Genomic DNA, 277873 nt, shown 5'->3' on the forward strand with positions numbered 1-277873 from the left:
CTTGCTGTCAAGGCCGAGTCCTCACCCTGACCTCTGACCTCACCTCTCATCTTCCCCTCTCACTGCACTCTGGTCACTCTGGTCTCCCTGCTTCTCCATCACATCAGAGCCCTCCTGTTCCCCCCCAGGGGTCCCTCCAACACCTCCTGCAGCTCTTGCCACCCCCCCCCCCACCCCGTGTCCCTTCCCAGTGTCACCTTCCCCAGTCCCTATTCAGTGTTGCACACACACAGTCCCTCCCTGCTTTATTTCAACCCACAACGCTCATCACCATCTGAACAATTACAGTTCTTCCTTATCTTCCTTGTTTGTTGACAATCCCCCCCACCCCTGTATGTCAGCTCCCCAAGGGCAGGGTTTTTCTGTCTCCTTCTTACCTGTATCCCCAGTGCTCAGCCCATGAATGAACAAACAAACTGGGGCACGCTGGCTACAGCACCTGAGGGACAGAGGCCAGGCTGGCTGAGGAATCCAGGAGGGAGCCCCAAACAGGGACACAGCTGGGCGATCGCTATTGGCATGTCAAGAGATAAGCATCACGGAGGCCTTGGTGCCTGAGGGATGGAGACCTGACTGGGTCTCTGGCTTGGCCAGGGGTTAAAGCAGGGCCTTCAGCATCCCCTCTGGGGTCAGCTCAGTTAAGCCCTTGCCTTCACCTATCAGTAACTGAGGATCTGTCTTCCGCTGCTCTGAGTCCCGTGTGTCCTGGTCTTTGATCTTTGGGCCAAGAGGGTAAGAGGACCTGAGGCCTCAGGTTTCAGAGCTGCTGCCCCTGAGTTCACACCCCCCAATGCCCCCTGACACCCACTGTCTAACAAGCAACAACCTGTACCACTTATGACGCCAATTCTCAAAAGTGGACTGGTCATGGGCTAGATGGTGGGTGTCTGGCCTTGGGGCCAAATGTCCACACTGGAGCAATGAGCTGCACGCAAAGAAGGCAGCAGCCACAAGAGCATGGCCTTCTCCACAAGGGCAGAAACTGGGAGGAGATTCCAGGGCTGGGGAGGCATCCCAGATACGAGCCACACATGTGGCCCCTCTAGCCACTTATGCTACCCAGCAACTCCACCAAGTCTTGCTTCCTCATGGAGAAGACAGGGCATGGCTTACCACTTCCATCCTACAGATGAGAAAACTGAGGCCCAGAGAAGATAAAGGGATTTCCCAAGGCCACGCAGCCAGTTGCTGGCAGAGCTAGGAGTCAGAGCCATGACTGACCCGCCCTCTGTTTCCTATCCCAGCCCCCTGGTGTGCAGCTTCACAAGGCCCTCCTGGAGTTTCCTGAAGACACCCCCACTTTTTCCTGCCTTCTGAGCTGGCTGCCCGTTTCTCCCCAATGCATTATTCATGTTCCCGAGAGCTGTCCAGCTCTGGTTACACTGACCACAGCCCTGGACACCTGCTCTGCCCGCTCTCCTCCTCCATTGCCTAGGTCCTCCTGGGTCCAAGGTTCCCGTCCAAGGTAATTCGGTGGGCTTTGAACCTCCCACGCTGGCTCAGGAGAGATGGCTCCCCTCTGGAGCAGGACACATGTGCTAGGTGGATTCCCACAGGAGGCTTCCCTGCTCTGGGACTCAGAGTCTCCCTCTGTGGAGTGGCAGTGGTCCAAGCATTCACTTCGGTGGGCTGAGGCGGGTGAGCCATAGGGAGGGCTTGACCCCTCAGCTTGGTTGTCCTCCTGGCGATTCTAAGGCCAAGGTGGTCGCCCAGCACAGGTCTGGGCCAGACCTCCCCTGCTGCCCAGTAAACAACACCCACACACTTTCCACCGCCGCTGGGGTGAAACCCAAGGCGGCTCTGGAGGAGATGAATTATGGATCCGCCCTCCCGGAATCTGGTCACAGCCAGAAGCAGCTTGGCTGTCCCTTCCAGGGCCACCCGGGCCAGTGCTGCCTGCTCCCAGCCCGAGGAGGCCGCATGTCCAGCGGCGGGCAGGAGACACAGCGTGTCCCTTTACCTCCAAGTCCCAGAGCGCGTGACACAGGGCGCAGCCTGGTGGGGAGCCGGCAGCCACCATGGCAAAGGAGGAGGAGGATGAGAAGAAAGCTAAGAAAGGGAAAAAGGGGAAGAAGGCCCCAGAGCCCGAGAAGCCCAAAAGGAGCCTGAAGGGGACGTCGCGGCTGTTCATGGGCTTCCGCGACCGCACGCCCAAGATCTCCAAGAAGGGCCAGTTCCGGAGCGCGTCAGCCTTCTTCTGGGGCCTGCACACCGGCCCGCAGAAGACCAAACGCAAGAAGAAGGCACGCACAGTGCTCAAGTCCACGTCGAAGCTCATGACGCAGATGCGCATGGGCAAGAAGAAGCGGGCGATGAAGGGCAAGAAGCCGTCCTTCATGGTCATCCGCTTCCCGGGCCGGCGCGGCTACGGCCGCCTGCGGCCGCGCGCCCGCTCACTCAGCAAGGCGTCCACAGCCATCAACTGGCTCACCAAGAAGTTCCTCATCAAGAAGGCCGAAGAGTCCGGCAGCGAGCAGGCCACGCTGGACGCCTGGCTCAACCGCTCAGACTCCCGCGTGGGCTCCCGTAAGCTGCCCTTCCCGTCGGGCGCCGAGATCCTGCGGCACGGAGGTCGCCTCCGGAGGTTCCCCCGCAGCCGCAGCATCTACGCGTCCGGCGAGCCGGTGGGTTTCCTGCCCTTCGAGGACGAGGCCCCGTTCAGGCCCTCAGGCTCCCGCAGGTCACTGTATGGGCTCGAGGGCTTCCAGGACCTGGGCGAGTATTACGACTATCACCGCGAGGGCGACGACTACTACGACCGGCAGTCGCTCTACCAGTACGAGGAGGAGGAGCCTTACCTGGGCTACGGCGGCTACGGCCCCTACGGCCCCTACAACCCGGCCTGGCCGCCCTATGGAGACCACCCCCACGGGTACCCGCCCGAGGACCCCTACGACTACTACCACCCGGACTATTACGGCGGCCCCTACTACCCCACGTACCCCTATGGCTACGGTTACGGCTACGAGGATTACGAGCCCCCGTATGCGCCCCCGGGGGGGTACGCTTCCCCCTACAGCTACTATGATGGGTACCAAGGCAAGCCGTACCCGCACGGCTACTACCTGGATCCCTACGCCCCTTATGAGGCGCCATACCTGCCCTACAACCTCCCGTACGACCTCCCATACGACGTACCCTATTTTGATCCCTACGGAGGGCCCTATGGCGCCCCCTACGCAGAAGGCATCTATGGTGGCGCGGACCAGGCTCTCTACCCTCCGGAAGCGCCCTATCTTTACCCAGAGGAGCCGGCCTTCGCCTACCCGTGGGCACCGCCGCCCATCCTGTCGCCCCACAACCCGTACGCCCACCCCATGGATGACATCGCGGAGCTGGAGGAGCCAGAGGAGGCGGGCGGCGAGCGGCAGAGCACCTCCTTCCGCCTGCCCAGCGCGGCCTTCTTCGAGCAGCAAGGCATGGACAAGCCCGCCAGGTCCAAGCTGTCCCTCATCCGCCGGTTCCGCCTCTTCCCGCGGCCCCAGGTGAAGCTGTTCGGGAAGGAGAAGCTGGACGTGTCCCTGCCCCCGTCCCTGGACATCCCCCTGCCCTTGGGGGATGAGGACGAAGACGAGGACGAGGAGGAGATGCCCCCGGTGTCCCGGGTGCCCTACGCCCACCCCTTCTGGGGCTTCCTGACGCCGCGCCAGCGCAACCTCCAGCGCGCCCTCTCCGCCTTCGGCGCCCACCGGGGCCTGGGCTTCGGCCCTGAGTTTGGCCACCCCCCACCCCGCCCGGCCACCTCGCTGGCGAGGTTTCTCAAAAAGACGCTGTCGGAAAAGAAGCCCATTCCGCGGCTCAGGAGCAGCCAGAAGGCCCGGCCGGGCGGCCCGGCGGTGCGGGAGGCGGCCTACAAGCGCTTCGGCTACAAGCTGGCCGGCATGGACGCGGAGCGGCCCAGCACGCCCATCGTGCTGCGGAGGGCCGAGGCGCGGGCCCGCAACAACAACAACTCCCGCCGGCCCCCCGCGCCCGCGCCCGCGCCCGCGCCCCCGCCCGCGCCCGCGCCCCGTCCGCCCTCGCACTGGAGCGCGCTCCTCTCCCCGCCCTCAGCCCGGCGGCCCCCCAGCCCCGGCCCCGCGGCCCCGCCGGCCCCGCCGGCCCCGGCCCCGGCCCTCGCAGGCCTGCCCCGGCCCCTGTCGCCCTACGGCTCCCTCCGCCGCCACCCGCCGCCTTGGGCCGCCCCGGCTCATGTGCCCCTCACGCCGCCCGCCGGCTGGTGGGCCTTCATGGAACCTCCTCCCGCAAGCCCGGAGGGGGCCCCCGACCCGCTGGCATACCCGCGACCCCGGCCCTCCTTCAGAGGCTCCCGCCGGCTACCAGCGGCCTTCGGCCTTCCCTGGACCCCACTGCCCTCTCCCCAGCCCTCGCTGAGGAGCCTGCCGGGCGTGGGCTACCGCTCGCCCGTGGGGGGCCTGTCGCCTCAGCCATCCCTCCGCGCTCGGCCCTTCCAGCCTCCCTTCTCGCCCCCACCCCGCCGGCCCCGCTCGCTTCGAGAGCCCCTGTCCCCGCGCCTGTCCCCGCGCCGTGGCTCTGGGCGCCTGGGGCCACCGCGCTCGCCGGTGCTGGGCTCCCCGAAGCCGCCCTCGCCGCCTCCTCTGTTGGGCCACAGCTCGCGGTGCCGGTCCCTCAACCTGCCCTCGCGCCTGCCACACACGTGGCGCCGGCTCAGTGAGCCCCCAACCAGAGCGGTGAAGCCGCGGGTGCGCCAGCCCTTTCCTGGGCCTCCCAGTGCTGGGCCCTGGCCGGTGGCCGCAGCTGCCCCTGAGCGCCGAGAGAGCCAGCGGGAGTCTGAGGACTCAGAGACACCCTGGACAGTGCCCCCGCTGGCCCCCAGCTGGGACGTGGACATGCCTCCCGCCCAGCGCCCACCCTCTCCCTGGCCAGGAGGGGCAGGCAGCCCCCGGGGTTTTTCCAGGCCACCCCCGGTGCCAGAAAACCCCTTCCTCCAGCACGTGGGCCCTGTGCGGCCCCCTGCTTCCCAGCCTGAGGACCCAGCCTCGGACATGACCAATGTCTTCCTGGGTAGACACCATGACCCAGGGCCTGGACAGTTGCTAAAGTCAGCCAGCCCGATCCCTGAGAAGCCAGAAGAAGAGGCTGCTCTGGCAGAGCCTCGGCCACCAGCAGAGCCTGAGCCCTCCAGCCTGACATCCCCCAAGGATGCCCTGCCAGAGCGGAAAGCACTAAGGCTCAGCCTCTCCCACCCGCTGGGCACATGTGATAAGATGAGAGCCACGGGACCACCATGGCGCCGCTGGGGGACACTGCCCAGCGCCCCAGCCCCCTTGGCACCCTCTGGAGCCCCAGCACCCCTGCCCAAGGCAGGTGAGCGGCACCAGGCAGGCCCTGGGCGCTTTGCAGTGGTCATGCCCCAGGTACAAAAACTCAGTGCTTTCCAGCGAGTTCGTCCTGCCGCCCTGCAGCCCCCTGTCCAGGTGACCCAGGACCCAGAGTCCCGCCCCAAGCCAATAGCCTGGAGTTTGCTCTTGTCCTGTTTCTCGCTACCGGAGGAGGCCCATCGACCCTGGCCACAAGTGCTCACCAGCCCCCAGTCCTGCCGCCTGGGCCCTGGAGCCAACTGCCTGCCCCATGGGGGCCCCTGGGAAGAAGTTGGCCCCAAAAGCTGGTGGAACAAGGTATGAAAACATAGGTCAGAGGGAGGGTTTGGGGGTTCTGTCCTGGGAAACAGGACAGGAGACAGCCTCACGATCCTGGTGAGCTGCTGCCTGCTTGGGCCTCAGTCTTCCCATCTGTAACCCGAGGAGAACAGCATTTGGGCTTCCAGAGCTTTTGGAAGATCGAACGTGAAGGATGCCCAGCACAGGTGCACAATACAGAGACTCTGGAAACTCCTCCCAGTCATTTTAGGGAAGGGATCTTGTCCTAGCCCTCTGGGCAGCCCTGTCCTGGGCCAGTCTAGATGGCGCGTCTGCCGCCAGCAGCCCCTCAGAAATCTTATCTGAGTACAGAACTTCAGGACATGCCTGTCCCCCCTTTCCCATCCTCACATCCATGTTCACACTGTTTCTGTTGCCACCTCCTGACCCTCCCCCGGGCTGGAGTCTTCCTCTTTCAACTTCCTGCTTAAGGGGAGTTCCTTAGGCTGCAGAATTCTGAACTATCCAAGGGTGAGAGGCTCAGGATCCAAACTTGCCGTGTCCTCATGGTATGGGGAGGAAACTGAGGCCCAGAAGGCCACACAGTGGATGAAAGACCGACCCAGGAGTCTGCCTGGGCCCCCCGTGGGGTGCAAGGCAGGTGGCTTGTCTGAAGGGTGCCAAGCTCATGCCTGGCTACCACACGCATGGCGGAACGCGAGCCTGATGCTGGGTGGCCCTTGGTGGAGGGGGGTGGTCACCGGAGACTCCCCCGGGACGCTTGGGGTGGGCGGGGCACGCAGGGCGGCCGGTGTTTCTCAGCCTCTGCACACGGTGCCCCGGGGAGCGGGCGGCCAGCTGGCCTGGCAATGGCGACTGGGGCAGCCTGGCTGCTGGGGGGGCCCTGGCCCCGGCGCCGGGTGCCCCGTGCCGTATGGGCTGCAGCATTGTGGGAGCGGGGCGCGGGGCGCCCAGGGGTGAGGGGCAAGGATGCCTGGGCCCTCCTCACCCTGGAATACGTGAGTGGCTGAATTATTCAGGGTTTGTGGCCACTGGTGCACATGGCCAGACGGGTGGGCGGGAGGCCAGGGCCTGCAGGGTGATACTCTCTGTGCCCTACTTAACAGCCTGGTGACAGGCCTGCAGCACGCAGGGCTCCCTCCTGGTGTCCCCTTCCCTTGCCCGCTCAGAGGAGGGTGCAGGGAGGGTGGGAGGGCAGGATGCACACAGGCTCTCACAGTCGTGTGGGTCACAGGCAGGCCTCTGGGCCTGGTACACGTTCTTAGGTGTACTGCAGCCAGGCTTTGAGCAAACGTGGCATCCTTGGTGTCATGAGTGTGCACACAGATGGGCATGGTGGAGATTCCACAGCCCACGGAGGGGCGGGGGAGGCGGTGCACAGGACCTTTGTCTTGAGACCCCCACCAGCTGTGATCGAGAGAGCCCCAGCCCTCCATGCACTTGAGAATGGGTCAGACGGACCCTGAGAGCATGTGTGTCTTAGCCAGGCAGGCTAGGCCCACGTGCATGTCCACAGACATGTTGCAAGACCACCGGTGTGGGTGAGAGTTGCATGAGCTACGAATACCTTTGCATATGGGTCTGAGTGCAGGGGTGTACGTGTTTGCCCTGGGCTGGAAGCAGAGGTGTGGTGCTGAGGGGCACAGTCTCAGTGTCCGCCCTCCACCAGCATGTGGATGTTCATTAGATGGTCACATAAGCAAAGATGTGGGGTCCACCCAGGGCCAGGATGTTGTCACTGGGACAGCATAAGGTTGGGAGGACTTCCAAGCAGTCAGAAGGAACAGTATGTGCGTGTGCTCAGCTCCAGGTCAAGGACACGCGAGCACCTGCCACAGGGGACACATGGGCACAGGGCAGGCCTGTGTCCCTGAGTTGCAGGCAGACTCCATGGGCCACAGTATTCCACAGCAGGGAGGCCCCAGGACCCAGTCTGGCTTTGGCCTTGGGGTTCTCTCCTCCCCAGCCGGAGCAGGTCCCAGGGGTGTGCAGGACAGGCGGCCGTGCACAGGTGCCCTCCATCTGGGCTGACCCCAGACTCTCTCTGACAGATGCACTCCATCCGCAGCCTGCCCCCCACAAGGTTCCGCGAGCAGTGCCGGGACGACGGCGTGGAGGACATGACGCAGCTGGAGTGAGTGGAGTGTGGGGGTGGAGGGGTGGCCAGGGGTCACCATGGGGTGGCCCACTCCTGGCCAGGGCGCCTCCTCTTGCGAAGGGGGCCTCTCACCTCCTGGAATGTTTCCAGAGCCTCCACATCCTCACCTGTGAAGTGGGGTCATGTGGCGTCACAAAGCCAGTGTGTGCTTGTCAGAGCTGTGAGTCATACAGGCCTGATCAAATCCCAGGCCCACCACCTCCTGGCTGGGAGACCTTGAGCAGATCGCTTTGCCTTTCTGTGCCTCAGCTTCTCATCTGCAAGATGGGGGTGGGTGGCTGTTACTGTGAGGGTGCCGGTACCTTGGAGGGGCCCAAAATGGTAGGATTGGTGTCATTATCGGTGGCGATGACTCAGCCCTCACGTCTGCTTCCCCAGAGCATCCCCTTACCCAGGGAGGTAGAGACAGTGATTAGTATAGACATGGAGAAACCAAGGCACGGAGAAGTTAAGGACCTTGCCCAAGGCCTCACACTGGGTTGGTGTCAGAGATGGGACTCGAGCTCAGGCCTTTCTGACCAAGGCCCTGCCGTGAGGGGGAAGGTGGGCCTTGATGTCTCCTCTTCGCGCCCTCCCAGAGACCTCCAGGAGACCACTGTGCTGTCCAACCTCAAGACAAGATTTGAACGGAACCTCATTTATGTAAGTCCCAGGGCTGGCCCTTTCCTGGGCTCAGAGCACAAAGGTGGCTGCCTCTTGGGACCACAGTGGGAAGCACAGATTTCTCCTGCTGAGCTCCCAATGTAAGGCCTCTGGTTGGAAATGTGGGCTTTCTACCATTTGAGTATAACATGCTAGAGTCTGGGGTTCTAGATGGTGGATGTCACCCACAAGGGCTCTGGCCACCTTAGAATGCCCTGGGCTCCTGACTCCCTCCCCACTCCAAGCAGGAGAGGTTTGACCTCACCTTGAGGCAGAAGTTTCTGGAGCCTAGTCCTGACTATGTATAAATGGAGTACACAACTGCTGACATGGCCACTTTTGCAGATTTCGTGGCTGTGGGGTTTTGCTCACTTGAGCCTTCTCCAAGCCTCAGCCTGGTACAGTGTCTGAAATCCTTCAGCCAGAGTAGAGGACCCATTGAGCTGTCAGAGGGTCCCAGGTGTGAACGCGGAGGCTAGACGGCCAGAGACACCTGGCTCTGTGGAAACAGGCTCCCGGAAGCAAGGGAGGAGGTCTATGAGGAGGCATAGCATTAAAGCCACCGTCTGCCCAGCAGACCTACATCGGCAGCATCCTGGTGTCTGTGAACCCATACCGAATGTTTGGAATCTATGGGCCTGAGCATGTGCAGCAGTACAGCGGGCGGGGCCTGGGAGAAAATCCCCCGTGAGTGTCTCTGGGGCTGGGGCGGCAGGGGGTGGGGGAGTGCTGTCCTGGGGTCTCCTGGGTCGCTCTGCCTGAGCTCGGCAAGTCCCTGCCCGCGCCCAAGCCATGCATAGGGTCAACTTACCTGTTCGGCCCAATGGTCTCTCCCCGAGTTTGGCCACAGTCCTCTCTAGGTCAGAGGCCTCCGTGGCTCCGACCAGAATGGGTGCAGGGAGCATTTCCCCAGGATGAAGGTAGAGCAGAATTGGCTGCTTGGGTGGACAGAGATGCTCTCCAGCTGACTCCCGAGGGGTTTGAGAGGCAAGGTCCTGTCCCAGTGATACCTCTGGCCTGTCTCTCCAGGCACCTCTTCGCAATTGCAAATCTTGCTTTCGCCAAAATGCTTGATGCCAAACAGAACCAGTGCATAATCATCAGGTGGGTCAGGCTGGGGACCTGTGTGGGGACCGTGGGGGCAGGGTGGGGGATGGGGGAACGTACGGGAGGAATCTCAGATGATAGGTCTGCATCAGGCCAGACCTGCTGTGGGAGCTGGGGTAAATCACTTGGCGTCTCTGGGCTGGGCTGGCCCGCCCACGTCCTCTTATGTCATAGGAGGTCAAAGAAAGGTAAGGGTAGGGGGACCCCAGAAGAGTCTGTGACCTTGTGGATGCTCACTCGGCTCCTTTGCCCGGTCAGCGGAGAGAGCGGTTCTGGGAAAACCGAGTCCACCAAGTTGATTCTGCGCTACCTGGCTGCCGTGAACCAGAAACGAGGCATCACGCAACAGGTGAGTCTGTTGCGTGATCTGCCTGAGTCCCCAGGACTCCCGAGCTTAGTGCTCCCCCTGAGACAGGCTCCTAGGCCCCACTTGGAGGATGGGGAGGCTGAAGCCAGGGTTGCACTGGGAGGGCTCCTAGGTCTCTGGCTTTTTCTGCCACCACCCTCCCCACCCAGGGCATGGCTGCAAGGGAGTCCCTTCTGCCCGTGCTCCAGAGCGGTTCTGGTTCCTGCCCTGCCGGGCCTGGCCAGAGCAGAAGCCCCATTTCTCCTGCCTGGCCTCATCTTCCTGGTGGTGTAAGAGACAGGACAGGCCTAGGCATGGGGGTGGGCTGCAGAAGATGCTGGGGCACTGAGGACATGGAATCTGGGAGATGCAGGCTCGGAGCATTGTGGAGCATGCTAGGTCCTCCAAACCTGAGAGTGTTAGGCCCTCAGGAAAACTTTCCCGAGGACATACTGTGTGCCAGGCCTGGGCTAGGAGATGAGGAAGTAGGCAGCAGTGATGCAAAAAAATGTTCCCGCACTCATGGGAATTTCATTACAGTAGAGGAAACAGAAGGAAAGAAATACACAAGGAAATTACATCTATGTGAAAGGGTGGGAAGTTGTGGACAAAATAAATAAATAAATAAACAGCAAAACAATAGAGGAGGTTGGGGGGGCTTGGGGGTTTGTAATTTGAAGCATCATGGTCAGTGAAGGCTCTACTGAGAAGGCGAGGGAGTGGGCCCTAAAGACATCTGGGGAAAGAGCAAGCAGGTGGAGGGAAGGGCAAGTGCAAAGGCCCTGGGGTGTGAGGAGGTCTGGTGTGTCCACGGGATGGCAAAGTGGCCTGGGGGAGTCCAGGTGAGGGAGGACAGTGGCTTTGACCAGGGAGGTAGTGACGGAGGTGGTGAGCACAGCTGGACCCGGGAGCAGTATAAAGGTCAGCCAATGACTTGCTGAGGGACTAGATTTGGGGTGTGAGAGGGGATCGGTCCAAGGGCAAACCCAGGCATTTGGCATGAGCCATAGGCAGCGTGGAGCTGCCATTAGCTGCATGGGCAGGGCAGCAGAGAAAAAACAGGTAGGAGTCTTTTCTCCCGGGGAGTCTGCTGGGCGTCCCTACAGCGATGGTGGGAAGATGGTGGATACGCCACCAGCCTGGAGCTCAGGGAAGGTGAGGCTGGAGGCAAAGGCCCAGCAGCTCAGACTCCAGAACCTTCCTTTGCCCCAGGCTGGGCTTTCAAATCCTCTAAGTGTGGATTTCTAGAAGGACTGTCTAGGTGGGCAGGGCAACATGGGCTTTGAGCACCCCTATGTCCAGTGTGATATGGAGTCACACCAGGGCGGCCCAGCAGCCCTGGAGGCAGGTGCGTTTGTGTCCGTTTACAGACTGGGAATCTGGGGTCTGGGAAGGGAGAGCACTTACCCAGAGTCCCAAAGTGTGGGGGTGGAGGAGCTGGGGTTTGAAGCTCAAGGCAGAGAGCTGTCTCGGCAGGGGTCGGGAAGGACGATGAGAGTGGTAGGATGTGGCTGGGTCTGGGAATTTCTGCACCAGGCCTTCCATAGACATGAGGATAGGCCTGCCAGCTGTGATGCTGTGGGCTCATTTCCTAGCTGCTGCTGGCCCCGCTCACATAATCTGAAAGTCCTTACCTAGGGTCAGTTTCAGGTACGGCTGGATCTAGGGTCTTAAACAACGTTCCTTGTTTTGGCTCCATCCCCATCTATGGCCATCATTCATTCTCAATCTCTCTCCCACTGATCAGCAAGATAGGGCCACAGTGTGCCACCTGCACCTCCTAACGTGCCAGGAAAAGTTTCAGGGTTCTCTCTTGTTGGACTATTTTGGGCCATGTGTCCTCCCTGGGCCCAGCTGTGCCTCAATGGGCCAAGGCCTGGGCCAAAGTCTCTGCCTCTGGGCTGGGAATGCGACAGGCATTCCCCAGGGTGGAGGGTGGTTGGATTCCACCCAGCCCAAACTTCAGGCCGTCACCCCACCTTCGGGTTGAGCTAGGGGGCGCCCCAGGACCCCACCTTCACCCAGCCAGCCCAGCAGTCCTCTTCCCAGCCCCTGGCTGTGTGCTAGGGACAGAGGAGCGGCTGACTTCCACTCAGACACCCTCAAGGGGATTCCAGAGTAGGGGATAGCGTGGGCCAACATCCAGGCAGACACCAACTCACTGAACAACCCCAGGCCAGCTCACACTCTTGTCTGGGCTGTGGTCTACTCCTTTGTGCGATGGACATGGTATTTCCTGACTAAACGGGACCATGACCATCAACAGATGGAAGGAACTGGCGCCTTCCCCCAAGTAACATTTCTGCAAAGAGCAGGCCTTCCAGCTGCTTCTTTCCTAAGAATTCATCCCGAGGAAATGACTTAGCCTGAAAGTGCTGTGTACACAGTTACCCACATGCTTGGCACGATGTTGTGCTCTCACTCGTGGGACTCTGCAGTCCCCTGGCTCACACCTCACCTTTCCATGTGTTTCCTGATCTGTGAAACGGGTGCATCAGTACCTACCTCCAGGATGGTTCGCAGCCATATAATTAGGGCCACTAATCCTGTAATTCTGGCACGTGGTAGGTGCCACTGGCTCTGCCTTGGGCAGCTCTGCAGTCCTAAAACGCTGGTCTTCGTGTCGTTCATTCAGCACATATTTTTTGAAGGCCTCTGATGCTCCTGGTCTCGTGTAGATGCTGGGGACCCAGAGATGGCACGCAAAGATTTTTGCCTGTGGGGGCTGACGTTCTAGGGTGGGGGAGAATCGATGCAAGGAAGTGAGGGGATTTGCCAGCGGTGCTGAGGGCTCCAGAGGGAGAGAACCCTGGTCCAGAAGCTGGCGTGGGCCTGGATCAGGAGGGCTTTGCAGGGCGAGGGAGGGAAGAAGTGGAGATGGAGCCAACCAGGAGCTTGGCTGTGCAAGGCTTGGGTTTGAGCCTGAGTGATGTGGAAGCCTGAGGGGAAACGTGACCTAACAGGTGTTCAAAGGACCCCTGGAGGGAGCAGGGCCAGGATCAGGAAGGAGACTCCCCTGGGAGCCCAGGTGATTGACAGGTGGTGATGGCCATGGGGACGAAGTAAAGAGGACATCCCCAGAGCTTTTTGGCAGGTAGACCCAGCAGACTCCCACACCCTGGGACCACACTGCAGGCCTCATGCCTAGACAGCTGGGGTCTCAAAGATTCTTGGGTTTGCTCTCACCTGGCAACCCCCCTGCCCAGCCCAGGGGCCCAAAGGGGCCAGTGGTCGCTCCATGCCCCTGGTGTCCTGGAGGGAGAGGGCTTCAGTCCTATAGGTGACCTGCTTCTGTTCTTGTCCCTCTCTCCTCCTTCTCCGTCCTGGGCACTCCTGAAGATAAAGGTACTGGAGTGTGCCTGTGTGCGTGTGCACGTGCGTGCGTGTGCGTGAGCGTGCACTCGTGTGTGATGGCAGGATGGGCAGGGAGGGGCATCCAGAGGCCTGTCCTGGCTGGGGGCTGCTGTGGGAGGGGCCGGGGGCTGGGAGAGTGTAGCTGTGGCCTGAGTGTGGGGGCTGGCAGCATGAGGGGTGTTGGGGACACTGGGGAGACTCAAGGATTCTACAGAGAGCCCACCAGCAGTTGCGCCTCACACTGGGGGTTCATATCTGGGAAAACCTAGGGGTGGCCCCAGCTATACTCCCTACTCCGGGCCCCCAGAACAATTCCCGCATCTTCTGGGGTCCAGATCCTGGAGGCAACACCCCTCTTGGAGTCCTTCGGTAACGCCAAAACCGTCAGGAACGACAACTCCAGCCGCTTTGGGAAGTTTGTGGAGGTCTTTCTGGAAGGGTAAGTGGGATGGTGGTAGGAAGACCCCCCCAAGATTTTGCGGTGCACCACATGTTTTAGTGCAACCCCTCAGAGCCCATGCCGGCCACCACCCTGCGCAAGCTGACTGAGCTCCCCCTTTCCAGGGGCATGATTTCTGGTGCCATAACCTCCCAGTACCTGCTCGAGAAATCCAGGATTGTGTTTCAGGTGGGAAAGGACCTCCAGCGGCCCTTGTGCACTGGGAGGGGCTGAGGGTAGGCAGATATGCAGAGCCTCGCACCTGGTGGGGCTGGGGCAATGTTGAATTAATGAACAAAGACATGTTTCTGTGTGAGCATGTGATCTCCTCTCCTCTCTCACCCCCTACAGCCACACTGACACCTTCTTGTCCCCGAAGCACACCACCCATGATCCTGCCTCAGGACCTTTGTACCTACGATTTCTTCTCTCTGAGCACTCCTTCCCACCAGACACTCACGTGACCCAACCCCCATCTCCTCCAAGTCTCCCCTGAAATGGTACCTGCTTGGGGGAAGCTACCCCATTTAAGATGCAGCCCCTCCACTTGGGTGGCTCGGTGGGTTAAAGCCCCTGCTTTTGGCTCAGGTCATGATCCCAGGGTCCTGGAATCGGGTCCTGCATCGGGCTCTCTGCTCGGCAGGGAGCCTGCTTCCCTTCCTCTTTCTCTGCCTGCCTCTCTGCCTACTTATGATCTCTGTCTTTAAATAAATAAATAAAATCTTAAAAAAAAAAAAAGATGCAGCCCCTCTCCACCCCTCCCCCAGAACTCCCACCCCCTCCCTGCTTTATTTCCAGAGCACTCTGTTCTATCTAACATGTCTTATTTTCACTAGCGGTTGGCAGGGTGTCTATCTCCACAGCTAGCAGGTGGGCTCCAGGGTATCAAGGGCTTCTGTGTCTCTTGTTCCCCACTGGGTCTCAAGGGCCAATAAGAGGGCCTGGGGTGCAGTTAGGGCTCAGCCGCCCAGGCTGAGAAAACCATTATGAGGCCCGACATGTGCACATCTGGGCCTTGGACACAGTACAAGTAGCTAGGTATGCCCAGTGTACACATGAGACCTTGGTCTCATTCCTCCAAACAAAATTAAATCCTGACCAGAGTCCCCTTCCTACCACCATTCCAGGGCTTCTCTGCCCCTGCACCTACCCCCAATCAGAGCCAGGCTGGGGGCTCACTACTCACAGGTGCCCGGTCTCACCTGTATCTGTATAGGCAGGCACACCTGGCCTCGTATGTGTGTGGGGGGGTCACCAAGGTGGGTGGCTCCCTTCTCTGCCCCTGCCCACCCCCGCTACAGGCCAAAAATGAGAGGAACTACCACATCTTCTACGAGCTGCTGGCCGGACTGCCCGCCCAGCTGCGACAGGCCTTCAGTCTACAGGAGGCTGAGACCTACTACTACCTGAACCAGGTGAGCCCTGGCAGGCATCCGAGGGCCCCCAGGCCTGGTATCCCTGCCCCATCACCCTGGGCAGGCTGAGAGAACCAGCTCATGGTGTCCTGATAGCCAGTGAAGGGGGTGGGGATTGGCGGGGGGAGGGCACAGCTTTGGATTTAAAGTGTGTCTTATCACAAGGTGACAGGCATCTTTGGGGTCCAAAGTGGGGGTAGAGGAGGCCTACCTGACTTCATTTCTCTACAACCTAAACAAAGATAAGCAGCTGGGAGTTTCGGCACTTCTGGTTTTGTGCCTCAGTTTCCTCATCTGTGAAATGGGGACAGCATAAGACCACGTTTTAGGGTTATAGTGAGGACGAGATGAGCAAATGTATATAAAGCAGTTGATCAGGGCCTGCCTCTTGGCCCATGGGAGTGGGACAGAGTTAGAGTGCCTGCCCAGGGTCCCTGACCCCCCGCCCCTGCCCTTGCCCAGGGCGGGAACTGTGAGATCTCAGGGAAAAGTGACTCTGATGACTTCCGCCGGCTTCTGGCCGCCATGGAGGTGCTAGGCTTCAGCGGTGAAGACCAGGACAGCATCTTCCGTATCTTGGCATCCATTCTGCACCTGGGCAATGTCTACTTCGAGAAGTATGAGGTGAGAACCCATAGCCTGCAGGTCCTCTCCTCAGAGGTTTGGGGGCCATGGATACTGGCCTTTCAAGGGCAAGCCATGCACATTTCATATCTTCTCTCTCCCACCCCTGCCCCAACCATTGGGGTCACTCCTCTTTTTCTTATTGATTTATGAGAGCTTCTTATATATGAGAAGGAGACCAACTCTTGGTTCCTGGTGGAAACTGCCAATATATTTTCTGGCTTGTCATTTGTATTTTGATTTGTACCCAGGGTGTTTTGTTTTGGCGCTTTCTTTGGTGTTTGGTTGGTTTGGTTTTGTTTTATTTTTTGCTGTGTAGGTTTTTAGAATTATTTTCAGGTATTTTATTTAGGAACATTTTCTTGTATAAATTTTAGACTTTGTATCATTTTTAGAGAGGGACTTATCTCCCTAAATTGTAACAGCTGGGGCACCTGAGTGGCTCAGTGGGATAAACCTCTGCCTTTGGCTCAGGTCATGATCCCAGGGTCCTAGGATCCAGCCCGAAATCAGGCTCCCTGCTCAGTGGGGGGACTGCTTCCCCCTCTCTATCTGCCTGCCTCTCTGCCTACTTGTGATCTCTGTCAAATGAATAAACAAAATCTTTAAAAAAAAAAAAATTGTAACAGCTTTCACCCAGCACTTTTTCAAAATGTGTTACGGGGTGTGTGTGTGTGTGTGTGTTCACATTTAATCTTTGGTTCATCAGGAGTTTATCCCAGTAAAGCATGAAGTAGGAATCTGGTTCCTTTTTTTTTTTTTTTTCATGTGGTTACTCAGTTACACTGAGTAATGTATGTAATTCAAGAAATAGAAATTTATTTTTTACTAAATTCTCACATACATTTATGCCTAGTTCTTCATTTCCTGTTGTGCTTTATTAACTTATGTATTGTGTGTCTATTTCCCACTGTTTTATTTTGTTTTTTAAAGATTCTATTTTTTTGAGAAAGAGAGAGAGTGTGTGTGAGTAGTAGAAGGAGAGGGAGAAGCAGGCCCTCCACTGAGCAGGGAGCCCGATGTGGAGCTCCATCCCAGGACCCTGAGATCATGACTTGAGCCAAAGGCAGACGCTTAACTACTGAGCCACCCAGATGGCCCTAAAATCCCCCTCAGTGCTTTAATTATTGTAACTTCATAACACATTTGACTCTCCATCTCCTTGTGCTCCTCCACCCCCCTTCTATCTCAGAAATGTCCTGTTTTTTCTAGCTTATTTATGCTTTTTACATGAACTTTAAGTCAAGTTATGTAGTTTAAAGCATGTTGCTGTTGATATTTGGCATATAGACAGATGCGCAGGAAACGGCCTCGGTGGTGAGCGCCCGGGAGATCCAGGCCGTGGCAGAGCTGCTCCAGATCTCCCCTGAGGGGCTACAGAAGGCCATCACCTTCAAAGTGACCGTGAGTCCCAGGCCCCCAGGACTGTCAGAGCACCCCCCCCCCCAGCACCTGGATGGTATGGGCTGTTCCTTCTGCCTCGAATGCTATTCCTTCTAGTCCTTCAAGACCTGATGCAAGCATCCCCCATCCAGGGCGCCACCCCTAAGCCCTGGGTGGGTCATTACCTCCCCTGGGGCTCCCACAACTGTTGGCCCTTCATCCCTTCCCAAGGCTATCTCGCTGGGTCTGTCACCTTATGCATGTGTCTCCGCTTTAGACCAGTGGCCCTGCCCCCGCCCGCAGCATAGTCAGGCAGAAGTGGGGGTGAGGGTGTCTTATTCCACCTCTGGCCAGCCATGTGCCTGAGACCAGTCACACCAACATTCCTGCTCTATTCCACGTGCTCCCCCCAATCCTCCCGGGGGGCTTCCTGGAGGCGGCAGCCAGCCCGCTGCCATTCAAGGGCCTCATCCTTCTGCAGGAGACAATGCGAGAGAAGATCTTCACCCCACTGACTGTGGAGAGTGCTGTGGATGCCAGGTGAGGCCTTGCCCCTCCCTGCCTAACCCCCAGATGCCTGCACCCCAGCCCGCACCTTCCCACCTGTCCCAGCACCATCTCTGCTCCAGGGACGCCATCGCCAAGGTGTTGTATGCGCTGCTCTTCGGCTGGCTCATCGCCCGGGTCAATGCCCTGGTGTCCCCTCAGCAGGACACGCTGTCCGTCGCCATCCTGGATATCTATGGCTTCGAGGTAGGGCTGCACGTTGGGTGAGGGGCAGAGGACATTAAGCCACCTCTCCCTCCCTTCTCTGCTGACAGCCTCCCGCCATCTCCTCTCTCCTCCTTCACATATCCCCCGGAGGCTGTGGAAGGCAGGGAGGGCACTGGGCAGCTGGGGCCAGTGAGCGGGGCCATGGGTGGGGACACGTGGGCTACTGGCCAAGGAGGGAGCCGGCCCAGCCTCACCACCCGCCTGGCAGGACCTGAGCTTCAACAGCTTCGAGCAGCTGTGCATCAACTATGCAAATGAGAACCTTCAGTACCTTTTCAACAAGATTGTCTTCCAGGAGGAGCAGGTGTGCAGAGCTTCCCTGAGCACTCATGTCCCCTCCTGATGGGCCAGTGGGCCTCCTTGGGGCCAGGCAGGGCAATACTGGTTCTTAAAGGGCAAACTGGAAGTGGTCAGGTGGAGGGGAGGGAAAGGTGTTCTGGGCCGGGAGCCAGCATATGTGAAGGCTTGTGCTCTGGACACAGAAGATGCTGGGTGCTGAGCCGACAAAAGCCCTCTTGGCGTTGTGGGGGATCCTTCTCCCCCACTGCAGGGCTGTCCCAGGGGGAGGGTGGAACCGGACACAGAGATGGTTCGTGTTGCCCTCCCGGGGAGTGAGCTCTCTGTGGGAGCAGAGGTGCCCCTGGCCAGACCCTTTCACGGGGCTCCAGCCTAGGAGGCAGGGTGGGTGCGGCCTGGGCAGGGCAAGGAGGCTAAGCGCTGTACGCCTACAGGAGGAGTACATTCGGGAACAGATCGACTGGCGGGAGATCACCTTTGCCGACAACCAGCCATGCATCAACCTCATCTCACTGAAGCCCTACGGCATCCTGCGGATCCTCGATGACCAGTGTTGCTTTCCCCAGGTGAGCCAAGGGTGCTGTGTGAGCCTGGTCAGGTTGGTCAACGTCTCTGAGCCTCATGGCCTCATTAGGCCCAGGTCCTGCCTTCTTATCTGCTCTGGCCTGGGGGACAGGAGCTCAGGGCACCCAACCTACAATTCACAACCTGGGTGACGGAGGCTGGATAGGGGGCTGTGGGTGTCCAGAAGAGGGTACCAGCCTGGGAAATTATGGAAGGCTTCCTGAAGGAGGTGACCTTAAGGCTGGACCTCAGACTTTGATTGGAAGATGCAAGTCCGGGGTGGGATTCCGCTTAAGCCTCCCCAGTCAGGGCAGTGGGGCCACTGAGGGCAGCTGTGACTTGCTGCTCCCCAGCGCTCACCCGGAAGTAGTTTGGGCTGGAGGATTTGCCACTAGTCCCAGAACGGGGTGCCCGGCTCCCCTGAGCACCCGCTGACCCCCGCCTGCCTGCAGGCCACAGACCACACATTTCTACAGAAGTGCCATTACCACCACGGCGCCAACCCGCTCTACTCCAAGCCCAAAATGCCACTGCCCGAGTTCACCATCAAGCACTACGCAGGCAAAGTCACCTATCAGGTGAGACCCAGGACAGCCTGCACAGCGTCCGCAGTTGGAGACACAAGCACAACAGGGGCTGCAGACACTCCCCCTTGGTTCTAGTTCTGGCCCCCTGCCGATCCTCAGCTTTGTGACCTTGGGCAAACCGCTTTACCTCTCTGAGCCTATGTGGGGACATCTGGAAAATGGGGCTAATGATAGTGCCCATCTCCTGCGCTGAATGTGATTAGGAGTAGCTGTTACCAGTAACGATGCTGATGCCGTCACTCTGTTATCTCAGACATGTCCCTGCCCTGTTTTCCTCATCTGGAGGACAGATAGAGGACAGGGTTCTCCACTAAGGATGGGGCCAAGACCCAGACTGTTTATATGAAGCTATGGCTGGTGCCCCCTCCCCGGAAGATGGGAAGGGTATTGGGGGCAGAAAGGGAGGGGACCACAGGAGGGAGAAGGGTCCCATATTCTCTAGGACAGATAGGGAGATAGAGGCCCGGAAGGGCAGGGACAGAGAGCCCCTGACCCACTGTAGGGAAGAAGGAAGGAGGAGGGGAGCAGACAGACTGATGCACACTGGGGTAGGTTATCCCCCTGCCCTGCCCCTAGGCTGCATGGGCTCAAACCCAAGCTGCCCCTTGTTACCCCTTTGCAGGTGCACAAGTTCCTAGACAAGAACCACGACCAGGTGCGCCAGGACGTGCTGGATCTCTTTGTGCGGAGCCGGACGCGGGTGAGCAAGCTTCACTTCCTACCGCTCTGTCCCTACCCCCCCACACCCCCCACTCCAAGAGCAACCAGCCCACCATCAGGTCCCTCTCTCGGTCCAGGAAATGGGGAGGTCCCCTAGGTACCCAGGTGCTGGCCCTGCCTCTCGCACACCCCAGGTCCAGCCAGGCTCTGACCCTGATCTCAGCCCTAACCCAGAGTCTTGCCTTGCTCTGTACTTTCTCCCATTGCTGGTCCTGACCCCTGAAGAGCCATGCCCCTGACTGGTCCCACTGGATCACCCTGACTGTCCCCCGGCCCTACCCACCCAGCCATGCCCTGCCCTGTCCCTTCACTGAGCAGTTTTCCCAAATAGCCCTGTTGTTTCCAGACACCCTCCCCCATTCCCTGGGTGTCCACCTTCTTCTCTGTCAAATGGGCACCCTGCTGAGTTCATTGCCAGAGTTCATGACCATGTGTGTAGAAGGTCACCTCAGGATCAGCTGCACAGTCAGACAGAAGGAAAAAAGTCAGCCCGACCACAAGACAGGTCCCTTGAAAGGTGCTAAGCACCCTGACTTGAGAGGGGTGTGGTCCAGGAGGACAGTGGCCTTGCAGAGAGGGCAGGGGCCCAAGGAGGTGGTTTTCTGATCCCTGTGGTCTGGAGATTTGGCTCATTTTGTTTTTAACTCCTCTCCCCCCCCCCCCCCCCCCCCCCCCCCCCCCCCCCGCCTCACCACCAACCTCTGTTTCCTTGTTTCTGTCTCTCGGCCCCTACCCTGCCGTGTCTCCCTGTTTCTCGGCACCTGGCCCACTGCCCCGGCCTGCTGCCCACTCCTGCTCAGGTGGTGGCACACCTCTTCTCCAGCCACGCCCCACAAGCTGCCCCTCAGCGCCTGGGCCAGAGCAGCTCTGTCACCCGGCTCCACAAGGCACACACAGTGGCCGCTAAGTTCCAACAGTCGCTCCTGGATCTGGTAGAAAAGATGGAGAGGTGAGCATGCAGTGGGGTGGGCATCCAGCTTCACCTCTGACCCACACCACCACCTTTATGGTCAACACTTCCCTCTCTGGGACCTCACACAGCCCGTCCTCCTGCCCCTGCGCAGGTGTAACCCCTTGTTCGTTCGGTGCCTGAAGCCCAACCACAAGAAGGTATGCGAAGAGCCAAATCCTCTTCCCCATGATGTGTGACCTGGGGCAAGTGGCTGTGCCTCTCTGGGCCTCCATCCGCCCAGCCCACTGTGGGGACTGTTTGTAACTGCTAGTGCCTGCGGCACGTGGGTGGACTGGTGTGCAAACTCCCTATCTGGGCCGTTCTTACAGGAGCCAGGCCTCTTTGAGCCAGACGTGGTTATGGCGCAGCTGCGCTACTCGGGGGTGCTGGAGACTGTGCGAATCCGCAAAGAGGGCTTTCCAGTGCGCCTGCCCTTCCAGGTGTTCATTGACAGGTACCGCAGTAGGATGGTTCCTGAGCTCCACAGATCCTTCAGCTCCCCCGCGGCCCCAAAACCCAGGCAAGACGCAGCCTGCCATGCACAGCTGCTCAGGTTGTTCACCACCCAAGCTCATCATCGGCCAGCTATCACAGAGCAGATTTATCCTTCCGCATTTTTCCCTAGTTTCACCGCCTGTGTGTGTGTGTAGGTTCTAGGAGTAATTTGAAGCTATTACAAGTTTCCAGCAGGTGGCAGTAAAGTGTCTTATTCCACGGGAACCTTAGGTACCGCTGTCTCGTGGCCCTCAAGCACAATCTGCCAGCCAGCGGGGACATGTGCGTGTCCGTGCTGAGCCGCCTGTGCACGGTCCTGCCGAGTATGTACCGCGTCGGGGTCAGCAAGGTGAGCCCCACCCCACGCGCCGCCCCTGGAAGCCACAAGTTCAGGGGCTTCAGAGTGAGACGATGGAATGAGAAACGGCGCGACCGAACATTCCTGACCTAGAGAGCAGCGCGGTGGGGCTTGGTCCCGTCTGGGGACCGTTACTCGGGCCGGGCTCTCCGCCCGGTTCCCGGTCGCAGCTCCTCCCACCTCTCCGAGCTCAGCCCGCCCCGCACCCACCCCAGCTGGTCCTCCCCCGCTGCCTCCCGGGAGACCCTCACAGCCGCCCGCCCTCCGCAGCTGTTCCTCAAGGAGCACCTGCACCAGCTGCTGGAGAGCATGCGGGAGCGCGTCCTGCACCTGGCGGCCCTCACCCTGCAGCGCTGCCTCCGCGGCTTCCTCATCCGCCGGCGCTTCCGCTCGCTGCGGCGCAAGATCGTCCTGCTGCAGAGCCGGGCCCGGGGCTACCTGGCCAGGTACCCGGCCCTCCCGGGGCAGGGCTCCCCGGAACCCCATGGCGAGGCTTGGGCGGGGCCATGTCAGAGCGGGGGGGGGGGGGGGGGAGGGTACGACGACGAAGCTCCCTGGCCCCGAGGCATGCAAGTAAGAGCTGAGCCTCAGCCAGAAGGATGTTCCAACTATGGCTCTGCCTTGGGCCGTCCTGCCCACCGAGCCCATGGCCCTCCTGATCTCTCCAGCCAAGAGGGGCCCCAGCCTGCATCTTAGGAGCCCTGGGAGGACAACCCATTGGGGTGGGCCTGCTCCCAGCAGTGTGGTCCAGGCCCTGCCACTTAATTGGCTGTGTGACCTTGGCCAAGTCACTGCCCCTCTCTGAGCTGTACAGGGCTCCCATACTGAACCCTGGGTGCTGATATCCTGGCCAGGCTGGCGTGGGCATCTCTGCACCTTGGCCACCCGGTGATCCCAACCCCTGCCTGCCCCATTCCCTCCCCCACACACTTCTTTCCACCCCCCCACCCCCCCACTCCCTCCAGGCAGCGGTATCAGCAGATGAGGAGGAACCTGGTGAAATTCCGGTCCCTGGTGCACACATACATGAACCACCGTCATTACCTCAAGGTGCAGGCCGGCCCCTCCACCTGCTCCAGGGAACCAGGCGGCAGCGGGAGGGAGGAGGCACTTAGCACCCAGGAGGGGACTCCTGGCCTCACACAGGCCTGGGTTCCAATGCCCACTCTGCCACTCGCTAGCTGTGACCTTGACCTTGCCCATCCTCACTTTACCCGCCTTCCCCAGGGGTTGTGGAGGGGGTTCTGTGAGATCTTGCTCATGAAGGATTTGGCCTGTGCCGGGTTCATAGCAAGGCCTTCAGTCGTCGGGTATGACAGAATTTGTCGACTGAAGCCGCCCTAGATACAGTTTTCCTTTTACTTCAATGCCTGTCTTGGCCTGTTGTCATATAAACCAACGACGCAAAGGACAAATGTAGTCCCAAAGCCTTGAAGAACTACCCGGCTTCTACTGAAGGCTTTGTGGAGGGAGAGGAGGGGACCACCTATGGGTCTTTCCCTTTCTCCCAAGTATTACTCCCTCTGCCTCGTGTCTCTGTCTCTCGCTCTTCCCTTCCTGTTTCTCCGGCCATATCTTTGCCTCCCTCTGCCGCCTGCAAGGCGCCAGCCACCCTCTGGGAGCTGGCTCAGGCTGCCCCCGGCCTGGGGCCTGCTGTCGCCTCTGCCCACCATTCCCCTGCCTTGACCATCTGCTCTCCTGCAGCTGAGGGCAGAGAGGAGGCTCCGGGCGGAGGAGGCGCGGCTCCGGGAGCTGGAGGTGGGTGTGGGCGCTGGGTGGCAGCAGGGGTAAGAAGGGAGGCTGGCTGGCGGGCGTTGTGGCGGGCCTGCCCCTCACTCGGGGCTGTCCCTCCAGGAGCTGAGCAAGCGGGAGGTGATAGCTGTGGGGCACCTGGAGGTACCTGCTGAGCTGGCAGGACTCTTACAAGCCGTGGCAGGTCCGTGAGTGCTGGACCCTGGGGTGGGGGGTGGGTGTGGGTGAGTGCTGGACTCTGGTGCCCCACAACCTCCCTCTCTCCACAGGCCTCAGAGCAGCTCAGGTGCCCCGGGTGGCCCCTGTGCGGACTCCCCGGCTCCAGGCTGAACCCCGTGTCACACTGCCCCTGGATATCAACAACTACCCCATGGCCAAGTTTGTCCGATGCCACTTTAAGGTAAAAGCTGGTGTGGTCCCACGTGGCCCTGGCCAGTGGGCACTGACAGACGAGAAGTCACACTGATGTCAGCCTGGGGCAGGCTCCTGGCCGTGCCCTGCGGCGTGGGGTATGAGCCCTTGAGTTGCTGGATCATGAGGAGGCTGGGGGCTCCGGGGGAGGGCTGGACGGAAGTGGGGGGCCCTCGGGGGCTTAGGAAGTGGCTGTTTGCCCGCCAGTTGGAACTATTTCAAATGTTTAACAACTGGTCGAACCACGGGACATCATCCCGTTTTTCATTTCCGACTCTCCAGGATGCTCAGATGGTCTCCACCCCCAGCTTGCTGATGGCCATGGTCTGCCCCCTTTCAGGCCTCAGTAGCCTCATCCACACCCTGGGGAAAGGAGCCCATAGCTCCCTGGCTCTTGTCCCCCTCCCTGGCACAGAGCAGTGTATCCAGATGTGCCCACAAGCCCCAGCTCGGTCCCCATGCCCCGCCCTGTGTCCACAGGAACCTGCCTTCGGGATGCTGACAGTGCCCCTGAGGACACCCCTCACGCGGCTGCCAGCAGAGTGCCACGCGGAAGCCATGAGCGTCTTCAAGCTGGTAAGGGTCCGCCCAGGCCGCCTTTGAAGTCTCAGGCCGTGAGGCTCCTTTTGCCATCCTCAGCCCTCCACTAGCCCAGGCCATTTAGCCTGGGGCTCTTCTTTGGAAGAAAGACTTCTGGTGTGGGATGGAATCTGGGCTCCACTCTGGGCTAGGACTAATCCCACTCGGGGGATTGGGAGACTTTCTTCTCCCAGCCGTCTTCCTGGCAAAGAGCTTCCCAGGGACACCAAGAATAGATTTGGTTCCTCTCCTCGAGGCCTTCCTAGTCCGAGGGAGAAGGCTGAGTACACCTGACCAGTGACGATTAGCATGGACAGAGGTCGGGCACAGAGGCCAGGAAGTCTGACTGGAGCCCTAATCCCGTTCTGGATGGACAGAATCAGAGAGGGCTTCTTGGGGGGAAAGTGCGGGGTTGGGGGGGGTGCAGCATTTGAGCTCAGAGTCTGCTAGCTGAGACAGATGGAGAAGGCACAGAGAGAAGAAAAACTTGATGTCAACACGTCAGTTGGTGAAAGTCAGAAGGGCAGAGGCAGGGAGGGGTCCCAAGGGCCTGTATGCCAGATCCAGAGCTTGGAGTTCATTCCAAGGGCCCTGGGAAACCAAGGAAGGTGCTCGGTCAGATGTGGATGTTATAGAGTGCTCTCTGGGGCCTGGAGCAGGAGGTGGAGGGCTGGCTGGAGGCCAGGGATGCAGGCTAGAGCTGGGGCTGTATGGAAAGCGCTCGTGGAAGCTTCATGAGCATGTTATCTGGGCTTTCCGGGAACATGGGGAAAGGATGGGAGAGGGGTGCGTGTTGGGGGTGGTGGGACCCTGGCAGGAACCATCTTCCAAGAGGCCCAGGAGAGTCTGTTTGTGGCCTAGATCCTGCGTTTCATGGGCGACCCCCACCTGTATGGTGCCCAGGAAAATGTCTTCGGGAACTACATCGTGCACAAGGGGCTGGCGATACCTGAACTCCGGGACGAGATCCTGGCGCAGCTGGCAAACCAGGTGTGGCGCAACCCCAGTGCCCACAATGCCGAGCGTGGCTGGCTCTTACTGGCTACCTGCCTTGGCGGCTTTGCACCTTCTTCGCGCCTGAACAAGTACCTGCTCAAGTGAGTGGACCTGGCCAGGGCATGAGGATGGTGATGTGGGCATGAGGACCCCGGGGCGGGATGTAAGAGGTCAGGCCGGGCGGGAGTGAGGTCTCTGTGCTGGGAAGCTCAGGCACTGGGGCTGGACCAGAGGCTGGTCTCCGTCTCCACCGAGCTCGAGCCAGAAACGACGGCAGGTGTTCACTCTGGAGGGTAGGGCTCAGGCAAAACTCAGACGATGGCCAAGACCAGGGTCTGGGGAATTTGGGGAAAAGGCGCTGATCTGTCATGTCATGCGAAAAGGGCCAGGTAGTTAGGAGTGGAGAGGCTGGACACACGACAGTCGGGGTTCAAATCCCAGGTTCAACCTATAGAATACCGGAAGTGGTGTGTGGGTGTAGATCTTGTTGGCATCCTGATCATATTGGTGATGCTGATGACAATGATGATGCCAGGTGAGAAAGGTGATTTGCAAAAGAGCGAGCTCAGGCAGGCCCCGGGTGCAAAGCCCAGCTCTGATACTTCCCTGCTGTGTGACCTGGGGCAAGTCACTGCCCTTCTCTGAGTCTCTTTCCTCACCTGTGAATTAGCATTGGTAACAGGACAAATGGGGTGGGGGCTGTGAGCCTCAGTGTGCAGGGCCACTCCTGCTCAGAGGGTCAGTGGGCAGCTCAGAGGGTCAGTCTTGGGAAGCTGGGGCAGCAGGTTAGGACCACTGCCTGCCTGTCTGGGGCTTCCTGTGGGCACAGCTCTGGGTTCCCTCTTGCGGCCACCGTGGGCCTGCTCCACGGCTGTTCCAGCAGCAGGGAGGGAAGGAGCCAGAGAGCCAGGTATGTGGGGCACCTGCCTCTGGAGGGGATCAGTCTGATTGGGCCTGGGTCAAGTTGAACCCTTTCAGCCATCTCTTGTATGGATAAGGAGCTGGAGGCGGGCTCAGAGGGGGCAGATGACCCCATGGGAGGCTTGGTGAAGGGGATGGGAAGAGTGTTCAGAGTCCACATTCTTGCCCACACCCTGCTGCAGAGCCCACCTTGTCAATGACGTTTTGCTCCAACAAGCTTTGGTGGGCCTTCCTGGAACCTGTTTGGCCTTTCGTTGGACCTCTGTGCTGGCTAAAGATACTTCTGGTTAGCCTGGGACCCTTTCAGCTTAGTCCTGGGACTCTGGGCTCTCAAGGGACCCCTTCAGTGTCATCCCAGAGCTCTGGACTATAGCCTGGGACCCTTCCAAGCCAGCCTCAGAGCTGGGGCCTTGTCAGTTTCACCTCACAGCTCTGGCCTAGCCTAGGCCTCCCTCAGATTAGACTTAGAATCCCCCTCTATCTAGCCACAGTCCCCTCTTCATCCTGGCTCCAACTCCCCCGCCCATCAGGTTTGTGTCTGATCACGGGCAGAATGGCTTCCAGGCTGTGTGTCAGCACCGGCTCATGCAGGCCATGGGCCAAGGCCAACAGCAGGGTTCTGGGGCGGCCCGCACCTTCCCGCCAACCCAGCTCGAGTGGAGAGCAACCCAGGAGAAGGCCAGCATGGCGCTGGACGTGGGCTGCTTCAATGGTGAGCTGTCCTCTCCCCACCACGAGCTGCCTTCCCTAGTCCCTCTCTCCCTCCAGAGGGGCCACTGGAGTCAGCAGGCCCCAGTGCGCCCCGGGGATCAGGAGATGCTGGGGAGGGGCCCTCTGGGTGTGTCTTAGGAGAGAGGTCAGCAGGTGGATGTTGGGGCTGGACCTGGAATGGGGGAAGGGAGCGGGGGCCGGGAGGGTGCAGATCCAGCGTCCAGGACAAGAGTGGGCAAGCAGGCAGAGAAGGAGCAGGCCTGGGCCGCCGATGCATCCTGGCTGAACCCAGCATCTGCCCCAGGCGACCAGTTCTCCTGCCCGGTGCACTCCTGGAGTACGGGGGAAGAGGTGGCTGGAGACATTCTGCGGCACAGGTTGGCTCCTGGAAGGCCCCACCCTGGAAGGCACCCAAGGCTGGTGCAGAAGGGGGGGGCGGAGCAGGAGACCAGACAACCCCTCCCCCCACCATGGGGTCCACTCTGGTCATGCTTAGGGTCTGGCTCATGTTCCATGGTTTCTCCAGACAGTACCTTTTGGCTCCGTCCCTCATCCCTGCTCCTCCATGTACTGTCTCCAGGGGCCTGGCAGACGGCTGGCGGGGCTGGACGGTGGCCATGAGGCATGGGGTCCAGTGGGCAGAGCTGGCAGGCCACGACTATGTGCTGGACCTGGTGTCCAACCTCGAGCTGCTCCGGGACTTCCCGAGACAGAAGTCGTACTTCATCGTGGGTGCAGAAGGGCCTGTGGCCGGCAGGGGAGGCCCCAGAGCGTAGGTGGCTACCCGGGCCCTTCACGCAGATGGCCTCTCCTCGCACACGGTTTTTCTCCCAGCTGCTGGTTCAGAGCTGAGTTCTAAACCTAAGCTTTAAGCAACTTCTACACCCAGCGTGGTCTCGCACTCAGTATCCCGAGATCAAGAGCCCGATGTTCTGCTGCCCCCTCCGGGTCCCACCTTTAAAGGGAGGGAGTCACCCATTTCCAGAGCCCAGAGAGAACATGGTGGTGGGGTTGGGGGGTGATTCAGGGAGAGCCACGATCTCGTAGGAGGGGAGCTGCTCCAGGGCCCCCTTCCCTACAGGTTGTTTGGGAACAGCTGGGACTCGGATGAGGACACACCCACCAGGCCCCAGGCCCAGGGACACGTGCCCAGAGTAGCTGACTCCGATGGGTACTGCAGCCACAACGAGGACGGTACTAATGGGACCCAGAGAGGGACAGCGAACTACCAAGGCCAGCCAGCAGTGGCCACTGTCTGGTGGGGAGGGATCTTGGAGGCAATGGGGAGATTAGCAGGAGAAAAGAACTTGGCTTTTGTGTCCCCCACCCTCCCAACCAGACTCAGACACCCCGGGAGAACCCTCTGTGCCCCACAAGGGACTGGACGGCTACCTGGACAGCCTCTTCGACCCCGTGCTGTCCTACGGGGATGTGGTAGGGATTGGCGAGGGTGGTGTTTGCAGACAGCTGGGACCACAGGGTGGTTCAGGAGCATCTCACAGCCAGGGCTGAGGGTGTCCCCGTAGCTCAAGATGCTCCAGGCTGACCCCAGAAGGACCCATGGGCCCCTCCTCCACCTCCAGTGGGAGCCAGCCCCTTCAGGCACCCTTGCTCATTCTGGGAACTTCCAGGAGCCCCTCCGTGGCATGATGTGGGCCCTGAGCAGGGCATAGCATCTCCTGGAAACTGTTCATTCACCTGTGGGAAGGGGGATGGGTTTGGGGAGTTTGCACAGCTGTGGGAGTACTGACTGGTATGCTGCATGACTGGAGGCTGGGCATGGAGCAGACGCCCCAGGGACAGAGGAGGTGGCTGGTGTCGGGTGCCCGTTGCCTTGGTGTCTGAGGAGCATGACAGTGAGGCAGACACTTGAGCCACCTGCTGCCCCCAGGACCTGGAGAAGCCAACAGCCATTGCCTATCGCATGAAAGGGGGAGGCCAGCCTGGTGGCAGCGGTAGTAGCAGCACTGAAGACCCCCCCAGGAGACCCCCAGAGCCAAAGCCAAAGCCAAGTCAGTGCCTGCCCCCAGGGTGGTTCTGGGGTCGGGCGAGATGAGGGGGGCTCTCCTGCGGGTTCTCGGGGCTCCTCTACCTGCTAGGATGGAGGCAGCCACGGGCCTGGCGGGAGGGGGTGAGGGGGACAGCGGCAGGGTGGGGGATAGCTGGGGAATTCCTATTTCCCTCTACCTCCCATCCCTTGGGATCCACGCCCTCCGACTCGGCTCCCCCCCAGTCCCAGGCCTAGATGCCTCCACGCTGGCCCTGCAGCAGGCCTTCATCCACAAGCAGGCCGTCCTCCTGGTGAGTGCCGGATGGGTGCGGGGGGTGCCCTGAGTTTGGGCCTGCCAGTCACCACCGCCACCACCTCTCCCCAGGCCCGGGAGATGACCCTGCAGGCCATGGCACTCCAGCAGCAGCCCCTGGGCCCTACCCCAAGGCCCTTGCCCCCGGAGGTGAGCCTGGCCTGCCCAGCCGAGAGGCGTGCTGCTCTGGGGCATTTTTGTTCCTCTCTGGGGCAGTCGCCCCGCAGCCCATCCTGGGCATAAATGTGGGGTCCCTAAGAACAGGCGGGTGTGTCCCAGGAAGCACACCCTATCCCCTGTTCTCTGCAGAAACCCCTACCACCAGAGGCACGGCCGCAGTTTGTGGGCACTGGACCCCCAGCCAAGCCTGTGCTCCTCCGCTCCTCTCCAAAGCCTCTGGCCCCTGCCCCTCTGGCCAAGGCCCCAAGACCCCCCACCAAGCCCGTGGCCATCCCTGTTCTAGCTCAGCATCGGGTTTGTCTAGAAACCAGTGAGTGTCCTATCCCTGTGGTGGGGGGTGGGGGGACTTCCCGGGACAGGACTGGGATTGTAGTGTGTCCCCTGGGGCCTCACCCTGTCCCCCACCCCCACCCGCCCTTGCCTACAGCTGCACCCTGTCCAGATCTGGTCCGGTATTCCACACTCAACTCAGAGCACTTCCCGCAGCCCACGCAGCAGATCAAGAACATCGTGAGGCAGTACCAGCAGCCGCCCCGGGGAGGCCGGCCCGAGGCCCTCAGGTCAGCTCTGCCCCTGTCCCCACCATCCAGCACTCTGGACGGTATGTGGGGGGGGCCCTCCTTGCTGTGGGCCCGTCCACCTGGGGAGCAGCCCCCTGCCCGGCACCCTGCAGGGAGTGAGTCTGCTCATGCAGATGGTCCCAATGATCCTTCAGCCAGAGGAAGACTGAGACCACTGCTCTCTAGGTTGTGCTGTGTGACCTCAGGCCAGTCTCTGACCCTCTCTGTGCGCTCACGTGTAATGATGGGGGTGGGGCTGGGGGTGGAGGAAGAAGTTCCCTGTTACAGGTATTTGTAGCTGGGAAGAAGAAAAACCCCTATCCAATCCATCAGGAAGGATGGCGGAAAGATGTTTGCGAAGCGGCCAGATCCCCACGAGGAGGCACTAATGATCCTCAAGGGGCAGATGGGCGACCCAGCGGCAGCAGGGGGCAGCCAGGTGAGGGACACGTTTGGGCTGCGGCCCTGGAGTGCCTCCAAAGCCAGCTGCCCCTATAAGCGGCTGCCCCTGCCACTGCCCCCTTCCTGGCTCCCCGCCTCCGTTCTGCCCCCTGAGCACTCTCTTTGTGGTGGGAACAGGTGCCCAGAGAGGCTGTGGCCTTGGTCAAGCCAGTGACCAGCACACCAAGGCCATCCGTCGGACCCACTCCAGGTGAGAGGCCAGGAGGAAGAAGGGAGAGAGGGGCATGAGGGTCCAAGGGTATAAGCCTGTGTGAGCACAGGGGAGTCCCAGTCTTCATGTCCGTGGCATGTGTGTGTCTGTGTCCCTGAGCCCTTGTGGACCTACTCTGTGCAGATTCAAGTAAGTACATCAGCACTTACGTAACACTGATTTCAGGCTAGACCTGCTCTGGCCTCAGTAAATCCCCACTCAAATCCTTCAAGGAAATACTGTTCCGGTCTCTATGTTACAGATGAGAAAACAGACACAGAGAGGTTACGTGACTTGTCCAAGATCACACGGTTCAAAGGGTCAGACCAGGAATATAAACTCAGCCCCCCTAGACTCATAATTGGAACCCTAATCTCTATGTTCTCTGCCTCATGGCAACCACAGTATATCTTAAAAGCTTACATCATGTTGGGGCACCTGGGTGGCTCAGTGGGTTAAAGCCTCTGCCTTCGGGTCATGATCCCAGGGTCCTGGGATCAAGCTCCGCATTGGGCTCTCTGCTCAGCAGGGAGCCTGCTTCCCTCTCTCTGCCTGCCTCTCTGCCTACCTCTGTCTTTGAAATAAATAAATACAATCTTTTAAAACATGTTTTAAAAGCTCACATCATGTCTCTGCCAAGAACTCTCCCATGATTTCTAGGATGAACTCCAGACTTTTCACTATGGCCTATGAGACCCTGCACAATCTGCCCACCTCTACAACCTCATCCCCTCCCACTTTCCCTTTGGTACACTCTGTTCCTGGAACACAGCAAGCCCACTCCTACCCCAGGGCCTTTGCACTTGCTATACCTAGAATGCTCTTCCCCAGAAGATCTTTGCATGCCTGGCCCATCTCATCATTCGGGTCTTGGCTAAGTGTCATCTCAGAGAGGTATGCCAGGTCACAGAGACTGAAGGACCCTCACAGACAAGCCCCTAGACTTTCTCCTAAATACACAAGATTTATTTCCATCCCAGCTCCTAGAACTGAGACCTTTGTTATTTCTTGCTGTTCCATCAACACCTAACACAAGACTGTCAACACAAGGACAGGAGTTTTGTCTCTACTGTTCACACCCAGCCTCTAGCACAGACCGGCGTCATACACTAGGTGCTCTGTATATGCATCAAATGAAAGACTGAGCCAGAGCTGAGCTGTTATGATTGTTCCTGTGCCCTCATGACTGGTGTGTCCACTGTCAGGGGTGTGGGAAACCTCTTAGCCCTGGTCCCTTACCTGACAAGAGGTCGCCCCCAGTCTCTTCCCTCATCGGCCCTGTGTCTCTGACTCATGCCTACCCGACTCACTGTGCTCCCCAGTGCCGCCTTCGCGGTCTCTGGAGCCCTCTGAGGAACCCCGGCAGACGCGGCTTCACCGCCTAGTGAACCCCAACTTCTACGGCTACCAGGACGCCCCCTGGCGGATCTTCTTGCGCAAAGAGGTACTTGACACTGTTGAAGCCAAGGGAGGGGCTGCATGGGGGGGAAGCCCTCTCCCCTGCAGGGGGCAGGGAGGAGGGGCGGAGCTGGGGGTGGGGCACAAGAACGTGGTCCATGTAAGGGGGCGGAGTCAGAGCCAGAGGATGGAGCCCGCTGTATTTAGGGGATGGGGCCCGGTGGGAAGCAAAGCGAGGGGACTGTCCCAAGGGCCTCACTGGAGCCCCAATCCCACAGGTGTTTTACCCCAAGGACAGCTACAGCCATCCTGTGCAGCTAGACCTCTTGTTCCGGCAGGTGAGGTCTTCTCGTCCCTTTCTGCCTCAGTGTACTCACCAGGGCAATGGGTACATAGACTAGCTGTCTGCAGATTTCATTTCTGTACTCTTGGATATGGGGTCCTTGACCACAGCGAGGATGGGAAGCTGTTCTACTGAATTTCCCACCTCCACTGTCAAGGTCAGTAAGCCCACAATTTGGATTTAACCAGATACACCTGATTTGTATTGGGTTGAGCGGGATGGTATTCAGAAATCAAATCTCAGCCCCAGTAAGTACAGGAGGAAGCTATGGCCCAAGGGCAGCATGGGTTGTAGAAGAGAGGAGGAAGAAGAGGGGCCTCTGTAACTGGGATCTGATTCACACAGATGACCCCACTGCCACATAAGTAGAAACCTCCGCATTCCTACTCCCACTAGAACAGTCCAGCCTGGGTTCCCAGCTGGGGGAGTCTCGCCAGCCACCTGCATTGGGGCTCATTCCCACAGATCCTCCATGACACGCTGTCCGAGGCCTGCCTGCGCATCTCTGAGGACGAGAGACTGAAGATGAAGGCCTTGTTTGGTACCATGGGGGACAGGAAAGGACACGGATGGGGCATCCAGCTAGAGTCAGGCTAGCCCCTTCCACAGGGAGACTGGGGATGACGAACCCAGCCCTGATTGCCTCCTGGACAGCTCCCTTGGCTCTGTTTCTGGCATCTTCCCTGGCCAGGTGTCAGGCTGAGTTCAGATTTGCCTAACACACCCTGTGTCCCCAGCCATCCTGTCTGTCCGTGGATCTTGGTTCCCCTTGTAGACACTGAGAACACAATTCCAGTACCTTCTTGCCAGGTGTCAGCCTCCCTCCCTGCAATGTGGGCTGGCAGGGGAGGGGAGGGAGGATTCTGACCTGACCTGGCATCCCTTAGCCCAGAACCAGCTGGACACACAGCGGCCCCTGGCAACGGAGAGCGTGAAGCGGGCAGTGGTCAGCACCGCACGTGACAGCTGGGAGGTCTACTTCTCCCGCCTCTTCCCCGCCACGGTGCGAGCCCCCTGCTGGCCCCCACTCACCCAGGGGCTTCAGGGAGAAGACTAGAAGACTCACGTGTCCCTCATCCCCACCCAGGGCAGCGTGGGCACTGGCGTGCAGATCCTAGCCGTGTCCCACACAGGCATCAAGCTCCTGAGGATGGTCAAGGGCAGCCGGGAGGCTGGCGGGCAGCTGCAGGTCCTGCGCACGTACAGGTGACCTGGGGACAGGCGGGTGAGAATGGGGCTGGCTGGAGGTGGGCGTGGACCAACAGCAGCCTCTCCTCCCAGACTCTTGCTCCAGCCAACTGCCAGCTGCCTGTGATGTGCCAGGCTCTGGGCCAAGTCCATTTTACAGACAGGGCAACTGAGGCTCCGTGACAGAAGTGGCTTGTCTCAACTCACAAAACCAGGAAGTAGATGATGCTAGCAGCCCGCCACCCTGTCCTGCCTCTTAGCCTACACCCCAGACCTGCCCTCCCAGAGCTCACTATGCAGTGCGGGCGTCTGTGTTGTGAACAGCCGGGAAGGGCAAGGGTGCTCCAGCATAAGACATCACGGAGTCTGCGGACCCCTCCTCTGCCAGCAGCCCTTTTTGTCCTCTGTCACACAAGCCCAGAGACAGAGCCTCGCTCGCTGGTTGTGTGAAAGCTCCTTGCTTTGAAAGATGCAGAGAATTTGGTCAGTGGGTGAAAGAGAGGCGTTTCTGTGGGCAAGACCTAGAAGGCTGGATTAAGAAACAAACAAACAGGGGCACCTGAGTGGCTCAGTCAGTTAAGTGGGTAAGCCTCTGCCTTCCGCTCAGGCCATGATCTCAGGATCCTGGGATAGAGCCCTGCATGGGGCTCTCTGCGCAGCAGGAAACTTGTCTCTCCTTCTCCCTCTGCCACTAGACCCCCCAACTTGTGTGCACGTTCTCTCTCTCAAATAAAATCTTTTTAAAAAGAGAGAGAGAGAGAAAGAAACAAACAGAGCAAGGCAAAGTGTAGTGAGGGCTGGAGTGTGAGTTCACAGGGGCTAGGAAATGAGCTGGAGCCACAGGCAGGATGGGGTGGGGAGGCTAGGCAGGCTCCCAGGTCCCGTGGTGGCAGGGGGCAGGGGGCTGGGGTGGGACTGGGCTTTGGAAACCATACAGGGCAGGAACAGAAGGACCAGGATGGGAAGGGAGGACGGCATCCTCCGGCCAAGGAGCCCTGCCTTCATGACTCTCCCCGTCCTCCAGCTTTGCGGATATCCTCTTTGTGACCATCCCCTCCCAGAACATGCTGGAGTTCAACCTGGCCAGTGAGAAGGTCATCCTCTTCTCAGCCCGAGCTCACCAGGTCAAGACCCTGGTGGACGACTTCATCCTGGAGCTGAAGAAGGTCAGGGTCCTCCTACAGATGCCCTTTCCTGAGGGGCCTGGGGGCAGAGAACAGGGCTCTTCTGCATCATGGACATGCCTGCTGCCCTGCCTGGGAGGCATGGGTGTGAGTGTGTGTGTGGGGGTGTGTGTGCGTGCCCGTGTCCACAGACATCTGGCATCTTTCGGGCCTTTGCATAGGCCATGTCTGGGACACCTGTTCCCACTTTTGCCAGCTCCCTCAAAGCCTTTCCTAATGCCCTCATCATAGGTGTCACCCCAGCCCCACCCTGAGCCCCAGGGCGAGTGCCCGCCTCAGCCTCCGCAGCCTCCCTTCCTCCCCACCAGGTAGCCTCAGGCCCAGCAGCTGGCCTCAGTGGGGCAGCTTTGGGGGGGGGTGGGTAAGGCCTGTACACGTCCTGATGGCCACCCAGTGTCCCTCGGACTCTCAGCTCCAGCCCTTCATAGTTGTAGGAACCCCTTTGACTCATACAGCATCCTTCCCTCTTGCACCTGCCGAATGTTCAGAATGTTGCCCAGGAATCAGGGAGGAATACCTGTGGGAGAGAGGAGCCAGGGCATGGCCCCAGGCTTGGGGGTGGGGGTGGGGGATGGGACCACAGCCCCTCTCCCGGGCCCTCCTCCCAGGGCTCGGACTATGTGGTCGCGGTGAGAAACTTCCTGCCCGAAGACCCAGCGCTGCTGGCCTTCCACAAGGGCGACATCATCCACCTGCAGCCCCTGGAGCCTCCCCGAACGGGTCAGGGCCTTGAGATGCTGGGTACTGGAGGGGGAGGCCGGGCCAGGGGCCTCCTGGCCTGTGCTGACATCAGCTTGACCCCCAGGGTACAGTGCCGGCTGTGTTGTCCGCAAGAAGGTGGTGTACCTGGAGGAACTGCGGCGCAGAGGCCCCGACTTTGGTGGATACCCCCAGATTTCTGCCCCCTCCCCGTCTAGACTCCCTCGCTCCCAAACCTGGAAACCCTAACTGGCTTCATGAGCTGGCACTACACAGGCTCAGTGGGGTTTCTCCTGCCCCAGAGCGGTCCTCCTGGCAGCCCCCTAGCCCAGCTGTCTGTCTGTCCTCCTGGCAGCCCCCTAGCCCAGCCCTCTGTCTTCATGTCGGGCTGAGGGGTCTCTGCAAGTGTTAGTGTTCCCCTGTATGTGGCCTGGGTCTCTCTCTGCCCGAGGGTCTACAAGCACTGTGTCTTCTCGTCCACCTCCACTGAGGGAATGTCTTCCCTGTCCCTGTGTCAGCATCTGCAGATAGGCTCCCGGTAGGGCTCCCTCACAGACCCTGGGCCAAGGGCAGGAAGGAGCTCGATTACCCCTTCAGGGGCCCCTTAATCCCAAGACAAGACCCTTCTGTTTGTCTCAGACCCCTTACCTGGCCCCTAGGCTGGAGGTTCGGGACCATCCACGGGCGTGTGGGCCGCTTCCCTCCGGAGCTGGTGCAGCCCGCGGCCGCCCCTGACTTCCTACAGTTGCCAGCTGAGCCAGGCAGGGGCCGGGCTGCAGCTGTGGCTGCTGCCGTGGCCTCCACAGCCGCTGCATGGGAGGTGGGCCGCAGGAGGGAGGTGAGACCTGCTGGGCTGGCCATGGGGCTGGAACACAGGGGTTGCTCAGCCTGATAGTGGAGGCAGAGGGGAGCAAGGTCAGCCAAGAGTGTGACCAGTTCCAGGATAGGAGAACCTGGTAGGGCTAGCCAGATGTGTGACCTAGGGGATGGGACCTGAGAGGGCTGGAGGTGTGGCCAAATGGGGTTGGGGTGGTGGTGGTCAGCAGAAGGATTGTGATGAGGCCCCTGGAGCAGGACCAGCCTGGGGGCCAGTAGGGGTGGGGCTGTCAAATGAGGCGGGATTGGGTGTGTGGAATGAAGCTAGCAAGGGGTGGGGTGAGGTAAAACTAAGGAGTGAAGGACAAGGTCAGCCACAACCAAGCAGCTGGGGAAGCTAATCCTGTACTCAGATGGGGGGCGTGGCCAGGTGCAGCAGGGGGCGAGGTCAGCTGGGCCTGTGGAAAGTGGGGCCAGGAGAAGGGTGCCAGGACTACTGAATGGGGGTAGGTTTCGATGGGTGGAGGTTAGGGGTAGCCTGAGAGGCTCAGGACAGAGTCAGCCTGGAGTTGGGTGTGGCAGCTATGAATGTGACCCGGTGTGGCAGGCCAGGACCTCTTAGCTCTGGCCCTCCTGCAGGGACCCCCGGTCAGGGCTGGCTGCCCTGATGGTGCGGAGGATGGCCTGACTCTCCCCCCGTACTCGATGCTTGAGTTTGCCCAGAAGTATTTCCGAGACCCTCAGAGGAGACCCCAGTGAGTGGTGGCCTCATCCTTTATCCCCACTCTGAGGAAGATCCTTCTGGGGCTTCTTACAGCCATCCACCTGGGGGCACCCACTTGTTGGGGGGGGATGAGAAACCCTGCCAGATGTGAGGTCCGCCTGCAGCCTCTACTTCTGGGAGCCTTCCTGCCTGGCCAACTGACGTGGGGTGGAGAACATTCTGGGTGGGAAGGGGATGTCGCCAGAAGCTCAGAGGCGATGCTAGTCAGCAGCGCCATCCCTGCAACCTATCTCCTGTTGCAGGGATGGCCTCAGGCTCAAATCCAAGGAAGGCCGGGAATCCAGAACCTTGGAAGACATGCTCTGCTTCACCAAGGTATCCAGCCCCAGGCCTGTTTCCCCATCTGTAAAATGGTGATGGCAAGATTCCCCCTTCCAGGCCCCTCGGGAAAACAGCCTTGTCCTCAGTGGGCCCCCTCCCAGCTCTCAGCACCCCAGCCGCTTGATTCCTCCCAGGGGCAGGATCTGTCCCCATTGCCGAGCAAGCCTGGCACCTCTTCTGTGATGTGGACTCTTCTGTCATGAGACGGGAGGCACCCCCTGGCCCTGACACAGCTCCCTTCCTCCCCTCACAGACCCCGCTTCAGGAATCTCTTATCGAGCTCAGCGACAGCAGCCTCAACAAGATGGCCACCGACATGTTCCTAGGTGTGCGGGTGGGATGGAACCGTGGCCAGGCCCCCGGGACCAGCTGGGATCCAGCACCCCGTGACCCTGCCTATCCCACCCCTCTGGTCTTGAGTCTTCCCCCTCCCCTCAACTCAGACCTGGGGCCCCATTAAGCCCCCAGCTGCCTCCTGGGGACGGACCCAACCTTGGGGTGCCATGGGGGTAGAGCGGGCAGCTAGGTGTCTGCTGGCCTCAGTGGGGCAAGTCTTTCTTATAGCTGTGATGAGGTTCATGGGCGATGCGCCACTGAAAGGCCAAAGTGAACTGGACGTGCTTTACACCCTCCTGAAGGTCAGTCCAGCAGACTTCGCCAGATGCTCCCTTTCCGGCTTGTGTGGCTCAGTTTTCCTATCTGTTACCCAAAGTTGCAAGACTTTGGGCAGAGGGGAAGCCCAAAGAGGAGTGCATCCTGCAGGTGGGGAGGGGGCTGGGGAAAGGACACCAGGCCTTTCTCCAAGCACACACCCTGTTCTTTTGTGTCTGGGGTGTGGCACGGGCCCTGGCCTGGCCTTGCCATGTAATGGCCTGCCCTCCTTCAGCTGTGTGGGGACCATGAAGTCATGCGGGACGAATGTTACTGCCAAGTTGTGAAGCAGATCACGGACAACACCAGCACCAAGCCGTGAGTGAGCTGGGCCTTTCCCTCTGTCCCCTGTTCCCATGCTGTGTCCTTGCTCCAGGAGTAACCAGTTTAGACTCTCACCCCCTACCCAGGTCTTCCCTCCTAATTCTCTTCCCCTCATCCTCTTCCTCACCCAATGGTTAGAGTACACATGTTTGGAATTGCTTGGTCTGAGACAAGCTGCTGCTGCTCTCTCAGCCTCATTTTCCTCGTCTGTAAAATGGCATTGATCATGTGATAAATCCAGGATCTTGGTTGCAAGTGACAGAAACCCAGTTCAAGATGGTTTAACCAAAAGAGGATTCAGGTGACTGAAAAGCCCAAATATGGCTTCAGGCATGGCTGGATCCAGGTGTCATTGGGAACAGGCTTTCTCTACATTCTAGCCCTGCTGCTCTCCGTGTTGTTAGCGTTCTTTAGTAATATCTCCCATCCACTGGCAAGATACCAGTTCTGAGAAGACATTTGCCAGTTTAGTATTCTTAGGGAAAGCCAGATTGACCCAAGTTTTTAGCAAAAATTCCCAAATCTAGTCTTTTTGGCTTCAGTTAGTCCCATGCCCATCCCTGAACCAACCACAATGGCTGGAGGATATGGAGCTTTGACTGGCTAGAACTGGGTCAGATTTTTGTCCCTCAACCAGTCACTGGATCCAAAGGAAGGTTGAACTCTGATTGGCCAGACCAAGATCAAAAACCATCCCTAAACCAATCACTGTGGCCAGGCAGCTACAGTGTTCTAGTTCTAGGCCAGACCTGGCTCCCATGTCTGTCATCAAACCTTGTGAACTGGGGAGGAGTGGGTGCTTTCTTAAAGGAAGCCCAAGTGTTGGCCACAGGCCCCAGCTGGCCCCAGAAATGAAACCTTGCCTGCGGGGCAGTGGGAAGGTGAATGTGTCTTACATGGGACTGGCACAGAGCAAGTGGCCAGCATGGGACGCTCTTGCTATCACCAGATCTACCCTCCTGTCCCCATCTGGTCTACCTCCCCCACTTGCTCTCTACTCCACTCCCAGGAGTTTTAGAAGCACTCAGCATATCCTCCTGCCCCTTCCCACCCCCTGGCCCTCCCTGCCATCCCTTGTACCCAGCCCCAGCAGGTTCTTCTTGCCCTCCTTCAAGGTCCTCCACCCAGGAGCCTCCCCAGAGAGATTACACCCAGAGAATACTTGTGGGTTTTTTAATTTTGTTTTTTGTTTGTTTGTTTGTTTGTTTTGTGCATGTCTGGCTTGTCCTGTCAAGGGCCTCATCTCCTTCTTTCCCTGTCTCCCACCTTGTTTTCCCAAGCACAATGTACTTTCTACATGGCTCTGGGGCCCCCGCCCTCTCTACCTGGCTGGGGAGCACCGTCAGCCAACAAGCTGTCTGAGAGCCAGAGACATCCAGCCCCATCCCCGGAGTCTCCCCGCATGGCCCTCCAGGGCTGTGGCCAGCTGTGATGTGGCCCTGTATGCGTTTCCCCATAGGGACAGCTGCCAGCGAGGCTGGAGGTTGCTATACATCGTGGCTGCCTACCATAGCTGCTCCACGGTCCTCCAACCACACCTCGTTCGCTTCCTCCAGGACGTGAGCCGGACTCCAGGCCTGCCCTTCCAAGGTGAGGGGCCAGTGAGTGGCAACCCTGGGTAGTGAGCACACAGAAGGGATTTCTAGGTGGGCCGAGTGGCAGGAGCAAAGGCCTGGAGGTGGCACTGTGTGGCATGCGGGAAAAGGAAAGGGGTAGCGAGGGCCTGGAGTGCTGGGTAAGGCCCCACTTCTCTCTTGGCCATTGAGAATCCCCAAGAGTCTTGAGTGGGTCTGTGCAGGGGTGAGACCCAGCTGGTGGCAGGGTCTCAGCCTTTCCTCCCTTGGAGACTGGAGGAAAGGGGCTTGTCCTCAGCCTCACCCCTACCCTTGTTTCCAGAGCAACCCCTGGGTTCCCCTTAGGAAAAAGGTCATCAGGGATGCCTGGGTGGCTCAGTTGGTTGAGTGGCTGCCTTTGCCTCAGGTCATGATCCCAGCGTCCTGGGATCAAGTCCCACATCGGGTTCCTTGTTCGGCAAGGAGCCTGCTTCTCTCTCTGCCTCTGCCTGCCACTCTGTCTGTGCTCGCTCGCTCTCTCTCTGACAAATAAATTAAAAAAGAAAAAAAATCTTTAAAAAAAAGTATTAAAAAAAAAGAAAAGAAAAAGGTCATCATAGCAGTCATGAAGGAGATAGCGGACCTCTTTGTCCGCCCCCCGCCGAGTCCTCCTCTTTCATTCGGTTAACATTCCCAAACAAACAAAGGGTGGCATCTTCTGCACCCAACTCTGGGTGAGGGAGGGGGGTTGGCAGGGGGGTCCCAGCTGACAGGGGAACATACCCCCGGGGCAACAGTGGAGGTGACGGCTGTTTCCAAGGCCCATAGGTAGCTGGGGGACCGTGGGCTAGACAAAAGGCTTTAACCACATGGGCCTTGAGTTCGAATGCAGCTCTTGTCTTTGGGCAAATTCCTGCCCCTCTCCGGACTGTTTCCTCAGCTACCACCACGTTGGGGAGTAGATACCCTGTAGATTGCGGAAAGAAACCAGTAGGCTGGTGCTGGTGGCCGGAAGAGCCTCTTTCTTGCACTGCCTACCCTGGGCAAGGCCTTGACTCTCTGTCTCTGCAGGGATTGCCAAGGCATGTGAGCAGAATCTTCAGAAAACCTTGCGCTCCGGTGGCCGTGTGGAGCTCCCCAGCAGTATGGAGCTTCGGGCCATGTTGGTGAGTGTCAGGTGGGGTCAGGAGGAACAGGGGGGAAACAGGAGCCCAGCTCAGAGACGCTGTGGGCACTCAGCCCTCGCCAGTCCAGAGCCCCTTGGCTTGGGCACTTTCGTGGCCGGGGACAATGGCTGGCCCACACCCCAGTACACGGCCTCTCTCGTCTCCTCTCTATTCCAGGCGGGCCGCAGTTCCAAGAGGCAGCTCTTTCTTCTCCCTGGAGGCCTTGAACGCCACCTCAAAATCAAAACATGCACCGTACGTGAGGGAATGTTTCTGGCAGGCAGGGGCAGGAGGGTGGTGGTGGTGGGGTGCCCTAGGGTGCTGAGTCCCGCAGGGCAGGACTTACATCTCAAGGAAGCAGACTAAGTCTCCGAGAGGTAAAGGGTCATACTGCCGAGAAAGAATTTGAATTCCAGAAGCTGTGCTTCTTCCTGCATGAGGCCATTTCTCAGAGGATCCTTCACGGCCCTGCAGAGGGCCCGAGGAACTCTGTGCTTGGCCATGCAGGGCCTGGGCCACCGGGAGGACAGGGGTCAGCTCAGCTGGCCTGGCCTCACCCTTCCCTCCCTCCAGGTGGCCCTGGATGTGGTGGAGGAGATCTGTGCCGAGATGGCTCTGACCCGCCCGGAGGCCTTCAGCGAGTACGTCATCTTTGTCGTCACCAACAGAGGTGAGGGGCCAGGAGGACTGGGGACGCTGGGCCCAGCCCTTAAGTCCCAGGTCAGATGCCACTTCTTCTGGGTAGTCCGGGCTGCCATGCCTAAGAACTCTTCTGTGCGCCGAGCACCCCAGCTCTGGATGTTGGTTTTGCCTACCAGACCGGAAGTTCATGGAGGACAGTGGCCTGCTTGGCGGGAGCCCATGGGCCCTGCCTTCAAGGAGCTCACATCCTGGGACGTTTCCTTGAGTGGACCCTGGCTTCTGGAGCCCGCCACACATGCATTGCTTCCTGTCTCTCAGGCAATAGCAGCGCTCTCCTCCAGCCCTTCTCACACGGCCCAAAGCCCCTTCTGTCTGCTGCCCACTCTGGACTGTGGTCTTACCTCCCGCCATCCTGGGGTTGGTGCCAGCCTCCTGCCCCTAACACTTGTGGCTGCCGGGTGGGTTCTGAACTGTGTGTCCTCAGCCCTGTCCGCCTGAGTCCAGCTAACACAGGGGGCAGGGGATGGTGGTAACAAAATCGTCCTCATAACGGAAATGTATGGACCAGATACGGTGTTCCAGGCACAGTTCAAAGCATTTTAATTACAAAAACTCCTGGAGGGGGTCCATTGTTCAGTGGAGGTTAAGGGGTTTCCTGAAGGTCACACCATGGAGATTTGAACCTGGGCACTCTATCCTTAAGAGTCTGGACTTTATCATCATGCCATACCTCCTCTTTGGTAAAATGTTACTGAAGACCTGGGATGGGCAGCAGAAAAGTCCATGCGAGAAGGAAGAGCTTAACCCTCCCTCACAGACTCAGAGCACCCCCCCATTGCCAGGCCCCCATCTTCCCCACCCCCCACCCATTCCAGGAGCCATTCCAGGCAAGGGGGTCTCCCCTGAAGGGGTTCTGTAGGAAGGCATTCATGGGTCTCAAGCCCTGGGGCCTGTGGTACTTCTCCGAGTCCCCAGCCTCCTCCGGAAAGGGGCTGGGGTTCCTTGAGGCATGACCCGAGGCACTTTCCGAGACCTAGGTGGGCTGTAGCTTGGAAGCTTGGATTGGAATTATTCCCACCTCTGCTGATTAGCATTCCACAGGCACGGGGCACCGTGTTCCATACACATGCTCCCCTTCAGGGAGGACCCCATGTCCTGGAGCAGGGAGGGGCCCTGCCGGGGCTCTGCATGTCTGCTCTGCAGCCGCCCCCGTCTCTCCACAGGCCAGCACGTGTGTCCACTCAGCCGCTGTGCATACATCCTGGATGTGGCCTCCGAGATGGAGCCGGTGGATGGGGGCTACATGCTGTGGTTCCGGCGTGTGCTCTGGGATCAGCCCCTCAAGTTTGAGAATGAGCTCTATGTGACCATGCACTACAACCAGGTCAGCACATGGGCTCTGGAATCTTCTACACTTGCCTATGTGAAGTCGGACTCCACAGCCTTGGCACCTGAGACCTTCCCGGCTATAGTGACTCTGGTGCAGACTCTGTTTTCAGAAACCCCGGCCAGTTCCCAAATGCCGCAATGTGGATGTCCAGGACACTCTTCTCCCACCACTGTGGGGACTCCCATGTGGGCTTCCGGGCTATGGCCCTCCCCACTCACCTTCTTGTATGTCTCATCATTCCCCAGAGCCCAGAAGGGTGGCCGGTCCCCCCCAGCCCAGAAGCAAGAGGGACTGGAATTATTGCAATTGCATGTGTTCACGTGTTCCTCTGAGGAACAGGTGAGTGCAGGGTGACCTACAGCCCCTCATTGGAATTCTCAACCCTGCAGGTCCTGCCCGACTACCAGAAGGGCCTCTTTAGCAGCGTGCCAGCCGGCCAGCCCAGCGAGCAACAGCTGCAGCAGGTGTCCAAGCTGGCCTTGCTACAGCACCGGGCCAAGGGCCACTCCCACCTGCCCAGCGTGTAAGCACCTGCCACCTGTCAGCCCCCCACCCCACCAACCCCAAGCTGGCCCTCCCAAGCCCCAAGCGCTCTGCTCCTGCACCACTGTCTGCCAAGCTGGCTGGGAAGTGGAGAGCGGTTCTGGCCCTGGGGCAGAAACATTCACTGCGGTACTGCAACCCCAACCCCCCATGATAGGAGATCCCTTAAATAAATCCTGGGTGTCAGGCAGCCTTTAAACTGAGTTCCCCAAAGAGGTGATACATTGGTCATCCTAAGACTTTCGGCCTCAGAACATTTTTACTCTCTTAAACATAGGACCCCAAGGAGCTTTTGTTTATGTGGGTCATACTTACTGTACTGGAAACTGAAATTGAGAACCGCCTTAAAATATGTATGGTTTGAAATATAAGGATAATGTATTACACATTAATATAAATAACCATATAATAATTGTAGTTCTAAAAACATGTGAGAAGCATTTGTAACTCAAGCAGTAGAAATTAACGTTACGTGCTAATGCAAACAACTTCTAAAACCCAACTGTGCTTCCCCAAAAAGATCTAGTGAGGAGAGTAGCACTGGTTTACATTTTGCACATCTCCTTACCAACTGGCATAATGGAACACAGCTGGGTTCTCAGATGTGCTTCTGTGGGTGGGTGAACTGGGACCTCACAGGTCATGGGGTCTCCCGCAAGTTCCACTTGTAAAAGAACCCAAGGGGAAAAGTCCAACTAACATTTTAGCTCTTCAGATGTTATCAGGGAAATGGCTTTGACCTCCAAGGCCCTCAGCCACACCCTGAGAAGCCTTGGTATGAATAATAGTAAGATAACGTAGGTATGCTGTATGTATTTCCAGGAACTCATAATAAGGTAAGAACTCCGAATGTAAGGCTCTTTTTATGTTCTAATTTTAAGAAAAAAGTCAAGGAAGGATGGACAGCTATAATCCCAATATTGGGGGAAAATAAATCACTGAGTTTTACTTTTTGGAAGGTACTTAACATCTCAGCTAATCTTTATTTTCCCCCTTACAAACAAGGAAACTAAGGCCCACAGAGGTTACAGGGCTTACCGAAGCTTACCCAGCTAATAGGTGGGAGAACCAGGATCCAAACAGAAGGGACAGAAGTGTAGGGTCTGTTGGCCCAACGGGTCCAGCCTGGAGCCCCACGCTTCTCTGCTCCATGCTCTGACCCACTGCTGGTAGTCGCTTTGCTCCCTGCCCCCATATTTCCCCCACCCTAGTGCATCTCACCCTCATGGCCTGGGCTTCCCCTTGGGGAGCGGGGCTACAAAGGACTAACCCACCTTGGGTTCAAGTCTCAGCCCCCCAGTTCACTCAGTCACTGTGTCACCCGGGGCCAGTCAGGGAACTTCTCAGAGCCTCCATCCCTGCTTCCTCATGCAGTTACCCTACTGGTAGCGGCCACGGTCATGGAGTGCCAGCCGTGGACCGGGGCACCGAGTGAGCCCATTGGACAGGCAGCACTGAGCCGTCTAGGGAAGTGCAAAGATCATATCCCTTTGGCCTAACACCTGCCTGGCAGTGAGGATGGCGGAGACTGCATGCGGGGCGTGAGGAGCCTATGATGCTGGGTGCTCAGGACCATCCTTCCTTCCTTCCACACACAGGCGAGAGATTCAGGACTACATCCCAGCCCAGCTCTACCGCTCCCTGGCCGGCTCTGCCTGGCTCGGCCTACTGGGCCAGCACCGACAGCAGACACAGGCGCTCAGCCCCCACCAGGCCCGGGCCCAGTTTCTGGGTAAAAGTCTGCAGCTGGGGTGGATAAGTGAAGGGCACCCCACTACGGAAGGGGTTCTAGAGGCAGGGGAGGGAGGCACCTTTTTCTTTGCACAAAGGCATTTTCAGTGTTAGCAGAGCTGAGCAGCTGCCTGGAGAGAACACCTTTCCAAGAAGTTCACCAAGAGGCTCTGGGCGGCTGTGGGCAGATGCAGGGGGGCTGGAGAGGAGGAGGAGCCTTGGGGTGAGGACACAGATGCTGGACACAGCGGAGGGAGGACACAGGCAGCAGGCTGACCGACCACCCCCTCTCCCCTCCCTAGGTCTCATCAGCGCCCTACCCATGTTTGGCTCCTCCTTCTTCTTCGTCCAGAGCTGCAGCAATGCCACGGTGCCAGCCCCCTGCATCCTCGCTGTCAACCAGAATGGCCTCAACTTCCTCAGCACTGAGACCCACGTGAGTGGCCTGAGCCTGGCACCTACCCCCTGTCCTCCGAGCGTACTTCCTGGGGTGGGGGACACTGAGCTGGGCAGCGGTGGAAGCCAGCCCCAACACACCGCAGGCCCGCTCTGAGCCTCACGTGCCCATCCGGAACATGGGTATGATAGCAGAACCCAGCCCTCGGGCTGTCCTGAATGTTAGCATGGTGGGCGCTCACATCTAGCACATGGGTCTGCTCTGCCTGCCTGAGCAGCCGCAGACTCTGAATTCTCGAGGGTCTGGAGGCCCCAAGCCAGAGAGCAAGGACCTGGTGGGGTTCGCTTCCCCTGAGGCCTCTCTCCTTGGCCTGTATAGATGGCCGCCGGCTCCCTGTGTCCTCACATGGACTTTCCTCAGAGCGCACATCCTTGGTGTCTTCCTCACATCCAAGTTCCCTCTTCTCCTAAGGACTCGGGATGGATTTGAACTACGCCCACCCACCCCAATGGTCTCATTTCAACTTCGTTCCCTCTTTCAAGGCCTTGTCTCCAAATATAGTCGCCGTCTGAGGGACGGGGCCTTAGGACTTTATTGGAGGTGATCTAGGACATGCTGGAATGAGGAAGTGAGACCAGGAAGGGACAGGCTCACGCACCTTGGGAACACACCTTCTGGAAGGTTGTGTGAGCAGCCGGTGGGAACTGGCGCTCAGTGGGGAGGGGGAGGGGGCGGGGCTTGAGACAGTCTGGGACACACCCCTGGCAGGATGTTCTGGGGGTGAGGGAGCTGGGGTGTCTAGGCACCTTGTCACCCACTGTCACTAATCATGGCATTAACTCCCATTACCCTGGCTTTCTATGCATGGGCACAGGGTTTGCTTCTCGGGGCGGAAAGAAAGCTCCAGGCAGAGCTTAAGAGGCAGCTTGGGTGGAAAGGTCAGGGCACCGCTGGTTTCTACCGCACTCTAGGATTCCAAGCATTCAGAATAGAGCCCAGCACCATGGAGATGGGTGCGTCCTATTTGTAGAATCAGTTTCACAGGGGAGGAAACCGAAGTCCAGAGAGGTAAAGTGACTTGCTTCAGGTCACACAGCAAGTTGCTGGGGAACTGGCACTCCTGCTCCGGGGGTGGGGGGTGGGGTCCTGCCTCCTGCTGATCTGATCTGCAGGGGAGAGGTAAGGGTGGGTGAGACTGTCCCACCCACTGGCCTGTCTCCTCCCCTCTCCCTCCAGGAGCTGATGGTGAAGTTCCCCCTGAAAGAGATCCAGTCAACTCGAACCCAGAGACCCACAGCCAGCTCCAGCTACCCATATGTGGAGATCACGCTGGGGGATGTAGCCACCCAGCGCACCATGCAGCTGCAGCTAGAGCAGGTGGGCCCAGCCCTGGCCCCAGTCCTCAGCCTCCAACCCAGCCCCTCCCTCATTAGTTCTACCCACCAGGACCTCTGCCAGGCCTGCCTCCATGGTAGGTCAGGTCCTGGCCATACCCGCCCCAGGAGCATCCAGCCGGGTGCTGGGGACAGAGCTGACCCAGCTAACCCAACCAAGCACAGAACTGTGGGTCATTAGGGTAGTCTGGCAATGAAGCATCTTAGTGGTGGGCTCATGGGAAAGGGCCAGGTTATTTGTAGAAGATTGAAGAGTTTGAGGGAACTAGGGAGACACAGCTGTCCTAGGGGAGGTCTTAAAAGCCCTTAAATGTCAAGATAAGACTCTGGGGCATTCCGAGGGCACTAGGGAGCCACAGAAGGTTGGTGAGAGGGCAGGGACACAGGAAGTCTGAGGAAGCTCACCTGGACTGAGGCTTGGAAGATGGATGATGAGGTCTGGGGTTGAGGGTGGAAAGGGTGTGTTCCCATGTGACAGAGGGAAACTGAGGTCCACCTGTCCTGTACCTTCCCATATCTGGAGCAACTTTGGCTGCTTCTTAAAAGGCATGGCTGATCTCTAGACTCCTTTTGAAGTCTCACATCCCTGGGGAGAGAAGATTGAGGCCCAGGGAAGGTCTGGGACCTGAGCTAGGGCCATGCATGTCTGCGCCTGCCAGCCTTCCACACCCCCTCAAGATCTGGGCCCATGACCGGCCCCCACACCAGGGCCTCCCTTCGAGGGACTGACCTCCTAGTGCAAGACAGAGGGACTCCCGTTGCCCTGGCCCTGCCTCTGAGGGACACAATAGAGCCCTCCATGTACCCCTTGCAGAGCCTGCAACTCAGGACCAAGCCCCCTGGTCTGCTTCCCACCACACTCCAGTCCCGCTCCTGCCAAGCTCACCCCCAGTCTTGGCCTTCCTTTCTGGCCTGGCCTGCTTCCCAGAACCTTCCTTTCTGAGCTCACACCACAGCAAACTTACCTTCCATATCTTCCTGGGCTCCTTTTCTGCTGCCCCCTCTTTTGGAGGATGTCTAAGTATGGCTGAGTCTGAACCCCTCGCCCCTTCTGGCCCTGAGGCCTCCATCAGTGCTGTGACAGCCCCCATATTTCTGGCTCCTGCCCTTACCCCTCATCTCCCTGGAGACCAACAGTACTTACCTCAGAACCCTCACAGGCACTCGGGTCCTAACCCAGGGGCCCTTTCCATCCCTCTTGCCTCCTCTCTCTATCTTTCTGGCCTCTGTTCTCACCCCCCTCCCCTCTGCGCACAGCCCTGGCCTCTTCCAGCACCCTGATGCCAAGCTTGCCCTTGCCTCTCTGCCCCAAACCCTTTGCACTCACTGTCCCGTCTACCTGCAGTGCTCTTCCCTGGTTCATTCCTTCTCTCTATTTGGGTGGCAGCACAAGCGTCACCTCTTTCCAGAAGCTTTCCCTGACTCTCCTCCCGGATGTATTACTGTCTTCACCTTGGCAGACCTCCCTATGGCATGTAGATCTGTCACTTGTTTAAATATTGTCTGTCTCCCCAACCAGAACACCAGCCCCCAGAGGCCCGAGCTGTGTCTGTTTTGTCCACATTGGGTCCATAGCACAGCCCCTGGCATGTAGTGGATGCTTACTAAGTGGTTGGTACCGTAGATAGTTGGATGGGGCCTTTTTGGCTTTTCCACTTCCTTGCAGACCTCCAACCCCTTTATGCTGCTGCCTCTGCCTCTGGCATGTTTGACTGAGGGGTGGGGCGCATTCATTCAGCACATAACCACGGAACGTCTCTATGTAGCAGGCTCTGCACTGGCTACAGGGATCCCCTCAGCCCTTACCCCCACCAAGCCCGGAGTCAAAGAATCTTTCCAGCAGACCCCATGACCAGTGCTAAGGACGATGTAGCTGAGCTATCTGGGATGTAATTAGCGAGGGCTTCCAAGAGGAGGTGATACTGAGTATGGCGGCAGTGCAGCCAACAGACCTAGGTCCCTGCCTCGCCCACCTCTGACAGGCTGCTTGAGGAAATCTCAAGGCACCCCCACTTCTTACTGAGCTTCAGTTTCCACATCTGTCAAGTGGGGCCACGGCTCCATGGAGGCCTCGCATGTGGCACGTGGGTAGGAGGGCTGGCTAGGGCATCGGCTGGCATGGTGTGGACCAGAAGGGGTATGGTGCAGGAAGCTTTCAGAATGGTGCCTGGCACACCGTCCCACTCAGTCAGCATCCTTTCTCTACCTCTGTCAGAGCAGCTTCCGTGGCCCCTTGGAGTTCCCTGTGGGGCTACCACCACTGCCTGTGGTCTGAGAACCATGCTCAGGTGGATTTTCCACACTTTCTGCCGCCTCTCCTCCCCACCCCATCTGGGAGCCCTGAGGCTGGCCCATGGCTTATTCTCGGCCCTGGGTGCCAGGTGGTAACCATGGAAACACATCACTAGACGCTGACCATTCATCTACTACACTAATATTTTTTCCTTGCGAAGGGTTTACATGTAACAAAACGTCACAGAATTCACGTGCCCATCCGGAACATGGAATTCTCCCTGCAGCCCTGTGAGGCAGGCCCTGGGAAACTGAGACCCTAGTGATGAGGCCGCTGAGACTCTGAGAGGTGAAGTCACCAGCCCTAGGTCATACTCATCAGGTGCAGCAAAGCTGGCAGATGCACTAGGTCTTCTGCTTACTGACTCCTTTCAGCCTAGAGGTGGGGACAAGGGTGGGACCTGCCAGTACTCTCCCAACCACACCTCACCCCAAGGTGAGAGCTGGGGAAGTGTTGCTGGGTGCGGGACTCTCACCATCTCTCCTGCAGGGTCTGGAGCTGTGTCGGGTGGTGGCTGTGCACGTGGAGAACCTGCTCAGTGCCCGGGAGAAGCGGCTCACGCTGCCCCCCAGTGAGATTACGCTGCTTTGATCCAGCCCCCAGCCCTCCTGCTGCCCTTTACCAGAAGGCTTGCTGTGTGGCCCCAGGGGACTTACTGGGCCTCTGTGGGCCAGTGACCCCTGGAAGGGGCCAGACCCTTGATGCAGAGACCAAGATTGGGTAGGACAAATGACCTAAGTCCCTGGGAACACAAGAAGACAGATCCACAACTGGGATGGAATTGCAGTGTGCAAACTTGGGTCAGATAACAGGAAGAACTTCCAAAGGCTGGCCCATGGGGACTGGAGTCACATACCCCGTATGGGCCTGGCCCCGACTCACGCCCATGGCAGAGAAGCCCCACACCAATGGCCTAGTCAAACTGGACTGTGAATTTGGTTTACCGCAGGTCTGATTTTTTTTTTTTAAGATTTTATTTATTTGACAGACAGAGATCACAAGTAGGCAGAGAGCCAGGCAGAGAGAGAGGAAGGGAAGCAGGCTCCCTGCTCAGCAGAGAGTCCGATGAGGGGCTCGATCCCAGGACCCTGGGATCATGACCTGAGCCAAGCACAGAGGCTTAACCCACTAAGCCACTCAGGTGCACCAGGTCTGATGTTCAAGTCTGCCCCAGCCCCACATCTCAGCCCCTCACGTGTCCTCCTTGAGTGCCCCATGCACTGCTGGTCAGCTGGGATTTGGGACCCTTGGTCATGTCTGTGCACATAAAAGATGTGCCTGGCAGCCATTCCTCCCCACCCCATGCAGTTGCTGAGTAGCTGGAAAAGCGGTGTAAGGGAGGAGGCAGGAACTGGAGGCCCAGCTGGGCCCCTGACTCACTGCCCGTGATTACAGCTTCTAGCAGAGACCTGTCCCTACTTCTCCCTGCAGACCCCTGTCCCCCAACTCCACACTCATTAGGTGGCCTCGACCCCAGGGCCCCATTGCTGAATGGCTTATGCAAGGTTTGAGGGATATAGTGGTGGGAGAGAGAAGTTTCACATCAGAGTCTGGGGAGGAAGAAGTCTGGGAAAGGCCTCCTTAGAGAAGGGAACATTGGTGTTGGGTTTTGAAGGATGGGTAGATGTTTGCTAGGAATAGATGGAAGGAAAGTGAATGAACGTTCCAAATAGAGAAAACAGTGTTCGTTCCCTACTGTTATCCCCCCAGAGCCTAGGACAATGCCTATCACAGAGTGGGCACTTAAGCGTTTGTTACACGGATAAAAGAATAAATAAATGTTGATGGAAAGTGTTGGTGTTTTGGGGAACTTGGGGAGGACAGAAGCACTAGGCTTGCGAGAAGAAGGCTGGATAGCTATGTGAGGGCTGGAGCCATGGTGCCCCGAGGACCAATGTATTTACTCATTTGGTACCTATTAAGGTACCAAGGTACCAAGCACCTGCTGTGTACTTGGCAAATGCCAAGCCCTGGGACTTGCTCACAGTGAAATGGCTATAAACCATGACAAGGTCTGTGAGTGGGACTTAGGCAGGTGAGGAGGGGAGGGAACAGCATGTGGACATTACTCATGGAAGACTTGAGACCGAAGAGGCCAGCGTGGGTGGATGGAGTCAGGCTTGCAGGCTACGCTAAGGATTTAGGATTTCATCCCAAGAGTGATGAGGAGCCTTCAAGGTTTTTCAGTGGGAGAGGGGGTAATCTGCTCAGATCAGACTTTGAAGTGGTCATTCGGACCACAGAGCAGAGAGAATGTAGGGGCCAGGGAGACCAAAGTGGGGGCTGCTGTCGTGTCAGCCAGGGAACTCTGTGGTGTGGACACTGGTGGTGGTGACAGGCGGGGAGAAGTGGGCATCTCAAGGAGCTCAGTCAGGCTGTCCTGAGACAGAGAAGGTCAAGGAAGAGCCCTTCATACGCCATGGGGCTGTCCTACTTGTAGCACTGTCGGGGTGGCTTTCCCCAAAGCCAGTCCAGCGCATGTAGCTGATTTGGGAGGTGAGGGAAGTGGAAAGGGGCCAGAAAGAGTGCGTTATCCATCAGGCTACCCCTGCTGCAATTACTCTGCCCAGGTGAGAGGTGAGAGGCCTTCTGGGTTTCAGAATCCAGGTGGGCCGTGTGAACATGGCCCCTTGGAAGTGGCTCCTTGAGGTTGAGCAGCCCGGCTCATGCGCATGGAACTGAGAGGAGCCTTCTAGCCCACCCCTGGCTGGGCTGCAGATCTGAGCTGGAAAGGTGACTGAAGGCTAAGTTTTGGGGGTAGTTTGCTATACATAGCATTGGATAACACCAGAGCTTTGGGGATTTCAGGACCTACCAATTCAAGCCCTTGTAAAAGGAGGTCACAATCCCTACAAGGCAGAGAGGAGAGTCAGGGGTGACAGGAGAGTCAGACCCTGCTGTGTCCCTCAGGCACCGTAGGGGTATGACACTGGGTCCTTCTACCTAGACCAGGCCCTAGAAAGGAATTCCAGGTAAGTGTGGGGAGATCCAGAGCAGAAGGGACCAAGCCTTAGGGTTCCCAGCTGAGCGTGTGGTGAGAACCATACAGTAGATAGGTCTAGGTGGCCTGGGAGCCCGACAGTCAACTGGTACAGGCTTGAGGTCCCAGATGGGTATGGCAGGAGGCATCATATTTGGGCACCGAAAAGTAACCAGAAGGACTTCACTGCATCCCCTATGTGGGACAAGTGGCTAGACTTTGCAGGTTCCGGTGTCCACATACTCTCCTTGCTGGCTCCCCCTGCCTGGGGGTGCCACCTGCTGCCCAGAACCCACAAGCCTATTAAGAGAATCTTTGCTGTGGAGCCAGAGAGGACTGTGTTCAAATTCCACATTTCCTGTTTAGCTGTGTGGCCTTTTGTCTCTTGCCCACTCTGAGCCTCTGCTTCCTTCTTTGTAAATGGGAAGCACTGACAGAGGTGTTAGAGCAAATATTTCCTAAGGGGTCATTATTATGTCCAACACAGGATACAAATACATGTCTGGGGTGGGGGTGGGGAAGACATTTTTTCCTTTAAAAAGCTAAATCTTACCAAGTTTTTACTCTGCACCAGGCATTTTACATACACTGATGCACTTAACCCTCAAGTACCCCAGTGAGGTGGGTACTATTATCACTGTTTCATAGATGGGAAAACTGAGGCCCACAGAGATGAAGCAGGTAACCACTAAGTGGCCTAGGCAAGATTCAAACACAGGCAGTCTGTCTCCAGAGTCGGTGGCTGTCTCTCACTGAGGCTCAGAGAAGGGAGGGCCCTGGCTCCAGAAGAATCAGAAAGGAGCACGTGGAAGCTTACAATGAGGGGTCTGGGATGGGAGGGGTCGTTGAGACCCAGAGAAGAGGTGATCCTCATCCTTGGCTGGGTGAGAGAAGCTGGTCTCTGCAGAGTCGTCTCTGGAAGGATTTTCTTATGACTGTGTGATGGTGACCTCCCTGTTAAGCAGGTGTGTGGGCAGAATCCAGCGCCCCCCACCACCATGTTAGAGGGCAGTTTAAAGGTGGGTGGGTGCTGGGTTCTGAAGGGCCTGAGTCGCCACAGGCCAATTGCTCATTATGCGGGCAAGGGGTCCCTGCCCATGCGTTCACACAGCATGGCCCAGGCACAACTGAAACGGGAGCCCCGGATGCCTGACCACAACCTTGCCCACTGGCCACCTTCTCACAACCTGCAGCTGCCTTCCTACCACCACCACCATCAGTGCCCCCACTACGCTGTGTCAGAAAGGGGCAGGAGCCAAACTTACTATAGGCTTCAGGCATGCCGCATTTTCTGTTGCACGTGCTGCTGCTTAGGAAGGTGGCCCAGCAGGGAGCTTGGGGACAGCTCTAGAGTCCCAGCCATCAAACAGGCCCTGCCAGCCTAGCTTTGCCCAGCAACAACACAACGCACACTTCCCAATAGCAACTGGCAGGCCCTTCAGTTTGGAAACTGAGACCCTGACTACCGGTGTACAATCCCCTCCACTTAACATACATGACCTCGTTTAGTTCTCACAACTACCAAATGATGGGGTACTAAGGTTATGCCATTTTACATACCACTAGTCTGAGGTTCAGAAGGTAAGTCACGGCCCGGGGTCAGAGAGCCCATCCACCCGTCCAAGATTCAAACCTCTGTCAGTCTGGTGCTTTGGTAAGTTGGGGGTCGGGTGGTGGGTCGTGGTGAGCAGCCGTGGAGAGGATGCAGACACACACGTGGGCTGGGAGCAAAATGGCTAGGGAGGTGACGCTGAAGGCAGATGCTGAGGCCAAATCACGAAACCAAAGACGCATCTCATTTTAGTGCGTGTCCGGGAAGGCTGTAGGGAGGTGAGCTGAGGCTCAAAAAAATCAACATGAAGGAGATGGGTGGAAAGAAACTGGCATTTCAGGAGAAAGAAACAGCTTGGGCGAAGGCCAGGAGGTGTGACAGAGTTCGTCTGAACAAGGCTGGCGCTCAGAGTTCGCGGGGAGGGTAGAGGGGGCGAGGCCCAAAAGGTCTCAAACAAAGGCTTGGAACGCCAAGCAAAACAGGGGAACTCAATCCCGGGAGCCACGGGAGGTTTTTGAGAAGAAACCCTGGCTGGGGACCCGGCCCTCGCGGAACCGCCACGCCATTGCCCACGCCGCGCACGCTGTCCGAGCGCTCGGCTTCAAAACTTTGGAATCGTCCCCGGTAATCAGCTATAGTTTTGCCTTCACCGTGAGTCTACTTGTCCCCTTGAGTTTCCTTCTGTCGTTTCGAAGAGGAGCCCCTATACCCATCTCTAACGCGAAGGAAAACCGACGCCAAATCCCTGCGCGCCCCGCGGCTGCGCACACGCCCACCGCCACCGGGACGTGACTCGTGGAACGTCCACTCCGGACGACGGGGGTAGGGGGGGCTGGGAGGTGCCCCCTGAGTCCCGCTTCTGCGGCCGTCGCCGTTTGGACTTAGAGCTGGGACCCAGTGCTCTCGGCCCAGCAGTTTGAAAAGTTTCTTCTGGTTTCATAAGTTTCCTAAGGAGTCTGAGGGCTTTTCTCCGTTGGCGTCTACATTCCGGCACTTACATAGCCACCCATTCACCCTTCAGGGGTCCTCGACGCCCTCCACGCAGCTAATTAAGTGACGGACGCAGTAGCCAAGGCGACCGCTTGATCGACAGGCATGCATGCAAACCAACTTCCGGAAGCTGCAGTCTGGGCCCGCCCGGCGCGTGGCCGGTGACCCAATGAAAGAACTGGAAACGCCAAAGGGGGCGGTGACGGGGCAGCCTAGGTTGTGGCGGTTCCCCGGTGGTTGCGCGTTGAGGGCTGAGGCGTTTTCGAGCATTTGGACGATGCCGTGACGCAGCATAGCGACAGCGTTGACAGCGTGAGCGCACCCCTGTGGAGGGAGCCATTCGGTCGCGGAGGTGGCGCGTCAAGAAGGCAGGTTGCTATTTGAGGGTGCTCCCTCGGAGCCCTTCAGTGAGTGGGGGAGGGGCGGCGGACGCCGAGCGGTCCCCGTCTGCGCTTGCGCCGGCGCCTCCGGTGACCCGGCCTACACAGACGCGCATGCCCGCTGCGCGTGGAGCCGCGGTGGCCGGCGGTACTGCGCGTGCGCGCAGAAGAGCCCGCTGAGGAGCGGCGCTGGCGGACGTCGGGCGGACGGCCCGTGACGTCGTGAGGAGCGCTTTAAAGTGCGGGCTGGGCCGGGCGTCTGAGGGTCTGGCTGGGAGTCGGGTCGGTCTTCCGCGGCTGCCCTCCGCGGCATGAGGCGCTGTCGGCGCCTTTGGTCTCTGGGACGTGGAGAAGGTGGAGGAGGAGGAAGCCCTGTTGCTGCCACCGCTGCATGACCCCCCGCCCCTGAGGCCCGACCCCGCGCCCGGTCCCTTGACGCCCCCCGCCGGCTCCCCCGGTCTCGCATGGGGGCTTGGCGCTGAGGAACACTTTTTCTCCCGGGGCGCCGGGGCGCGTTCTCCAAGAGCCATGCCCGGCCGCCCCTCCCGCCCCGGAGGACCCTAGAGCAACGTCGCGGGGGCCATGGCGGCCGCCAGCGGTTACACGGACCTGCGTGAGAAGCTCAAGTCCATGACGTCCCGGGACAACTATAAGGCGGGCAGCCGGGAGGCAGCGGCCGCCGCCGCCGCCGCGGTAGCCGCCGCTGCCGCTGCCGCCGCCGCCGCCGAGCCTTACCCGGTGTCCGGGGCTAAGCGCAAGTACCAGGAGGACTCGGACCCCGAGCGCAGCGACTACGAGGAGCAGCAGCTGCAGAAAGAGGAGGAGGCGCGCAAGGTGAAGAGCGGCATTCGCCAGATGCGCCTCTTCAGCCAGGACGAGTGTGCCAAGATCGAGGCCCGCATCGACGAGGTGGTGTCCCGCGCCGAGAAGGGCCTGTACAACGAGCACACGGTGGACCGGGCCCCGCTGCGCAACAAGTACTTCTTTGGCGAGGGCTACACGTACGGTGCCCAGCTACAGAAGCGCGGACCTGGCCAGGAGCGCCTCTATCCGCCGGGCGATGTGGACGAGATCCCGGAGTGGGTGCACCAGCTGGTGATCCAGAAGCTGGTGGAGCACCGCGTCATCCCCGAGGGCTTCGTCAACAGCGCCGTCATCAACGACTATCAGCCCGGCGGCTGCATCGTGTCTCACGTGGACCCCATCCACATCTTCGAGCGCCCCATCGTGTCCGTGTCCTTCTTTAGCGACTCGGCGCTCTGCTTCGGCTGCAAGTTCCAGTTCAAGCCTATCCGGGTGTCGGAACCGGTGCTTTCTCTGCCAGTGCGCAGGGGAAGCGTGACTGTGCTCAGGTAACCCACCTGGGAGGAGGGGGCGGCCCTGCATCCTGCTGCCATAGCTGCCCACCCTCAGCCGCGGGGCAGCAGCAGAGAGGAGCCCGCGCTTTACAGTTCTGACCCATTCTTCTTGTTTTGGGGGGAGGAGGGTGTGGAGGGAAAAGGGGTCTGTGTTTAAAACACGTGTAGTAATAAAGTAGGGATCAGTCAGGATAACAGTCTAGAATTTTGTATCCCGAGGGCAGGTTTGTCATGATCACACAGGCTTGACCAAGAATTGATACAAAGGCATCTTTCTAGAAGGCTGAGATTTAAGGAGGCTGTTTCCGTGTGTGATTTTAGCAAGTCACTTTCCCTTTTTCTGGGTCTCTGTTTCCAGATCTGTGCTTTTCTGAAAAATAAGTCGAACTCTTATCTGAAAGTCTCTCCAACTCTGCCGTTTTCATGTTTGTTAAAAAACAAAAACAGAAAAACGAAGGACATGTGTGAGGATTTCTTAACAGAGAAAATGTGGAAGGAAGGTCCCTGAGAGTAATAGACACACATTCTCTCTTCCCAGCACAGGGAGTGACTTCGCTGGAATCAAATAGGTTAGTGGCTGGGGCAGAAATAGGGTGCAGCAGACTCTGAAAATTCAGCCCCTTTTGTCTGCCGAAGAGCCTGTTGGGCCTTTGTAAGAATGTGTTACCTGTTACCGGGGCCCTATGAAACCAAATAAAGCAGATCTCTTTACCTGGTATTTGGCTTTGTAGTTGCGTCAGCCGCAGAACTTAGGTTCTTGGCCTATTTTGGGTCTCAAATCCTGCTGAGAATTCACTCAGTACCCTGGCCCCCAAAAAGGTTGCCTGCTGGAACCCCTTTGTGGTTTATATAAAGTGGAATATTTGTTTGGAGGCTGCGTCCTTCCAGCCCTAGAACAAGTAACCTAGCACTGTATTTCAGTAATCCCCAAAACCTCTTAGGAGCTCTAGATTGCAGCTTCTCAGAGCCACTGCTTGACCACCGAATTCTAGTATAGGATCAGGACATGCTGAGTTTTTGTGATCTGCTTAACCTCTGAAGTCTGTGCCATGGGCCCTGGTCCTGGGGAGAAGCGGGTACCCTGGAGCCCTCTTAATATGAGGCAGGTCACCAGTCTCATTTAACAGCTGAGGCTGCTTCTGTATTTGAGGGTGGCAGCAGAGCCTTGTGATACCCCAGGGTCTCCTCACGGGGAAGTTTGGGAAGTCATTGGTAGCCAAAACAGTACTTTGCATCTGAAATGTAAGACAGCCACTTATCTGTCAGGTGCCCCTTTGTCATTTGGGCTTCCGAGCTTGTCCTTATATCTAAGTGGTGATCCCAGATTGATGTCTTAGTAGAACCCTTTAAGGTGGGATTTCCAGGGCAGACCCTCACAAGTGGCTTACTCTGTAAGGCAGTTTGGTGTCTGACTTCGTTGAAGGGCTCTTGATGCTAAAAGGACCTCACACAAAGGCCATTTAGTCTCTTAAGGGGATAGCAATTTTCCACATAGTCACAGGTCTTAAGGTTGTCATGAGCTGTAGCAGTGGTTGGACGTGTAATGGGTGATCATAAAAAACAGTTTGTGACTCTGAGGCTTTCCTGTTCCCCAGCACGCGTGCACACACACATTCCGCTGTATTGAAGAGCAGAAGTTTCAAGTTCTTAAAATGCAGGTCTGCTAGTGATCAGCAACAGGATTGCATCATCAGGAAAATTTTCTTCATCTTTTCCTTGGGATAGTGAAGTCCTAAAGCTTTCCCAGTCTCTTCCAGCTCCCTAATTCTGACTTGGCTGTAGAGTTAATGTGGGAGGCTCAGCCATATCCTAAAAAGTGCTGCCCCAGGCTTTGAATCCAGCTTGGCTGTCATTTGCTTTGGCACCTTGTGGGTGTTCTTTGAGCTGGCTTTCCCGTCTGTAAAGTGGGGGTAATGCCAACTTCAAAACCTGTTAGAACTAAACACGGTGATTGGGTGTTTATACAGAGCCTGGCACGGAGTGGGCTCCTAAATGGATATTTGCTTTCATACACAACCTTTTAATGATCCCTTGCTCTCTTGTTGGGGAAAGGGCTAGGCATTTGGTGGAGCCTACAGCATGGCTCTTCCCTTCATGGAGTTCACAGCCCAGTGGAAGCCACGGGCAGTTACAGCCCAGGTAAGTAACTGCAGGAGTACTTTGAAGGTGGGGGAACCCATTTTGGAGTGTTAGAAGTTTTTAGGAGGAAATAAGGTAGAACTTGAAGGGTGAGTAGAAGTTAGCCAAGCAAAGAAGTTAGCAGGGAGATCACGGAAGCTTTGGTGGCAGTAGCAGAGAGTAGCCATAGGTAAGGAGCGGGGGCAGGTAGATGCTAACTTGAGGCTGATGGAATTCAATTTTAGTTCTACCTTTCAACCTGGACATGAAGTAGAGAGTCTGGCGAGGCTTGCCATGGGAAAACACTACATCAGATCTTCTCTGTAGTAATACTGTTGACATATTGGGTTGGCTGATTCTTCGTTTTGTAGGGGCTGGTCTGTGCATTGCAGAATGTTTAGTAGCAGCCCTGGTCTTTGTCTATGAAATAGCAGTTTCATCTTCATGGTGACCAAAAATGTTTCCCAAGTATTGCCAGCTATCCTGGGATAGGTAGGGCTGCAAAAATCCCTTCCAATTAAGAGCCACTGCTCTAGGGTTCTGGATGCCCCTACTAATTTTAATTATCTAGCACCTGCTTACTTAGTGTACTCTGTTTACTTGGTATGCAGGTGGGTGAACACCTGTCTGTTAGTAGTGCCTCTTTAAGTGCTCCTTGGGCTTTTCCCCAGGCTGGTAAGAGGGGATGCTTTCTTTGACTTCCGGGTGTGTATCCCAGCCCAGAAATGATGAGCTGTAAAGCTGCAGATTGGAACATGGGGGCTGATGAAGATAGTGGTTCTCTGCAGGTGGGGAGGGTTTTTAGTAATTCTCATGTGACTCGGCCATTAGTTGTTGGTGGCAGTAGAGTCTATACCCGTCCCAAGGCTACATGGCAGGAATACTGTTTTATGTGTAATAGTTGTCAGCGTAGACGTTAGCATGTGGCAAACGTTGACTCAGCAGTGTCCAAATGTGGGCATTTAGAGCATTGCCTCACAGACCCCTCTGAAAGTGCTTTAAGTGTCTTTCCAAACCCAGTTTTTGTTGTGGTTGTTTTTGTAACCTTCCCATGTTGGGCCTGGTTGGGTCCCTCTTAATACTGTTCTCCAGGGAAATAAGGATCTTTCACCTCTTTCTATCAGTTCTTTTCACATTCTTTCTCCTGTTTTCTGTAGGGTGAAGGGGCAGATTAAAACACATTTTAGTTGGATTAATTAGAATAATTACCTCAAGACTAATTGCTTACTTGCTGCTACTTTAATCACTGCTCCATGGTCTGTGGTTGTGGCCGCATGCCCAGAGACCCAAGCCTTATTAGCCACCTGTTTGGAAATGACTGTTACCACCCAGCCATGGGACATGGAGAGGTGGGCACAGCCTGTGCCTTCTAGGTAAAAACTGATATTGGGTGGAGTGGGCACCCCTGTTCATTCTGGGCTAAGGGCTGATCTTATTCAGCTTTTGAAAGCAATATTTAGCTTTCTGGCTTAAAATAGTTGGGAAAGTAGGGCAGATAGGTCCTGGGCCACATCTCTTGTGTGCAGTCTCATTCCATGGAAGGGGGAGGAACCTCAGGATGAAGTCAGGGCTGTGCTCTGCGTTCTTAGGAGGAGCTCTGGGCCAAGGGGATTGGCTGGCTTTGGTTGTGCCAGGCCTAACAAGAAGGCAGCAGCAGCAAATGGAAGGAGGCTAGCAGGTAAACCATGGTCTTAATCATGAAGCTCAGAGCAAGCAGAAAGTAAACAGGCCGCACAGATTTCAGGGCTGGCTGGCCATTTTCGCCTGGGGAGTTGGTGTTCAGCCTTTGCTGAGATACGGTGCTAGCTCTCTGGAGGCATGGGCTCATCTTTGCAGACTTCTTCCTTGGGGGTGGTAGGTATTAAATGTCCTTTTCTAAGGCCAGTGAGGTCCTCAGGATAGATTGGACCTTGTTACCAGAAAACACAGATGGGCTTTTCTCTCTACACCTTATTACCTACCTCCTCCCCCAACCAAGAAACCAAAAACCAGGATAGCATAGATACTGAAATCAAGAGTTTGATTAGAGTTCCAGCCTCACCACTTTAGCTGTTTGACCTTGGGTAAGTAACTTAACCTCTCCGGGCCTTAGTTTTTCTCTGCAAAATGGACTATTGATGGCATAGAGTTGTTAATGGAGATTGAATTTCACGCTGTTGAATGCTTGAAGTTTAGGTAAAATGTCTTTGGAGATGAGCTACTTTCTGTGCTTAGCTACTCTCTAATTATACCTTGATGTGGAAAGAATTGGGACCTGGAACAGGTTGACCTTCCTTCTGTATTCATTCCCAGGACTTCTCATAAAGCTAGGCCATGTGTCCTCTTAGAAGGTTAGGTCTGGTTATAATGAGCATGAGCTCACAATCCCACCCCTGTGCCCAGGTGGCTGGCCTGCTGTTCCCCAAAGCCCAAGTTTCTTAATCCTTTAGGCCCATTAGGAATGTGAGGCAAGCTTGTGGGGGCTGCCCAGAGCAGGTAGCTATAGCTGAAGGAAGGTTGTCTGGCAGTGCTGGTGATCTTGGCCAGTCCCTCCACCTCTGGTTCTGTTCTGTCCCGGGCAGGGCGCAGAGTGGATGGAGAACGGTCACTGTCTTGGAAATTCGCCTTAACACTGTCTCCAAAACTGTTCCCTAGAGGAGAGATGTACAGTCCTGCACAGTCCCTTAGAGTTTTTCAGACTCATTTAACTTGCACCTAATCCTCTAAGGAAGGATTTGTTGTGAGAACTTTTTTTTGTAGATGTAGGAACAGAATAGTTGAGTCCAACACACATTTCATTTAGTGTCCATTGAGTGCAGAGATGAATAAGGCCTTTGCAGCACTTTGTCTTACAGGGAAAACACAATTTCCACAGGGCCAGACATAGTAGTAAAGGAGGGTGGGTGGGTGGGTGGTTGGTTGGTGTGGGGAAAACCCATCCTGGGGGATTTGAGGAAAGCTTCCCTGTGGAGAGGAAAGACTCTTAAGAGTCACTGTAAGGCATAGTGCTAGTGGGTTACAGAACCAGGTCTGTCACTCTTGATGCTTGTGCTGGTCACTGCTATATGGGGTGGGGGGAAATTTGAAAGGGCTCAGCCCAGGCAGGGAGCAGAAGGCTGACCAACATGAAGTATTTCCTCTTCTCCTTTCCCTGTGAAAACAAAGAGCAGGAGGCACTGAACCTTTTCTTCATGCCAAGGGTAGGGCTGGACCCAGGGCATATTAAATTTCAAGCTGGCAGACTGGGACTTGCAGATAGTTTCTCTTGTGGTAAGTAGGTTCCTTAGCAGTAAGTAATCCTCTGTGGTCTCTGCTGGACATTTTCTGTTGAAGTTTAGCCAGAAGAGTTTCCTTGGCCAGGACTTAGAGCCTCCTGCTCCCAGAGGAGCCTGAGATACTGAGGAGGGGTCAGTGGGCCATGTCACAGCTGCTTGGAAGTTCTAGAAGACCAGTGCTTATGAGCTGTTCAGGTGCATTCAGTGACACAGTCATTTCTGGGGTTCCAGGTGGTTTTACCTCCGCACTAGCTCTTTTGAGGCCTGCGTTCAGTGGCACAATTCTGGAGCCCTTGGGGAGTGGGGGCAATTAAGATTTATTTGTTTTTTAATTTAAATTTTAATTTTTTTATTATCGTATAACGTATTGGGCAGGTAAGTTTTGACAGACATCTGGGTTTACTCCTTCTGCATTAAGGGGAGTGGGTCCTTGCTGAATATGGGAGGTGGGGTCCCCAGTTGCCTATAGCCGTGTCAAACAGACTGATACTTATTAATAGTAGAAAAGATTGCCTGTGGCCAGTACTTCAGGTTCAGGCTTTAGAAATGTGCCTTGGATTACCTTTGGGGAATTGGACTTAGCTCTTTGGGGGAAGTCCTATGTTCATACAGGACTCTCTTGCACCCTACACCTGTATTTTCCCAGTTTGGAGTGACAAGAGCATAGAATGAGCTCTAGAACTAGTCCTGGCCCATGAGGGCTCCTCTTCTGGCAGATCCCCACAAGAGGAACCCAGATCTCATTTCCTTGGCTTGTACTGAACCCAAGTCTCTAGCTTCCCCCAGGGTGGTCCAGGGCCTCTGGCTTGTGTCCTGTGCTTAGTAAATGGGAATGCTGTGCCAGGCACAGTGCATTATCTAAGTTAATTCTCACAACAGCCCTACAGGTTTCAGGGGGTGCCAACCATGTAGTCATGGAACTCTAATTCTTTCTTCAAGGGAAGAGGCAGTGTCCCCCTTTTTAAAATCTTAAAATTGGGGCGCCTGAGTGGCTCAGTAGGTTAAGCATCTGACTTGATTTCAGCTCAGGTCATGATCTCAGGGTCATGAGATCAAGCTCGGTGTTGGGCCCTGTACTCAGTGCGGAGTCATCTTGGGATTCTCTCTCTCCATCAGCCTCCCCTCTCCACTTCTGTGCATCGCATCCATGGTGTCTCTCTCTCTCTCTCTCAAATAAGAAAGAAAATCTTATTATTGTTAGTGGTCATAAAAGAATACCTAAGTTGTAAAGCATAACAAAATAAACACCCAAAAGCTACTGCTGTCCTTATTACAGATGAAGAAACAGGTTTAGGTGCCCAGCAAGTGAATTCCCTAAGGTCACAACGCTAGTAGGCAACAAAACTCAGATTCTCACTCAGGCCTCTTCAACTCCTCCAGCTCTGTGTGGCATTTTTCACTGTAGGCCTACAGATATTAATAGGTGTTATCTGAGAGAAGGTTCTTTGGTCAGTGCTCAATTAAACAAAGTCAGCAGATTATTTTGCTGTAGTAATTCTCAGATCTCTTAACATAGTCGTGCTGTTTTTTAACTCTTCAGTGTTTTCCACGTTGATTTGATTGTGGACACTTATCCTTAGTCTCTTCTAGGACTTATGTTCACAGAGAAAATTGAAAACCTCTGGTCTAGGAGCAGCTCAGAGAAGGAATCTTTAAAGGTTCTGGGAGCGCCTGGTTGGCTCAGTCAGTTAAGCATCTGCCTTCGGTTCAGGTCATGATTCCAGGGTCCTGGGATCAGGCCCCATATCGGGCTCCATGCTCAGTAGGGAGCGTGCTGCTGCCCTCCCTGCTTGTGCTCGTGTGCTCTTTCTCTCTGTCTTTGTCAAATAAATAAATAAATCTTAAATACATAAGGGGAGCTTGGGTGGCTCAGTCGTTAAGCGGCTGCCTTCAGCTGTGGACGTAGTCCTGACCGAGCCTCACATTGGGCTTCCTGCTCCGTGGGAAGCCTGGTTCTCCCTCTCCCACTCCCCCTGCTTCTGCTCCAGCTTTCACTGTGTCTCTCTGTCAAATGAATAAATCTTAAAAATTAAAAAAAAAATCATTTAAAAAACAAGCAAGCCACAAATAAATAAATAAAGGTTCTGGGGATGCCAGCGTGGCTCAGTCGATTAAGGGTCTGCCTTCAGCTCAGGTCATGATCCCAAAGTCCTGGGATTGAGTCCCACATCAGTCAGGGAGCCTGCTTTTCCCTCTGCCTGCCACTCCTTCTGCTCGTGTGTGCACGCATGGTCACATGCATGGTATGTGTGTGGGTGTGTGTCTCTCTCTCTGACAAATAAATAAAATGTTCAAAAAATAATAATAAAATAAAGGTTTTGTCTCTCCCAGCATGGCCTCAAAGCAGAGGGGTTTTTTTCCCCCTCTTGGACTTATTTTTTTATTTGTCTTGCTTCTAGTTCTTGTTCATATTGGGGCAACCTGGCCATTTTGAGGAGTTCCTCCCACGCCTGCAGTGTTTCTAACAGTTACATGGTTGTATTTTTAGTTGCCCTTGAGAAGGGAGCTGATGAGCAGCCTTGGAGAGGAAGATTTGCGGTCTAGGGGTGGCCAGGGAAAAGCTGAGCGAGACCAGGCGAGGTGTTCACCTCCCATTATGCCTGTGGCTGAGCGTGGGTCTGGCTGTGTAGAGCCCTGCCTCAGCTCCGTGGAGGAACTTGGGGTGGGAGTGCCTCTTGGGTGCCAAGCTCCTGGCGAGGGCATGTGAGGAGGCTCAGGATGCTGAGTTTGCTTCCAGAGTTTCAAATCGGAAAGATGGTAACTGTGAAGAGGACAGTCATCTACCCACATTCATTGGTCTAAGCAGTTTTTTAAATTGTGTAACTTGATGAAAATAAATAGATATTTGAGTGTGATGGGAATTCTTAAAATATCCCAAACACAGCTGTCTTCAAGATTTTTGGATCCCCCCAAATGGAGGTTTTTGAAAGCTTGTTTTCAAGTAGACAAATTGTCTTTTTAAACATTGCAGCCTTAGTTCTCTCTGGTGACTCAGGGCTGTCAGTGTCTGCCTAGGCTTCCTCTTTGTGCTGAAGGGTGGGGGGCGGGGAGAAGAGGAGGAGGTGGAGTTCTTGTCTTCTCACCAAGGTTTGGCCTGAGTCACTCTAGCTGTCTCCAGAGTGATTAAAGGTGTATCTTCTTGGGGGCCCTGTAAAAGAAGCGCTCTTGGCTTGTGTGGAGAGATTGCTACTGTGGTTTATACCTTCAGGCTTGTCTTTGCCTCATCCCAGGTTTTTTTCTTGACTGGCACGTCCTGGATCTTAACAGATGAATTCCCTTTCCATGTAGATCCTTGAACCTCTCAGAATAACATGGCAGCGGTGTCCATAAAACCTGGACCATATTTCTCTCTCTCTACCCTCTGGGAACTTCGGTTGTCTGTTCACTTTCCAAGCTCATATGCTCTGTGTTTATTTTCAGTGGATATGCTGCTGATGAAATCACTCACTGCATACGGCCTCAGGACATCAAGGAGCGCAGAGCGGTCATCATCCTCAGGAAGTAAGTGCCCCGGTGTCTGGCACCTGCAGGCCTGTCTGGAGATGTAGGTCTGGATTCCCTTAGAACTTGGCTCCTCTGTATCAATAGCATAGCAGCATGAAGCCTGGGAGAGGAAAAGGCTATCAGGTCTCCTACTTTTTTATTTTAATTCTTTGAGGAAAAAGCTGTTTTGTCTTTTCTTCATTGAAAAATTAAGTTCTGTGGTTGTTTAACTAGGGAGTTGGGGGCTGAGCAAAAGCGTATGCTCTCTGTGTTTATGGATACAGTCTTGAGACAAGATTTAGGAACCCCTCTTCCAGACCTCCCTTCCCCCTCTCTTTTTCCCCATCTCTTTGGTTCTGATTTGTCACATGTGATCTTGCCGATTATTTTTAGACTGCGCCTTAGCAGCCTGCTTTAAAAATGCCTGGGTTTTCACTTCTGGGAGGAGCAGGGAGTGAGAAGAGGAAACGAAGGTGGGAGGTTAGGCTGCAGTGTTTAGCAGGTGTATAGCTTGTGGCTGTCTCTCCTCTCTGGTCAGGAAGTCAGGGATATATTGACCAATATCATCAGTCCTGGCCTCTTCCGCACTTCTGGTTTTCTGCTCATGGGATGAATGGACTGAACCAAGCGGATGCTGGGTCAAGACAGGCTTGTCTTTAGAGTGGAGTGCAAGAGGCTAGATGATTGTCCAGGGTTGTACAGATGACAGTGAGGAGAGCAGAACCAGTGCCGGGACATCCCCTACCCTCCGCACCGGCTAGAACACAGTGTCCTATAGCTTGTCATCTTTTTTTTTCTTCTTTTAATTTAAATAAACATTATTTTTAGAACAGTTTTAGATTTACAGAAAATCGTAAAAATAGTACAGAGTCTCTGTACTCCAAGCACCATTTCCCTGATATTAACGTCTCGTATCAGTAAGATATGTTTGTTATAGTCCAGAAAGCAGATTGATGTATTATTATTAACTGAAGTTCCTATGTATTGGGATTTCCTTAGTCTTCTTGTGACATACTTCTTCTGTGCCAGGACCCCAGATTACATTTAGTTGTCAATCACCTTAGGCTCCTCTTGGCTGTCACACTTTCTCAGACTTGCCTTATTCATGATATCACCGGTCAGATATTTTGTAGAACATCTCTCCATTGGAATTTGGCATTTTTCTCCTGGTTCTACTGGGGCTCGGGGTTTGGGGGAGGAAGACCACGAAGGTGAGGCCCGCTCGTCTTCCATCCTATCCAGGGCACAGGACTTCTCACTGTTGACGGCGACTGGGAACACCTGGCTGAGGTTGTGTCCACTGGCTGCGCTCTGCGCTCTAGAGTTGTTGCTTCCCCTGGGGTAGGAGGGAAGTCTCCGTGCACAGCGGCCCATAAGCAGTGGGGAGTTAGCTCCAGCTCCCTGAGTGGGGAGTCGCCGCCCAAGTTACTTGGAATTCTGCAAGGAGGTTTTGTTTCTTCTTCTCTTGTTCATTCATTATGTCTTTATTCAGTTGTCTACTTACATCAGTATGAATTTATGGGTATTTGTTTTATGCTCCAGTTATGCCAGCTTTGGCCATTAGGAGTTTTTTCTCTCTTTTTTTTCTTTCTCTCTCTTTTAAGTACATCCTTATTTTCTGGTTTGCCATCTTTTATTTATTTACTTATTTATTTTAAAGATTGTATTTATTTATTTGACAGAGATCACAAGCAGCAAAACAGCAGGCAGAGAGGGGGGGAAGCAGGCTCCCCGCTGAGGAGAGAGCACAGTGTGGGGCTCGATCCCAGGACCTGAGCCGAAGGCAGGGGCTTAACCCACTGAGTCACCCAGGTACCCCTGACTTACCATCTTTTTAGCTTCAGTTTATAACTGAAAGCATCTTGGCCTTTTGGGTCTAGAATGCCAACATAATGTGGTGGATGAAGTCTCTTTGGCATGTCTCTGCCACTTTGTCAAGTCAAAACTTCGAGTATCTGTTGTACCTGTGTAGCATGGAAATGATAGAGACCTAAAGGACGATCCTGGGGTGCAGGTATAGCACCAGGCACATGTGGGAGCTGCAGACGGGAGTCTGTGCAGGAGCTGGCAGTGTCTCGCCTCTAACCTACAGATATTCCCAGAATTCATCAGAAGAAGGGTTTTGATCTGCCTTTCTGCTTTCTTTTCCTGTGGTTCCCAGCACAGGCCAAAACCCAGAACATGGAAGTGATGCTGTCCAGAGTGTAGCTCCCTTCTGGCCTCTTCTCCCCAGTCATTTCTTCCTGGGCTGTACTGGCACTTCAGCTACAGCCAGGGATAAGTGCCCCACCTAGGCCAGGAGCTTGGAGAGGAACTCCCAGGGTGATACAAAACCAGAGCAGCAACTTCCCAGGTGTTCCCTGCAAGGCTCTCAAAATAGTTTATCCCAGGGAAATCTTCACTGGAGGTGCAAATGAAGTGGCCATAGCTGGAGTGTCAGATCATTCTTCCAGCTATTTCCTTCCTCTTCGGCAGTTACTTCCTTACTTGACATCTCAGGCTGGCTGGGTTGGATGCTTCTCAGTAGAGTTAGGAGCCTACACTGTTAATCAGGTCCCCTGGAAGCTCTTTGGCCAGCCGGGCTCCTGGCAGTGGTCTGACTTTGGAGAATGACTGTTGAAAGGTCAAAGACCATCAGTCATCTACCAACTTGAATGGGCCCAAGAACCAACCACAGCCTGGGTTAGATGGCAGAAGCACAGAACTTTGGTATGAGGGGGCTGGAGAGGAATGGGAGGATGGCCCTCCACTTCCCTGAGTCAGCTGAGCTAGAATACCGCCCAGCTATAGAGAGACAACTCGGGACCAGACGAGAGGCCCAGGATAAACACTAGGCTCCTTGTTGGATTTTGCCTGTCCATCCAGCCTAACCTTTTGGAGTTTTCCTTGTTGTCTTGTCCTCCACACTTACGTTAAAGTATTGCAGCTCCTAGTGTGGTCTACGGGCTTGGATCCTTGCAACAGTGTGACCTCTGTTGGAAATGTTTTCCCATCAACATGTTCATCTTCCTCCACATCCTACCCTGCAAATGACCCACCTATGCACAGTGAAAGTTGGTTGACCTAGCCATCCCTCAAGGCTCAGGTGCTGACTGTTTTGACACACAGGAAGCATCAGACACATACCTGTAGCCCTGTCAGTGTATCCCCTCCCTCTTTAGATTGTTAGAGCCCGTATACTTGCCATTGTGAATTTCCAAATCTGCATTCTGTGGGGACGGGGACCCTGCTCATCCAGACCCAGCACTGAGGCCCAGCCCAGAGGAGATACCAGAGGGGGACAATGCAGGTGAATGAGGAGCAGCTCCAGAGTAGCTATATGGGCTGGTCTTAGAAAAGGACAAGCTAATGATGGGATGAAAAACGGAGCATCCTGGCCCAGGCACTGCCCAGACATTAAGGATGTGGTCCTGATGGGCACCTGACTGACTTGCTTGCTTGTGAGGCCACATCTGGGTGGGTCGAATCTGGGCATTGAGCCTGGCCCTGCTCCATAGACAGAGGGGATGGAGCCAGTCTTGCTTTCTCTTAACTTTGGATAAAAATTGCACAGGCTCTTGTGGGAGGGCCTAGGGGCTCTGTCACCAGCTCTTGTCAGTCAGAGCTGGGACAGTCCTAAACGCCTCATGGGGGGAAATGGGTGGGTAGCCACCAAGCGCTTTTTGATTCAACACAGTGTGGCATCTTTGAATGTGAGTCTTCAAGTGTGTGGCACCATTGTTTGTCACAGAGAAGACTCGAGGCTAGGAGTGATCACCTGAGAGTTTCCCCATGAGTGGAATCCTTGGGCTGCAGCTCAGTGTTAACAGTCCTTTCGGGGTCACAGCCAGTAAATGGCTGAGGAAGACCTTGAACCCGGGTCTGCTGGTGTGTAATGGAGCTGGCATTTTGCATGCTAGTACACCACCACCAGAGTAAACACGGTCTTAAAACCACAAAGTGTATCTGCTGGAGCCCAGCAAACAGATTTAGCAGTTATATCCAGCTTGGTAGGGGTTGGGGATGGGCTGGGACAGGGTTGGTGAATCTGACTCCTGAGCTAGAAATTGCTGACCAGGCAGAGATGGTAAGCCTGGGACTACTAGGTGGCTCAGCTGGTTAGTGTCTGCCTTCAGCTCAGGTCATGATCCCAGGCTCCTGAGTTCGTGCCTAGCATGCGTCAGGCTCCTTTGCTCAATGGGAGTCTGCTTTTCTCTCTCTGCTCCTCCATGTGCGCGTTCTCTCTCTCTCAATTAAATAAAAATTCTTCAGAAACACAAAAACAGCTCAAAGGCTAGAAGGTACAAAGTATAGAGGATCTCTGTAGTTGCAGGGAGGTGTGGGAAGGAGGTCTTGGATCAACACTTGATCATCAGAGATGGGTTGTGGGCCTTCAGAGCCTTCATTTGGTGGCCAGGGCACCCAGTCCCTTGGCCTTCAGGAGACACCCCGGGCTGCCCTGGTCTGCTTATAAGACCTTATATTCCTGCACAACTAATCTCCAGTTAATCAGATAAAGTGGCTCAAGGCAGTGTTAATCGCCCATTTCTTTGCTTTTGGCTAAGTGAGCTCAGCGCAGTGGGTTGAAGCTGGGAAGAGCAGCTAGAGGTTCATTTGCCAAATGTTAACCAAGGCTGGTGTGTGCCAGGAAGCAGTGGGGTGAGGGATTTGCATGAGAGAGATTGTAGGCAGCCGAGCTAAATGGCTTATTTGGTCCTTCAGACCAGGGGTTTGCAGGGGTCAGGGGGAGACTGTTCCTGAAAGCAGAGTAGCCCAAGTTTGAGGCTCTGTGATGAGGGGAGGGTAGGAATGGAGGGTGCATTCTGGGCTTCGTCCCTTGGGGCAGGGGTGGCCAGCTCTTGGCTTCCCTGACTTGGCCTGAGATATTGCCCCCATCAAGACATGTGCCATTGTTTTGTCTCCAAGATTCTCATCCCCTGGGCCAAGAGTTAGCCCACCTTAGTTTCCTGGTCCAGTGAGTATGTGTGTACATGTGCATTTATCCTGCACAAGGAGTGGGAGAGCAGTAAGACCACCTGGAGGTGAAACTGACTTGGGCTCCTGGCCGGCCTTGCCCTTTCTTCACTGAAGACAAGCTGGTTACTTGAGCCCTGTGTTTTCTCATAAATTGGGGCACCAGTGGTGCTAGGGATGGTTAAATCGAAGAATGCCATGCCTGCTTCTCCTGGCCCCTTCCTCACCATACTGCCTCTGAATTTGATGGTAGGGGATGAGGAAGGCTGTGTCCAGTCAAGGTAAGATATGAGTACAGGCACAGCAAATGAGAGGAAAGGGAACTGGAGATAGGTTGTTTACTGGCCCAGGCCAGGGAAAGCAAGCTTGTTGTCTGACTGCCTGGTGTTGTGGAGGATATCAGTACCTTACCAGGCCTGAACGGGAGCTTCCTGGGCACCCACGATGCTGGCCCTGTTGTCTGGCTATCATCTGTGCAGCACTGGCTTCTGGAGCCCTGAGTTACAAGTATGTGGTATGACATGTTGGTAATCAAGTTGAATGATTTGGAGAGGCCCTTGGGGCCTCGTTATCTTGCAGGCCTGGGTATGGAGGTCTTCTGGAAGCCTTGCTAGGACCATGGGCCTTGGGTGCCCTCTCTTTGGGTTATACCCCTCACATGCTTTTTAGACTCTTTGAGACTGGTGTGGAAGCCTGCTAGGGTCAGAACTGCCTTGCAGGCAACAGCGTGTGATGTTGGAAGGAGTTTGGTGGAAGATGGGGAGTGGTGGCAGGAGGTCTGAATGCTGTTGCAGGAGAGACAGTGGTATAGGTCTGTGCTTTGTGGGAATCTGACACTCTGGTGCTGGAGCTTAGACCTAGAGGCCCAGGTCACTCAGTAGACAAGGGTTGCTCAGACAGGCTTGCCACACTGCCTCTCTGCTCCATTGGGAATGTCCAGCTTTGTAAGCACAAGGGTACTTGGTGTGAGGGTGGAGCCAGAAGTTGAAGCATGGTTGGCCTGAGGCGCAGGCTGGTTCCTGGTCTCCTAGAAATGGTGCCTGCCTGGACAGCAATCTGTTCTGTTGCAGTGCAGTGAGCCCACCTTCAGAGGCCTTCATGGGATAGTGGCTGTGTGACTTAGGCCAACAACTTGGTCTCCAATTAGTATTGCTTTCCCATCCTTACAGTGGGAATAGTCTTCCTCAGCAACTTCTCCAGAAGATTAGAGGATTCAGTGAGTAATAAAGGAACAAGAGGAGAGAGCTCCTGGGATGGTCAGCCCCCTCTCTTCACCCTCAGGTCACATGTTAATGTGTTAATATTAATGCTCAGTCATCCTCCCTTTGGTTTGGTTTCCCAAGTACCTCTGCCCAATCCCTGCTTTTGTCCTGGGGGTGTTCTGATGCCTGGGTGACCTGGTATACCTGGGGTGCCTTTCTGTAACCCTTGGATGTTGACTCAGATCTTAAGCCAGGTGTCTTTGCCTCTTGTCACCTGAGGAGACCCAGGCCCAGCCCTTACTGCTAGAACTTCCTGACTTCAGAAGTTTATGGATATGTTTGCTGAACCCTGAGGGGTCTAGCATGCTCCTTGAAAGTTAGCTGCCTTTTAAGAGGCTGTTCTCAAAAAATTAAGCTACCAGTGGGCACTGGGTTTGGGATCTTGCTCTAGCCTGGCTTCCTGCACCATGGTAGCTTTTTGGAAATGGAGGGAGGGTGGAAACTCCTCCAGCTATTCTGAGATGTACTTGTAAAGCCCCAGGAGCCCTTTCAGGCCCCAGAACTTATACTGTCCCAGAAGTAGGTACAGGAGGCAGGGATTTTTTTAGTAGGGCCACCTCCTGATCATCTCTTCTCTTGAGGCTGCATCCTGATGGCAGTGGTATTGTCATGTGCAGAACCCCCTTCCCCTCCTTCAGGCAGTGAGAGAGGAGCAGAGCCAGTCTGTGTTCTTGGCCTGATTAGTCTCATACCTGTGCCCCTAACCTCTCCAGCGGCTCTACACCCATAATGGGGGGGGGGATGAGGCCTGACCTGTTAAAGAGGAGGTCCTTGGGCTCTAGTGATTTCTGATTCCCACCCTTGTGTCTGGGTGTTACCTGGCACCTTCTCTTCCCCTTAACCCCTCTCAAGAATCTTAGACGTGAGGGGTGCCTGGATAGCTCAGTCGGTTACGTGTGCCTTCAGTTTAGGTCATTACCTCCAGGTCCTGGAATCCAGTCTGGCTTCCTGCTCAGCAGAGAGTCTGCTTCTCCCCCTCCCTCCCTCTTTCTCTCCCTCCCCTCTGCAGCCCCTCCCCTTTTTAAGTAAATAAATAAAATCTTTTAAGAAAATATTTTTTTAAACTTTTTTTTGTGATTTTATTTATTTATTTTTAAAGATTTATTTATTTATTTGACAGACGGAGATCACAAGTAGGCAGAGAGGCAGGCAGAGAGAGGAAGGGAAGCAGGTCCCTGCTGAGCAGAGAGCCGGACGTGGGGCTCGATCCCGGGACTCTGGGATCATGACCTGAGCCGAAGGCAGAGGCTTAACCCACTGAGCCACCCAGGTGCCCCAGCAATTTTATTTATTTTGGGGAGAGAGAAAAATGGTGAGCATGAACAGGGCAGAGGGAGTAGCAGATTCCCTGCCGAGCAGGGACCCCCGATGTGGGATTCCATACCAGGACTCTAGGATCATGACGTGAGTCTAAGGCACACCGCTTAACCAGCTAAGCCACCTGGGCGCCAACCCCCTGCTTTCTTGAAAGTCCTAGCCTTGAAGGAGGCCACTTGATTTCTAGACTCTTAGAACTGAAGGAGGACCTAGGGACAGCCACATTTCTCCCTACTTTGTTTAGATGGAGAAGGCCCAGAAAAGGATGGTGATTAGCCTGGATTCTAAGTGGCACCATTAGGGTTGGATCCTCTTCCTTTTGCTGCTAGATAGGTCCTGGTTCCCTGAGCCTGGAGGGCTCAGAGTGGAGGCCGAGACTGGTGGGCCAGTGAGTACAGCTGACCGTTCTGGTTTCCCTGTACATAAGGCCAAAGCAGGCAGGCAGGCAAAATTGCTCTGCTGGTCTGCCCACCACTTTGGGCCTGAGGGTGTTAGAATGTTGTTTCCCAGCTAGAAGGCGCCCCCTGCTGGCTTCAGGAGAAAAACCACTGCCTGGGGTCAGAGCCCTGTCATTCCTGCTTGTTAGGCTTGTTTGGAATCTCACCTGGACTTAAACTTTTCTCCCACGACTTCCAGGACCCGTGAATTACCATAACCTTTGGGACCTAGTTTTCCCCATCTGTTTACAGCAGGTCAGCCAGTTGGGGGTAGGTAGAAGGATCTGTGAGTTTTGCATGCAGTTGTTAAAAGAACACTGTGTGCCTTAGGCCAGGGCAGCTCTTGGATTTCCCTCCTGCTGTCTTCCCTGCAGTGTTCTGCTCTGACCACAGCACCTTCCTCAGAACCAAGCGACTACTTTGTGCACAGCTGCCTACAGGAAGGGTGCCTTTAGGGCCTTCTGCCAGATGTGTTCCCATCATTCTCCAAACCAGGCTTCTCCTGCCCCTTGCTGGTACCAGCCTGACTTGCCGGCCTTCTCTGTATCACACAGGAGTCGGGGTTTCTTCGAGGTTTCCCATGCTTAACTTCCTCTTGGCCTGGCTTTATAAAGGACTCCGATCACTGCCCCGTCCATACTTCCATGTTTTCCCTTTATTGGGCAGCATGTTCCTTAAAACTTAGGCCTAGTGCTCAGCGGGGATTCTGTCTTCAAAAGCCCTTCGGCCTTGACTTAGTTAGCATCCCGTAACCAGCAGAAGCTGCCAGGTGGCTGTGGTGAGATCAGAGCCAAGTGTGTGAATGTTGAGTTGGGCCTGGACTTTCCTGGCTCTCCCATAGCTTTAGTGTTACTGTGTAAGAGAGTAGGAGAGTCTCTTTTCCTTTTGTAGGCCTGGACCAGGTGAACCTTCCTTCCTTTTTTGATATTTCAGGAAGGATGAGGGCATCTGCTGGAGTATTTTGGGGCCCTCAGGACTCTGGCAGGTGGAGTAGAAGCCCCTGGAGAACCTTTGGGCTGGAGTAGGGTGAGTGGGGCTGCTTGTCCAACTGAGAGAGAGCGAGCCCTGGATCTTTCCCCTGGTGTCTAGAGGTCTCCAAACAGAAATGTTCCTCTTCCTACTCCTAAGCCTGATTATAAGAAGGTAGGTGTTTGCAAGTCAGCCAGATCTATTTGAACTAGGAAGAAACTGAGGCACAGAGCGAAGGCTGCTGGCTCCCCTCTCCCTGACCAGTGAATGGGTCTCATGGGGCCCACTCCCTTCCCAAGGCCCACTGGTGACCCCATGCGTGTTTCCTTTGCAGGACGAGATTAGACGCACCCCGGTTGGAAACAAAGTCCTTGAGCAGCTCTGTGTTACCACCCAGCTATGCTTCAGATCGTCTGTCGGGAAACAACAGGGACCCTGCTCTGAAACCCAAGCGGTCCCATCGCAAGGCAGACCCTGATGCTGCCCACAGGTACTCAGCTTCTGGACCTTCAACAAGGGCCAACAAAGCAGCCCCATGGCCCGGCTGCAGGGTGAAATAGGTGGGGGAAACCTGGGGTATGTGGTTAGAAGCGTGGCATTGACCACTTTTCCAAGCCTTAATGTCTGCTTCTAGGTCAGTGGAATTGGCGGCATTCCCACCTAGCCCGTGACCAGCTGCCTGCACCCTTAGAGAGCAGGGCTTGGGCTGAGATTCTGACAAGTGGGAAGGCTTTGTGGGCTTCCCATGACTTCCTTGTTCCATCCACCCAGACAAACGCTCTCATGAGTACTTAAATGTTAGGAGGGAAGCTCGGGATGTGGAAGATAGCAGACCAGGGATCCATTTCAGAAGGGTTGGGGAGGACTTCTGGGAACGTGTTTAAGCTGTGATGAGAAGGATAAGGAAGCCATACGTGAAGTCCCATCTAGGCTAGAGATACTGGCCTGAAACCCCGAGGCAGGAAGAGCTTGCTGGTCAGGGGCTAGTGGAGTGGGTGAGCAGAGCGCGGGGAGGTGATGGCAGGACCGGGCAGGGCCTTGAGGCTGTACTAGGGAAGGCCGCCTCCTGTCCGGCAGCCTTGGTGGTCTCCTCGACTCAGCAGACCCCCCAGGGTAATTGGGAAGTGTTTCTGAGACTAGGTGTGGCCGCTGCACTTAGTGGGCAAAGAGACGATGCCAGTGTTTCTGCCATTACCATCCCTTCTGCAGAACCGCCGAGCTGGAGCGCACCATCCTGCAGATGGTGAGGGCCCAGCGCAGACACAGAGGTGTGAGGGAACGCTTCCACCCACCCCTTTCCTTGCAGGCCTCGGATCCTAGAAATGGACAAAGAAGAGAACCGGCGCTCGGTGCTTTTGCCCACACACCGTCGGAGAAGTAGCTTCAGCTCTGAGAACTACTGGCGCAAGTCCTATGAGTCCGGGGAGGACTGCTCGGAGGCGGCAGGCAGCCCCGCCCGCAAGGTGAAGATGCGGAGGCACTGAGGTGTGCTGTGCGCCCCTGGGAACTCTGGTTACTCCTCACGTAGTTGCCCCCTCCTTTTGTTCGGTTCAGTTTTTTGGCGTTTTGTTTTTGTTTTTGTTTTCATTTTTTGGTTTTTGTTTTTTTGATCCTGAATTTTTTTCCTCGGGTTTGTTGCCTGTTGAGGCTGAAGAACAGAATTGGCTGGGACCTGATTCTCGTGTTCTCGGTTTTCCTACGAAATGGAAAGGCTGTTGGCATCTATAGGGGACAGAAGCTCATGCTGGAGTGGCCAGTAGGGATGTTGGGGGCAGCTGTCCTCAAGTGGGGCTGTCAGGCTGGGTTTATTTAAAAGCAACAAAATGTTTTGGTTAAGAAAATTCTTGTTTTGCTTTAAATGTAAATTTTCTCAATGTTGTAAATGAAGTTCAGTCTTCTGCCCCTTCCCCTCCCACCTGTGTCTGCGTGCTGGGTTGAGGTCTCATGCTCCTTATTGGTTCTGCCGGAGGCCTGCTGTCCTCCCACCTCTTACCTGTTCTCCAGGGCCTGGAAGCCTACACAAGTACCCTCTTCCTCCCGCAGCAGAGTTGTTCAGGATGACTGGGTGGAGGTTTAAACAGTCCTCTGCCACCCCAAAGCTATTGGCTGAGCTCCCAGGCTTCATCTGTGTCCACTGGCCTGCTCTGCCCACGGGTCCCTGAGCTGCTGAGGGGCTGGCTACAGTGGTCCTGACCTTTCTTGCCAAGAGCACACGTCTTTGCTGGGTTGCTTCTTTCAAGCATATGCGTGTGATTGTACGGAACAGTTAGACTTACCATGTTGGGGCAGTTTTAGGAATGGTTTCTAGCTAGAGGGACTGGTGTCCTTCCAAGTCTAGCATTTGGGGTATGGAAAATTGTTGTGGTGTGTGGTAGGGTTTTTGTTTTCTTTTGTTTTTGAGTTATTTTTTTCATTTGATCTCCAGACTTTTTCCTAACCCTTTCCTTTCTCCTTCATTGGCCAGCTTGGGCCTTCTCTCCATGTCATCCCCATAGGAAGGTGCCTGCCCAACTGCTCTGTCTGCCTGTAGCATGCATCCAAGGCCAGAGCTCAGGTCTGCAGACTGGGTTGGCGCCTCCTCTGCCTCAGGGGTGTGGGAGCTGGGGAAGGGGCTTTTAAAAAGTAATAAAAGGAAAAAGATAATAAAGTTTTTGGCAGTTCCCACCTACTCAGATCCTTGAAGGTTGCAAGGTTTTGATGATGTAGGTTCATTAGGAATGTCTCCTTGCCAGCCATGGCTGAGACCCGGGCCTGCTGAGAGCAGAGGCTTTCCCAGTCCCCAGGCTGCCACCACCCCAGGGGGCCTTGTCTTACAGAGGCCCAGGCCTGAGACTGCAGAAGTCTGGGGCAGCCATCATCAAGAAGTCCCCTCTCAGGGGCCAGAACTCCTTTGCCGGCGTGGATTCAAGTCGGGACTGCATAACTAAAGCAGTTGCAGGTTTATTTTTCTTACAGCTTTTTTCCCAAAAATGATTTGTAGTTGTGTGTGCAGCACTTTGCCCTGATATGTGTGCTCTACAATAAAAACCAAATCTAATATATTTTGAAACAGTTGTCTGATACTGTTAAAAGAGAGGATTTGCCTTTGGTGCTTCCTTAATCCCCTTATTTTCTTAACTCTGAACCCGGGCTGGGGAGGCCAGAGTCCTTTGCCCATCCAGGTCCTCACAGGAGATAATAGGGCTGAAGGCCGATGGTGAACTTGCCCTCTGCTTACTGTGCTCTCTCCCACTCCAAGGAGGATGGACCACGTGTCCAGGTGCCCAGGATGCCGTGGTCCTGCAGGAGCCAGGATCATACCCTGCTGAATTTTGAAGCCCTTCCCCCTTGGTGTGATTAGATAGGGTGTGTGCCAGTGAAGGAGGGACAGGGTGAACAAAGGCAGGGAGAGCCTGGCCTTTGTAAAAGATAGGCAAGTGGTTTTGCTCGTTAAGCAAATTCTTGAGTTCCTACTATGTTCTGGCCAAGCCCTCATTGTGGCCTCACCAGTGAGCAAAAGTCTTGGTCCTTGCTTTCAAGATGTGTACTACAGAGTTGTGGGATACAGTTACAGGCTTCAGCCAGATGTGTTTGTTTGGACTGGCATTGGGGCCCAGAGGGTTTTAGTCCCTCCAGGTCCTGGACCTGGCTGCCAGATTCTGTTCAGCTTGGGTGTAGAGTCTCCCTCATTGATTTCCAGTGCCCAAACCAGTCTGGCCCATTCTTTGCTGTGGAGACCTGGCAAGTCACTTACCTGCCCATTTCAGAGAGGAGAAGAGAGACTCTAGAGGGAGCAGGTGACTGGCTAGGGCTCAGTCCTGCAAATCGGTGACAAGATATGAAGGGCACTGGGGGAGAACCTCCATATGCTTTGTAGCTAGTTGGGCCTCCGGGGGTAGACAGGGCCACAGTTGCCCCAGAGAGGAGACATTAGAGCTGAAAGGGATGGTAACTTGCTCAAAGTCATCTAGACTACATGGCAGAGGGGGACACCTCCCACTCTAGGGCCCAGGCCCCTGACTCGGGCATAGAATGGGCGCTCATATGCAGGCCTGGGGAGCTGAAACTCTACAGTAGCTGTGACAATAACACCTGGGCTCTTCCTAGTTCCAAAAAGGCTCTTTGCTCTGCAGAAATAAGGGACAGAGAGACTAGGGGAAGGGGCTTCGGCCCTTATGGGTCCTGCTGTATCACTGGCTTTAGTCTCTGCCCAGCAGTTCCACAGCATTCCATCTCTGGACTAAACTAATTTTCTGAGTAGTCCCTAAGCCTGTGGGGATTCCGTACCTGACTCCATGAATCTGACTCTGCCCCGACCCCAGTCTTGCACACAGTGGGTGCTCTAACAACATCTGGCACCAGCCCTGCCTTCTTAGGTACCCCATCCCATTCCTCCAAGCCTCCTGTGCTGGGGGAAGTTGAGGCCCAAAGTCCCCTTCATTCAAAAATACGAGTGTCCTACTGTGTGCCAGGCTCTGTGCAGGGTACTGAGGATACAAGACCCGGTATAGATCTCTCACACACATGGCTGTTCTAAATTGTGCCAACATGAAAGATGTGTAGCACAGAAATTACGAATAAAATATACAGTACATTCTAGCTCTGTATAGCCAAGTGTTCCTTATAGAAGCCTTTTGTTGATCTTTTTTGATAGGTTCTTTTATTTGTAGCGTGCCGGTGGTTGTAATTCAACCGTGATACGGCAAATGGAGTTGGATCCCACTGCTGATAATAGTTTTCCAGGGCTCCTGTAACAAATTACCACAAACTTTGTGGCTAAAACATCAGAAATTTATTTCTCACAGTTTGGAGGTCTGAAATCCAAAATTATGATCACTGGGCTGAGATCACAATTCAAACCACGCTCCTTCTGGAGGCTCTAGTCCTTGCCTCTAAAAGCTTCTGGTGGCTGTTGATGTTCCTTGATCGCGGCCTGGTAACTCCTGTCTCTGCCTCTGTGGCCACGTGACTGCCTCTTCTGTGGGTACCAGATCCCCTTCTGCCTGTCCCTCACAAGGACACTAGTGATTGGATTTAGGGCCCACCTGAATGATCAAAAATAATCTGCCCATGTAATGATCTTCAGTCACATTCGCAAAGTGAAAAAATGTACAAATTCCAAGGATTAGGAGCTGAAATCTTGGGGGGGGGGCACTGTTCAGCCTACTACACTACTCTTTTCCAGATAGTCTGTCACTAAATCTTGTACATGGCCTACTGATTTCTCATTGTTGGAACAAACTATGTTAATTGGATTGAAATTTCTCAGCCTCAGCACTACTATTAAATTTGATCCACATTATTTTCTCTACTGATTTCTTAAATCTAGACCTGTGCTGTCCAATATGGCAGCCACTGGACAGTTTGGCTGTTGAACACTTGAAATGTGGCTGGTTTGAATTGAGATGTGCTTTAAGTGTCAAATACACACTAGAATTTGAAGTTAGTATGAAACAGAATGTAAAATATATCATTAGTTACTTTATATTGATTACGTGTTGAAATGACAATATTTTGGACATACTGGGTTAAATAAAATACACTTTAATTTCACCTGTTTCCTTTTACTGTTTTAAATCTAGCTACTCAGATTTGAAATCACATATGTGGTTTTTACTCTGTTTTTATTGGATGGCACTGGTCTAGAAAGTCAGCAATAAATTCAGCCTGATCCGCGGCGTTTGCCCATCTCTGTGGTGTAAACACTCGCTTGGTGGCTGACTGAAAGCTGTCAACGTGAGATCACAACACGGAGTCCTGAAGACAGGTGGACAGAGCACACGATTGTACAGGGTCTCAACCCCCCAAATCCCACAGACGGAAGGAATGAAAGTATACAGACTGTAGCAAAACCTTAACATAGGAAGTGCTTTGTTTTGAATACTATCTTTGTTTTTAACAAAATTTTAAGTAATTTTCAAGAACGTTTAGCAAATGAATTGCAAAATTCCGTAAAATTTGACAGTTTGACTCTTGCGAGTAACTCCCCATGAGAGGGTTTTGAGCAGAGGGCATGATCAGACATAGGATCCCTCAAGCTGCTATGTTGAAGACAAGTCAAAATCATTAAAAGATTGGTATTGGCAGGAGATTAAGGGTCTCCAAACCCAAGAGCTGCCGCCTACCCTGGGCTGGGAGTCCCACTGCCAGGTGTCCACATGCTCACCAGTGCAGTACCCCCCCATGCCCACAGGGTGGCAGCAGAGCCCAAGCAACAGTGCTTGGTTGCGGGGTGAGGGGTGGGGAGGGGTTGCAGGGGACTGCTGTCTGGTTGGGGAGCTAAGGCCCCAGAGGCAAGAACTTAGGTTCCCCACTGCATCTGCCTTGCTCTGCCAGGACCCCAGGCTTAATGGGTTTGTGGAGGGGACCCAACTCACCTCACCAGGGCATGATTCTGTGAATCATGTGCCAGTGCCCACTGCCGTCTCTGGCCCCCACCCAGACTCCTCAGGGTTGCCTCTGGGCTCCCCAGACCCCTGGCTGGCTTCAGCACAGTCCCAATTATGCTGTGTGGTCCCACTGCTTCCACTCCAGCCTGGGAGACTAAGACCCAACTCTCCACCCTCTCCTGGACTCTGTGAGTGTGGCCCTTTACAAGCTATCCCAGTTTATTTTCATCACAAACTCTGATACCTTCCTTGGGTCCTGGGCTCAAATCCTGACTGCTGCATACTAGCTGTGTGACTTTGGGCAACTTACTTAACCTCTCTGACCTTGGTTTCTTCTTTTGTAAGATGGGCATAGGATTAAATGAACAACAGTAGTGCCTGGCACAGATGAAATGCTCAGTGCTAATAAATGGTAGCAATTAATATTTCCCCTGTTCTGCAGGCAGGTAAACAGGCCTAGAAAGGTGCTGTGGCAGAGGCAGGATTAGAACTTGGGGGGGCCACAGGAATGAAGCATAGATGAGCCTATCACAGGGTCAGGCTGAAGCAGGAGGCAGGTGCACGTGAATCCCACTGTGGCGCAGCATGAGCTGAAGAAAAGCCCAGCTCAGGATCCAGGCTCGGAGAGGATCAGGAGTGTCAGGCTGAGTCCTGCACCCAGAAAAGGAGCCCTGTGAGCCCGTTTCCTCCCTGTAAAATGAGGACAGGCTGAGTCTGCTCCAATACTCTCCCTACTTGTTTGGCCTCTTTCTCTCACGGAGGCCCAGCACACTGTTCGCCTTCTGCGGACTGAGGGCCCCAGATCCGCTGGCCCTTCGCCTGTCCGGGCCCTGAAGAATGGCCCTCAGAGCCAGCTTCATTTTGCATGCTGTGCAGGATGAGGGGGTTTCTCCTCCCCCCCTCTAGGCCAGGCTCCCCTGTGGCCTCAACCCCCGCCCACCTTTCTCCCACCCTAGGCCCTGCCCACCCTGGGCCCCAGCCCACACTCTGCTCCAGGAATCCTCGGGCCTGCCAGGTCCCTGGAGGGGCCGCCAGGAAGAAGCTGCGTGTGTGGTTTGGGCAGCAGAAGAGGGTCGTGGCCTCAGCCGGGATCTGGGCCAGCTCCTGGAAGGCAGGGCCTGCCTCCCTCAGCCAGGTTTTCCTCCCCCTCCCTCGCTGCCTCTACTCTGCCTTTTTGGGGCTTTCCCATGTCACCCCTTCTTCCCTCCTTCCCCACTCAGGGTGGCCTTGGGCAAGTCACTTCTCTGACCTTAGCTTCCATTTACACTCAGTGCAGTGAGATCACCCTTGTACGTCCCTCCAGTGTTGCTGTGAGGATTCAAGCAGATAAAGCACAGATATAGCATTTATTGGGGGGTCTGCCTCTGAGGACGCCCTTGATGCATGCCAGCCTGCTCAGGGACACCCCTCTTACCCTCCTGCCTCTCCACATGCCATCCACCGCCCTTTTCTATGGATTTGACTCCTAAGCAGTGTGGATTATTATTTTTTTTAAGTTTATTTTATTAAAGATAGAGTGTGGGAGCAGGGAGGGGCAGAGAGAGGAGAGAGAATCCCAAGCGGGCTCCATGCTCCCCAGGGACCCTATCACAGTCCCACGACCCTGAGATCATGACCTGAGCCAAAATTGAGAGCCAGATGCTTAACAAACTGAGCCACCTGAGCATCCCAAAATCAGGGCTCCTGTGTTTTACCTTTAAAAAAAAAAAAAAAAATTATTTATTTAGAGAGCATGAGCAGGAGGGCAGGGAGAGGAGGAGAGAGAATCCAAAGCCAACTCTGCACCAAGCATGGAACCTGACGCAGGGCTCCATCCCATGACCCTGAGATCATGATCTGACCTGAAACCAAGAGCTGCATGCTTACCAGACTGCACCCCCTGAGTGTCCCTGTGTGTTTTTTTTTTTTTTTGAAGATTTATTTATTTGACAGAGACCACAAGTAGGCAGAGAGGCAGATAGAGAGAGAGGGGGAAGCAGTGTCCCTGCTGAGCAGAGATCCCGATGCGAAGCTTGATCCCAGAACCCTGAGACCATGACCTGAGCCGAAGGCAGAGGCCCAACCCACTAAGCCACCCAGGTGCCCCATTTTTTTTTTTTTAAGATCCTGTGTTTTATATTTTTAATGAATTATTTCAAACACATTGAAAAATACTCGAACAGAGAAGCCACAGGAGCACCCACAGCCCACACACGTTAATATTTTGTTGTACTGGCTTCAGATCTTTTTCAAATTTATTTTATTTACGTATCTATTTGTTTACTTTTTTTTTTAAGATTTTATTTATTTGTTTATTTGTCAGAGAGAGAGAACACACAAGTAGTCCAGAGAGGCAGGCAGAGGTGGAGAGAGAAGCAGGCTCTTTGCCAAGCAAGGAGCCTGATGCGGGATTCCATCCCAGGACCCTGGTATCATGGCCTGAGCTGAAGGCAGTGGCCTAACCCACTGAGCCACCCAGGCGTCCCTTTGTTTACTTATTTTTATGTGTTAAGTACCTACTCTGTGCCAGGCACTGTTCTGGGCACAGTGGACACAGCAGTGAACAGAATTAACCAGAAAGACCTTTGGGACACCTGGGTGGCTCAGTCGGTTAAGTGGCTGCCTTTGGTTCAGGTCATGATTCCAGGGTTGTGGGTTCAAGCCCCGTGTTGAGCTCCTTGCTCGGTGGGGAGCCTGCTTCCCTGCCTGCCATCTCCCTGCCTGTGCTTGGTGCGTGCTTGGTGCATGCTCGCTCGCTTGCTCTCTCTCTCTCAAAAAAATAAAAAACAAAAACCAAAAAAACAAAACAGCAAGAGCTTAGGGAGCTCACTCTCAAGCTGGGGAGACAATATACACATAAAGAAGTCAAGGGTCTCCTGGGTGGCTCAGTTGATTGAGCATCCAGCTCATAAATTTAGGGTCTCGGGTTATGATCTCAGGGTGATGAGATCCAACCCCGATTCTGGCTCTGCATTCAGCGGGAGTCTGCTTGAGATCTCTCTCTCTCTCTCCCTCTTCCTCTACCCTGTCCCCACTCATTCACACTGTCTCTCAAGTAATTCTGTAAAAATGAAAAAGTCAAATAGATGGTGGTTACAAAAAGGTCATCAGAAGAATCAGGCAGAGAAGGGCATCACGAGTGAGGGAAATAGGCTTCTCTGAGCAAATGTTATTTAAATTAAAACCAAAAGGATGTGAGGGATTTGGTTAAGTGAAAACCTAGGGGCAAAGTGTTCCAGACAAGGAATCGGTGAGTGCAAAGGTCCTTGGCAGAAGCATGTCTAGCATATCTGAAGCATTGTGAGGCATCCAGCAGGTCCTGGAGAGAGTCCTAAAACCAGGTGGCTCACTAGGTCCAGAACCTACCCCATGCTTAATTCCTGTTTGGAATAATTTCATATAGTCCTCGGTATATTTTACAGATGAGGATGGGGGAACTGAGGCTCGAGCTGGACAAATGGCTTACTTGAGGTCATCCAGATAGCAAGGAGATGTCTTGGGATTTGAAGCAAGACCTGAGTCTCACCTCAGAGCTAGGCTAGGGCCCTGGAGTGCCTGAGGAGGAGGACAGAGGAGGGAGAGGCCACCCCACCCAGGAAATGCCGAGAAGGGAACAGTCCTTCCCTGGCCTGAGGTTGACCCAAGGCTGGAAGATTCCAAGGAGGGACCTGCTTTCCCTTCCAGTGCTCCCAGGATGAATATGGTGCCTGAGATCACCGAACCTCTGTTTCCTGCATCAAGCAATGAGCTGGGGTGGGGTAGGGGCCCTGTTGCCTTGGGCTACTGTAGTAATCACAGGCCTGTTGCGGAGGAGGCTCTGGGGGAGGGGAGTGACAAAGAGTCATTAGTGCCCCAGGCCCTCCCAGCCTGGGTTGATACCCTCCCTGGTGCCATTCCTAAATGCTGCCCTGTAAGTGGTTAGGCTGGACCAGTCGGCTTGCATCTCAGTTTACCCATTTGTACCCTAGTGGACCCCCTGAGCCCCCTTCAAACCGATCAGATGAAGCCAAGCTGGTTCTCAGTCACCTGAGAAGCGCTAGTTTAAAATCCACATTCTGGGCCCCCACACCACAGGCACTCAAATTTGGGGGACCTAGAATCTGCATTGTTTACAAATGTGGAGGGTGCATTCTGACACTTTATGTACCCCTCCTTGCCGCAGGACCCTTCTCTGTCTACCCCCAGACCTCCAGGACACTACCTCAGGTCAGATGCCTCTGCTGGGCTCCCGCAGCCCCTACACATTTTCCATCACAGCAGAATAAACCCTGGATGGTCATGGTCTCCACTCAGCTCTGCACCCCACACCCCTGCAATTGTGAGCTGGGGGTGGGGTAGGGAGGCATGGCTGCTCACTGCGTGATGACTAAGTCCCCTTTCAAAGACAGAGAACAGGAGACTGAGGAAGGGCAGGGACTGGCCCAAGGTGATGAGGGGAAGAGCTCCCTTGGCAATTAGCAAGAACTCTCGGAACTGCTAACACTCACAGGGCCCTGCCTGTCTGCCTGGAACTTCCTAAGGGCTTTACAAGTCCTAATTCATTTCATCTCCATAGCAACCCCTTGAGGTAGGTACTAATAGTCTCCACATTTTCACAGGTGAGGACTGGAGGCACAGAGAGTTTAGGAAACTTGCCCCAGGCCACACAGCTTCTAAGCAACTTTGTGGGAATGTAAATTAACAACTTCACACTTCCCATTGTGAGGCTTCCATTTTGCGGAGGAGGCAATTGGGGCTCAGGTCTTGTCACTCAGTCAGTGGGTGGCAGGGCAGGGACCAGAACCGGGGCCTCCCGGTGGCCTGAGCAGCCTGTGTTGGGGTGTTCAGGGGTCTCTCCGGCCACTCTGTCCAGCCAGCTCTGCCTACAGTTCAGGTCAAAGCCCCCACTTGCCTTTGCCCATCAGTCAGCTTCTTCAACAGTAAAGCAGGGAATACTGCTTCCTCCCTCACAGATAAATTGAGAGCATTAAGTCAGTTGAAATGAGAAAGGCTTTGGAGTAGTGCCTGCCGCCCGGGAGGTACCCTTCAACTTTGTTCGGATCATTTTTCCCTGCACTCACTTCCCTGCTCTCCCACCCACTCCTCTTCCAGATGTAGCCCCAAGCCCAGGGAAGGGCTGAGCAGGGCTGCTCTGAGCGTGGGCGGGCGGTGGGGGGACAGCAAGGCTTCAGTCACTTGGCAGCTACTTCGGGGTCAGAAGTCAGGCCCTCCTCCCCTGACCCAGCTCTATGGGGCTGGGCCCTGGTCCACCTGTCCCACCTGCTCCTGGGAGTTCCCTCCTGCCCGGCCCAGAGCCCAGGCAGCCTATCCTCAGCCTTGGAAGGAAGGGTTCAGCCTTGAGGCCATCCTCCAGATGAGAAAAGGCAGCCTGGGAGGTGGGTGGGTACAGGCCCAATGGTCCCTCGGAGTCTGGGGGCAGGGTGCAGCTTTGTTTATACACTGTTCCTGTGCCGGGGTGGCCCTTCCCCCATCTTGGAGCGGCCCAGATCCAATCTCAAGATCGTCCCAAATGCCACTTCCTGAGAAAGGGCCTCTTACCTGCCCCTCTCGTTAGCTGATGGCCTGCCTCAGAATCCCGTGCTGTTACACAGAGCCATTGATGGTGGACCCTGAAGGATGTGTAGGAGTTGCCCAGGGGCTTAGGACTGAGGAGGGCATTCCTGACTGACCACCCAGCCAGGGCGAAACATGGCGGTGGGAGGTGTTCTGGCACACAGGGGAACAAATTGGTGTCCCGTGAAACTATAAATATAACTCGGCAATCACTGAACCGTGTCGTAGATGGGGAAACTGAGGCTGAAGAGTCTGGGAGTTGGACCAGTCGGAAATCTCCTGGCTTTCGGGACAGGTCTGCCTCAATACCTGAATAAGCACGCTGCTCCTCGTTGGAGGACGGAAAAGTCCTCCTCCAAGTTCGGGAACACCCGCCGGCCCCCTCCGAAGCTCGTCCCCAGCCGCCCAAGGAGGCGGCCCGGCTTATGGACTACAAATCCCGGCAGGCCCCGCGCCGCGGCGCATGCTCGGCGGGAGTACTTTCGCGAGCCCGGCCGAGCCCGGGGGCCCAATCTTCCCCCATTGTCTGGCCGGTAGGGGCGGGGCGGACAGCGCACGGGCACATCCATTGGTCGGCCTGCACGTCAGTCGCTGTCTGCGTCCGCCCCCGTGCAGGCCCCGCCTCGCGCGCCCGCGCCCGGGCCGCCTGGCGCCCCGCCCGCGCCTCAGGACCGGCGGGGCCGCGCGGCGCATCCTGCGGGCGGCGGCGGCGGCGGGCGCGGCGCCGGCAGCCGGACGCAAGATGATGAAGTTTCGGTTCCGGCGGCAGGGCGCCGACCCGCAGCGCGAGAAGCTCAAGCAGGAGCTCTTCGCCTTCAACAAGGTGCGGCGGCGGCGGTTCGGGCATAGGACGGGAGAGGACGGGAGAGGGCGGGAGGGGGCGGGAGGGGGCGGGCCGGGGGCCCGAGCCGGGGGCCCGGGGGCCGGAGCCACGTCGGGCCCGGGGGGAGGGGGCGCCCAGCTGGGGCGCGGCGCGGGGAGCGGGCCGCGCGCCCCTCGGCGGGTCCCACTTCTCGTCTTCTCCCCTGCTCCACTCTCGGACTCTGGGTGGGTCTGGGTCCCTCGCTGACTTTCCAAGTCAGCTCCTCCCGGTCCCTGTGGGCCTCACTGGCCCTGGCTCTGCGGGTCTCTGTGTACTTGGGTCTGTGTGTGTATCTGTCTCTGTGCGACTCTTTGCATGCCTCTGGGTCTCTGCCCGTCTCTGCCCAGGATCACCTCCCTATCCTCAGCCTGTCTGCTTCTGTCCCTGTGTGTCTCTGCGTATCCCTTCTCCGCCTTCCTTCATCTCTTTCTGTCTTTTCATCTCTGAGTCTTCGCCTGTCTCTCCTGCGTGTGTCTCTGCCTGCATGCGTCTCTGTGCAGTCTTTGGGAACTCTCCCCCTGGCTCTTGCTATCTCTTTCTCTCTCTTCCTTTGGGGGAACTCAGCCCCTGCTCAGCCCTTGGGGCAGCCCAGGGCCCCAGTTTGTTTTGCTTTCGCACCCAGGCCGGTGGGGAGGGGTAAGGAATGGAGGCAGATGTTGGGGGAGTGGGGCTGGGAAATCCCGTCCATGTTCTTTTCCTCTCCTCCCCCAAGGCCCTAGGCTGTGCCTTCCAGGGCTCTGACCTGCCCTGCTCTGCTGGGGCCTCCAGGGAAGATGCCTGGCTGTGTAGGCAACTACACCTCAACTCTTGGGGCCTCAGTTTCCTTTGCTATTAAATGGGGCCATCTTTTCCCTGCTGTGGGCTCTGGCTCCCTGTGTCACATGGTGCAACTGACCTATCCTTTGGGCCAAGGTGGAGGTGGTTGCTCCTTCCTTTCTTTTTTCTGGGTAGGGCAAAAGGGAGCCATGGGAAAGGGGCTGCCTTCAGCTCCCTCCTCTGCCCAGCTTTTGCACTGATGTGTGGTAGATCCAGGCTCCCGCCTTTCCCTTGCTAAATTCTAGGGTATTTCTTCTATCCTCACTTTTATTCCCAACTAATGATTGCACAGCCCCTCACTGTTCTCAGGGATTAGAGTTATTGTTCCCATTATGCGGGTGAGAAAATTGAGGTTCAGAGAGGGATGATGACTTGCCCAAAGTCACAGACTGCGCTGGGGCTCTGTCCTTGTGGCCCCTTGTCGACAAGATATGACTTGAGTCTTGAGGGGCAGGGATTTTTGGATGGGCTGCTGTGGTCCTGAGCCAGATGCGAGGAGACCCTTGTTCAGGAGAAGGCTCCGGAATGGCTAGAGGTGAAGTGGCCAAGGTGGGAATGTCTCTCAGGGCAAGCAGGGTTTCCTGGTGGTGGTGGGGCTGCCGGGGCCTTCAGATGTGGTGGCTGAGAACTTGCCGGGGGCCTGGGGAGCCCAGAAGGGTGGCTGGTGTCCAGTGTCTCCCAGCTGGTTCCCTTCGTGCGCTGGGTGACAGTGTGAGTGAGCCCCTGTGAGGTGTGAGGTGGATGGTGGGGACAGGTGAGTCAGGGACTGTGAAGTGGAGACTGGAGATATATGGTGGGTCCTCCTGGCTGGATCTGGGTTGGCAGAAGCTAAGGGCTCCCTGCTCAGGAGAGTGAGGCCCCATTCCTAGTGGCAGCGTTGGTGTAGTTTGGGGCAAGGGGCTTGGTCACAATAGGAGATAGGTGATCACTAGAGAACAAATGGGTCCTAGATCCTGAGTGGTGGCGAGCGTCAAAAGCAAGCGCGGACTTTGGACTGCCTTGCATCCAGATCCCTGTCCTGCCCACACCTTGCCCATGGGATGTCCAGTCTATGTCACTTTATATCCTGAGCTCCTCCTGTATGAGGGCCCCCTTCTAGGTATTGAGGACACACCACAGTGACCCAAGTGGGACAAATGCCTCTTCACTTGGGGTGCTGAGGTACTCGTGAGGGAGGCAGTGAAAAGCCAAAGCAGAAGAGTGAAATATGCAGCAGTTAGGATGATGGCCAATGTTGGGAATATAATAAAGTAGGGTGAGGGTAGGGAGTGTGGGGACAGGGAGCCGCTAGAGCAGGGTGATTCAGGGAGGGCTTTGAGGAGGTGACTACTGAGCTGAGACCTGAGTAATGGGGAGGAGCCCTCCTTGGGGAATGCTGGGTGAAGCACTTTCCAGGTAGAGGGGCAGTAGATGCAAAGGTCCTGAGGCAGGAGCCTGCCTAGTCAATTGGAGAGCAGAAGGCCGTTGGGCCTGAATCAAGTAAGCTGGGGGAGAGAGAGAGGAGGAGGACAGAGAGGGGCCAGGTGGTGAGGTGGGAGCTCAGAGAAGGCCCTGAGCAGAGGATAGGACTGGCTAGACCTGGTTAGCTCTAATACGGACATGGCGAGGCTGGTGGGAAAGGGAAGGGCACTCCCCCGCCGCCCCCCGCACTGCCAGCCAAATAGGCCACTCTGTCCTCAGGTGCCCTCACTGCCCCTAGTGCCCACATGGGAGACTGAGGCTTGGAGAATGTGGTGATCCAAGCAAGCTGCATAGAGGGCGCAGTCCCTGGCCTGGATTGGTTGAGGCAGGAGGGAGGCTGGGGCAGCAGGCCTGGGAACACGGTTTCTTTTGAAATGTGTGCCTTACTGAGGCACTGGTCAGGAGATGCCTGCGCCCACTTGTGGTGTCCCGCGTTGGTGTTGAGGACAGGGTGGGAGCCCCTTCAGGCAGGCCTCGGGGGATGAGTGGGAGTTCCATGGTGGATGTGGGAAGGTGGCCGAAAGCACGAGCCGGTGTAAGGAAGGACTGAGAACCCGGAGGGCTGGAGTCTGCCGTGGGACAGGCCTTGCCAGAAGGAGAGGCCCTGGGGGAGCCGGACGAGCTGATCCCGGGTGTTGCCCTCCGATCTCCAGTCGGGCCCGTGGGGAGTGCCACACACATCATATGGGACCTCAGAAAGCATGGCAGCTCATCTCCAGGAGTGGGGCACAGAGCCCCACTCTGTGGGACGGGTAGGGTCGACTTCTGTGCCTGCACCTCGGGGTTCCTGCTTCTTTCTGTTGTCAGAGCTCTGCACACTGCGGGCCGGACGTGGATGCAGAGGAGGACAAGGCCTTGGCCGGGGGAGGGCCTGTGAGGTGTGGGTTGCAGATGTGATCACCTGTTTCAGAGTTGGGAACATCGAGGTGCTGAGCTCAGATGGACGGGTGCCCGTCTTCACCGTGCAGCTACACTAGTCTGGAGGCTGCCTTGGGGTGGGCCTCAGGTGGGCCGGGGGCTTCGTGCCGCTGCCCATGCCCTCCCCTCCCCCCACAGACCGTGGAGCATGGCTTCCCCAACCAGCCCAGCGCCCTGGCCTTTGACCCAGAGCTCCGCATCATGGCCATTGGCACGAGGTCTGGGGCCGTCAAGATGTATCCTTTGCGCACCGAGGCCTTCAAGGCCGGTCGGGACCTCCTGCTCGCAGCCCCCTGTGTGCTGACTCCTGGGGCCTGGCCCACCCTGGGAGGCCACAGTCGGTGCCTGGGTTCTGGTGGAGGTTTGTGCGGCCTCTACCCCTGAGACTTCTTTACAGAAATGGTTGTGGGGGAGGGATCAGCTTGTAGTGGTCACAGCTGTCCCTAGCTGTGTTTCAGCCGATGAGTTACCTAGGCGACCCTGCCACTGCTCCAGCAACTGACCGGGAACACTGGGCCAGGAGACTGGCCAGGCGCAGTACCCAGCAGGGGTGGCGAGTGGGCCAGGGTCGCCTAGCGGGCCTTGCCCTGATGACCAGGCACACACGCGTATGCGAATGTGAAGATACATGTGTGCCGCCGAGGGGCTGGGGGCCGTGCCAGGCTCAGCATGGTGAGCGCGGCAGGGCCCCCACCTGGGTGCTGGCGGCTGCACAATGGGCCGTGTGAGCCGCACAAAGCGGGCATTTTCCTGCCAGGACGGGGTGGGGGCTGGGTGGGGGCACGCCGGCAGCTGACTGCCTCCCTGCCTGCTATGGAGGACCCCACCCCTGCTGCTCTCCGGGAAGCCCCTCGGGTGGGGAAACTGAGGTTAGGGCCCACTGGGGGCTGCCTGCCCTTCCCCCCGTGCCCCGTGATCCTCCGGCTCTCAGTACCTTCACTGGGGACGTTGGTTGGCCAAAAAATGAGTCAATGCCTGGAAAGGGGTGGGGTGGGCATGGGGGCCTTCCCACCCCAGGGCTGGTGGCCGGGCAGGGGTGGGGGACTGGGCCTGTAGTTTGTGAGTCTGCCTTCCCTAGGAAGTGTGGTGGGGCCGGGGTGCCCCTCTCCCATGGGCTCCCAGGGAGGCACCGTGGAGCAGGGAATGGGGTTGGGAGGGGACAGTGCTCAGATCCCTTGCCCTGAACCGCCCCCCACCGGCCCTGGCCTGCTCCCGCCCCTCTGGTTGCTGTTGTACCCTCCCTGCACGTGTATTGTGTTCCCGCAGCCCCTTGCTCAGTCCCATGTCCAGGCGACTCTGGTAGCCGCTTGAGCTGTCCCTCCATGGTGTTTCTCGTGCACGGCCTCTGCGTGCTCACAAAGAACCTGATGTACTGGTGAGGAGACAGCCCCAGAGGAGGAGGCTGGGGTCCTCCTCTTTCCCCTCCTTCCTTCTTCCAAGCTACCAGAGCCCTGGGTTGGGAAACTGAGGCTGGCCACAGCAGCTACCCCTCCCCCTCAAGGGCAGCCGTCTCCTTGGCAACCCTGGTTCCCGCCCAGCAGCTCCTGCCCTCTCTTTTGTCCCCTCTTCTTGTGTTCTGGTTCCTGCAGGGAATCCCAGCTCTAGCTCCAAAGCAACGAGCCCCTATGTTGTTGCTGGGCAACGCTGACCCCTCCCTAGCCCTCCCTCCTGACCCCCCTCCCCCCACTTCAGACCCCTGTCGGACCACTGTCGGACCTGGAGCTGCCTGGAGCTGCCGTGACTCTGGCACTGACCCCAGGGACTTGCAGCCACTCACCCAGCCTTCCAGCCTCCATGCAATGTCTGTGAAATGGGCTGGTCGTGGCCTCTCCCTGATCACAGCAGGGGCTGCTGGCTGCCAGCTGCAGGGGGAGTTTGATGTCCTTGCTTGCAGCTGGAGGTTGGCCTGGAGTTGTGGGAAGAGGCAGCCTGGACTCTTCTTTGCCTCAGGCTTCTGTGCCCAGGCCCAGCCTGGCCTCTCTGCCTGTGTGATCCCAACCTGCGGGGCCCAGCTCTTAATGTACACAGACATGCTCTGAGGCTGACACAGAATGGGAGCCTGGCCACGTGCCAGGCCTGGGCCAAAGGTGCTGGGTGTGTTTGTATTCTCACTTGCATCAGCCCTACAAGGTGGGAGTGGGACTCAAGCCCATTTTACAGATGAGGAAGTAAAGGTCACACAGTACCAACTTGCAGTGCAGAGTGAAGCCTGCTCTCTGAGCCTGGGGGTATCTTGGGGGTACAGACTTGTGCCTCTTCAAGGATGGGTGTCCCTCCTTGGACCTTGGAGGGCAGGCTTGACTGGGGCCCGTTGGAGGGTTCTTGGAAGGGAGGATCTCCTATACCTGCTTCTGCCCTTGACCTCTGCACTCAGCTATGGTGCACCTGGTGTGGAGTTTACCGGCCTGCACCGGGACACAGCCACTGTCACCCAGATGCACTTCCTGCCCGGCCAGGTGAGCCTCTCCCCTCCTCAGCTGCCCCAGCCTCTGTGCCCTGCCCAGCTCCCGCCTAGCCCGGTCTCTGTCTCTGCTCATCCACCAGGGCCGCCTCCTGACCCTGTTGGACGATAGCAGCCTGCACCTCTGGGAGATCGCCCACCACAATGGCTGTGCCCACCTGGAGGAGGCTCTCAGCTTCCAGCCACCGAGTCGGCCGGGCTTTGATGGGGCCAGGTACCAGATGACTTGGCTGGGAATGAGCTGCGGGGCCTGGGGGAGCCTGGTGGAGGTGGTGGGAGCCGGCCTCTGCTGTGGGCCTAGGGGGGCAGAGTCCATCGAGCTGCGCCTGGGTTCTGGTGGATTTTTCGGGTGTTAAATAGGGGGTCCCGGCTGAGTCTTAGGTGATGCTCTGGTGACAACTAGGGCCATTCATGGTTGGGGGTGGGGTAATGGGCCGTAAAGTGCATGGCTGACAGGGCAAGTTTGGGGGCAAGGAGGGTCCCACCAGGCTGTGTGAGGTGCCAGAGAGGACCCTCTAGGGGGCAACCGAGTGGGCATGGACCCCCGGTGAGAGTGTAAGGGGCCTCTCGGTCCCCGGCCCTGCTGGCCCTTGCTGAAACTGTCTGTGTGGGCAAGTCCTTAACCCTTCAGGAATCCTGTACTGCCTAAGTGGGCGGCTTGTCCTACTCCTGCTGGGGGCTGAGTGAGACCCCCCCAGACATCTAGCCCTCCCCCTGGGATGTGTCCCCCAGGGGAGGTCTCTCATCTTCTGCAGGCAGGGTCAGTCTGGGGCACCTCCAGTGAAGTCAGGGGGCCATCCGTGGGCTGGTGATTGGGGACCCCGGGTTGGGCTCAGGAGGGTCATGTGTGTCCTGGAGCCCTTGGTCCTGGCCTGGGCACTGGCCTGGTTCCTGCCTTCCCCTCCTAGTGAGTGGGAGGGGCTCGGGAGTCTGTCTCCAAAACCTGGGGAACCTATTTTTATCCCTCTCCTTCCCAACATCCTGATGAATAATTGAGTGAGCTAATTACGAGGCCCGCAGCCATCACCGTTGCCTTCCCGGTGCGCCAGCCCACTCGAGAACCGGGGCTCTGTGAGCGCAGAGGGGCCGTCATGAGCAGCCCCGCCCCATCCATACCCTTCCTTAGCAGGGCCTGGGCTCGCCCTCACCTGCCTCCCCTCCTCCTGTGCAGTGGCCCGCTCAGCCTTGCCCGCGTCACAGTGGTCCTGCTGGTGGCAGCTGGTGACATGGCAGCCCTGGGCACTGAGGGCGGCAGCGTCTTCTTCCTGGATGTTCCCACCCTGACACTGCTCGAGGGGCGGACTCTTGTCCCAGACGAGGTTCTTCGCAGGTGAGAGGCAGGCGGATCCCCCGGCAGCCAGTCCAGGCCTGGGGGTGCTCCTGCCAGCTAACATGAGCCCCTCCTCAGCGTGCCAGACGACTACCGGTGTGGGAAGGCACTGGGACCCGTGGAGTCACTCCAGGGACACCTGCGGGACCCCACCAAGATCCTCATTGGCTACAGCCGGGGCCTGCTGGTCATCTGGAACCAGGCGGCGCAGTGCGCAGACCGCGTCTTCCTGGGTAACCAGGTATGTGGGGGAGGCCGGCGGCCCCCGCCGAGGCCCTCTGCTCACACCCCTGCTCACACTCCCCGCTCTGCCCGGCAGCAGCTGGAGAGCCTGTGCTGGGAACGCAGCGGCAGCACGCTGGTCAGCTCCCACAGCGACGGCAGCTACGCCGTCTGGTCTGCCGACGCCGGCGACTCCCCGATGACCCAGCCCACAGTGGCCACCACGCCATATGGTGAGTGCCGGGGAGGCCGAGGGCGGCTCCTGCCACCTGAGCATGGGGTTGGCCGGTGACTCCAAACTCAGGCACTTGGGGCTGCCTGGCCTTGGTGGGGATGTCCAAGAGGACTGGTGGAAGGCGGCAGTGCCAAGCGCCATCCTCAAAGGTGAGACCGCTGGGGGGGTGCACGGTGGGATAGTGGGCCTTCCCCTCAGGGAGTCAGGAAGCAGCTGCGAGGTGGGGAGCGATGGAGGCAGACTAGGAATGGGAGAAGCTTGGAGAAGTGTGATCTGGGGCCCTTCCGGTCCTGGCGAGCAAGTGAGCCCGACACTGTCCCACCCCTCCAGGCCCCTTCCCCTGCAAAGCCATTAACAAGATTCTGTGGCGAAACTGTGAATCTGGGTAGGTGGGGAGCGGGTTCTCAGATGTGGGCTGGGGGCTGTGTCTGCAGCGGGGAGCAGGGTGGGCGCGGGGGCGCAGGGACGGCCTGCATCGCTCTCCTTGGGCTGGGCAGTGTGCACCTGGGGCCCTGTGGCTCATGCGGCTCCCCTGTCGGCCCTGCAGGGACCACTTCATCATTTTCAGCGGAGGCATGCCCCGTGCCAGCTACGGTGACCGCCACTGTGTGAGTGTGCTCCGGGCCGAGACCCTGGTGACGCTGGACTTCACTTCCCGCATCATCGACTTCTTCACGGTGCACAGCACACGGCCTGAGGATGGTGTGTGCCCGCCCTGGCCTGTGCTCCGTGCCCTGTGCCCCATGCCCCCTGCCGCTGGGCTCACCTAGCCCTCATCCCGCAGAGTTTGATGAGCCCCAGGCCCTGGCTGTGCTGCTCGAGGAGGAGCTGGTGGTGCTGGACCTGCAGACGCCCGGCTGGCCTGCCGTGCCCGCCCCGTACCTGGCCCCACTGCACTCGTCCGCGATCACCTGCTCTGCACACGTCGCCAATGTCCCCGCCAAGCTGTGGGCCCGCATTGTGAGTGCTGGTGAGCAGCAGAGCCCGCAGCCTGCCTCCAGCTCCTCGGTATGTGCCCGGGGCCTCCTGCGGGGCAAGGGTTGGGTGGGGGATGGAGGATGGCAATGGTGATCCAGGCTCTGGCCAGGCCCGGAGTGGGGAATATGGCAGACATGCGTAGGGAACTCAGAGGCAGTTTGGGCCCTGGGTTCCAGGCCCAGGGTTAGAAGAAGGCCTTGTCCTGACCTTCCGCTTCCATATCTCTGCCTCCCTCTCCCAGAGCTGGCCCATCACTGGGGGCCGGAACCTGGCCCAGGAGCCATCCCAGCGAGGGCTACTGCTGACCGGGTAGGCAGACGTGTGTTCCGTGGTCAAGCACAGATGTGACGTGTGTATGCGTGTGTGTGTGTGTGTGTGTGTGTGTGTATGCAGATGGGGCCTGGTGCAGACCCCACAGGTGCAGGAGAGCCTGTTTGGGGCCTGGTGGATACTGATCTGCCTGATGAGCCAGACCCCGCCCCTGGTGGGACCAGGACACCCCCTTTCCTGCAGGGTGGATTAGGATGAAGCTTCCCTAGGCCCTGGTTTAAGGCCCCGCCCTGCCCTGCCTTTTGGTCTGGAACTGAGCTCCACCCACCTGGCCTGCCCTGGGACCGGAAAATCTGGGCTGGCCCACGCGCGGATCTGCCCTGGGCAGGTGCTGCAGAGCCCAGCCTGGGCCTGGCGGGCGCTGACGTGCCCAATGACTCAGGCCCTAGCTTCCTGCCTTGCCTCTGCTGGAACCCTCAGGCCTCTGGCTCCAGTGTCGCCTCCCCTGCTGGGGAACTGATCGTGGCTCTGGAAGTGTCCCAACCGGCCCCTGAGACTCAGGCACCTTTTCACACCCTGGCTCTGGGCTCTCACCACTGTGCGGAGGCCCCTGACGTGGGCCCTGCAGCTGTGTCCTGAGGCTGCACCCCAGATCTGTCTGCTCCTTCCCCCTATTTCCCCTCCCTGCTTCCTCCCAGCCTCCCCAGGCTTCCTGCTGCTCTGCCTACATGGCTGCCTCATGCCCCAGCTGATCCTTCTGCGCTGTGGCTAGCTCCCGAGGGCCTTTCCTGGATGCGCCCATAGTCCTCTCTTCCCTGTATTTTCTCCTCTACCATCTCCTGCTCATCACACTGGTGATTATTTCCACCCCTTTTCACCCTGTTTGAGAGGCCCAGGTGCATGGGGTCTGGCATACAGTGGGCGCTCAGTATGTGTTTGCTCGCTGCAGTAGATGCGTCCTTGTCTGCTGTGGGAGTCTGGTCAGTGCTTGGCGTCTGCAGTGGGTGCTCAGTGAGTGGTCGCAGGATGAGTGGCCAGGGAGGCGCAGGGGGACCAGGGGTGGGGCTGATGTTGCCTTCCCCGCAGCCACGAGGACGGGACTGTGCGGTTCTGGGATGCCTCTGGCGTGGCACTGCGGCCGCTCTACAAGCTCAGCACAGCTGGCCTCTTCCAGACAGACTGTGAGCACGCTGACAGCCTGGCCCAGGCCGCCGAGGACGACTGGCCCCCCTTTCGCAAGGTGGGCCCCTCCCCGAGCTCTGGGGACCTGGGCCCTACCCTGCCCTGAGTCCTCACTCCATCCTGCCCCCCAGGTGGGCTGCTTTGATCCCTACAGTGATGACCCTCGGCTTGGTGTACAGAAGGTGGCCCTGTGCAAGTACACAGCCCAGATGGTGGTGGCTGGCACAGCAGGCCAGGTACGGCAGAGGTGGCTTCGGGTTGGGGTCTCCAAGGGCTTTCTGGAGGAAGTAGATCTGACCCAGAGTGGGGCTCCAGGTGAGGGTGGCTGGGTTGAGGCCAGCCAGAGAGGTGGAACCTCTTGGGGGCCTTGAGGCTAGATACTGGCTCTTGGGGAGCCATGGAGGGTTGGGGCTGGGAACGGGAGCAAGGTGAGCTCTGGGAGAATGGGGACCAGCAGGGCTCAGTCTCTGCGGTGCCCCCAGCACCCTGCACGATACATATGTGTTCCACGGGCACTTACTGTTAAATGGGAGACTGGTGAGTGGAAAGGAGTTTGCTCCAAAGGCCAGTGGCTCTTGGTTACTGCTTTGTCACTGGCACTCATGCAGTATACAGAAGGTATACTCTGTATACCTTATACTTTGTATACCTTACACCTTATAGCTTATACCTTAAGGTATACTTAAGGTATACCTTAATATATATAAGAATATAAGAACTTAGTAAGAAAGTACACTCTGTATACTTTATGCCTTGTACTCTGTATAAACTCTGTGTTTAATGGAGACGGGCTTGGGGGGATAGGATACTTGGCTGATAAAAAACAAGGAAGCAGGTTTTGGTCATCATTGTGTTCCCTAGTGCTCAGTGAAGGTCCTGGTATACAGCAGGCATTCAGTAAGTGCTTATTAAGTAGATGAACTAGAGACGATACCACTGGGACCACCCTGATGGCCTTGGCAGGCTTGGGTGGGGCCTGGCTACTCCCATCTGCCTCTATGCTGACCCCTCCGCCACCCTGACTATGGGCTCAGGTGCTGGTGCTGGAGCTAAGTGACGTGCCCTCGGAGCAGGCGGTCAGTGTGGCCAGCGTGGACCTCCTCCAGGACCGAGAGGGCTTCACATGGAAGGGCCACGAGCGGCTGAGTCCGCGTACGGGACCGCTGCCGTGGCCTGCTGGCTTCCAGCCCCGAGTGCTTGTTCAGTGCCTGCCACCAGCTGCTGTCACCGCTGTCACACTCCATGCTGAGTGGAGCCTCGTGGCCTTTGGCACCAGTCACGGCTTTGGCCTCTTCGACTATCAGCGCAGGAGCCCAGTGCTGGCCAGGTGTGTGGGTGGGGCTGGAGCCTGGTGACGAAGGGTCTGTACTGCCCCCCTTACCCCTACCCCCGACCCCAGCCTCCTGTAGGGGCTCTGATGTTTCCCCACACCTGTCTGGGCCTCGCTTTCCCCTTTTAAGGTCTGAGATAATGGAGATAGGGTGCCCTGAAAGCCCCCTGCCCCTCTGGCAGCCCTGTTCTTAGGGGAAGTGCTGCCGGGGAATTTAAGCCCCAGCTGCTGGGATGGTGGGGCAGCATCCCTGGGCCTCTGGTTCCAGACCCCTGGGGCCGGCGGCTGCATGGTGGCCACTCCCGGAGTCTGCTCTGGACCCTCGCTGATATAGCCTGCCCGCAGGTGCACACTTCACCCCAATGACTCTCTGGCCATGGAGGGCCCACTGTCCCGGGTGAAGTCCCTGAAGAAGTCTCTGCGCCAGTCCTTCCGGCGCATCCGCAAGAGCCGAGTCTCGGGCAAGAAGCGGACTGCTAATGCCACCAGCAAGGTGAGCTGGGGCTCGGCTGCCCGGGTGCTGCCCAGCTGCCTCTGCGGGCTGGGCATAGCTGTGGAGCCAGGCCCCAGCCCTGGCCTGGGCCCTGGGCCCGGTGTCTGGTCGCCATGGTTGCCCCGGCCAGCGTGATGAGGACAGGGCGGGGAGGGTGCCGGGCTGTTGGGCACTGGGCTGTGGGGGAGGCGGCGGGCGTCCTGGAGGCCGCTGCCCCTCCAGTTGCAGGAGGCCAACGCGCAGCTGGCTGAGCAGGCATGTCCCCACGACGTGGAGATGACCCCGGTGCAGCGCCGCATTGAGCCCCGCTCCGCTGATGACTCCCTCTCTGGCGTCGTCCGCTGCCTCTACTTTGCTGACACGTTCCTTCGAGATGGTGAGATGGGGGGGTGGGCTGGGGGATGGGCCTCAGCTGGCCATCTAGGCCATGTTGGTGGAGGGCACTGCACCTTACAGGAAGCAGGAAAGCCGACCTCATGCTGCCCGGAGCTGGTCCCCCAGGCACACTTGGTTCCTGGTGCTTTTGTCCATTCATCTCAAGAACACCTCCTTATGCTTGGTGTCGGGTCAGCATCTAGTCAGGCCCTGCTTGGCATCTTTCTTACGGGACTTCCAGTCCCTGGGTTTGCGAAGGGAGCACCCCCTCCTGGTGTCATTTTTATGTCGGGGATCCTATGTCCCCTGGCTCTTCTCGCTGGATGTGTCAGCCCTCCTTACCGCGTTCTGCTGTCCCTGTGAGGCGGCCGATGGGTCACAGCTTCCCAGCGGCCAGTGTCCCTTGTCAGGGCCGTGCAGTGAGCTGCTGACTTTCCCTGGGGGTTTGGCTCCCCCTGACGGCTGCTGCAGAGGCCAGCGGTTCATCAAGGGCTCATGGCAGTGACTGGCACTTCCTGCTGGCTCCTGCCTCTGATTCTGCATGGAGGGCCTGTCCCCAGAGTTGCAGCTCACATGGGCAAAGCTGGCGAGACAGTGTCCCCGGGGGCCCCAGTGTCTTCCAGCCCTGGCCTGAGGGCTCCGTGTGTGGCTGTGAGGCGGCAAGCACCCCGAAGGGGGTTGGCCGCAGCCCACTGGAGCATGTCTGTAGGGTGAGGGGGTTCTGAGTCTGTCGCTGGGACCGGTGATGGTGTACGGTGGCCTTGGGGAACGCTCAGGGCTGGGGTCCCTGGTACGGAGCTGGGGGCTGAGGGTGCCACGGGATGGGGTTTAGAGGCCCGGGTGTATGTGGGAACCTGCATGAGGCCGTTCCCCCTCATGCGGGGGCTGTATCTCAGGCCCCACATTTCATCAGCAGCACAGGGTCTGTGCCTTGGCCTCTGGGGAGGTGTGGGTCGGGGGAGAGGCGCTTCTGGGGCCTTGGGAGGAGAGAGGAGGCGCCTGTGGGGCGCAGCCGGCAGCCCGCCTCACAGGTCGGGCCTCCCACAGCGGCCCACCACGGACCCACCATGTGGGCAGGCACCAACTCGGGCTCTGTGTTCGCCTACGCGCTGGAGGTGCCGGCAGCGGCAGGTGGTGAGAAGCGACCCGAGCGGGCGGTGGAGGCCGTGCTGGGCAAAGAGGTGCAGCTGATGCACCGCGCCCCCGTCGTGGCCATCGCCGTGCTGGATGGCCGTGGCCGCCCACTGCCCGAGCCGTATGAGGCCTCCCGGGACCTGGCACAGGCTCCCGACATGCAGGGCGGCCACGCCGTGCTCATCGCATCTGAGGAGCAGTTCAAGGTAAGCCCCAGGGAGACCCTCCAGGCTCCTGCCCAGACACCATTGGACCCTCTAGAAACTGCCCTGTACCCCTCATCTGCTGAGATCCCTCCCTCTCCCCGAGACACCCCCGGCTAGTACAGGTGCCTCCTGCAGAGCCCAGGTGGCCGTAGTCCCTCAGTACCCTCCTGCCCCCCTGAGTCCCCACCAAGACCCTCTGAGCACTTCTTGGGGCTCTGCCCGGCTGGAGGTTGGGATCTGAGGGGGTAGCAGCCACCTGACCCTCACAAGCCAGTGTGGCTGGTTTGGCCATAGGTGGCGGGGCCCTGGGCCCTCAGCATGGAGCCTGGGTGGAGTGTGAGGAGAGGGTAGCTGGGGGGCGGGTGAGTCCTGGGCGAAGGCGGCCCTGTGGCCAAGCTGCACAGGCCCCGCTCTCGCAGGCTGGGTCCAGGGTGGGGGCTGCTGCCTGTGCTTGGGACTCCAGGCTCTGCTCACTGGCTGCCTGCCCGCCGCCAGGTGTTCACGCTGCCCAAGGTGAGCGCCAAGACCAAGTTCAAGCTGACAGCCCACGAGGGTTGTCGCGTGCGCAAGGTGGCACTTGCCACGTTTGCCAGTGTGGCCTGTGAGGACTACGCGGAGACCTGCCTGGCCTGCCTCACCAACCTGGGCGACGTGCACGTGTTCTCGGTGCCTGGCCTGCGGCCGCAGGTACACTACTCCTGTATCCGGAAGGAGGACATCAGCGGCATCGCTTCTTGCGTCTTCACACGCCACGGCCAGGGTGAGGGCAAGGCTTCCTAGGGCGGGCGGCCTGATCAGGGCTGGGAGGGTCACTGGGGAGTGTTGGCAGAGAGGGGCCCCAGGGCCGGCGCGGGACTGGCCCCAGAGGCCGGGGGGAGGGAGAGTCTGCTGAGGGGCTGGGGTTGGAGTCCCAGTCCTAACTGCATGCCTCTCCTCACCTGCACCCCTCTCCAGGTTTTTACTTGATTTCTCCGTCTGAATTTGAACGCTTCTCTCTGAGTGCCCGGAATATCACAGAGCCGCTCTGCTCTCTGGACATCAGCTGGCCCCGAGATAGCACCCGTGCCAGGTGCATGGAAGGCCCGGCCCAGGAGGCCTACCATGGGTGCTCTCATCCCCATGCCCCAACTCTGCATGGAATGAGGGTGGCCCTCCATGGTGGCACCCCCTCTGTCCCTGGGGCCTGGGAGAGGGCAGGCAGGGTCTGACATGTGTGGGGTCCCCATCATGACCCCATCTCTGCTGCCACAGGCTCCGAGAGTCACCCAAGCTGAGCCAGGCTAACGGGACCCCAGGCATCGTCCTGGCCTCACGGAGCCGCGATGGAAGCCCGGATCCTGGCCACAGCAAGGAAGCTGGTAAGGAGTACTGGGGTGGGGAATAAAGGTGGCCAGACTCCACACAGCTCAGACCTGGGGGCAGGTCTCCGTGGGAGGCAGTAGCCTGGCCCTGGCTAGAAGCACAGCGTGGGGCAAGCTAGGTAGGAGGGCTGGAGGTCAGCCCGTGGTCCTGAGCCTCACTGTGGGCTGGCTTTGGGTCTGGGTCCTCAGGTCTGTGGGGATGGAAGGTGGAGGCCTGAGGGTGCTTGGTGCCGTGGGGCTCCAGGCAGGGGCTTGACCACTTCATCCCTGCAGACACCCCGGAGCCGCCTGAGGCCATGCTCTCGCCCATGTCCATCGACTCGGCCACTAGTGCAGACACCACACTGGACACGACAGGGGACGTCACGGTGGAGGATGTGAAGGATTTCCTGGGGTGAGACATGTGGGCAGGTGGGTGTGCGGGTGGGTCTCCCCAGGCTCCCTAGCCTCCTGCTTGCACCCTCCGGCCTCCCTTCTGTCAGAGCTGGGCACGGAGGTCTGAGGAAGGGCCCGGTGCCAGGACCTTCTGATGACCATCCCTTTCCCCCCAGCTCTTCAGAGGAATCGGAAAACCTGAGGAACTTGGCAGAAGATGAGGCTCGAGCCTGTGCCATCCTGATCAAATAAGGTGCTGACCAAATAAGGCCCTGAGTCGGCCTGCTCCGTGCCGTTTGACAGCCCTGATTTTCATACCTGAGTCTTAGAAAAACAGGGCCGGCCTGTCAGCTCCTGGATGTCATAGGTGGTGTGTGGAACCAGTCCAGAGCAAACAGCTTTGCAGTGCTGGCAGCTGGGAGCTTGGGGGCTGGCTCGGCCAGCACGTTTTGCAGATGTGATCCCCCAGGCTCGCGTGGTCGGGTCTAGCACGGTGATCCCGGGGAGCAGGACCTGGATCTGGGGTCTGCGTCTGGGGGGTCCCTAGACCTGTTGGCTGTCTGGTGCCCCCACCCAGTGTGGCCCTGCACTCCAGCTCCCTCTTCCTGTTGTTGGGGTTACTGCTGCCAAGCCTGACCTCGGTGGGGCCAGATGTGCGCAGTGCTCCGGCTCAGCCCGCCTCCGGCTGTCACTGCAGGTCTGGGGGGGCGGAGTCAGCGTGGTGGCCCCTGCAGCCGGGCTGTCGGCGGCTCTGGGGCTCTTTGCCTTTCTCTGAGCCCTCTTCTCTTCCTTTACCAGGAAGGCCAAAACTACGTGGCTCCCAACTGCCCTGCTTGGAGCTGGCATCCAGGACTCCCTGGGCCCTTTGCCTAGACCCACATCTGCTAACCTGTGGCCTCCACCAGGACCTGCCTGCCCGACCCCGGGGCGGTGCGGGACTGTGGGCCTAGGGCTCAGCCCTGAGCCTCTGGGGCAGATTCGCAGCAGCCCCTCCTATGGGCACCTGGTGGCCAGCTGCCATGGGGAGAAGACAGCTGGGGCTGGCAAGCCTACGCCAGCTCCCATCAACACACCGTCCTTCCCCAACCCCTTTGCAAAGAGTATTTTTCTAACGCCTGTGCTGGGCTGGACGGGCATTTCTAAAACTATTTTGGTACTTGCTCCTGGGTCAGCACCCACCTCCACCCCCCAGTCTGTGCACGAGTGCGTGTGTGTGTGTGTGACCGCGTGATTGGGGTCTAGTTAGAGCTGTGTGTATGTGTGTGTACACGCGTGTGTGCATGTGTTGGGAGGGGGGTCAGTCAGGATGGGTTTCCCTGTAGATTGTACCTTGGGGTTTTTTTTCTTGTCATTTTGTTAAGATTAGCGCTGTTTTAATATTAAAAATACTGATTTTTAATATTGAAAATAAAAGCATTTAATATCTCTTAAAAGGCAACCACGCTGCTTTCTCTGTGGTAGGGAGGGGGCATCACACAATAGCTCTCCCCAGAGGGACTCCAGCTGCCCAGACCCCTGAGGGCCTGGGTCGGGGCGTCCCCCCTGGTGCTGCTCAGGCTGTGCAGCTGGGGACCGTGGCACTGGGGGCTGGGTGGCCGAACAGGGGCTGCCACCTGCGCACAGCCTCTGCCACCGGCAGTGGACGGATGGGCCACCCTGGCCCCGAGCTCGGGGCTGCGATGGGGGTGCTATAGATGGGGGCGCTTGCTGTCCTAGGCCAGAGGCTTGCGGAAAGTGCTCCAGGCGTGGAAGCAGCGGGTGAAGGCGTGCTGCTCGTTGCCCTTGCGGACCAGGCGCAGGCGGCGTGGCTGCTCATGCTCTTTGGATCGCATGTGCTGGATGTACACCTGGCCGACCGGACAGGGCATGAGCTGGGGGCAGTCCTCGCAGACGCCCCCCTACCCGGGCTTAGCCCTCCCCACGAGCTCGCTCACCTGGCAGGCCTTCAGACTCAGTTTGATCTCCACCTGGCTTGTCTGGGTCCCCACCCACATGTAGACCTGTAAGGACAGTAGGGCAGGGGGTCTCAGCTTCCCACCTAGCAGTGGGTGGGCCCCCTGGGCAGCCGGATCAGCGAGAGAGGAGGGGCTGCACCTCTTGACCATTGTCCAGCAGCATGATATCGTCATCCGCCAGGTCGTCCTGACAGAAGTCTGAGCACTTCTCTGTTACCGCAAAGTAGCCCTTCTCGTTGGAGCACCTGCAGGTCGAGGGTCAGGGAGAGGCTGTGAGGGTGGCAGGCACAGCCAGCCCCGGGGGAAAGCTGGGGGTTGTGGGGTCTGGGTCCCAGCCTCACCGGAAGAGCCTGGTGTGCTTCATGTACTCGGCGTCGTCATCGTAGGGCTTCTGGGCCCCGATGCCCACCCAAAAGAAGTTCTCGGGCTCCTCACCCTCATTGATGACCTGTGGGAAAGGGTCTGTCTGGCCCAGGGCTCGGGTCTGCTCCCATAGGACTACCTGCGTGCCCACCACCTGCCCCCGTCACCTGCTTGCTGTAGGAGGCGTCAAACATGGTGTTCAGGATATCTTCTGCCAGCTTGGCCTCATCTGGGTCCGAGGCCCGGCCCACCCACGCGTACACGATGCCCTGGTTGTCCTCGCTCTCAAAGGGAACCTGAGAAGTGTGCAGGGGAGTTCAAGTTGGGGCCAGCCCACAACCCGTGACCCTGCTCCACAGTCCCCGCCACACCCACAATCCCACCTTGAGGATGAAGCAGAACTCGGAGTTGAGGAGGCTGGAGTCAGTGTTGATCTGGATGCACCTGCGGGGTGGGAGGTGTCAGCGAGGGGTCCCTGCTGCCCACTGACCCCCGCCTGCCCACCACACGCGCCCTCCCCCCAGCCAGGCACCGGGTGCAGAGGGCGCTGCCATTGGTGCGAATCTGGTAGAGGCTGGGCTGCTGGGCAGCCTGAGCCACCTTCCTCTTGCCTCGATGGATGATGAACTTTCTCTTGAAATGGGACAGGAACTTGGGGTTCTCCTGCTGCTGTGTCATGCGTACCACCTGGAGGTGTGGAAGCATTAGGGGCAGCTCCCTGGACACCGCCTCCACCCCCCCACCCCTGCCATGCCTCCCCAGTCTTTGCCTGCCTACAGAGGCTATGGGGGCACGGCCTGGAGCAGGTAGGGGCGTGCAGGCACACCTCTAGTTTGCCAGGGAAGAGGCTCTCGAACTTCTTCTGCAGGCTGAAGGTGAAGGTGAGCCAGCCCATGTTGGAGGCCTCCCGGCCCTGCCAGAAGTACACGATACACTGGAAGTCCTCCTCGGGCTGCTTCTCCTCCGCCTCAGCCGCTGCCTCCTCGCCTTCTTTGCCCTCAGCTCCTGATTTTTCCTCTTCCTTCTCTTCCTTCTTCTCCTCCTCCTCCTCGTACTCCACAGGGACCCAGTACCTGGGGGGTCAGAAGACGGTGAGCAGGGGTGGGGCTCGCACCCCTAGCATCCGCGGAGGAGCCAGGTGGCGCGCGCCGAGGCGGCACCTGCAGAGGAAGACGTAGCAGTCCTGCGTGTAGAAGTGGCCGAACTCCTCCTCCGGCAGCCTCGCGAACTTCTTGCCCTCCAGCACGAAGCCCTCCATGCCGTCCAGGTCCTCATTCCACTCCTCCATCAGCTGCTCCGCCTGCATGGGGCAGCAGCGAGTCACAGGGCAGGGCGCCCGCACGGAGCCCCCTCCCACTACCGCAGGGTCCTGCCCCGGGCCAGTCCGCCCCCCCCCGGCCCACCCCCACCTCTGCCAACGCCATGGGCGGCTGCCGCGGCAGAAACAGTGCGGTGAGGTCAGCCTTCATCTGATCTTTCTTCTCCGCATCGCGCTTCACCTTCCCGGTGAGTCCCGGGCCCTGCAGCACAGACTCCGCATTGCGCGTGTAGTCCACCGTCAACACGTCGTCCCAGTTCTTGAACTTGGCCTTGAACACCTGCCAAGCATGGATAAAACTCAAGCAGGCCGGGAGGCTTGGGGGCGGGGCCTCACCGTGGAAGGGCGGGGCCTGGCTGGGCCCGAGGGGTGGCTCCCAGGGGGCATGGCCTGTGCCAGCTCGGCTGGACTCCGCACCTGCGCCTCGGTGCCCTCCAGGCTGCGGCTGACCGTGGCGTGGCGCGGCCTGTGCAACATCCCGCACAGCTCCTGGCCCAGCTTGAGGGCGGCGGCGCGCACCAGGCGCGGGGATTTGCGGCCCAGCCAGATGAACACGTCGGACCAACAGTCCAGGATGTATACGCAGCGCGTGTCCAGCAGGCTCTGCAGCTGCAGGGCAAAGGCTGGACGTCACGGCCCACACCGGGCCACCAGCGAGAGATCCTGGCCCCGCACCCTCTGCCCTCCATGTGTCTCACCAGTCGCATCTTGGGCAGCAGTTCCACCTTGGGACGGGTCTTATGTTCCACGGAGAGCTTGTAGTTGATCTGCGGCAGCTCCAGATAGCCCAGGCCAAGGCCCACCTGGCAGCAGGAAGGGGTGGGCGTGGCAGGGGTGAGCTCCGGAATACAGGAGCCCACCCCCAGCAACCCCCTGCTTTGAAGTCCAGCCCTTTCCCTGCTGTGGGAGCTCAGGACCAGGGCCTGCTCCTCTTCTGACCTGTTTCCTCCCTCCACTAATGTTTGAAGGACATTCTATCAGTGGAAGGGCTTTTAAATGATGCCTTCCCTGCCTGCCCTCTCCAGGTCCTTATTGTCATTCCTAATTCTCTGTCTTCTTGCTCGCAACACCCCTAGGGGCTTCCTATCACCTTGAGAATCAAGGCCAGGTTCTCAGGCCTGGCACCCAGATACGCTGCAGCTTCCCTCTTCTGCCCCACCTTCCTGGAAATGCACAGTCTAACACTACTTCTCCTGGCCTCACTCAGAGCCAGCCTCCTGATCTTTGCTCTGGCTATTTCCTGCCCAGAAAGCGGCACCCTCTCCCCACCAAAGTCCAGATGAAGACCACAGCCACCATCATGGTGCCAGCGGAGGAAGTCAGGCCAGCACTGCCTCCCGCACCACGGCTCACCTTATACAGCTTGGGCTGAGGTGGCCAGAAGTCATCCGGCACGTGCTTCTTGATCTCGGAGGGCTCCCCGCCCAACACCTCCCAGAACTCTGGGGGCTCCTGACCTTGCACCAGCAGTGTGATCTCTGCCTTCCCTTTCCGCTCGTTCTTGTTAATCTTCTCCGCAAAAAGCCTTGTGGGGGGAGTGGGAATATGCAAAGCCTTTAGTGAGTCCCATGTCCCTTCTTAGGTGACAATCTGTCTTTGCAGAAAATACCCCACTGTGTCCTCATACCTGGCCTTGGTAGTGCTACTCAGTGTGGCCTGGGTCCCCCGCCACACGTAAATGTCCAGCCCTCGATCCAGCAGGAAAACAAACCTGGGCAGGAGGGGCAGGAGGAACAGTGATGGACAGGGACAGCGATTGCCCTCATGCCCTTGACCCTGGCCCAAATCCCTCGTTATGGGGTTTCACGCCTTACTGGTCCTGCCAAGCTCAATGAGACAGGGGTTAAAAGGGTTTCTGAAGGTCTTTTTTTGTTTTTCTAGAACCCAAAACTGCTCCCCCACTAATGGGGAGGGAATGTGGGCTCAAGTACTCCCCCTGGAGGCATGGGTGGCCTACCTTGGGTCCAGAGAGGACCCCTTGAGAGGCACGGGCTCCAACTTGATGTTCTTTTTCCCATAGACACGGTACATCCTGGGGGCCAGAGCAAGAGTGACTGGGGAGGGGGCCGGGGAGGGGCACAAATGGGCCGATTCAGCCCTAAACACCCTCTGGCCCCATTCTTTCCCACTGGAGTGCAGGCCAGCGCCAGCCCACGCCCACACCCCCTCACCTGGTGATGTAGTGTGTGTCCTCCACAGTGTAGAAGCCACTGGCTGTTCCACCCTCGATGTAGGAGATGTCATTGTCAAACACCTGTGTGTGTGAGGGTGCAGGCCTTCATCACTGAGCCACCCCTTCCCCGGCCAGACACCCCCTACCCCCATCAGAGGGCAGAGCTGTCTGCAGGTGCCTCACGAGCTATATATCCGGGATGAAGGTAGGGTAAAAAAAGGAATAAGATCTGTGTCTATAAACAAACACGTTAGAGCGTTAGGATGTGTAAAAATATGTGTTTGCTGGTGTTAAGGTTTAGGAATGCACAGCATGCTTAGATACGCCTGCATCAGGCGCAGGACCAGGCAGATTTATGCAAGAGGGCAAGGGGTGAATCAGGGTAGAATCTTGGGTAGATGGGTGTCTACATACGAACAGCTGGCCGAAGAGGACCAGCACAGCTCGCTCACCCTACTCTGACTCAGGGTCCAGCCCTGGGCCCGCCTTCTTGGTGTCCAGCCGGCAGCCTCACCCCCTCGGTACTATAGCCCCAGCTCCCCATCTCTCTCTCGGCTCCCCCTAGCCCAGGCTCCCCACCTTTGGTGGCATCTAGCCCTCCTGACCCTGCTGTCTGCCTGAGGTCTCAACACCACCCTACCTTTGCACTCAGCACTGTGAGCAGAGTTCTTCACCCCGCCCACCAGCCCCGCCCCAGCCCTTGCCCACGCCCAATCTCCCACCCCACCCGGCCCCGCCCTGGGCCTTCCCCTCGGGCAGGCACCTGCAAGAACTCCTCGCTCTCTTCGCCCATCTCCTCCCGCACAGTGCGGCACTCAGCACCCAGGTAGTTGCGCAGGTTCACGGCGTGGATGGCAGAGCAAGCCTTCTTGTCCAGAGTGGCCTCCCCGCCGATCCAGTAGTAGATCTCCCAGTTCAGAGAGCCACTGTCATCCAGAAAAGTCTGGGGGCAGGGCACACGCCGAGTCAGGCCTTGCCATGGGGTCCTGGCTTCCTGGCTCACCCCCAGAGTCCTCTGTAGCTGCCACAGACTGCCCCGCCCTGGGGGGGGTGGGGGTGATGCACTGATGCACCCTGGCCTGGGCCACCACCAGCCTGCCCCCTGTGCAAAGTCCTCTCTCTCCCACCTTCCCTCAGTGAACAAGAGAGTGGAGCTACAGACTCGGGGTCATCTGAAATAAGGTTTCTGGGGGTCCCACAGCCCACGCCAACATGCCCAACCCTCACCTTGAGCACAATGTAGCAGTCAGCCTCATAGAACTTGCCATGGAAGGCCTCCTCCACCAGCACAGGCACGAAGTTCTCGATTTGCCAGATGGTCAGACCAGGCAGCTGGCCCACGTCCTCCGTGAAGAACTCAGAGTAGTCAAGGCGTGGCTTCTCCAGGCCCTGGTCCCAGCGCCGTGCCTTGCCCCCAGGGGCTCGGGCATCAATACTCTCCTGGGGTCACAGTCAAAGGCATGGCTTGCCTTTATACAGCCACTCAGTCTGGCCTCTTTATTTGCTACCCACCTCAGGACCTTTGCACAGGCTATTCTTGCTACTCAGGACCCACTCTCCCTCTTGGCCTAGGTTGCACAGCCTGTTTTAAGCAGAGCCCAGGATCACTTGCCCCTGTCCCAGCCCCTGGCCTGGCTTACCTCCTGCTTTTTGTTCTTCTCCTGGGCCACATCCGACATGCCCTTCAGCACCTGCTTAGCCTGGTCATCCTGGGCTGAGTCCTTGCGCCTCCGGAGCCGCATCTTGCGAGCCAGGGGGTCCTTGGGCCCGCTTCCTGCTTAGTGGGGGAGTAAACGGCTGGACGCTAGCTGGGCCCACCCCCTCGGGCATACAGGCAACCAGGGGCCAACCCGATGCACAGGGATCCAGAAGCCATGTATGTCCCACCCAATGTACAGATGGGTAAGCTGAGGTCCGGAGAAGCACCCCCTTGGCATCCCGGCCAGACCTGCTCTGCTTACCAGCTGCTGCTGCTGCCACTGTGGCAGGTGAGGCCCCTGCCAGCCGCAGCTGGTTCTGCAGCGAGAAGTCGATGTTGTACCACTCAGCAGCGCGGTCCGCAGGCTTGGGAGGCATGACCAGGCTGGGGTTCTCCCGCACGTCCAGGACCTGCCTCGCAGGATGAGGCAGAGGGGGCACTGAGCCTGAGATCTACCTCGCAGTCACGCTGGCCCGACTTTCTGGCTCTTGGCAGCCAGGGGCCTGGGCTTGCATCCCAGCTCCACGGCTGGCCCTCTGGGCTCTGCTTTTCCTATCTATTGAGTGAGACCTTGCAGGCTGGCCGCGGGGCTTAGAGGATGCTGTCACGCACAGCATGGACACCGGGGTGTGGTTTGCCCTCTTTCTGTGGCACTGTCACCACCTCCAGGGGCCTCTGCCAGATCCACACCCCCTCCCCCTCAACTGCAGTGACACCGCCTTGTTTGGTTTTTCCCTGAGTGGCCATTGTCACCTCCAGCCTCCCCCTCAGGCCCCTCCTCCCACTCCGCAGCAGCCCTGGCCTGCCCGGACCTCGATCTCCGTCAGGAAGTGGATGGCCTCCGGGAGGGTCACCAGGCGGTTCTTGTTCAGGACAAGTTTCCTCAGCTTTGTGCACCTGTGTGGACAGAGCCAGAGCCTCAGGGAAGTGACAAAGTGTGGGGGCAGGCAAGGAGACCTCCAGTCTTGGAGATGGGGGACCAGGGAGGGCCAGAGGAGCTGACAGCCCAGCTAGCGAAGACACCAATGGGTTTAAAGTAGCTGCACACGGAGGGAGAGGCTGTGCAGCTAGAACAGGGTGCCCTCACAGCTGAGTGGCTGGAAAGGACTTTCAGTGACTGCTATGGAACAGCACTTTTCAGAGTGGCCTTCTGCAGAAATAAAGACCCCTGGGTATGAACCACAGGATGCTAAAACACGTATTCTATCCTCAGATTAACTTGGAAGCCGCTGAAAGGCTCTCTGTTCTGAGTCCTGACGAGGCCAAGCTAGTGGGCACTGTCACCACTAGAGGGAGCTGTACATGGTGCCGTGTCCCAAACTCTCACGGACAGGGAGGCCCTCCCCTGCCAGTGTCCTCCCACACTGTGCGGTGGTGCACCCACATTGGGAATCACTGGCACAGGACTGTGTGGGCTTCCTCCCTGAAGACAAATTAACCCATCCGTTTTGCATGCTATGCAGCAGGCGCAGGGTGGGCTCTGGCTGAGACGCTGGGGTCTTCTGTACCCCTGCCCCCACTCGCCCTAGTACCTGCACAGGCTCTCAGGGATCAGCTCCAGGTTGTTGTTGGCGGCCATGAACTCCTCTAGGCTGGTCAGTTTGCCGATGCCCGAGGGCAGCCCGTCGAAATCCAGCTTGTTGGAGTTCAGGTACAGCTTCTTCAGCTTGGTGAGCTTGCAAATGGCGGACTGGAGAGGTGAGCCGGGCACGGGTTAGGGGGGTCAGGGGCAGGAGCCAGGGCAGCTCAGCAGCCTTCCCTCTCCCACCCCAGGCCTGCACGTACGGGCAGCGAGGTGAGCTGGTTGCGGGACAGGTTTAAGGTTTCCACGTGCACCCACTGGTCGATGCACAGGGACAGCTCAGTGATCTGGTTGCTGCTGAGGTTGAGACGGCGCAGGCTGGGGAGGGTGTACAGGCACTCGGGCACCCGCGTCAAGTCATTGCAGGACAGGTCCACATCTGGGGTGTGAGGGTGGGGCACATCACCAGGGGCCCCGTGGCCAGCTCCAGGGGCAGAAGCCCCAACGTGCGCCCCACCTCTGCCCGCTCCAGGCTCTGTGGTCTTGAGCAAGTGACTTAATCTCTTTAAGCCTTGGTTTCTCTGTTTGGGAAAACCCACACACCGGGGGGGTGGGGGCGGTGGGGGGGTGGTCTAGGCATCAAGCCAGTGCTTGTAACTTGGAGTTAGCACTAGTTGTCACAGTAAAGAAAGAAATGATCGTAATGTAACTGTGTACTTTTCCCTCTGGGAGGTGGCCAAGGAAGCAGGGTCAGTGCCTTCCTGCATAAGGAAGCCAGGGACCTGAAGGGGCCAGAGCCTGCGGAGACCACCCAGGGACTGCCCACCTGCGAGGTTGCTCAGGCCCTCCAGGCTGGTAGGGAGGTTGCTCTGGGTGCGCTGTGTGTTCCTCAGGTGCAGGGTCTGCAGGGCCGTCAGAGCCGGAAGCTGCCTGCAGGGAGAGAGCATGGGGCTGAGTGGGGCTGAGAAGCCCAGGTCAGGGGCAGCTGTGGTGTGGGAAGGGGGCTGGGGGACAGAACACCGAACTGAGGTAGGGCCTGACGCTTTGGAAGGATGGGGTCTGCCCCCATTGGAGGGGTGGGGGTGGGGTGGGGCCGGGGCAGGCTCTGCAGGGGTGTGATGTGTGGAGGCGCCCACCGGAGCTGTGCATGCAGCAGCGGGTTCCCGTTGAGCACGAGTGTCTGCAGGTGCACCAGGCGGCGCATCTGTGGGGGCAAGCTCTCTAGGCGGTTCTCACTGAGGTCCAGGTACAGTAGGTCGGTGAGGTTGATGAAGAGCTGGTTGGGGATGGTGTCGATGCTGCGGGCGGATAGGAGTGAGGCAGGCAGAAGGCGTCAGTGCAAGGTTCACAGCTCCGGGCCCAGCGCACCCACTGGGCCACAGTCCGTCCCCCCCCCCCCCCCCCCCCCCCCCCCCCCCCCCCCCCCCCCCCCACCCCCCCCCCCCCCCCCCCCCCCCCCCCCCCCCCCCGCCGCTGACCAGTACCTGTTGTGGCTGAGGTTCAGCACCAGCATGTTCTTGGCGTTCTCCAACTCCCGCGGGCACTCCGTCAGCTGGTTGTAGCTCAAGTCCTGGGCAGAAGTGGAACAGCCAAGCGAGGGGTCTCAGGCCCAATGCCACCCTGCTGGGCCTCTGCCAGCCTTGGGGATCAGGAAGAGCACTGAGCAAGGAGTGGATGAGGGGGTTTCAGAGCCAAAGGGAGGCAGCTGGGACCCTGGGAGAAAGGGTGCCTGGGTTAGGGCTCTGACGCTGTGAGTGGGCTCGGGCAAGGCACTCTACACCTCAGTTTCTCCATCTGTAAAATGGTTTACCGGGGGCTGCAGGGACCACTCTAATAGATGAGGACTGTCTCATGGACCAGCACAGAGGCCAGGTGGGAGGGGAAACCACTGACCAGAACTGAGAGGTCGTCCAGCTTGAAGATGTCATCGGGGACACCGGAGTTCTTCAGGCTGTTAGCTCGAGCCACAATGGCCTGGGAAGAAACCACAAGAGTCTGTCATTTCCAGCTTCCACCCCCAGGAAGCAGCAGAGAGATCAAGGAAGGACAGCACCTTGGGAAACCCACCAGAGGCCCAAGTGCTGTCCCCGCCTGGCCTTTGCTCATAGTCCCTCCACCTGGCCAGCTCTTCCTGGCCTCCTGATGAGCTCCTATCAACACCTCAAAGCCCAGCTCACGTGTGTCCCAGAGCCCAGCATGGGGACCTCAGGGAACCTGAGGAAGAGCTTCCCCATTCCCAAGGGCAAGATAAGGGAGTAGCTCTGAGGCAAAGGTTCTAGGACAGAGGGAGAGGGGTGGACCATAGTGAACTCAGAGTGTGGACCGAGAGCAAGTCTGTTTTGTATCCTGTCAGGACTAAAACCTCAGAAAGTCTGAAGGGGAGAGAGGACAGGCCACAGGATGATGCCACAACCGTAAGCACCAATGGGGCTGCTGCCACCTTTCCCTCCGCCACAGAGTCTGTGTAGGACCACACTGCAGCTTTGTAGCTGTCACCAGCTAAACCCTCCCCAGAACGTGGAAGGAACTTGTCCAAGGTCACACAGCCAGGAAGCAGCGGGGCCCAGATCTGAACTCAGGCCGCCCTGGTCCAGAGGCTGTGCTTTTAACACCTGAGGGCTCTGGCCTTGGATGGGAACAACCCTCACCCAGGCCCAAAAGGTCTAGACGGGCCCGAAGTTCTGGAATGTCAGAGGCTCCGAGGGGCGATAGGACCACCCTGACTACTTTTTGTCAAGGCCAAACCCCACCCTACTCCAGTTCTCCCACTGCATGGCTGCGTGACCTCAGCCTCGGTCAAGTGACCTCGGGCAAGTGACCTGGCTCTCTGGCCAAGCATCTTCATCTGTGATCTTGGTGACGGTCAGGATTATATGGAATCAACCAGGAGGAAGAGTTGGAACCGTGCTCGGCTGGTATCAACTGTTCTTATGACACTTGTCTAAAAGGAGGTGAGAGTTTGGGTTTTTTTACCTTTTTTCTCCATGCATTACTGACCATGGGGCATCATGGTATCCCTTCGCCTTCAGAAACAGGCACGAGAATCTGACATTGGACAGGCAGCGGGGCTGGTCCACATGGGGTCTGGACCTGCCCTCACACCACCCACTGGACTCCGGCCCCCACTCCCGGGCTCGACGGCCCATCTCAGCACTCACCTCAGTGATGGCAGGCTGGACAGCTCCCCGTGAAGCGTAGTCAGGTTGTTGTGGCTCACGGACAAGTGCTCCTGGGCCAGGACAGGGGAGCAGAGGCTCAGCACTGTGGGTAGGGCGCCTACGGAATCCCTATCCACCACCAAAACCTTGTACCACCCAGGGGGCCCTCAGCCACACAGGCCTAGACCACCATCTGCAGCCTCCTTCCCCCACACAGCCCGTCTTTTCTTGCACATCTCCTGGGACAGGGTGCTCACTCCCTTCCTGCCGGCTCTTGTTCATGGCTGTCAGCGTCTTCCTCTAGGTCATTTCCCTTCTGCGCTGGCTCTGCCCACTTGGCCCAGCCCATCTCCAGGGTCCCTCCCTGACTGCCCAAAGCCCCTTACCAGCTTCTGCAGGGCGGGCCAACTCCTCTGGCAGGTAGCAGAGGCCCGTGCGGTTCAGCTTCAGCCACCGCAGACTGGGTCATGGCCTTGGACATTCTCAGAGAAAGTAGCCTCCCTGGGAGGGTGGGTATTATGATGAGACTGGTCTGGGTGAGGGGTTTTCCTGCTCTACCACCCTTAGTGGCCCCCACGCCCATGGGAGCCTTTGGAGGACAACAGAGTCACCTCTCACCAGCTCCCTGGACAGGCCACCTCGCTACTCTGTGCCTCAACCTCATCACGGAATGGGGCGAATAAAGCCCCCATGCCGAAAGTGTGAGGACAGACTAACAAATCATGACGGCTGTTTGCCTAAAATCTCTTGTTGGATTCTGACCCCTGAATGGGCCAGGATGGAACTGGCTTGTCCCCAGCTTGGGTCAAATACCTCTGCCTGCCATTCCAGGCCCTCACTAGGCCACCTAAGATGGGGGTACCCCCGAGCTTCCACCAAGGCCGTGCCTATGCCCCCACCTGGCCATCAGCATACAAGCCATTCTTGCAAGGTCCAAGCCCATGTGACGCCCCCAGGTCCCCACCCGCACAGGCACTAGCCTCGTACATACCCTCATGAACACCTTCAATGCCCGCTGCGGTACCCCCAGCCCTTAAGGGCAGGCGATCTCATGCCTTTGAGGCCTTTGGCCAGTGTCCCCAGCCCCCTACAGCCACATTCCAACCTGGTGACTCAAGACTCTGGCGAGGTCAATAAGAGGTCAGTGAGACCCCAGGTGAGGATGGTGGGGATGGGGGCAGAGAAAAAGTGGCATGTGCACATGTGGGTTAAATGCAGGAAGGCCCCACTTGCCTCTTCAGCAGTGGCCCCAACCAAACCCCAAGGAAAGCCTGGGCCCCCCCACACCTGCAGACCCAGGCTGACCCTCCCTGTATTGGGCCAGCTCTCACTTCCACTTCTGCCCAGCCTGCTCTGGTCACCAGCACTGTTCACCTCATTCCTGCCCCTCTAGAACCGTCTCCTCGACACAGCTGCCTGTAGGCTGGGATCCAGTTCCCGGTGGCCCTCCTCTATCAGTTCTACCACCTGCCGGAGGCCTCACACCTGCAGGACGGTCTCCACACCAACTAACCCATGCCCACAGCAGGGCTACTTGATTGCCCCTTCACCGGATGAGAAACCCAGGCTCTGAGAGGGGAAGTGACTTGCCCAAGACCACACAGGATCGAGTGGCGGTGGCAAGGACGGGGCCGGTGATGAGTGCGCTTCAGACCCGACCCCCGTCAGCCCGGTAGCAAAGCCGGCCATGAGTCAGGGCCTGGCCTGGGCGTGTGACCTCAGAGGGGCAGGGACGCAGGGCCAGGGAGGCGGGAGCAGAAGCTCGCAGACCCCCAGGCCACTCTCCCGCCCGGGTGGGGCCCAGACCCCCGGACTGGGACTCGGGGTGGGGGCCCCCAGCTCTGCCCACTCCCTGGCGTGTCTCCGCCCGGCCCTGGCCCGGCCCCGGTTTCCCGTGCGGGCCCGGAGCGGAGCCACTGGGGTGTGTTCCCGGCGGGGTCGCGAGCGCCGGGAGGAGCCGCACCCCGCGCCGTCCGCGGTTCGGGGCGGCGCAGGGCCCGGAGGCTGGCGGGACAGGAAGCGGAGACCGGCGCGGGCCCGAGCGGAAGAGGTAGCCTGGAGGGAGGTCGGCCCCACGCCCGGCCGGCTCACCTTGAAGTCGTTGCCGCTGAGGTCCACGCCGCGGACGAACGGCAGCACTCCGGTGGCCTCCATGGCGCCGCTCTCGCTGCGGGGCCGGACAGGGCGCGGGGGGCGGTGGGGCGAGCCGCGGGCTGGGCCAACGCCGGCCCCGCCTCTTTAACCCGCCTCCGTCCGGGCCCGCCCGGCAGGCGGAGCCCGGGCCGCGCCCCTAGCCCGCCCGCGCACCCGCGCGCCGGGGGGAAGCACCGGGCCCGCGGGGGGGCTTTGGGCCCCTTGGGCGTCAGTGTCCCCGTCTGTCTATTCGCTGGCCGGGGGGCGGGGGGGCTCGAAAAGTCCGGGCTCCCTCTGTGCTCCCGCAGCTTTCCTAGGCTAAGTTCCAGCGACCTATGGGGGAGGGGCAGAGTATCAGCCCCTGCAGGTCCAAGCACTGTCCCCCGGGCCGCTGCAGCAGCTGGCCACGGCGTTAGGAGAGATTATGGGGGCGCACGGATCCGGGAGTCTCTGTCCCTCACTGGGACCTGCATGGCGACCAATGGTAGCAGGATGCCTCGGTCCTTGGGTCCTAGGGCTCTGGGTAAACCCCAGTCGCTCCTGGCCTGTTCCCTCCGGTGTGAAATGCTTCCTGAGGTTGTGGCCGGAAACAAACGCAGGTGTAGGTCGTGGCATACAGCAGTCACTCAATAAGTGGCATGTTACTATTCCTGCTTAAAGTCAACACTCACCCCCTCTCTATTTCCTCGATCCTCCACCAGCCGGCACATGGTAGTCCCCAATAAATAAACGAGTGAGCCCCAGGTTACAAGTACAATCATCCTTCGTAGGGGAGGAGGGGGCCTGTGATACCCATTTCACAGGAAAGAAAACTGAGGCCAGAATGGAAAAGTGGCCCGTACACGGGCACATGGAGCAGGCGACAGGGGTAGCCTTCTGAGTCGCGCTGTGTGCATGACTGGCCAAAACATAAAATGACAAAGCCCCCACGGCACACTCAGGGTGACTGAAAGGGCCAGGGAAGTGGGCCTTCGGGCCAGGTATCATCATGTTTTGCCTCGCCCCGGAAACAACGTAAGCCCGGACTGCTTTCTCTATACCGCTGCCTCACACGCAGCACACGTACCTTCACAACGGCCCTAGGGACCCACTCATTCTGAACTCGAGTCACCGCCCCCACACAGTCCTTCTATTCTAGTCTCGAATTCCGCTCTGCGCCTTTAAACCTAGAGTGTGTCCAAGAGTCCCGCCCTCGAGGAACCCTGTTTGTCGGCGAGGGGGCGTGGCCGGCTCATCATTGGCTGAGCCGCTCAGTATTTTGGAACGTGGGAGGGGCCTCGGGCGCTCCGATTGGAGCTTGTCTGCGTGCGTCGGGGGTCAGCGGCCACCCGCGGGGCCTCGGTTTTGGGTTCCCGGGTCCTCCGAGTTCCATTCCCTGGCGGGTCTGGGCTCGGGGGCCCAAGCACAGCCGCCGTGTCCTCCGGTCGCTGTGCTGACGCCGCGACGCACGTACAGCCGGAGTGTGGCTGGGCTGCCCTGGTTACCCAGGTCCGGACTTGGAGCGTGCGTCGGACGCAGGTCGGGGGCGTGGTCTCCGCCGGGGCCCAGCAGTCGAGGCCGGGGAAGGAGGGAAGGGCTTTGGGACCCAGGCTAGATTTCGAATATCTAGCCTGCCCCTTCACGTCTTGGGCACATCACCGCGTTCCTCGGGACCTGGGTGCTCTCTCCGTGAACCGGGCCATCACGGGCCCACCAGGGGTTGCTGCGCGACCTGCGCAGCCCCGGCCCCGGGCAGCAGGTGTGGCGGAGGAGGGGAAGGACGGGAGGCATCTCAGGGCGCTGAGTGGGGTTATTTTTAACCACCCGTGCCCTCTCGCCCTTCCCCGAGTTGGAAGGCTTCGGTTTGGGCCCTGCGCGACCCCGCCAGGGGTTGGGCTGAGTCCGGTTTAGGCAGAAGGTAATTAAAGCGCTTTACAGTTTGCAAGTGGATTCTTGGTTCGTCTTGCAGTATTGATCAGCGATGAGGAAATTAAAAGTGGCTGCTGGGCCTTGGTGGGTCACCCGCACCACCCCCCCAGCCTTTGACCAACCCGGGCCCCAGAGCCCTCCTGTCCTATTTTTAGTCTGGGCAAATTGGGGGCGGGGGTTGGGGCTGAGTCCGGCGATGATTCAGGCTCTAGGCATCTCGGCACCTGACAATGGAACCCTAGGCGCCCACAGCGGAGCAGACAGGGCACAAGTCCTTGGTGCCTGAGCTGGTCTGAGCCCGGGGTCCTCTGCTGAGGCATCCGCAGACAGACAGCTCTGCCTGGTATCTGACTTTCCCTGAGTTTGCACCTCGGACACCCCCTCCCCCCAGCTCTCAAGGCCGGAGGGCCCAACCTGAGGCTGTAGCTGGTGGCCTCCGCCTGGGAAAGATATCTGTCTCCACTTCTCAAGCTCCCCGCCCTGCCCAACCTTAGAGTCTGGGCTTCCCTCTCGTAAACCCTTTTTCACCACAGCTGTGCCATTTTACAGGTGAAAAAACAGCTTCGGGCTCTCATCCGCCCTTGTCTGTTGCTTGGGCTTCCAGCCTCTGAGGACAGCTCCTTTCCCACCCCCACTGCCCCTGCTATTGTCCCAAACCTTAGGTGCCCAGAGAGTCCCCTGTCCAGAGGTGCTGGGCCAGTTCTCTGTTGGGGGGGAGGGGGGGAAGTGTCCTTTATTATTTATTTATTTTAAAATAATCTCTATGCTGAACGTGGGGCTGGAACTCATGACCCGGAGATCAGATCGAAAGTCACGCGCGCTCCCTACTGAGCCAGCTAGGTGTCCCGTTGGGGTCTTTAGAGTTAAATAGCTTGCTGCCCCCCATAGCCAGGCTTTCAGCCTTGACTGGCATGTACCTTCCTGGGCAGCTTGGGCCCCCTCACCCACCCTATCCTTTGGGTCGATTGTTTTCCCTCTGGGGGCTACCCCAGAGGAAGATTTGGAGGGGAGATTGTGGCCCCCTGAGCATCACTGAAGTCCCCTCAAAGGCCTGAGGAGCCCTCCAGGGCAGGCTGTCTGGGACCCCCTGGTTGTGTCTTCTCCAGGCCTTGGTTTCCTCCTGCCTATGCCAGCCCTGGTTAGGAAGCAGGATGAAGCCGCCTGGCAGAGCTAGCTGCAGGCCCTGAGACTGATTGAAATCCGGGAGTGGGCTAGAGTCAGGACGCTTTGCAGTCATGGGTCCGGGTCTCTAAAATGCAGTTAGCAACGATAAGACTCACCTCACAGTCTTAGGTGATGTCAGGGGTCCCTGAGGGTGGGATGGAGAAGCTGGGTCTCCTTTTCTGAACTGCCCCAAGTCTCAGGGCCTTTCTATAGGAGCTCCCCTATCTAGGGTGTGAGTGACCTGTTCACAGGTTTGGGGGAGGGAGCTTGGGCAGCTCCCCATCTCCTAAGAACCCCCTTCTGAGAAATTCCCAGGAGCGCCCTTCACGGGCTCTACCCATGGCAGCCCCAGGATGATGGGGTCTGCCCTGCTGGCCATCCGGGCCGCCTCCCTCCAGAGCTGTCTCTGCGCCTGGGCTCTCTTACAGGCAGACGGACCATGGCAGAGTTCTCCCAGAAACGGGGGAAGCAGCGTGACGAGGTGCTGGGCGGCACCGTGGACTTCCTCCTGGCTAACGCCCGCCTGGTGCTGGGCGTGGGCGGGGCTGCTGTGCTGGGGATTGCTACCCTGGCTGTGAAGCGGGTAAGGCTGGGCTGAGCCATGTACCCCTGGGGCTCCCAGAGGAGGACAGCAGGGCTGGGCTGCCACGGGTGGTAGGGACTGCCTAGGGTGCACACCTGCTTCTCCACCCCAGCAACCTGCTTGACATTGGCCCTGGCTTTGGCATGACTACCCAGACCTCAGAGGCTCTGTTCTGTATCACTCTGCCTGCAGCTAATTGACAGGGCCACCAGCCCTCGAGATGAGGATGATGCCAAGGGAGACAGCACATGCCTGGAGGAGAGCTGGAAGGAACTGAGCCTTCTCAAGGCCACACCACGTCAGCAGGCCCGGAGCCCACCTGCTGCTCTCAGCCAGCCCGTGGCACTCCCTGCCCCGTCGCCGGCTGCCCCACGTGAGTGGCACCCCTTCCCCTCCGGCCTGGGTGGATCCCCCTCTGGTAGTCCCATTTGGGAGATGGAACCCAGGTTCTGTATTGACTGACTGTGACCTGGACAAGTCCCTGCTCCGCCAGAACTGTGGCTTATTGGCATGTTTTACAGTGAACTGTTTTCTCTGCCCTCCTAAGCTCCGGGGTTGTGCCAAGTCTCCTGCCACTGAGACATGGGTAGAGCTCTCTTGGCTCCTGATGGGGTCTGCTAATGTGGTCCCTGACCCCTTCGTTCTGCAGAGGGGCCCACAGACACCCGTCCTCAGATGTCGCCTCCGCTTAGCTCCCCAGCACCGCTGTGCCTGACGTTCCAGGAGAAGCTGCTGGTATTCGAGCGGGACCACGTGACCATCCCAGCGGCCCACATCGCTCTGGCCAAACAGCTGGCCGGCGACATTGCCCTTGAGCTGCAGGCTTACTTGAGGAACAAGTTCCCGGAACTGCCCTTCGGGGCGCTGGTGCCCAGTGGGCCGCTCTATGACGGGCTGCAGGCAGGGGCGGCCGACCGTGTGTGTCTGCTGGTTCCCGTGGTGCTCGAGGAGGGCTTGTGGAGCCTGGTGCCTGGGCTGGACACTGTGGCCAGGGACCCTCGCTGCTGGGCTGTGCGCAGGACTCAGCTGGAGTTCCGTCCCCGCGGGAGCAGCCCCTGGGACCGCTTCCTGGTGGGTGGCTACCTCTCTTCCCGCGTCCTGCTGGAGCTGCTCCGCAAGGCCCTGGCCTCCTCCGTCAACTGGCCGGCCATCGGCGGCCTCCTCGGGTGCCTGATCCGGCCCAGCGTGGCCTCGGAGGAGCTGCTGCTCGAGGTGCAGCACGAGCGCCTGGAGCTCACGGTCACCGTGCTGCTGGCGGTCCCTGCTGCTGCCACCGAAGATCCCTTCCTTCTGGCCTGGCCCCTGGAGGGGCTGGCTGGGAACCTGTGGCTGCAGGACTGGTATCCCGCAGAGGCTGCCAGGCTGCGGGCCCTGGATGACCGCGACGCCGGGACCCGCCGGCGGCTGCTGCGGCTGCTGTGCGGGGTCTGCCGCGGCCACCCGGCCCTGGGGCGGCTGGACCGGTGCCACCTGAGCCAGGTGGTGCTGCGCTTGGGGGAGGCCGAGGCAGACTGGGCCGAGGCGGCCTTGGGGGAGCGCTTCCTGCAGGCCCTGGAGGCACTCATCGACAGCCTGGCGCGGGCCAGCCTGCCCTGCCACTTCAACCCTGGCGTGAACCTCTTCGGCAGCCTGCGAGCAGAGGAGATCGACGACCTGGGATTCGCGCTGTACAGCGGCCTGCAGGCCCCCGAGTGGCTGTTCTAGCTGGGTGGGGATGGGGCAGCTGGCAGGCATTCCGACGCGGGTGAGCGGGGAGCACCTCCCCTCCGGGCCTTTGGAGAGCACTTTCCCTCCTGCTTTAGCCAGAGTGAAAGAGGGTGCGTTCTGTGAGCCCATGGGATTAGCATGCATGTGGGCAGCGGTCACGGGAGCCCCCCACCTCTCAGTCCCTGAGAGCTCAGCTGGCTGTCCCCAGAGGCAGCCCACAGCACCGGCCACGCACACATGTCCCGTCAGCCCTCGGGCTGCCCCAGGACCTTGGGCCTGGTCCTTCGTCACCAGCAGTGAACGCACGGACAGAACACGGCTTCTGCTGTCCTAGGCAGGGGATAAAGGCAGCTCCGTTTTCTGCCCAGAGGGTGAGTTAGTGCTTTCCTCGGGTGCCAGCTCCAGGCATCTCGAGGCTTCCGGTGCTGGATGCTAAAGACTGTGTGTTTGTTTCGTCCGCCAGGGGCCGGAGTCACCTGCTACCCTGTCCCCCCACCGGATTGCAGCTCTGGGGCGGATTTGAAGGCTGTGTCTCCTGATGCCACCTGCGTGTCCAGGTGGCTTGTCGCGCTGTTCCCTCTAGCCTGGAGCAGGGCTCAGTCTGACGTACTGCCCACCTCGTGCCTCTGGGGAAGGCCCCTTTCTCTCCACCTGGGCTGTTGCTCTTTGGGAAGCAGAGGCCCCTGGGAGGGTGGAGGGAGCAGAGGTTCCCTGTGCTGCCCACCTTGCCTGGAACCAAGGATGCCCCACAGCCAGGGAGCAGAGGTCATGCCCCGCCCTCCCCACCCCACCCACCCAGAGAGGCCACTGGGGCAAGCCTGGCCTCCACAGTGCCACCATGAACTGCTTCCTGCTGAGTTCTCACTAAAGCCTGGCATGGGGGCCAGGGAGTTCTGCCTTGCCTCCCAGGTGTCCTTTCTGGCTTTGGTATCCTTCTTGCTGAAGCAAAGCTATGCCTCAAAGAATGTGAGTAAGAATAAAAGGAAAACTTCCTATATCTGTGTGATTGGGGCTGGGCTCTTATACACAGCTCTTTGGAGTTCTGGAAGCTCAGCCACAGGTCTTGGGACCAGCCTGGAGAAGTGAGGGTTTATTTTTAAATTTTTATTTTATTATTATTTTTAAGATTTTATTTATTTATTTAACAGACAGATCACAAGTAGGCAGAGAGGCAGGCAGAGAGAGAGAGAGAGAGAGGGAAACAGGCTCCCCACTGAGCAGAGCCCGATGCGGGCCTCCATCCCAGGACCTTGGGATCATGACCTGAGCTGAAGGCAGAGGCTCAACCCACTGAGCCACCCAGGTGCCCCAGAAATGAGGGTTTAATTGGAAAAGTAGGTTATGTGGAGAGATGTTATAAGATTCGTGGTGTTTCGCTTTAGTGATGGGGACCAACGAGCAAGAGACTTCTTTTCCCCCCGAAGCTAAACTCTCAGCTAAACTCTAAACACTCCCACTGTGCCTTCTGTGGTGGGTACGGCTGACCCCAAGCATGTCAACATTCAGAGAAACATGATGTCTCTGTGGCTTCACAAGTGAGGGACAACCCCCACCCCCAGACAGAAAAGCGACAGCATCTCAGGGTCCCTGCAGGATCCTGAGCCATGGCTGGGGCTCCCTTTGTCACCACAGATGGCAAGTGGGGCCTGGGGAGGGCTCTGGGCCATGAGTGTCGGTACAGCCACTGTTCCCACCCTGCTCTTCTTCTCATCCCATCGTATTTCCTGAGGCAACCCCCACCCCTTTGCACTGAGTACAAGACAGGAAGCAGGATCAATGTCTCCCACCCCACCTCACCTCCCCACTGAGTGCCAGCGCCTGGGACCGATGCGCTGGGTCTGTGCACCTCTGGGTGCAGGACTAGGGGCTGGCCCCGGAGGTCATGAGGGCTGTCTGCCTCGGGCAACTGGCTGGATGGCTCGACAGGGAGGCTGTGGTGAGGGTCAAAGGGTGGGAGACTGGCTTAGCAGAGGTCCATTCAGATCACTTGGCTTGGGGACTGGTGCACAGGGGGCTTTGAGCAGCTGTCATGGTGGCTGAGTGTGGGCAAGGGAATGGCCCGGAGGCAGATAGAGGCGGGCCTTGGTATTCTTTTATTTTAAGATTTTATTTATTTGACAGAAAGATCACAAGGAGGCAGAAAGGCAGGCAGAGAGGGGGAAGCAGACTCCCTGCTGAGCAGAGAGCCTGATGCGGGGCTCGATCCCAGGACCCTGGGATCGTGACCCGAGCCGAAGGCAGACGCTTAACCCACTGAGCCCCCAAGTGCCCCTCGGCCTTGGTATTCTTGTCAGAAAATGGGGGATTGTGTAATACCAACTTCTCAGGCAGCTGTGTGGCATAAAGACTGATATGCAGTGTTAGCTCAGTGCCTGGCCCAAAGGAAAACACCCCTGAACCCGACTGTGGGCCCCTGCTGCCTCCCCCACTGACCAGCGTCACAAAGCCTGAGCGTGGCAAGGGGCGCTGGTGCCAGGCCTGTGTCTGACCAAGGCCGTGTTCCCCAGGACCCCTGGCGAAGGGCTGGTAGGGCATGGCCGGGGCAGCAGTCTGGGAGCCAGCTGGGCCCAGACCCCCACTTCTTTGATGATCATACACCAACATGCGGTCCCCTCTGTGGGGGCCTCGTGCTTCAGGTGGCTTTGAAGTTCTCAGACCACCATTCCAGTAAGAAAAAATCAGGATGAATTAAAAAGGGAGAGAAAGGAGGCGCTTGCAGTTACATCACCTCCCTAAGGTTAATAATGTCTGGGACTTTGGTTTCTAGCTGGAAAACTGGAAACATCATTATTTTGCTAGGGGCTTTTTGGGGCCTTGTGTGCTGGGCCGTCCCATTTGGTGCCCAGAGCAGCTGTTCGGCCCTTTGCCCTTTCCTTTGCCCCTTTAATGCAAGGACGACTCCAAGTCACCATGGTCTCAGCACATGGTGTAAATGTCTTAATACTTAGACTCTGGCCACAGTGGCACACAAAGGCTATCCATGTCCTCGGTGTAGCTTTACCAAGGGACCCAAAGCTGGGGTACAGCAGAGATGACCCCTGCTCAGAATGAAGGCATCACCAGTACAGATAAAAGACAAGCCCCCCATGGCAAACAGAAACTTACTAATATGAAATACGCCACCACTCGCTCTTCTACCCTAACTCTGGAATAAAATTTACCATGTAGAAAACGTTTCCTTTCTGTACACCCCTTGTAGGCCCTTCTCTTCCTAGCTGTAGGATAATCTCTCAAGTGGGGTTACCGTTCATTCCCCAGAGCTGGCCTGCCTGGTTGTTCTGATCTTTGCTCCGATGGTTGTCCGCCAACCTGCGGCTTCCCTTATCCGCTGTCTCAGTTTTGCATGGCCAACTGCAGACCAGGAACAGATGATCCTCCCCATGTATCGTGTCCATAGCAACGCCTTACGCTGGGGCACCACGCGATCAGTCTGCCATCATCCCACAGGCACTGCGCCATCTCACGTCCCGACGAGGAGTGGATACAGTATGATACGGTAGTTGGTAGAGGGAGAGCCCACGTTCACTAATTTTTTTTTTTAATATTTTATTTATTTATTTGACAGAGGGAGATCACAGGAGATCACAAGTAGGCAGAGAGGCAGGCAGAGAGGGAGGAGGAAGCAGGCTCCCTGCCCAGCAGAGAGCCCGATGTGGGGTTCGATCCCAGGACCCCGGGATCATGGCCTGAGCCGAAGGCAGAGGCTTAACGACTGAGCCACCCAGGCACCCCCTCACGAATGTTTTATTACCATATATTGTTACGGTTTTATTATTAGGTATTGTGACTTTCTTACTGTGCCTTATTTAGACATTAAACTTTCTCATTCATATGTAAGTACAGGAAAAGACATAGTCCAACAGTGTATATAGGGTTCGGTACTATCTGTGGTTTTAGGCATCCACTGGGAATCTTGGGACATATCCCCCAAAGATAAGAGGGGGAAACTGTACTTAAACCAACACACCCTGAGGCGCCTGGGTGGCTCAGTGGGTTAAGCCTCTGCCTTCGGCTCGGGTCATGATCTCAGGGTCCTGGGATCGAGCCCCACATCAGGCTTTCTGCTCGGCGGTGAGACTGCTTCCCCCTCTCTCTGCCCACTTGTGATCTCTGTCAAATAAATAAAACCTTAAAAAAAACCAAAACAAAAAACCAACACACCCTGAAGAAGTCTCTGTGCACACAAACTATGGCACAGACATTCCTGGGAGTGGAAAGTATTCAGTGTCCAGACCCTGAAGGAGCCAAACTGCATTCTGAAAGGACTTCGGTCAACAGGCCAGAAAACGAGCCCGGAGCCCCAGGCGGGCAGGAAGGGGACAGCAGGTGCAAATGAGAGGCAGGAGCCCAGGGCGGTGTGGGGCCAGCCCATCCACCCCCAACCCCTGCCGGCTCCCAACCCCCTTTCTGCAGACTTGACGACTTTGAGCAGATAGTGGAAATTGAGGCACACTCCCCCGAGCTGTGCCTGCTGTCTGCAGCTTGCCACACCTCCCTGGAGTGCAGGGCCAGGATGGGGCGGCAGAGGGGAAAACTGTCACTTTGGCGAGGACCACCAGTTGCCTGAGCTGGCATCTGAGGCGGGCAAGGAAAGCACTGCCTGAGTTTTGGTGGCGAATAGCCCTTCCCCTTCAGACGGGAATTTGGGTAGCTGACCGTGCGGGGTCCAGGGGCTGGGGCGGGGCTGGAATGGCTTTGCTCCAGCTTGGTCCTGCTCTCCCTAAAACGAGGGCCTTCAACCTGGTCCATCACCTGTGGTTCACGCACTGGCATTTACCAGAAGTACACTTCTGGAGTCAGAAAAATAAGGATAATAAAAAAAGAATAACCACCATCCAGCACCATTACAGTTTGGTGGTACTCGACGCAGGGAGAAAGCCAGGAAGGCCACAGTGGGCCAAGCCCAGAGTGTGTGCTGCAGACACCACGGTAATGATCCGGGGAAAGCGCTCTTGGGCCCTCTCCGCATGGGCCCGGGGCACCACCTCTAAAGCAGAACGGCAGCGGTGTCAGGCAGGGATGGGTGCACACGTCTGTCCCTCAGAGGGACAGCCAGTGGACAGCAGTGATATCCCCAGGGGGGACCCGCGCCGCCCTGGTGGTCTAGTTCAGGGAACTTGGGCTCCATGATCCCGCAGTCCGAACAGCAGCTGTTGTGGGCTGCAGCAGGCCTCGGAAGGAGAGGGGGCTGAGTTCACCCCCACAGGGCAGCAGGGTCTCCTGCTGTCCCAAGAGCTAGGGCCTGATGGGGTGCGGTGCTGTTGGGGGCACAGGGCCTGGTGCACGTGGTGGGGGCAGGGCAGGGGGCTGATGTGGCTTGCGGCTGCTTCAAGACCAGTAAGCATCAGAGATGGTTCTCTCCAAAGGCAGCAGCTGGGCGGGGAGGCCCCTCTTGCAGACCTTCAGACCGGGGCAGCACAAGGCAGCAGTGGGGATGTGTGTGCACCGGCCAGGCTTCCTCTTCTCTGGGGGTGGCACGGGGCAGGTGGGCTCCCACCTCAGCGGAGTGGAGAAAGGTGTGGATTCTCCGGGAGCTTCCAAGGCTGGGCGTGGCAGCTTACATGGGAAAGCATTTCCCGTTGGAGTCTGGGTCTCCACCAGCAGATGGCCCCGGGCACTGCCTCTTGGGGAGGCTGGATGAGAAATGTGGTGCAAGACCCACCTGGCCTGGTGCTCAATAAGCCGGGGTCACTTTCACCTCAGTCCCGCACAGCACAAGCTGCAGACGGGGGTCATTTCAGAGGCTCAAACCTTTCCAGGCACCATTAGGTGGGGGAAGTTTAATTTCTCATCACCAAACGCTGCCAACATTCCCTCACGGGTTCTGCTTGGCAAGTTCTCCCGCCATCGGGCCCAGCCGTAACCTTCCACCAAAGAGCCTCCAGGTGAGGGCCACCGGCCGCTCGGACTCGGCGGCTAAGGCGCAAACCCTGGGACAGCCAGGACCCGAGGCAGGTCTGACCTCACTATAATCCACCCCCACAGATTTTGGTCTTGGTACGCATGGGAGTTACCTGTGGGAAGATTAAAATCCCCCAATCCATCTAAAATCCAGAACCTATAAAACGTAGCAACCAAACCACCCAGTGGGAAAATGGGCGAAAGACAAAAAGATGTTTCTCCCAAGATCCACATGTGGCTTGTCAGTACACGAAGATGCTTGGCACCCGTGGTCATCAGGAAAATGCAACTCAAAACCACAATGAGAGAACACTTCTCACCCCTTAGGATGGCGCTAACAAAAATCAAGGAAAATAGCACTGGCAGGGAGGTAAAGCCTCAGGCACTGTTGGTCGGAACATGAAACAGGGCAGCTACTGGGAAAACTGTTCACACAGAATTACCATTAAGAGCCCGTGGATCTAGTCCCAGGCATGTACCCCAAAGAACTGAAGGCCGCTTTTCAAGTCTTGCACGTTTGTTTATGGCAGCACTGTTTGCAAGAGCCATGATGTACGAAGGACCCAAATGCCCACCAACTGGCCGGGTGGACAAGGAGCGGTTCATCCGCGGGCCTGGGCTCCACTCAGTCGCACAGAGGAATCACACGCCAACCCAGGCTCGTGGATGAGCCTTGCAAACGATGCGCAAAGGCAGAAACCAGGCAGAAGGGCACAGGCTCTGTGATCCCATTTATACGAACTGTTTGGAGAGGTAAAGCCACCAAGACAGAAAGTAGACAGGGGGTGGCCAAGGGCTATAGGAGAGGGGGCTAAAACACAAATGCGGGCCACAAGCCACCCCACTGCTCAGATGCTCCAAGAGCCACTGTGTAACTGGAGGGCACGGGCCGGAGTCCGACAGTGAGGACAGTTCATTTCTTCACCAACCAGCAATGCGTCTTAGGACAACCCACATCCTTTCCTGCTTGTCTCCTAACCAGCAAAATAAGGCCATGTGGTTACGTATCATGGGACTGCTGTAAAGACACACAAGGGATGGGGCCACCTCTGCGCAGCACGGAAGCACATGGTCTTATCCGGTCCCTGCTCTGCTCTGCAGGGCAAGCTGTCCGTGGGGCCGGGAGCAGCTCGGCTCAGCGCCTACCGTGTGGACAGGGAGGAAGGGCTGGGGCTGGGAGGAGAGGCCAAGAGGGCCAGAGGTCGGCGAGAGGTCACCAGAGCACTGGCAGTGGTCTGTGCCTGCCCCTCTGCCACCTGTCGCTAGACACTGCACCACACCCACCAGAGCAGAGGGCAGGATTCTTTATTCAGGAACACGAGCTGTGGGGTGTCCTGGCCACAGTGGTGTCTAGGGAAAGAAAAAAAAAAGCTTCTTCGATAGACACGATTTTAGGACAAGAGCCACGTTCTTGATTGCACCCTCCTTTCTCAGAATGTCTGCGAGCGGAACCCTGTCCGGGCTGCCCGGAGCCTGGACCAGGCATGCAGGTCCCTTGAGGGGACCTTCCAGAAGGGAAGAAAGCCCCAGAGGCCACAGCGTGGAATGCGCTCAGCCCGCCACTCAGTGCTCCGCAGCGCCAGCAGTGAGGAGCCCCAGGCGGAGGGTCACCATCCACCTGAGACGGATTCTCCAGGCGGCGGTCTGGATCCTGACTCCCCAGCACAGGCAGGCCAGGCTCCAAAAGCCACTGCTTTCCTCAAGGCCTCCAGGGCAGGGAAGGTTCTAGTGAAAATAGCTTATTCCCGAGAAGAAAGGGGCAGGTCTGAGGAAGCGGCCCTTTCTTCCCTCCCCTGCCTCATCTGTTCTGGGGACAGAAGGGACGGGTGTGTCCAGGCTGGTGGCAAAGGCTGCATTTCCGGGGTTTCTTGGGCATGGACCCTGAGTCTGTGGAACCGGCCCGGGCTCTTTTGCTTCTGGCCTCTGGCCTCTGGCCTCCTCCTCTGCTTCCCGGCCAGCTCAGGGCTCGGAAAGTCCCTGTGGGAAGAGTCAGGGGAAGGCTGAGTTCAGAACAGACACACCGAGGAGGCAGAGTGTCCCCCCAGCCTTTGTGAGGCCGCGACCACCCACAGGCCAGGCTGCCTTCCCTCCTGTCACCTTCAGGGGTCCCAATGCCACTCCCTAAAGAACCCGGAGCCTTTGGGCCACAATCACTACCCTGGTAAGAAGGGTAGTGCCGTCACTTCATGCACCTCTTTTCCACCCACTTGGCAACACCCCGTGACCAACAGCCTGCTTTCCACCTTCCGTGCAAGGTCACTGAGCTCTGGATCCTTCCAGGCCTCAAACAGGCCTCTTAATTCTGACTGCCCCGTCACCCAGGACAACTGATCAGCTGGCCTGGAGGTCAGACAATGCTTCCTTCCAATGGGGGGACAAGGGAACGTTGTGCGCCTGAAGGGAGTGCAAGGCTAAACCACATCTCACACACTTCGAATGTGAGCCTGTCGTGGCAGTGACGCTGTCTCTGACCCCTTGCCAGCACCGGTAGCCAGCCCTGCGCCTTACCAAGCCTTCTGGGTTCTTCCTGTACGTTCGGAGCTAGCGGCTTGTATGTCAGAATCATAGTCTGAGACTGTCTAATGACTTTAAAAAGACAAGAACCCTGAAAAAGGCAAGCAAGTGCTCATCCTACTGAGCAAACTGTGAGGCCGTGAGGTCGAGCCCTCTGTTCAGGATCCACAGCCATGCTTTGTGCCTGGGTCTGCCACAAAGCTCCCACCAGGCCTCTCAGCTGCTCTGGCACATGAACTAAGCGTCTGCCGTGCACTGGAGCGGGCAGGAACTGTTTCCAAGGGCCTCTGGGTGCATTATCCACCTTGCTCCAATGTCTGGGGGCAATTCTCACCATATCTGGTTTGGGGGCACCAGGCCCAGGCTGTGGAACCCCGAGCAGGTTCCCAGACATTCCCAGGGCCAGGCTCCACATCTGAAGGAGTGCGGCCAATGACGAGGACCTCCTGAGCCCACGGAGGCTAGAGGAGACCAGGGCTTGTGGGGTCAGGCCGACCTCAGGCCGCGTGGCTATGAGACCCCGAGCACAGGCAGCTCGTTTCCCTGGGCCTCAGCGGCCTCATGGTGCTGAGCTGATGGTGGTGAAGACACACAGCAGGTGTCCTTGGCACACCACCGGGCACCCCGCAGGCTGCTCCAGGGGCTGCCCCAGCCTTTCCTTTGGAACCTCCAGCCCCACCCCTGCCTTCCTCCCTCCCTCCCCAACCTCGGGGCTCTGCCTGGCCCAGGAGCCAAGCTCCTGCCTCACCTGGAGCCATGTTCTCGTCCACCCACTGAAAGAAGCCGCACTGCTGCTCCCTGGGCTTGGCGCACGTGTGGAACTGGCGGCCCTTATTGGGGCCGTCCTTCTGCACAGTCCGGGTGACGGCAGGCTGGCTGCATAGGCAGGACATGCTCCCCCCGCCACCGCCACCACCACTGTCATCCCCGGGTCGGCCAGACCTGCCCCGGTGGTCCCCTGTGGCAGGCGGGCGGCCCATTGAGCCACCAGGGGGTCTTGAGGCAGAGGAGGGAGGCCCCCCAGCTTCTGGGGGGCTGCTGTTGGCCCATAGGAAGAAGCTGCAGCCGCCACCATTGCACTTGTAGAACTGCCGGCCCTGGTTGGGGCCCTCCTTTCGCACTGTGAGCAGGACAGCCTCCTGGCCGCAGTTGCAGGTCACCGAGTTGCTGCCCCCCGCGGCGGTAGCAGGTGGTGGTGGCATCCAGGGGGTGCTGTCCATTCTGTTTAGGGACTGGCTAGCCTGCAGGTAGTTCGAGGGCTGGCTGGCTGACTGGGAAGCTCTGGGAGGGCCCCGTGAGAACCTCAGGTCCAAGATCTCCCGCAGTGTCTCATCGCATCCGCCAATGCAGCCGACAAACTCCAGGGGCATGGTTGGGGGAAGGCTGCCGCGTTTGAACTTCAGCTTTAACCTAGCGGAGTCGGAAGATGAGAGAAAGTCTTACTACCAGCCGCAAGTGTCTTCTCCTTGTCCACAGAGGGTTGCACCCACCAGGCACCTGCCAGCCATGAGCCCCTCCAGGTGTCAAGAGCGCGCAGAGTGGAGACAGAGGAAACAGTGGAAACAGAAAAAATTAATCAGGAGACCCTGATTAATCTCCAGAACAGACAGCTCAGGGTGCCGGGGGGCTCAGTTGGTTAAGCGTCTGCCTTCGGCTCAGGTCAGGATCCCAGGACCCTAGGACTGAGCCCCACGTCGGGCTCCCTGCTCAGTGGGGAGCCTGCTTCTCCCTCTCTCTGCCTCTCCCCTCTGTTCATGCACATGTAGGCACAAACACTATGTCTCTCAAATAAATAAAATCTTAAAAAACAAAACAAAAACACAGAATCCTTGGAAAGGTTCACTTCCTATAACCAGCGGTTCTTGGGCACGTGGACCTTCCTGGTGAGGTCAGAACTATTTTGTAACAAGGCTAAGAAGTTATATCTGTTGTGCTCTCGTCCTCCCGTGTTGTATGCATGAGTTTGCCGGAGGCTACAGCCCATGAACCAGCCCAGCAGACTGACTGGGAGCAGACACGAGAGCCAACAGTCTCCAACGGGCCAGATGTTAGACTCAGAAAGATGGAATACGTTTCCTTTCTGTTTTCTGCTTTGCAAGTAGGCATTTTCTTATCTTTCTGCTTTAAAATAGGTAGAAATAACTATTTATGTTAGTATGCATATTATAAAATTTACAAGTACATTTTTATTTAACAATTGTTAGATTTTATTTATTTATTTGATAGAGCAATAGTGACAGAGGGAACACAAGCAGGGGGAGTGAGAGAGGGAGAAGCAGGCTTCCTGCTGAGCAGGGAGTCCCATGGGGGCCTCGGTCATGACCTGAGTTGAAGGCAGACACTTAACAACTGAGCCACCCAGGTACCCCAGCAATTATCTTTTTAAAATGTTTCCACTTTGGGGCACCTGGGTGGCTCAAGTCGGTTAAGCCTCTGCCTTCGGCTCAGGTCATGATCTCAGGGTCCTGGGATTGGGCCCCTCATCAGGCGCTCCGCTCAGCGGGGAGCCTGCTTCCCTCTCTCTCTGCCTGCCTCTCTGCTTACTTGTGATCTCTCTGTCAAATAAATAAATAAAATCTTTAAAAAAAAACCCACAAAAAACATGTGTCCACCTTAATGCAGAATACAGTAGTACTGATAAACTTAACCCACAATGAATGCTCTCTGGGTTCCTTCTGTAATGATTTTTAAGAGTGTACGGATCCGGGGCACCTGGGTGGCTCAGTGGGTTAAAGCCTCTGCCTTCAGCTCAGGTCACGATCCCAGGGGCCTGGGATTGAGCACCACATCAGGCTCTCTGCTCAGCAGGGAGCCTGCTTCCTCCTCTCTCTGCCTGCCTCTCTGCCTACTTGTGATCTCTGTCTATCAAATAAACAAATAAAATCTTTAAAAAAAAAAAAAAGAGTGAACGGATCCTATGACCGAAAGGTTTGAGAACCAGTTGTACAGAGGGCTCTGGGCTCTTGCGAGGAGCTTGGAAACGATATCCGACAGCAGGATATTCACTTCCCGAGAGTCTACTGGGCAGCAATCTAGCTGGAAACGTCAGGGAAAGGGCGTCCTCATGGTTCTTCAGATTCGTGGAGGGCGCCTCCTGAGCTGCCCAGGAACCTGCCCCCAGGCCCAGCTTCCACACTGCAAAGGCAGGGATGGGACCCAAACCGATTCGAGACCACCAACGCAGCTGCTGCCGGGCACGGCGAGCACCCCGCAGGCTCAGCTCACCTGTAAACCGGCCAGCTCACCTGGGCCCAGCTCACCTGTAAACCGGGTGCGGCTGACACACTGGACACACGCTCGCGTCCCTGCTGGCCTCCAGCACAGAGTCAGGGAACCACACGGCTGACCGGCATTCTGGGAAGCCCGTGCAGCTGAGGTAGAACCTGGGGAGGGAGCACAGGGAGCGGGGTTGGGCTGGAGCCACCAGACCGCAGGAAACACACATTCCTGGGGCACTGCCCGTCTGGCAAGGAAGCTTTTCGTTAGCCGATTAAAGGACACATTCGCTTTTTTGGAGGATATATGAATGGATATATGCAGTCACTGGTACTGAATGACTGAGCAAAACTGGCCTGCATTTATTTTTCATCTCCCTAAGAAAAAGAAACCGCCATTGCTGACTCTGTTTTCTACTTAGAAACCAGCAACCTACTGACCAACTAACTCCTGGGCCATGGCAAGGCCCAGTCCCAAGGGCTCCGTTCAGGCTCCGGGCTGTGTGCTCTCACATGCTCCCTGACTGCCCCACACGACAGAACTCAGGTCACAGCGAGGCAAACAGTCAGGGGGTGGTCTGGAAACCTGCCCAAGGAGGCAGGTGTGTTGGGTGGGGTCGCTGGGAACAGCACCCTGATGACGGGGTCTTCCCTCCTGACACCTGAACCACATTGTTCTTGGCCAATGGTTTATGGCTTCCAGTCATGAACTTTAGAGCCAGAGAAGCCAATGGGAACACCATTTACGACATCCTCTGAGTGTGCCTGGGCATGACTGGACCAGGGAAAACCAACCCACTGAACCTCAAACCCCAATTACTCAAACAGCAAATCTACAAAGTCAGAAATGGAAACTGCCAGATAACCCCCGGAGTGGGAAATCCCCCAGGACAATCTCCAGACCTCCCCGGGTGACCAAGCACTTGGAGCTCATATGGGTTAACCCCACAGCCCGTGGGTAAGTACTTACACGGGGCTACCGTGCACTGGGCTAAGCCCGCCCCGGCACTGGCTTCTGTGCTTGTGGGCAGCCCAAGCCCCAGGTCAGGCCCACTAAACTCTGGCTTCTGAGAGCCAGGCTGGCCGCCTCTGCCCCCGAGCCAGTGACGTGTCGGCAGTCAGGGAACCCAAGGGGGTCGGAGAAATGAAGGGGTGGGAGGACCTGGGATCAAATTCTGCCTTTCTTGACGGGGACACATTTCACTGAATCTTCATCCTTCCCTCGGTAGATATCACTGCCCTAGGCTTATAGCAAAGAAAATAGGGGCACAGTAGCTAAATAATCTGCTCTGGGACACAAAACCTGGGTGTGTGGTGGAAGTGCACAGGGTAGGCGATGTCCTATCCACAACGGACGCGGCAGTGCCATCATCCCACACCTCCTCTGAATCCCAGAGTGCCTGACGCCTCCAAGGCCAGGTCCCCGTCAGCTACCCTTCTCTCCAATACCTGGTCCAGCAGCCACGGCAAGCCCACCCTTAAATATTGACACAAATGACAGTGTCCAGCCAACCCAGCAAGTGCTGGGCAAGCAGACGTACAGTGCAAGTTGGGCACTGACCCGCCATTCTTCTTGGTCTTGAGGACCATGTCCTTGTTGCACTGTGGACACTTCTTGATGGGCTCCGGCATGCTTGGGTAGATGGCTTCCTCCTGGGCCACCTCAGCCCCTTCCCCAAAGTACTGGGCTAACGCCTCATCCAATCTGAAGAAAGAGCAAAACACTCACAATATTCTTTGTGGGTTTTTTTTCTTTCCAATTTTATTTATTGGGATGCCTGGGTGGCTCAGTCAGTTAAATATCTGCCTTCAGCTGAGGTCATGATCTTGGGGTCATGGGATCGAGCCCTGCGTCAGGCTCCCAGCTCAGGAAGGAGTCTGCTTCTCCCTCTTCCTCTGCCTGCCACTTCTGCTGCTTGTGTTCTCTCTCTCTCTCTGACAAATAAAATCTTTTTTAAGAAAATAAAGATATTATTTATTTGAGAAACAGATAGCGTGCATACACGAGCAGGGGCAGAGGGAGAGGAAGAGGGAGAAGCAGACTCCCCACTGAGCAGGGAGCCCGACGTGGGGCTCTATCCCAGAACCCTGGGATCATGACCCAAGATGAAGGCAGATGCGTTAACCATCTGAGCCACCCAGCTGTCCCTACAATATTCTTATGTGCACATAAGCTGAGTGTGACCAGAGACAGCAGCTGGCTGCTCACCACAGGCCTGATGCAGAGAACAGAGGCAGAAACAGCTGGGTCAGCCAAGCAGCCCTGGCTCCTCTCTGGCCCCCGGCAGCTCCCAGGAGGGACCCAGCTATGTGCAGGTACTTCCGCTTCATCACACCCCACATCAAACAAAACTGTACAGGTCCCTGCACACACTCCTGAAGTGTCTGTCTGTCTGGGTTTACATTTAAACGAGCTCATCTGTTTTTTTTTTTTTTTTTAAAGATTTTATTTTGGGGGCGCCTGGGTAGCTCAGTCTGTTGGGCGCCCAACTCTTGATTTTGGCTCAAGTGCTGATCTCTGGGCTCAAGCTCTGTGTTGGGACTCTACCCACAGCGTGGAGTCTGCTCAAAATCCTGTCTCCCTCTGTCCCTCCCCGCCTTGCACGCGTACTCGCGTGCACTCTCTCTCAGGCTCTAAAAACAAACAAATAAATAAAATCTTAAAAGATTTTAAGTAATCTCTACCCCCAACCTAGGGCTGACCTCAATCCCCAGATCAAGAGTCACGCGCTTTACCGATGCAGCCAGCCAGGCGCCCCTGCTTGTCCATTTCTTTCCCAAGGTGGCACAGGCAGAAAAGGTGTGTTTTCCTGATGGCATGCACACATACTGCCTGCTACACGGCCACCTCCACACACTCCACAGGACACAGTGTCGTACAGCAGCCCTGAGTTTATAGACTTGGGACTGTGTGCCTGTTAACTCAAGACAGAACTAAAATTCAGAGGATGGCATCTCTAGAGCCAGCTGCCTGGGATAACCAGCCCAGACTTTTCTGCTCACCATTTCTAAGCTGCCACGGCTTTCTAGGAAGGAAGAGGACTCAGGAGGAAAAGCAGAAGGGGGAGGAGCTGCATGTGGACTGCCCTGCAGAAGGTGAACCGGGCTGGGGGACAGTCAAGCACCCGTGGCCCCACCACCTGCTTTCTGCTGAATCGGTCCCACCCGCTCCCCCCCGCTCAGGGAAAGGTCACGGCCCAGGAGGCAGAGCTGAAGGACCTTGCGTGCAGGCAAGCGGGGTCTGGACTCACTTCTTAGCTTTGGCCACCGCTTCAATGAAAACCTGCTTGTATTTCTGGACTTGCTGCCTTAGAACCACCCACTTGTCCTTCTTGCCTTCACAGATCAGCTTCAGGTCAGCTTCCAGCTCAGCCCGGAGGTCAGGCTTGGACATCTCATAGCCCATGGAGTCATAACCTGCAGGGAGAAAAGCAGTGTTCCGTGGGGCCCCATGCAGCACCCCTCGGGGGCTCCAGCCGCACAGCTCCGCGACCACCCACCTTGAGCTCCTGCTCACCTTCCACGAGCCCCATGCCCAGATGCCCCGGGAGAAACCGCTTGTCCGCCGTGAGCCCAACGTACATCCGGGCCTTGATTGTCTCGATGTGCTCCGCGTGAGTGGCATCAGTCCCTGAAAGCCACTTCCGGTTACTCAGGGCCATGCAAACTTTGCCCCTGCTGTCCCATGGGTACCTTCCTCTGCCTGGACTCCTCCACTGCATTGGGCCCACGCAGCAACCGCATCTCCCCTCATGCCCGCTCACTCACTACAGCTGTCCACGCCAGCAACGAGCCTCCTCTACGTCTTTCTCCTCTGCTCCGCATGGCAGAGCCACGGCTGGAGCCCACATCACGTCCTCTGCATCAGGATAGCGTGCTCGGCCTCCGCCTTTCTGGTTCTATCCTCCACCCAACCCCTTTCTTACACTGTGGCTGTAGGGATCTCTGAAAACAAGTTCTGTCATCGAGGAGATATAAAATCAAAACCACGAAGAAATGCCACTTCACACCCACTGGGTGTGAAGCATCAGCAAACAGCACAGAGAACAAATGTTGGCGAGAATGCATGGAAACCTCAACCTTCGTGCGTGGCTGGAAGAGCGTAAAACGGGGCAGCCCCTGTGCAGATCGGTCCAGAGGCTCCTCAAAACATAAACCCAGAGTGACCACCGGACCCAGCAGGTCTATCCACGTAAGGGAACTACAAACCCATCCACACACAAACCTGCACACAAGCGTGTACAACTGCCCCAAACCGGAAATGACCCCAATGTCAATCCACCAATGAACGGAGAAACCAACTGTGGTCTTAGCACACAAGGTAACAGTACAGGGAACGGAACGGAAGCAAGTACTGATTCACACTACCGTGAGCATGTCCCTTGAGAATACATGGTTGAAGAGGCCAGCTACAGAAGACCACATGCCTTATCACTCTAAGTATACAAACTGTGTAGAACAGGCAAATCTACAGAGGCAGAAAGATCAGTGGTTGTCCAGGGCTGGAGGGATGGGAGGGAAGGGGGAATGGGGTGAGACTTCTAAGGGATACGGCGTTTCTTTCTGAGGGGATAAAAACATTCTAAAATTAATTAAGGTGATAGCTGCATGATTTTGTGACTGTACTGAGCACCGACTGTATATCTTAGATCAGTGAATCGTACAATACATGTATTACGTCTCAACAACGCCGTTAACATTTTAAAGAAATGTAGCTCTCTTTGCTCCTTTCCTCCGAAATCTTAAATGGCTCTCTGCGAGCCACAGGCCAGCACCCAAGCCCCTCAGGTCAGTGTGCCAGGCCCTGCAGTTGGGCTGCAATCATCTTTCCAGCCTCGCCTCTGGGACCACCCCATCTGCCACAGGGACACGTGCTCCCAGTCCCTCTGTGCTCCCTCGGACTCTGCCTGTGCTGGGCCAGCTCAGTCCCCAGGAATTCTTACTGTGAGGTTTCAAGGTCCCTGCCCCATCCCTGCAGAGCCCAGCAGGCTGTGTTTGTGTTGCTTTCATCGGTTTCTCCTGTGAGATGAGCCCTTAATGGGAACAGGATGCCTAGGCCCTCTACCTCACTATGTCCCAGGGCCTAGACCAAGGTTTTAATGAGTACATCCAGATGGGCACACAAACTCTAATTTGACTTAAACAGACAGGCTCTCTGGACAGTGCAACAACAGCCACCGGATTCCAGAAGGGGCCCTTCTTGCCCGGAATGACAAAAGCCACTAATGGGTCGTGAGGGGGCCATGCCCCAGGGGAACAGCTTGCTTCCGGGACACGCCCAGGGAGCCCCACTTCCCCTTCCCAGCACTTCCCTCTCCATCATGCTGCTGCCTCTCTGAACTAGGTTTGGCAAGAGACTCTCCTCAGCGTCATAATAAAAATGGACAAGGGGCAGCAGATCAGTTACAAGGGACCCGCCTGTAAACTGGGGGCCAGGGGACCTATTGTGGAAAAACAATTCTGGCCCAATTTCTTGTTTAACCTCATTTCAATTTCTAAACAATTAGGGGAAACGCTTTAACAAAAACTCAGAACACGGCCACGTGTGGCTAGCTGCAGGGTGGCTGACCCAGACGTCACAGGGGCCTGGCAGGGAACGAGCAGTGAGAGAAGCCAAGTGAGAAGAGACAGGTGTCACCCCAATTCAACCCACTGCTTCTACCTGGGAGGAAAGGCTTGGGCTGCCAGACCTCCCAACACTTCCCAAGACAAAAACACAGACGTTTATGTGGAATCCCTCAAGTTTTAGATGTTGGTACCTTATGCAAAATAAAAACAAACCCCTGCATGGGCCCCAAATCCTGAGTCCACAGACAGGACATGGCCAGAGTGCTCCCAGTCCAGACCTCCGAGTTCTGGGACACATCCACTTCCCTATCCAGCTGGCGTGGAGCAAAGGTTAAGAGCGTAAGTGTGGACTTATTCAGACCAAGATTTTAATAACTTGTACAGTGGGCCGCCTGGTTAGCTCAGTGGGTGGAGCGTCTGACTCCTGATTTTGGCCCAGGTCACGATCTCTGGGTCACAGGACAGAGCCCTGCACTGGGCTCCATACTGAGTGAAGTCTGCTTGGGATTCTCTCCCTCGGCCCCCGGCCTAAATAAATGAGCCTCCCTTCAGCTGTAGAGGGGGTGAAGAAGAGGACACCTATGGCACAGCTGCTGCAAAGACCAGAAGTACAAGAGCCACTGGTCACCATGGCAACAGGCTACTGACCAATGCCGTGCTTCTCCATGAGGGCGATGAGGTCGGCTTCGGTGAGCAGCTGGGGTGGGCTGGTCTCCCCGTCCACCATCTCCACAGTGCTGGGCTGGAAGCGGGCACCTCTCTCGTAGACAGGGAGGGTCTACAGGGAGCAGCAGAAGCGTCAGTCCAATCACTCCTCGTGGCACTGAGGCAAAAGACAACTGCCATTTCAAAGAGCATGGCCCTGCTCCAGTGGACCGCACCAGGGCCGGGAACACGACTGCCTTCCCCTCTCTCTGAAGACCCATGGGGGATGTGAACTCTGACCTCTGACCGGGCCTGCGCTTTATTACCTTGTCACTCCAGTGGTCATACGGGTACACGTCCAGATAGTTGCGGGCCAAAATCACGAGGCCATGAGCCACGAAGCGTTCCTGTGCGATGTCGATCTCCACAGTGGTCTCCTGGCCCTGAGCATCGTGGGAGCAGCAGGCCAGGAAATGGCGCACTATGAACTCATACAGTCGCTGCTCGTCTCCCTAGAAAGACAAGAGAAGAGTCTGCAACTCGCTCCAGAATATTACCGCCCAAAGGACCGCAGCCTCACTGGTAATCTGGCCTGGTTTACACCACCTTCTTGCCTCGAGCTCTGCACAGAAGAGGGCACAGGGCTCCTATGTAGGTCCTGCACCCATGCAGAGTGCCGGGCTAATCTTTTTATGTAAACCCATTTTTTTTTTAAAGATTTTACTTATTTATTTGACAGAGAGATCACTGGCAGAGAGGCAGGCAGAGAGAGAGGAAGGGAAGCAGGCTCCCTGCTGGGAAGAGAGCCCAGTGCAGGGCTCAATCCCATGACCCTGAGATCATGACCTGAGCCGAAGGCAGAGGCTTTAACCCACTGAGCCACCCAGGCGCCCCATTTTTTTTTAAACTGAGCTCAAGGAGAAAACGAGGAAAAAGCATAACAGCTAACAAGAGACCCCTTGTATATTAGACGCAGGAAAGTTGTAGGTGGCAGCCCTGGCTCCCAGCGTTTGTGGTGATTTTCTACCAAGTGAGTAATCAAGGGCCTAGTGAGGCTCGATCAGTCACACAAACATTAACTGTCATCACGTCTCAGAAAGCTGGAAGCAATTTATTCTTAAAGAACCAATTTGGCAAAATAAATTATGGTACATTTATGCAATTGTTAAGTGTTGTACTTGAAAATATTTCAGCATACGGGCAACGGCAAATGCCTCTTCCTTATAATCTTTTGAATTTCCTAATATATGATAAAATGAACATATCATCACATTTAAAGCCAGAGAAGGACCGTGTGTATTAATAAAAGAAGGAAACAAAGACCAAACAGGACTTAGCTTTGCGCTAAGCCTGCAAATCGGCCCAACCAGCTCGGCATCATGGAGCGCATCCCCCCGGCCAAGGGCCACAGCAGGTGAGACGCCTGAGGTCTCTCAGGGCTGCCTCAAAGCCCTGCCACTACTGGCCCGTGACAGGAGGCCACCTGTGTTAGGATGGCAGTGGAACCCGGTCCTGTCTGGGGAGGCTGGGCGGTGGGGGATGCATCTAGTTAATGAGGGGCCGAGAAGACCAAGCAGTTCTGTGGGGGCCCCGTGGGAGCTGTGCAAGGACACGGGGAAGGGGAACCGCCCAGCCCGCTGTGGAGGGTTTGACAGAGCAGGAAGTGCGGCTGGACAGAGTAGAGCCCACCCCGGGGCGGGCGTGGGAGTGTTCAGGGAGGCCAAGCAGGACGGTGAAGCAGAATTTTGACACTGACGTCTCTTTGCTAAAACGGGAGAGCTGTTTCAAAATAACTTAGTTCCTAAAGTAAGAGCCCGCAAAGTACATTCAAGTGCTACTGGCCCCTTGTTTCCCCTTCCCCTTGCTGGGTTCCAGGAGGCAGGAGTTAGGGAAACCGACCTGCAGGCTGCCGGTATATTTGGTGGGGTGGATGGGAGGGTGAGCTTGATCAGACTTGTTCCCATTGCGTGGAGTGGGGCCACCCCGTTCCAGAATGCTCTGGGCAAAGGCGCCCCAGCGTGGATCTGGGATCTGCTGCTCCACCAGCACAGTCAGGTTCAAGTCTTTGGGGAAAATGTTAGTTTCAGTGCGAGGATAGCTGATGTACCTAGAGCAAAGGCAAACAAATAGAAGAAATTGCTACAGTTGCTCTGGAAACAACTGAATTAAACTGGAAACCCCCAGAGACACCTGCCGTGCCCCATCTGCCCTAGCGGGCTCACCTGAAGGCAACCTAGCTTCCCTTTGCTTAGGGAAGTTCTTACATGGGGCCCCCAGTGGAGTGAGCAACAGCAGGGTTGCTTGCTGAAGATACTCCAAGAAGCCAAAGAATAGTGAGAGGTACGGCACGGGACGGGACACACTCCTGCTCGGCTTACCAGCGGCTGTGTGGCTGGGGACATAGTCCCAGCCCAGCATCGTTGCTCTGCCAGAGACCTCCACGGCCTCAACCGTGGCAACAAAGCACGTTTCTATGACTTTGCTCTGAGCAAAGAATGAATAATGCTGGGGCGCCTGGGTGGCTCTCAGTTGGTTAAGTGTCTGCCTTCGGCTCAGGTCATGATCTCAGGGTCCTGGGATCAAGTTCCAGGTTAGGCTCCCTGCTCAGAAGGGTGTCTGCTTCTCCCTCTGCCACTCCGCATGAGCCCTCTCTCTCTCAAATAAATAAAATCACTAAATAAATAAATAAATAAAGCTAAAAGAAAAGAAAAAAATAATGCTGCCTAATGAACCATAATGTGGAACCTCCATGAAATTTGACATTTTTTTGTTGGCCACTTAAATGGCATTAATGAGATCATTTACGTTCTTGTTTCCATACAAGTGTTCGAAACGAAATGTGTATTTTACATTTAAAGCACGTCCCAATGAGCACAACTCCAATTTCAAGTGCTCAGTAGTCCCCTGTTGTGAGCAGCTGCCACACTGGTTAGTGTGGACCACACTATCCCCGGACGGCGTACAATGGGAAAAGACTCCTAAAGGTGCTATGTGCCACCGGCCAAGGCCCTGGGGCCAGCTGCTGAGAAGTCAACGGTGGGATGTGAATTTACTCTACGGGCTCGTATTTTAGGAAGTGATTTTGAAATGCCTTTTCCGTATCAGAGAACCCAGCGTCAAAATTCTTCTACTTCGGAGCTCAGGGGATGTCTAGACAGTCTGTATTTCCCCGTAAGCTCTAAAATGTTTTACTCTGGGGCCCCTGGCTGGCTCAGGGGTGGAGTGTGTGACTCTTGATCTCGGGGCTGTGAGTTTAAGCCCCATGTTGGGTGTAGAGATTCCTTAAACATAAAATCCTTTTAAGAATTAAAATAAAATAAAGTTGGGGGTATCTGGGTGGCTCAGTTAATTGTTTCTTGATTTTGGCTCAGATCATTGTCTCAGGGGTGTGTTAGCTCCATGCTGGGTGTGGAGCCTTCTTAAGACTCTCTCTTTCTCTCCCTTTTCCCCCTCCAAAAAATAATTAAAAAAATAAAATATTTCACCTTGACAAAGATGCACTGAATTCTATTCCCAAGTGTGGAATATTTACCCTTGAGTGTAGAGCTTTTCGGCAATCCTCATGGTTTCTTTAGCATTTATTCTCAACTTTCGAGAAGCCAGCTTCTCAAGTTCCTGTTAAACGTGTTACAGGCAAGTTAGGGTGTAGTGTGGAGTCAGAAGGCACGACACAGCCACACAACTAATCTACACAAATGCCTCGCCCGTCACTCCGGCTGCTGTCATACAGAGGGGGAAAAGGCTGTGCTGAGGGAAGCTTTCTCGGCCTGCCGGGCAGATCTGATGGGCAGAAAAGCAAGCATTACCCAGGAAGCTGACAGATTCCCAGGCCCTGAGCACTGGGGATTCTGACAGAGGAGGATTGGGATTGAGGTGAGAAATCTGCATTTTTCAGCAAGCCAGCTAATACCCAGATTCTAATACAGGTAGCCTGGGAACCACACTGTGGGACTACCACCCGGGCCCTAGTAACTTCTCCTGGATGATGAGTACCATTCTTCAAGAACTCTGGGAGGTAACTGGCAGTCCTGCCCTTGGAGACATTCCACCAGTGCTGCTGGCTATATGTCAAAGCATACTTAGCCAGTGAGGAATATTACACTTACATCTGCTATAGGAAATCAATCCATAACTATCCCCTTGCCCCTTGTCGATCCAACCACACACACACACACACACACACACACACACACACGTCACAGATAAAGAACACCTTGCCCACCAGTCCCCGCACATTTCTTTTAGCTGCTGTTCTGTATTTTCAATCTCCAGAGTGAATCCCGACAGAAACTATACTCTGAATTTTCCTGCAAAGTGGTCACTGGGAAAGGGCACCCCCCACCCACGGTAGTTAACTCCAAGCTATGTCTTGGAGGGCTCTTCCTGGATCTCAAAATTTGAAAAACTCTTGTTGCTTTTAAGGTAGGCTCTTAATGCAGATCTTTAAAAACGATGCTTACACAGATAACGCAGAAACATTAAAAAAAAATGCTTAGGCAGAAAATAAAAACCAAGCTATTCCAATTACAACGATGTAAAACACAACCCATGTGAAAAAAAACAGAAGACACTCAGAGGGGTGATGGGTCTTCCTCTTTTTGTTTCCCAAACCCCACAGAAAGCAGCTATATTGCATTTATTAACTTAGGGGGAAAAAAGCCAACCAAACAAACCTAGCATTAGAAGACTAAGTGGGCCCTGTTTCGGGGTTTTTGTTCTTCCCAAGCACCTCCCTGCATGGCCCCAGGAAGGGCGATGCTTGCTGCCACCGGGTCCCAACCACAGGAAGTCAGAGCTCCTGCATGCCTGGCGCACTCTTCTGGAACATACCACAGTGTCCAAAGCTTGAGGCCTCCACTTGCTCTTTGCCTTAGACCTGACCTCCACCACGGTTGCCCTGGGATCCTAGAAGCCAGAAAAAGCAGAGGCCATATGAACCTGTTGGTGCACTTTCTCCGGCTTTCCTGGGCAGCCTCAGTTCACCATTCTGGACACAACTAGCAGAGGGCCCTGCTTGGGCGTGAGAGGACCTCGAGGCAGGTTGGCTTGTAGCCCACAGTATGGTGGAGACATCACCCCTTCGCGCTCAAACCAAGGCGCTGAGGGGCGACTGCACCAACCCTCACAGCAGCTGGTGCATCTCCAAAGAACTGTTTCCTATCTACGCAAGCAATGGAGAATTTTTTTTTTAAAATTCAGAATTAATACCAAGTTAAACTTAGGAAAGACTACATTCTACAAGCTGGAGAACTCAATCTTTTTTTTTTTTTTTTTTTTTAAAGATTTTATTTATTTATTTGACACAGAGAGAGAGAGAGAGAGAGAGAGATCACAAGTAGGCAGAGTAGCAGGCAGAGAGAGAGGAGGAAGCAGGCTCCCCACTGAGCAGAGCGCCTGATGCGGGGATCGATCCCAGGACCCTGAGATCATGACCTGGGCTGAAGGCAGAGGCTTAACCCACTGAGCCACCCAGGTGCCCCGGAGAACTCAATCTTCAGACTGACTTCGCACTTTTTTTTTTTTGGAGAGAGAGTGAGCAGGGTGTGGCGGGGCAGAGGGAGATGGAGAGAATCTTAAGCAGGCTCCACGCCCAGCGTGTACCCCAATGCAGGGCTCAACCTCTTAACCCCGAGATCCTGACCTGAGCTGAAATCAAGAGCTGGATGCTTAACCAACTAAGCCGCCCAGGAGCTCTGCCCAACTTCACACTTTTAAGAGACTACAAATGGACAAAGAACTCAGCCTAACTGATTCATCGATGAGAACATTTGTGTTTCAAAATCCGTATTTCTCTGCAAATGGGAGTTGGTCCAGGTGCTCTTTATGAGAAACTCAAAATATCCAACTGGCTAGGTTTTCCTGCACCATATTGCAGTAAAGGAGAAAAAGGACAGCTCTCTTCTATCAAATAGATACATGCACAGTGTCACAGACATGCAGGGTGGCTGTGTGACCTCGAGGGTCAAAGGGTGGTGCAGTGCGGAGTGTGACTCCTGGGGGCAGTGCAGTCTTCGGAACGGGCTGGAGAGCCTGATACTCTGGGATCCAGCCATGCTCTGCTCCTTACTGGCTGCAGAGTGTCTGGGCACAAGTTACTCACGTCCTCATGCATCACCTGGAAGGTGGGGACAGTACCACTGCACCCACAGGCACCATCTAGATTGAATCAAATTACGTAACATACGGAGTGTCTGGCACTGTAGCAGGTGCTCACAAGTTACCATCCCCCCCATCAAACAGACAATAAACCTGCCAGGGGCACACGTGACTCATCCAAGTACAGATATCTGAGCTTTCCTTGGCATCACTGCATGCAGCTGCCACGGTTAACGCTGGCAAGTATGCACTGGCCAGACAGCAGCAGCGTCAGAGCACAGAAGATGGGTCTGAGGGCTGCAGCTTGGCCGGTGACTGGCCGGTAGCCCTCTGACGTGCTGCTGCCTCCTGACCCGTGCTCCCCCCAGGCCCTCCTGTGGCTGGCCGCCTCCTGCTAATCACCTGTACCTTCATTGTGAGAGGCCTTCCATGACCAGATGCTGAGAACAGTCCCGTCCCTGTTCCTGGGCTCTGTTCCTTTACCCTTTTACTTGCTAGTATCAGTTCCTGCAGGAAATTCACTTGTTTGTGACTTTCTTCTCTCTAGATCTCCTCATCTGACCAGTGGAAGAGGGAGCTTGACCAGATACTGTCCAAACTCCTTCCAGCTCTAGGAGTCTCTTGTTCTAGACTGGTCTAGAGGCTTCTGAGTTATCTCTGGTGACAGCATTCTACTGCAGGGAGAGATTGAAGCTATACAGTTCTTAGTTTCTGACTTTATCTAAAAGGTCTACGGACCCTTTACTTTCACACTGTTTAGTGTTGTTTTTATGGACTTCCAGTCTTACTGGTTCCCCAAAAATGATATCCTGAGAAGCAGGCAGAAAGCTTTGGTTCAGTGGGAAAACGGAGCAGGACCACCTCTGCTAACAGAGAAGGAGCGGCTTGGGAACCTGCAGAAAGGTCTTCCCAGATCATTAAAATTCCAAATATTTCTTACCTCCATGCACAGCTGGTAGAGGACAAGACAAGCCGTGTGGTTAAAGAGACGATGCCTTTTCCAGTTGAATTCTACGACTCCATCTTTATGGTCATGAGTTACTGTATTGGGGACAGACAAACAGGAAGGCCATGACTTACAGAAGCCGCACGATAGGACAGACAGGACAAAGTACACTGCAGTAAAAGTCCAAAGGAATATGAAACATTGCTTTGGGAATATTCTGGGTCTCTAAGAAAACTAAGTGGATTCTGAATTCCGTAATGGGGTGGGAGGAGGGACAGCAAGGCTGAAAGACTCACACATTAGCACCATTTATGCTCCTGGGTCTTCCCGGGCCCTTGGGCTCCATAAACAACTCCCCCAGCCTTACCTTTAATTTTGTGGAAGATTTCCGGCACAAAAGCCTGAATGGCTTTGAATCTCTCCACCACGAACCCCAGGGTCGGGAACTGGCAGCTGCCATAACTGATTAGCTGCTCTGCCAACACCTCGGGAAAAATCCTCTGAAGCCTCAGGGTCTGGAACCTAGTGAAGGCGGCTCCTACAAAGGGAGGAAGAAGGAAGGAGAAAATAGGGACCACAAGGGCAAAGCCAGCTGCAGATGCTTACACAGAAACCTCGTTCTCAGTTCCATAACCCGACACCCACTGGGCCACGTGGATCCCCAAAGGAGCTAGCTGGCGGCTCACCGATTCTCAGGTCCAGCTCCTGCCTCACATCCACAGCATCGCTCACTCTCTGATCGGGCTCCGTCAGGTTTTCACAGGCCGCCCGGACGGCTCGGGGGGTGATCTCTGAGAAACGGGCTCTCAGCACCGGCAGATTGGGTTTCACTGTGGAAGTCACCAGGGTCAAAGTCAAATCACGGGGCCATCCCAGCATAAAAGGCTCATTTTTCTTAAACCACCTTGAATGGAAGGTAAACCATCTTGAGATGCTGTGAGGCAACCAATTCTCTGATTAGGTTAAATAAACAGCACACTAGCCACCGAAGAGGAAAACTTCACCATGACTGCTAAATTTAGTGCGATCAGAAATGTTAACAGTGGGGTGAATTCTAGCAATTCAAGTGAGTTTCAGCTCTTCCCTTGGTGAGCCTCTCAGGATCCTCATCTCACCTGCTCTCTTAGACTTTTATGGAAAATTAAAATGCTGTCAATTAAAAGATCCTGGGGGGGAATTTCATGTCCTGGCGTGGAAATAACACAGGACGCCTACACTATCCCTGAAAGTTAATGTACTTAAATTCTCAGGAATCGTTACAGCTTTCAACACAAACATATTTTGGGAAAATGGAAACCGTCCACTCTCGGAAGCCTGAGAATGTGCTGTGCATCACTTCCTCTAAGTTACCCTAAATCATTGGTCCTGTTCGAGTCATTCAAGTTCATTTCAACAAGTATGTGTTAACATCCCAACACTGTACAAAGAATACAGCGACAAACAAACACAACATTCTAGAATTATTCTTTGTGTGTCAGACTGGCCGGACTTTCCAGAAAGCTGAGGCTCCTGGGAGTTTAGTAACTTGCTCCAGGGCACACAGCTGGGGAGAACTGATGGATCCGGGGGCCGGGGAGACTGTCTGGGGAGGAACTCAGCCACGGCCCTTCCGCGCAGGGGAACCATCTACTTCTGTGGTCCTAAACTACAGGAACTCGGAAGCCACAGCACTTACCAGCCCTGCACACGTGGATAATTTCAAACCCGATATTTTCACCTTCTCTATCACAGTCGGTCCAGATCACCAGGGCCTGGCACTGCCGAGTCTCTCGTTCCAGAGTTTTCTGAAATTCCCAGCGGAGAAAGAGCAGTGAGAACACAACTGCAATCACTTGACAACTCTATGCTAAAGAGATCTGACAAAGATTAGGGATGTTCTTGGAATATGGCAACTTGGCAAGACAGAGAGATCTGGGACACTGCTCTTACCTCCTCTAAGGATGCCAAGGCCACTAGTACAATCCTCCAGCTCAGAATCACAGACCTGTAAGCAAGCTTCTAGAAGCCTGAGGGTTTAATACAACTACCCTAGTCTGACAAAACCTGAAACTCAGTTCTAACACACACTTGTAACTCTCACGGTTCTGACAATGTTCTGGTAAAATAAAATAAAATCCCTAAATTGAGTTTTACCCCAAGAAGGCTTCCTAGCCAGCAGTGAACTAATTACAGGCACCCTGAGTGCTTGCTGTCAACTGACCTTTCACGCCTTGTTGTCTCTCCATGCTAATAAGGGCTAGAGTCTAGGATTAATAACTTGACAGTATTATCCCCAGGATTTAAACAACTGCTACTACAAAAAGGCTTACTTTAGTTCCTTGGCTACATAGTTTAAACGGCTTCATTTATATGATAAGTGGGAGTAATTTTTAAAATCATGGTACTGGGGCGCCTGAGAGGCTCAGTTGGTTGAGCATCCGACTCCTGGTTTCAGTGCAGGTCGTGATCTCAGGGTTGTGGGATTGACCCTAGAGTGGGGCTCCACACTTGTGGGGAGTTTCCTTGGGATTTTCTCTTCCTCTACCTCTGCCCCCTTCCCCAATCACATTCTTTCTCTAAAATAAATAAAATCTTTAAAAAACATGCTAAAAAGGGGTGCCTGGGTGGCTCAGTGGGTTAGGCCTCTGCCTTCAGCTGGGTCATGGTCTCAGGGTCCTGGGATCGAGCCCCGCGTTGGGCTCTCTGCTCAGCGGGGAGCCTGCTTTCCCCTCTCTCTCTGCCTGCCTCTCTGCCTGCTTGTGATCTCTCTGTCAAATAAATGAATGAAATCTTAAAAAAAAAAACTATGCTGAAAAAATAAATAAAATCATGGTACTAAGTGTGGTGGGAAACTTGATCTCTGAGTTCTAATGCATTCTGAACACAGGAATTGCAGGTCAATTATTTTCTACTCGAAGCTGCTCAACTCCAGCACCACACGTCTTCCAGAACATCCTACCTTGATGTCTACAAAATTCTCCGGGCAATACTTTTCAATTTCTGCTTCAAAGAGGACCAGGGGATTGCAGCTCTGCCTAGAAAAGAAATGAAAACAAAACACATCCAACTTCAGCACAGGACAGAAAGTCCCCCATTTTCATGAGAAAAAATTGCTCCAGTGTCCTCTGATGAACCCCCAACAAAAAAAGACCCATATGAGACCGCCAGAGGGGTGAAAGCAAGGCTACTACCCTCTGCACAAAGTATTTTCCGCTTTCTGTGACAACAGGAGTGGCCTATATGAAATTCTGGAACTCTTCTGTGCATGTCTGCAACAGGGTAAATGTAATCCAGTGGCTACGTGAAACAGGTCTGGTTACTTTAAGGGAAATACACATCCGAGTGGTTGTTCGTTCTAAACGTACAGCAAAAATTCACAATGGTTCAGCTGATCTTAGGCCACCACTGTGGTCTCTATGGTTTGTCCACTCAACACACCCATGTTGGAATCCTAACTCCAGTGTGATGGTGTTAGAAGGTGGGGACTCTCCTAGGTGATGATGTCACTAGGGTGATGGTAACTCATGAACAGGATTAGTGCTCTTAGAAAACAGGCCTCACAGAGCTCCCTAGGTCCTGCTACAGGTGAGGCCACGGTGAGAGGTTAGCAGTGCAATGGGGAAGAGAGCCCTTCACCTGACTGTGCTGGCATCCTGATCCACTACTTCCAGCTGCCAGAACTGGGAGAAACAAATTTCTATCATTTACGAGCCCCTCAAGTTGATGACATTTTGTTAAAGCAGTCTGAAAGGACCGAGACAGTTGCCCGAGTATTGTAAGCTCTGCAGTGAGATCGACATGCCTCAAAATTCCTGTAGCATTTCGCAACTTACTGTAATAATCAGAAAGTTCTTCCCCCGGGAATTGTACTGACCATTTGCGAAACTGCATCTGGAAATCATGAGCCAGCAAATGTCCAGAAACTGAAGTCATTATCATGGTAACATTCTGAATGGTAACAAAATTCGAGTTAGTCTCCTAGCAACTGTATCTTCCCAAATCATCCAAATAAAAGGGAGAAACATCTATTAAAGAAAAAAAGGCAGGGAGTTGCCAGGGCCTTGGTGGGGAGTGGGGAGGGAACAGACGGAACACAGAGGACTTTAGGGGCAGTGGGAATATCCACATGATGTTATAATGACGGATACACGTTACACTTTCATCCAAACCATAGAATGTACAATACCAAGAGGTGACCCTAATGTAAAGTATGGATTTGGCTGCTATGATGTGTCAGTGTAGGTTCGACGGTACAAACACATCGCTCTGGTAAGTGATGTTGATCATGGGGTTGGGGGAGCTGGTGATGTGTTTTGTGTGTGTGGCAGTGGTGGGCGGGCGGGGGTGGGACAGGAATTCTATAGGGAATCTCTTTATTGGCCTCTCAATTTTGCTCTAAAAACCCAAAATGGCTCTTTAAAAAAAAGTCCTTTAAAAAAATAAAACCAAACCTAGTTGATCAATAAGATATGAACATAAATACACTATCTTTGAAGCCAAATACCACAGTAACACTATCACCATTCTGATTCTAGCACTGGATGACTTTGATGGGATTTAAAGTTTCCTCAAACTCTTGTGTATTGGCTTCTTTCTTATTATAAAGAGATGGGACCACATTTAATTAAAAAGTGGGACTTCCATATAAATTATAAAATGGTCACCTGTCATTAGAGATCTTTAGGTCTTAACAGTCATTATTCTTAAAAGATTATGACTTATTCTACAGCAGCCAGGATCATTCTTCTCAATCAAGTAACTCAAGACAGAAACAATTTAGGGACGACCTGTAGTAAACAGCTGCCCTTTTTATAGCCACAACGAAAAACTCCAGAATGTACCCCCAAATAGCCCATGGATCTTAAAGCACATTTCAGCTATATGAGAAATATTACAGCACCTACCTGGCCATATAGATGATAATCAAATTCATAGATCTTGTTGAATTTTGAAAATCCTTCCCTCTATAACAAAACAAAAATATAATAGATCGATTGAAAACAAGAGATTCCTCAGCCTTAAAGATGAAACAGAGCACTAGTAAGCGGTAAGACTGTACATCCTAAATTACGTCCTAAAGACAAAAACTAGGCTACGTTACTAAGACCATTTATGAAGTAAGTCCTCAAAATAGTTCCAAGCACGACAGGTGGAGTCCATGGAGTTTTTATGCTGGAAGGTAACCTTGAGGTCAGCTAACGTCACATCTTCTCATAAGTGAGAATGGAAGTGTCCAAGGTCGTATCACAGATTAAAAGCAGAAGGATTAGGACATAATTCTCTTGACAATTTTCTCCTTCTTCCCCATTTACTTGTACTACTTTCCGGCTGTCCAATTATACCTGACAACTGTGAGCACAAGTAAGTCGTTCGCTTTTCTGAACATCAATTTGTTTTTGAATAAAGTTACCTCTGGGTTCTCCTCTGGCTCTAAAATCCAGTAATACTGGGGCGCCTGGGTGGCTCAGTCGTTAAGTGTCTGCCTTTGGCCTGGGTCATGATGCCAGTGTCCTGGGATCGAGCCCCACGTGTTCGGCAGGAAGCCTGCTTCTCCCTCTCCCACTGCCCCTGCTTCTGTTCCCTCTCTCAAATAAATCAATAAAATCTTTATTAAAAAAAAATCCAGTGATATTATGAGCCCTAGTCAGAACTGGAACCCAGTCTATAAAACAATTCTTCAGCTTGCAATCATGGATGACTAAGACTCTGAGTAGATCCCACATTCCTCCACAGGGATATTAAAAGTAGTTACACATGTGAGTTTTGCACCAACACTATGCAAAAGATAAGAAAATGGCCTACTGGGAAGTGGAAAAATATTCCAGGGCCAATAAGGGTCAGTGTCGAGAAGATTCTCCTCTGTCTTACTATTTTTTTTTGAGTGGAATTTTTCTGAGTGGAATACTAAATGAGGTTCTCTTTGAGGCATAATCACAATCCTTAAAAAATATTTAATTAATTAATTTATTTGCAAGAGAACACATGAGCAGGGGAAGGGGAACAGGGAGAGAGAACTCTCAAGCAGACTCCCTGCTTGAGGGCCAGACATGGGGCTCGATCCTAGGACCCCAAAATCACTACCCAAGCTGAAGGCAGACACCCAACTGACTGAGCCATGTCAGTGCCCCCAGACTGACAAATTTTAAGAGGGAATTTACTTTAGTATCAGATACTTAAGAGTTCACTGGTTGCCAATATCACCAAGAAAAAAAATCCCCCTTTACAAACTCTAGTTGCTAGTTAAGCCTTTTAGTAATAGAGATTAGAAATTGTCTAATCAGTAGTTTCTGACTTTTTTTTTTTTTTATCAGAAGCAGTGTCTGCAGCTTCTTTCCCCCAGGAAAGTGGGACTTTTTAAGAAAGTGGGACTTTTTCTGACTTTTTAAGAAAGCTCTGAAGCCTTCCTTAACAAACAATAATATAGACCCTGATATATAACAAGGCTAAAATCTGCTTACTCAGCCTCTCCCCAGCCTAGCCGCAAGTAATTCCTAAGGTGCGCACACCCATTGTCCCTCGGGTCTCTTGAGAACGCAGACAAAAATACCACTGTTCTAGATACACCTTTCAAGAGAAATAACTTGTCTTATAACATTCGTATGACCCCAAAACAGGGCTCATCCAGGTGGTTTCCTTTCCCAGTGTTAGCCTCGAGGATGTGAAATGCTTTTCCTGAAATTTCAAACCTGCCCCCCAATAATTCCCATTTGATGGAACGCAATTATGTGCAAGTCCCCATTTGTGTGAGGTGCTCAGGGAAGGGTGGATGCCCAAATTACAGTATTTCTGGAGTCTGGAGAACGAAAAGAAAAAGAAAAAAAAACAACTGCCTGGTAGACCAAGAATATAGCTTTTGTGCTTTCTTTTGCAGTGTCATCCACTCTGTTAAAAAACAAAAACAAAAACAAATCCTTCTCTAAGTGCACTGTAGGAACTGTCACACTGCTGCCACTAAATGCACCGCAGGATTAAGACTTATCTTTCTGGGGGCGCCTGGGTGGCTCAGTGGGTTAAAGCCTCTGCCTTTGGCTCAGGTCATGATTTTGGGTCCTCAGATCAAGCCCTGTATGGGGCTCTCTGCTCAGTGGGGGGCCTGCTTCCCCATCTCTCTCTCTCTGCCTGCCTACTTGTGATCTCTATGACCAAAAAAAAAAAAAAGATTTATCTCTCTGAATATTAAAAATACATGAAAAAACTGTATACACATAGAAGGTTGTAGTTTTCAATTTGTGGGTGTTTTTGTTTGTTTGTTTTAAAATATTTATTTATGTTGACAGAGACATCTAGAGAGGGAACACAAGCAGGGGCAGAGGGAGAGAGAGAAGACTCCCTGCTGAGCAGAGAGCCCGACTCAGGGCTGGATCCCAGGACCCCGGGACCATGACCTGAGCTGAAGGCAGACACTTAACAACTGAGGTGCCCCTCAATGTGTTTTTTGTTTTTTTTTTTTTTAATAGGCAGAGAGGCAGGCAGAGAGAGGAGGAAGCAGGCTCCCTGTTGAACAGAGAGCCCGATGTGGGGCTCGATCCCAAGACCCTGAGATCATGACCAGAGCCAAAGGCAGAGGCATAACCCTCTGAGCCACCCAGGCGCGGCCCACCCCCCCCTCCCCCGCCATGTGTTTTTGAACGCTATTGTAAATGGAATTGCTTTCTTAATTCTCTTTCTGGATTGTTCATTGTTACTAATTTGTGATCTTATATCCTACAACTTTGCTGAATTTATTAGAACTGATGGTCTTCTGTGGCTTCTTTAGGATTTCTATTCTATAAGATTATGTTGTCTTCAAATAAACATATTTTTAACTTTTTAATTTAGATTTCTTTTTCTTGCCTAATTGCTTTAGTTAGAATTTCCAGTAATTTTGGATAGCAATGGTGAAAACAGGCAATCTTGTCTCATTCCTGATCTCAGAGGAAAAGCTTTCAGTTTTTCACCCTCTGGCCAAAGTTAGTAATAGGATTTTCAAAAAATACCTTTTTTCATGGAGGGGATTAAATTTTTATCAAATGCGCTTTCTGCATCAATTGAGACGAACCATATAGGTTTTAAGTAGGGGATTACTGGGGTTGTATCTGTGTTTTATAAAGTCACTTTGGCAATGGAAAATTTCAAGAGTGAAAGGCGAGGGAGAAAGCTACTGGAGTTTTCCGTGTGAGGGGTCAGAGGCCTGAACTCTACAGACACAATGTCAGCTCTTGCTCCCACTATCCACGACCTAGAAATGGAGGTCCAACAACCTTGGGATGTTTAAAGAGAAAAGGGCAGGGAACTTCTTCTGCCCCATACTCTTAGAAATGACCTTCAGAAAACCATTTCACGATCCACCTTATATATATTTTTAAAAGCTTTTATTTATTTATGTATTTGTCAAAGAGAGAAAGAGCACAAGCAGGCAGAGAGGCAGGCAGAGGCAAAGAGAAGCAGGCTCCCCGCTGAGCAAGGAGCCTGACAAGGGACTCAATCCCAGGACCCCAGGATCACAACTTGAGCAGAAGGCAGTGGCTTAACCAACTGAGCCACCCAGGCATCCCTCATGATCCACTTTAATTGGACAGATTTTTCTGAACAGTTTTGCTGCCTCTGGGCCAACCCGTATACAAAATCTTTTACCTTCCCCTTCCTTTGCACCTGCAGTGTGTCTAGGACACATACTCATTCCTTACTTGCCTGTTCTTGGAGTTTGTACTAGTAGGAATAGGGCTGAGCTTCCCTCTAATCCCAAAAAGCTAGTTAGCTGGTAATGCTCGGACAGGGCTTGACTGCCAAGTTAAAGGACTCTGTTCAGTAGTTCCCAACAACCTGAGTTTTCGAATCACAGGGACCAATGTTAAAATACAGACTTCTCTGATCTCACCCCAGACCCACAGAATAGGCGGCGCCCCAGCTGGTTCCGATTATCAGACAAGTTTGGGAACCGCTGCTGTGGACGAGGAGCCACAAGGTTTTCAAGTACAAGGGTGAAGCGTCGTCTTAACTATATTTTTGCATGCCTATCACTGGGAAAAGACAGGAAGCGAATGCAATGACCCAGGAGTGAGAGAAGTGGGGTCGGCTGCCGCACCCGCACAGCTGATCGGAAATACGCCTCCTTACCCGCCTCATGCGACCGTTGGACAGCAGGTCGGCTATCCCCTTGGCCGCGTCGTTCTTCTCGGCCACACAGAGAATTTTCCGCACGCCTCGGAAGGCCACCGCCATGGCAGCGCGGGACAAGGTCCGGGCTCCCGGCCGTTCCAGCCAGCGGAGCGCGCAACGGGCGACCGGGAAGATCATCCCTAGGCCCCACGCCCGCAGCCGGCCCCCGGGTGCTCACGCATGATGGAGAAGCCAGAAGTGAGGTTCACCCGGCGCCCTCCTTAACGAACTGGGGCCTCCGGGAGCCGCCAGCGCCACCTTCCGCGGCCCGTCACGTCCCCTCAGCCCGCCGGAGTTCAAACCCGCTGCCTCTGCCAGGAATCCCGCACCGAAGGCGTCCCGTTTCCGCCCGCCTTCTAGCGCTACATCCGCCGGGCACGAGCGCCCCGGGACTGCGAACTACAATCCCCAGACCTCCCTGCGCCCCCGGGGACCGCGCAAGTTTCCGTTCTTCCGCCCCACTTCCTTCGCTTCCCGACAGCGGTTGGTGAGTCGACTCGTCCTTGGGAGAGGCCGCTGGACGGTTCTGCCCAGACCTGTCGCGCGCTCACAATCTTTTTCTGTCCCGCTCGGAAGCCTAGGCGGACGCTTCCGGGTCACGCGGCGCAGAAACCGTGAGTCATGTGACACCAAGATGGCGGCGCCGCGGTAGCTGGCTCCAGGTTGTGGCGTCCGAGGAGCCGCGACGGTTTCTGCCCTCGGGCAGTGGGGGCGACAACGCTTGACTGGTTCTTGCGGCGGCTCGTAGCCGCACGTTAGGCACCGGTTCAGGGCTGGGCTGTCGCTGTCGCGGTGGGATCGGGGGAGTGCCGGTGACCTCGCTGCAGGTGTCCTGCGCTGGACGCTCTCGCCGGAGGAGAAGAAGGAGGAAGAGGACAACCGGCCTACCTGGTCTTCTGGACCTGCGGAGTCCATGGGCCTCTGAGGGCTCTAGAGGAGCTATACCTCTCGGGACTGTGGGAGTTCGAGGCTTCGAGTCTGTGAGGGGCAGCCTGGTACCCCTGAGGGCGCGAAGAAGACCGTAGGGACTTTGCTTCCTCTTCCAGAGGCCTGGCTTCCCTGCGTTGATTACCCCTTCATTCTTTCTCACTTCCTCTCAATGTTCTCTCCGTATATCTGGAAATATGATCAGCGCCCCTGACGTGGTGGCCTTCACCAAAGAGGAGGAGTACGAAGAGGAGCCTTACAATGAGCCCCCCCTGCCGGAAGAGTACTCGGTGCCACTCTTCCCCTTCGCCAGCCAGGGAGCCAACCCATGGTCCAAACTGTCCGGGGCCAAGTTCTCTCGGGACTTCATCCTTATTTCCGAGTTCTCGGAGCAGGTGGGACCCCAGCCCTTGCTGACCATCCCCAATGACACCAAAGTTTTTGGTACTTTCGATCTCAATTATTTCTCCTTGCGGATCATGTCTGTGGATTACCAGGCTTCCTTTGTGGGCCATCCCCCTGGTTCTGCCTACCCCAAGCTTAACTTTGTGGAGGACTCCAAGGTGGTGCTGGGAGACTCCAAGGAGGGAGCCTTTGCCTATGTGCACCACCTTACCCTGTACGACCTAGAGGCCCGGGGCTTTGTGAGGCCCTTTTGCATGGCTTATATCTCAGCGGACCAGCACAAAATCATGCAGCAGTTTCAGGAGCTCTCGGCTGAATTTTCCAAAGCTTCTGAGTGCTTGAAGACAGGCAACAGGAAGGCTTTTGCGGGAGAACTTGAAAAAAAACTGAAAGACTTGGATTACACCAGGACAGTGCTGCACACGGAAACGGAGATCCAGAAGAAAGCCAATGACAAAGGCTTTTACTCATCTCAGGCGATTGAGAAAGCCAATGAACTGGCCAGTGTAGAGAAGTCCATCATTGAACATCAAGACCTGCTGAAACAGATCCGCTCGTACCCGCATCGAAAGTTGAAGGGGTCTGCTCCGTGTCCTGGGGAGTCGGAACACACTCAGGATCAGGCCAGCCAGGCAGCCGCTACCTCTAACCTTGATGAGTCTGCTGACACAGACCTCTACACCTGCAGACCTGCTTATACCCCAAAACTCATCAAAGCAAAGTCCACCAAGTGTTTTGACAAGAAGCTGAAGACCTTGGAAGAGCTCTGTGACACTGAATATTTCACCCAGACCCTGGCTCAGCTCAGCCACATAGAGCACATGTTCAGAGGAGACCTGTGCTACCTCCTGACCAGCCAGATTGACAGAGCACTTCTAAAACAACAGCATATAACAAACTTTCTCTTCGAAGATTTTGTGGAGGTCGATGACAGGGTGGCAGAGAAACAAGAGAGTGCACCCCCTAGGCCTGGTCCAGGCAGGCCGCCTTCCAGATCTTTGGAGGAATGTCCGATTCCTCAAGTGTTAATTAGCGTTGGTTCTTACAAGTCCAGTGTAGAGTCTGTGCCCATCAAGATGGAGCAGGAACTTGGAGATGAGGAGTACAAGGAAGTGGAGGTGACAGAAATGAGCAGTCTTGACCCCCAGGAAAACTTGGACTACCTGGATATGGATATGAAAGGGAGCATCAGCAGTGGCGAAAGCATCGAGGTTCTGGGCACAGAGAAGTCCGCCGCTGTGCTGCCTAAGTCTGACAGCCAGGCCAGCCTCACGGTGCCACTGAGCCCCCAGGTGGTCCGGAGCAAAGCAGTCAGCCACAGGACCATCAGCGAGGACAGTATTGAAGTCCTCAGCACCTGCCCCTCGGAGGCCCTCATCCCTGACGATTTTAAGGCCAGCTACCCAAGTGCCATTAATGAAGAAGAATCCTATGCAGATGACAGTGATGGAGCCATCCACTTCCGGGCCAGCGTCAGCCCGCCGGAGCTGGGTGAGGCAGAGGAGGGCAGCTTAGAAACCCCCCCGTCACAAATAGACACCTCCTGCTGCATTGGGAAGGAGAGCGACAGTCTGCGGGTGCCCCTCTCCCCTCCAGCCCACATGCCCTTGGACCAGGACGGAGTGGTGAGCATCCCCCCGCAGCGCTATAGGCAGAAGGATCAGGGGTTCCATGTGGACTTTGCATTGGAAAATGCCAACCCTTCCCGAGACGACAGTTCCGAAGGCTTCCCTGCTGATGAACTGGACCCAGATCGCCTGCTGGCGAGCCGGGACGTCAGTAAGACCAGCTTGGACACCTGCTCGGACACTGCCAGCAACATGAGCAGTGTAACCTCCACCAGCTCAGACCGGACTCCCGCCTCCGCTCATTCCAGCGGCTCCTCTTCCGAGAGGCATAAAAAGAGGGCCGGCCAGAACGCCTTAAAATTCATCCGTCAGTACCCCTTTGCCCACCCGGCCATCTACTCCCTGCTCAGCGGAAGGACACTTGTGGTCCTGGGTGAGGACGAGGCCATAGTGAGGAAGCTGGTGACGGCGCTGTCCATCTTTGTCCCCAACCACAGCCGTTATGCCAAACCGGTGAAGCACTGGGTCTGTTCTCCTTTGCATATCACGGATTTTCAGAAGTGGAAGCTTATCGGCCTGCAGAGGTAACTGGTTGCCCGTAGGGGCGGGTGGGGAAGGGCCCCATCCTGTTAGAGACGAGGCTTTGGATGGATGTACAGCCCTCTGGGGGAGGTGCATAGGTTCACGTGGTGGGCCCAGAGTAGGGGGACCTGGCTTCCAGACTGGGCGGGCCCTCAACACCAGCTCCTTCCGTAACTTTCGGCAGATCATTCCCTTTCTCTGGTCTTCTGTTTCGTCATCCCTCGTAGGAGGGATTGCCATTCAGTGCTGGTTGCCAGCCCTGGCCCGTGACCCGCTGTGTCAGAATTATTTAGGAGAGTTTTCTAGATCATGGAGTTCTGGGTCGTCTCCCTGCCCCCCACAGAGGTTCTGGTTCAGTTGGTCTAGGGCAAGACCTGGAGTTTCTCTGGTATACGTTAAGGTTTGGGGAACAACCAGACTTCTAAATCTGAGATTCTTTCTGATTCTCAAATTCACACTCTGGTGTAAATGACCGAGGAGAGGTCGGCTTCTGAGAAAGGGCTGTGATAGTCCTAGAAGATGGCAACCATCACTGTGACAGGGACATCAGGGGACTCCCGTGGCTTTCATTCCACTGTCCTTAGAAGGCTGTCTCTCCCCCCACCTCCAGAAATGCAAGAGCCACTTCTCTGCTTGAATGCTTTCTATTTCATTTTCCCACAATGCTTGTGTTGCAGTAGACTCATTGTGTTTTTTTCAAATACTGCTTGACAAGTTGTCTGGCCCAAGGGTCTCTTTCCCTCTGAGTAGGCACAGTGTTCCGTTTTCTCGTTCCCTTCTCTGCACCCACTTGGCACATCTGTAAGACAGGGGTGCTGACACAGCCAGCCTGTGCTTTCCCATGCCACATGGGAAGAGAGAAGGGATTTTTGCCACGCTGCAATCAGCAGTCGTTCGTTCCAATTTTCCGACTCTCCTTTTGCATTGTTCCCTAGTATCAGCGAGGTCACCGTCACTCGAGTGGCCTTGTGTTTGCCCCTCTTGCAGGAGTCACCCCGCCCTCGCTCTAACTCTTGCTGTGTTAGGCTTTCCGCGGGGTCGTGGCAGTGGTGTTTAAGCAGGTGGCGCCTCCACGTCCTGCCTTGGCTCACTGGCCGTGCTGGTGGCTGCTGGGGCGTCGTCTGGAGGTGCCTGAGCAAGGGCACTGGCCTGGAGGAATTCATAGTTCTCCAGGGGAGATGGGTGACAGGGAGGGGAGTGCCAACAGCAGGTGCATCGTGTGTTTTAAGGAAACAGAGGGGGAGACTGAGTGACATGTGGGAAGTGAGGGAGGGGCTGCCTGGGGAAGGCTGGGGGTCTTCGGCTGAGGCACCAGGAGGACGAGCTTGCCAGTGTGGGAAAAGAGTGATGACATGGGGACTTGGTGTGACATGGCCCAGACCCCTGGAGCAGCCCCTTCTTCGGGCCGCCCAGGAGACTGAGCAGGGCCCTTGCTTATGGGCGCAGACAGAGGCTCGGGAGTGAGAGGCTGCCCCGGGCGCCCTTGCAGACTGTGTCCTTCCTCCCAGGATCCGGTCCCTCTGCTGATGCCAGCTCTGTGCTTGGGTGTAGCTTGTCTGTCCCAGCAAGGCAAGGGCTTTTCAGGGATTGCATTTGCCCCTGATCTTGGTGGAAGAACGGGTTCTTGTCCCTTGCATACACATACCACTTCTCCGAGTGTCTCCCCTCGCCCCAGCCCTGACCCTTTTCCCTTTTTCTCCACCAAAAGATGGAGAATGTAAAATGCACTTCAGTCTTTTGTCAGCTGGCTTATCCAGGACCAGGCTGACGACAGTCTTGCCCTTCCCAGAGGCTTTCCCTGAAATTCCCTCCTTAAAACGGGCTGGGATGGCAAAAGAAGTTATCTTTTCTGCCAGCTCCGTTCCGTCGGGTACCCGGTGGGAGTACGGCGTTGAGGGTTCTGAGGCATGAGCGGGGCTGCCTTGGGAAGCCTGCTGTGGTCAGTTTATGAAGTCTGTGGCTGCAAGAGAGGGTAGCTGGTGGGTGGGCTCCCTGAGGTGGAGGAGAAGGCAGGAGGTGGTCTGAGTCCTGGGCCAGTAGTCAGCCACTGTGGGCACATGAACAAGTCTCTCCTCCACTATGAGAGGCTCGGATCCCTGGATGATCATTACCCAAATATTTATAGAGGACTGTGAAACGCTAGCCCCTCAGCCCACAGCCAGAGTCATACGGTGAGTCAGCCGTGGTGCATCCCCGTGACAGGCCGAGCACCGTCTTCGGGGTTGGGGAGCGTCCCTCACACCAGTCCCCGCTCTGTCACCATACTGTCAGCTTGATGTCTGAGGCTCCTTCTGTCTATAGACGGAGTTGCCAAGACCTGTCTGTGAGAGCGAGTGTGGAAAGGCCCATTGCATCTGGTCCGTGTCTGATCAGTGAGAGCGCGTCTCTGATAACCTGGCGGGGATGCACACGGGCTGAAGGGAGGCTGGCCAGGGCCGCCGATGCTGAGTGGGGCCCTCACCAGCCCACCTTCAGAGCCTTTAGCCATCCCTCTGAGGAGGCGAGGCCCATCAGAAGTGACAGACGAGAGCATTGCAAACAGTCCCGAGAGGGGGAGCGTCTCCCAGTGCTCACCTTCCCAGACCTTCTAGACGTGCACAGGTGTTGGGGAATGGCAAGGGCTACCTCCAGAGGGTCCTGCTCTGGTGTGAGATAGTGTGTGGGGGCTCACTAGGGGGCCTTGTTCGCTAGGGGGCATGTCACTGGAGTGGGGACTGGATTTGCCACAGCTCTCCCGAGGAAATCCTGGGAGGTGGGTGGCAGACACCATCTGAATGTATCCAGAGACAAAAGCCGTGGAGTTGTGGCCCAGGGCAGGTAGGGAGGGGCGCTGTGGGTTCTGATGCTTCCACGATCGGCCCTGTGGATTTTTGGACCAGGCCTCTTCTGTCTCTCATTCACCCAGCAAAGCTTGTTGAACGCACCTGTGAGCCGGGCTTCCCAGGCTTCATGTGTGGAGAGGTGCAGGAAGGGGTCACGTCTGGAAAGAACGTGACACCCTTTGCTGTGCTCGCCCTTTGAGGAAGTGCTCAGAGCTATGGGTATCAGTGGTGAGTCACCCCAGCTGGCAGAACCAGTGCTGAAACTGGGAGGCAGGAGGATGCCCATCTGAGGATGGGCATTAAAGAGTCATAGTAGAAGAGGGGCCTTTGTGTGGCCGTGAACTTCCTTGCCCAGGGTGGAGATGGGAATGGGGGGAGCTCCGGTCTGGGGGAGCTGGGTTAACCTGTGTGCTAGGTTAACCTGGAATCTGAGAACTGAGACCCAGGAGAGTCTCTCCCCACTCAGGTGCTCTGGACTGCAGCGAAAACCAGCTCTGATGATGAACCATTTTTAAAGACTCCCCCCTCCATAGCTGCCAGCTGCATTAGTGCTTGACTTTTTTCCCCCTGAAGTAGGCCTTCTGCCTGGAGATGCTCATGCATTGGATCCATCACTTGTGGGTACGCGATGGGTAGATAACCATGTTGGTTTCCCATTATTTTAAATCAGAATGAAGGAAAATTGTATCGCTTGCCAAGTTGCAGGAACAAACCCTGGACAACTCAGTACGGATGGGAGGAGGTGCTAGGAGGTGGGTCAGAGGCCCTGGTTGAGTCCTGCCTCAGCCACTTTGCAGCTGGGGGACCTTGCGTGAGTCACGGTCCCTTTCTGGGCCTCGGTGTTCGCATCCACCCAGAGCCTGCCCCCGGCATTGGGACGGACGGTAAGGAATCTAAGGTGTGGGAGGTGAAGCCGGAGGCTCTCAGTCACCTTGCAGTGTCACCAGGACCAGAGGTGTGGGCTTGCCGCTTTCCATGCTGCCTTGCCCCCTGGTGAGGAGTGTTGTGGGAAGACACTTGTGGGGAGATGTGGGGTGCCAGAGCTCCCTGGGGACGGCCGGGCCTGAGGCCGGGTGTTCAGCATGAAGGGGGCTGGAGTGGAGGGGCAGGAGCATGGGGCGGGGAGGCCTGGCTTTGCCACCGCGGCAGAACCTTGGAGGGGCCAGATGTGCCCAGCTCAAGGGGGCATTTGGCATTTGGCATTTGGGGGCATTATGGACGGGGCCCCTCCTGGGGTGGAGGTTGCCTGAGCACATTGGTAGTGTGGCTGAGGAGGCCTGGGTCCCCGAGAAGCCAGGGAGCCGCCTGGCCTCATCACCTATGTGAAAGGGGCCATAGCCCACTGCTCGCCTCGTGGTTTCCAGGACGCATGGCCTGTGTGGTTCTCTGTCTTCTCGTCTGTGACCCTGCTCTTGTGTGGTCCGGATGCCATCCCAGGTTCTCAGAGCCCACCTTTGTTATAAGGCCCGTTCCTCCAGAACCTTCCTGGCCCTGGTGCTCCCTCTTTCACTCGGGGTCCCGTGAGCATGTCTTATCTTCCCAGCCGACCAGGCTCATACCACACTCCCTCCTTTGCCCCCAGGTTGCTGCCTGGCACACAGCAGATGCTGTTAACTGTACAAGGACATGACAACACCCAGGAAGGAAAAAATATAATGAGATTGCCTTGGTCCCCCAAGTGCCTGTCATTCCTCTGTACGCAGTACCTGAGATCTAACACAAGCTGTGAATTACAGACGTGTGTTGGTCTGAAATCTCTGGTCAGCCAGACCTTTGCCAGACTGCAAGGCCGGCCGACTCTGGCTTCTCTGGGAAGACTGATCTAGAGGGTTTTAAAGAGCTGCTTCCTAGGGTGGGTCACCCTGATCCCTTCCCTCCCTGGGCTAGCCTTGCCTGCCTGTGCTCTGTGCGGGCCGTAGCGGGCCCTGGGCCTGAGGCAAGTTCAGCCAGTCCCAGCCCGCAGAGGCGCCGTGCGGTGGGAGAGACAGGAGATAAATGGCCGTCCCCATACTGTTCGGTGCTAGGCTGTCGAGACTGAGGGCCAGGCACTGTCCTAAACACGACCAATTTTGTCTGTGCAGTGACCGCATGAGGCAGGACTGGTTATCCCTGTGTTACAGATGGGGCTCAGAGGGGGTAGGGAACTTGGCCAAGGTCACAAAGTAAAAAAGTAGAGAAGCTGAGGGAGGGGATCAGGAGTGGCTGGGTAAGGTTTAAGTTGGCGTAGAGGCAAGGACAAATGGGAGGGAAGGGTTCCCTGGGCAGAGCCTACAGGCCCGGGGTTTTGAGGCCCTACCGAGAGTGTGGCATGGCTTCCAGGAAGTCATCGTGGAAGTCACAGATGGGGTTTGAGAGGCCCGTGGGCCACACGCCCAGGCACTCAGACTTGATCACAAGGGTGGTGAGGAGCCCTTTGAAGGGCATCAGGGTCAGATTTGCCTTCCAGAAAGAGTGAGGGAGCGTTGGCTGGTGGGAGCCGGCCGGGCCCAAGCCTTTCCTCCTGACGCTGGCCTGTGTGTTTCAGGGTGGCGTCCCCCGCCGGCACCAGCAGCCTCCACGCCCTGAGCCGCTATAGCCGCTACACCAGCGTCCTGGACCTGGACAACAAGGCCCTCCGCTGCCCCCTATACCGGGGCGCCCTGGTGCCCCGGCTGGCCGACCACCGCACGCAGATTAAGCGGGGCAGCACCTACTACCTGCACGTCCAAACCGTGCTGACCGAGCTCTGCTCCAAGGCCTTCCTCTACACTTTCTGCCACCACCTGCACCTGCCCGCACACGACCAGGAGACCCCGGACGTGGTTGCTGGACGCCAGGCGAGCTTTCTGAAGCTGACCCTGGGCCTGGCAAACGAGGACGTGAAGGTGGTCCAGCACCTGGCCGAGCTGCTGAAGCTGCGCTATACGCAGGAGGCTCCCGGAACCGGCCGCCCCACGCTCAGGTTCGACTACGTGCCCAGCTTTTTGTACAAGATCTGACGTCCGCCCCAGCCACTGTGACTGAGACCTGTGACCCAGGGTACAGGGAGGGGAGGGGTGGGCGTGAGCGAGCAGGCCTCTGAGCTTTTGAGACTTCTGGTGTCATCGGGGGAGGGAACGCAAGGTGGCAGCCCCGGTCCCCGGGTGGCGTCGGGTGGGCTGGGAGGTGGACTCGGGCAGAGGCGGGTGCCTGGTTCTCGGCGTCAGTGAGGACAGCGACAGACCCGACTCCACCTAGCAAGGAGTGGCTCCTGCGGTCGGGAGGGGGGCCACTTGGCTTCCTGAGGACTGGGCAGCAGGCCGGGAGGGAGCCAGCACTCTCTCGATGGGGCGGGATGAAGGGCGGAAAGGTGAAGCCCAGACAGGAGGGGCATGCTGGCAGGGTCAGCTCCCAAACACTGGGTGGCCAGATCAGGGGAAGCACTCCGTTCCCTGGAACAGTTTAGTGGGGGACAGGACGACAGACCATCCATTGCCTCATCCAGATCCCACCTGGGGTCCTTCCCTCCGGCCCCCTAGAGCCCACCATCCCGGAGGAGGCCCCTGCATGAGTGAGGTGGAGGGAGGCAGCTCTGCCTCAGCTGGGCGCTGGCAGACACGGAACCTTCTGGGCCCCGAGGCTGTAGGGAGAGCGAGCATTACCCTGTCTGGTCCTGGCTTCCGCACTAGGCACAGAAGTGCCCGTGGGTGGTCTTTGCGGCTGCTTTTTCCGGGGCAGCAGGAGTGGCTAGAGTTAGGCACTCGTCCTTGCTTGTGAGAACCACGCTCGTAGCTAGAGAGCCTGGGAGATGGGCAGGGCCATGAGGCCTCGAGGCCGGCAGCACTGTGCAAGGGTTGGGGAGCCAGCAGGCCTCTGGGAGGCTGGAGGCCATGAGGCCACACTGTGCTCTTGGGGACGGTCGGCAGATGTGCTGGGTCTCAGCCGAGGTCCCCCTCCCTCCCCCAGTCCTCTACCCGCAGCAAACCTTTGCAACCACTTCACTACCTCTTGCAGGGTCTCCTGGGCATGGTGACAGTGGGGTTCTGCCCAGCTGGTTGGTCTGGGAAGGCAGCCCAGCTGGCGAGAACCCAGGGCCAGGGTCTTCTCCGGGAAGGAGGAAAGCCTCCTTGCATGGCTGTCTTCATGGACCTGGCCCCTGGGAGCCTCCCCACTGCTCACTTCTGCCCCCGCGCTGCCCCCGCAAATACACAAACCTCACCCCTGTTCACTCCCGCCGCACTCGGGCCCCCCAGGTATGGTTACCTCACCGCGGCCACTCACCTTGCAGCAGCTCACTCCCAGCCCCACGTGAGCCCTCCCCCCAGGGAAGGAGACAGTCCCCACTTCACTCGCCGTGACCTCCCTAATGCCCCTGACACAGTTGCTGTTGGTTTGTAGATGGAGGATTTCTTGCAACCTTGCAATTTTTATACTCTTTTTCCCCCGTTTTTTTAATGGCTGCTTTTTTCCTCCAAGTAGGGAAAACCCTTAGTATGACAGCTTTTTAACGTGGTCCGAGAGAATTGTGCAGCAGACCCGGACCTGGACTGGCCAGAAGGCGGTTGCTCCTGGGCGTGCACGTCTCCGGGCGCTGCATACTGTGTCCTTAGGGTCTTGCTGTCGAGATCTGCCTCCCCGGCAGCTCTGTGGTGCACCACGGAGGCCGTGTAGGGCAGGCAGGGACCCGAGACGAGTGTTCGTGTCATGTCACTCCTGTGGCCCCTTCCTTGCCCAGCTCCTCCATTGGCTCCCGGCCGTCGGCTTCTGTCAGGGCCCCCAGTCCTGGAAGGAGGTGTGTGATTTTGCTTCTGAGCCTGGGATTGAGAAAGAACCTTCTGTGGCAGACGGTCTGTCTACATCCCATGGGTTTTCTTTGTACCTGTGCCCGTTGCATATGTTCCCACGCAGAAGAGTCGCCAGGAACGACTTGGCAGCTTCGAAAGGCGAAGCTTGTGTTTGCACGTGGTGAAGGCTGTGTAGGAAGCCTGTTTCTCTCCGTGGCCTCCCCACTTCATCGCTGCCTCCAGTGTCCCTCATGTTCAAGATGCTGTTTTGTTCTCTAACTGGGTGGCTCACTGCTGTCTGCTCATGCCTCCAGGGACATGACCTTACGACACTTTATCTCCATGGCACGGGAAGGTCTCTGGGGTCCACAGATGAGACTGAAAGTGATCATTGGTACCTTCGTTAACTTTTCTTTTCTGTGTCACACCATCGTGGACTGCACAGTGGTGTCACCGTGCTGTCACCCAGGAAACTGATCAAGGCAGAAGGTCAGTCCTCCGTGGCATTCCAGCAGCAAAAGCCATCACTACAGTGCTCTGAAGTAGATGTCACTTTGGAGGGGGTTTGCGTGGAAGCTCTGTCTCAGGGATGGTTACAAAGGCCCCAGGATGCTGAGGCGAGGGACCAGGCGCGGGTGAGCAGAACAGGCGTGTCCTGTCCTGGGGCTGGCCTCCGGCTCAACTAAGGAAGGATTTTCTCCCTTGAACCTTCCTGCATGGCTTCACGGACCAGTAGGTAGATTCTAGGTTTTAAATTTTGGTTAAAGTCTAACTTTCCATTGTGGCCGTTTCAAAGGATGGCTGGATGCCAGGGGTGTTTCTTTCCAGAGGGATTTCAAGGTGGTGCTGGGACAGAGCCAGATTGGGAGGCGCTGGACACCGTGGACCTGCACTTCCCAGACCCCCTCCACTTTGGAGAACCCACTAGAAGTCCTTCATCTCAATCTGAAGGTGGGGGGAGCCCTATACAGTGGGACTCCTCTCTTTATGAATTTTCATTTGAGTTTTGTCTCAAATAAAACGTGTTAAAAACCCTTCGCAGAAAATAGAGGACATCTGTGCCTCTTACTACTTTGTCAGTCCTGACTCCCTTTGAAGTCCCAGGCACCAGAAGTGTGTATGGGGTTTATTTTGGCTTTAATTCTCATCTAGTCACACTTCCTGCCCCACCCCCAACCCTTTTTCAAGCAGGTCCAGGCCGAGAGCAGGCTGATCAGCTAGTGGTCCTGCAGCAGTGATTTCTAGAAACTCCACGTGACAGAGTCATCAGAGCCTTTGTAGCACCGGGGCCCTTGGGATGCTCTGACCTGAGCCGCTGTTTCCTTAGGGATCTTGCTCCTTTGGTAGACTCTTCAAATTTTAGAAATCGTGACTTATCCATGATTTACTGTAGTGGCTGAAGTTACGTGACTTGCACCAGAATTTGGAAATGAACCATGGTGCCCCCCCCCCCCCCGCCCCGTCATTTCCCATCCAGCTTTTAACTTCTTTGTTGCTATATTTAAGGTACGGTAGGTTTCCACCTCAGACAAAGAACACAGCCCAGTTCAAATACTAGGAAGGTCAACAGATTGTACCCCAAGTGCCAGGGTTGCTACAGTTCCGTGATGTGTTTCGGAGGCTGAGAGTAGCAAGAGCTCGCCTACACACTGACCACCCACTTCTGCCAGTGCTGGATGCATGCCCCCACCTCCCTGGGGGTGTTGCAAGGCAGGGCAGCGTCTCATGCTACTGCCCAGCTGGTAACACTCAGCTGGTGGGGAACCCATCCGCAAGTACCGATCACCTTCCGAGGAAACCATCTCCCAAGCCAGCAATCCGGTTTTACTTCCCATCTCCCTAGAAAGCTCAGAAGTGCCTTGGTTTGTGCTCTGAAGCCCACCAGCCAGCCCTCTGGCTCTTCCCCAGTCCTGTGATAGAAAGTGATGGAACTGGAATCTTCCAAGGAGATATGGTATTAACAGACCTCGAAACAGAAAAAGCATCAAATTTTTGCCTCTGGCTGGAAAGACCACCGGTCTCAGCTGCAAAAGTCTGAGCACACCAAGTGTTCCTGAGCCCTCAGAGAAAGCTGTGAGCCTTCACCTAATCTGATCTTACCTGTCAAGGTTTGGTTATGGCCGTGGGGAGGAGGAAGTGGGGGCTGGGGCAGAAGGGAGCCCCGCGCAAGCACTTTGCAGTGAATTAAACTGCTGCTAGGGAGCCCCAGCTTCCTGGGAATAATTGTTCAGCTCCAAAATGGAGGCCACGTTGCGAGGGGATATTGGAGGTGGTGTTTGTCTTCAGTTCCGGAAAGGGGGAGCCAAGACTGGCTTGGCAGGATCATGGCTCCCAAAGTTAAGGCAGATGGGGACTGGTGTGTCACCCACCCGCCATGGAGTCTGCAAGCAGCCCGTCCCCACTCGTGCTGGAGTGAACGCCAAGAACATGCTGGACCCCAGGCCCCAGGGGCGCCCTCCAGGCAGGACTATGGGGTGCCTCGCTCACTGACTGCCCAATGCTGGCTGGCTGTACAGCTTGGGCTAAAAAAAAAAAATGCCACCTTTTAAAAAGGCCACAGTGAAAAGCGTAGTCTGTGATGAATTCGTATCTGTTATTTTTGGAGAGCTATTTTATTACTGCATGTTCCTTTGTCCACGCGTGTGAACGCTGAGTCCCACCACCGCGTGAGCTGCGCTCGTCCCAGCACGCGCTGCTTGGACACCCGCGTGACTGCAGCTCCTGGGTGGGGCTGCACCGGAATTTAACCAGAGTCAATGCCAAACAAATAGTCTGAGAAGTGTACTTTTTAAGAAATTAATTTATTTGAGTTCAGATATTTTTGAAATATAAAAATTGGTTGTATTTTTTAAAGCTATAATTCTTGTAGACATTCTGTGGTTACAAATTTGATTGTGCTTATTATTAAAAATGGTCATCTATGTTTTGCACTTCAGCTTTGTGAAAAATAAAGTTTCTCTGGGAAGGTGACATTTGGTTTCCTGATTATAGGAGGGAGCTGGTTATCCTGCACAGGGCAGGGAACCCCCCCACCGCCGCCACCGCTGGTTCTCACCCTCTAAGACCTAGCAACCCCCGCCCCCAGGGGTGGGGGGTGAAGGAAGCTGTTTCCACAATGTCCTGAGCTGCTGTGGAGAAACTCCTACCATACTGGGCAGCACCTTGTAGAACTCACCAGAAGCTTCAAAATTTCTCAGTTTTGACAGCTGTCAGTCAGTCCTACTTTGGCAGCCATCCACGTAGTAAGATACCAAGAAGGGGCAGCTCTGAATTTGAGTGGTTGTCTATCGCAGTGTGGGGGAACCCAGTAACTCAGAGAAGGGTGAGTACACCTACTGAGGTCTTTCCAGTCGCCTACCCTGAACCCAGTCTAAGTATTTCATTTTTCCATAAGAACTATTTATACAACTGAGAGAAAGGGTCAGATGTAAACACCTTGAAAACGTCCCAAAATTACTAAGTTACTAACAATGGGTCTTAAAAACAAATTTTGATTCGTGAATTTGTGAAGGAGGTTAATTTGAGGAAAGCCCAAAAAGAAACCCCCTTAGAGGGCATGGAGAAGTTGATGCAGCTGGGTCCTGCATGGGGCCAGTCTTTGTCTCGACTCACAAGGGCACCAGGTTCCTGGGCAGGTGTGGGCAGGCGGGCAGCTCCTCTAGAACTCAGGCAGGCCAGGCAGAGGGAATAGAGACGCAAAGCTCTCCACTTCCTCTCTAAGCACCCTGATGGCCCGTTGGTGCTTCTCGTCCCCTGCCAGTTTCTCTCTGAACTCCTTCAGGGTGGCCTTGGCCCCAATGTCATTCTGTATCTGCAGAGTCAGTACTATTCCTGTGCCGGCAGAAGACAAAACGAGTCCTGTGTGGGCTGGCAGATAGCCACGATTTTGTCCCCATCTATGCCTCCAGAATCCCTTCATTTCTATCCCCAGAGCCCAACTACCATGCTAGAACTTTGGCCTAAGAAATTTAACACGGGAGAGGTACAGAAGGAAAGAGCAGCAAGGATTCTTACCTGGACAGGTGTTCTGATCACAAGCAATAGAACAAGCTTCTAGAACTGTGCTGTGCTGCAGCTCAGTGGGCCCAAGAACACACCTGAGGCTCAACTATTGATGTGTGCCCAGCAGCCGTAGGTGTGAAGCTGGACCTCAGAAATGATTCTCGTGTGCCCTCTTCCTGGGGCAGGACGAGTGTACCGCCCTCTCAGACTACATGCTTTCTTAAGGTGATTCTTACTATCTTTTGTCCCCCACACTCCGCCTGAACATGAACTGCCCTTCAGCGGCTGGGTCTCAATTGCTCGGTCCCAATCAGAAACCCCAGACGCAGATGGGAGTGGCTGACTTCCAAACCTTTATCCTCACCTCGGTGAATAAACTGGGCTACTTTCTGGAACTCTTTTTCCAATAGTCCTCTCGATGTCAGGGCTGGAGTCCCCAGACGCAGTCCACTGGGCCGCAGTGCACTTTTGTCACCTTCAAGATAAACAGGCTCTGTCCCTGGGCCGTACCTGACTCACCACTGACCACTGTGCATTTAAGACTCTTAGCCAAAAAAAGTGGCCTGTGGATGGCGGCTGTTTCTAGGAAGCAGAGTGCTGCCAACTGAAATGCCAGAGACAGGAACAAAGGCACAGGGAGAGAGCCGCGCATTTTGGCTACTGTACTGAAACAGGAGGTTGCTTTCCGTGTCAGCCCTTGCTCTGCAAAGCAAGGCTAGCATCTGTGTTAGGTGCATCACCCACATTCTTACAACCCCCCGAGACATCTAGCCTGTCCCAGAGGCCCCTGCTTCCCTTACCCCAGCCCGTCTCAGTCCCTCCCTGTCACCAGGAGGGTTTGATCTATGTCGGAAAGAATAGGCTGGGAGACAGCCACGATGTTGCCCCCATGTATGTACCCCCTCCAAAATCCCTTTGTGTCTGTCCCCTGAGCCCAATTACCATCAACTAGAATTTTGGCCAAAAGAAATGTATTTGGCCAGGAATATTCTTACCTGGACAGGTGTTCTTATTACAGGCAATAGAACAGGCTTCTAGAACCTTCTCAGCCCTTCCGCCATCTGTGCCTTTGGAACGGAGATCCACGAGGATCAAATGGTTGTCAGAACCACCTGGAAAGCCAAGTCGGGCATGTAGGAATAGAGAAACTTGATTCCATGCCAAGTGAAGGAGTCTCCCTCAGCAAGGGTTAAGGCTGAAGGAGGCCCAAGCAGAGGTCAGGAAGGTGAGCACCCCACCATGTGTGCTGGAAGGCTTTAATCCTCTGCTAAACAAAAGATGCTCCAGGGCTGAAGGGTACAGGCTAAGGGGAACCCCCAGTGGCTTTCTAAGCCCACTGCTGTGCCCCAGCACCTGGCACAGGACAAGGGCCTGGCAGCTTGTCTGGGCAGTGACAGCTTATTCAGTGCCACTGGCAGATCCCACTGGCTCTGACAGATCACTTGGAGTTCCCCATGTGTCCCGGAACTCCATCTACAAGAACCCCTCAAAGGCAGCCTCAGATAGCAAGGAGTGGCTGACTTTGCAGAGCACACTGGAAGTGCCAGGCTCTGCTGGGCTGCCTTGCATTTTATCCCTAATCCCGCCAGGTTGACAATGTTTACACTGTTATCAAAGCGGTACAGATAAGGGGTGCCTGGGTCGGTCAAGTGTCTGACTTCAGCTCAGGTCATGACATCAGGGTCCTGGGATCGAGCCCTACATCGGGCTCCCTGCTCAGCATCTGCCCGTCTCCCCCATACACACACACTACCTCTATTGCATAAATGAATAAACTCTTTAAAAAATACAAAAAAGTAATAAAGTAAAAGCCGTAATTCGCCAGGCTATTGCAAAGTTTCAATATGCTGCCATCTGTAGCCCCCTGCCCGCACCAGGCACAGACCAGGTTATCACAAACTCTGGCTTACAAGTCACCATTATCTACTTCTGCCACCTGCACTGTGTCCTCAGAACAGAGTGAACTAGGGGTGTGGGCAGGCCTGGGAGCTCAGGAAGGTGGAGACGTCTCTCCTGAGACCCCTGTGAAGCCTTGGGCAGCGCTGGGCTGCCACGTGCTGTTTGTAGCCAGAGGGAGTCTGGTCTACAGTCAACCCCGAGATTTCCAGGGCTTTCTTACTGACAGACATGGAGGACCGAGGAGAAAGGAAAGAAAGGAAGTGCAGAGAACCAGAGAAGAGTGCGCCCCAGGATTGCCGAGGAGCTGGGGGCCGAGGCTTCAGCACCACCCCAAGGAGCAGGGTACCTGTTACCACTTTGTAGCCCAGCTCCATCAGGGTCTGCGCCAGCACCTGGCAGTTGGCCACCACCTGTCGCTGGTAAAGTCTGAACTCGGGAGTCAGAGCCTGCTTCAGGGCCACAGCGACCCCTGGCGGGAGGAGAGGATGCGTCAGGAAGGCAGGACGGGACCAGGGGGTCCAGGCAGAGCTAGCTGGAGTCAGAGGACACCCCTTGCTTCCACTCAGGCCCCCTTGTCAGTGCCCCCCAAATGGTATCTATTTTTAACCCTACAACTACCCGGCTACCCTGCAGACCTCTCCTTTTCGAGGAGCATGGAAGTTTCGTGCTAATATGATTACCACAGGGAAGCTGTTCTGCAAGATGGATTTTACCATCCTTTTTAAGCTCAGTGTATGGACACGAGAACTCAGCTGCCCCAGATGCTTCTGCTCTGGGGCCAAATTATGCAAATCTCCCGACTACAGGTCAGGGGAGAGGTGCCAGCCTGTTCTACCTGGGCATCCAGACTCCTTTGTCTGGTCCCTTGTTCAATCCCAAGGGCCGCTGAAGGGGGCACAGACGTGAAGGAGAAGGCAAAGTAGGTATTGCCATGTGCGGGTCCCGAAGCCACTTGTCAGTGTTGGTGGAAATGACTAGAAAAGGCCCAGAGTGGCTGGAGAGTGGGTGATCCCATCACCCAGAGGTTGGAGAAACCAGACTCAGGGTCTGGAGGTGTAAAGGGGGACTGGGAAAACACCCTGTGGGAAATCCGCAGGAAACCCTCCCGCCCCCTCCCCACGTCCCCTCTCCCCGCTTGAGAAACACCAGGGCTTCTCAATGGAGGCCCTATGTCTTCATCCTGGGCTTCTCTACCAAACCACTCTGTTCTATGGAAGATGCTGGAACGACTCTGAGATCACCACACATCTCTTAAGCCATCTGTACAGAGGAGCAAGTCACTGGCAGCCTACTGGGAGATCTCAGTCAGCGGTGCTAGGGGTGGGATGTCATCCTCTCAGGGTTCGCACACTAACCGCTCACCCCATCTGCTGTGTCGCCTCCCAATTGTTTAATTCCTTTCCTGCTGTTTCCTGAATAGGACAGTGCCATGGATGAGGGTGCTCCCTACCCCCAAGCGCCACCTGAGGCCTCAGGGTTGGCTCTGGGGACGTTTTACCAGCAATGGCGTGGTTGTGGGGACCACCCTGCAGGCCTGGGAACACAGCGGAGTTGATGAGCGACTCTAGGTTGTACAGAGTCTCTTTACCCGTCTTGGGATCCACGCTGCGCACTCCTGGATGAAGGAAAACAGCAGAATGGGAACATCAGCCGGGCTGTCGCCTGTTTCCTCCCCACTGGGACTCCAACTCACGCCGGCTGCGGGGCCCTAAGCACAAGCCTGGTCTCTAGTCCTGAGGGCGAGGCCTGGTCCCTCATGCTGTAGAGCTCAGGGGCCCCTTGCTTGCAGAGCAGTCCTGACCACCCTTTCCTAGATGAATCAAAGGATAAAAATTTCCCTCCACCAAGACTTTAACAAAGACTATGCCTCGGGCACATTTCCTCAAAGAGGCATCCAAGATAGCAGTCTTCCCAGATGATGACTTTGAAGGAGAGAAAACTCATTTGCATAATGATATATATTAATTATATAATAACGGCTCTAATGGGGACTGGGAGTCCTTTCTGAAAAAAATGTTAATGCGCTGTAGTAACTAATGTCTCTACAGAGCTTCTTGGGAGCGATGAACTGCTTGAGGCACTTTATATAAATTAATTAATGAATGCTCCCAGCACTGGTCTGAAGGGATGGGTGCTCTTATTAGGATGCCCACTCTGGAGGTGTGGAAATGAGGCACAGAGAGGCTGGACAACGAGCCCAGGATCACACAGCATGGACGTGGCAGATGCAGGAGTCACTCAGGCTAGCCACACACCAGTGCTCCGTGGGAAGGAACACACTTCCCAGCCAGGTGGGAATGACTACCTGCCTCAGAACTGTTGACACAACAGAAAAAGGTCCTCAGAGACAACAGTGCACTAAGAAGGCTCCTGGGCACGTGGGCATATCCAGCCCCAGGGAAGAGGGCCAGACAAGGAGACTGCAGGGGAGAGAGACTCCATCGTGGGGGGTAGGGGGGTGGGGGGGCTGTGTTTCTCTGTGGGTGGGCATGTATCCGGTCTCACCACAGGCCAAATGATCTGATCAGAACCTGGCTTTCCCAGGTGTGGGGATCCTAAAATAAAGGGAGTTCTTAGACCTGTGGGCTACAGGCATTAAACTGAGAATCCTCACTAAAAGAACTACAGTGGTAACTGTAGTTTATACATCAGTGTCTTATGGTTTGTTTACTGTGAGTCAACCTCTGCAAAATGCATGCTCTACCAGCGTTAAGTTTGCCAAAGTACGGCTGCACCGTGAGGGCTCTCGTAGCCCCTGGCCAGCCATGCACACCCTCCATTCACCTCTTCTAGGGAGGACTAGTTGACCCACAGCACAATACCCTTCCTCTTTCCCCAGTACCAGCCACCCAAGGAATGAGGCAACAGCTAGCTGTGCTCAAAGCTTGCTTCTAGATCTCCTCTGCAGCCCTGCCACTGCCCTCTCCTGTGTAGCTCCTGCAGGAACCCTTCAAGGGATCCCGGTTTTCTTAGCTTCCCAAACTGAATATGAACCCCAGAGGAGAAAGGCCAACACCAGCACCCTGCCAGTACCTCACCCCCTGGAGCCCACCTTTCCTGTAGAAGATCATGCCGGCTCGGCAGCCTCTCAGGGTTTTGTGGGTGGTGGTGGACACCACGTGGCAGTGCTCAAAGGGTGAGGGCACCACACCAGCTGCCACCAGCCCGCTAATGTGCGCCATGTCCGCCATGAGATACGCCCCATTCTCGTCTGCAATCTTCCTCAGTCGAGCGTAGTCCAGGTTTCGGGAGTAGCAGCTGGTTCCTGAGACAGCAAGGGTGACACAGTCAAGACCTACGCACGGCCAGCCGAGAGTCGCCGGAAGTGCAGACCTGCAAAGCGGCCTCTGGATAGGCATATCCGACAGCCTGGAAATTTCTCCCTCTAACATCCCTGAGAACGGAAATGGAAAACCACCTCCCCAAAACATCTTGGTGCCAAAGGCTACCACTCTGACCTGCTTTTGAGGTCAGAGGCCTCTTCACGGTGGTTGGGACAGCCGCTAATTATTATTACCTCCACCAATTAGACGGGGGTTAATATTTCTAGATGCTTCTAACAGTGATATTTATCCTGAAAGAAAAGAATCCACTAAGACCCCAGAAGGCCAGCCCTTCGGACAGGGACTAGCAGTGAGTCAGGGAACATCTCCACGTCTTCATTTAGTAAGAGGCATGAGGGGCGCCTGGGTGGCTCAGTCGCTGGGCATCTGCCTTCAGCTCAGGTCATGATCCCAGAGTTCTGGGACTGAGCCATGCATTGGGCTCTCTGCTCAGCGGGAAGCCTGCTTCTTCCTCTCCCACTCTCCCTGCTTGTGTTCCCTCTCTCGCTGTGTCCCTCTCTCAAATAAATAAAATCTTTCAAAAAAAGTAAGAGACATGGGAGCTGCTGACAAAGGCGGTTCCTTTACCCCCCACTCATCACCTGCGATAATGAGCTTCGGGTGGAAGAGGCGGGCGTTTTCCTCCAGTTGGTCATAGTTGATGTAGCCAGTGTCTGGGTTCACCTGTGGGATGTCACAGAGACCGGGGGCTCAGGCAGCGTCCTCCGCCACACTGGGCCTGCCCTCCCACTGGAACTCGAGCAGGCTATCAAGGTAAGATGACTTTCTGCACCTGCCCAAAACCTGTTTGCTCCCCTCCACCACGGATGCAGGAAAGCTGTCCCAGGATGGGACTCAAGGGCGAGATGGGGTACCAGTGTGTCTGGCTTGCACAAGTAGTGTTGACAACCAGGCATCGCTCACAGGGGCAGGATGCCCTGAGGGGTCCCCAGAGGAAAAGTGAGCTCCTAGCCTAGGGCTCTACCCGGGAGGACAAGGAACTAAAAAGCCACCATGGAATAAAAGAGGAACGACAAACATGCACCATGCAATGCGGATGCTGAAACGCCATTACCTTTGGGAAAGAGACAAGCTGCTGCTAACAGCTCTTCTAGTCCAAGTACAAAGAGGCAAGAGAAAGAAAGAAAGACACAAAGATCAGAAGATGTGAAAAGCTGACATTACTCACAGATAGCATCACAGCATGCCTGGAAAATCCAAGCTTCTGGTGGCACACTATTAGAATTAGTAACTGAATTTAGCAGGGTCGCTGGATGCAGGTCAAAACCCCAAAATCAGTTACATTCATGCATATAAGCAACAAAAAGTATGAAATGAAGTGTTAACAACATTACATTTGTTTCAAAAGCCATGAAATATCAAAGCTATATAAAACCTCCACACATAACACTTTTTTAAAGATTTATTTATTTTAGAGAGAGTGAGTGTGTGAGCAGGGGGAGGGTTTGGGTGGGGGAGAGAAGGAGACTCCCCGCTGAGCACAGAGCCCCACCTGGGGACTGATCTCATAACTCTGAGATCATGACCTGAGCCGAAATCAAGAGTCAGATGCCTGGGGCACCTGGGTGGCTCAGTGGGTTAAAGCCTCTGCCTTGGGCTCGGGTCATGATCCCAGGGTCCTGGGATTAAGCCTCTCATCGGGCTCGCTGCTCGGCGGGGAGCCTGCTTCCTCCTCTCTCTCTGCCTGCCGCTCTGCCTACTTGTGATCTCTCTCTCTGTCAAATAAATGAATAAAATCTTAAAAAAAAAAAAAAAAGTCAACCAACTCAGCCACCTAGGTGCCCCCACACAAAATATTATTCAGAGAAATTAAAAAACACATAAAGTTATAGTGATTAAGGCAGCACATGTTTGTGGAAGGACAAGAACAGAAGAGAGCCCAGAAACAGGATGCCTAGTGACAGAGGGTCATCTGATCGAAGACAACAGTAATGCTGCAGGGAACGGTTGGTCTTCCAAGACGTGGAACTAGGTCCACAGGACATCCACGTGGAAAAATGTTGTCTGGATGCCCACCTCACTGCTCCCCACAGAAATCAATTTCAGACAGGCTCCACAGCCTGATCCACGTACCTGTGAAACATCAAACATTTTTTCCCCTTTTTGGTGACACGTGTCTTAGTAAAATCAGCGTATTGAAGATGCATTAAAGCATTTGTGCCAAGGGGAAGTAAAAATCAAAGGCAAAGATTTTAGGGGTGTGGGGCATGGGAGCTCTCCAGAGAGGAGGTGGTGGGACGAGCCCCTGCCCCCGGGGGTTTCAAGGCTCGGGTCCCGTGGCCACCCTCTCCAGTGAACATCATTAAGGAAGCTTGTGTGCGACCAAAACCTCACTGGAAAGGACTGGCTGTGGTTCTGTTGCAAAGGGAATGAACTGCTTCTTTCCAGTCACCTGCACTTGGCAGAGAAACTGTTACCTTGAAGAAAATCAACAGCTGACCCGCAGTGAAAAAAACAGACGTGATTCTAAAAAAATTTTTTTTTTTTAAGATTTTTTATTTATTTGCCAGAGATAGAGAGTACACACAAGCAGGCAGAGAGGCAGGCAGAGGCAGCGAGAGAAGCAGGCTCCCCGCCAAGCAAGGAGCCCGATGCGGGACTCGATCCCAGGACCTCGGAATCATGACCTGAGCCGAAGGCAGCGGCCCAACCAACTGAGCCACCCAGGCGTCCCTAAAAAAATTTTTAAAGACGTAATTACCTACCCCTCAAAATGTGTTGCTACTCTCCCTACCACATTCTGCTTTTTAAACTTAAGGGATTTAAAAAATTTTTTTTCTTTTTTAGAAAATGCTAAATATTTGACAAAAGAAAACTCCGCTCCAAGGAAAACTCATGGGCATTTGTCAGAAACTGCAGAAGGGCCGGAGTGGTGTAGAGGGATGGGACGAGTGCCTCTCTTCTGTCACTTAGGACCTTCAGGCAGGGGACTACTTGGACAGGAGAGACAGGGGGACAGAAGGTTTGAGGTGCTGTTTCCCCACGGAGATGAAATGCCTAGCTATGTGTAGGAAAGTTGTCTGGAGGGTGAGAGCCCGCTGAGAGGCAGGGCAGGGAGGCAGGTTCGGGGGCAGAGGTGAGGCGTGGCAGCTGCTGCTGGAGGCCAGGCAGGTCTGTGTCTCCTCCCTGCACACGGCCGGTGCCCCTTTGGCAGGTGAGCTGTGTCTCCTGCTGCCCAAGCTGGCCAAGCTCCCAGCCACTCCGCACCCCTGCAGACCCACCACCGCTGAACCTCCAGGCTGTACCCAAGAGACTCTTGGGAGAAGGGGGGCTGGGTGGCTCAGTGGGTTAAGCATCTGATTCTTGATCTCAGCTCAGGTCTTGATCTCAGGGTCAAGAGTTGAAGCCCCACAATGGGCTCTGCTGGGCATGGAGCCTACTTTAATTAATAAGGACACTGGGCTAGAGAGTAAGGCTGTGTGAGGCCTCATCTAAGATCAGAAAACAAGTCCGTGATTCCTCTCTGCCACTGTTTTTTCCACAGTGAAAAAAAACTGTAGAAACCAGCTTTTGAGGGGAGCCTGGGCAGCTCAGTCGGTTAAGCATCTGCCTCCAGCTCAGGCATGATCCCAGCATCCTGGGATCGAGCTCCACATTGGGCTCCCTGCTCAGCGGGGAGTCTGCTTCCCCCTTCCCCATGTTCTCTCTCTCTCAAATAAATAAATAAAATCTTAAAAAAAAAAAAGGAACGAAAGAAAGAAACTGGCTTTTCTGTTATACATGCAAAGGCTGAGCACTGTGTCATTACTGTTATGTTTCAAAATCCACCTTCAGGGTCAGAGCTGGCTGACGAGGATACCTGTGGCCAGAAATGCCTGGGCTTTCCAGGAAAAGCAGCGAACCGTCACTTGCACACAAAAAGCACACATGCAGTTATGAGGACCGAGCCAAAGGCCGACAAATGGTGAACAGTCAAGGGTACTCAGCACAGGCCACAGGATGCCAAAATTGAAGGAACACTGGCTTGCTTTCCCTAAAGGAATAAAATCCCGTGTTTGACCCTCAGCCAAGCTCAAGGAAGTGCTGCGACCTTTGCACCCCATGGGACCCATGAACTAGCTGGGGACAGCCCATGGGACAACAAACAGCAGGAGGAAATGGTTTCTGGACACAAGGGAGAGTCACCATGCACAATGGCTTCCCCATAACTGAGTCCGCGGGTTACTGCCTTTGCCCCCATCCCCGGCATCAAGTTAAACACATCAGTCCACGCATCATCCGTATGCTGTTCCAACCCAGCTGTTTGTAATGACGAAGGCCCCACGTGACTACGTGAAAGTTGCAGGCCGCGCCTGTGGCTCATACAGGCTGTGGTTCACTGACAGATCTATGAGGGGTGGTAGAGTCCCGAGCACGGGGGTCAGCCTGCAGCTAAAATCTCCCCAACCCACCTCCCTGGGCTTCCGCTGCCCTCCCCCTCCCCCCCCCCCGCATGCTCCAAATGCCTGAGGAGTCCCAAGGGCAGGAGGGGACAGATAGCAAAAAGCAGGGACTTCCTGGAGCATCTCAGAACAGGACCACCTAGAAACCCCACTTACCTTATAGGGCATAGACTCAAAAAAGATGGACGTGGCAGAGATTTTCTTCTTGTCTGTCATGAACCCGTGGGTCAGGTGGCCACCGTCAGGCAGGTCCAGGCCCATGATGCGCCCGTGAGGCTCCACTAGGGCGGTGTACACCGCGAAGTTGGCAGGGGAGCCTGGAAGGCCAGGCCAGAGGATGTCCTGGGAGGCCCCGAGCAGGCCCCCAGAGCTTGGCCACTAGGCCGTCAACCAGGAGTGGACAGAACAGGCCTGGCCCCCCACTGTGCAGCCAGCTCCCCAGAGATTCCCCCGCAGCAAACCCCAAGAATACAGGACAGGTGTGTTCAGGAGGGGTGGATTGGGAGGCGCCAAGGGCGATGGAGAGAGGTGCACAGACCCATCTGTGGGTCTCTAAGCCCCAGTAGGGGCTTGGCCCATTTTTCACTTCCGTTTAGGGGCTGTCCTTTTTGGGACTGCCCTCCGTGAACGCCAGCAGGCAGGGGACAGCCCAGGCCCGTCTGGATGTGGCAGTTACCTGAGTAGGGCTGGACATTGACCCCCCAGCTCTTGGGATCCAGACCATAGACCTGCAGCGCTCGCTTTTGACAGAGGATTTCCAGCTCATCGATGAACTCAGTCCCGCCATAATACCTGCAGAGAAAGCCGGCTTAGGCCCCCTGTGGCCCTGATCCTCTGTGCTTTGTAGAAAGGCCAAAGAAGCTTCATGCTGGGACAGAAGAATGAAAGCTGAGGGGCAGTGAGAACGAGTCCCCCGAGACCCCACGCCACTCATCTTCCATCTGTGCCCAGTCGGCTTCATGACGGAGCGAGTACCTTCTCGTCTACAAGAAATTCCGACAGAGGCTGCATGGATGAACCCTGAGGACCTTGTCATCACGCTGAGTGACATCAGGCAGTTACAACCATGCGATCGCCCTTGCATCAGGGTCCAAGAGCAGTCAGAGCCCCAGAGCCAGAATGTGGAATGGGGCTTCCTCCGGGCTGGTGAGGAAGGAAAGGTTCTCCTGTTTTTTGTTTTAACAGTTCTAATAAAATTTTACTTGCTGTTTAATAATTAGTATGGAAATTTGTATGTTTTTCCTCTGAATTTTAATAATCGTAGTAACTCAACTCAGTAGACATTTTTAACCACGATGCCTTGTGGTCGGAGAAAACCTTAAAAATTTTAAATTAGATATATATACTCTTTTTGGGGCACCTGGGCAGCTCAGTCGGTTGAGCACCCAACTCTTGATTGATCAGGTCATGATACTGGGGTCATGGGATCAAGCCCCGCATCGGGCTCCCTGTTCAGCAGGGCGTCTGCTTCTCCCTCTCCCTCTGCCCCCCCACCCCCACCCTGTGCTGGCTCACACTCACTCTCTCTCGCTTTTGGGATGCCTGTGTGGCTTAGTTAAGCGGCTGCCTTCCGCTCAGGTCATGATCCCAGTGTCCTGGGATCGAGTCCCACATTGGGCTGTTTGCTCTGCAGGGAGCCTGCTTCTCTCTCTGCCTATACCTTCTATTCTGCCTGCCTGTGCGCTCTCTCTGACAAATAAATAAAATCTTAAAAAACAAAAAACAAAAAACAGATAAGTCTTTTAAGAACACATACACACACACACACATACTCTTTTCATCCTAGTAAAGAACACACAGCACAGAATTGATATCTTAACCCTTTTCAAGCCTAGTCCAATAGCATTAAGTACCTCACGCTGTTAAGTATATTCCCACTGTTGTGCAACAGACTTCTAGAACTTTCTCACCCTGCAAAACTGAAACTCGACACCCGTGAGGCAGCAGCTCCCACTGCCTCCCCACAGCTGTTAGCAACCAACGATCTCCGCCTCACGATGGTCTTGACGGTTCTAGACAGCTCTCAGTGGCATGAGGCACTATGCAGACTTTGGAAACTGGATTACTGCACACAGCACAAGGACCTTGTGGTTCACCTTCCATGTAGCATGTGACAGGAACTCTTTCTGTTTTAAGGCCGAAGGGTGGTCGGTTATATGGATCATCACGTTTTGCTTATCCATTCATCCACCCACGGACTTGTGGGCCACTCCCAGCTCTTGCTATTGTGAATAATGCAGCCACAACAGAGTGTGGGAACTGGGAGGGGCTTCATGGAGGGATCTGGAAGGTCCCTTCCAGCGTTACATTCTCTGCTTTGTCACCAAAGAAAGATGTGGTATCCTCCGAGCTTGAAGTAGAGCCACCCATGACTGGGGAAGGGTGATGGACTTTCAGGAAGGTCAGGGCTGCCAGGGGACTTAGCAATTAGCCATTTCCCAGGGAAGCAAACACAGGATGGGGATTCATGGTCACGATGAGACCCCAGTGCCCCTGCCTGCCTTGCCCCAGATCCCTGCAGAGGTAGCAGGGAGCTCTGGAAAGACCGTGCAATCCTGCTTCTGCTCTTTACCGCAGGACTTGGAGCTGCCTCCTTCACCTGCCAAGTCCGATCCTTATCTGGAAAGGGGGTGAGAGGGCTGACTTTGCAGTCAGGCTGCAGGATACACGAACATGACTGTGGTCACGCTCAGCCTGATGCCTAGACCACAGCACTGACTTTCACTCTCCATTTGAAGGCCACTGTCATCTCTCCGATTGCCAACAAAGACAGAAGCATTTTCAATGAAATGATGAGATGGGGTCAGTCAGGTTAGGGTTAGAATTAGCGCCAATGCCCCAGGCTAAGGACTCACGTTCACGAGTCCATCCACACTTCACCCACCAGCCACAAGTCCTGAGCCCCCCAGGCGACCCAAACCACTGTCCCCCTTGGCCACAAATCTGGGGGTCCCCACAACCTCCTCTCAGGCTCATTCATTTCACCAGAATAACTCACAAAACTCTGGAAAGAAGTCACTGAATGTCAGTGAGTCTCGGCCTCCTCATCTGTACCACGTGGAAAACAGCCCCTGCTTGGGGCTCTCACGAGATCCCATGAGCTACTGGTTGTGAAAACACCAGGGGAACCCTCCAAGGCACAGAGGAGAAGGTAGTTATTTAGGGCAGGAAAAAGACTGTGTCTTCAACCTCGGCCCTTCTCCCGAGAGCTTCAGGGGCATCTCGGTGTTGAGCGGCAGGCAGTGGGCTGAGGGGGACCCTTCTTTTCCCGTGGGCTTTGGGACACAGATATGCAAATCTGCAAAAACCATACATCAGATTCTGTGATCGCCATCTTTGCTGATGACTGTAAAAAACCAAAAATGACTAGAACTTCTTGTGGTTCCCAGGGGGAAGGAACTGACCAAATCCAACATTTCTAACACAGCCATGATGGAGTCCGGTGTTGCTTCCGGGTCACCCCTGACAGAAACTCCGTAACTCACAGAGCCACAGCCACCTTCCATGACACCCCTCACAGCCCTGACCTTTCTCTAGAGCCTCAACAATGGCCCAGCAGCTCCAGACTCCTTAGGGACTGGCCTGTTATTCTAGAAAGCCCCACAAAGGGACTGCTAAAGACAACGAGGACAGCTGCTCCAAGAACACGGGCGCTGCCACGTGCTGGGAATTGCAAATGAGTTACGGCAGGAGCAGAACAGGAATCCCCTTGTTTTGTAGACTTGAGACTGACTCAGTAGTTCCCATCACTGTGTCAGAAGCAGGCCTGTGATGGTACTCACATACCTCTGGCCTGGGTACCCCTCAGAGTACTTGTTATTTAAGCAAGAGCCTAGGGCCTCCAAAACTGCCCGGCTGGCGAAATTCTCTGAGGCGATCAGCTCCAGCCCGACCCTTTGCCGGTTACTCTCTTTCTTGATGATGTCGTAAACCTGATGAGAGAAAAGGGAAGGTGAGTGGTGAATGTCTGGCTGATTCAGGTTAGCGTTTTGCTCTGATCCAAGCCATAACCGGGGGCACCTGGGTGGCTCAGTGGGTTAAGCCTCTGCCTTCAGCTCAAGGTCATGATCTCAGGGTCCTGGGATGGAGCCCCGCATCAGGCTCTCGGCTCAGTGGGGAGCCTGCTTCCCTCTTCCCCCTGCCTGCCTCTCTGTCTACTTGTGATCTGTCAAATAAATAAATAAATAAATAAATTTTTTTTAAAAGCCATAACCTAGTAAAGAGATGGGACACTAGGACAGATTCATATTTTGCCTACAGAAGCCAACCGAAACCCAAACAACCCAGCTGAGAAGACTCCCACAGCACTTAGAGAAGAGATGAAATCTTCCTTGGATGTTAGCACTCAGGGAGGAATTCACAGAAGACAATGAATTAAGGGAAACAAAATGACTGAAGAGAAAATGCTCCTTCAAATAAGCATCCCACTGAATTTTTCATTTTGCACCCTCTTGTTATTTTCATCCCTACATTTCACCAGGTTTCTCCCTCCCTGAAGTTTATTCCTTGTTCTTCATCCTTAAGATAAAAGTAGCTTTGGTAAACCCCCAGAGGCAGAAAGTAGGCCAGCAGTGGCTGTGGGTTGGGGAGTTTGGGCGGCGGGGGGCAGTACAGTACTGCTTATGGGTTTTGGTTTCTCTTTGCGGGGGGATAAAAATGTTCTAAAATTGACTGCAGAGGCGCCTGGGTGGCTCAGTGGGTTGAGCCTCTGCCTTCAGCTCAAGGTCATGATCTCAGGGTCCTGGGATCGAGTCCTCCGTCGGGCTCCCTGCTCAGTAGGGCATCTGCTTCGCTTCTCCCTCTCCTCCTGCTTGTGTTCTCGCAAATAAATAAATAAATAAATAAATAAACAAACAAACAAAATCTTTAAATAAATAAATAAAGTTGGTTGTGAACATATGAAAACCACCAACATACGCACTTTAAGTGGGTGACTTACATGCTAAGCGAATGATCTCTCACCTCTAAAGCTGTTATAAAAACACATGAATAAGGAGTGCCTGGGTGGCTCAGTGAGGTAAAGCCTTGCCTTTGGCTCAGGTCATGATCCAAGGATACTGGGATCGAGCCCCGCCATCAGGCTCGCTGCTCAGCGGGGAGCCTGCTTCCTCCTCTCTCTCTCTCCCTGCCTCTGCCTACTTGTGATCTCTGTCCATCAAATAAATAAATAAAATCTTTAAAACAAAACAAAACCAAAAACCAACCACACAAATTAAAAGATGCTTCTCAGTGTCTAGATATCTGAACTGGAAGGAATGGGTCAGATGTCAGTGGCCCCTCCAATGGCCCTTTCCTCCGGAATAGCCAGAACAGTGCTCTGCCCTCTGTGGAAACCCAGAAATATGCCTATTCCCCACAGCAGCCTTTTAAAGATTTTTAAATTCTTATTTATTTTAGAGAGTGTGTGTGAGCGACCAGGGCAAGGAGCAGAGGGAGAAGACAGAATTCGAAGCACACTCCATGTTTGGCGCAGAGCCAGACGCAGGGCTCCATCCCACGACCCTGAGATCATGACCTGAGCCGAAATCAAGAAGGGTACACTTAACCCGCTGAGCCTCCTAGGCGTCCTCCCACAGGGGACTTTTGGCCACTTTGTCAGCCACGGCCCCTACACACAGCATTCTTACACTACCCGCAAGGCTGTCCTCAGTGGGGTTTACTTAGGAGTAGACCAGCAGACCTAAGTAAGACTCCTGGCGCCTCACCTCAGTGTCGCTGTCTTTCAGGGGCTGCGCCAGCATTTTATTATGCGAGGACCACAGGTCAGCATCCTTGTGAGTCCCGTTGACTTCTGCCATCGTCGCGCTGGTTCAAAGTTGCCTGAAAATGGAAACACTCCCAGCATTAAATTTAATTAAAGCTGCTGGTTCTCCCGAGTTGCTGAAGGACTGACGCATTTTATGGCCTTTCCCTCACACGTCCTGTCAACAGGATGGCCTTCTATTGCACAACCACTGCATGGAACTTCTGGTTCCTTCTCAAAGTGTGGAGGTCAGCGGGGGATCCCGTTAGTAGTGAGAACTCCTCGCCCCCCCTCTGAGGCCTGCCCCAGCCTAGAGAGCCCGGTACCCCTCTTCCCAACTCTACCTTTCCTGGTTATGGGGAAGCTCCCCACCTAAACCAGTTCTTGAAGGCAAGAACTCAGTGTTACTCTTTTTATAAAATCCCACACAAAATGCCAGCCTGGCCATATATATTTGCCAAATGGCTGAATAAACAAATTGCTGATTTCAGTGTTATTCTTCCCATTTTTTTTTTCTTTCTTTTTTTTTTAAGATTTTATTTATTAATTTGACAGAGATCACAAGTAGGCAGAGAGGCAGGCAGAGAGAGAGGAGGAAGCAGGCTCCCTGCCAAGCAGAGAGCCCGCTGGCGGGGCTTGATCCAAGGACCCCAAGATCATGACCTGAGCCGAAGGGAGAGGCTTTAACCCACTGAGCCACGCAGGCGCCCACCCCCCCCCCCCCGCCATTTTTCAAGTAATGAAAATGAGACTCAGAAAAGAAAAAATCTCTCAGCCCCAGGCCTGCACAGCAGCTCAGCCATGAAGGATGGGCTCAAAACCCCCAAACACACATTCTGAGTGCCCCCCAGACTTCTTACTGTAGGAGCTATGAGTGAAGGCACACACTGTTGCTTAAACAGACACCTTCCGGTAAAAACCACAGCTCAGATTGACACGTCTGTCTTTTTCATCAGAAAATGGCATCCCATGGGTGCCTTTGGCTCAGGTCATGATCCCATCATCCTGGGATGGAGCCCCGCATCCGGCTCCCTGCTCCATGGAGAGCCTGCTTCTCCCTCTCCCTCTGCCTGCCGTTCTGCCTACTTGTGCTCTCTCTGTGTCAAATAAATAAATAAAATCTTAAAAAACAAAGAAAAGAAAATGTCATCCTGTTAAAAGAGCTGAGAGGAAAATGCAAGCTTCTGTACCCTAGGTTTCTGCAGAGGACGACAATTTGTGGGCAGTGGCACACCTACCGGTGTGAACGTTTAAATATTAACAGGAATCAACTTCCTTTAACCAATAGTTGGCAGCTTTTCAGGGCTTTTTCCATCAGCTGTCATTTCAGGACACTCATTCGCTGGCTACTTACTGAGAACCTTCCTGGAGGCAGTCACAGGGTTGTTACTGGGCACACAGTGGTGACCAAAACAGGCAGGAGCCCTGCCTGGCAGCGAGCCCAACAGGTGACTTAACACAGTGAGCTAAAACGAGGAGAGCGGCATAGGGGACGAGAAAGGGGTACTGGCATGAGCAGGATCACTGTGGACAGCCGGGTCGGGGGGGGGGCCCTAATGGAGGAGACAAACCCAGAGAATATCTAGGCTGAGAAAGAGCCAATCAGGAGGCAAGAGTCCATCGCCCAAGAGTACTGTAAATTAGTAAGAAATATACATCGGTCTCTCCTCCTAAACCCCTTGCGATTTCCTGGGTGATAAGAGTGCCTTTTGTTCTACTTAGCTGACTCTGGGTGGGCTCCTGGAGGGTCCACAGAGACCGAGCCAGGATCAGAAGCTTGGAATTTTCCAGTCAGACTCCTCAATCTCCAGAGAGGGGAGAGGTCTTAGAAACGGAGTTAATGAGTAACCTAGTGTAGGGGAGGAAGCCTCCCTAAGAATCCCCGAAGCATGGGGTCTGGGGGGCTTCCCTGTACCCAGAGGGTGGCGCACCCCAACTCCAGGGGGACAGAAGCTGTCACACGTGGGACTGTCCCACCCCTCACCTAAGTATGTCTTTATCTGGTTGTTTATCTGTATCCTTCCTTTATGCTGTTTTTTTACTATATGATGAACTGGTAAAAGTAAGCAAATGTTTCCCCGAGTTCTACGGCTGTCTTAGCAATGACTAAATCCAAGGAAGGGAGGGGGCTCGTGGGAACCTCCAATTTGTAGCCAAGTCCTACAGAAGCTGCAGGTAATGGGGAGACCACCTACTTGTGGTTGGTGTCTGAAATGGGGGGCTGTCTTGTGGGACTGAGCCCTTAATCTGTGGGGTCCACGTTAACTCCAACTAGTACCAGAACTGAACTGTGGGACACCCCCCCCCAGCCAGTGTCCCAGAATTGCTGAGAAGCAGCCGCAGAAGTAACTTTCCCTATGCAAGCCCACATGCACACTCTCACTTGCTAGACAAACACACCCACTAAATAAAACAGCCCAAAAGTCCCAAGTCACAGTGATCCATCCCCCTTAACCTCCCTAGAGCTCGCAAGAAGGAACTACCAGTAATTATTAACTGGGAAATTCCTCACTGGGGCTTTCAAAGCAGCCATGATTTTAAGTCGAGCACAGAGGGTTAGGAACAAGCCCCATCTGCAAGCACTTCGGCTTCATTGTAACACATGCTTCTGCAGCAATATCTGGTCTAACTTGCCAAGGGCAGGCAGGCAGCCTGGGAAGTGACCCGCCACGTGCCACGCTGCTGTCCTAGGGGGAGAGATGGGGAAAATGGTTTTGGCACTCTGCCACTGTTTTTCTCCGTTCTCTGTGATGATCCCTGCACTCAAGGATGGCCAGGACAACCCAAGGCTCTCTGCATCTGCCCACACACATGCCCTCCACAGGTGGTAACACCCCCCCCCCCCGCCCCAAAAAAAAGCACAAGAGCCAAAACAGGCATTCTGGTTCTAGAATCTCGAAGACCAAGTTTCTTCTAAATATGGATTACTCAAAGAGGATTTGAAGGTTGTGGAGGCCAAGAAAAACAAGATTGTACCCACCTCGAATCTAGCCCTGACATAAGTACAGCCATCTTGGCAAAGCGGAGGCTGGCACCTTGCACCCCCTCTCCACCCGCTCCCCTCCCCTTGGTAGTATGTGTGACATTCCTCGGCCACCCCTAGCTGCCCTAAAAGAACAACAAATGGTTGACTTGCAGAGATCATAATCTTGCGGGACAGGAGTCTTCCTTGGTTTACAAATGTCCTTGAGATTTACAACAAAGAAGCTATCTTTTCAATAGCCCAATTTCCAGAGACAAATTATTCAGTTCCTTAAGCCCTAATGTCACCCTCCCCTCCATAAACAAAACTGAAGGAGGCTGAGGTAGAAGGAAAAGTAAATAAAGTTAAATTTCTTCTAAACTAAAATCTCACTAACAAGTACGCTTGATAGCAAGAATGTGACATTCCACCAGGAAACTCCCAATTGTCTTCATGCTAGTGCCTCGTTAAAGGGAAAAACGGCCTCGGCTTGATAGTAGCCAGGCCTTCAATATCCTGACAGTCTTCTTGACCCTGATAGCCCTTCTGAACACCCACTTTGTCCTCACCCACCGCCGAGTCCACCCCTACTCTGCTTCTAAAAACTCTGACTATAATCTGGCTCGGGGTCCAAGTCCCTACTCCGCTCTGTCGGGTATACTTGGGCCCAGGCTTAAGCTTGTCAAATAAACCCTCTTGTGATTGCATCGGTGCTTGGCTCCTTGGTCTCTCGGACACAAAAACTCGGGCATAAGAAAGGTGACAAGCAACACAGAGAAGATATTGCTCAAACGCCAGATAACTAAAGTCCACTTGGAGCCCTCCTCCAAGGCAGGTCAGATCTAGTCATTCTGGGAAAGGCAATCCCTGGCACCCTGCTCAGGACAAGGAACAAAGTCCCCACGTGCAACTCCCCGCTCACTGGCTTCCCTTGGGCAGAACACTCAAACTATAGCTCTGGCTGCAAATCTTTTTCTTAGGGGAGATGCTAATTCTGAGTCAGTTACCTCTGAAACCCTGGGGGAGAGCAGCAGGCAGGGACATGACCCGCCCCCCCCCCACCTAGGGGGAGGAGTTTTCTACCAATACTTAGTCCACACCCTTCTTAAGCCCATACTCTATTTTTTTGTTTTTGTTTTTAGATTGTATTTCTTTATTTCAGGCAGGGTGGAGGCAGAAGCTAGCTACTGCAGAGCAGGGAGCTCAAAGCGGGAGTCTCCCAGGCACCCCAAACACATCCCTTTCTTGAGTCCAGATGAACCTTTTGGTTTAATTGTGAAAAAAAATTTTTTTATAATATTTTATTTATTTATTTATTTAACAGAGATCACAAGTAGGCAGAGAGGCAGGCAGAGGGGGCAGGGGGTGGGGGAGCAGGCTCCCTGCTGAGTAGAGAGCCCGATGCGATGCAGGGCTGGAGGCTCGAGGCTCAATCCCAGGACCCTGAAATCATGACCTGAGCCAAAGGCAGAGGCTTAACCCTCTCAGCCACCCAGGCGCCCCAATCGTGAAGTTTTCATTCTTTATCCAGAGAGTTCAGGGCACCTGAGTGTTTGTTACAGTTGGTTACAGGTCTGCCTTCGCCTCCGGCCATGATCCGGATCCAACTCCGCATCCGGCTCCCTGCTCAGGGGAAGCCAGCTTCTCTCTCTCCCTCTGCTTGTTCTGTCTCAAATAAATAAAGGAAATCTTAAAACAAAACAAAAAAACACAACAGAGGTCAAGATTCTGTTAAGTCGATTATACCTACTACAGATAAAATCTATTGTCTACTAAGTCAATTAGACCTACTCTGTCCTGGGGCGATCTGAATTCCAGTAAGAAGGACCAAGACCTGGGATGTAAATAGCTAATTTATGGGTCAACTTGACCAGATTTACTGATAACCTGCGGGCTGATGAAACAAGAAAGAGATCCTCACCCTGTGTACCTATTAAAAAGCAGAGGGAAAAGCATCCAAAAAGCTAATATATTTAGGCAAGAAATACTTCACATCTTCTCTTGAGATTTGGAGTCTGGCTGAAAAATAACATACCTTGAACTTTGTCCTCATTTGTTTTAGAACTCTGATAAAAGACACATACCATTTACCATTTTAACCATTTTTAAATTAAAAATCATATTTAATTTTTTTCCTATTTCACCCATTCACATCCCCTCTGGCAACGACCAGTTTATTCTGTATTTAATTTTTTTTTCTTTGCTTGTTCGTTTTGTTTCTTAAATCCCACTTATAAGTGTACTCACTATAGCATTTGTCATTCTCTGCCATTTTGACCATTTTTAGGTGCAATTCAGTGGCATTAAACCATCACCACCACCTGTCCCCCAACTTTCACCTCGCCGCAAACCGCAATTCTGGGCACCTATTAAACACCTCTCCATTCCCTTCTCTCCAAGCTGGTGGTAACCTCTCCTACTTGCTATGAATTTGACCATGTAAATGGAATCACACAACAGGCACGCTTTTGTGTCTGGCTTATTTCATGCAGAGTGAGGTCTTCAGGTTCATCCATGTGGTAGCATATGCCATCTCCCTCCCTTTTAAGTCAGGATAATATCCCACTGTCTGCAGACACCACACACTACTTTCTTTAGACATTTTTCCATTATTGACATTAGGCTGCTTCCACCTTTTGGTCACTGTCAATGATGCAACCACGAACTTGAACAGATACCAAGCCCCTGCTTTCAATCCTTCTGCGTATAGACCCAAAGAGGAGTTGCTAGACCATACGATAATTCTATATTTCATTCAAAACAAGCTTTTGATAGTTAAAAGATCCACTCTACTACTAGTATTAGCCTACAGTGACTTCATTCATTCCTGCAACACATATTTACTGAGCAACTCCTATGTCCCAGGCACTGAGGAAGGAACTAAGAATAAGTGGGTCAGAAAGACAGAGGCCTTGCTTTTGTGAGGTGAGGACTAATAAAAAAGTAAACAACAAATATACAAAATAGGGTGCCTGGGTGGCTCAGAGGGTTAAGCCTCTGCCTTCGGTTGAGGTCATGATCTCAGGATCCTAGGATGGAGCCCTGCATAGGGCTCTCTGCTCAGCAGGGAGCCTGCTTCCCCCTCTCTCTGCCTGTCTCTCTGCCTACTTGTGACCTCTCTCTCTGTCAAATAAATAAATAAAATCTTTAAAAAAATATATACAAGATAATCTAAGGTGGTGGTGACTGCCATGAGGCCAGTAAATGGGGGGAGGGCTTCTTTAGAGGCCAGGCCATGAAAGGTGTCTGAGCTAAGATCTGAATTGGGAAAGATCCAAGCTTCTGAGATCTAGGGTAAGAGCAAACATACCTTATCTTCCTAAATCATCCCTCACCTTTATCACCTTTAGCACAAAGGCCCTAAAATGGTTAGAAGTTTGACTTGCTGAGGGCCAGAAATCAGGCCCATGTGGCTGAAGCTTGGGGAACAAAGCAGAGACACAAGAGATGATACTCAGAAGCAGTGAGAGCCAGGATGGGAGAATAGATTCTTCCCTTTGACCATGCATATTTCACAAGTTTCAAACTGTGTTCTAGAAATCTTGGTCTTAAGCCATATCTTAAGCCATCTGTGAAATCTGAAACTAACAACTAGAGAAACACAACCGGGGTAGATCAAGGCTCCCTGTGCCAAAAAGCAGGTGGGGGACACCTCTCCAGCTGGACCCCTCCAATCCTCCCATGTCCCAACAGTGAAGACCACACCCCAGGAAACTCCTAAAGCCAGCCTGACGGGTTCAAATCCCACTCTCCACTTCCTAACGTGCAACCCCCCAGTTACTGACACCTGTTTCTCAGTCTCCTCATGTAAAACCCGGGAGTAAAGACTGTTCAGAGTGGTCAGGGAGAGTTAAAAGACACTGGACATACATGAGCACTCAAAACAGCGCCAGACACACAAGGCACACAGTAAGTACCCAACTATCAGCTACTACAAAAGAAACGGAGGGACCTTACAGCCATCTTTGTTACCATTCAGGCATCTGGGCTGAGCACCACAGGGAGGACACAGCCCACTGCAGCCGTGACTATCATTATAGTGCTGGATATTTCTGTTGGGGAAATTGTCACTCACGCGTGGCATGATATTCGCCTCAACCCCACGGAAAGAGGCCTGGAAAGTGAATTTACTTGCCAAGGTCATCAGCCTCCCCACGGCCCCCAATCTTCCCTGGGCCTTTGTCACACAAGTAGAACCAGCCAGAAATCTCCTGAGGGAACGACCCTGCTGAATGCCACCTGTGTGTCCCATGCGCAGATTTTGTGTTGCCCGATTTACAGAGGAGGAAACTGAGTCAGAGCCTCAAGTGGTCTAAGGTCCTACAATGTAGTCAGAATCTTAACTCCGGTTTACGATTAGTTCCAAAGCCCGTTCCTGTGACCCTGCTGAATTAAAGCACAGACTTTCTTAAAAAAAAAAAAAAAAAAAAAAAAAAAAAAAAGGGGGCGCCTGGGTGGCTCAGTGGGTTAAGCCGCTGCCTTCGGCTCAGGTCATGATCTCAGGGTCCTGGGATCGAGTCCCGCATCGGGCTCTCTGCTCAGCAGGGAGGCTGCTTCCCTCTCTCTCTCTCTGCCTGCCTCTCTGTCTACTTGTGATCTCTCTCTCTGTCAAATAACTAAATAAAATCTTAAAAAAAAAAAAATAAAATAAAGCACAGACTTCCCACCTCCAGGGCGTGTTCCCTCAAGTAAGAAATTTAAAATAGGATTCCCTAAGAACCTGAACTGGCGTTTCCAGTCTGGCAGCTGCTTGACTAAAGACACATGTGGTGTGCTGGCCTCAGCAGATCAAGGGTCACTTGACTTCCAGGACCTGGAAGCACAGGGCACAGGGCCAAGAACCCCACAGTGCAACGTTTGTCTCCTAGCACGGGGAGGGGGGTGGTGTGTGTTACAGATTGCAGACAACAGGCGCAGCTGCTCCCCCGCAGGAAGTTGTTCGCACTCCCAAAAGCAGCGCGACCATATATGCAAGGCAAGAGCGCGCACGCTTGGAGAGCTTCCGTTGGATTCCGGGCTCTGCCATTTTGCTCTCTGCAGGGTCGCGCCTAAATCGGGTCCTCTCGTCGAGCCTCACCTTCCTCATCTGTAAAATGGGCTACGTGATAGCACTCCACCTGCAGCTCGGTTGAGGGCATTCTGTAGCCCCGTGAAGGGCGCGCTTGAACTGAAAATGCTCTGCGAGAAAAGGGCTCAGTGGGGAGCGGCTATCTGATCAGCTGTAAGCCTCCGCATCTGTGTCAAAGGCTGAGCCCACCACCCCTACCGCACCGACCCGTGACCAGGCACCGGGCATCCGGCCTCGCCGCCCTCCCGCCCCACACCTTTTCCGGCTTCTCAGTGCTGCGGGGGAAGCTGGGCGGCAAGGCGCACAAAGAGAGCGCAGACCCGGAGAGCGTCGGGGACACCAAGGTCCTGGCACCCGAAGCTGCCCACCTACCGGAACAGGGTCCCGCACACCAGCCCAGCGACCCTGAGGCCCCACGCTGCTGCCGCCGCGGCCAGAGTCCGAGACCCACCGGCCTGCGCTCGACTAGGTGCCCACCACGTGACACCTACCCCGCGAGTCCGGAATCCAGAACTTGGCGCGCCCGGGGTTCGCGCACCACTCGGTGCCGGGCGCTCGCCGCCCGGTCCCGCCCCCGGAGGTGCCCAATCAGAGCGGCAGCCCCGCCCCCCAGGCGCTGGCGCTACTGGTCGCAGTGGAGCGGTGGGCGGGGCTTCCCGGACGGGGCTGCCCCTCCCCGCCCGGCCTGCGCGAGGTTGCACAGGGCAGTTGCTTTCTTGGTCCTGCTTTCGGCCTGGGGGCAGGGGTTTCCAGGGTGTCCGCAGAGGGCCTGTCCCAGTGGATCTGGGTAGGCCGCGGAATTATATTTGACATTTGCATTGTCCTATTTGCAGTTTAGCGCAGTGATCATTTAAATAGGACAAACGTGGGTTCGAACTCTGATCCTATTACTACGTATGAAGTCCTAGACCAATCATTTTACGGGAGTTTCATATTTCTTAACTTCGAGTTGGACATAATTTCATCCGCCTGACAGGTCTCCCAGGAGGATTAATAGACATATCTGAAACCCTTAACATTGTACCTGACATAAGGTTTCAACAAGCATTAGCCATTTTTAAGAATAATAAAAACCATGGGGCTGCACAGTATAGGGAAAGGAGCTGTCAAAGATTCTCTCATTGGCCGAATTCTAGTCACACCCTCCTGAGAGCACACTCTTTTGCAACTAAGGCTTCTGGGCTTCTGTGTCCAATTTTAGGAAGAATTCAGCTAAGTCAGTTTAACCAGAACGCCCCCCCTTCACTGCTAACCTTCCATATCTGGATTCCCTGTCCTCCACCATTCTTAGTGATGTCAGAGTACCCTGGCCTGATTAATTTAGCCAGATTCCCCCTTAGCCCTGGTGTTTGCTCTTGTTAATTTACCACCCACTGACATCACTTCCGCCTCCTTGGCTGTACATTCCTCATTGCCCAGGCTATATTCAGAGTTCAACCATTTCTTTCCCCCACTGCAGCTGACCACCCAGCAAATTCAGTTTCTGGTAAGGGCTCTCTTCTTGAATTGTATAGGGCTACCTTCTCACTATGTCCCCTCACATGGCCTTCCTTTGCCATATGTGTGCGCTCACGCACAAGTTGAGAAAGCACAACATCTCTGGTGTCTGGTTTTATAGGGACACTAATCCTATCAGATCAAGGCCCCTCCCTTGTGCCTTCTCTTAACCTTAATTACCTCCTAAAGACCCAGATCTCCAAATACAGTCCAGTTGGAGGTTAGGCTTCCAACATAAGGGCCTAAGGTGGGGGGGAGAGGGCGGGGAGGATGACACAATTCATTCCATAGCAATCAGAATGGCTAAAATTAAAAGGTCATGCCAATGCCAAAGGCTGGAGAAGAAGCTAAGAAACTAAATTATCCGTCACTGGTAGAGATGTAAAAGGGTACAGCCACTCTGGAAAAGTTTTTCAGCATCTGAACAAACTAAACCTACACTTTCCATGTTACCTAGCATCCATACTCCTGGAATTTTACCCAGAGAAATGAAAACGTTAGTCTACGTGACCTATACATAAGTGTTCACAGCAGCTTTATTTGCAATACCCGCAAACTGGAAACAACTCAAATGTCCTTCATTAGATGAATGGTGGAACCAACTGTTGTGTGAGCTTTTCATTTTTCCATTCCCTACTTACGGAAGTCAAGATTCTAAAACCAGCAGGCTTCCAAAATCGATCTGTCTTGTCCTACAGAGAGTGATGATAACCTAAAAAGCTGCTTCAGGGGCACCTGGATGGCTCAGTGGGTTAAGTCCTCTGCCTTCGGCTCAGGTCATGATCCCAGGGTCCTGGAATCGAGCCCCACATCTGGCTCTCTGCTCAGCAGGGAGCCTGCTTCCTCCTCTCTTTGACTGCCTCTCTGCCTACTTGTAATCTCTGTCTGTCAAATGAATAAATAAAATCTTAAAAAAAGCAGCAGCTTCAAAGAGATGAAGAGAGTCATAATGAAGGAGATAACCAAGAGATGAGCCAGACAAACAAGAGGGAAATGCAAAAGTTGAGTCAAAAGGGAATATTTCAGCTAACACAGGAGTCCCATCAGCCTCTGATTCTAAAGAAGAAGGAGACGATTAAGAAGGTGAAAAGAAGGGGCACCTGGGTGGCTCAGTTGGTTGGGCAACTGCCTTCAGCTCAGGTCATGATCCTGGAGTACCGGGATCAAGTCCCACATGGGGCTCCCTGCTCAGCGGGAAGTCCGCTTCTCCTGCTCACCTCTCTCCTCTCATGTGCTCTCTCTCTCTCTCTCTCAAATAAGTAAACAAAATTAAAAGAAAAAAAGGTGAAAAGAAGAGGGGCACCTGGGTGGCTCAGTCGGTTAGGTGTCCAACTCTTGGTTTCAGCTCAGGTCATGATCTCATGGATTGTGGGATTAAGCCCCACATTGAGCTCCACTTAAAAAACAAAACAAAAAAAGAAACAAACAAAAGAACTGAGCACTGAACAACATGTAATCTACTATAATGAAAATAAATCTTTTTGGTTCAATGCACTAATTCAGTGGCCAGAAAGAGAATACAAATAGAGCAAACAAGAGATAGAAACCTTGAGACAGATTCATTTATTGAACATTCTAGAATCTAAATTGAGGACTTCATTGTCAATAGCATTATTCCCGTGTTACAACTGTTGCAAAAATTTCCCAGTACACACTATGTACTGAGGCAGACCATCATCCTGTTAAAAGTTGTTTTTTTTTTTAACCAAGCTTAAGATAAAGCTATGTGTTTGAAAGTTATAAGTTCTGAGGAAGACAGAAATTGTACATTATTTCACTTAGAAAAAATAAAAATTTATTTTGTCTGGAAGCTAGGTGTCAAGCTGGAAGAGCTAAATGTGACCCCAGAAATGGGCCAATTGTGTCCTTCCACTGACATTCCTTTGTTGTGTAATTCTTTTTTTTAAAGATTTTATTTATGTATTAGACAGACAGAGATCACAAGTAGGCAGAGAGGCAGGTAGAGAGAGTAGGGGAAGCAGGCTCCCCGCTGAGCAGAGAGCCCAATGCAGGGCTTGATCCCAGGACCCTGGGATCATTACCTGAGCCAAAGGCAGAGGCTTTAACTCACAGAGCCACCCAGGTACCCCTGTTGTGTAATTCTTGAGAATCCCAATACCCAATAATGTTGTTTTTTTAAATCCTAAGGGATTAAATGGTAGACTTGGAAGAAAAAGAAATCTGTGCTGGAATACCAACCAGCAACAGAAAGTACTGAGCTGTTGAAACACATAACAATTTGGATGGATCTCTATAGTTATAGAAGATGTGGCCATGAGAGAAACTGGGTGAAGGGTACATAGGCCCTCTTTGTACTATCTTAGAAATTTCCTGTGAATTATGATTATTTTGAAATAAGAAAATAACTTCTAGGAAAAGTCTCAAAGAGATCAAACAGATCCACAAGTAACTTAACTATCTTCCGGAACAAAGTTAAACACCTTTAAAAAAAAAAAAAAGACAACAAAGTCTAGATAGTCAACCAATAACATCCACAGTGTCCTGTATCCAATCGAAAGTTAAGAGACATGCCAAGAAGCAGAAATATGTGACCTATAACTAGGAGAAAATATCAATGAATAGAAACAGATGCAGAAATGATAAAGGTGTTGAAACATGCAGATAAGAATAAGAAAACAGCTTTTATAATTGTGCCCAAGCATTTAAAAGCATACATGAATACAGTGAGAAGGGAAATCAGTATAATCAAAAGGTTTAGAAAAATCAAAAAATTGGGGCACGTGGGTGGTTCAGTTGGTTCAGTGTCCCATTCTTGATTTCAGCTCAGGTCACAATGTCAGGGTTGTGAGATCAAGCCCCAAGTCGACCCACTTGTGCTTGGTGGGGAATCTGCTTCAAGATTCTCTCTTTTCTACTTTCCTTTACCCTGGGCTCTCTCTTGAACAAATAAATAAATCTTTCAAAAATCCAACAAAATTTATAATACTTTACCTAGAATAATCAAGAAAATAAGAGAGAAGGTAAAAATTACATGACTACATACCGTAAAATTGTTGAAATAATAGTAAGAGAATTAAACAAAACAGACAAACTCCCTCAAAGACACAAATTACCAAAACTCACTTAAGAAGAAACAGAAATTATGAATAATCTTATACCAAGTAAAGACCTTGAATTCGTATTTTTAAAAAGTTCCCACAAATAAGACTCCAGGCCAATGTAGTTTTCCTACTTATCAAACATTTAAGAAATAATGCCAATTCTATACAAAGTTTTTCAGAAAAATAGAGAAGTAATAAACACCTTCCAACACATTTCATGAGCCCAGCATTACTTATTAGAAAAACTAGACAAAAATCATTAGAAGATAACTACAGCCACCCAGGCGCCCCGGTAAGTATAACTTTTTAGTAAACTACCAACATAGTTTCCAAAGTGGCTGCATAAATTTGCACTTCTGTAAATAAGAATGAGAGTTAGGGGCGCCTGGGTAGCTCAGTGAGTTAAGCCTCTGCCTTCCGCTCAGGTCATGATCTCAGGGTCCTGGGATAGAGCCCTGCATTGGGCTCTCTGCTCAGCAGAGAGCCTGCTTCCCTTCCTCTCTCTGCCTGCCTCTCTGCCTGCTTGTGATCTCTGTCTGTCAAATAAATAAATAAAATCTTAAAAAAAAAAAGAATGAGAGTTATCATATTTTTCACATTCTCATCTGCATAGCAGTTCCCCCCTTATCCTCATGGTCTGTGATCCAAGACCCAGTGGACGCCTGAAACCATGGATAGTACCAAACCCTATGTATACTGTGTTCTTCTCTAAATGTCTATACCTATGATAAAGCTTAATTTTTAAATTAAGCACAGAAAGGGATTAACAACAATAACTAATAATAAAGTAGAACAATTACAATAATGGACTATAATAAAAGTTATGTGAATATGGTCTCCCTCTCAAAATATCTCATTGCACTATGTTCACTCTTCTTGTGACAATGTGAGAAGGTACATGCCTGTGGCATGAGACAGAGTGAGGTGGATGACATAGGCATTGTGATGGAGTGTAGGCTACTATCCATCAGGGGATAGGATGCATAGGAAAGAGTATCATCTGCTTCTGGATGACCCTGGGCAACTGAAACCCTGGGAAACAAAATGATGGTTAAGGGGGAATCCATTGGATTTGGTTTTGTCAGCGTTTTGGATTTTTTTTTAAGGTGGGGGGAGCAGGGAGAGACAGAGGGAGAGAGATGATCTCAAGCAGACTCCCTGCTGAGTGCTGAGCCCAACTCGGGGCTCAATCTCAGAACCCTGAGATTGTGACATGAGCTGAAATCAAGAGCTGGTTGCTTAACTGACTGAGCCACCCAGGTGCCTTTATTTCTTTTTCTTGTCTAATTGCACTGACTAGAACCACTAGCATAATGATGAATAGTAGTAGTGAGAGCAGATATCCTTTTCTTGTTCTTGATCTTAGACGGAAAGGATCTAGTCTTTTTTTTTTTTTTAAGATTATTTATTTATTTATTTGAGAGAGAGGGAACACAAGCAGGGAGAATGGGAGAGGAAGAAGTAGGCCGCCTGCTGGGCAAGGAACCCAATGTGGGCCTCGATACCAGGACCCTGGGATCATGACCTGAGCCTAAGGCAGATGGTTATCAGCCTGAGAAAGTTCACTTTTCCTCCTAGTCTGTTGAATGTTTTTATCATCAAAGAGTTTGGGGCTTTGTCAGATGATTTTCCTGCATCTTTTGAGATTATTATGTAATATTTAAAAAATTATATAGTCTGTATAATACATTAATTTGTTCTTGAATGTTCAACCAACTTTGGATTCTGGGGATAAATCCCACTTGGTCACAGTATATAATTCTTTTATATGTTGGTGGATTCAGTTTGCTAATAATTTGTTAAGGATTTTTTTCCTATATTCGTGAGAGATGTTTATAATTTTCTTTTCTTTCTGATGTCTGGTTTTAGCACGAGCATAATACTAGCTTTATAGAATGGGCTGGAAAGTGCTCCTCCCTCATCCATTTTTGGGGAGAGATTGTGAGGAATTATTAATTCTTCTTTAAATATTTGGTCAAATTCACCAGTGAAGGCTTTGGGCTTACATTTTTCTTTGTGGGTGGAATTTTCTTTTAAAGATTTTATTTATTTATTTGACACAGAGAAAGACAGAAAGCACAAGTAGGCAGAGAGGCAGGCAGAGGGAGAGAGGGGAAGCCGGCTCCATGCCGAGCAGAGATCCCGATGCAGGGCTCAATCCCAGGACCCTGAGATCATGACCTGAGGAAGGCAGAGGCTTAACCCACTGAGCCACCCAGACGCCCCTGTGGGTGGAATTTTGAGGACTAATTCAGTCTCTTACTCATTATTGACTTATTTGGAGTCTTTATTTTTTCTTCCATCAGTTTCAGTAGATTAGTTTCTAAACATTTGCCCATTTTATCGAGTTATCCAATTTATTGGCATACATTTTTTTCAGCCATTATTTCTTTTCTTCTTCTCTCTCTCCTCTCCTTCTTGTACTCCCGTTGTACATATGTTGGTGCATTTAATGGTATTGTAAATTTCTCTGAGGCCCTATTCACTTTTCTTCATTCTTCTCCTTCTCATTCCTTGGATTGTATAATCTCTATCAATCTATCTTCAAGTTCACTAGCTTTTTATTGTGCTATTTCTTTCTATTTTGGGGAATCAATAGGGAATTTTTCATCTCAGTTACTGTACTTTTCAACTCGAGAATCTCCATTTGGCTCTTTTTAAAAAAAATAACTTGTATTTTTTATCAATAGTCTTTATTTAATGTTACATTGCCATTATACCACTTGCTTTTTAATTATGATCTTCCTTAGTTCTTTAAACATATTTATAATGTCTACTTTGAAATATTAGTTAAATTTAACATCTAGTCCCTCTGAGTCAGTTTCTTTTTTTTTTTTTGACACTTGTAAAATTTAAATTCAATTAGCCAAGGTAGAGTACATCATTAGTTTTTGATATAATGTTCATTAGTTGAGTATATCAACCAGTGCTTATCATATCACAAGCCTCTTTAATGCCCCATCACCCAGTCACACTGGTGAAATCCAAATAAAGCATGCAGTTTAATTAATAGAAGTGTACCAATGTTAATGTCCTAGTTTTAATCATTGCATTGTGGTTATGTAAGTTGTTATCATTAGTGGAAGCTGGGAGAATGGTATATGGAAACACTATTTTTTTTATTGTAGTGAAATATGCAGAACATAAAAGCATTGAATATTTTAACCATTTTTAAACATATAATTCAGTGGCATTTATTACATTTACTATATTATGCAATCATCACCAACTAGAGTTCCAGAACATATTTATCAACCTAAAAGAACTCTATTTTTTTAAAGATTTATTTATTTATTTGAGAGAGTGAGGGGTTGCAGAGGGAGAAGAGAAGCAGTCTTTTTTTTTTTTTTAAGATTTTATTTATTTGTTTGTTAGAGAGAGAAAGAGAGAGCACGAGCACGGGCAGACAGAGTAGTAGACAGAGGCAGAGGGAGATGCAGGCTCCCTGCTGAGCAAGGAGCCCAATGTGGGACTCGATTCCAGGACGCTGGGATCATGACCTAAGCCGAAGGCCACTTAACCGACTGAACCACCCAGGCATCCCGAAGAGAAACAGTCTTAAACAGACTTCACACTGAGCACAGAGCCTGACTCCAGGCTCTGTGTCATGACCCTGAAATAATGACCTTGACATAAAGACCCTGCGCTCATGACCCTGAGATTATGACCTGAGGCGAAAGCAAGAGCCAGATGCACAACCAACTGTGCCACCCAGGTGCCCCAGAACTCTGTAATATTTTTACAACTGTTTGTAGTGCTAAAATTATGTCAAAATAAAATATTTTAAAATTCACCCTTTTATGAAAAAAACTTCCAGCAAACTAGAAATAAGGAAACTTTCGCAGCCTGATAAAGGGCATATATGAAAAACCTATAGGTAATATAACTGTAAAACTAAATGCTTTCCCCCAAGATAGAAAGGCAGGTGTCATACTCTCATCATTTTTTAAAACTAATACCATTTAAAACAGTGTCCAATACCATGAAATACTTAGGGCTAAATTTAACCAAATGTGTTTATTAAATGTACAATGAAAACTCTAAGACATTGTTGGAAAAGTAAAAAAAGACTTAAATAAATGGAGATATATACCATGCTCATGGACTGGAAGCGTCAATATTTTAAGACAGCAGTTCTCCTTAAATTGATGTGTAGATTCAATGCAATCAAATAAAAACTCCAGTAGGAAATTTTAAGCTGATCTTTAAAATTTATACAGAAATGCAAAACGCAAATCAACTTTGAAAAAATAACAAAGTTATATTACCTCATTTCAAGACTTAGAACAGAGGCACAGAAATCAAGTCAGTGTTGTATTGGTATAAGGATAGTCGTACAACTGGGAAGCAAGTCCAGAAATAGAACCACACAGATATGGTCAATTGATTTTCAATACAGGGGTCAGAGTAAGCCAATGAAGAAAGGATGTTCTTTTCAAGAAATGGTGCTGAACAACTGAATATACACATGGGCAGAAATAAGCTTTGACCCTTACCTTACACCATATAAAAACATTTACTTTAGGGGCGCCTGGGTGGCTCAGTGGGTTAAGCCACTGCCTTTGGCTCGGGTCATGATCTCAGGGTCCTGGGATCGAGTCCTGCATCGGGTTCTCTGCTCAGCAGGGAGCCTGCTTCCCTCTCTCTCTCTCTGCCTGCCTCTCCGACTACTTGTGACTTCTCTCTGTCAAATAAATAAATAAAATCTTAAAAAAAAAACATTTACTTTAAATAGATTAGAGACCTACATGTAAAGCTAACACTGTAACAGTATCTAGGAAAGATGCATAGGAGGAAACATGCACAGTCTGGAATGGCAAAGATGTCTTAGTATACAAGCAGTGTGGACTACAAAAGAAAAAAGTGTAACTTGGACTTTATCAAAATTTAAAATCTGCTTTTTGAGAGATCCCTTTAAGAAAATTAAATGATGAATTTCGAATGGGAGAAAAATAAATATTTACAACACTTCTATTGTACAAAATCAAAGACTTGCATCTGGAAGATAGAAAGGTCTTCCACAAATCATCATCATCAACAACAACAACAAACCCAATCAGAAAATGGGAAAAAGATGTGGATAGACTTTTCTCCAAAGAAGATATACCAACGGCCAATAAGCACATGAGAAGATATCTGCTCAGCTCTGTTAGTCATTTGAGAAATGCAAAATCAAACCACAATGGGATAAGAAATTCACAAACTGGTTTCCAGTGCTCTGTATCATTTCAAATTCCCCTACATAATTTATGAGAGTTCCAATTGCTCCACATCCTCACCAACACTTGGTATGGTCATAGGGAACATAAAAAAAAACTTGGGATTTTTATAATATAGGAATACTGGCCATACTGACTCCATCTTTGAACCTCCATCTTGTTGTTTGCTTAATGACCTCTTCAAACTTCCTCATGATTGATGTATAAAAACTCCATACTCATTCCAAGACCAGAGCATTTAGGGAGCCTGTTCCAGATTTCAGTGCGCTCATAACATGCTTCTCTCCTCCAGAGGCAAGGCACCAAGAGGCACCAAGTCTCTTAAACATTAGTTGTCAATCATGTATATGTGAACACTCTCCCTACATGTCCACCTTCCTCTAAAACCAGTAGGTTAAAAACTGGGCTTTTGCTGAGACTGACTGCACAGCTGTCTGGATAGCTGTCCCCCCAGATCCTGTCAGAAAGTTACCCAAAATAAAACTCTGTGTATTCTGTATGGAGTTGGGTGCTTTGCTTTTTCAATCTCGAGGTGCCTTCTCAGTTTGGGGACACTTTATATTCTTCCTGCTCTTGAACACATAATCAGTGAGGGGGGGAGGAGAAAGGAAGGGAAAGATGAGAGGGCTGTGTTCAGTACAAAATTGGTTAATATTTTACCCAGCAAAAAAACAAAAACAAAACCAGAAAACAACCCTATAATCCTTGGGGCCATCTTCTACACTGGACAGAAAATAAAAGCACATCTTAGTTTTGCAGAATTGTAAAAACCACTGGCTCCAATCCTTTGGCAAGTAATGTTTCCTGTCCCCCAGAACACCGTCTATCCTCTGGCTGGTAGGATGAAACTCTGCAAAACACTGAAAGCTCACAGAGTCATTCTCCAAGTTTTGCATCCTTTTAATAATAACAATCTCCTGATCGCCCTTGCTTGTCCTTCTGGCCTTTGTTCCATCTGTCCTTCGCGGCAGAGTGATTTCTTTTCAAAATGCCAAGCTGCTTAAAGCTCTGTGGTCCCCTTGCTCTGACCCGGAAGCCGGATATCCATTCCTTCCGGCCCACACCAGAAGTTGTAGCAGGAAGTTGTTTGGAGACTGACCCTGCCCCCAGCTTCCCGATGGTCCACTTATAGACAGCACGTGGGGTAAGCTGATTCAGTCAGAATGAACCCAAGAATTTTGAGAGGTTGTTGGGGCACCAGAAGTTCTCTCTCTCCCTTTTCATTATGTGGTACATGGGTGTGACTTCTGGACCTATCACTTGTCACTTTTCTTACCAGAAAAGAACCCAGCCTGAGGATGGAGCGATCATGGAGTGGGGTGGTATAGAGTTGAAAGAATGGTGTCAAAATAGAGCGAAGCCCTGACCAAGCCATTCTTGATCACTGGAATTGTCCAGTTACCCGGGCCAAGAAATTCTCTTTATTATTATTTTTTTGAGGATTTATTTATTTGTGAGGGAAGGGTCAGAGGGAGAGGGGGAGACAGAATCTCAAGCAGACTCCACACCAAGCATGGAACCCCACTTGGGGCACGATCTCAGGACCCTGAGATCATAACCTAAGCAGAAACCAAGAGTGGGATGTTTAACTGACTGAGCCATCCAGGCACCCCTGTCTTGTTTAGACGTTTTTCTTTTGTTTTTTTTAAAGAACACATTTATACTGCCGATTATTTTTTTTTTTTTTTTTTTTTTAAAGATTTTATTTATTTATTTGACAGAGAGAAATCACAAGTAGATGGAGAGGCAGGCAGAGAGAGAGAGAGAGGGAAGCAGGCTCCCTGCTGAGCAGAGAGCCCGATGCGGGACTCGATCCCAGGACCCTGAGATCATGACCTGAGCCGAAGGCAGCGGCTTAACCCACTGAGCCACCCAGGCGCCCTATACTGCCGATTATTATCTGAAACTTTTCTAAACACTATACATATATTAACTCATTTAAACTTAGAACAACCTTAGGATGTAGGCCTATTTTTTATTTACTATTTACAGATGAGGATACTAAAATAGATCATAAGTAACTTAGCCAATGTCCATAGCTAGTAAATGTTACAGCCACGTCCTGAACCTGGTCAGTTTGTTCATGGTGTTCTTGCTCTTAACCAATACCATGATCTGAGTGTAATACTTCAGTCTCCAGAGGCAGACCCTGAATTAAGGATTTTACATGCTAGTTTATTTGGGAGATGATGTTAGGAAACATCAATTAAGGGGTGCCAGGCTGGCATAGTCAGTTAAATGTCCAACTGTTGGTTTCTGCTCGTGATCTCAGGATAGTGAGATCCAGCCCCACACTGGGCTCCATGCTCAGCGTGGAGTCTGCTTGACATTCTCTCTCCCTCTCCCTCTGCTCCTCCCACTCGCATGTGCTCTCTCTCAAATAAGTAAATGGATCTTAGGGAAGAATAAAAAAATGTCAGTAAACAGTACAGGAGAGAAAGTAGCCAGCAAAGCCCATGGATCAAGTGAATTACTGCTATAAGTGATTGGGTCTTAATCCGTTTGAAGAACTCTAGCATGGAACACATACGTTCTGATCACCTATTGTTGCAGAACAACCCCCCCCCACAAAACTTAATGCCCTAAGGCAGCAACTACAATGGATTATTTATTGTATCTCATGGTTCTGGTGGTGGTCTGGGTTCAGCTAGCAGGTTCTTGCTTGAGGTCTTTGGTGTGGTTACAGTCACAGGAGCCTGGGGCTTCTCCACTCTCCTGTCTGATGGTCCTTGCTAGCTGAGCCGGGAACTCTGTGGGGGCATTCGGGCAAAGCATGGACCCAGCTCCTGTCAGAAAATTATGTGGCCTCTGCACGTGGCTGGGCCTTGCTCATAGCCTGGTGGCAGGGTTCCAAGAGTGAGCTTCCCACCCAGAAAGCCAGGAACCTTTAAGACCTAGCCTCTAAATTCACACTGCATCACTTCCATTGCATTCTGTGTATTACAAGGGCATCACTAAGGTCAACCCACACTCAAGGGTTGTGGAATCAGATTCTGCCTCTCGATAGGAGGGTGGTCAAAAGCCAGAACCTGTCCTGGAGTGCCTGTCCCTATGTGAAAGGGAAACAAACTCTTCTAAGGTATGTTTTTCTCTTATGGGTGGTGGATTCCTTACATCTGGGGCAAGCTTCGGATCCTTCTCTTTACTCACCTGGTCGCCATCCTCACCGCCTAATGTATGTTACATTAGAATTTTTATTGATGCTGGAAGATTTTCTTTTCAAGGGCTTTCAGCCCAACAGCCCAAAACCATGAGCAGAAGAGAAAAGACTAGCTTCTTGCTTTGAGAAGCAGGGGTGGGAGAAATGTAGCAAGAAGAAAATCAAGCTAAGAGGCACATGTGTGCTGTAATTCCCAAGACACTTAGGTCTTTAACGTGGTGTTAACATCCACTGAGGCATGAGGCTCCACCAAGGCAGGAACTGGGATTGTTCGGTGGGACCCTTAGCACCTGATGCAGGGCCTGGCACCCTTAGTGCATACTGTAGGAGGGAAGGAATGAGCAAATGCCCAAAACTACGTGTGTGTGCACAGAGAATTTTATAAATATTTTATTTGTAGGGGGTGCCTGGCTGGCTCAGTTGGTTGAGCATGTGACTCTTGATCTCAGGATGGTGAGTTCGAGCCCCACGTGAGGGGTAGAGTTTACTTAAAAATAAATAAATAAATAAATAAAAATATTTTATTTGTAAATAATTTCAAATTCACAGAGAATTTCTGAGAATCGGAATAATAGAACATTTGTGTGCCTTTTCCTTTACCCATAGGTCTCGTATTGCTAACATTTTGTCCCATTAGTTTAATAAATAATAATATACCTATAACAAATGATATTACGTATGCTAACATAATGACATATAACATATAATTATTATAAATATTATATATAATTATACATTATAGCTTTAATATATAGTAATATAACTATTATATATAATTATATATTAAAGCTATAATACATAATATAGCTATAAAATATGACACCTGTACTAATATATATTCTTACACATAATATTATTATGTATGATTACATATCATGCATTATAGTTACATATGATTTTATAATATAATCATATTAAATTATATATAATATATATTACTTATAATAGTATAATATATAGCAATAATACTGTAAATGGATTACAATTACAATACTGTAAATGGATTTTATCTTCCTTATGATTTTTTTAAAGATTTTATTTATTTGAGAGAGACAATTTCTCAGATTTTCTTTGTTGTCAATGACTTGGCTTAAAAAAAAGATTTATTTATTTGAGAGAGGGTGAGAACATGTGAGGGTGGGGGGAGGGGTAAAGAGAGAGGGAAGGCAGATTCCACACTGACTGTGGAACCCAACACAGGGCTCGATCTCATGACCCTGAGATCATGACCCAAGCTGAAACCAAGAGTCAGACATTTAACTGATTGAGCCACCCAGGTGCCCCAACAGTGACTTGAGTTTTGAGGAGTACTGGTCAGGTCTTTTGTAGAAACTCCCTCCACTTGGGTTTTTCTGATGATTGTCTCATGGCAAGACCAGGTGAGACCATCTCGTCATATCATACAAGGGGTCTGTGACCTCAGTATGACTTAATTGATGTTGACCTTGACTGCCTGGCTGAGGGACGTTTCTACACTGTGAAGTCACTTCTTCCCCTGACTCCCCAACTTGTCTGTCCTCCCTTCTTTCTCTTTCTAAATAGAAGGTTCCTTGTTTTGTGTTCATCATTATTGGATTCTCTGCCAGAATGCCTGTGTAAGTGACATTGAGTCCTTCCTGGGGCATCATATCAGGAGACATACATATGATGCCTGTCTGTGTGTCTTCGGTGATGTTGATGTTGATGACTCAGTAGAGATGTTGTCTGATTGCCCCAGTGAACAGCCACGCTTTTCTTTCATTTTATTCATAAGCAAATCATATTCAGATTTTCTAAACACTTCTTATGGTGAAATATACAAACCACAAAATTTCCCTATTTTAACCATTCTTCAGTGTATATTCAATGGCATTGAGAACATTCACAGTGTTGTGCAGCTATCCCCACGGTTTCCAATCTGACGCTATCTAGGGGCTCACCAAGTGTGGTTCACTGGGACAAAAGATTCTCCTCTCACCTGGAAATTCTGAGGAATTTAGGAATGCTGTGTCAGAAACTGGAGAAAAGACCAAGTATTTATTTTTATTATAAAGTTCACTCTACATTCTGCCCTCTGCCCACACTCTGGTAACCACCATTCTACTTTCTATCTCTATGAGTTTGACTATTTCAAGTACTTTGTATACGTAGATTCAAGGAATATTTGTTCTATTGTGTCTGGCTTATTTCACTTACCATAATGTTTTCAAGGTTCATCCATGTTTTAGGCTCTAGTAGGCTCCACCCACAAAGTGGGGCTTAAACTCATGATCCTGAGATCAAGAGGCTCATGCTGTACTGATTGAGCCATCCAGGCGCCCCTCAGTCCTTTTTAAGGCTGAATAATATTCTATTATTTGTAAATGCCATATTTTCTTTATCCATTCATTTGCTGATGAACACTTTTGTTATATCCACCTTTTGGCTATTATGAATAATGCTGCTAAGAGTATTAATGTACAAATACCTCTTCAAGTCCTTGCTTTAAATTCTTTTGAATATATACCTAGAAATGAAATTAATTCTTTTGGATACATGTCTAAAAGTGAAATTGCCTTATACATTGTGTGTCCAAAAATGTAAACTAATAATTTTGAAATATGCATTTGTCTCTTAAATCGTGTAGAAAACAAAATGTCCTTACAGACTAAAGTTATAACAATACTAGCTTCTAGACTAATGAGTGTTTTTTAAAAATTATCAGTTTCTTAAATCATGTAGAAAATAAGAAGTGGACTTACACACCTTTGTTACGATAATACTCACTTTTACAATTGCCTACATGTTTACCCTTACTGAAATTTCTGTTCCTTCATACAGTTTTGAGATGTCTAGTGTTCTTTCATTTTAACCTGAAGGAGATCCTTTAGGATATCTTGCAGGGTGGGTCTAGCAGTAACTAACTTCCTGAATATTATATATATCTGAGAATGTCTTAATTTCTCCCTCACTATTGAAGGATATTTTTGCTGGATATTAAATTCTTGCTTGATAGTTTTTTTTTTTTTGGTTTTGTTTTGTTTTTAAAGATTTTATTTATTTATTTGAGGGGGAGAGTGAGAAAGCATGAGGGGGGAGGGGCAGAGGGAGAAGACTCCCTACTGAGCAGGAAGCCTGACAACAGACTGGATCCTGGGACACCAGGATCATGACCTGAGCTGAAGGCAGTCACTTAACCAACAGAGCCAACCAGGTGCCTTCTCTTAACACTTTGAATACATCATCCCATTGTCTTCTGGCTTGCAAAATTTCTGATCGAATGTATTATAATATAAATAAATATATATTATATAATACAATAATCTTATTGAATATCTCTTTTGGATGATGATTTGGTTCTCTCTTGCTATTTTCAAAATTCTCTCTGTCTTTGTCTTTCAACAACTTGACTTTTTTTTTTTTTTTAAAGATTTTATTTATTTATTGGACAGAGAGAGATCACAAGCAGGCAGAGAGAGAGGAGGAAGCAGGCTCGCGGCTGAGCAGAGAGCCCGATGCGGGGCTCGATGCGGGGCTCGATCCCAGGACCCTGGGATCATGACCTGAGCCGAAGGCAGCGGCTTAACCCACTGAGCCACCCAGGCGCCCCTCAACAACTTGACTTTAATGTGTCTCAGTAATAGGTCTCTTTGAGCTTATCCTAGTTGGAGTTCTTTGAGATCTTTCAATGTTTGTATTGATGTTTTTCAAAGTGTAGGGATTTTCCTACCATTATTTATTCACCTATTTTCTCTGCCCCTTTATCTCCCTCTTCTTCTTGGACTCCCACAATATGCATGATGGTCTTTTTAATGATGTCCCATTGGTCTCTCAGGCTATATTCACTTTTCTTCAATCTTTTTTATTTTTGTTTCTCAAACATCATAATTTTTATTTTCCTATCTTCAAATTTGCTGATTCTTTTTTCTCTTTGCTTAAATCTGCTTTTGAATCTCTCTGGTGAGTTTTTCATTTTATTATATAAATTATATAAATCAGATTTCCCCTTTTCTCCAGAGTTTATTGTTCTTGATTGTTGAGGGCTGGTATTATCTTTCTCTCTTGAGAGAGAGAGAAAGAGAGATTTTTTTTTTCAAAATATTTTGCCAAAACTCTATTCCTTGTCATATGTCATCATTGAATGTGTTTTGTTGTCTTGGTAGACAAAGATTTCCAAAACTGTAACTGCCTGGAGCCAAAAAGAGGAAGAATGAAAAGCCCTTTCTCTTAGTCTTTGCAGATTGGATCTGACCTGGGGTGCTCCTACAATGAATAGATAGGCCACCGAGAACTCTGCCTTAGCTCTCATCTCCTGCTTGTGCAGAGCCCAAGGATCAGCTAACCATGCAAGCCTAGAATCTTTTGAGATCTTTTCTATGTATGCATCTGGCCCTGGGCATTCCCTTTATAGTCCCAATAGCCTGGTATATGCTACAGTCTCTCAGAACCCTTATTCCTCTAGTATCTTCTTTCCTTCCCAGCCCTTTGACTCCACCTGCTGCTGCTGTCCCTGTGCACTGTCCCTTGCCCAGATGGCTAAGGGTATTCAATGTCTTTAAATGCTTTTGAAAATCACTATCTGGAAAGCTGACTCAGCCTGAGGGGGCACCAGTACATTAGGTAACTGCCAAATTGATCAAAACATGTAAGCACAGTATTTAGAAAAAATCCCTTGATCTAGCAAGTTATTCCAAGAATATGGATGGCCATCCCCACAGCCAGAGAAATGGGTGATGGTTGGTGGGAAGAAAAAAAACCAAACACAATCTTTTCTTTTTTCTTTTTCTTTTTTAAAAATTTTACCCATCCCCCAACCCACATTCCCTCTGGTAATCATCAGTTTTTCTCTATAGTTAAGAGTCTGTTTCTTGGTTTGTCTCTGGTTTTTTTTTCCTTTTGCTCATTTGTTTTGCTTCTTAAATTCTGCATGAGTGGGATCATATAGTATTTATCTCTGACTTATTTCATATAGCATAATTCTGTCTAGTTCATCTGTGTTGCTGCAAATGGCAAGATTTCGTTCTTTTTTATGGCTAGATAATATTCCATTGTGTGTGTGTATATATAATATATACACACACCACATCTTCTTTACCAATTCATCTATTGATGGACCAATCCTTTCTTACTAAAACTTAATAATTTTTTCCTTCATTAAACACTTTCTGGTTGCTGTAAGCTCTTGATTGGATTCCAGAGCTCTAGAAAATGTTGACTTTGTCAGTTTTTGCTTAATAGTTGCTTCAGTGGAGGGACTGACTGTTTGACTTGTTATACTCCCATTTCCTTTTGCTATTTTGCTCTCTTACTCTGCTTTTTCATGTTTTCTTTTCTTTTCTTTCTTTTTTAGAGAGGGATTGCATGAGTCTTATTGGAGGGGCAAAGGGAGAGGGAAGAGAGAGAATCTTAAGCAGGCTTCATGCTCAGTACAGAGTCCCAAATCAGGGCTCAGTCTCATGACCCTAAGATCATGTCCTGAGTGGAAATTGAGAGTGGGCACTTAACTGACTGAGCCACCAGGTGCCCCTCAAGATTTTCTCTTATTAGTCAGTTACTTCTTACCATGGATAGTGCTATTAAAACATCTGCAGAGAAATCACAGGTTTTTCCTTTGTGAGTGGATTTCCTTGGAATTTATTCCCAGATGGGGAAATTTGGGCCAAAGAAAATAACAATGGTACAGCTCTGGTTTAAATATTACCAATCACTCTAGAAAGGCTGGCTTGACTTAACCATCATACATGCACACACACACAGACCCCATTCTCCAATCTTTGTTTTTCTCTTCAATCTGTGAGCAATTTGTGTTATTTTTATTTTTTTAAATACCTATCTTTACTGAGTATCTAATACATGCCAAATGCTTTGTCTGGTATTTCTTTTCTTTTCTTTTTTTTTTTTTTCATTTGAGAGAGAGAGAGAGCCTGAGAGGGGAGAAGGTCAGAGGGAGAAGCAGACTCTCCGTGGAACTGGGAGCCTGATGCGGGACTCGATCCCGGGACCCCAGGATCATGACCTGAGCTGAAGGCAGTGGCTTAACCAACTGAACCATCCAGGCACCCTTGTCTGGTACTTCTTAATGCATCTTCTTCCTTTTTTCTTTTTAAGATATAAGCATTTTTCTTTTTTAAGATTTTATTTATTATGGAGGGAGAGAAAGAGAGTGCAAGTAGGGAGAGGAGCAGAGGGAGAGGGAGAGAGAATCTCAAGCAGACTCCAAGCTGAGTGCAGCCCAATGTTGGGCTCCATCCTACGACCCTGAGATCATGCCCTGGGCTGAAACCAGGAGATGGACACTTAACCAACTGGGACACCCAGGCACCCCACTTAATGCATCTTCTCAAAGTGAGCGTTTGCATTTACTAATGAAGAAACTTGGAAAGTTCAAGTTGCTTGAGGTTACACAATGATGGCTGACTGGCCAGAACATTCCTACAGCTTCTCTGAGCCCTGTGGGTCCCACACTGGGTCATGACCTGAATCACATCGGGAATGAAGAAACTATACAGATCCAAATTAAAACCCAGAGGGAAGAGGCTTGGGCTATGATTGTGGTGATGGTGATGTAGTATTTCAAAATCCCCAAATTCCTACATAATAACAGTTGAGGGGCGCCTGGGTGGCTCAGTGGGTTAAAGCCTCTGCCTTCGGTTCAGGTCATGATCCCGGGGTCCTGGGACTGAGCTCCGCATCAGGCTCCCTGCTCTGCTAGGCAGGGAGCCTGCTTCCCTTCCTCTCTCTCTGCCTGCTTCTCTGCCTACTTGTGATCTCTGTCTGTCAAATAAGTAAATAAAATCTTTTTTAAAAAAACAAAACATAGTGAGAATTTAAAAAAACACAAAAACAAAAACAAAAAAACAGTTGAACCGGGACAGCACAGCAAAATCTCACTGACTAGATCCACTACAAAATCAGCTGACAAGGACTCACACTATCACAGAGATGCAACCACTCAGGGTGCTGTGTGTCTAGGAGCGCCTCCTGGGGAATCTGTCAGTACCTTTTTGGAGGATTAAAAATGACCCCAAATCTTTAAAAAAAAATCCCTTTCGTTGAGGGTTATGTTATCTTCCCTTGAATTAGAGCTGTCTCTGTGGCTGGTTTGATGACTAAAACACCAAGAAGCGATAATGCGCCAATTTCTGGGCTCATGCCTTAAGAACCCTGTGGCTTCTGCTTCCTGTCCCACCCGTCCCAGGGAGAGCTAGCTGCCAGCATCAAAAGTCAGACTTCTCAGGGGCACCTGGGTGGCACAGTAGGTTAAAGCCGCTGTCTTCCACTCAGGTCATGATCTCAGGGTCCCGGGATCAAACCCCACATTGGGCTTCTCCCCTCTCTCTGCCTACTTGTGATCTCTCTCTGTCACATAAATAAATCAAAATATTAAAAAAAAAAAAAAGAAGTCAGAGTTATTGAAGGAAGCCCAAGTGAGCCATGAGGAAAGGCTACCTGGAGAGATGTCAAATCCTGAGCAGCTCCTGGCGGTTTGAGCCATCCTGGTCCAGATGCCACACAGGTGAGCCACACAGTTGCCTTTTGGAAAATTCCAGCCCCAGCCGTGAACACCGGTATGAAACTACTCTGGATGGTTTGTTTGTTTGTTTGTTTGGTCACTTGGGCTCCGTATGTTCCTACTGTTACACACAGAAGAGTGTTGTTGTTTTTTTTAACTGAGATATAAATATATCTCAGTTAATATCATATTAACTATATTAACTATATATATATTAACTATATTATGATATTAAATATCATAAATCTCACTATTTCAATGTGTATAGTTCAATGGTTTTTGGCATACTCACAAAGCTGTGCCACCCTCACACCATCCAATTTCAGAATCTTTTCATCACTCCCAAAAGGACTTGTAGTCACACCCCATCCCTCTCTTCCTCATTCTCTGTCTACATCCCCTGCCTCTGGCAAACACTGATCTACTTGCTGTCTCTGGGATTCTCCTATTCTGGGTATCTCACATAAATAAAATCATAGATTATGTTGCCCTTTGCACCTGTGTTCTTTCACTTAATGTAATACTTTTCAAGGTTATTGTTCCTTTCAATACATAGTTTACTGAAGCTTTGCTGCTGTAGAGCTCCACTCTTCCCCTCCATTACGCTGTGATTGTGTCAAAGTAAATAAACATTGTGTGCCCATCCACATAGATTTATAAGTCTTGCTTTATGTAGTTGTCTTTTAAGTTTATTTAGTTTATTTATATTTTTACGAAGCTTGACACCCAATGCGGGGCTCGAACTCATGACCCTGAGAACAACAGTCGTGGGATCTTCCAACTGAGCCAGCTGGGTACCCCAGTGTAGTTGTTATTTATTTATTTATTTATTTATTTTAAAAGATTTTATTATTTATTTGACAGATCACAAGTAGGAAGAGGCAGAGAGAGGGAAGAGGAAGCAGGCTTCCTGCTGAGCAGAGAGCCTGACGAGGGGGTCAATCCCAGGACGCTGGGATCATGACCCGAGCCAAAGGCAGAGGCTTTAACCTACTGAGCCACCCAGGCACCCCGTCTTTTAAATCAGATATGAAAAGAGGAGTTATAAACCCAAACCCAAACTGTGGTCTTACTGGATTTTGTATTTACATATGCCATTACCAGGATTCAGAACAATGTAGAGAAAAGGGTGGAGAATGATGGGGGCGGGGTGGGGGAGGGCCATGGCAAACTGAACAGCTACTCACAGGGATGACTTGGAAGTAGCCCACTAGATGCTAAGCTCGGAATGGTTGCCCATGGTTGCAGAAACACCTTTCCACCCTGGATTGAAAAGGAAGGTTGTTGCCCTGGCGACTGCAGGCAAGCACGGAGAAGTCATTCCAAGGAAGCTGACACACTCGAAGGCAAAGCATATAGAATAGCAGAGCCTGATCGAACCACTCCTGAAACTCGTTTCACTGGAGCCCATAAGTCCCCTATCTTGCTAGGATTTCTCTTGCTGAGCCTGACCATACCCTGCCTGCACCTTTTTCTTTCCCCTTCCTCTTCTCATACCTCTAAGCCTTTGCATTTGGCCTCTTTCCACTTTGAATGCCCTTCCCTCATGTCCACCGGGTGCGCATGTAGTTATCCTTCAATATCCTTCTCCATGAAGCTTTCCCTGAGTTCCCACGTGGCGCTGGCTCATCCTCAGCACAACCAGAGGTCGCAGAGCTGTTGTGTATACACTGGGCTGTCATGATTAGTTTTCAGTCTGCATGCATCACTGGACCGAGGAGTCCTGTGGCAAAGGGCTGGGTCCAGTTTTTCTCTTGACCTTCAACCTCCAGCACAGAGCTCAGTATGTACTCCAGCAACTGATGCGCCCATGTTGCTAAACGTAGCAGGAGCTCATTCACCTTCATTACCACGTAAGATCCCGTGATATCATGCCGCAATTTGTCCATTCTCCTCTATCAACTGATCATAGTCATTTCCATCTTTTTTTGCTATAACAGATGATGGTGCCCAGAACACACTTTTATGTGCCTCCTTTTCTTTTTACTACGATTTTGTCTCAGTGCTGAGTGCTAGGGATGTGAGTGACAGCAGCGTAGTAGGCTGGACAATGGCCCCTGAAGGTACCAAGTCTTAATCCCTGAAACCTGTAAATATTACCTTATTTGGAAAAAGGGTCTTCATACATGTGATGACGCTAAGGAAGTTCTTTTCTTTTGGATGTTATTTATTTATTTGAGAGAGAGAGAGAGCATGAGTGGGGGGTGCATAGGAAGAGGGAGAAGCAGGCTCCCCGCTGAGCATGGAGCTTGACGTGGGGCTGGATCCCACGACCCTGAGATCATGACTTGAACTAAAGGCAGAAATTTACTGACTGAGCCACCTAGGTGGCCCTGAAGCTGAGGATCTCGAGATGAGGAGCTTTTCCTGGATTATCTGGGTGAACCTTAAATGCACTTGTAAATATCCTTGCAAAGAGGAAGCAGAGGGAGAGTTGATGCATACATAGGGAAGACCGGTGTAGATGGAGGCAGAGACTGGAATGATCCAGCGGCAATCTGAGGAGCGCAGGCAGCCACCAGAGGCTGGAAGAGACAAGGAGCAAACTCTCCTTTAAAGCTTGTGTTAGGAGACACCTGGGTGGCTCAGTGGGTTGAGCCTCTGCCTCTGGCTCGGGTCTTCATCTCAGGGTCCTGGGATTGAGTCCCACATCGGGCTCTTTGCTCAGCAGGGAACCTGCTTCCTTTCCACTCTCTCTGCCTGCTTCTCTGCCTACTTGTGATCTCTGTCAAATAAATAATAAATAAAATCTAAAAAAAAAAAAAAAAAAGTTTGTGATGGGACTGAGGCCCTGGTGACTCCTTGATTCCAGCCCAGCCATACTGGTCTCAAGCTTCCAGGCTCCAGAACTGTGAGATGATAAATGCATGTTGCTTTAAGCCACACAGTGTGTGCAAATTTCAGCAGCCACAGGCAACAAATACAAATGGCTTGAACACAGAGAATTTGACACCTCTGGGGTCCCTAATGGCTCAGTCATTAAAGCATGAGATTCTTGATCTTGGGGCTGTGAGTTCAAACCTCACGTTGGGTGGAGAGATTACTTAAAAATAAAATCTTTTTTAAAAAAGGAAAGAAATTGGTATCTCTTACACATAAAGTCCGAGTACCAATAGCCCAGCACTGTTATGGAGTCTCCACAAGACAATGATGATTCAGGCTGATTTAGCTTTCTACTTTCCCATCCCTAGGATGTGTCCCGGTCCTCTTGCTCCAAGAAGGCATTCCCGCACACCAGCCCATTTTTAAAATAATGGGGATAAAAGAAGGATGGACGCCCTTGATCTGTCTTTCGAGAAAACTTCCCAGAAACCATTGTGGAACATTTATGTCTCATCCCATTGGTCAGAACTTAGTCACTTGGCCACCCTCGCCACAGGGAAGCTGGGAAGTGGGAAATGTAGTATCTCTTCCAGGTGACGAGTTGACAAGCTGAAAATTAGGAGATTTAAGAAGGGGAAACTAGATACCGGGGTCAGCAGCTGGCTAACTCTCTGTGCTACTTCCTTGCACTTGTCTTCATTTTATAAGTTTTAAAAAAAATGTTAAAAAAACAAAAACAACCCAAACTCACTGTGCTAGGGCACCTGGGTGGCTCAGTCAACTAAGCATCTGCCTTCACCTCAGGTCATCATCCCAGAGTCCTGGGATCAAGTCCCACATCAGGATCCCCACTAGTGGGGAGTCTGCTTCTCCCTCTGCCCCTCGCCATGCTCTTGTGCTCTCTGTGGAATAAAAAAATAAAATCTTTTAAAAATATGAAAAAAAAACCCCAAAACACACTGTACCTATATTTGTATTTTTAAAATATTTGAAATGAACAAGGAAACAAACAAACAAAAAGTTTTAAAGGTTTTAAAAATATCATCATGCATTATTTGTTAATACATACTGAAATGATTAAATTATAAACAACCATTTTTTAGCATATAAAAATCACCGTGCTGTATTTGTATATTTTTAAAAACGTTTAAAATAAAAAAGAGAGGAAGCTGGGATGTAGTAACTTACTGTATGCAGAGCATGGCCCTCTGTGTGTGTGTGGGGGGGCTGCTCTGGAAGACTCCATGGGGGCCTGACTGCAGAAGACAGACTGAACAGCAGGAAGCCATTGTGAGCAGGGGCTATGATCTAACAGACATCCTGGAACAGCCCGCTGACAACCCACGAAAGTGGCTGTCACACCAGAGCCAGCAGGAGTCTCCAGAGGACGGAAAATGGCAATCACTTTCCAGCAAGCTACTGCTGAGTGCCGTATTAGAGTAAAGAACATTCCCTCCTACACACACACACACACACACACACACACACACACACACGCACAAAATTCATGTCTGCCTGGAACCTCAGAATATGACCATATCTGGAAACGGTGTGTCTTGGTAGGTATTATTAGTGAAGATTAAGTCATACTAGGGTAGTGTTAGCCCTAACACTATCGGTGTCTTAAAAGAGGAGGAGAAGAGGTACAGAGACACAAACACGAGTATGCCCCATGATGACGAGGCAGAGACGGGGGACGTGTAATGCAAGCTGGGAATCAGGGTGGATTGCCAGCAACCATCAGAAGCCAGAAGAGGCAAGGGAGGATCCTGCTGTGGAGGCTTCACAGGAGGAGGGACTCAGCCCACACCTTGACTTCTGATTCTGAACTTCCAGAAACATGGAACAATAAGTTTCTGTTGTTGTAGCATTTTTTCATGGCAGCCCACGAAGCAAATACAAGCACCTACTATGTGCTAGACACTGTGTCAAGCCCTGGAGACACAGTGAAAAAGTGAGCCAAGACCCTTGTCCTTAATAGCTCTCTGTCCAGTGGGGGAGGCATTCATGTGCCAGCATCCAGAAAGTTCTGGTATAAAGGGCAGAGTATCCTCATCAAGCCCATGGTTGGAAAGTTCTCCAAGCAAAGCCTGGAAAGCTGAGCTCTTCTTTGGAAGAATATTTTTCCTCCCAGGTGGTGCCCAAGCTGATTCTCCTTCCCTTCATTCCACCCACGTGCTCTTAAAGGTTTGGGAGTCTCAACCCTTTCTGAGTCACCACACATGCCATGCTGCTCTGTGCCTCCCCCGAATCACAGCAGCTGGATTAGTTTCTCTCTCTCTCTTGACTGCTAGGACCAGGTCTTCCCGATTTTTTTAAAAAAGATTTTTATTTATCTGAGAGAGAGACAGAGAGAATGGGAGGTAGAGGGAGAGAATTTGAAGCAGGCTCTACACTGAGTGCAGAACCCAATGTGGGGCTTGACCTCATCAGCCTGAGATCATGACCTGAGCCAAAACCAAGAGTCAGACGCCCAACCAACTGAGCCACCCGAGCACCTTCCTGATTTTTAAAATCACAGATATTGCTTAGCAAAGTGCCTGGCACCAAGGAAGTCCCTAACGGCTATCGAAAACAAATGAGGTTAAAACCCATGTGAAAATGGGCATGAGAGGCATTTCTGGAGTGATGGAACTTTTCTATAATTGGTTCATGGTGGTGGTTGCACAGCTCCATAAATTTACCAAAAATCGTTGAATTGGACACATAAAAACAGGTGTATTTTACAGTGTGTAAACTATACCTAATAAAGCTGTTAAAAAAAAAAAAGCCTAGGGACGCCTGGCTGGCTCATTTGGAGGCACATGTAGCTCTCGATCTTGGGGTTGTGAGTTTGAGCCTCACCTTTGGTGCAAAGATTACTAAAATAACTAACTAATGTAGAGATTACAAAAAAAAAAAAAAAAAAAAAAAAAAAAAAAGCCTAACCTATTTGCATGGCTGAAATCGAAGAGACAGAAAACACCCAGTGCAATCAGAACCCTGTTGCACCACCACCACCAGGAAGTATAAATCGGCTCAACTTCCTTGGAAGCCACTTGGCAGGAGCTGCTAGTGCTAAACAAATATTTATAAGCTACGGCCCAACAATCTCATTCACAGGCATACACCCAACAAAAATAGAACGTCCACCAAAAGGTAAGGAAAGATTCATACAGCGCTGCTCATAATGGCCGCCAACCGGAAATCACCCAAATGCCCATGCACAACAGAACAGAACTACAGAGCCATAATGAACAGTGTTCCTTCAAAAATACAACCACAGGGGCGCCCAGGGGCCTCAGTCCGTACCTCATGCGACTCAATCTGGGGCTTGTGACTGCGAGCGTCAGCCTGGAGGTAACGTTTACTTAATTGAAAAAAAAACCAAAAAACAAAAAAAACAACTATCCACGACCCCAATCCATGGGGTCACAAACGAATGTTGAGCGAAAAGGCCAGCCCCAAAGGAGCACATACTGTATGATCCATGAATATAAATGACAAAATCTGGGGCTCTGAATCAGGACAGTGGTGACCTTCACAGGGGGAGGAGAGAGCGTGTGGAAGGCATTGACCATATTTTGTCTCCTGAGACGAATGAATGTTGGTCACACAGGTTTGTTCCGTTTGTGAGAGTTCATTGAACGAAACCCTTAAGATGACCTTTTCTGTATATATTTTATACTTCACTAAAAAGTAAACACAAAAACCGGAGACTGGAGACTGGTTTCTCGCCTCTCTATCTCCACCTCGTGGTCACTTTGTGAATTACTACACCCGGTCCGTGCGGGCTCGTCACAGGGGCTGGGCTGAGCAGGAGGAAAGCAGGTTAATTAAGACTTCCCGGAGGGGGCGGGGAATCCAGCCAACCAGCGAAGCCCTTACAGTGTCCAAAAAAAATCACTGTGGGGATCCACAGGTTGAAAAGGCACTCCGAGCCGACTAAGATCCAAATGTCCTCCGACATAGGTTGGTACCAGGTCGACGCTCAAATCACCTCACTCTCTGCTCTCGTCCTGGACGTCTGCCGCTAACCTTCCAGAGTTCAGCCACGCCCAGTTCCCGCCCCCTTCCTTGTCTCTCTGCCTATCGGAGACTTCATCCTTCATCCAGGTGCGGAGCATGTCTTGCAGGGTAGGCCAATCAGGGCTCAATCGGGGATGGGATTGTGGCTTAGCCTATCCAATCAGAGTGAGCCTTGGACTTTTTTTTTTTTTTTTTTTTGGAGCCTGGGACTCTTGCAGAGAACCTGGGGGCCCAGGCTGCAGCGTGCGAAGCGGTTAACCCCCGGATAAGGACTTGTCTCCTAGAGGACGCAACACTGACGATCAAAAGCCAGTGATGGGGAGAGAGAGATGAGGACCTGACCTCATTCTTCGGACTTTGGCACAAAACTTGGCTGAAGTGACATCTAGGACTATTTGGCTACATGGGAAAGTTTTCTTTTCTTTTTTTCTTTTTCTTTCTTTCTTTCTTTTTTCCTTTTTTTTTTTTTTTTCTGGTTTAAGGCAATGTGTGTGTGTGTGTGTGTGTGTGTGTGTGTGTGTGTGCCCTGCAACCGAAGGCAGCCAACAAGAGTCTGAAGGCATATGCTTCCAGAAGAATTAGCACTTGTAATGGAGGGAGAGAGGGATCCTCGGCTCCAATCAGCAGTCCAGGCGCTCTGGGGGACCTTGTGAAACTGGAGACATCAGTCCTGTGACGTGAGAGCGGGAAGGTTTAAACAGGCCGAGTTGACTAGTAAACCACACAGGAAATAAAAGCAAGGGGTGAATTCCTCCGTTTTAGATGTTATTTTTTCGATTTCCTGTACAGAAAATGTTCAACCACAGCAGCAGTGGAAGAATAGTTCAGTAAACTATTCAGAATAGTTCAGTAAACTGTACTCATTTCCTAGATTCAACAGTTTTTTGCATTTGGTCCTATTTACTTCAACTTAATTTTTTTCTTTTTTTTTTTTTTTAAATCACAGCACGTCAAAAGAAGTTGCAGAGTTCATGGGGAGCGAAAGCCTTCAGGACTGAACTTGGGCTCCCTCCTCCAGCCTCAAGAATGGATTTTCAGTCTGCATTTAGATGGGGGTTCCTTCGAGACCTGTCCTGTGCTGTTAATCGGACCCAAGAATGCCCCTCGATTGCTGTACTTGGCTTGTAGGGTTTTTCCTGGTATAACTTATAATTTATGGACTGTGGCTTTCCTAAAGAATGGGGAGTTGCTTCTTACCTTTACAAGGCAACTCACCTAGCAGGGGACCTCAGAAGCAGTGGCTTCCCTTTGCTGAAAATGCCTGCAGCTAGACCATGCCTCACATGTGGAAATTAAAGAAGAAAAGCCATGGGGCGCCTGGGTGGCTCAGTGGATTAAGCCGCTGCCTTCGGCTCAGGTCATGATCTCAGTGTCCTGGGATCGAGCCCCGCATCGGGCTCTTTGCTCAGCGGGAGCCTGCTTCTCTCTCTCTCTCTCTGCCTGACTCTCCGCCTACTTGTGATTTCTCTCTCTGTCAAATAAATAAATAAAATCTTTAAAAAAAAAAAAAAAAAGAAGAAAAGCCATGTGGGAGCTCTCTATGAGGCTGCTGCTGTGTTTCCTGCTCCATGTCCTTTCTAAGAAAATGAGGAGCTAGGTGAGCCATTGTGGGTTGTGAGTTCGATTGTCAGTCCTAACCTGAGACCCACTCCTGTGGTCTTGGGCTAACTTTTCACCTCTAAACACTTAAGCACGCACCTCTTCAAAAATAAGAATATTCTACATAACCCAAGGATACTACCACGTGCAAGAAAATTGCAGTATGTGTGCTGTTGAAACAAGCACAAGAACATTTAAAATTCTCGAATACCGGGGTACCTGTGTGCCTCAGTCATTAAGTGTCTGCTTTGGGCTTAGGTCATGATCCCAGGGTCCTGTGATAAGCCCCATATCCGCTCTCTGCTCGGATGTGGGGAGCCCGCTTCTCCCTCTCCCTCTGCTGTTTCCCCCATTTGAGTGCTTGCTCTCTCTCTGTCAAACAAATAAATAAATAAAATCTAAAAAAAAAATCTAGAATGCTGTTTCACATCCAGTCCCTTTTCAAATTTCCTCAACTGCGCACCGCCCCCCCCCCCAAGTCCCCCCCACCCCCCCCAAGTATTCTTTAGAGCTGCTATTTAGACATTATGATCCAGTGGAGGGTTGTTGGCAAAGGCTCTCTCCTTGACCGAACTTGACCAAGCTCCTCTGAGCCTAACTTGGCCCTGTCCTTGGGCACATCCTCAAGGAGTTTTAGCAAGAATCCTGCTAAATCATTTTGACCAGAATGTCCCACCCTGGATATCTGAAGAAATTCTTCAACCCCAGCCATCCCTCAAGTGATGCCTGATCACCCTGGCCTGCCTTTAGCAAAAATCTTATTTAGCCAAAATTCTCCGTTAGCCCTGATATTTCCTCTTTATAATTTTCCATCCATCAACCCGCCTACCCTGCTCCTTGGCTGTTAATTCTGAATTTTCCCTGATGTATTCAGAGTTGAACCCAGTCCTGTACTGAGGTCTCTTTTCCCCCTGGTTAAAAAGAAAACCACAGGCCCCAAATGACACCACTTGGGTCAGGTCAAGTCACCAAACTGGGGCTTATTACTCCAGAAATGTAAGGATGTGTCTTAACTTGTCAATCAGGAATTTTCTGATAAGCCCCAGTGAATTCAGTTGTCTCATGGACTCTCTCCATCCCCCAAAGGAAGGTGGGTGCAGGGGTGGGGTGGGGGTGGGTAATCCACCTAACAAGACCCCCCGACCCCCCCCCCCATCTTGCCTGGAACAGTCTTTTCTTTTGCTAATAATTCTCTTGCACTACCCTCCTTCCTATAAAAACTTTCCATTCTGTGGGAAGTCCTCCTTGGAGCTCTCCTCTACTTGCTAGATGGGATGCTGACCCATTTATGAATCCTTTAACAAACCCGGTTAGATCTTCAAATGTACTCCCGAATTTTATTTTCAACAACCTCTTGCAATAGTTCCTGAGTAAAACCTGTTTTTATTCTTCAATTACGGTCAGGCTCTGGTTTTTTCCGGCATCCTGAGATTGGGAGTTTTTTTTTTTTTAAAGATTTTATTTATTTATTTGAGAGAGAGAGATCACAAGTAGGTAGAGAGAGAGGGGGAAGCAGGCTCCCCACTGAGCAGAGAGCCCGATGCGGGGGTCGATCCCAGGACCCTGAGATCATGACCTGAGCTGAAGGCAGAGGCTTAACCCACTGAGCCACCCAGGCACCCCAAGACTGGGAGATTTTTATGGGCCAAGCCTCAAAACAGTGTAAGTTATGTCTGCTCATGTTTCGTGTCCAGAGCACAGTTACATGTCCCCACAGCAAGAAAACTGGGAAATGTAATTTACCTGTGTGTCCACAAAGACACTTATTATGAAAAACCAGGCATTATTTTTCCTGTAGGAAGGACGTGTCACAGGGGTGAAAGTTGATGGCTATTGCTGGTCACTTCCCTGGTACCCATCGCTACCACTCCTAATACGATCTCAAGTTTTATACCGACAATCTCAATTTTTATACCGCAAAGGGAAATTGATGCAGGCTTTCAGTACAGCTGGGAGAGGGGGAAGTGAATTCAGATCAGATCTCCTAGGCTGGAAGTCGGAAGCCATCGAAGTTCCTTCACAAATAAGTGACATGGTAAAAAATGATTTTTCTAAAAGGATCTAATCAAGATAAATCATGCATAATATGTCTTTTGAATCTGAGGCTGGGTACATTCATCTCCCACCGACAAGCTGCCCCCCACAGAGGTTTTGTGACTCCCCCAACCCCAAGCCCAGCTGAGTCAGAGTCAGGTGAACTTCTACATGGGGTTCGGGCTTTGGGAGCAGGGATGTGAATCAGAGATGAGCCCACCTGCATCTCCTCTAGGAACAAGGAGGAAGAGACTGAAGGGAGAAGGGCTTTCTGATGCTCTGTTACTGTCTGGCTCTGTGACCTCAGACAAGTGATGTTCCCTCCCTCCCTCCAGTACTCCGTTGCACAAGACCTAGTGGACAAGACCACTTGCGGGTAGGATTTGCTTTCCAGATGGTTGCCCCAGGTTTCCTTCTCAAAGAAAAGTGGTGGAGGAGGGCATTCTTCTTCTCAAACACCACACAGTGCTTGTTGGAGAACTCTCCCAGATCCGGGCACCAGGCTTGGCCCCCTGACTTCCTCTGGCCAATGGGCGTGTGAAAGAGAGAATTACTCCTTCTGACACCTGTTAAAGAATGGTAAGTCGGGCTTTATTTGAGAGGGTCGATCAGGGTTAAGTGCTGGGACCACTGTGGTGGAGTTTTGCAGTGGCGGCGGGGAGAGAAATTGGGCTGAACTTGAAACACAACACAGAAAAGTGGAAATTTATAACCAAAAGGTAGAGTGGGGGCCAGTGGGTAAAAAATTCCTAAAAGGAAATGTCAAGAGGGATTCTGTCCAAAGGAGATTTTGGAGGAAGGCAGACCAGGGTGGTGGGACACTCCCGAAGGGGACGGCAGGGTGAGGATCTCCATTAGGTATGGAGGGTGGGGGATTTGGGCAAAACTGTCTTAGCAGTGCTTCAATGGGACAATGCAAAGAGGAGCACAGCAGTCCCAAGGTCGAGGCTGAGTTGAAAAAGAAGGCAGAGGCGGGACGCCTGGGTGGCTCAGTTGGTTAAGCGGCTGCTTTCGGCTCAGGTCATGATCCCAGCGTCCTGGGATCGAGTCCCACATCGGGCTCCTTGCTTGGCGGGGAGCCTGCTTCTCCCTCTGCCTCTGCCTTCCACTCTGTCTGCCTGTGCTTGCTCTCACTTCTCTCTCTATGACAAATAAATAAAATAAAATCTTAAAAAAAAAAAAAAAAAGAAGGCAGAGGAGCCCAAGGAGAGTTCAGCCAAGGAGTGACTTTGTCTGATAGGGGCAAAAGTGACACGTGTCATTTCCCAGCAGAAGCTGTTCTCACTAATGTGTAATTAGCAACAGGAGTCTTTTTTCTCTCCGCTGGGAGGTGGACAGGGCCCCACAAAGGGGTTGTTACTTCAGGCTGGGGCTCAGATGTGGATAAAATGAAATAGAGCTACCAGCGGACCACAATGGACACACAGTGCTAGAAGGAATTCTTTGCCTGCGCCTGGGTGGCTCAGTCGGTTAAGCGTCTGCCTTTGGCTCATGTCATGATCTCAGAGTCCGGGGATTGAGACTGGTGTTGGGTTCCCTGCTCACGGGGAACCTGCTTCTCTCTCTCCTTCTGTCCCTTCCCCCACCCTTTCTGGTGCCTTCTTTCCCAAATAAATAAATAAAATCTTAAAAAAAAAAAAAAAGAACAAATTCTTTGCTGTTATCACTCACAGCCATCTGGGGCCCATGTGTCACTGCAGCAGAAGCCAGCCCATCCTGACCCACAGAGACATCCTTATTGCCATTCACAGTGCTGCCTCCTCAGACAGGACAGGCCTTCTCTTAGCAGCTCTGACCAGCTTCCTGAGGCCAACTTGAAAGCTGTTTCCTGGTAGCCTCTAGCACAGTTCTGGCCTCAGCGAGGAACAGGGCCCAGACCCTCCCCACCAGGGGACAGCCCTGTAGTGATTTATAGGCAGAGAAGCCTCTCCAGGGTCCATGTCCAGATGTTGCAGGAAGATCTTCCACTTTATTTTGCAAGCTTTTTTGGCACCAAGCCCAGAACTTAGGACTATTTCAAGGGCCTTCATTTATATTTGAGACCTAATTTTTTTTATTATTACATCCAAAAAATGTTTTAAAACCCTGCAAAGCCAATATGAATAAGTATTTAATTAAAGGTCCACACAATGTAACATTAGACTTCCTGAGCACTGAATCTAATGCTCATACATTTTTCAGGACAGCGGAAAACATGTGGCTTAGATATTCTCACTTTGTAAGAATTTCCCTTAAAGTAAGATGAGCGCTTATTGCTTAGAAATCACAGTCAGAAGTTGGGTAAATCCCTTGTGGTCAAATGATTTCAGAAAAAAAATAATATAAATCTGTCCAAGTTTTATTTTACGGCAAAGAGTTTCATATTTTCTGTGATATGTGGGAGTATTTATATATATATATATATATATATTTTAAAGATTTATTTATTTATTTGACAGATGGGGATCACAAGTAGGCAGAGAGGCAGGCAGAGAGAGAGAGAGAGGAGGAAGCAGGTTCCCCGCTGAGCAGAGAACCCGATGTGGGGCTCCATCACAGGACCCGGGGACCATGACCTGAGCCAAACGCAGAGGCTTAACCCACTGAGCCACCCAGGCGCCCCTATTTTTATATTTTTGATAGAAGATAGGGAGTGAAGGTACAAAGACAAAGCCTTGGAAGAAGGTCTCTTTTCTTTTATTTTAATTGTTTTCTCTTTTTTTTTTTTAAAGATTTTTTTTATTTGACAGACAGAGATCACAAGTAGACAGAAGGCAGGCAGAGAGAGGGGAGAGGCAGGTGTCCCACTGAGCAAGAAGCCCAATGCAGGCTCCATCCCAGGACGCTGAGATCATGACCTGAGCCAAAGGCAGAGGCTTAACCCACTGAGCCACCCAGGCACCCCTGCCTTGCCAGCTCCGTGTCTAACTTTTTGAGAACTGCCTAGCTGTTTTTCAGAGTGGCTGCACCATTTCACATTCCCACGAGCAACGGGTGAGGGGAACAGCTCCAGAAAGTGGGATGTCAGCAAAGGCTCAGAGTCCCGCATCTCGGCTCGGCACTGTCAGCAAGAGGAGGCTGCGGCAACCTCACTGCAACTTCCATGATGGCCAGGCACAGTAAATACATGGTTCCACTCCATCCTCAACCCCCTGAGCCCATTTATAGATGAGTAAACTGAGGGATAGAGAAAAGTAACTTCTAAGGTCCTATGGCTCAAAATGATAATGATAATATTTGATATTATCATTTTATATATAATGATAATGAATGTCATATGTGGTGATAAAATATCATTTATGTATTTATAAAATGTATATTCTGTATTTATTTATGAAGGTCTCGCTTATACAGTATCGTTTCCTGGGTGCTAAAGCAGGCACTTGCCAAACACTTACCATGCCGGGGCTCACCTACCCCTTAGTCATCTCACAAGGCAGGTGCTTTGTCATTCTCTGCTGTAGTCCAGCTCTCTAACTGGGCCTGGCACATGGTGGGTACTCAATCAATATTTGTTGAGTGAGTGAATGGAGCTGAAGGTCAGCTGGCAAGGTGGCCAGGGAGCTGCGGGCAGCTTGATATGTACAAGTCATTTTAAAAGCCCAGGAAACATTGACCTTCCACTGGTCCAATTAAAAAAAAAAAAAAAAAAGGATCGTGGTTGGTGTGGGCAGGGATGAGTAGAAAAAAATGGACACTCTTCATTTTTTAAAAAGATTTTTATTTATTTATTTGACAGAGAGAGAGAGAGAGAAAGAGATCACAAGTAGGCAGAGAGGCAGCCAGAGAGAGAGGGGGAAAGCAGGCTCCCTGCTGAGCACAGAGCCCGATGTAGGCTTGATCCCAGGACCCTGAGATCATGACCTGAGCTGAAGGCGGAGGCTTAACCCACTGAGCCACTCAAACGCCCCGACACTCTTCATGTTTTTGGCAAGAATATAAATTAATACAAAATTTCTTGGGGACAAAATTTGAAAAGTGTATATCCTTTGATCAACAAATTTACCTGGAGAAATTTAACATGAAAAATATACTTGGGCAAAAGTGCAAAGACAGGTTGTGTAGATGAGTAAAAAGTGCTTAGAATTATAGATGACTTAAAAGCATCATGGTCCATCCATATTACCGTAGTGCATAGTAAGTGCAGCTAACAGAAACTGGTTGGCAACTGTATGCCAGGTAATAAGTCACTTGGTCATCATGACAACCCTTGAGGTAGACGCTATGATCATTGCCCTCCTATAGCTGAGGAAGCAGGTGAAGAAAAATTAAGGTCACACAGCCAGTGACTAGGGGAGAAGGAATTTAGACAGAGGTCGTCGTCTCATTCCCAAGTTTGTGATATTTAGTCCAAGTACACATGATGATGACCTTGACTTAAGTTCATTCACGTGAACTGTCTGCAATCAATTGTTACGTGGAAAAGGGAGATTAAAAAATATCAGAATGGGTGTATTGGTGGCTTAGCCAGTTAAGTGTCTACCTTTGGTTTTGGGATCAAGTCCCACTTCTGGCTTCCTGAGCAGCAGGGAATCTGCTTCTCCTTCTCCTTCTGCTGCTCCCTCTGCTTGTAGTCTCTCTTTCTCTGCCAAATAAGTAAACAAAATCTTTTAAAAATATACCAGGTACAGGGCGCCTGAGTGGCATGGTCAGATAAGCATCAGATTGTGGATTTCGGCTCAGGTCATGATCTCATGGGTGGTGGGATCAAGTCCCGTGTTGGGTTCCACAGTCAGCAGGGAGTCTACTTAAAGATTCTCTCCCTCTGAGCCTCCCCCCAAAATAAATAAATAAATCTTTTAAAAAATATATCAGGAATGAGCACCTCTCCATGGTGAGATAATGGCAAATATCTTTTTTACTTTCTTCTCTTTGTGTGTTTTATTTTTTTACATGTAAATATTAATAATCATCAAAGATTATGAAGCTTTTTATATTTTGGTGGGGGGAGAATAGAAAAAAAAGAAAATCTGGAGGATGAGGGAAAGGGCTCAAGGATGGAAGCTTCCAAAGTCCCCTTGATGACTGACAAGGCTGCTGGTCTCTGTTGAGACCAGCCTCTGACCTCCCGCAGCCAGACCAGCTGCCTTCTCCGCTTGGAGAAGAAACAAAGCCGTTGAATCTTTTTTTTTTTTTTAAAGATTTTATTTATTTATTTGACAGACAGACATCACAAGTAGGCAGAGAGGCAGGCAGAGAGAGAGGAGGAAGCAGGCTCCCTGCTGAGCAGAGAGCCCGATGTGGGACTCGATCCCAGGACCCTGAGATCATGACCTGAGCCAAAGGCAGCGGCTTAACCCACTGAGCCACCCAGGCGCCCCCAAAGCTGTTGAATCTTGAGGGCCAGAGATGCGAGGGTGGAGAGGCAGAGGCAAACCAGCTTCCCCTACTGGCCTCTTACTCCTGGACTCCACGGAAAGGTTATTCCTTACCTGGAATCCCCATACAGCTGCTAATCTTAGCACTCATTTTCCAGATGAGGAAACTGAAGCTTCTGGAGGTGTCCTCACCACTCTGTCCAAGGTCATTTCTGCAACAGGAAGACAGGATGCAGACCCTGGTCCTAGTGACTGGCAGTCAAGTCCCTGAGTTTTCATTTCAATATTTATTTGAAGGAGAAGTCTGTGTTTTCTGCTCTACTGCACTGCTGACAAACTTCTATAAAACTATAGCAAAGATTCTCTTCCTTAAAAAAAAAAAAAAAAAAAAAGGTTGGAGGGGAGTGTCTTAGGCTTGGGTGTCTTGATTTGTATCTTATGTGCAGACGTTTGGCCCTTGAATGTGGTCAAAAAAACAATGCAGGCAGGCTGATCACATCCATCATATATAAAGACTTGTAAACCTCCAAGTGTGCAAGGGATTCTCAAGCTTAGCAATAGACTAGCCCAAAACTGCATTTGAGTGGAGCTGACCACAGTCTTTAAATCCTGGTTCTGCTCCTTTCTTGCTCATTACCCATCGCTGTGTAATAAGACATCTCCAATCTCAGTGACTTAATCCAAAAATGTATTATTATCTCTCCGTGTTCTGTGGTTGACTGGGCTCAGCTGGGTGATATTCACTGAGGGTCTCTCATACATTTGCTGTCGGGGGGTGACCGTGACTATGGTTACTGCTGGGTCATTGGGGATGGATGTCCACCATAGCTTCCCCCCATGGCCTAAACCCCAAGGATAATGAGAATGGGAGATGAGGCATTGGCCCCAGGGATTTCAAAAGAGTCTTTGGAGAATGGAAGGCGGATGGACAAGTGATATTTGATATAACAGAGCAAAGGGAACAAGAAGCTATGTGCCTGCAATGAGGAGAAACTGATGAGAAACTAACCATTTCATTAGAATCTTGGAAGCAATCCTGAGCAAGCCATACTGGCTCAGGAGAGCCATACTCGGGATCTGTAAAATTTCCAGAACATTCTCTCTGTGTGGTGCAAATATTATATAATTCTGTGGTATTGTCCACCTCCTTCCCACCAAGGGGGTAAATCTGAGGTCATTCATTTTACAGAATTTCTTGAGTATTATACTTATGTCATACATTGTTTTGGGTACAGGGAAATAGGGGTCATCAAAAGAGACAAAGGACCAGCCCAAAAAGGACTTACAGTCTATGGGACCTGGGGTGAAGATATTTGTGAAATAATCATCAAAGTAAATACATAATTAGCAGTAGTGAGGAATCATGATAAGCTTAATGAAGAAAAAGTACATGAAGTAGATTTGCGGGGGGAGCTTTGGAGAAGGCTTGAAGATGACAATTGAGCTGAGATGCAGTTTCAGTACCAGTCATGGGGGAGAAGACTGCAGGAGGAAGGGCGTAACAGCACGTGCAAAGGCCCTGTAGTTCAGACATAGAGAACCAGGCTGGTGAGAAAGAAGAATAGGTAAGCTGGTGGAGAACCCGCAGGCCCCTGGGAGTGATAGAAACCCAATCCACAATGACTTAAGAGGGTGGAGGGGAGAAATTTATTGGCTCTCGTAATTGAAAAATTCAGGGAACAACTGACTTCAGATTCAGCCTAAACTCGATGGGGCCCGACTATATCCTTCCCCCTTTCTTCTTCTATCATCATTTCCTTGGGCGGTTCCCCTCCAGGTATGCTGACAGGTAGCAAGAGAGGAAGCCTCCAGCCCCAGTCCCCAGGAGGCTCGGCGGCCTGTCCTTTGAAGGAATCAGCGAGCAGAGATGAGCTGTCCTGATTGGTCAGATCCGTTCATAGAGCAACAGGTGGCGCGAAGGCCCACGGTGGGGGGTGGGGGGCGCTGGAGGCAGGCAGGTGGGGTTGGACGAGGGTCACAGTGCAGAAGAAGTAAAGAAAACCCAGCAAACGTCCGCATGGAAAGGATTCAGAATTGTCCCGCGAATGTATCAGTGGGTTCATGGGCTTCTCTCTTTGCGGAAGTATTTATCCCCGTACAGTTGTCAGGCAAAGGAGACGTCTTAAAGGACTCCATTTCATGAAGTATCACCCAATTTATAACTCATAAATTGAGATGCTCGCCTTCCCCAATTGTAAAATAAGAGGCTGGTCGCTTCCATCTAGCTGCCCAACCTTCGATGAATGATTTCATGCGTTATGCTTGTGAAAAACCCAAAGCGATGCTGGAGAGGGAGTGCGGTATACCGGTTGGCTTAGTGCAATCTAGTGCCAGGCCTCCTGGATTGCAATTCTTGTCCACTTAGTCATTTGTCGAGTCATTCAGCGTCTGTGTTTCAGTTCCCGCAGCTGTGAAAATGCTCACTTCATTCTCTTTGTGAGAATCACATAAATTACCGTCAATATATGGTAAGCGCTTGAGAGGACTTGGTCTAACACATGGTAAATGCTACATACGTGGTCGCTATTATTAGGTTATATATATAAAATAAAGGGTAAACACTTAAATTATAAGGAATTCGGTCAATGGATACCAAAAACACCAATTCCTTTATAATAAAAGAAGAAAGGAAATAATTACAGTAACAACGGAGCATTTACCATTTGCTAGGAGCTGAGCTAAAAAGCTCTGCAGGCGCTAGAGCTTTTAATCCTCACAGTGAGGATTAAATCACAATTTCACAATCCCTGAGATGGATGCTACTATCATTTCCATTTCTCAGATGAGGAAGTCGAGGCTCGGAGGGGCAAAGTGACTTTGCCCAAGGTTACAGGGCAGGAAAGCCTGGAACCCAGACATCTGTAATTCCACACCCTCGCATTCACAGCCACCTGGGCTAGCGCGTCCAAGGGGCCCAATAAGGCTCAGTCCCGCCCATCTCCCCGCCTCTTGTGCCGGCCTGGCCCCACCCCTCCAGCTCTGCTCTTCTGACGCGCTCCTCCCCTCTCGTTGGCCACGCCCACGGCCCCAAGCCAGGTGCCTCCGCAATCCCGGCTCTCGGCCCCGCCCTCTGCCCCGCCCACAGGCCTCGCAGTCGCCGTGGACGCCGTTCTTGCGCATGGAGTCGCCATTTTGGTCCTAGAGAAGCCGCCTGGAGAGCCGGCGCTTTCTTCCTTCGGCAGCCGAGGCTGCGGCGGGGCCGGGGCTGGGGTCGGGGCCAGGTAGGCGGGCGGGAGCCAGCGACGAGTGGCGGTGCGGACCGGCGGGCTCCGGCAGTGCGGGGCGCAGGTGCAAGGGGCGGGGAGCCCCGCGGCGCCGGCTGGCGGATGGGTCGCGCGGTCCTGGGGCGGCGGCTGGGGGGATACAGCGGGGCGACCCCGGCCTCGCGCCTGCCGCCGCCCCTTCCTCCCTCCTTCCTCTCCCGTCCGGGGTCCGCGGGGCTCGGGCCCGGCGCGCGGCCCCCGGGGTTACCCCGCTCCAGGCGCCGTTGGGAGTCGAGCCCTAATTATGGGACCTGCGGCCGGGCGGCTCGGAAACAAGCCTCCAACCCGACCATCTCCGGCCCCTAATTTGAGACGGGCCCTGATGTTAAGTTGATTGGCTTGCTTGTCGCAAACATTTCTGTTCCCTATAGCCGGTTTTTCTCCCCCGCCCCCCCGAACTCACCCAGGAGGGAGGATCTTAATGTAATTTTTAGATATTATTTTACTGTAAAATGTTTTCCCCCTGTATATTACATTGATGATAAGGATTTTTTCCACTCTTTATCTTGATACTGGCGCAGTTTGGGTTGCTTAGCTTTTACAAAGAATAAGGAAATGAGGAATGGGGATTTGGGGTATGAGGAAGTGTGATTTTTAATGTTTGAGAGATTTAAATGCACAAATAAAAATAATTCAGCCACATTATTGAATTCCACTAAATCATACCCTTCTTCCTGTCCGTATTCCTATCCTGACCCGGTCTATACCATTATCACCCAGTTTTGATCAGAGGAGATAAAATTCTCCTACTCGCTTACCATAAGGACTTCGGCACAGTCCTGGAGACTTTTTTATTATGTTGAGTATATATTCAGAATTTTACTTAATTACCCCATTACGGATCCTTTCTACATGTCCATTTTTGCTCTTAAAAAAATCTTACAGTGACCATCATGGAGCATATATGGCCCTTTCTTCCCCTTGGTATAAATTCCCAAAAGGGGAAATACTGAATCAAAGTTCTGTTTTGTGGTCTTTAACACTCGATGTAACTTGTTTCCCAAACAAGACATGTTTACTGTAGACATTTTTCAAAATCTGGATGTTTGTCTGAACCCGCTCACTGTAACGCTGACTTCGGCCGGGGGAGTCCAGTCATTTTCTGTGCTGTTGAGAAATGAGCTGTGCACACAACGGTCTGTGCTCCAAGTCAGACTGAAACTGAGCTCATGTCTGCTGCTTAGAGGCCATGTAGACCTGAGCACATTTCTTCATCTCAAAGCCTCATTTCCCCATGTGTAAAATGGGTCCTCGTCTGGTGCGTGCTTTACTGAGTTGTCCTGGGAATTCAGAGCACTCAGAAAGTGATGTTGGCTGTAAGAAAACGAGCTGATGGAGAGACGGGCCAAGTGCCTGGGAGCACAGAGGCATAGAGGATTAATTCAGCTTAGGTTTTGCCCTACTAATTCTCTTCAGCACTGGTATAAAAAAAAATTTTTTTTTTTTTTTTTTTTTTTTTTTTTTTTTTAGTGAGGGACATCACTAATAAACATAATCATTCTTTGCACTTTACAATGCCTTCTAGTTCCATTTGTTAATCCTTGCAACTCGACCAGATCAGGCTTTACTCAACAAATGTTTGTTGTTTGACAAATGTCATGGAGCCTCTTTGATGTGCCTGGTCCTTGGCTCTGGCATACAGGAGAGAACATAAGGGTGAGAAAAAAATCTCAGAGAAAAAAAATCTCTGCTGTCTGGACCTTATTTTTAAGCTGATTTTACCGAGCATCTGTCTCTGTTGTCAGAAAGGGAGAGGCACAGGCCTGGCGAGGCCAAGGGACCTCCCCAAGGACTAGTAGCTACTGACTGTGGAAGACAAACCCAAGACCACACTCCTCCTCCAGCATATTTAGATAGGAGGTGTTTGTACAGTGGGTGCACTCTGGAGGGAAAGTGTCACACTCTAATGCGAGCCTTCCTCATCCGAGATCCGGAGAAGTGGTTTTGAAATGACAGCTGGCAACATGCAAAGCAAGTGGTCTTTCCCTGTGAATTCATTCATGAACCTAACAGGTTGTCAAGTCTCATTCAAAGACGAGCAGGATTTGCTTTTTGAAAGGTGTCGGAATTCTCTTTAAAGGGTGTGTTTTCATACATGTTATAAATAATTCTCACACATCCTAGAGTAAATTTAGGATAAATGTAGAAGCAACTATAGTTTATGAAGCTTTGTGCTGATCAGCCACCTGCCAGCCCCATCCTGGTGATGTTTCTGAGGATAATCTAAAACTCACTTTTCTGGAAGCTTGATAAAGAGCACAGCTTGCATTTCCAGTAGGGAAAAGCAGAACCAAAACTAACAACAGCCCTTAGGTTTGAACATCTTGTGGAATGAATGGTCACAGAACATGACTATCAATATCCATATCCAAACGGACTCCCCTACCAGTGCCATTTCTGATGGCAGTCTCAGGTTGGGTTTCAGTTCTAGAAACTCGGTATCTGAAGATGGGGACTTCAGAGGCCACAGTCAGTGGTGAAGGGCATTTAAACTGTGACCAGTAAGGACAGGCTCCAGGAAGTAACCTGGAGTAGAGAATATGCAGAGCTAAGAGAGCCTTCTAGAGACAGATTGAACACTGACCTGCAACAAAGGAATTTGATGTTTCTTGTAAATTACCAAGGGAAGGACAAGGACCAGTGGGTGGTGACCGCAGGGAGAGGAAGTTAGCATGTTCTAAGGAAGAATTTGGAAGGGATGGGACCTGAGGATGTGGGCATAGTCTCTGGAGCTCTTCAAGTGGCTGGAGTGGTTTCTTGGTGGGAGTCCTGTAGATGGCCGATTAGAGCTCTTTCTTCCCTCAGATGCTTTCATTCTGAGTGTTCCAAGCCCTCTCAGGAATGCTGTGGACTTTAAGAAGCTTCTTATTTAATGTTTGGGGGATGAAAAAAGATGGCCACCGCATGTGTATTACTGTACTCATTCAGGAGAAAACCAAAATATTAACAGTTGATTCCTACGTAGCTTCCATTTACCAAGCAGATCCTCAATGTGGGACAGTTTGTTAAGTGCCGTACCAAGTTAATTTTACAGTGACCCTGTAAAGGCCGTATTCGTGTATCGTGGGGAGGAGGGAACAGAGGTGAAGAGAGATTAATTTATGCAAGGCCTCCCAGGGAGCCAAATAGGAGCCAAGATGCAAACAAGAGCTTGACTCCAAAGCCTGTATTTATAACTACAGGGAAACAAGTTTTTGTACCTTGTGTTCCTAAACACAGACATATAGTGGTTGAGAGACAGTGTTGGAAGATACTTAAGATCTCTTCCAACTTGGAATATTGAGGATGTTCTTTCTTTCCTGTAGACCAGCCACTCTGTCCTATACTACGCCATAAAGCAGGGGTCAGCTGACTTTCTGTAAAGGACCAGTTAAGCAGCATTTTCAGCTTGATGGCCAGCAGTCAACTCCATCATTGAATCCATGGACAGTTGGTAGGCAGTGAGCGTGGCCATGTTCCAATACAGTTTTACGTACAGAAATAGCATTTGGAGGGACTTGGTTTGGCGTGTGGGCTGTAGTCAGCTGATCCCTGCTCCTGGTCCCTGAGCCACACCTTCCGTGGAAGTTACCACTTGTTCTCCTTGGTCTCCTTAGGGCTTTGGCCATCTGTGCCTGTGTTTCTGTTTGTAATTCACAGGATGTAGGTAAATTTCACTGCCCTGCTCCCCATTTCCCACTGCAGCATGCCGGGTAAGAAGCACTCTGTGGGGAAATGTGCTTTCCCGGCCTGCTGGTGTGTCCATACCTGTAAATTGCACCAGCCCCAGGCCCCAGTGGTCGTCTTCTCAGTTACTGCAGAGAGACACCCACGTGCACTAGGAGGCCTGTTTAGGATGGTGACCCACTAAAGGCGGCATCTCCAGTACCATGGAGTATTAGCAGCAGTTAAAAAGGACCCAATGGGCATATATTTTATAACCCTGGGCTGTCAGAATACATCGTTTGAAATGTATTTTTGTCCAATTTTTTTATGGGGGGGAGGGCCATTTGTGAATGCGTGAAGGTCTGATGGTGTCCATATCAAAGTAGTAAGAATTGTCCATTCCGGGAGGGTTGGGTGGGAAGGGGCCTGGGATGGGGGGTGCTGGTGACTTTAGCCTAAACTTTCGTCCTGGTTTCATTTTTTTTCCAAGGAGAACGTGTTTGTGTATTACTCATGTAATTAAAATGGAAGAACAGCAAAAAAGAGCCGCTCGGCCTCATCCCTTTCTCAGTCTCCACCAGCCTCCTCCAGGGCCATTTCATGGAAAGCTACAGACCGAGCAAGCACAGTAGGCTTGCTGGGAAGATGCCCCCATGCCCTGTGGCCTCTGAGATGTTGCTGGGACACCTAAGTCCGGCACCTTCCTTGTGTGATAAGGACACAGCCCAGAGAGTTGAAGACGGAAGGGCACGTGAATGGCCCGTGGGATGACTGTCCCAGCTCTGATGACTTTGAGGCTGGGGGCTTTTCTGTCCATGCCCTGTTAGCTGGGTGGTCTGTTCACTTCCCCTCAGGGTTATTTTTGGCTGGCCTTATGTTCCAGTTCAGGAAAGTGCAGGTGGCAGGGTCTGCCTTAGACATGCCTCAGGGCATCAGAGAGGCCCCTGGCAGCCCAGAGGGAGGGCTTTGGGGTAAACAGTTATTATAGGAGAAGCTGGGCATAGATGGGTTATTTATTCATTATTTAAGGGTCGCTCAGTCCATGTCCTTGCTAATGGCTCTGCCATTTTTCTGTGTGTTAATCCAGGAGGAATATTGTTGTCAGAGAATAACAGGAGGTTGTCCATAATTGACTTTAAGCAGCAAAACAGTAAAACTCTGAGCGCTTCAGCTCCGCCTTTCTTGTAAGTTTGTCATTTATTCCCAGTGGTCATGGAAACTAGCGAAATCATATAGTAACATATTTCCATAAATTCGGAGCCCTAAAGATCCAAACAAACTTCTTATTTGTTCATGCATAGATGTAATGTAAAAGACTCCATCAGTGATCACTAATCTTCAGCTTAAGTCATTTGCTATTTAAAGAAAAAAGTTCATTCAGGTGCATTTTAATATTTTCTGGCCATTATTCATATTCTCTTAATCCTCCTAGGCTCTGAGAATTGGAAAACCAAGAAGGTTTTGATGTTTTGTGTGACGCCACCTGAATTGGAAACCAAGATGAACATAACCAAAGGAGGTCTGGTGTTGTTTTCAGCAAATTCTAATTCCTCGTGTATGGAGCTCTCAAAGAAGATCGCCGAGTGAGTTATAATCGTACCATTAAGATCCACAGTTGTTCTATGCTGTTTTGACCTTGGTGATTGGAAGAGCACTGGTTTTCAACTTAAGAGCAGATACTGTATAGTTTATCTGCAGATTATCTATATATTAAGGGCTAACCTTTTTGTAAACCATTGCGACTCTCTGTGTGTTCGTTAAAAACACATTTATTGAGTCTCTTTGAGTGCCCGGGAGTGTGTTAGGTGCCACATGTCTATAGAATTACTTGACTCTAAGAAACAGTGCAGCATATTCTGGATGAAAATAGTTTATCTAGATTACAGTTCAGTATGGTCTTAGTTATTTATTAAATAAAGATTTGCCAGAAACCAATATTGCACTGTATGTTAGCTAACAAAATTTAAATTAAAAAAAATATATAGAAAACAATAAATGAAGATTGAACACCCTCCTGGGTACTGGGCCTTGATCTAGATATTGAGGATTAATGGTGAACAAACCAGTCAAGATCCTTCCTTCTTATATTTAGTTGGGGAGCCAGACAAGAAGGAAGTCAACAAAACAAAATTTCAGGTGATGATTGATAGTGTGAAGAAAACAGTGTGAAAGAAATGATTTGGGCAGGTTGTTCTGCTTTAGCTTGGGGGCTCCGGTGAAACTTTTAAACCAAGGGGATGATATGTGAATTGAGAAACCTTCTAGGCAGAGGGGACAGAAGGTGCAAAGGCCCTGAGATGTGCAGCAGGAGGTGTTGGTATGGCCCAGGAGCACGGCTAGAGGGCAGAGGGTACAAGGAAATGGTTGGTGAGGCAGGCTGAGTAGGACTCTGGAGGCCTTCTTGGGGTCGGTGTGGGGGGAGGTGTAGGGGGCTAGGTGTGACATAGTGGCAATGACATAACAGTAGCATATCCACTTTCAATTTTATAATAAGAGTGCCTCTATTTTATTTTGGTTTATCTTTTTATGAATTTGTGAAGCATCCTCAAGTTGTAAAGATGTTGGATGGATAGATTCTGTCTCTGTTACGTTTTCAACTTTCCCCCCTTTCTCTTCTTCAGGCGACTGGGGGTGGAGATGGGCAAAGTGCAGGTTTACCAGGAGCCTAACAGAGGTGAGCTATCTGGGATGTGCGTTACATTGATCCTTTCGTGGCATGTGACATGCTGGCTCAGGCCTGCATCCTCCACTCTTGAAACAATTGGACCAAGTGGCCAGTTCTGCAAGAAGTCAGGCGGACATGGTGAGAGTAGTGCTTTAGCTCCTACTGATACCAGCTGGATATACAGCTTGTGGGGCCTTGAACTCCAGCTCTCAGACCTCATCCAGTAAAAACCACAGAGATGCATGCAACTGGTCCACCGAATGGAAATTCAGCAGTTGTGTGAGTTTATGTCCCTTAGGCAGGATGAGAAAACCCCGTGTGGCCACAGTATTAATTGGTTGTTATTCCTTTTTTTTTTTTTTTTTTTTTAAGATTTATTTATTTAGGAGAGAGAGGAGAGAGCGTACAAGTAGGAAGGGAAGAGGGAGAGGGAGAGAGAATTTCAAGCAGGTCCTGTGGGGAGTTTGGAGCTTTGTAAACTGCAAATGATTTAATCTGCAGCTAAGGGGAACTGCATGATGTCCTTTGTGTAGTCTGGAAGGGAGAGTAAGGGAGGGCTGGTGGTGGAAGGGCCAGGAGGAGGTTGATCCACCCTCTGGGTTAATGAATGAGGACAGAGAAAATATTTGATGTCCATTGGGAAAGGGCAGGAACTGCCATTTGTGGATTCCTCACTGTTACCGAATATTAAAGAACTGCGTTCAGGGGTGATATTAGATACGGGTCCCCAGACTAGCAGAGTCAGGATTCAAACCCAGATCTCCCTCAATCTAAGGCTCGTTTTCTTTCCTTGGTACCATATTCCTTTTTAAACACATATTCTGTTTTTTTCCCACATTTTTATTTTTTATTTTTTTAACGATTTTATTTATTTATTTGACAGACAGAGATCACAAGCAGGCAGAGGGGCAGGCAGAGAGAGTGGGGGAAGCAGGCTCCCTGCTGAGCAGAGAGCCCTAGGCGGGGCTCGATCCCAGGACCCTGAGATCATGACCTGAGCTGAAGGCAGAGGCTTAACCCTCTGAGCCACCCAGGTGCCCCTTTTCCCCACATTTTTAATGAAAATGTTCAGACTTATAAAAAAGTTGAGAGAGTAGTGCAGTGAGTATAGGTATGTATGTTTGCTACTTGGGTTCAGCAGGTAACATTTTGCAAGATGGATATGTATGGGTGGAATGTTTTGAAAGTAAGTTGCAAGCATCATGTCACTTAAGCCCTGAACGCTTGACCATACTTCTGGAGAATAAGCACTTTCTCCTGCATGAATACGCTATTGTTGTCACACTTAAAGGAGTTAACGATTATTCTTTAATTATCTAATATCTAGTCTATATTCAAATTTCCCTAGTTGTCCTGGAGAGCCTTTTTTTTTTTCCCAGCCAGGATTCTTGGCTCAAGCAATACCTTTTTATCCCTGTAGTTTCCCCTAATCTACAACAGCTCTTTTCTTCGCATGACTTTGACTTTGAAGAATGTCCCATTCTGCATTTGTCTAATTGTGGCTGATTACACGGTTTTTGAGAGTAGGGATGTTGGACCTTAATTCATCTTTAGTCTCAGAACATTATTATAACATTTATTACCCAGTAAAGTTTTTTTGGCAATGGTTTTATTTTTTTATTTGTGAGAGAGAGAAAACATGAACATGCAAGCAGAGGGAGAGGGAGAAGCAGGCTCCCTGAGAAGGGAGTCTGACATGGGGCTTGATCCCAAGACCCTGGGAATATGACCTGAGCTGAAGGCAGATGCTTAACCAACTGAGCCACCCCCGCATCCCATCTAATAAGTTCTTAATTGTGATGGTTTTATGAATGAGTAGTTTCCCTTAGAGATACTGTCCTCAGAGAAGTAAGAAGGATAGATTTACTTGTTCCAAGTCAGAAATGGAATTCTTTTTGAAGCACGTAATGTAACTTGACTTGTTTAAAAAGTGTGGTTGGGGGCACCTGGGTGGCTCAGTTGGTTAAGCCTCTGACTCTTGATTTCAACTCAGGTCATGATCTCAGGGTCCTGAGATCAAGCCTCATGTCGGGCTCTGTGCTGGGCGTGGAGCCTGCTTGTCCTCTCTCTCCCTGTCCCTCTGTCCCTCTTCTCCCTCACTCCCCCCGCTAAAAAAAAGTAAAAAGTGTGATTAATGCCAGTGTTTTCATCATCCTTTACAGCACCTAAGACCTTATGAGTTTCTTTAGGAGTTCCATTTTCTATATTTTATAATATTGGGGATGAAGCAGATTTTTTGTGTGTATTTTAAAAAAGATAAATTATATGTCTTTTCCACCCCTCCCCACTTTTTTTCCTTTTCCTGCCAGAAACAAGAGTACAGATTCAAGAATCTGTGAGGGGCAAGGATGTTTTCATCATCCAGACTGTCTCAAAGTGAGTCCTTATTCAACACACGCGATGTCACTCTCTGGGTTTTTCTTTGTGGGTATGCGTGTTTAGGATCATTTGAAAATTGGTATGCCTTATTCTGCTAATTTTTCTGACATAACTGTTGACTTCCACGTGTTCTTTCGTGTTCTTGAAGGATGGAAGTAACCAAGTCTTGGAGTAGAGGTTCTTAATGAAAATAGAACCTATTACATTGCCTCTCCATAGCCAGAATTTGGTAAAACTCGCAGGAAAGCTCTTCTAGTTCCCCCAAAAAGGCAGAAGGAGAGGTGTTTACTTACTTGGGGTTCTTAAAGCTTTGACTGCAGGCAATTTAAAAAATGATCACCAGTTCTTATTTTGTTGTATAGGTAAATAAGTAGAGAAGATAAAAGAATGCATTGAAGAAATATGTATTCCTGGCTGGTGTGACATTTGACAAATGTGTGTTCTGGAAATTATCACAACTGTATAAGCTGGGTGTGGAGGAATCAGTGCAGTGAGGTTGTCTGCATTTTTTGATCAAAGACTGCTCTGTCCGCAGATGTCCCTGCATGTCCCCATATGTGAAAGTTCTTCACTCAGGGCGGTTTTCAGTAATGTCTGGAAATCACTTTGTATGGGGCATCATTTTTTAGCTTTGATTTACCTACATTTTGAATGTCTGTCCTGGTCTCTTTGGTTCATGGGGATGAAATCTCTGGCTCTTCTGGGAAAGAGGAGTTAAGGGGGACCTGTCGTGGCATCTCAAGCCCTCCTGGGAGCGTGTGTGATCAGAAGAAGGGACAGGTTGGCTGGCCTTTGCCAAGGTTCCCTTGTTTCATTTCCTCTGTGCCATTAAGCAGACTTGGCGGACCGGGGCTAGGAGGCACTGCCATCTTCCTTCCCCCGCCAGCTGATGGGCGGGAGTGCCGGTGGGGAGCTCCCCTGTGCCCACAGCTGCCCTTCACCCACTGGCAGTGGGAGGGGAAAGTGCAGAGCGCAGAACAACTTAGGTCTTACGTCGCTTCTGGCTTCTGGGTGTCTACGGTACTTATACCTCCTTACAGACACTTGTGAGTCCATTTGGATTAATGTACAGAAGTCGCTTGTGTTACACAAGGGGATAGATAGGTGGACCCTGAAGGCCAAATTGAACTTGGGATTCGGGGCTTCAGCAGTGTGGCTCGTGTACTCTTTCCTGTTTCCAGGCCCTCCTATTCCTCTCCTTTCTTTTTGGTTTATTTCAACGCTTATCGTTCTACCCCTGCCTCTGTTGGTCTGTTGTTCCTGTAGCTAAAACCATCTGCATGTCTCGTTTTGCATTTTTCCGAACCATGACCTTGCGCTAACTCGGGGATTCTTAGTCTTGCCAGGTTGCAGAGAGCCTGGCCATCAGGGTCTTTGTGAAATACTTAACACTGAGATTTGATGTCGTCAGAAACACCTTATCTCTTGTTTTAGGTCAGACTAATGGTGGATGCTAAAAGTATTAGAAAAGTTTTAAATGAAGAAAATGCTGTCCCTTAGCTTCCCTTTTCTGGTCATTCAGACAAGGTCATGATTTGAGGTTAGGGCTGGCAAACCTTTCAGCAGCTTCCCTAAAAATGGTGCCCCAGCAAGCATGGCTTGGGACCCTCGTTGTAACTCTGCACCCACTTTGGGTCCTCTTCTTCTCCCCTCTCACACACAGTGCTATCCTGAAAGCTTTCAGACGTCGGGGCAGATATTAACAGAGAATCCACTCACCCACGTGTTCAGTGTCTCCCTTCACTCATTCATTCTTTAACAAATACTGATTGAATGTCTGCTGTGTGCCAGACACAGTTCCAGGTGTGCCAGACGTACGAATGATTAAAACAGATAAAGACCCTTGTCCTCATGGAGTCTTTTATCTGAGACACGCAGCTAACCCAATAAGTAGATTGTCTAGTGGTGAGAATATGATGGGTGGCATGAGAAAAAAAAACAGCCCTCCAAGAAAACAAAACAAAACACCTCAGTGGCACGACAGGGGATTGGGAGTGCTGGTGGGGAGTGGAGAGAGGGCAGGTGGGGCAGGTCTCCGTGAGCAGGTGACATTTGCCCCAAACTGGAAGCCTGTAGGGACCTGAGCCAGGTGGCCAGTGGGGACAGGGGGAGGAGAGCTTTCCAGTCCCAGAGAGCACCTACGGTACAGGACCTCGGGCAGGAGGGAGGACTGACAAGGCGTCGAGTGTGGCCGGACTGAGGTGTTGGCAGAGGATGTACGAGGGGAGAGTGGAGAGGCGGGACGGCAGGCAGATGAGGAAGGGGCCTTGGGAGCCACGGTGGGGCCCTGGGCTATATGGGAAAGCATTTCTGGGTCTTGAGCATAGAATGCCTGATGTGACTTGCCCTTGAAGATGACCGGGACGCCTTGTGGAGAATGGGCCACAGAGGGACTGCTTGGGAGCAGGGAGGCCCCTGGTGGCAGGCCGTCCTGGTCACTTGCTTGACGGGAAGCGTGGCCCGCCCCAGCACAGCCCTGCAGCTGTGTGGCGGTGAGATGCTCTAACCTTTGGGAGGGGAAAACAGTAAAGGGGTGTCTTGTTTTCATCCTGAGTAAGCTGGAGGAGTAGTGTCACCATCAACCACGATGGAAAAGGTTTTGTAATAAAGCAGCCTTTGGGGGGCAAAGAGCAGTTCATTTGGGGTTGTTAAGTGTTGAGGTGTTTTTAAAGACACTAGAGTGGCTCTGTTGTCACATAGCAGTTGGATTTGCTGGACTGGGGTTGAGAAGAGAAGCCTGGCCTGGGGCTATGAGCAGGCGTCTCCAGCTTCTGGAAAACTGTGAAACTAGACGAGAAGCCCAGGGAAGAGGGGAGGCCCAAGGGGGCGCACATGAATGATTGTTGGGCAGGAAGGTGGGGAGGAGGGGAACCAACGAACAAAGCCAGGTAGGGCAGAACAAGAGAGCAGTGAGGAAGTTCTAGAAGCCAAGTGGTTCAAGCAAAGTGAACAGCCATGAGAGCTGCTGCCCACAGCTCAGGTGAGAGGAGGAGGAGAATTGTCCCTGGATCTGGGCACATGGAGGTCATGGATGATCTGGATTGGCCCGAGTTTGGGGGAGAGCGAGGCAGTGAGTGTAGACAATGGTCCTGAGATGTATACACAGGGGAGCAAAGAATAGGGCCGTGGGAAAAGTGGTCTCCAGTCATTTCTAAGGGAACAATAGTGTTTCTAGGCGATGGATACAAGCCAGGGGAGTGTTCTGAGCTGAGGGAGGATGCAAGCGAGGAGAATGGCTGGAGCCCCATTTTCCAGTAGGCTGGGGGGGAACTGGGGGGCAGGGGGTGGTTAGGGCGTCATCAGGAGGGCTAACTGCAGAGTAACTTTGGTGTGGAAAGTTTGTCTGTGATGGCGGAGGGCAGGCTGACTTTTAGGGTGCTGCTGCACATGGTGGTGGGAGCCCGTGGAACGTCTTTCTCCCTTCTGACTGGGTTCTTCTTTCAGGGAAAAAGGAAGTAGGGTCATCGGTGTGAGGGATTATAGGAACTTGTTGGTCCGTTTTCTGTGTCTTGAGCCTTGGGTCCCAGTAGAGGCATGAGTAGCATGTTGCTGCCATTTTGTGGGAACAGGGAGATACTAATCCCATGTCTTACGTTCCTCACTGGGGTTTTCTCTCTTGGAATGCAGGGACGTGAACACCACCATCATGGAGCTCCTGATCATGGTGTACGCCTGTAAGACCTCTTGTGCCAAAAGCATTATCGGCGTGATTCCCTACTTCCCCTACAGCAAACAGTGCAAGATGAGAAAAAGAGGCTCCATCGTTTCTAAATTGCTGGCTTCGATGATGTGCAAAGCTGGTGAGAACAGCAGATGCGTGACATTTACTGGGGGTCTGGGCGGTTGATTTTTTTTTTTTTTTTTTTTAAAGATTTTATTTGTTTGCCAGAGAGAGAGAGAGAGAGAGCGAGCACAGGCAGGCCGAGTGGCAGCAGAGGCAGAGGGAGAAGCAGGCTCCCCGCCGAGCAAGGAGCCTGATGTGGGACTCGATCCCAGGACGCTGGGATCATGACCTGAGCCGAAGGCAGCTGCTTAACCAACTGAGCCATCCAGGCATCCCTGGGCGGTTGATTTTTACCTTAGACATTGTAACCTCTTGTCTTAACTAAATTAGAATGCTCAACAGAAAAATGACCGTTTCTAAAGACAGTTAATTTAGAAGGAGAAAGCAGTGCAGAGAATTCTTTCCTGTTCCCAATCCCCTGAAACACAAAGTTGAGGAGAATGACTTATTTTTCCCTAAGTTCTTTGTTTAAAAGATTACATTGAAATGATGAGTTAAAATTGCATGGAAGTCATTTTTGAAGGGGAAAAGGGTGTTTTGGGAACCAAACTCTAACTTTTGGAACCACTGTAACACGGCAACAACTTTCAGTCTCTTCCCAGGACGGATTGGCTTATATTGCAAACTGTATGTGTGTTACACATTTTCAGGTCACATCCCGAGTGTCTCCCCCTTGTTTCTAAATAAGCTTTGAACTTGTTACCGTGTGTGTGTGTGTCTAGAGGCCACATAACCCAGAGCACTGGCACAGAGAGGAAGGGACAAGACAGCCCCCATAGCATTGCATTTGAACACTGCGGAATAAAAGTTCTACTGTAGCATTCCAAAGAGGGGGGAAAAAAAAAAAAAAGAAAACCCATATACTCAAATTTGATGGAACCCAAGCCCCTGCCACCTCAACAGTATAAGCTGTTGAAAAAGTCAGTCTTCAGAGTTTTAAAAGCTGGCTGAAGGGAGCAGGCTAGCTCACCGAACCTTCCAGAAAGATTCTGCTCTGCTCTTCAGGCCTTGATCCTGGCTGGGCCACCAGGTTGACTTCCCTGCTCTTTTGGGCAAGTTTTGCTTTTCTGAAACTTTTCCAATTAGATTTTCCTTAACTTTTCTGGTGAACATATCCTTTATGATCTGGTGATCATATCCTTTAAGGAGCCGGTGGGGGTGAAGGGTCTTCCTTTTCTCCAGAGACGGGCCTGTGCGGTTTGTTTTCATATCTTAAGATCAGTATTTGTCTTAATATGGCTTTGCTGTGCCTACTAAGGAAATGTCAAGGAGGTGTAATTTGCTCTAGTAGATTATCAGAGACATTTTTTCATTACTGTTATCTTTGCTATTTTAAGACTCTAAATTGGTGTGAAAAAAGAAAACCACCAGTCCTTCCCTTCTGAGTAGGAAAAAGCCCATTCACCTCCCATGTGTCTCTTCTACTCACACACAGAAGATGTTACTTCTGACACTTCGGTCACCAAGTGTGGAGAGGTTTTGCCCTACACTTAGCAATTCTCCATGAGAATACCAGCTAGGTTTTTTATAGTTTAAATTCCAGAGAGAGCATCAGATTCCACAAATTAAGGGCTCAGTCCTAGAGATGGTGTCAGATCCCACAGATTAGGGGCTCAGTCCCACAAGACTGACCTCCCCTTCCCCCATGCCAACTGCAAGGCCAAGTTGTTGCCTGTGTCTCTGACTAATGTGCTGCAAATCAGAGGTCCCCAGGACCCACTCCTCACATTTGATTCATTTGCCAGAGCAGCTCACAGAACTCAGGAGAACCGTTCACTTACTGTTGGCCTCTTTATCGTAAAAGCATGTGATAAAGAGTACAGGCGGACGTCCAGATGGAAGAGATAAGAGGGTAATAGGATGTGGGGAGGGCTGTGGAGCCCATTATCTCTCAACAGGCACCAGTCTCCCAGCATCCCCACCTGTTCCTCTCCCAGCTGGCTGCTCCCCGAAGCCTCTGCTTTCTCAATTATTGACTCCATTCCTAGCCCCTCTGCCCCCACCTCTGGAGAATGGGAGGTGGGGGCTGAGAATTCCAAGCTTCTAATCACAGCTTGGTCTTCCTTGGCCTCTGCATCCAAGAGGCCACCAGGAGTCACCTCATCAGAACAAAAGATCCTAATGGAAACTTTTGAGCACTCTTATCCCTTAGGAATTTACATGGGTTTCAGGAGCCCTGTGTCAGGAACCAGGGGGCAGAGACCACTATACATATTTTCTGTTCTCTCATAGTCTTCTCGAACTCAGAAATCAGAGAAATAAAGAGACTGAGTCTTCTTGATGCCAGAGCAATTTTTTAGTAGCTATTATATATTGTATCATATTTGTTTAGTTTATACACTGCGGCTGGTTATTGAGCTGTTCATGTGTTTGTGTCTGCTTTGTTTCCAAAGGTCTCACTCATCTCATTACTATGGATTTACACCAGAAGGAAATTCAGGGCTTCTTCAATATTCCTGTTGATAATTTAAGAGCTTCTCCCTTCTTACTGCAGTATATTCAAGAAGAGGTGAGCTAGCTGAGACTTCTGCATTTTAACATCCTGTTTAAGATCGCAAAGATACAGTTCCATTTCCTTGGGCTGTCTGCAAAGGAGTAAAACTTGGTGTATTCTGCTTAAAGTACTATTTCCTGGGGGCCTGGGTGGCTCAGTTGGTCACCTGCCTTCAGCTCAGGTCATGATCTCAGGGTCCTGGGATCAAGCTCTGAGTTGGACTCCCTGCTCAGCAGGGAGTCTGCTTCTCCCTCTCTCAAAGAAACAAAATCTTAAAAAAATAGTAATAAGGTACTATTTACTTCACTAAGTGTAATTCAGTGTATTTTAAAATTCTCAATCTGCAATTTATTTCTTTTGCTAAGCTCTTAAAATTGCTGCGTTTTCCTTGGGGCTTCAGGTACCTAGAATTGGACTAGTTGTGGTCATGACACGTAGCCCTCATCCTTGGTCCATGCATGGATCTGGCCCTTGTTTGCTTATCCATTGCTCTGTCTCTCTGTCTGTCTGTCTGTCTGTAGTGGTCAGCATCTGTGACCCCCCTGCCCAGCAAGAACACTAGATGCGTCATAACCACTGTCCACTTGTGTGGTCCTTTTCCGTCGTATCCCCCCTGCCACCTCCCACCCAAGGGAGCCACTGTCCTGAATCTCCTTTCGTCGTCCTCTCAATTTCCTTTGTATATGGTCTTATCTTACATGTATATCCATGTAGAGCTACCATTCAAAGACAAAAACACACACAATATATATTTTTCAACTTTATAAAAAATGGGGGCACCTACGTGGCTCAGTGGGTTAAGCCGCTGCCTTCGGCTCAGGTCATGATCTTAACGTCCTGGGATCGAGTCTCGCATCGGGCTCTCTGCTCATCAGGGAGCCTGTTTCCTTCTCTCTTTCTCTGCCTGCCTCTCTGCCTACTTGGGATCTCTCTCTGTCAAATAAATAAATAAACACAAAATCTTAAAAAAAAAAAAAAACCCTTTATAAACGACGACTCAAAATGTGTAATTTGCGGGGAGTTTTTCACCTGAGGTGCCCTTAGTAAGCCGTGTTGTGTGTCCCAGTTCTGACTGCTGAGAGATACTCACCGTGCAGCTTTATCCCAGTATTTGTGAGGTTTTTGCCGTTGTGATCGTGCTTCTGCAGGCGCTCTTGTCCGTGTCTCCCATGGGATGTCAGCAGACGTGTGTCACTGTCGTAGCCCCAGTGGAGCATAGCTGGGAGGCATGGCGTGGGAGTGATGGATTTTCCCTGAAGCAGTTACGCCGGCTTACCTTCCCGGCAGCCGTGAAACAAGATGGTCTGTGGGTCCATACTGTGTCAACACTTTTCATTACCAGAATTGACGATTTTTGCCGGCTGATTGGCTCTGGCGTGGTGTCTTGGTGTCACTGCGTTGGATGGATCTCGGATGATGTAAGAAGTTGAGCATCTCCGCATATTTCCTGTTCTGGGAAAAGGCCCCGAATGCACTTCTGTTTGTTCCTCACTGGTTTTGTGTGTGTGCTTCTTTTCTGAGTTGCAGGCATCCTGGTTTTTAGTCTGGATTCTAGCCATTTGTTAGTAATTGGTCTCATAGATCTCTCCGTTTGCAGCCTGTAGTTTGCCTTAGGGAGTCTTGATGAGCAGACATAGTCAATTTTTTTTCCTGTGTGGGTGAAACCCATGTAACATACAGTTAAACAGTTTAAGACAAACAGTTCAGTGATATTTAATACGTGCAGTGTTGTACAGCTCCCCCCATCTAGTTCCAACGCTTTGTCACTCCAGGAGAACACCCTGTACTTGTTAAGTAATCACTCCCCATTTCTGCCTCCCCTCCATTTCCCTGGCAGCCACTCGTGTGCTTTCTGGCTCTGGATTTGCCTGTGTTGGACATTTCCCATACAGGGGATCATGCAATATTCAGCCTTTGTGTTCGGTTTCATTTACTTAGCTTAATGCCTTTGAGGCTTATCAACATGGTGACGGGAGTCAGGACCTCATTCTTTTTGACAGCTGAATAATATTCCAGTATATGTATGTACCACTGCTTATCCACTCATGTACTGATGAACATTTGGGTCGTGTTGTGAACAGTGCACTTTGCACATTCATATACAGGTTTCTAAGTGGACTTATGCTCTTATTGTGGATGTATCTTTCATTTCTTAGACATATACTATGATTAGAATTACTTGATTACATGGTAATTCTGCATTTAATATTTTAAGAAACTGCCAAACTGTTTTTCAGGGTGGTTGTAGCATTTACATTCCAATCAGGAGTGTATAAGATTTTCAGCTTCTTCATATCCTTACTGACATTTATTTTTTTATTATAGCCATTCTGGTGGTTTTCAAGGGGTATCCCCTTGTGGTTTTGCTTTGTATTCCCCTAAAGACTAATGATGTTGAGCATCTTTTCATGTGTTTATCGACCATTTGTATGTCTTCCTTGTGTGTTTTTAAAAAATTTTTTATTTAAGTAATCTCTACACCCATCGTGGGGCTCGAACTCACGACCGTGAGATCAAGAGCCGCAGGTAGATGTTCAGATCCTTTGCCCATTTTTTCATTGGGCTGTTTGTCTTTTTTATTGAGTTGTAGGAGTTCTTTATATATACTGGACACTAGTCTTACCAGATACATGATTTACAAATATTTCCCACCGTTCTGTAGTTGGTCTTTTTACTTTCTTGATAGATACTGTCCTTTGATGCCCTAAAGGTTTTAACTTCGAGGAAGTCCAGCTTACCTGTTTTTTTTTTTCCTTTTGTTACTCATGCTTTTGCTCTAAGAAAACACCATCAAATCCAAAGTCGTTAAGATTGACCTCTGTGTTTTCTTCTGAGAGTCTTACAGTTTTTGCTCATATTTAGGTTGACCCATTGGGAATTAATTTTTGTATATGGTGTGAGGCAGGGGTCTTCTTCGTTCTTTAGCCTGTGATACCTAGTGGTTCTAGATACCTAGTGGTTCTTGTTGAAAAGACTATTTCACCATTGAATGGCCTTGTTTAAAAAAAAAAATGGCCATAGATGTTTGTGTTTATTTCTGGTCCGTCAGTTCCATTCCATGGGTCTGCATATCTGTCCTCCAATAGTTAACCTTGGCCCTGAGTGGTAAAAAAGAATTGAAGTATTTTTGAAAGAGCTGTAGTCTGTTTTTTCTCTTTAAAGTTATACACGAGAAACATACAAGCTATAAAAAGTTCGGAAAACAATATAGAGTGGAATTTAACTGAGTAGGATTCCCAATAGAGAAAGGATCGGAGAACAACAGTAAGTGTGTTGTTGGGGCAGGAAAATGGGATCCGGCCAGAAAGAAGCACCAGAGGATGAGACTTGGGTATGTGGGAGAGCATGGTCCAGAGAACTATCCAGTTTTGGAAAATGGAGCAGTTGGTGTAGACTTTGTTTCTAGGACACGTCCGGTCACGGTACCAGGCGCCTTGTGTGTTGACAAATGGGAGGCACCTGTTGGCTGGCTGAGTCTGGGCTATGGCTCCCCTGGCACTGGTCCAGAGACTGGACTCCAGCAGCCCCAGCCGTGGCCCCTTTCTGTAGGCTTCTGCCTCTGTGCAAGGCTGCCTTCCACTCGAAAAGTCCCATTTGAGGCTTCCCTGTTGGAAAGGATTGAACTCTCAGGGTCGAACTCTCCCTCATACCTCAGTTGTGGTTCAGCAAGCAAGGAAAATGGTTCTTTGTTTTTGATGGCAAGTTGGCAGTGATAACGGCAGATGTAGTTTTAAGATTCTTTGTCCTTTATTCATAGTTATAAATTAGAACAGGCTATCAGAACTGAACTATTATATGGGAGCTCACTGTCAGAACTGAACTATTATATGGGAGCTCACTGTTCTAAAGGACTTTCATTTGCTTTGCCTTCTGCCATGTACTTGCTTTAGTAGGGCCTACCGTCCTGAATGGAAGATGCTGCCAGTGGAGGTTGGCGTTATTCACATCGTCAGGAGAGAAGACACTACGGGTTATAGTATGACACAGCGCCTTCGTGTCACTTAGTGATCTTGTTCTGCAAGAGTGACGCTCACATCTTCCGATTTGACAGCTCACACTCTGTTTCTCTTGAGTCGTCTGTGGCATTTCTGTGCTTTCTGGCACAGCTGGAAGGAAAGTCTAGATAATTGGATGCTCACGGCCTGGTGGCTTTGCTGCTCTCTCCTGGGAGGTTGGCAGTTTCTCCTGACCTCAGTTGCACGGTGGTATGCATGTCTGGGCATTGATTAAGTACAGGGCAGTGTTTTTAAAAAATGACTACGTATCACAGTGACAATCCTAGAAATCGCTGGTCTGCACCAGGATTTTTTTTTTTAAAGATTTATTTATTTATTTGAGAGGGAGAGAGAGACCACATCAGTCAGGGGGCAGGGACAGGATGGGGAAGGTGTAGAGGGGCTCAGTTCCAGGACCTGGAGATCACGAACTGAGCTGAAAGCAGATGTTAAACCCACTGAGCCACCCAGGCGCCCCTGCACCAGGATTTTTAAAGGAAATGATGAGGGGCGCCTGGGTGGCTCAGTTGGTTGGGCGGTTGCCTTCAGGTCAGGTCATGATCCCGGGGTCTTGGGATCGAGCCCCACGTTGGGCTCTCTGCTCAGTGGAGAGCCTTCTCCCTCTCCCTCTGTCTGCTGCTCTGCCTACTTGTGCTCTTTCTGTCAAATAAATAAATAAAATCTTTAAAAAATAATAAAGGAAATGATGAAGAGGGGGCTATAATTATATTTCTATGGTGTATGTAGAGATCCCATGCCATTCATTTTTTAAAATAGGAGCTCCTAGAGTTATCTTGTTTGTTTCTCTTTCTCTTTTTTTTTTTTTTTTTTAAGATTTTGTTTATTTGTCAGAGAAAGGGAGCATACAAGGAGGCAGAATGGCAGGCAGAGGTAGAGAGAGAAGCAGGCTCCCTGCTGAGCAAGGAGCCCGACGTGGGACTCAATCCCAGGACTCTGGTATTGTGCTCCGAGCTGAAGGCAGCGGCTCAACCGACTGAGCCACCCAGGCGTCCCGAGTTATCTTGTTTCTGATTCTTGAGTTGCTTTTGTTTTTTTTCCCCTCTGCATTCTTCTAAGTGTCTTTGTATCAAGCCACTGGCCGCATGGAAACGAGAGATGGCGGGGACTGAGAAAGCAGGGACAAGAGTAGGGGTGTACAGCAAGGCAACATGGTGTGTAAAGCAGTTTGATACTTTGTGGTTCCATGGTGGCCCTGCAGGGGATGATTACTAGAGTTAGGAAGCTGGGCTTCCAGGACATGTGGTGTGTTTTCCCCTCTGCGACACCGTCGTCTTTAAACAAGTGAAAAATGAAACTTCCCATTGACAGTGGCAGTGTAGGGACACACATGTGTGTCTGTAATAATTCTGACAATAGTGGTAAAGCCCTGGGTTCCCTGAACCCCCAGCCTGGTCCTGGGCCCCTCTGCAGGGGTAACCCTTGTTTCCAGCTTGCTTTGTGTCCTGTGTCTTCTCAGACCTTTCTCTTTGTATTTGCCTCCTTGTCTATATGGTTATAGATGTTGATGACGGTTTTTTTTTTTTTTTTTTTTTTAAAGTAAGCTCTGTCCCCAGTCTGGGGCTCAAAGTTATGACCCAGAGATCAGGAGTCGAGTGCTCTACCCACTGAGACAGCCAGGTGCTCCTGATTTGTGGGTGTTGTTTTTTTTTTTTTTTTGAAAAGCCAGTTGCTGTAGTGTTTGCTTTTCTGCAGCTTCTTTTCTTTGCTGTGCTGGTATGTGGAGGTCTTCCCATGCGAAGATATGTAGGTTTCTTGCTTTGTTTCTAATTGCTGCATACTGGTCCTCCGTTTAGATCAGTGATGTCCAGTAGAACTTTCTGTGATCATGAAAATGTTCTAGCAGCTGTCCAGTATGGTAGCCACTCGTCACCTGTGGCTAGTGTGAATGGAGAGCCAAATCATCTTCTTTAAGTTTAATTAATTTAAGTTTATATAGCTGTGTGTTTAAATGAGCTACAATTTTTTCAACCATTTTCCTCATTTTTTTTTGAAGATTTTATTTATTTATTTGACAGAGAGAGATCACAAGTAGGCAGAGAGGTAGCCAGAGAGAGAGGGGGAAGCAGGCTCCCTGCTGAGCAGAGAGCCCTAAGCGGGGCTTGATCCCAGGACCCTGAGATCATGACCTGAGCCGAAGGCAGCGGCTTAACCCACTGAGCCACCCAGGTGCCCCTGAACCATTTTCCTCTTGACTGGATATTAGGTTGTTTTAATCTTTCACTCTCTTTTAAAAATTTGTTTATTTGAGAGAGAGAGAACACAAGTGTGGGGAGAGCCAGAAGGAGAAGCAGGCTCCCCACTGAGCAGGGAGCCCGACACAGGGCTCAATCCCAGGACCCCAGGATTGTGACCTTAGCCACCTGAGCCACATAGGCGCCCCATAATTTTTCGCTCTTTTAAGTGAAATACTGTATTTTAAAAATTTATCATAAGGAGCACCTGCCTGGCTCATTGGGTAGAACATGTAACTCTTGATCTCAGGTTGTGAGTTCGAGCCCTATGTTAGGTGTAGAGATTACTTAAAAGAAATTATCTTAAGCAGAAATGCATTGAAAATTCTTGTACTTACCTCTCTGATTACTTATGCGAGTGTTTTTCTGAAAAAATATTAGGAGGTGGAATTGCTTGATTGAAAAGTATGTGTTTAAAAAGTATTAAAGTATTAAAATACTTTAAAAGATTTTGCAAAATGGCAATTTTCTGAAAATCTAGTATTTTTTTAAAAATTATTTATTTATTTGTTTATTTGATAGAGATCACAAGTAGGCAGAGAGGCAGGCAGAGAGAGAGGGAAGCAGGCTCCCCGCTGAGCAGAGACCCCCCCCCGATGCGGGGCTCGATCCCAGGACCCTGGGATCATGACCCTGGGATCATGAGCCGAAGGCAGAGACTTAACCCACTGAGCTACCCAGGCGCCCCTGAAAATCTAGTATTTTAACAAAAGCGTGAATTGTAGTTCTCGGAAGGGGCTGTAGGAGTGTATACTCCCGCTCACAGTATACAGGATACTGTCTGTTTCCCTGTGCTTTTCATTTTGCAAATTGAAAGACCGAAACAGTACTATGGTATTTGAATTTTTTCCTTTCTCAATTTCTAGTATGATCGAGCATCTCGTGTGTGTTTTCTGGGGGGGCATGCAGGAATTTCCCCCCATCGAAAGTCATGTTTCATTTTTCTGCCGTGGTTTTGAAATTGCAGCATGATGTGTCTAGGTTAGGTCTTGTTTTCATTCATCTCAGGAGTTACTCACTGGGGCCCTTTCATTCTCTGGGCGGTTTTTTTTTCCCCCCTATAATTTGAGTGTCTCATCCCTTCTGTTTTCTTATCTTTCCTTTGGGAGCTGTTAGATGTTGAACATTTTTTTTTTTAAGATTTTATTTATTTATTTGACAGAGAGAGAGAGCACAAGTAGGCAGAGAGGCAGGCAGAAAGAGAGAGAGGGAAGCAGGCTCCCCGCTGAGCAGAGAGCCCGATGCGGGGCTCAATCCCAGGACGCTGGGATCATGACCTGAGCTGCACGCAGAGGCTTAACCCACTGAGCCACCCAGGCGCCCCTCTTTCTTTCTTTCTTTCTTTCTTTCTTCTCTTTCTTTTTTTAAGATTTATTTATTTATTTTTAGAGACAGAGCATGATGGGAGGGGCAGAGGGAGAAAGAGAGAGAAACTCAAGCAGACTCTGTGCTCAGTGCAGAGACAATGCGGAACTCGATCTCACAACCTGAGCTGAAACCAAGAGTCGAACACTCACCCAGCAACACCACCCAGGCACCCCAAAGAGTCCTTTCTTTTAAAGCCTCCTTTTATTTGCTTTATTAACTGTTCCTTCGTTGTTACTTCTCTTGACTGGGTTTGGTGCTGTTTGGTGATATTTGGTGAGACAAGTCTGTAAAACAGTTTAGAAAGACTTCCAGCAAAAATAGGAAAAGTGCCTAAATGGAAATATGTTTTGCTGCTTTATTCCCTGATAGCCTTGGATGTATTAGGTTTTGCTACTTTATTCCCTGATAGCCCTGGATGTATTAGGTTCTCCCATAAAGACGTCCAATCCATGTGGCTATGCCGGAGGCGCCTGTATTAGATGTATATGTCCATTCGATGTATCCACTGCTTAGATGAGTCAGTTTTTTGTTCATTCACTAAGTATTATTTAGTACTTCCCATGTGCAAGGCATTGTATGAGGTGCTGAATGCTATTAATGGTTACGTGGAAAATCATTGATCTAGCCTAATTGTGAGAAAAAAGTGGCCAGGGTATTTTGAAGGAAATCCTATAATTTAGTGACGTGTTCAAATTTTAAGAATATAATTGGAAAATATGGCCAGGATGAAGTCAGGAACACCGGACTGGGACAGCTTTAAAAAGAGTTCTGTCTTCTCAACTCTTAGAAGTTGCTAATGGGTATATCTTCTGTTACGATCATTACTAGCACAGATCACTTCAAATGTTGAACAGGAAAAGACTCCAAAGTAGACTGACATTTTAGTTGTTTTCTTTTCTTTTCTTTTCTTTTTTAAGATTTTATTTATTTATTTGAGAGGGATTTATTGAGAGAGATCACAAGCAGGTAGAGAGGCAGGCAGAGAGAGAGGAGGAAGCAGGCTCCCTGCTGAGCAGAGAGCCTGATGCGGGCTCCATCCCAGGACTCCGAGTTCATGACCTGAGCTGAAGGCAGCGGCTCAACCTGCTGAGCCACCCAGGCGCCCCAGCATTTTAGTTGTTTTCTTAAGGGTTCTTCATACCTGTATAAAACCCCACCTTTGCGATTATCCTTTAACAAATTGGTTTCTTTAGTATGCCGTGACTGAGACCCAGTACTCCTTTGTATGGATGGTGCTGATTTGGAATTGGACAGTTACCTTGGATTCACGTTGGATGGGTACCATCCTGGCACTGGGAAATCCCATGCTACGGGTTCACGAGAGCACCTTCTGTTGACTTGATAAAAATGTCTTTATACCCTCATCATCAGCATTTGCTGATACAGATATGAGCTAATTGACAACGAGCCCTACTCTTTTGTCTTCAGTCTCTATGGCTCATACCCTGATAATACTTTTTCCTAGGTAGGGGTTTCTTCGTTTTCTGAAGGGGAAATTTACTTTGAACTTTTTTCTCTTTTTGGAAAACTTTCAAGTGGCCAGATGACATTTTTGAGTCCTGGAATGTTCCTTTTTATTGACTGACGGATGTTGGTATGAATAGCCTCATGGAGACATGGGAGTAATCCCTGACCTCTTGTCTGTCACAGATCCCGGATTACAGGAATGCGGTGATTGTGGCCAAATCTCCAGCCTCGGCCAAGAGGTAGGTGGGAGCTCAAGGCTACCCCTCGGGTCTGTGTGGAGAATCACATCCCCGATTGGATCCCAGATGCTCTGGATTCTACCTTAGTGGTTCCCAGTGGTATCTCTTGTTTTTATTCTATGGGCTAATAAAGATCATCTGCTGACTCCATTTTTAAAATGATGATTAATTTTCCTCCTCTTTTTTTTTTTTTCTCAATCCCAATCTGTGCCCAAAGACACCCACATGTCAGGAAGCCTGACCTAGTGCTTCTCTCATTTCCAGATTGGCGGTCACTGGTGGACCTTCAGCTCCAGGGTGTTAAAAACCTATGGTGTTTACAGTACCAGTGAATATACTGTGTAGTTGTTTTTTGCTTTTTATTACAAGAACTCAGTAATTTATTAACAGAATTGTAGCCAGCCGAGAGGCCACTTATTGGTATGTGTTAAAAAGTGACATTTTACAGAACAAAAACACCCTGAGGCATACAAATAGGGCAGTGCTGAGAGTTACAGGTAACCTGGAGTGACCAATGAATCAGTCAGAATATTTAAAGTGGTTAGGGATTGATAGCATTTCATTTACTCAAGTTTTCTGGAGAAGCCACTTTGTTGGGAAGGGAGAGAGCAAAAGCAAATGTAGGAAGAAAGTCTTTTTCCTAAAAAAACTCCCCCTTTTCTGCTTTTTTTTTTTTTTTTTAGACGGGGAGAGGTTGTCGTAGGGGAGAGAGAAAGAGACTTGTAAGCAGGGTTCACGCCCAGCACAAAGCCTGACCCGGGACTTGATCTCATGATCCTGCGATCATGACCTGAGCTGAAATCAAGAGTCAGATACTTAATGGACTGAGCCACCCAGGCACCCCTAAAAATGCTCTGAAAATCATGTCCCACGATTGAATGCTTTTGCTAGCTGGATCCCTGTGCACCCTTGGAGAGCATAAGCAAACATAGAAACAACCATCCTGGGCCCCACGGACTGTTAATATTGAAGAATGAGGGAGAGCTTGCAGACAGTAAGCCAGTGATTTAAAAGATATTATAATACGTAGTTTTCTGTTATAAATGACGAAGGACATTTAGGAGATTAAATAAATTAGGCCAGCATTTGAGATAAAACCATGAAGTTGCTGTGTCCAGTGCAGCCGAGGCTGTGCCCATACCATACGTCCTTCGAGAAGCTCAGTCTGTGGAGTTTTGTATCGTCTATTTGATGAAGTCGTAATCCATGACTTGTTTTAGAATCTAAAACTTCCAGATGCTTCTCTGAGCGTTGTGTTGGATCAATTTTGTTTTTTTTTTTAAGATTTTATTTATTTATTTGACAGACAGAGATCACAAGTAGGCAGAGGCAGGCAGAGAGAGAGGCAGAAGCAGGCTCCCTGCTAAGCAGAGAGCCCCATGCAGGGCTCGATCCTAGAACCCTGAGATCATGACCTGAGCTGAAGGCAGAGGCTTAACCCACTGAGCCACCCAGGTGCCCATGCTGGATCAGTTTTAATGTAGTAATTTGTTTTTCTCTGATACACGTGCTTTCACTTGCCGTTAAGGTAAAAATCACAGAAGGTATAATTAATCATTTTAAAGCCTGCAGTCTGTTGGCAGTTAGTGCCTTCACAATGTTCTGCAGGCACAGCCTCTCTTAGGTTTCAGAGCTGTTTTATCACTCCAGAGAAACACTCCATACCCATTAAGAAACACTGCCTGTGACCCTCTCTCCCCAGCCCCTGCCAACCACGAATCTGCTGTCTGTCTCTGTGGATTTGCCTGTCCTGGACGTTTCATATAAATGAAGCCATGTTATATGTGGCCTTTTGGGTGTGGTTTCTTTCACATAGCCTGCTGCTTTCCAGGTTCATCCACACCGTAGTGTATATCAATCAGTCATTCCATTTTACAGCTGAAAAATCCCCACAGTTGGGATAGACCATACTGTTTATCTGTTCATGTATTGAAGGACATTTGGGTTGTCTCCACCTTTTGACTGTTACAAAGAATACGGTTGTGAACATTTATGTACAAGTTGCTATGTTGATGTATGTTTTCATTTCTCGTGGATGTGTACCAAGGGTCGGAAGTGCTCAGTATATGGTAATTCTATGCTTAAGTTTTGGAGGGACCGCTGAACTACAGGGGGTACCATTTCACATTCTCTTCAGGGATGTACAAGGGTTCCAGTCTCTCCACATCCTTACCAACACGTATTTTCGCTTTTATTAATATTATTGTTGTTATTATGGCCATCCTAGTGGGTGTACAGTGGTCCTTCACTGTGGTTTTGATTTGTGCTTCTCTAACGATGAAGGATGTTGAGCGTCTTTTCGTGTGCTCATTAGCCATTGGCATATCTTTGGAGAAATGTCTGTTCAAGTCTTTCGCACATTTTTTAACTGGGTTGTTTGCCTTTTTGTGGTTGAGTTGTAGGAGTTCTTTATGTATTCTGGGTACTAGGCCCTTATTGGATAGAGGATTTGCAAATATTTTACCCCATTCTGTAGGTTATCTTTTTTTTCTTTTTTTTTATTTGACAGAGACCTCAAGTAGGCAGAGAGGCAGACAGAGAGAGAGAGAGAGAGAGGAGGAAGCAGGCTCCCCACTGAGCAGAGAGCCCGATGTGGGGCTTGATCCCAGAACCCTGGGTGGTGGTTGTCGTTGTTGTTTAATTTTAGTTATTTGTTAGAGAGAGCGTGAGAGAGCACAAGCAGGAGGAGCAGCAGGCAGAGGGAGAAGCAGGCTCCCTGCTCAGCGGGACTCAATGGCAGGACCCTGGGATCATGACCTCACCCAAGGGCAGATGCTTAACCATCTGAGCCACCCAGGTTTCCCTCTTTTACCTGTCTTAACAGTGTCCTTTGACACACAAAAGTTAATTTTTATGAAGTCCGGGTTAGCTATGTTACTGCTTTTGCTTCTGATATCATATTTAAGAAGCCATTGCTAAATCCAAGGTTATTAAGTTTTGCCCCTGCGTTTTCTCCCAGTGGTTTAGTTTTAGCTGTTATGTTTAGATGGTTGATCCATGTTGAGTTCATTTTTATATATGGAGGGAGGTGTCGGGTCCCAGCTTCTTTGTTTCCCACGTGATTATCTGGCCATCCAACACCATTTTTTGAAAAGACTGTGCTTAGCCCCTTTGAATGGCTTTGGTATTCTCATCCCAAGTCAGTTGGCCATTGATGTTTGTGTTTATTTCCGGATTCAGATCTGTTCTGTTGTCTGAATGTCAATACGACAGTTTTGATTACTGTAGTTTTGTAGTGAGGATCAGATCAGAACACCCACAAGTAGGTGGATGTGGGAGTACCACTCCCTGTGAATCCTCTGCTGACACCAAGTGGGGAGTGGCCTTGTCACCACGGGGCTGGTGAGAGTCCTGACTCCATGAGGCCTCCCCTGATACCACCTCAGAGGGGAGAGGGAAAGGCACCTTCTACTGCTGAGTGGGGTTGCAAGTCCAGGGTTCACTCTGCACTGACCATGGGGGGTGGGGGATCATTACGGCTCGGTAGGGATGAAAGTCCCAGCTCTCTACTTGGCCTTCTCCTAAACCACCCCATTGGAGGGTTTGGGGCTCATCATTATAGCCTGGCAAGGGAGGAAGGGTAGACCCCTTGCTTAACCTTTGCTATGTCAGGAGTGGTGTAGCTGATTTCTGTGGCGGTTGGCTGGAGAAGGGCAGTCAGTGTGGTAGAGTTTTCTGACTTGGGAGGCTGCCCCATCTCAGCGGAAACAGAAGTAGCTTCAGTAACAGAAGTAGCCACAGGGCATTTTGATACATTTTTCCCACTAAATACCCAAAGAATATGATGAATTTTCTTTGGTCTCGCCCCTATGGATAAGCTTCTCATAACTTCCATAATACTTACTTTACATCTAATTCTGTTTATTGATGAGATTGTATCACTATGGTAGCCTTTGGCTCCATTTATTTGGCTTTTATTAGCACGGTTGACTCTTGAGCAACACGGGTTTTAGGGCACCACCCCCCCCATGCTTCAAAAATCCACACATCACTTGTCACTGCCCCAGAACTTAATCAGTAATACTGAGAGCATAAACATTCGATTAATGTCTATTTTGTTGATTGTATTGTATACTGTATTCTTACTGCAAGTAAGGCAGAGAAAAAAAATGTTATTAAGAAAATCATAAGAGAAAATACACTTATAGTATTGTATCGTATTTATATATGTAAAAAAACCCACCTATAAGTGGACCCACGCAGTTCAAACCTGTTATTCAAGGGTCAACTGTACTACAGTGTTTGTCATTTTTTTAAAAGATTTTATTTGTTTATTTGGTGGTGGGGAGCACAGAGGGGAGAGTAAGAGGGAGAAGCAGACTCCCCACTGAACAAGGGGCCTGACATGGGGGTGGATCCTGGGACCACGAGATCATGACCTAAGCCGAAGGCAGAGGCTTCGACTGAGCCACCCAGTCGCCCCCAGTATTTGGCATCTAGCCATTTGTGTCAGGTTTGATGAGGCCTGAGAAGATCCCCCAGGGAGGTTATGTGTAGTGTCCAGTGTTTTCGCTACTATTGTGGACAGAGTGTGTGTGTCCCCCCAAAATTCATCTTGAAATCCTAACCCCCATTATGATGGGATTAGGAGGTGAGGCCTTTGGGAGATGATTAGGTCATGAAGGTGGAGCCCTCATGTCTGGGATTAGTCGTCTTGTGGGGAGAGTGAGATGCTTGCCGTGGCTCTCTGCTGCATGAGGGTACTGTGAGAGACAGGGGGCCGTCTGCAAACCAGGAAGCAGGCCCTCGCCAGGCACTGGCTCTGCCATGCCCTCATCTGGGGCTGCCAGCCTCCAGAACTGTGAGGAATACATTTCTATGTCGAAGCACCCTTAGTCTGTGTTATTATGTTAACAGCAGCTGGTATGAAGACCTCGACCTACCTCATCTGCTCTTCTCTGGCATTTATGATCTCTCACAGATGAGAGGGGTTGAAGAAAGTGATCCACGATGATTCAGCTGCATGTTGTTTCCTGGAAGACAGTGGCAGCGCTTGTCACTTCTTAGGGTATTTTCCACACCCGTGATTAGGGATTTGGGTGTTGGCCAAGTAGGATTGAGACTGACTTGCCCGTCCGTCCACTCAGGCATGTGTCAGTGCTGGTTAGACTTTGAGAAAGAATAACTTTCTGGGAGTTAGATCTGGGAGAGCTGACACTCAAGTCAAAACTTACTTAATGCTAAAGCGACCGTGACTGGGCAGTGTTGGGGTAAAGAGAGAAAAACAGAATAATGGAACAGAATCAAGTCCAGAAACAGACCTGTGCATATCTAGAATGCTGGCTTCCAACAAAGCTGTAAAAGCAGTATAGTGGAGAAAGGGGTAGTCCTTTTCACAAATGGTGTTGGAATGATTGGATGGACAAAATAATGATTTTGAGTCATATTTTCCTTTTCACGAATGGTATTTGAGTGATTCATGTATAAAATGATGATTTTGAGTCATATTTCACATCATATGCAAAAATCAACTAAAAATCCTGTAACTAAATGTGGAACCTAAAACCGTAAAACTTATAAAGGAAAACGTGGGAGAAAAATCTTTGTGACTTTGGTTGGACAAAAATTTTTCATATTTTAATTTTTAAAAAAAATTTATTTATTTGAGAATGAGAGGAGAGAGGTCAGTGGGAGAAGCAGACTCCTGCTGAGCAGGGAGCCGGATGTGGGACTCGATCCTAGGCCTCCAGGATCATGACATGAGCTGAAGGCAGTCGCCTAACCAACTGAGCCACCCAGGCCCCCCCCCTTTTTTTTAAAGACTTTTTATTTATTTATTTATTTGACAGACAGAGATCACAAGTAGACAGACAGGCAGGCAGAAAGAGAGGAAGGGAAGCAGGCTCCCTGCCAAGCAGAGAGCCCGATGTGGGGCTCGATCCCAGACCCTGAGATCATGACCTGAGCTGAAGGCGGAGGCTTTAACCCACTGAGCCACCCAGGCAGGCACCCCGTGAGAAAAAATTAATTAAACATCATCAAAAGTAAAACTACTCTTCGGAAGACATAACAGGAGAATGACAGAAGAAGGCACAGATTGGGAGAAAGTATGTGTAAAGTATGTACCTGATATCAAGAATTTATATTCAGGGCACCTGGCTGGCTAAGTGGGAAGAGCATGTGACTCTTGATCTCAAGGTCATGAGTTCAAGCCCCATGTTGGGTGGAGACATCACTTAAAAATTTAAATAAATAAACGTAAAAAAAAAAACAAAACAAAACAACTTACATGCAGAAGATATAAAGAATTCCCAAAAGTTAGTAAGAGAACTAACAATCTAACTAAAAAAATTGGCAAAAGATAAGCAGACCTTTTATCAAAGTATACATTTGAAGGGCAAATAAGCACATGAAAGTTGTTCAGCACCGTTTGCTATGAGGGAAACCCCAACGGCAAGCACAGCGAGGTACCACTAGGCACCATCAGAATGGAAAGCATTTGAAATCGGCCACATCGTGTATCGGTGAGAACATGGAGGCCCTGGGACCCTTGTGCACTGTGCAGGGAGTTGTGAAATGGTATAACCACTTTGCAGAAGAGTCTGGTGTTTTTTTGGAGAGTTAAATATATGCCTTGCGCTATGATCCAGCCATGCTACTCCTAGGTCTTTAACCAAGAGAGAGGAAAGCGTGAATCCATGCAGAAATCTGTACGTGAATGTTCAAAGTGGTTTTGCCGTAGTTCAGAACTGGGAATAACTCAGAAATGTATCGCATAAGTGAACAAGGTCTGGTAGACCCCAACCACGGACTGTTACAGTGTGAAGGGATAGCCTGTTGCTGTGCCATATAATGTGGTTGAATCTCCAAAACGTTATCCTTAGTGAGCGAAGTTAGACAAGAAACGACGACAGACTCCAATTCCACTTACGAGGTTCTAGAAGGGGTCAGACTCTGTGCCAGAAGGTAGATTATTGGTGGCGTGGTGCTGGAAGGAGTTACTAAGGGGCACAAGGACGTGTCTGGCATCGGTAGATCTTTTCATTGTCTTCATCATGTTGATGGCTTGCACGGATGTGTGCGCACATCAGAGCTGATGAGACTGTACAGTTTAAATACATACAGTTCATCGGGTCTCACTTATAGCTCAGTAAAACTTAAAAATTGACGCTTCCGACTTTGAGGAGTATTTAATGCCCTTTGCCTCCTGTGGCTGGTTCTCACTATTCAGTGGGTGGTGAGGTTCATTAGCAGTTAGAATGGGGGAAGATTCGGCTTAGCTCAGTCAGCCAGCGCAGATGCATCTGGCCCACTGAGCGCCCACGGGGCCGGCCACTACCCAGCCACTGCCGTGCCTGCAGCCAGAGGGACATGCTCATCACTGGGGGTACCCATGCTTTGTCCCCGATCCCAGGACTTGAAGATCATTTTCTCTTTTCACGAATCCTCTTGGAAACTGCACTGGATGCCTGTTCTCGTATGTTCTGCCCGTGAACGTCAGAAAACGGAGGCTGCGTGCTCTCTGAACCGTGTCTCGTGCTCTCCTGCAGGGCGCAGTCTTTCGCGGAGCGCCTGCGACTGGGCATCGCAGTGATTCACGGAGAAGCGCAGGACGCCGAGTCCGACCTGGTGGATGGACGACACTCCCCGCCCATGGTCAGGAGCGTGGCTGCCATCCACCCCAGCCTGGAGATCCCCAGTAAGTGTGCTGGCCCCTCTTTGTTACTTTCCTCTTTGCTTTCAAGGCTGCCTGAACGTATTGTCTTCCCACTGTGAATGTCCCCTTCTCTCGTTTTTTTAAGTTGGCAAAAACTGATTAATACCCCATCATTACAAGTGCATTTCTGAAGCCTTGTGGATCGTGGAGCCTTCTAGAAGCAATTTGTATGATGATAACAAGAATGAGGAAGAGGCTTAGTTCTGCCATTTCAGGGAATTTCATCCATTCACTCAGCAATAGATCCTTGAGGAGTGTTTAACACAAGCAAAAAATTGTGCATATTACCCACCAATAGTGTTACTTTGAATGCAGAATATGGGAAACGTCTAAATGGCTTCGCAGAGGGTAGGCCCTCGTAAGTTATCTTGTATCAGCACAAGTAAATATGCAACCCACTGAAATAGTTAAGCCTGGCTGAATACAGGAGAAAAAATGGAATATATGGGAATTGGCAGAATACAAGAGTGTATCCCTGTTCTTGTATGAGGCCCCAGAGGGAGTACGAAAGGTGGCAAGATGGTGACACGGTGGGGCAGTTATGTGTGAATTTGTTTCTGTTTTAAGACACTTCCTTCGTGCTTTACTAACATTTTTTGAATTAAAAAAAATTCTGCCTTTGCATCTGTTGGGGAAGAAAAACTTGTCCTCTGTCCTCTTTAGATTCAGACTTAGGGGCCTCAAATCTCACAAGAGATAGATGAACGCAAGAAAAGACAGGGTTTAGGATTGGGGGGATCTTACCAGGGGAAGCTGGCAAACAGGTGACTTTTAGAAGAGATGGAGGGCCATTAGCACAGAAGGGAGTTGGATGGTTTTGTGACCATGTCTGTCTGGGTGTGGTGCTGACTTCTAGTCTCGGCGGTAAGTTAGTTTTCCCTGGTTGTTCTTGGGAGGGGATTTTTGTTTTTTAATTTTTTTTTAAAATTTCTTATAAACATATAATATATTTTTCCCCCAGGGGTACAGGTCTGTGAATCGCCAGGTTTACACTCTTCACAGCACTCGCCATAGCACATACCCTCCCCAATGTCCATAACCCCACCCTCCTTCTCCCAACCCCCCACCCCCAGCAACCCTCAGTTTATTTTGTGAGATTAAGAGTCACTTATGGTTTGTCTCCCTCCCGATCCCATCTTGTTTCATTGATTCTTCTCCTACCCCCTTAACCCCCCATGTTGCATCTCCACTTCCTCATATCAGGGAGATCATATGACAGTTGTCTTTCTCCGCTTGACTGGGAGGGGATTTATGATATTTGAATTCTTTCGAGTTTTTTGGGGGAGCTCTGCTTTTCAACCGGAAGGGGTTTCAGGAGCTCCTGTGCCTTCAGCTGAGAATAATTTTCATGCCACCGTGGCATATTCTGCAGCCCTTTGGGGTCTTGCTTTGCCCAGGAGGTGGCTCATTTGCAAATAGAGAACACTTGAGAGAAGGAAAACTGTACTGGGGCTGCCGGGAGGAAGCTGAGGTTGGGACCGCGCCTGGGGATCTCGGTGGGCTGAGGTGGAGAGAGCCAGCATCCAGAGGTCGGTTAGATCAGGGAGCCAGGACCGCCTACAGAGGCAAGAGGGCAGCCTCTGGGGGCAAGGGCTGGGGCGTGTGTCCAGCCCCGGTGTGACCAGGAAGGACATCGCCCTGACTGCTGGAAGGTCCTTGGGGAAAAAGATGGGGGTAAGATGGCAGGAATCTGCTGGAGGGGATGGGAGGGTTTTCAATGCCAGGTCTTTAACTTGCATTACAAAAGGCTGCGGAGTTCTCTGGAGCTGGCGCTGTGGGTATCTTCAGTGTCTTCTGAAGTCCAAGCCTGCGCTGGGTGTTAGATTGCAGGGAAGAGAGGCAAGAGATAGGGATCTGGGAGGCTGATAGAGTTACACAGATGCACCATGGGAGGGCTTTGACCTCGGGCTGGGCTGGGCTATGCTGTCCTGTCCAACCCAGCGGCCCCCTGTCCACTGGAACGGGGTGAATGGGAACCGGGTGTGCAGGGAATGTGAAGGGCACGCACTCTGGGTGTGAAAACCGTAGTGTGAAAGATCTTTATTAATCAGTTTTTTATTGAGTCCCTGTTGAAATGATTAATTGACATATTGGATTAAATAAAATGTATTCTTAAAATTAGTTTCACCTATTTCTTTGTGCTTTTGTAATGTGGCTGCTAGAAAATTTAACATGACATCCATGGCTTCCATTTGTGACTTAGCATATATCACTGCCCTGGGAGTCTAGCAGTGGGCTTGCTGGACAGGAAGGCCTGTGCTCTCCCATTTCATCTTGGGAGCTGGCGCTCTCCCACTGTGCTGGGAGTTTAAAGAGGCGAGGGGGGGCACCTGGGTGGCTCAGTCGTTAGGCGTCTGCCTTCAGCTCAGGTCATGATCTGGGGGTCCTGGGATGGATCAGTGGGGAGTCTGCTTCTCCCTCGGACCCTCACCCCGCTTGCGCTCTCTGTTTCAAATGAGTAAGTAAATATCTTTAAAAAAAACAAAAACCAAAAAACCAAAAACGAGGAGAGAGAGCTGGGGCTGGAGCCAGGGTTTGGGATTTGCTAATCAGGCCCTACATTAGCGCGTGCACCTCGCTGCAAGGCTGCTGGGCACTCAGGCCTATGGCTGGCCTTGCCTTCAGAGCCACGTCTGCTCAGTGAGGGGCAGTGTCAGGCAGCCCTGCAGGACTCTACAGGGATGAGCCCATTCCCTGAGCTCCGGACAGAGGGGAAGCATATTCCCATTCAGCTTTGCAGTAACGTCAGCTATGTTCAGGATCGTTTCAGCAAGACGAAGCAGCTCCTTTTAACTTCTGGGCTTTAGTTTTAAGTACGGTCTTAGCCAGTCATTTCTGGGCTGGAGAGATGGAGCTACGGATCTCCCATGTAAAAACAAGGGGCCAGGGCTTTCTGACATTTCTTTTATGTTTCAGCTTGTTTCATCATGATTGTAACATTTCTATGTTTACATTTTGACTCAAGCAGTGAGAGGATTTGGGGGAGAATATACCAGGATTTGTTGAACTTCTTTTGCACATTCGCTGGCCTGGCCCTCTAGACTTCTTTAAATTGGTAGCAAGTAGATGTATGCAAATAGACATATGGAGGCAGTAGAAAGCATTATTCCTCTGCCGCTTCACACGTATATTTTGAGATTGTGATGATATCAAAAGATTTTAATATTCAGCATTATATTTAAAAAATTAGTTGTATTTTCTGGTTTCTTACAGAAAGAAAATGCCAACTAAAAAAGAAAACAGTACTTTTCCAGAATAGGAACACATTATATAAATTATTCAAAACATTAGAGTGCGTAAAGAAAGAAAACGTTCATCAACACTAAATCCAGACACACAGCATTTTTACCTTCTGCTGGGGCTCTTCCCATGGTTTCCTTCCTTGGGTTACAGAGCCGTGGTGCCGACAGGCACAGATTCCATAACACACCTTCTCCCAGGTGATTGAAAACTTGCATGAACAGCAGTTTTAACGGCTGTCGAAAATCCCATCTGCGGATGTGGCTGAAACCTAAGCCCAGTCAGGGTCTAGCAGGTGTGTGTTTTCACACGCAGGTGTGTGCCTTTTTTTTTTTTTTCCCTAAGATTTTATTTATTTTAGAGAGAGTGAGCGGTGAGGAGGAGCAGAGGGAGAGGGAGAGACTCTCCAGCAGGCCCCACACTGATTGCGGAGCCCCATGCGGGGCTTGATTTTACAACCCTGAGATTATGACCCCAGCCAAAGCAAGAGTCAGATGCTTAGCCTGCTGAGCCACCCAGGTGCCCCGATGTTTGTACCTGTCCTTTCCCAGTGTAATATTTCAGTGGATGTGTGTGGGTAAACTCTTGCTCTGTACCTGGGCTTATGCATGAGATTTATGAATTCAAAGGTAAGACTGTTCATACGGCTCTTTGTCAGGCTGATTCCCTAAAGGCTACACTGTTGTACTCTTTTTCCAGTCCTGGGGTCAGGTGCCTGGGAAAGGAAGTGTGGAAAGTGTAAAAAATTCAGTTTGGGGATTTATCTTGCTTTGTTTGGTTTTACATTTCTGTTGTCCTTCCCCCTTTTCTCCCCCCTCCCCCCGCCACCTAGGATCACATGACATTTAATTGTCCTATGTCTTTAGCCTCCTTCAGTCCACAGCATTGGTTCTCAACTGGGGTTGGGGGGGTTGCCGTGGATTTTGTCCCATTGAGCACACTTGGTTGGAGATGTCTGCTGACATTTTTGGTGGTCATGATTGAGGGGACCAAGGATGCCATAAATATCCCGTAACACAAAGGACAGCTCCCACCACAAAGAATGATCTGACCCTAAATGTGACTGGTGCCCAGGTTGAGAAGCTCTGATCTGGAGTGCTCCTTCTTTTTTCCTTTGGTGACACTGACTTTTCTTCCAGAACTGTAAGTGAGGGATGTCTGGGTGGTCAGTTGGTTAAGCATCTGCCTTCGGCTCAGGTCATGATCTCCAGGTCCTGGGATTTGATTCCTGCATCATTGGGCTCCTTGCTCTGTGGAGAGTCTGCTTTTCCCTCTGCCTGCTGCTCCCCTTGCTTCTGTTCTCTCTCCCTGCCTGACAAATAAATAAGTAAAATCTTTAAAAATAAGTAAAAAATAAAAATTGAAGTGAAAGTCACATAATAGTTGTTTTAAAGTATACAGTTCACTGGCATTTAGTACATTTGCAGTCCTGTGCAACCCCCGTATCTTTTAAGTTTCAAACATTTCATGACCCCAGGGAACACCCTTACACACTGAATGATCATGCCCCACGCCCCTTGCCCCCACTAATCTGCTTTCTGTTCTTATGACTTTGCCTATTCCGGACATTTCATGTAAATGGAATCATCCAGACTGTCTTTGTTGTTCATTCATGTCTTTGTGTGTATCGGGACTTAATTTCTTTTGATGGCTGAGTAATATTCCGATGTGTATGGATATGCCGCAGTGTGTTGTGCTTTCATCTGCTGATAGACACTGGAGTTGTTTCAACCTTTGGCTGTGAGGCTGTTACGTTTTTGTTCACGTGCAAATTTCTTCCCGACCTGATTTCATTTCTCCAGAGTCTATACCTAGGATTACAGTTGCTGGATCATATGGTAATTTTATGTTAACTTTTTGAGGAGCTACCCATCTGTTTTCTATCACAGCTGTACCATTTGACATTCCTCCCAGCAAAGGTTAAAGGTTCTGATTTCTCCACATCCTTACCAACACTGTTTTTTGATTAAAAAAAAAAATTTTTTTTATTTATCTATTTGACAGACAGAGATCACAAGTAGGCAGAGAGACAGGCAGAGAGAAAGGGGGAAGCAGGCTCCCCGCCGAGCAGAGAGCCCGATATGGAGCTTGATCCCAGGACCCGAGATCTTTTTTTTTTTTTTTTTAAGATTTTATTTATTTATTTGACAGAGAGAGATCACAAGCAGGCAGAGAGGCAGGCAGAGAGAGAGGAGGAAGCAGGCTCCCTGCTGAGCAGAGAGCCCGATGCGGGGTTTGATCCCAGGACCTTGAGATCATGACCTGAGCCAAAGGCATGCTTAACCCACTGAGCCACCCAGGCGCCCAGGACCCGAGATCTTGACCTGAGCCGAAGGCAGAGGCTTTAACCCACTGAGCCACCCAGGCGCCCCAATATTTTCTGATTTTGTTGATGATCATCTGCTTGGTGGGTTAAAGGGTACTTTGTTACAGTTTTGACCTGCATTTCCCTAATGGCTCATGATGTTTCATCTTTTCATGTGCTTGTCCATTTGTGTATCTTCTTGGGAGAAATTTCTGTTCACATTTTTTGCTTATTTTTGAATTGAGTTGTTTGTCCTTTTATAGTTGAGTTGTAGTTCTTTACATATTCTGGACACTTGACTCTTAGTCGCAAATATGTATGTTTTCTTTCATTGTGTAGTTTGTCTTCACTTTCCTGATGGTGTCCTTTGGTGCATGGAAGCTTTTAATTTTGATGAAATCCATTTTTATCTGTTTTTCAGTCTATTGCTTGTCTTTTGGTGTCTTAGCTAAGAATCCTTTGCCAAATCCAAGGTCATGAGAATTTACTCCCATGTTTTCTACTTAGAGTTTTATAGCTTTAGCTCTTACTTTTAGGTCTTTGATCCATTTCGAGTTAATTTTTCAATATGGTGTGAGGTAAGAGTACAACTTCATTCTTTTATATGTGGATATCCAGTTTTCCCAGCACCACTTGTTAAAAACTGTTTCCTTTTCCCATCGAATGGCCTTGACACTCTTGTCAAAAATCAATTCTAAGTGTCCCTCAGTGGTTGAATGGTTAAAGAAAATGTGTATATATATAGTGGAGTATTATTCAGCTGTCAGAAGGAAATCCTGCCATTTATGGCAACATGGATGGACTCTGAGGATGTTGTGCTAAGTGAAATAAGTCAGAGAAGGACAGATACTGTATGTTGTCACTGACATGTAGAAGCTAAAGGAAAGGTCGAACTCACAGAAACAGACAATGGAATGGTAGTTGAGAGGTCCTGGGGGTGATGGATGAAACGGAGTTATAAAATGAACAGCTTCTGGGGACTCTAATGTGCATCATAGTCGCTGTAGTTAATAATACTATATTATTTACTTGAAAGTTACTAAGAGTAGATTTTTTTCTTTTTAAAATTTTACTCATTTGGGGTGCCTGGGTGGCTCAGTGGATTAAAGCCTCCGCCTTCAGCTCAGGTCATGATCCCAGGGTCCTGGGATCGAGCCCCACATCGGGCTCTCTGCTCAGCGGCAAGCCTGCTTCTCCCCTCTCACTCTGCCTGCCTCTCTGCCTACTTGTGATCTCTCTGTCAAATTAAAAAAAAGTTTTTTTTTTTTACTCATTTATTTGAGAGAGTGAGAGCACAAACTGGGGAGAGGCAGGCAGAGGGAGAAGCAGACTCCCTGCTGAGCAGGGAGCCTGTTGCGGGGCTTGATCCCAGGACCCCGAATCATGACCTGAACCAAAGGTAGATGCTTAACTGATGGAGCCACCCAGGTCCCTCTAAGAGAGTAGATCTTAAACATTCTCACCACACACACACAAAAATGGTAATTATGTGAAGTGATGGGTATGTTAACTCATCTTATTGTGGTAATCATTTTGCAATATGTACATGTATCAAATCATTATGTTGTACACAGTGTTATATGTCAATGACATATCAAGAAAGCTGGGGGAAGAATCGATTGTAGATGTTTGGGTTTATTTGTGGACACTTGGTTCTGTTTCATTGATGTGCTTATCTCCATGTTTATGCAAGTACCACATTTGATTAATTGCCTTGTAATAAATTCTGAAATAGGGAAGTATGAGTCCTGCATCTTTATTCTTTCTTTTTAAAAGATTTTTCTGGCCATTTGGGGTCCCTTTTATTTTGATATTTTAGGATTTTGGGGTCAGGTCGTTTCTGCCAGAAAAGCAATTGGGATTCTGCTAAGGATTGCATTGAATCTGTAGATCACTTTGGGGAGCATTGCCATCTTACCAGTATTAATGCTTTGATCCATGAACATGGGATGCCTTTCCATTTATTTATGTTTTCTTTAATTTCTTTCAGCAGTGTTTTATAGTTTCAGTGTACAGGTCTTTCACCTCTTTGGTTAAATTTATTTTTAGGGATTTTATTCTTTTCACTGCTTTTACAAGTAGAGTTGTTTTCCTAATTTCTTCTTCATTGCTCATGTGTAGAAACAACTGATTTTTGTGTGTTACCTTGCAGCTCTGGTGAATTGGTGTGTTAGCTTTGGTAGTTTTTTGTGGATTATTTGGTGTTTTTTGTTTTTTGTTTTTTAAAATATTTTATTTATTTATTTGATAGAGAGAAAGATCACAAGTAGGCAGAGAGGCAGGCAGAGAAAGAGGGGAAACAGGCTCCCTGCTGAGCAGAGAGCCCGATGTGAGGCTCTATCCCAGGACCCTGAGATCATGACCTGAGCCGAAGGTAGCGGCTTAACCCACTGAGCCACCCAGGCGCCCTTCTTTGGTGTTTTTTTATAGGTAGGATCATGTCATTTGCTAGTAGAGATAGCTTTACTTCTTTCTGTCCGATCTGGATCCCTTTTATTTTTTTTTTCTTGCCTAATTACCATGGCTAGTGCCTCCAGTATCGTGTTGAGTAGCAGTGGTGAGAGCAGGCATCCCTGGCTTGTTCCAGATGTTAGGAGGAAATTTTCAGTCTTTCATTAAGTAGGATGTCAGCTGTGAGTTTTTCATAGTTGCCCTTCAGGTTGAGGAAGTTTCCATCCATTTCTAGTTTCTGGCCCTTTTTATCATGAGACCTTAACTTTTTAAAGGCTTTAATATAGAGATTTTTGTGTGTGTGTTTTATTCTGACCAGTGCTGATTCCTAAGGAAAAGCCCCCAATCACAGTTGTTGGCGATGTTGGAGGAAGGATCGCCATCATTGTGGTATGTAGATCTCTCTTCTTATTAGTCATTGTTGTATTTGCCATTGTTATTCTTTTGAATTACTTGTTAATGGTGTGGGGATAGCCGTGTGGCCAGGTAAGTCTCCTTTAATTTGATACCTTGTGCTAAATGTTTACTTTGGTCCCCAAGCTGAAAATTGTTATCACTAGTTTATTAAGAAATTATACTAACTCCTTAGTTTTACTAAATGTTTGCAGCTGTTTGTCATACCACAGGAAATTGTTTTGCGATAAAGGTAGGGTGCAAAATTGGTAACTGTTTAAAACACACATTCTCTTGCCCTTCCCAAAACCAGTGCTCAAAAGGAGTACATTTAATGCCGATATCATTAAAACAACAATAATACAAACACATGTGTGTACCCCATTGCTCCGCTTGGAAACAACGTGGTCCTGTCCCCATGAGGCCACCTTGGCTCTTCCCTGGTTTTTCTTCCCTCTCCTCCCCCCAGAGGTTGTCAGCAACCTGAAAGTCACCGTGCATGCCCTTACTTGCTGTTACATTCTGCCATGAGCGTACATATCCCTAAACGCTAGGTGGTTCTGTTTTTCATGTTCTTGCTGTTTGTATAATGAAGTCTTTGTGTACTTTATGACTTCCCTTCAGTGCTGGTTTGGGATTTCTCCATGTAGTAACATGTGGTTGCACATTGTGTTCTGTTTCTGGTACAACCGTGACACGGCCTACCTGATCCGCTCTCCAGGCAGTGAACGTACAGTTTCTCTCTTTCCAGATAATACTGGCTCTGAACAGTCTTATGCCTGTTTTCTGGACCATACGTGTACAACTTTCTTGGGTTCCTGGGAGTGGGGCGGTTGGGTCAGAAGGCACACACATTTCCAACTTCCCTGACTGGTGCCAGCCTGTTTCCGGAGTGATTGCTGCAGTTCACCAAGACTCCATGGTGGAGGCCCCTCGCTCTCCCCAGTGCTTGAGGTTTTGCTTGTGAATTTCTGAATCCACAAAATCTTTTCTGAGTTCAAAGTCTCTGATGTCATCTTCTAGAATAATAGCTGCTCGTGAATTTATTCCTTATTTAACAAAATCTGTCATAATGAGATGCTCTGAATTCAGTAATGCCTTTGCCCCCTTTCTACTGCATTAAAAAAAAAAAACAAGAAACCAAAACCCTTTTTATTTTGAAGTAATTTTGATTCATAGGAAGTAGGCCCTCCCCTCCCCCAAATTGTACAGGGAAGTCTTGGGTTCCTTGATCCGGCTTCCTCCTCCTTGCTTAACTGTGGTGCAGTAACACAGTCTGGAAATGAAGGTTGCCACCACCCACGCAGCTGCTCCCAGTAGCCCTGGTATGACATGTGTGTGTGGAGACGTGTGCAGGCTTATCACACGTGGAGCTTTGTATAACCACCACCACAGTCAGATACAGAGCGACGCCATCACTGCCAGGTTCCTTCATGCTACTCCTTCATCTCTGGGTTCCTCCTTGCCCCCCTGATGCCTAACTTGTGGCGGTGGCTGACCTGTCCTCTGCCTTTATAATGGTGACTTTGAGAAAGTCATACAAGTGGAGAATACAGTCAGTCAGCCTTTAAAATCAATTTTTTTTTTCACTTAGCATGCTTCCCTGGGTATCCAGCCAAGTGGTTAAGTGGTTACATATAGTAACACATCTTTTTAGGCCTCGCCGTTTTCCAGGCAAGTCGGTACCACGGTTGAACCACTGCAGGACATCTGAATTGTTTCCGGTTTTCTGCTACTAGAAATAAAACTGCTGTGCACATTTGTGTATAGGTTTTTGTGTGAACAGAGTTTTACTTTTTCTGGGCTAAATGGCCAAAGGTGCGAGTGGTGGCTTGAGCAATGATTGCAAACACAGTTTTATAAGAACCCGTCAAACTCTGTTTCCGAGTGGTTGTACCATTTTGCCAGTATCACTTTTAAAGTAATACCTACGTTTTTCTTCTTTGATCCTGGTAATATCAGTATACACATGAAAGGAATAATATATATTATTATAAAATAATATATATTATGTAATATATATTTAATATATATATTGTAATGTATTTAATATATATATAAAATAAATGCGTGAATACTTATTCAAGTCTAGCCTATGCTTGATACCCTAGTGGGCTTAAAGTAACTTTGGTAGCCTGGGTGTGATAGGAAAGACTGTGTTTTCCACTTCCTGTGTCTCTCTACTGCATATCCCCTTTACAGCTCACATAAATGTGTGGGGTTTTTCTCTGTGATACCAATTTCTTACCAGTAACTTGTCCTACAAGTTAACTGAGGTCTTTTTGTTTGTTGTTTAAGCTTTTATTTGAGAGAGCAAGCATGGGGGTGTGTGCAGAGAAAGAGTGTGTGGGAGCCCGATGTGGGGCTCCATCCCAGGACCCCAAAATCATGACCTGAGCCGAAGTCAGATGCTTAACCCACTGAGCCACCCAGGTGCCCCAATTTAACTCAGTACTGACACTGTCCACCCAGAGCTAGTGTCAGAGCCCTGCGGGTTAAGGGTCAGTCCCACAAGACTTCTCCCACCCTACTTCCGATACCATTTGCATGTACGGCCCTGGGTTATGCGCAGCTTCTGTATGATTTGGCTACAAAGCAGAGGTTCCCGTGACCCCTTCAGGCTGCATTAATTTGCTAGAGCGGCTCACAGAATTCAGCAGCTCACAGAACACTTGTATGGACTAGTTTATTAAAGGATGTCATAAGGGATACCAATGAGGAGATACATAGGGCGAGGTCTGGGGTTGTCCAGAGGACAGAATATTCTGTCCCCTTGGAGTTGGGGTATGTCACCATCCCAGTACATGGATGTGTTCACCAGTCCGGAAACTCTCCAAACTCTGTAGTTTTGGGGTTTTTATGGAGGTTTCATCACATAGGCATGATAGATCATTAACTCCGATTCCAGCCTCCTCCCCTCTCTGGAGAATGGGCGTTGGAGGATGGAAATCTCAAACTTCTCCTCATGGCGTGGTCTTTCTGGTGACAAGCCCTCATTCAGGATCCCATCGGGAGTTACCTCATCAGAATAAAAGATGCCCCTAGCGCTATTATCACTTAGGAATTTACAGGGGTTTTAGGAGCCCCGTGTCAGGGAAAGGGTCAGAGACAAATAGTAGAACAAAAGATGTTCTTAGTGTTCTCATCATCACTTAGAAATTTACAAGGGTTTTAGGAACTCTCTGCCAGGAGCCTGGGGTGGAGACCAATATATATATTTTCTACCCTGTCACACTGGGAGCCCGTGGCACCTAGGTGGGAAACCACCAGACTCTGTATTTTGTTAAAACACCAT

General features: G+C 52.2%; 9 protein-coding genes across 23 annotated transcripts in view; 6 read left to right on the top strand and 3 right to left on the bottom strand.

The window, feature by feature from the left end:
- The first annotated feature begins 2018 nt into the window (after window positions 1-2018).
- MYO15A (myosin XVA) lies at window positions 2019-50705 on the top strand. Its single transcript, XM_032321336.1, has 65 exons — window positions 2019-5639; window positions 7673-7755; window positions 8358-8421; window positions 8999-9108; window positions 9451-9525; window positions 9787-9877; window positions 13214-13219; window positions 13564-13667; window positions 13793-13856; window positions 14969-15082; window positions 15545-15706; window positions 16997-17110; window positions 17571-17629; window positions 17719-17842; window positions 18072-18167; window positions 18595-18726; window positions 19177-19302; window positions 19934-20011; window positions 20832-20980; window positions 21096-21141; window positions 21313-21437; window positions 21710-21827; window positions 22107-22282; window positions 22802-22886; window positions 23541-23594; window positions 23691-23772; window positions 23858-23988; window positions 24480-24575; window positions 25440-25675; window positions 27026-27207; window positions 27511-27583; window positions 27787-27978; window positions 28288-28439; window positions 28546-28640; window positions 29098-29218; window positions 29440-29507; window positions 29582-29659; window positions 29819-29999; window positions 30117-30249; window positions 30583-30688; window positions 30829-30901; window positions 32224-32345; window positions 32578-32637; window positions 33108-33183; window positions 33530-33645; window positions 33730-33848; window positions 34855-34996; window positions 35623-35734; window positions 35820-35894; window positions 36373-36551; window positions 37169-37284; window positions 37556-37628; window positions 37888-37960; window positions 38199-38272; window positions 38521-38603; window positions 40069-40199; window positions 41234-41328; window positions 41506-41583; window positions 41902-41998; window positions 43194-43354; window positions 43750-43883; window positions 45502-45635; window positions 45937-46070; window positions 47268-47408; window positions 50208-50705. The coding sequence occupies exons 1-65, from the start codon at window positions 2019-2021 to the stop codon at window positions 50307-50309; spliced, it is 10602 nt and encodes a 3533-aa protein (XP_032177227.1). The 3' UTR covers window positions 50310-50705.
- A 4523-nt stretch (window positions 50706-55228) lies between these two features.
- ALKBH5 (alkB homolog 5, RNA demethylase) lies at window positions 55229-79333 on the top strand. Its single transcript, XM_032322642.1, has 4 exons — window positions 55229-56972; window positions 65771-65851; window positions 75106-75261; window positions 76078-79333. Exons 1-4 carry the CDS (start codon window positions 56203-56205, stop codon window positions 76253-76255), a joined length of 1185 nt encoding a protein of 394 aa, XP_032178533.1. The 5' UTR covers window positions 55229-56202; the 3' UTR covers window positions 76256-79333.
- Window positions 79334-87326: 7993 nt separating this feature from the next.
- LLGL1 (LLGL scribble cell polarity complex component 1) lies at window positions 87327-104032 on the top strand. Of its 6 annotated transcripts, none has more exons than XM_032322628.1 (23): window positions 87327-87494; window positions 90867-90964; window positions 93103-93184; window positions 93273-93403; window positions 94361-94519; window positions 94598-94760; window positions 94839-94974; window positions 95307-95361; window positions 95524-95678; window positions 95761-95984; window positions 96196-96263; window positions 97311-97464; window positions 97538-97642; window positions 98441-98733; window positions 99082-99229; window positions 99452-99605; window positions 100652-100944; window positions 101440-101704; window positions 101899-102013; window positions 102190-102302; window positions 102579-102699; window positions 102857-102933; window positions 103479-104031. In XM_032322628.1, the coding sequence occupies exons 1-22, from the start codon at window positions 87414-87416 to the stop codon at window positions 102930-102932; spliced, it is 3189 nt and encodes a 1062-aa protein (XP_032178519.1). In that variant the 5' UTR covers window positions 87327-87413; the 3' UTR covers window position 102933; window positions 103479-104031. The 6 variants fall into 6 exon arrangements, with proteins under 6 accessions (XP_032178519.1, XP_032178521.1, XP_032178520.1 ...); XM_032322630.1 differs by having other exon boundaries at window positions 94842-94974; XM_032322633.1 differs by lacking the exon at window positions 87327-87494 and adding an exon at window positions 92019-92956 and having other exon boundaries at window positions 90899-90964.
- A 40-nt stretch (window positions 104033-104072) lies between these two features.
- On the bottom strand, window positions 104073-115295 carry FLII (FLII actin remodeling protein). The gene is made up of 29 exons (XM_032322635.1): window positions 115255-115295; window positions 114869-114939; window positions 113604-113685; window positions 113195-113280; window positions 112847-113008; window positions 112537-112640; window positions 111974-112149; window positions 111721-111878; window positions 111001-111085; window positions 110451-110598; window positions 110130-110266; window positions 109717-109929; window positions 109253-109432; window positions 108488-108570; window positions 108274-108348; window positions 107944-108027; window positions 107670-107841; window positions 107015-107119; window positions 106734-106925; window positions 106408-106596; window positions 106159-106298; window positions 105825-106071; window positions 105531-105685; window positions 105382-105442; window positions 105166-105294; window positions 104977-105083; window positions 104775-104880; window positions 104615-104680; window positions 104073-104527 (listed from the first exon to the last, which is right to left on the bottom strand). The coding sequence occupies exons 4-29, from the start codon at window positions 113221-113223 to the stop codon at window positions 104393-104395; spliced, it is 3438 nt and encodes a 1145-aa protein (XP_032178526.1). The 5' UTR covers window positions 113224-113280; window positions 113604-113685; window positions 114869-114939; window positions 115255-115295; the 3' UTR covers window positions 104073-104392.
- Window positions 115296-118260: 2965 nt separating this feature from the next.
- MIEF2 (mitochondrial elongation factor 2) lies at window positions 118261-123360 on the top strand. 6 transcript variants are annotated; one of them, XR_004280855.1, is made up of 5 exons: window positions 118261-118519; window positions 120502-120656; window positions 120849-121029; window positions 121306-122734; window positions 122827-123360. XR_004280855.1 is itself a non-coding variant. In XM_032322637.1 (5 exons), the coding sequence occupies exons 2-4, from the start codon at window positions 120513-120515 to the stop codon at window positions 122358-122360; spliced, it is 1380 nt and encodes a 459-aa protein (XP_032178528.1). In that variant the 5' UTR covers window positions 118261-118519; window positions 120502-120512; the 3' UTR covers window positions 122361-122400; window positions 122827-123360. The 6 variants fall into 6 exon arrangements, 5 of the variants coding, with proteins under 5 accessions (XP_032178528.1, XP_032178527.1, XP_032178529.1 ...); XM_032322637.1 differs by having other exon boundaries at window positions 121306-122400; XM_032322636.1 differs by having other exon boundaries at window positions 121306-123360.
- Window positions 123361-128765: 5405 nt separating this feature from the next.
- Window positions 128766-156529, bottom strand: TOP3A (DNA topoisomerase III alpha). 2 transcript variants are annotated; one of them, XM_032322952.1, is made up of 19 exons: window positions 156324-156529; window positions 152132-152191; window positions 151102-151175; window positions 150187-150262; window positions 148924-149032; window positions 147935-148078; window positions 147616-147786; window positions 147243-147343; window positions 145037-145111; window positions 143739-143821; window positions 142106-142313; window positions 140533-140718; window positions 140210-140339; window positions 137511-137624; window positions 137245-137410; window positions 135555-135698; window positions 134039-134161; window positions 131527-132188; window positions 128766-129614 (listed from the first exon to the last, which is right to left on the bottom strand). In XM_032322952.1, exons 1-19 carry the CDS (start codon window positions 156501-156503, stop codon window positions 129574-129576), a joined length of 2847 nt encoding a protein of 948 aa, XP_032178843.1. In that variant the 5' UTR covers window positions 156504-156529; the 3' UTR covers window positions 128766-129573. The 2 variants fall into 2 exon arrangements, with proteins under 2 accessions (XP_032178843.1, XP_032178841.1); XM_032322950.1 differs by having other exon boundaries at window positions 128766-130241.
- A 938-nt stretch (window positions 156530-157467) lies between these two features.
- SMCR8 (SMCR8-C9orf72 complex subunit) lies at window positions 157468-170381 on the top strand. Its single transcript, XM_032322953.1, has 2 exons — window positions 157468-159849; window positions 165194-170381. Exons 1-2 carry the CDS (start codon window positions 157490-157492, stop codon window positions 165645-165647), a joined length of 2814 nt encoding a protein of 937 aa, XP_032178844.1. The 5' UTR covers window positions 157468-157489; the 3' UTR covers window positions 165648-170381.
- On the bottom strand, window positions 170209-195398 carry SHMT1 (serine hydroxymethyltransferase 1). 2 transcript variants are annotated; one of them, XM_032322955.1, is made up of 12 exons: window positions 195303-195398; window positions 186744-186858; window positions 184825-184970; window positions 181715-181830; window positions 181195-181355; window positions 177238-177319; window positions 176365-176577; window positions 174811-174927; window positions 173659-173781; window positions 172409-172525; window positions 171778-171888; window positions 170209-171242 (listed from the first exon to the last, which is right to left on the bottom strand). In XM_032322955.1, the coding sequence occupies exons 2-12, from the start codon at window positions 186834-186836 to the stop codon at window positions 171070-171072; spliced, it is 1452 nt and encodes a 483-aa protein (XP_032178846.1). In that variant the 5' UTR covers window positions 186837-186858; window positions 195303-195398; the 3' UTR covers window positions 170209-171069. The 2 variants fall into 2 exon arrangements, with proteins under 2 accessions (XP_032178846.1, XP_032178845.1); XM_032322954.1 differs by having other exon boundaries at window positions 195184-195361.
- A 38644-nt stretch (window positions 195399-234042) lies between these two features.
- PRPSAP2 (phosphoribosyl pyrophosphate synthetase associated protein 2) overlaps window positions 234043-277873 on the top strand; it is a 48586-nt gene continuing 4755 nt past the window's right edge. Inside the window, exons 1-11 of one of the 3 annotated variants that reach the window (XM_032319586.1) lie at window positions 234043-234202; window positions 237550-237677; window positions 238977-239073; window positions 239322-239472; window positions 240511-240563; window positions 242864-242930; window positions 246561-246733; window positions 249111-249226; window positions 258477-258532; window positions 266023-266171; window positions 274505-274575. In XM_032319586.1, the coding sequence (XP_032175477.1) occupies window positions 239354-239472; window positions 240511-240563; window positions 242864-242930; window positions 246561-246733; window positions 249111-249226; window positions 258477-258532; window positions 266023-266171; window positions 274505-274575 (804 nt within the window). In that variant the 5' untranslated portion in view covers window positions 234043-234202; window positions 237550-237677; window positions 238977-239073; window positions 239322-239353. The remainder of the gene's footprint in view (window positions 234203-237549; window positions 237678-238976; window positions 239074-239321; window positions 239473-240510; window positions 240564-242863; window positions 242931-246560; window positions 246734-249110; window positions 249227-258476; window positions 258533-266022; window positions 266172-274504; window positions 274576-277873) is intronic. The other 2 variants (XM_032319587.1, XM_032319588.1) reach the window with 2 other exon arrangements.

Source organism: Mustela erminea, chromosome 18 (genome assembly GCF_009829155.1).
Source record: "Mustela erminea isolate mMusErm1 chromosome 18, mMusErm1.Pri, whole genome shotgun sequence".
Taxonomy (NCBI): domain Eukaryota; kingdom Metazoa; phylum Chordata; class Mammalia; order Carnivora; family Mustelidae; genus Mustela; species Mustela erminea.

Excerpts from the sequence above, each read along its gene's own strand:
- MYO15A (XM_032321336.1), top strand. The coding sequence starts at position 2,019 with ATGGCAAAGGAGGAGGAGGATGAGAAGAAAGCTAAGAAAGGGAAAAAG. Across the intron at positions 21,142-21,312 it reads TGAAGCCCAACCACAAGAAG|GAGCCAGGCCTCTTTGAGCC; the intron begins GTATGCGAAGAG and ends CCGTTCTTACAG. Across the intron at positions 41,999-43,193 it reads CTTTGTCGTCACCAACAGAG|GCCAGCACGTGTGTCCACTC; the intron begins GTGAGGGGCCAG and ends GTCTCTCCACAG.
- TOP3A (XM_032322950.1), bottom strand. The coding sequence starts at position 156,503 with ATGATCTTCCCGGTCGCCCGTTGCGCGCTCCGCTGGCTGGAACGGCCG. Across the intron at positions 150,263-151,101 it reads CAGATGCAGTTTCGCAAATG|GCAGAGCTGCAATCCCCTGG; the intron begins GTCAGTACAATT and ends TTTCTTTTCTAG. Across the intron at positions 143,822-145,036 it reads CTCAAGCTTTGGACACTGTG|GAACTTGAGAAGCTGGCTTC; the intron begins GTATGTTCCAGA and ends CACGTTTAACAG.
- MIEF2 (XM_032322636.1), top strand. The coding sequence starts at position 120,513 with ATGGCAGAGTTCTCCCAGAAACGGGGGAAGCAGCGTGACGAGGTGCTG. Across the intron at positions 120,657-120,848 it reads CTACCCTGGCTGTGAAGCGG|CTAATTGACAGGGCCACCAG; the intron begins GTAAGGCTGGGC and ends CTCTGCCTGCAG. Across the intron at positions 121,030-121,305 it reads CCCGTCGCCGGCTGCCCCAC|AGGGGCCCACAGACACCCGT; the intron begins GTGAGTGGCACC and ends TTCGTTCTGCAG.
- ALKBH5 (XM_032322642.1), top strand. The coding sequence starts at position 56,203 with ATGGCGGCCGCCAGCGGTTACACGGACCTGCGTGAGAAGCTCAAGTCC. Across the intron at positions 65,852-75,105 it reads GCGGTCATCATCCTCAGGAA|GACGAGATTAGACGCACCCC; the intron begins GTAAGTGCCCCG and ends TTTCCTTTGCAG. Across the intron at positions 75,262-76,077 it reads GACCCTGATGCTGCCCACAG|GCCTCGGATCCTAGAAATGG; the intron begins GTACTCAGCTTC and ends CTTTCCTTGCAG.
- SHMT1 (XM_032322955.1), bottom strand. The coding sequence starts at position 186,836 with ATGGCAGAAGTCAACGGGACTCACAAGGATGCTGACCTGTGGTCCTCG. Across the intron at positions 181,356-181,714 it reads CAATGTCCAGCCCTACTCAG|GCTCCCCTGCCAACTTCGCG; the intron begins GTAACTGCCACA and ends CTGGCCTTCCAG. Across the intron at positions 172,526-173,658 it reads GGGCTACAAAGTGGTAACAG|GTGGTTCTGACAACCATTTG; the intron begins GTACCCTGCTCC and ends TTGGCTTTCCAG.
- SMCR8 (XM_032322953.1), top strand. The coding sequence starts at position 157,490 with ATGATCAGCGCCCCTGACGTGGTGGCCTTCACCAAAGAGGAGGAGTAC. Across the intron at positions 159,850-165,193 it reads AAGCTTATCGGCCTGCAGAG|GGTGGCGTCCCCCGCCGGCA; the intron begins GTAACTGGTTGC and ends TGTGTGTTTCAG.
- FLII (XM_032322635.1), bottom strand. The coding sequence starts at position 113,223 with ATGCTGGTGCTGAACCTCAGCCACAACAG. Across the intron at positions 111,086-111,720 it reads ATCCCTGAGAGCCTGTGCAG|GTGCACAAAGCTGAGGAAAC; the intron begins GTACTAGGGCGA and ends CTGTCCACACAG. Across the intron at positions 106,072-106,158 it reads TGCTACGTCTTCCTCTGCAG|GTACTGGGTCCCTGTGGAGT; the intron begins GTGCCGCCTCGG and ends CTGACCCCCCAG.
- LLGL1 (XM_032322632.1), top strand. The coding sequence starts at position 90,750 with ATGGACGGGTGCCCGTCTTCACCGTGCAGCTACACTAGTCTGGAGGCT. Across the intron at positions 100,945-101,439 it reads CATCTGAGGAGCAGTTCAAG|GTGTTCACGCTGCCCAAGGT; the intron begins GTAAGCCCCAGG and ends GCCCGCCGCCAG. Across the intron at positions 102,700-102,856 it reads GATGTGAAGGATTTCCTGGG|CTCTTCAGAGGAATCGGAAA; the intron begins GTGAGACATGTG and ends CTTTCCCCCCAG.